Consider the following 288358-nt stretch of genomic DNA (forward strand, 5'->3'; position numbering starts at 1 on the left):
CCACATGATTGACCCCAAGACAATGATGGACTTGACCTTTACTGCCCAGTTGAATGAAACAGTAGACCTTTTTCCCACATTTTCCTCACACAAGTCTAGAAGTACTTTTGGCACTTTGGAGACAGACTTTGAGACGTTAGTCCTCTATCTTCCTGGTGTTGGCCCCACTGAAATAAATTCCTCTTTTGTTTCACTACCACTCATATTCTCTGCCTTTGGATTTTTGTCAGTGTCAAGTGGCCCAACCTAGTCTGTTTGGGACCCCTGGACCTCCTGCACTCCTGTGACCTGGTTACAAAAAGTCTTTCTCACATTCCTTTCTCCCAGTCAACTGATTTTCCACCCTCAGAGTTGCAAGCACTATTACCAGCTTCTTATGATTTCCAACTTTTGAAGATATTCTATGTACATCTATATTTGGGCATCAATTCATCAACAGTGATTCATCATCATTCATCTTCATTTGCACAGATTGTGTGTGTATGTGTTTTAGACATTGCACTCTGCAGGAATCAGACATCTTTTGCTCTAATATAATGATTCATGTTAACCTAGGTCATTTATTCACTGACATATCATTCAGTCTCTGTCATACATTATCAGCATTCTAGATCTTATCAACAAAAGCAATGGTTCCATTATTTTCAAAATGTTATCTGTTCACTGTGGAGAGAAGAGTTAATGCACAGACCTTCACATATTCTTGGTTTCATTCTTTTGAACATACCATATGCCTTCTCTTTCTGGTACATCTTTACTCCCTTTCAGTATTACCTAGGAATTCTCTTCACTTTTCTTATTTGTTCTGTCTCATGTATTCTTATTGGTTTAATTCCTCTCATGATTTGAAATATATACAGTAAAACCTTGTTTTGTGAGCATAATTCATTCCAGAAACATGCTTGTAATCCAAAGCACTTGTCTATCAAAGAGAATTTCCTCATAAGAAATAATAGAAACTCAAGATAGTTTGTTCCACAACCCAAAAATAGTCATATAAAATGATCACAATACTGTAATATAATACAAAATAATAAAGAAAATGCAAAATATAAAGAAAAATGAAAAAATTAACTTGCACTTACCTTTGGAAACCTTCAGGGCTGGTGTGAGGGAGACAAGAGAGAGAAGGGTTATTGTGTAGGATGACTTTGACTATCATTAACGGAATCACTGCTATCTATTGGCTTAATGGAGTCTTTTTTTTTTTTAATAAATATTTTTATTTATTTTTGAAGGAGAGAGAAACAGAGCATGAGTGGGGGAAGACCAGAGAGAAGGAGACACAGAATTCGAAGCAGGCTCTAGGCTCTGAGCTGTCAGTACAGAGCCCTATGTGGGGCTCTAACTCATGAACTGTGAGATCATGACCTAAGCCAAAGTCGGGGGTAGCTTAACTTCCTGAGCCACCCAGGTGCCCCAGGTCTTTTTCTTTTCATGCAACTTTAACAAGGTACCTATCCAATGACCTAGAATGAAGCAAAACATTCCTAAGCTTACTCTTGTATGGAAAAGCAAAGGACTGTTCATAGGTGCTTTGAAGTGACAAAAACTACACTAGTGCCAGTTGTGGGCACCTTCCGGTGTTCTGAAAAATAACTGATTTCTGCCAAACACCTTTGCCTGAGATGGAGCATCTGAACATGGGAGACAATCACCCACAATCCCGCAGAGAGAGAGAGAGAGAGAGAGAGAGAGAGAGAACCATTGGCTCAATTGTGATCATGTGATGTTCAGTGTCATGTACTACTCGTATTGCAAAACATTGCATATTTATCAAGTTAAAACTTATTGGAGGGGCACCTGGGTGGCTCAGTCGGTTAACCTACCCCCGACTTAGGCTCAGGTCATGATCTCACAGTTCATGGTTCGAGCCCCGCATCAGGCTCTGTGCTGACAGCTCAGAGCCTGGAGCCTACTTCAGATTCTGTGTGTCTCTCTTTCTCTGCCCCTCCCCTGCTCATGCTCTGTCTCTGTCTCAAAAATAAATAAAAACAGGGGCGGCTGGGTGGCTCAGTTGGTTGAGCGGCCGACTTCGGCTCAGGTCATGATCTCGTGGTCCATGAGTTCGAGCCCCGCGTCGGGCTCTGTGCTGACTGCTCACAGCCTGGAGCCTGTTTCAGATTCTGTGTCTCCCTCTCTCTCTGACCCTCCCCCGTTCATGCTCTGTCTCTCTCTATCTCAAAAATAAATAAACATTAAAAAAAATTAAAAAAAAATAAAAACATTTTAAAAAATTAAAAAAAAAACTTATTGGAAATGTTTGCTCATCTTGCAGAACACTTGCAGAGCAAGTTACTTGCAATCACAAGTTTTACTGTATTCATATTCCTGTTTCTAGTACAGAGCTTCTAAAACCCTTGGAATTTCCTGGGAAGAGAGCCATCAAGGTGTCCTTTGTTATGTTAATGAGATAATGTTTGGAAAGCTCTAAGGTGGCCCTGGTCGCCACTGGAGCCAACCATGTGATAAGAGAGCTGGAACTTTCAGCACCCCTCCCCTGAACCTCCACCCCCACAAGGGGAGAGGATCTGAAGGTTGAATCAATCATCAATGGCCAATGATTTTATCAATCATGCCTAGATAGTGAAGCCACTTAAAACTCCAAAGGACAGGGTTCAGAGAGCTTCTGGGTTGGTGAAGACATGTCAATGCAGGGAGAGTGGCATGCCCAGAAAGATCATGGAAGGTCCTTGCCCTTTCCCCATACCTCCTCCTATGCATCTCCACCTGGCTGTTCCAGAATTATGTCCTTTAAAAAAAAAAAAAAAAAAACTGGTAATCTAGTAAGAAAAAATATTTCTCTGAGTTCTCTGAGCTGCTCTAGCAAATTAATCATACTCAAAGAGGGAGTCTTTGGAACCTCCATTCTATAGCCAGTTGGTCAGAAGCACAGGTGTAATTAGGACTTGTGATTGGCAATGAAGTGAGGGTGAAAGGGCCTGCAGGAGGGTGACCTCACCTGAAGTGGGGCTTGTGCTCACCCAGTGTGGGACTTGAATTCGTGAACTCACATGAACTGTGAGATCGTGACCTGAGCTGAAGTCAGATGCTTAACAGACTGAGCCACCCATGCATCCCAATCTTTATCAATTTATTCTTTGTTTTACCTTCTAAGGATGGCTTCAATATTATTTTTTCAGTTCTTCTGATGAGTTTTTTAAAATAAATTTTACTGTCATATTTCTAATTCCCTGTCTGAATAGTTGTTTATAATATAGTCCATAATATAGTCCTATTCTGCGTCTGCAATATTATCTCTTTTCTCTCAAAGGAGATTTATAATAGTATTTTGGGAAAGGAGGGTTTTTTTTTTCCGTTTACTATTTTTTTTTTTTCCTGTTTGTTTTAAGTCTTTCCTATTAGAAGCCTTCCTATTAGAGGTTTTTCCCAGATCCTTGGTCAGGTAAATAAGAGCAGAGGATTGCAAAGCTGACTGGAAACTGAGCACATGTCTGGGGCTTATGAACTCTTAAGTCTCTAAATGTTGAGAGATTTGTTGTAGGGACTGGACCTAAATAATTGTGGGAGGAGCTATAGTAGTGGACTATAAGGGGGTCCTGGAAATGAAGGACTGGTGGATCAGGGAAGTCACTAGCATGTTCTTCTTCAGGCACCGAGAAACACAGAGAAGTTGGGATTTGTAGGGGAATCTAGGAAACCACGCACATCCAGCCATCAGAGCGAGACTACGACCAGGAACTCAAAAAAAGGCCTGTGGGAAACTATTACCTCTGGACTGTTTCTGTAGGTTTGCTGCCAGGTGTCTGGTAGTAAGCCTAGGAATGCTATTTGTTACCAGGGCCGACAGTTGAGAAGTGCTAGACATGGAGTTAAGGAAAGGAGAGACAAGCTGGAATTTATAGAGGATGGTTTTAGGCAACATGCTTGAGCAATAGAAACTTGAACAAGGCAAAAGGGCCCACAGAGACCAATGAGCTGCAAACAGGCTCATCAGCAACCCACCTTAAAACAGCCTTAGGCCCTACTGGCCAATTACAACCAGGCACAGTTCCTAAGATTACCAAAAAATGGAAAATTCCATATGTCTCCATACTCCTTCATTCTGTCCTCTGTGGTCCCTCACCACTGCCTCCTCATAGACAATCTCTCCTTTGCTGTCCTGCCAGCTGTTCCCTTGTGGTATATTCAGTAAACTTCTATCACTTTTCTTCTGCCTTGGATGAATTCTTACACAGCTCGTGCTGCTGGCTCCCACCAATTAGGATGCCCCACATTTGGTGGCCCCCTAGTGACCCGAGCACCTCACAGAACTGATCAGGAACTTTGTACTTTCTGGCATGATATTTAGCTGTGATTATTCAGAGAGTAATGACCACTGCTTAACTTTCATCCTCAAATTTCATCCAAGTTTTTCTCCTGGCCAGTTCTAACTCAGAACCACACAGGGAAGGGGAAATGTAGTTCCCAACTTAGCTAACCTGGCAATAGAACAACATAGCATAAGGACTGTGAGTTTAATTGTAGGATTTGTCTGAGAAGTTTGTTCTCTCTTTTGGGGCTGGTCCAGTTCCGAGAGAAGACTATTCATTTCTGGCAAAAAGGGTGACTTTCTAGGTGTCTGTGTCTGGTTGCTAAGGGTGTAGGAAGCTAAAGGAATGGCCTTAGCCTTGAGTGTGAAAGTATTTATGTAATATCTTTGTTTTGAGTATGCTTTTTCCTTCCTCAACACTGGTTTCAAAGTCTAGGGTCCTCTGTTTATTTCTTCAGAGAATATATCCCTAAGTTGTAGCTGGGATCATTTCTAGTGGTATCTGTGATTGCTGATCTGTGAGCTTTGAGGCAATTCTGTGACTTAAACCAGGTTCTTCTCTTGGCTCTTAGTTTCCCACACTGCTAGTTTAAGATTAATTTTTCTGAGGTCTGCTGAGTCATTTCCTACTTATCTATTTGCTTGCTCTAACTTATAAAGTAATATAGCTATTAGCTTTGCATCTATTCTCCCTTTTGTGAGTTTATGCTTTTAAAAATTCTTTATTATCAGTTTAGTGTGGCTTAAAAAGGGAACAGAAATAGAATCATGTGTTCAGTGTGTCACTGACTAGGAGTTCACACATTTATTTTTTCTATTCGGAATTAAAAGTGATTGGTTAAAAAAACTCATATTGTTCGTGGTGGGAGTATTCAAATAGAGAGAGAAAGTAGCTTGAGCACATATTCTGGATTTTGTTTCTCATTACCTACTCTACCTATGGAATAATAAAACAATCAGATCTGTGAGTTTACCAAGTCAAGAAGATGCATTGGAGGTCACTGTGTATGTGTGTGTGTGTGTGTGTGTGTGTGTGTGTGTGTGTGTGTGTGTGTTTTAAGTTATAGCAAGCAGATTTTATTTTATCTTTTATTTTTTTTAATTTTAATTTATTTATTTTTTGAGAGAGAGAGAGAGAGCAAGCGGGGAGGGGCAGAGAGAGAGGTGAGAGAAATTTCAAGCAGACTCCACGCTTTCACCACAGAGCTTGATGTGGTGCTCAAACTCACAAACTGTGAGATCATGATCTGAACTGAAACCAAGAGTCAGACACTTAACCAGCTGAGCCACCCCGGCACCCCTGAGGCCACTGTTTGTATGAGAATCTCATTTATTTCTTTATTCAACATGTATGTTTTGAGCAACTATACTATTTTAGGCATTGTTTTAGGTGAAGAGAATACAGCAATAACAAATAGGAAAAACTTTGCTCTTACCGAGTTTATATTCTAGTAGACAGAGACAGATAATAAGAAAAATAAGGTGACTGCTACAAAGAAAAATAAAATAGGTTAAGAGGACAGAGGAATGAGTTTTTGCTATTTTACATAGAGTGAACAGGGAAGGCTCCTCTGGGAAGTCACATTTGATCAGAAAGCTGAAGAAAGTAAGATAAGTGGGGAAAGAGACTTCCAGGCAGGTAGATCAGGGCTGTAGGACACCCGGATGTCAGATATTGGTCCAGAGTCTCTCAGATAAATTACATTGGCAAGGTTGTGATTGTTGGTGGGTTTGAGGGGAGAGGTTTCTTTTTTTTTTTTTTTTAATTTTTTTTTCTAACGTTTATTTATTTTTGAGACAGAGAGAGAGACAGAGCATGAATCGGGGAGGGTCAGAGAGAGAGGGAGACACAGAATGTGAAACAGGCTCCAGGCTCTGAGCTGTCAGCACAGAGCCTGACACGGGGCTCAAACTCATGGACTGCGAGATCATGACATGAGCCAAAGTCGGATGCTTAACCTACTGAGCCACCCAGGCGCCCCAAGGGGAGAGGTTTCTTAATGGCATCACTTGTCAGTTCCTTCTTCAGTCACACCTATGCTTCAGAGGTGCAGGACTGTCCAGAGAGTTTAGGTGAGGAATTCACTCTTCTTAGTGTTAGGCAAGAGCTGAGGAAGGCAGCTCTTCAATGGCAGAAGAGATGGCCCATATCTCTTCAAGGCTTGGTGTAAAGTCCAGTATTTCAAGCAAAGTTGTGAATTCTCTTGAGGAAGGCTATGTTTCCAATGGCCTATGGGCCTGGAAGGAAATAAGCTGAACCCAGTAATCTTGGAAACAAACACTGGGCTGATTTGTTCACTGTCCCTGTGTTTGAAAGAGACAAGACAGCAAAGGTGCCCTTTCTTCTGCCTCAGAAGAGAGCTAGCATTAAAACAAACAAAAAACCTGGCTTGTCAGAAAAGATGAAGAAACCAACAAACTGCTGTACCTTTTATTAATTGCTAGGTGTTTTCTGTTTGAAGGAGCCTAACAGATGGCTGAACAGCTGAGGAGGATCAAATAAAGGGGAAGCAAAGGGGAAGTGCTAATTGTTAAGTAGATTCAGTGATCACAAAGGTGAAGACCAAGATAAAACCTGATGGCTCTCATTGGACTAAAAGTAATGGAAGAGGCAGAATGAACCTTTAAAAAGAAAGCAAATAAGGACAAAATGATAGGACACACACACAAAACTTTCTAGAGTTGTGAATCATATTTAAAAAAAAGTCTCACTAGACTAACTGAAAACAAAAGAATGGTTCCTGCTGATAAATAAATTAGTAGTGGGTGGGGTGCCTGGGTGGGGTGGCTCAGTCAGTTAAGCGTCAGACTTCAGCTTAGGTCATGATCTCATGGCTCCCAGGTTTGAGCCCTGAGTCGGGCTCTGTGCTGACCGCTCAGAGCCTGGAGGTGCTCGGGCATGCTCTCTCTCTCTCTCCAAATATAAATAAACATTAAAAAATTAGTAGTTTGAGAGATTAAGTAAAAAAAAAAAAAACATAAAAAAACCCCAAAAAAACAAAAACACATAGAGAGATGGAAATCATGAGGATAAGAGAAAAGGCTTAGAGGACAGTTTCAAGAGTCAGAACAAAGTAAAATTGGAGTTCCAGAGAGAGAGAAAGGAATAAGTGGAGAAGTAATAAACAGAAAATTAAACAAAAATTTTGTTTTTACTGATGAAAGACTACACTAGGCTGTGTTAAAAAGAGCATGGCATGATGATATTCTGCATTACAAGAACAAAGGAAGATCTTTCTAGAAAGAAAAAAGAGATTGACAACTAATATTAGGCTTCTGATGTGTAATATTAGAAACTAGCACACAGCACAGTAATGACAACAGTCTATTGAAAGGAAAAAAGTGCGATTGAAGAAGTCATTCTCCATTGGACCTGTGGCAACAAATGAAGGGCATTTTGAGCTGGTAAGGATTCAGAAAGCATACAGTTATATACCCTGTCTAACAAAAATACTTTAGGAAGTATTCTAACAAATGATAAATCACAAGAGAGCTTTCAAAATAGGAAAAGACAAAGAAAAAAATAAGGGGGGGAGTGATGAATCTTATATAGAGTTACAAATCTTAAGAAATTAGTAATATTGCTTAGGAATTTGTAATAAAATCATGAAGTAAGAACTTTTGAAACATAAGAGACAAATGGTGAGAGAAACTCCAGTTATAGCCTGCAACCCAGGAGGCTAAATTAGAGAAAAATAAAATTGTGACTGGGGTAGGCTGGGTGGAAGAGTAAAATATGCTAAAGGTTTTATTCAGGGCAATGGCTACACTGAGTGAATATAAATTAATTTAAAAGTTTTCATCTTGTTATGGAGGAAGTAGCCATGTAAGGTGAAAGAGATAACTGATATTTTATTTTAATGTAATAATAGAGAAACATAGTTTAATTATGCCTGTTAGGAGTGGGAAGGTCAAAAACAGAACTGATAAGTATAGTAGACCTTATTAGTGAAGAAAGAAGAAAAAAGAGAATGAAAAGATAACTGCTCATGTCAGTGAAAGGAAAAGAAATTAGGGGGAAAATAAAGAGTAAACATGCCACAAAATAAGGCAAAGCAATAAAAAATGACCTGTGAAACTACCGACTTTCACGATTAAAAACCAGGGAATTGTCAGCTTGGGTGAAAAAAAAAATCTAGCAAAACTTATTTCAAACAAAGAGAAGGGAAATTGTTTAAAACAAGGCCCCAGGCAAAATTATACCAGGCAAATAAAAACCAAAAGAAAGCAAATGTGGCAAAATTAAAACAAGAAAACAAGATCAAGTGAAAATTCTAGGCAAATGCATTAAGCTATATAATGATAAAGCAAACAAAAACATATGCACTAAATAATATTATCAATGAAATATACAAAACAGAAACTAGAAATGACAAAAATATAATTTTTTGAGTTGAATTATTTGACAGAACTGGGTGCATATAAACTAATATAAATAAGAAGCTTTAGATTTATAGGTAGAAACTTATGCTCAACAGACTACACATTCTCATATCTACAATTGTAGATATTGATCATATACTTCATCAAAACAGAAAATGATGTATTTTTTAGGGGTGCCTGGGTGGTTTATTTGGTTAGGTGTCTGACTTCAGCTCAGGTCACAATCTCGGGGTTCATTAGTTTGAGCCCCGCGTCAGGCTCTGTTCTGACAGCTCAGAGCATGAAGCCTGCTTTGGATTCTGGGTCTCTTTCTCTACCCCTCTCCTGCTCACGCTCTGTCTCTCTCAAAAATAAATAAACACTAAAAAAAAAAAAAACCCAAAACCCCCCCCAAAACACGTTAAATCAGAGAAGGCTGCCAGTGCTTGCAAAAGGACCATAAATTAAACTAGACACACACAGTGAGATGTGTACTTTTTTTTCCTAATAAACTTCATTTTTTTAGGAGAGTTTTAGATTTACAGGAAAATTGCAAAGTTAGTACAGACAATTGCCATATACTTTTCACCCAGTTTTCCCTAATATCAACATCTTAAATTAGTATGGCACATTTATTATAATTAATGAACCAATATTGATACATTACCATTCACCAAAGTCTATACAAATATATAAAGTCTTCATTCAGATTTTCTTAGTTTTTACCAAATGTCCTTTAACTGTTTCAGGGTCTCATTCAGAATACCACATTGCATTTAGTTGTGAAGAGTATTGGTTAGGTATTTTGTAAGATGTCTCTCATTTTTTTTTTTTCCTGATATTTTCTTACTAGTTAGACTAGCATTGTGGGCTTTGAGAGGAAGACTACAAGGGTAAAGTGCTGTTTTCATTGCCTCATATCAAGGGTATGTACTGTCAACATGACTTAAACTATTGATGTTAACATTGATTGCCTGGCTGAGGTATTGTTTTTTAGGTTTCTTCACTGCAAAGTTAGTCTTTTTCTTCTTCCTTCCCATATTGTAATTTGTGGAAAGAAGTCACTGTCTATACATAACCCACGCTTAAGGAGTAGGAGTTATGCTGTATTTCCTCAAAAGTAGAGTATCTACATAAATTATTTATAATTCTTCCGTATGAGAGGTTTGTCTCTTCTCCATTTATTTATTCAATCATTAGTTTCTATTAGTATGGTCTCATAGGCATTTATTTTATACGGACTTTTAATCCAATGCTGCTGTATATTGTTGCTTGTATTGTACCAGTTTTGTTCATTGGGAGTTCCTTCAGTTTGCTTCCATGTCTCTTTGACGTATCCCCATCATTGTGAGTTGTTGCTTTATTTTGAACACTTCCTTACTTTCTAACACTACAAGATGATCTAGTTCATGTTGTGTATTTCCTGCACCAATCCCAGGAACAGCTCTTTATCCAAGGATCCCTCTTTTTTTCTTTTCTTTTTTTGACTGGAGAATGATCCAAGAAACCAGATCTACCTGCTAGATGTGCTCTCTGCTTTTGAAGCATCATTGCTTCTGGACCCCCTTAGCTGATAGAGCAAGGAAATACATATGTATATACTAACCTGTGTATATACATACATGTATCTATAAATATTTCTATATGTAACCATCTGAATCCATATTTAATTAAACCTGAATTCATACTGATGTCTCCAGCTTTAATCCTTTACCACATGGATCCTTCTAATCAACTCTACTTGTTTATCTGTAAACCTCACTCCAATGGTGAGATACCTGGCTCCCACTATCTGCCATCTTAGTTTTTCAGTTCTAACACACACGGATAGCAGTATTAGAATTGCTGACCTACACTGCCGTGGAGAAAAAAAAAATTATCAACTAAGTATTGTCCTTATGTACAGATTCTTTTGCCTTTAGTCTGATAGACTCCAGATAGTTCTAGAGTTATTAGGTCAGCACATTTTTGCCTGATCCTCTACAGTTGCTTTTCAGTTTGTTAATTTTTGTTTATTTGTTTGTTTATCATATCTCAGATCTATACTATTTTTAAGTTATTTATTTATTTTGAGAGAGAGAGAGAGAGAATGGAAGGGGCAGAGAGAGAGGGAGAAAGAGAATCCCAAGCAGGCTCCATGCTCAGCACAGAGCCCAACAGGGCTCAAACTCATGAACCATGAGATCATGACCTGAGCTGACATCGAGTCATATGCTTAACCGACTGAGCCACCCAGGCGCCCCAGATCTATATTTGCATGGGGTCAATGTTTGGAGAATTTTAGTCACCTGGTTTCTGTACAGTTCTAGGGCTTGTCAAAAATAGAGACACATCCATTTGGGGTTGGTCTGCTTGTTCAAACAGTTATATCACAAAGAGAAAAATAATAATAAAGTCCTCAAAATACAGGCATCAGCCAAAAACTTTCATTGTTCCTTTATTCTATCTCAAACACAGTGATAAGCATATCGAGATATTGTTTGCACTGTTCCTGCCCTCTGCTTAAAGGTGGGATTCTTTTTTGTTGTCATTGTTTATTTATTTTGAGAGCGACAGAGAGCATGCACATACATGCGGGAGGGGCAGAGAGAGGGAGAGAGATGATTCCAAGCAGGCTCCCTGCTGTCAGTATAGAGCCCAACGTGGGGTCGAAATCATGAACTGTGAGGTCATGAATTGAGCCGAAATTAAGAGTCAGACACTCAACTAACTGAGCCACCCAGGTGCCCCAGAGGTGGGATTCTTTAATTTTTCATGGTTTGGAGTTTTCAGAGATGGGAGTGAATAACAAATGGCTTGCTCAACACCTAGAGCAGAGCCTCTACCAGCAGGACTGGTTTAATGTCAGAAGGGGTAAAGGTGTTCTAATCCCTTTTATTACCTTCTCCAGGGAAGAAAACATATGCCTATGGTGAGACCTACTCATAATCCTCAGGCCTCATATGGGGCACTGAAGCTCCTCCTTATCCTTCATAGAAACAGAAAAAAACTGGACTGATGCCTCAATAAAGGTGCTTTGAGCTTAGGATTTACACATTGCCAGAAACTCTCTTCCCCAGCAGAGTTAGTGCCTTATTTACTAGGAAGGGGCCATGAAACTTGAGAGTTCTTTGAGTAAGAACAACAGACAAAAATCATAGTCCATTAATCTCACCTACTTCTCATGTGGAAGGAAAAAAAATCATTACATGGTGGTGGCAGATATTTTGAGTTCCCCAAATGAGATTTTTTTGAAGGTGTCCCATAAGGCATTCATCTCTCCACTCTAAAAAGATCACTTACCAAAAAATCCCACAAAATATTGTCAGAATCACAAACAGCTTTGTGGATGAACTCATCCAAATGTTGAAAGTTCCTGGGTTTTAAATTCAACATTTGAGGAGTCCTCTGAAAGTGCTCAGTAGGATAGTTGGGAAATCAGCCTAATCTATCTAGGTGATTCTGGGAAGATTCTTTTAAAATGGTTACTAATGCTCTCACTAGTCTCAAAATAGTCCTGTAAATACCATATTTTGAAGTGAGTTAGATTGTTCCATGAGAAAGTCATTTTCTAGGCAATTCCCTATAGAAGTAGTAATTTTATTTCAACACCTACAGAGATAATCCTGGTAATGCCTCTGTACAAGACATCCCCAGGAGAATTATCATTTCAGATAATGAAGGAAAGATTACTCCATGTGTGACCTGTCAGGGTTGTTACCATGGTGATCATTGGATATATTTGTCCATATACTGACCCTATTAGTGCCCTCCTGGGACCATTTCCACGTTTCCGTGACACGCATTTCTCTTTAAGATGACAGTGAATTTTAACTGATTATCTGCACCTCTAAGGTTTACGTCTATCAACCCTATTATGTCCCTAGAGCAACAATGAATAAGTATAATATAACTTTTCTCAGGAAGCAACCCAGATTCAACAATAGGATTTGTGTTTATCAGTTTTGCCAAATATATATGGTGTGTGTTAAATAAATTACAATATATAATACATAGTTTATCTATCACCTTTCTTTGCAGACAGCTTCTATCCTTCTGTATCATACATGAGCAGACTCTAGTGTTCCTAGAAGCCCTCAGTCATATTTTCCCTTATAAATATGAAACAACCTGACACACTACTTTTTCTCTCACTTAAGAAAAACATGCAAAAAAAAAATTGACTTTGCTTTTCTTTTTCTTAAGTAAGTCACACCAAGATTTATGTGTGCATTAGTCAGTAGTGGTAACAATGGCAGTTCTATCCAGAAAGCCAGGTAGATGTGTGGATTAGGGTAGAACATAAGCAAAATACAGTACAAAGCACATAATTTATATTATTGAGAATAAGATTGTTTTGAAATTCATAGTGTGAAACTTATTTCCTTATGTATCCTTTGTTATTGATTATGAAAAGCCTTTATATTCCATTTTTTCCAATCTGAGTGATTACCAGTAATATGTTTTACACTTTATAGATGAAATATAAACCTTGATTAAAGAGATAGTATAATACAGAGGTTAAGAAGGCAGGCTCTGGGAGTGCTTGGGTGGTTCAGTCGGTTGAGCGTCCGACTTCTGTTCAGGTCATGATCTCACAGTTCATGAGTTCAAGCCCCGCATTGGGCTCTGTGCTGACAGCTCAGGGCCTGGGGCCTGCTTCGGTTCTGTGTCTCCCTCTCTCTGCTCCTCCCCTGCTCACGCTCTGTCTCTCTCTCAAAAATAAATAAAGATTTTTAAAAATTAAAAAAAAAGAAGGCAGGCTCTGGAACTAGAATGTGTTGTTGTTGTTTTAATTTTAGAGAAAGAGAAGCACAAGCAGGGGAGAGGGGCAAAGGGGGAGAGAGAGAGAGAGAGACAGAGAGAGAGAGAGAGAGAGAGAGAGAGAGAAAGAGAGAGAGAATCTTAATCAGGCTCCACGCTCAGTGCTCAGTGCAGAGCTTGATGCAGGGCTCAATCCCATGATCCAGGGATCATGACTTTAGTTGACATCAAGAGTCGGACACTCAACCAACAGACCACTCAAATACCCAAAGATTGGTTTTGAATCCAGCCTTACTAACTACCAAATGGTGTTGTGTGACTCTGAGCATGTTATTTATCTTTTCCTCTTTGGAAAAATAGGAATAGGAATAGGAATAGGAATAGGAATAGGAATAGGAATAGGAATAGGAATAGGAATAGGAATAGGAAATAGGAATAGGAAAACCTACTTCTACATCATAGAGTTGTAGTGAACATTTCAAATTAATTAATGATGTCAGCTGCTTGGAACAAAGCCTGGAACAGAGTAATCATTTAATAAATGTTAGTAATGCATTATTACAGATATATCATGCCATAATCAGTTTTAACTTGTGTGGTTTTAAATATTACTCATGAACTATTTGGTACTTATAACTGAATAGGAGCTACAGAATATATAGGCTTCCTAATCATCTGGTTTAATATGTTACAGCTCATAGCAAAACTTGGAAGAAATTGAAAAATAAGACTAATTTTCTTTGAAATTACAGATTGAGTATCTACCACTAGTGGAGCAGTAATGCATAATCTAAATTATAATCCATGTAAAGCTGGATCTGATAGCTCTCACTCTGAAATCATCCTGAACATGGTATATATAGAAAACAAACATAGAAATAAAAATCTATTACAACATCTCTAAATATTTGGAAAGCAACTTAATTTACCAATGTCTTCTCCAAAGACATAAAAAAAAAAAACCTTTCAGTAATAATACACAACAGAATTTCTTTAAATCCTTTTTTTCCACTTATCTTTCTAGAGTCCTGCACCACATGTTAGAGCAGATTGCCCTAAATTTTAATCTTCAGAACTCCTCCAAATATCCCCTTAGAGTGATCCTTAACTTTCTTGCCCTCCTTTTCTTTATTTCTCCCTTTTCCATATTTTTCTTCTGTAATCAACTCTGTCATTTCCAACTAAAGCAATTTAACTAGCCCAAACTCCTTTCAATTCTTCCCTCACCTGGTACCCTGATCTGCACAAAAAAACCCCAAGAATTTAAGAGGCAAAAGAGAACTATTCATAGTGGGCAAGGAAAGAAAGAGGATATGAAAGTATTTTAATATTTTTTCTGCAAAAAATGGAGTTGTAAAACAGGAAAAAATTAGAAGTTATGATAATTAATATGGACATATATTTATGTAAATTTTTAGAATTTATTTTCAACCATTGCTTGTGTTTACATTCACCTGGCAAGATAACCATGGAAAAGTATTATTAGCGCAAATCATTCTTCTTTAGACATATGGGAAGCTTTGTAAGACTGAAGTCTATTTTTAGAAAAAATAAAGATCAATTAATTTTAATTAAAAAGTAATAATTCATTACACCTTAAAGTAGTTACATATTAGTGGTGGTATAATTAAGCATGTGTTTTGGATAGTATCCTTTCTTTCCAAAAGTTAAAAATAATCATAAAATTCTGTTGCATCAGAATATTTAGCAGAGTTATCCTTTTTGAATCTTTGAATCACTTTTTGAATCTCTGGTCATTTTATTTATTTATTTTTATCATTATTTATTAAAAAAAGTTTACTTATTTTGACAGAGAGTGCACAAGCAGGGGAGAGGAGCAGAGGGAGAGAGTGAGAATCTTAAGCAGGCTCCACATAGTGCAGAGCCTGAGGCTGGGCTCAATCCCATGACCCTGGGATCATGACCTGAGCCAAAATTAAGAGTCAGATGGTCAACTAGCTGAGCGACCCGGGAACCCCAACCTCTGATCATTTTATATCTTATTTTGTTGAAACAAAAATGAGAGAATGGGGAACTTAAAGCATTGTCAAATGATTCTTTAAATTCAGTAAGGAAGAATTTCTGCTAATTTGAAACATTCTATCAAACAAGAAAGAAAAAAGGACGGTCAGAACAGCAACACTGAATAGTACTCAGTTCAATAAATCTTATTTATTTTCCAGTGTCTCTGATATAGCTTACTGCTGATATGTTCTTTCATCACGAGAAAGTAGAATCAGGAGTGGATAATTCGATAGAAGATGAAGTTATTACCAAGTGACAAAATGTTTGATTGCTTTATACTACTTACTGCCTAAATACGCCCCCAAATCAGCTTTTAGGTTAGGAATAATTTTTCAAATATGTTACAGATGGTATAATAATTTGAAAAATGGTTTGAGGTTCAAATGAAGATAAACCAACAGTTGAAAATATGTTTCATGTAACAAGTCTAGGTATTTCATCCTAGGGATGAACTGATACTTAGTTTGGTTCATATTTACAAACAGCTTATTGAAGAATCAAGTACAGTCTCTCAGAGCATTGATTGGTTTGGATATTTAGAAGAAAGTTCTGATCTATGTTGTTATTCACAGGGAGGCATTTTCCTGAAATACATTGATCTTCTGAAATAAAACAGTACACAATCGCCAACAGACATATGAAAAGATGATTATCATCACTTATCAGGGAAATACAAATCAAAACTACAATGAGATATCACCTTAAACCTGTCAGAATGGCTAAAATCAACTGTACAAGAAACCATAGGTGTTGGCAAGGATGTGGAGAAAAAGTAAACCTCATGCACTGTTGGTGAGTATGCAAACTGGTACAGCCACTGTGGAAAACAGTATGGAGGTTCCTCAAAAAGTTAAAAAAGAATTACTTTATGATCTACCAGTCATACTACTAGGTATTTAGTGAAAGAATACAAGAGCACTAATTCAGAGGGATACATGCACCTCTATGATTATAACAGCATTATTTACAATAGCCAAGATATGGAAGCAGCCAAGTGTCCATTTGACTGATGAATGGATAAAGATAGCTATATATATGATGAAATATTACTCAACCATAAAAAAGAATGAAATCTTGCCATTTGCAATTATATGGATGGAGTTAGTATAATGCTAAGAGAAGTAAGTCAGAGAAACACAAATACCATATGATTTCACTCAAATGTGGGATTTGAGAAAAAGAGGCAAAGGGAAAAAAATTAGAGAGAGACAACTCAAGAAACAGACTCAATTATAGAGAACAAACTGATGGTTACCAGAGGGGCGGGGTGTGGGTTAAATAGGTAATGAAGATGAAGGAATGCACTTGTCGTGATGAGCACTGGGTTAATTATGAAATTTTTGAATCACCATCTTGTACAGCTAATACAATATTAGCTGTACCCGAAGCTAATCTAGCACTGTATGTTTAACTGGAATTAAAATAAAAACTTAAAAATAATAAAGAATTACACAATTAATAGTGACACTCTTTTGAACATTAACCTCATATCTGACTTTTGCTGCACACTATCACACTTTATTCAAAGCCTTAACAGCTAGGTATCAAAAAATATACATTTATCTTGCCTTCTTTTTGCTGTAGAAAATAGTTTAAAGTAGATCTAAGTGTTAGACCGTTGGGGAAAAATTAATCATTTAATTTTTCACTGCATAAACTTCTGTTTCCATCACAACTACATTTTAACAATTTTGCATAGTGAGTATAAGTAGTGCTTTAACTGTGAGAGGTTGGCCCAGAAAAAAAATAACGTTGTTGAGTGGGAAGACAAATTCTCGTTTAAGCACTATTATAAAATCCAAGTGATTTAGAGAAAATTCTGATCCCCTTAGCCTGGTTTTAAGATAATGTTAAGACTCATTCTGCAGGGTTATCCTTAATTCCTGTTACTGACATTTAGCAACTTCTGAAGACATGTGCAGAATATACTTTGTGCCACATTATGGCCCTTACCATAAAAGTGTACACAGGATACAAGTAAAAAATTTTCTATTGGCTTTTTTTTGTACCCATGTGAAATTATTCTTCAGTAATATTTAAGGCCAAGAGAAACAAAGAATTCAACATAAGGTAGAGAGAAGCAATTGCAAGTTCTCAATTGCCAAGATAAATTATGTGTTTTGTTTTTGCAGAAAATTAAATGGCAAGATATGGAGTAATGGGGGCAGGATGCTGGTCACCATTTACTGTTTACTCACAGGTTCTTGAGAGTGTCTGCCCTGTTTTGAACTATGTCATGAAGTAGTTGATGGCAGAGTACTTTCTTCACTGGGATTCTAATCCTCCTTTAGGTCTATCTAATGTGGTTGAAAAAGAAATAACAAACGTTAAAATTTTTACCATGAATAAGCACTACCTTGATATCAAAAAGTAGGACCAGACTTTTGGTAGACATAGGTTAACTAACAAGCAACAGAAGAACACATAAAATATGTTTTTCTTTTCCATTGGTTTACTAACTTGGAAGGTGAAATATTTCCACATGACTGGTTATTGGACAAGGTAGAGAATTTTAAAGACTCTATCAAAGATATTATGAATTATTAACATTCTTCCCCAACCTGTCTAGTTGAGAAAAACTAATGAAGTATTGGTTGAATAATTATGCAACATTAGGTAGAATCATTTGAGGGAACAAATTTTATTTCACTTTATGCTTGCTTTCTTTCTTTAAAAAAAACATTTAAAACTAGTGAGTTCAGGTATTTTTTTTTTTAGTATTTTTTGCGGGGGTCTTGATTTTTCCGTAAATGAATAACATTGTATTTTGTCTCTTAAAAGCCCCCTTTTTCCATCCACATGCCATGTGTTTTAGATTTCTTGAATGCAAGAACTTACAATACCATGCAATCATTCTTTCTTTTATGTCTACTGCAGTCAATTGCAGTTATGGTGGGAATCAATGAACATCATTGTTGTGTCTATGTTTTGACATTTGAAATAAAGTGTAAACACACTTCAGAGAAAACTACACAGGAAGCCAGTATGACTTATTAAAGGTACTAAGATTTTGGATTCTATAACTATCTTTGTGGTATGTAAAATTTAAAAATGCTAGGTTTGTCACAGTTTTACTCAAACCACTTCCATGCACTTCCTACCACTTCTTCTCAGAGTTAAAAAAAAAAAAAAAGTTGAGGAAAATAGACTCAGTGACGACATTTCATATTTTACTGCTAATTAAAATCTTTAGGGTTTATATATGTTTCTTTGCACAAGTAAAAATATTACTTTAGGCTTTTTATTAAATATATTTTGTTTGGATAAGCAAATCCATAAATATTATTGACTCAAGGAAGGTTAGTTAAAGTTGGCTGACTACCAAGAAACCTTGTAAGACAGCCCAGCCTTGGACAATTTACTGCAGTCTGACTTTCGGGTCTGACACAGTGTTTCAGGCTTTAAAATTTTTAATTTTTTTTTGTCAATGAGCCCCAGTTGAAAAACTAGAAATTCATTCAAAGTGGATCAAGTAAAAATGTCATATATCTACAGGCTACAGGAGAATCTCCTGGAAAGAAATTCATGACGAAGCACCAAACCTGAAGAATGGCAAGTCAAGTATTTTTCTTTTCTTTTTTTTTAATGTTTTTATTTATTTATTTATTTTTGAGACAGAGAGAGACAGAGCATGAACGGGGGAGGGTCAGAGAGAGGGAGACACAGAATCTGAAATGGGCTCCAGGCTCTGAGCTGTCAGCACAGAGCCCGACGCGGGGCTTGAACTCACAGACCGTGAGATCATGACCTGAGCCAAAGTCGGACGCTCAACTGACTGAGACACCCAGGTGCCCCAAGTCAAGTATTTTTCTGGTTCTCTTTCTTTATCCGTACTCCCAGGTGTATATTTAAAATTTTTTCCTCTTTGTAGACATACCCTATCTATCTTTTCTCCTTCTCTCCTTGCTTATATTGTTGAAGTCAACTTATTAATTCTCAAAGAGAAATATAAGTCCCAAAGTCCAGTGCCTTAGTTTCTCCAGTAGGTAAACTTCAAGGTATAAAATAATTGGCAGATAGTTTGGTAAGCATGGAATCAGATTGGGTGACTAGGTATGTCTATATAACTTTCCAATAGTGGCCCCTTCTTTGAAATTGTATCCATCTCAGGGCTCTTGTTGAAGTGATGGACTTGGGTGGTCATATTTATATCATGTGATCCCATCATGGGTAGACAATCTGAATCTAGACCTAATCATTCAGTCTCAATGTTTAGAATTTGAACCAAGGGACACAGACCAAACATTGTTTTCGAAAATGTGCCTACTGGATTCTTCTTGTGAAGTCAGTGCCAGAACTGGCTCTTTGGAGAATCTGAGCAAACAGCAAGCAGAAGTCATGAGGGAAGAAGAGGAGAAATTAAGAACAATCTGCAAGGAGGAAAATGGAGCAAATACATAAATCTAAGTAGAGAGAAGGATCTTTGTGGTCCTACAGAGTAAAAAACTTATGCAGTAATGACCAGACTTTGAAAGCTGGCTTTGGGTCCTAAATTTGTTTGCTTGAAATTTCCCTGTTGCCTTTGTGTGTTTTCACTTGATCTACTTTTGGTGAATTTCTGTACTTGTAGCAAATATGTCATCCACATACACAAACATATTTTTTATGTTTCAAAGTGAAACATATACATAATTTAAAAGCCCAATAGTAACACAGGGCTTCTAATGAAAAGTAGCAAGTAGACCACTGCTTCATTTCCTCCTCACTCCCAAACAACTTCTCTCCTGAATAAACCACTTTCAACTGTCAGCTTCTTTTAGAATTTACTTCTATATTCCTAAAACTTTTGTTCAAATTCCTATTTCTCATTCTATAAATTTTAGCATTATAAATTGATTTCCTACGGTGAAAGCAGGGGATTTAACTGCCTTTTACCAACTGCCATCCATTCATCTACCATATTTACATCATAATTTCTGGTGAAATCAACTTTCAGTTTTCACATTATTATGACTCTAGTTATGCATTATTACTGTGCACATATGGCTCACTTCTGAGACATTAATTGTGCGATAGTTACACTTCCTTTTGGAGTTAATAACTGCCTCATTTTGGGGAGGTTTGGACTTTTATATAACTGTCATTAATTTTTCCCCAAACTCTACAACAAAAATCCAAAAAAAGCTAAAAGAAACTTTTGACATAGTTTAAAAAATTAGGAAATCTGTCAGTTTCCTTCAGATCTCAGAAAAATCACTCTAAGTTTTCCCAACACCATTTTTTGGAGAGACTATTTTTTTCTCCATTGAGTATTCTTGGCTCCTTTGCCAAATATTAGTTGACTGTATCGTAAGGGTTTATTTCCAGGCTCTTGATTCTGTTCCTCGGGTCTATGTTGTCTATTTTTATGCTAGTACCACGTTGTTTTGATTACTGTATGTTTGTAATATAATTTGAAATCAGGAAGTGTTATGCCTTCAGCTTTACTCATTCTTTTATGACTGCTTTGGCTATTCTTTTGATACACGAACATGGAGTATCTTTCCATTTGCTTGTGTCTTCAATTTTTTTTTTCATCCAAGTCTTACAGTTTTCAGTGTACAGATTTTTTACTTGTTTGCTTAAACTTATCCCTAATTAATTGTTTTTGATGGTATTGTGAATGGGATTTTTTTCTTTATTGCTTTTTCAGATGTTTTATTGTTAGTGTATAAGAACACAACTAACTTCTATATATTGATTTTATAGCTTGCAACTTTACCGAATTTCTTCATTAGTTCTAACAGTCTACCAAAAGTGGAATCTTTAGAATTTTCTAGATATAAAAGATCATATCATCAGCAAACAAAGACAATTTTACTGCCTTTCCAATTTGAATGCCTTCCATTTCTTTTTCTTGTTTGATTGCTCCAGTTAGAACTTCCAGTAGTATGTTGAAGTAGAGTGGTGAGAGTAGGCATTGAAGTACAGTAGTGCAGGCTGGTGACAGAAGACAGGGCCTGATCTGGGCCCACAATCAGTTGTGGGGACCCTGGCTATTGGAGTGCTCTCCCATGTCCATATAGTCTCCCTTGGGCACGTGCACTGCAGTGCTGTGTGCACTGTGTGCTAATGACAGGTATCAGGTTGGCAATGAACAAGTGCACAGCTGGATGGACTAACCCCCAAAGCGCATAAGGTGGTAGAAGTCAGCTGCAGGGGTCTAGGCCATCATCTTGTGGTAGGGCAGCTACAGAGGCCTGGGTTAGATGTCAGTGTGGTTTCCAGGCTCCAGCGGGGGGCTGGCATTAGTGAGTACAAATGCCTGTGGGACAAAAGCTAATGAAAACTGCAAAGGGTCCTCCATGGCAGCAGTGCTATTAGTTTCTTCAGTAGTGAAATCTGCTGTCTTAGTCTACAGAGCAGGTCACTGTGAACCAGTGTCTTCCACTATGTGGCTACTACTGGTAGCCCCTGCTTTTCTTTCTTGTGCCAGGCTGTGTCTATAGTTTCTATATGTCTCAGCTTTTTGTGGGCCTGGGAAAGGGGAAGCCTAAACAGGACCTTCATGTGGTGCTCCCAGAGGCTAGGGAGGCTAGATGCTCACCCTCCTTTTCCTTTCCTGGTAAGGGGAACTCCTACTAGCTGGGAAATTTCCTCTTAGCCCTAAGCAATGCTAGCTTGGAGGATGGGATGACGCTGGCAAAATGAGGCTGTCTTCTTTTTCTTCTAGAGTAGTTATTCCCAGTTTTTCTTTGTTTCGCTATGTTGTTAAAGTGGACACCAGAACTTCCCCACAGCTGTTTTTGTTTATGGATATCTGTCTAATTGATCTCTTGGAAGATGGAGACTGGGGTCTCACTCCAGACTATCAATCAGTTCTGCTATTCTGATATTTCTCTTTACCATTATCCAAATTATTTCCTCACTTCTCTTCTATGTTTATCAGTTCATTCATTCATTCATTGAACAAATATTCCAGAAAGCTATGTGCCAGGCCGTATTATGGGTACTGGAGACTTACATCAAGTCTCTTCTTCTATAGAGCTAAAGTTCTAGTGAGAGAAGCATAACATAAGAAAAATGGAGTTGGATGTTAAACCGGACATTTCTATACAGGCACCAATGTAAAAGAGCTATGACATTCCAAGGAGGAGTACAAAAATCAATATTAAAGTTTTTAGAGGAGAGAATTGAAAAGTTTTTGCATGATCATTCACTGCTCAGGAAATAATCAGATCTTGTAAAAAGTGGAGAGAAATTTGTGAAAATGACTGTGAAAGAGTATTAAATTTATTATTTTAATATAAGGTAGCCAGTAAAAGATCTTTCTTTACTGATATCTATCTGTTTTATTGATATTTGGGCAGAGAGCTAAAAGGAAGTGAAAGAATCAGCTACATGAGTATTTGAAAGGAAGTGTATTCTAGCCAGGGGGAACCAAAACATAATGGCCTTAGATAAGAGACTGCTTAATGTATTTTAAGAATAGCATGAAAGAGGGGCGCCTGGGTGGCTCAGTCGGTTAAGCATCTGACTTCAGCTCAGGTCATGATCTCTCGGTCCGTGAGTTCGAGCCCCGTGTCGGGCTCTGTGCTGATGGCTTGGAGCCTGGAGCCTGGAGCCTGCTTCGGATTCTGTGTCTCCCTCTCTCTCTGACCCTCCCCCGTTCATTCTCTGTCTCTCTCTGTCTCAAAAATAAACGTTAAAAAAATTAAAAAAAAAAAAAAGAATAGCACGAAAGCCTGTAGGTATCAGAGTGACTAGGGGAGGATGGAAGCGAACAAGATGGAGATGAAATCAGAGAGGGAATTGATGATGTCGTGGCTTGGCATGGTGTCACTGGACGTGGTAAGAAGTGGACAGATTGTGGACTTGCTTGATAGTGGAGTTGGCAGCATTTCCTGATATCCTAACTATGGTACGTAACCAAATAAAGGAGTCAAGGATGATTTCAAAATTTTAGGCTGAGCAACTGAAAATGAGGGTGGGTCATTTACTCAGATGGGGGAGAGACTCAGGAAGTAAGAGAGGCAGAGCATCTTCAAATGTTGGATTTGGAAACGTTAAATTGTGAGAGTACACTTATCTACCTGAATGGAAATGTTCAATGGGAAGTTGTATATAAGAATCCATAGTTCAGGGGCGCCTGGGTGGCGCAGTCGGTTAAGCGTCCGACTTCAGCCAGGTCACGATCTCGCGGTCCGTGAGTTCGAGCCCCGCATCGGGCTCTGGGCTGATGGCTCAGAGCCTGGAGCCTGTTTCCGATTCTGTGTCTCCCTCTCTCTGTGCCCCTACCCCGTTCATGCTCTGTCTCTCTCTGTCCCAAAAAAAAATAAATAAACGTTGAAAAAAAAAAAAAGAATCCATAGTTCAAGTGAAATGTCAGGGCTGGAGATAAAAGCTAGAGAGTCATCATAGTATACTTGGTATTTTAAAGTCATGGATCATTAAGTCTCTGTAGGTACAGATGCCTGAGTGTGGTGAGCTCTATCTTCTGACTCATTTCACTCTTCTTATTCTTCTTTTTTTTTTTATTTTGCAATTTCTTTTTTTTTTTTTTTTGAGAGAAAGAGAGAGAGAGAGAGAGAGAGAGCGAGCATGAGTGGGGAAGGTGCAGAGGGAGGGAGACAAAGAATACGAAGCAGGCTCCAGGCTCTGACTGTCAGCACACAGCCCAAAGCAGGGCTCGAACCCACAAACTGTGAGATCATGACCTGAGCCAAAGTTGGATGCTTAACCGGCTGAGCCACCCAGGTATGCCTAAAAGCTTTTATTTTTAAGTAATCTCTAGATCCAACATGGGGCTTGAACTCACAACCCCAAGATCAAGAGTCACATGCTCTACCGATTGAGCCAGCCAGGTGCCCCCTTCAATTAAACTTTTAATTAAGTTGATATTTTATCCCTAGCTATTTGACCCCTATGTGTACCTCTCAGTTCTGGTCTCGGTGGGAAAGGGGATTGCTATATATTGGGGTCCAAGTACCACTGACTTTTAAAAGGGCATTCTGTTTATAAAATGAAAGTATAAATGTACATTAATAAAAATCAAATAGTATAGTGGGACTTATAACCAAAAGCAAGCCCTTCCGCCTCATTGCTGCACCAAGTCCATTCCAGTTTCAACTTCTCAGAGGCAACCATATTCAAATGTTTTTAATTGTCCTGATAATTTTCTCATTGATTCAGTATAACACAACCATGCCATTATTTTACCAACTTATCAATGTTAGAGATAATCCATTGGCTTCTTTCTTCTATTGTGCATCAGGATTTAGTGTACTTCTACTATTCCTGTACTAAAGTTTTGTTAGGTCTAGCATTATATACACTAATATCACAATAATGGTAGAGGAAATTTTCACTCATAATTGTCAAATAGGTGTGTATGTATTGCCTAGGACATAATCATGCGTTGCACATTTTAGACAAATATTGAGTGAATATATATATTTTAGGTTCAAACTTTTCCACTTAAAATGTCAGCATTTCCCCTGTTATTAAACATTCACAGGACACTTATTTTATTTTTTTAATGTTTTATTTATTTTTGAGAGAGAGAGAGACACAGTGTGAGTGGGGAAGGGGCAGAGAGAGAGGGAGACACAGAATCTGAAGCAGGCTCCAGGCTCTGAGCTGTCAGCACAGAGCCCGATGCGGGGCTCGAACTCATGAACCACAAGATCATTACCTGAGCCAAAGTCCAACACTCAACTGACTGAGCCACCAAGGAGCCCCAGGACACATTTTTTAAAATGGTTGACATTAGTAACATATGGCTGCACCATAATTTATTTAACCTTCAGCATATTATGAAATATTTAGGGGTTTTTCCAATTTCTTAAGAACACAAATAACTTGTCTGTAAACATCCTTATAATAAAACCATCAACTACATCTCTGATTCTTGGAGTAGATTCCTAGAAATGGAATTACTGACTCAAAAGTTCTTGCTACTGGGTGCCTGGATAGCTCAGTCAGTTAAGCATCTGACTCTTGATTTGGCTCAGGTCATGATGTTACAGTCTTGAGATTGAGCCCTGTGTCCAGCTCCACACTGAGCATGGAGCCTGCTTGGGATTCTCTCTCTCCCTCTCACTCTGCCCCTCCCCTGCACGCATACACATGCACACACATACACTCTCGTTATCTCTCTTTCTCAAAATAAATAAGTAAACATTTAAAAAAGGTTCTTGGTACATATTGCCAGTTTCGTTTCCAAGAAGATTTTGCCTTTTTATACTAATAAAAGAGATTACTGTAAAAGATTACCATAAAAGAGTAATCATCTCATTGCATATTACTAAATGCTAAATATGTGTAAGCTCTAAAACCATAATAATTTTATAGATTTAAGATGGTTACCTTGTTTTAGCTCACAATTAAAAAAAATTTTTTTAAGGTTTATATATTTTTGAGCGAGGGAAAGAGAGAGAGAGAGTGCTAGCAGAGGAAGGGCAGAGCGAGAGGGAGACACAGAATCTAAAGCAGTCTCCAGGCTCTGAGATGTCAGCACAGAGTCCCATGTGGGGCTCGAACTCACAAACTGTGAGATCATGACCTGAACCAAAGTCAGACACTTAGCCTACTGAGCCACCCAGCTTCCCCAAGCTCGCAATTATTTTGATTGCCAGTGTTGCTGTAGATTTTTTTCTTATGTCCTATTACTCATTCTTACATAACATTTTAATTTCTTCAGTTTAATATTTTATTATATCACTAATTTGAATTTTTTAATATTCAGAGAAGTACTTTATAAATTACTTCTTGGTTGTAACATTATTGGCTATTCTTTACACTTTAAAAAATCTCAAAGGAAAGCAATATTAAGGATTAGCAATCTTATTAAAAGTTTACAGTGATGTAAAAATTTAGCTGCATGGCTAGTTAATATTTATTTTGCATTTCATTATATACTGTGGGTCTTGGAATTTCAATAAAATTTTTTGTTTTTAAAATTTGTGTAATAGTCATTGCATATTACTGCCATCTTGAGGTGAGATGGTTTTTATAAGTTAGAAACTGACAATGGTTATTGTACTAATGTATTTGATGCTTTATGATCAATGTTTTAGTCTTGATCTTTCTTTCCCATGGTTTCCCACTTACTTTTTGTCATTTGAAATATCATTTGTGATATGTGCATTTTGCGTAATTAAAAAAAAATCCCTGTAGCAACCTATGATTAGGAGAGGTAGGCAGAGAAGATAGCAAACTTTTCCATTGTATCTTTTCAATATTTTTTTATTTATTTTGAGAGAGACAGAGTGAGCAGGAGAGGGGCAGAGAGTGAGCAGGAAAGGTGCAGAGAGAGAGGGGGAGAGAGAATCCCAAGCAAGCCCTGTGCTGACAGTGCAGAGCCTGACACAGGGCTCCCTCTGAGGAACGGTGAGATCATGACCTGAGCCCAAATCAAGAGTCAGGCGCTTAACTGCTTAACTGACTGAGCCACCCAGGTGCTCCTCCATGTATTACCAACAAAATACACATTTTAGCACTGATTGGTTCAGGCTGTGTCACCTGCCTATGTCTGTTTGGGGTTGAGAAAGGGAGCATCTTCCTCATGTGGCTTCAGTGATGAGAGACACATAAAGTGAATACAGTGTTATACGTCAATAATATATCAACTTTAAAAAAGGATTAAAAAAATTTTTTTAATGTTTATTTATTTTTGAGAGAGAAAGCACAAGTGGGGTAGGGGCAGAGAGAGAGGGAGACACAGAATCTGAAGCAGGCTCCAGGCTCTGAGCTGTCAGCACAGAGCCTGACGCGGGGCTTGAACTCACAAACTGTGAGATCATGACCTGAGCCAAAGTCAGATGCTTAACCGACTGAGCCACCCAGGTGCCCCTGGATTTTTTTTTTTTTTAATGAGAGGCACAATCGGCTACTTCCCCCAAATTTGTGACAAGGTATAGGATTTTAGACAATAAAAAAACAAAATGTATCAATTATATTATCTTTGCTAAAAAAATTTCAATGGAGCCATTATCTGTAGGATAAAGTTTTATTCTTGTGATATTCCATACAATCTTGGTCTCTAATAATCTAAATGACTGTATATTTTTGAGAATTAATTATACAAAGATTCCTCAAACTTGTTTTCCAAATGAGCACTGGTATACCTAGACTAATCAGAGAATGCATGAACCTTGAAATTAATTACTAGTTCAAGTTGGGTATCAAGTAATATCATTTTATAACTATTTGGGTTTGAGCTTTCAGTTATACTATACAAACACACCAATTAAGGATTGTTTGAATTGTTTAAAATAGTGTTTGGTATAACAAAAAGAACCTTAGAAATATGTAATAGCTCTCATTCTTATATAAAACTATAAATAGTACTATGTAGTAATAAGTTACATTTCATTTGGTTTTTAGTATTCTTTCTTTTAGGATTATACATTTATTTGAAAGAAATGCTTTTATTGACAGAACAGTATCAGTCAGAAGTGACTGACCTTATTTTCATTATATTAGCTTAATATTTCTTGGTTTTAAACATGTCTATGAACATGAAATTATATGCTGAGCTCTAAAAACCAATAAAAGCAAAGAATAATGAATACTCTATGAATGATATAATTCATTATTTGTTTAGCATACTCTAAAATAATATTTATTTATTTATTTATTTATTTATTTATTTATTTATTTTTTGAGACAGAGGGAGAAAGAACATAAGCAGGGGAGGGGCAGAGAGAGGGAGACACAGAATCCGAAGCAGGCTTCAGGCTCTGAGCTGTCAGCACAGAGCCTGACGTGGACTCGAACTCACAAACCGCAAGATCATGTCCTGAGCCCAAGTTGGACACTTAACCGACTGAGCCGCCCAGGTGCCCCTAAAATAATTTTTAAAAGTAGGTAGTTATAGGTATGTAAGAAGATGAGACATCAGTGTCAAAGGTGAAAGTTTATGACTTATAGGCAGAATCTGACTAGTTGAATAAGTACAAAAAATATTCAAGCAGTCAGTCAGTTGTGGAAGTTTAAACTGGGTTCTTGATCAGCAGTGTCCATGGCTGATCAACTTCTTTTCCAGAATATATGGTGTTATTTGCCACAATAGTGGGTACTGTAGATTGGCTTGATCATCTTCAAACCCACATTCCTACTGTGCCTTTCTATTCTATAAAAGCTGTTGCACTATCGATGACATTTTTAGACTCCTTTGCACCTTGTGTTCTGGATGTGCATTAGGTTCGGCAATTAAGTGCACTTGCACAAATTGTAAGGTAAATGTTTTATGTCTTGTCTCGGTTATATATACGGTGGTAAACATGGTCTTAGAAATGTGACATTTTCTGTAGTAGTATTTCATGATCTTATCTCCAGCTTCCTATGTGTTTGAAACAACTTCATTGGAGATGGTGGGCATATTTCAGTGCCCAGTAAATGGCTCTGGGATTAGATGGATATTTCTGCTGATTGCAGAGGCTTCCAGACTTACGTCTCCTATCCCTGAATTTGGCTGTCACTTTGTGTTCACAAATTCAATAGTTCCATGGTAGCTCAGAAGTAATATTTCTATTGCAGGCTCAGTTTTGTAGTGCTTTAAGAATTTCTGGAGTCTCAGATTAAAGTCTTCTCTTGCCTTTCTAGTATTTTTGTAAACTCCTAAATACATGCGTTTCTTAAAATACCTAGAGTGGTTTTCTGTTTCCTGACCTGAATCATGACTGATTTATCCCTTTACTAAAAGTGTATACAACTTGGAAAGTCAGGACAGTATTACCATAGCAATATGTGGCAGAGACTGCTAGCTATCCACCAACACCCATTCTCCTTTCTTCTCTTTGTAACTGAAGATCCTAGTTTTTCTTATCCAGGCCAAGACTTCATTTCTTAGCTTTGCCGTAGCTACCAGTGTTCATGTAACTGAATCTTGGCTAATGAGATGTAAATAGAAGTGATTTATGACACTTTCTGGTGATGCCCTTGCCCGTTTCTCTTCTCTACTGGCTGAGAAACAGGTGTGGTCATGAAGGTAGAGAAGCCACCTTGGGTCCAAAGATGAAAAATTCTTGTTGATGATGTCAAAGCTGCTCTACTAGCCTGGGAACTACTATATTTAGATAGCAACGTAAGAGGTAAATAAGCCTTTCTTTCTTTCTTCCTTCCTTCCTTCCTTCCTTCCTTCCTTCCTTCCTTCCTTCCTTCCTCCCTTCTTTTTCTTTCTTTCTTTCTTTCTTTCTTTCTTTCTTTCTTTCTTCCTTCCTTCCTTCCTTCCTTCCTTCCTTCCTTCCTTCCTTTCTTTCTTTCTTTCGCTACTATATTTTTGCTCCCCCCCATTTCTTTACAGTGGCTTATATTGTAACCTAAATACAAGACATACGTGGACTTTGAAGTTTGAGGCCAAGTCTGAAAATGACTGCATGTTACTCTATTAACAGGTATTATTCCTATAAACATATGCCATATATTTATAGGAATGACTTAGAGTAATTCATCTACCATTTTTTTAAAATTTTTATGTTTATTTTTGAGAGAAAGGGAGAGACAGAGTGTGAGCACGGGAGGGGAAGAGAGAGAGGGAGACACAGAATCCGAAGCAGGCTCCAGGCTCTGAGCTGTCAGCACAGAACTCGACGCAGGGCTCAAACTCACGAACCGTGAGATCATGACCTAAGCCAAAGTTGGACACTTTACCGACTGAGCCACCCAAGTGCCCCACTCATCTACCATTCTTATATAAAAAGACTGCTGGCTGTGGGCTGGTAATATGCTCTTAAAACACAGAGTTGAGTAAAGTACTTAAAAGCTGTATTAAATCAAATCTTCAAAAGCAAAATTCAGTTATACTTGAGAGTGAATGTATTGTAACCTTGCTTTCAGAAGAGTGAGCTTCTTGTCTTGCTCACATACTGTTAAAAGAAGAATTGATAGACAGGATAGGGCCATAGCTCAGAAGCCAAATCAGAATATTCTTTAAGCCAAGTTAGGTGGGATCAGTACATGAACTTTGTATAAAGGGAAAAATAGATACCTATACTAATTCAAATTCTTTATCCAGACATTCTAAAACACTTACATTTTGGGTAAATGGCCAAATGCCATGCGAGACTTTTGGAAGAATTTTTCATCAGTAAGACTTTGGTTTTCATACCAAATGACAATATCCCTCTGGGGAAAAGCAAAGTCCACTCTGAAATGGGAAATCCCAGATATAGAGAAGGCTTTAATAATGATGTTAGAAGTTTATATTCTCATTTCACTCTGATTTATTGTCCGGAGCAAAAAAGAACCAATTTCAAGACTTAGAAAATTTGAAATGCTTTACTTTCTTATTAGACTATATAAGTTGAATCTGACCAAGTTCTATGAAAATATTCAATTCAGAGCTGTGGAAATGGGCAACAATGATATTAATACTCTGTAGTTACCGAACACTGTCCTCAAATTGCAGGCATCAGTTAGTCTTTTATCTTTTTGCAAGTCCATGAGTTCTAAGCACTTTCTATGCCCACAGTCTAGTTAAAGCACCTTCTATGCCCATAGTCTAGTTAAAGCAAACATATAAAAACCGTGTTTTAGGTAATTAACATTGCTACTGTGGCCATGTATGTTTGGAACAACATCAGTGCCTTGGCAAAATTCCACAGGTACAAGGAAGACCAGCAGTTTATGCCATTATCAGAAACTCATTCTATTAGGAACAATATGTATTGGATAATGGGATAATATCTAATTGATCAAGTTAGGTTCTGTAGTAGATAGCATTCCTTTGGAAACAGACTCCAAGAATCTGAGATTTTTATGTAGTAGATTTATTAGTGTGTATTCTTGGAGACAATATCTGGTAGAAGTTTAGGAGGCAAAATTAGAAATAAGTTCAACTGTAATGCCCTCAGAACAGAGGCTTCAGAATCATCTGCGGAGTTTTGAGACTGGGATGCTTCAGAGTTGTTCCAATTGAGACAAAAAGGATGGCCCATTAGATACCACAGTGACCAGTTACCATACATGAGCCTTCCTCAGGTAGAGAGCATAACTTTGAGCATGACCACTTCCTTCTTCCAGGGCAATGCCTGAAGAGGGACTCAGATGTAAAATATTAGCAGTCAATGCTCCAAGGATATGAAGGAATAAATGCTTTGTCTTAAAGGGCTGTGCATCAAGGCATCCTGTAGAGTCTTAGGGAATTTTAATGCAGGTGGCTTTAAGAAAGATGGTCAGAAGCAGTAGAAGCAGAGATGATAAAGAAAGAGACAAACTGAGTCATAAAAATGATAGGGTTATTATAGTATGGACAACAAGGTAATTAGTTTGCTACAACCGTTTTTTGATATCTTGAGAGGTTTTTGCATCTTTAACAATAACAAATGATATTTCAGTTCTTCATACATGCAAACTTTGCTGAAGCAATTGTGTTTTCTTTGTTCCTTAACAATCTGCAAAACCAAACCTAAAAAATAGATCTTAGGTATTCAATTTCGAAGTGCTTCCTATTCAAGGATATTTTATAAGGACACGTGCAGAAACCTTCTCTGGAAAATATTAAAGACTCTTGGAGAGATTAAGAATTTTGCTTAACGTTCAAAATTTTATCTTCCATTGAACTAAATAATGTTTGTGAAGTGGCATGCTATGTCCCTAACATCTTTTTCTTAAGTTGTATTTTTGCTGACACAAATATAGCTTCAACAGCTTTCTTTTAGGTAATATTCATCTGGTTTATATTTCCCCACCTTTTTGGTTCTAACTTTTCTGTTTTTAGGGTTTTGATAAATAGCATATAGTTGGTTATTTTAAAATCCAGTCTGTATTTCCTATAAGAGAAGGGCTAAGTTTATTTAAATGTATCAGTATTTTGGACTTTTTCTATCATTTTTCTTTGTACATTTTAATTTTTCCTATTTTTCTTATGCTTCTGTTTACTTTCTTGACTTTTTTAAGTGATTGGGCTTCTGCTTTTCTCTACTTATTTCATTTTTTCCTTCCATTTTTTGAATTTAAATTCTCTATTTCTAATTTTTTAATGGTTACATTTGAAATTTTACCATGCCCAAATGACCAAGTTCAATATCTTAAACTCCATTTAGAAGAATATAAGGGCACCTGGGTGGCTCAGTTGGTTAAGTTTCCTTGGCTCAGGTCATGATCTCTTGGTTCATGAGTTTGAGCCGCACATCGGAGTCTCTGCTCTCAGCACGGAGCTGGCTTCAGATCCTCTGTCCCCTTTCTCTCTGCCCCTCCCTTGCTCTCTCTCTCTCTCTCTCTCTCTCAAAAATAAGTAAAAGAAAAAATATAAGAATTTATTTTTTTAAAAAAAGAAAAATATAAGAATTTCTTTTTTAAAAAAAAGAAAAATATAAGAATTTCAGAATACTTCAACCTATCATTACACTTCCTACTTATACATGGTTGTTTACAGTATTTTAGGGCTATGAATTTATACATTCACAAATTAGAATATTATAGATTATTATTATTTTACACAGACAATATTTATTGAGATTTGCTTAAATACATTACTATGCTCACTTGCTGTTTGGCTATCTTTCCTTCTTGCATCTCAGGTATTCTATTAAGGTTGTTTTTCTTTCTCCTAAGTTATATCCTTTGGAACAGTGGTTCTCAATCTGTGGTTCAAATCATCCCTGTTTCCCAAGAAGGCATTTTATAAATATGTGGGGACATTTTGTTATCACATGATTAGATGATACTTACTGGCATTTGTAGTGTGAGCCATGGATGTTGAACATCTGGAATTACACACAGGACAATCTCCCACACAAAAGAATTGTTCTGGTTCCTTATGACTTTCAATGATCCTGCTGGACATTGAAAGTAGATGAAAAAACTCTTGATATGTATTTGAGTGTAGGAACTAATTCCATTTATATAAAAATATTTGGCACAGTTTTAACACACTGAATTTTCTAGGAATGCAACAACTAAATAAAATAAAGCTATTATTTTTTTGCTCTGAATTTTAACAGTAATAGCTTACATTTCAGAAAAATCCCACCACTAATAGCTATGTTAATCTTGATGTTTGAGGTGCCAGTACAACTCATCTGTGTTAATCTGAACATGGAACTGGTTGCATTGCTGGTGATTCTACGAATGTGCACACACATACACATGCACATATAATACTAGATAGCTTCACTGACAAATACAGTTTGTTTACTCTGCTAGTATGTTTCTTTCCTAATGTAGTAGTGAGACAATCAAGATTAAGCATTCATTTTACTGAGAAACATGCTGTCAGAGTTGGCAAGGATATATCATACTTCTACTCTTGGAAGTAACAGCATAGACATCAAAGGAATCACTGATCCTGGCTAACATGTGAAGAATATTGGATGTTACCAGGAGAGTAAAATTTAAGCCAGATAAGGTAGAATTTATCTACATTAAACCACCCATCAATGGCTTGGGACTGACTATTCCATAGACACCAGGATCTGATTCTAAACTTTGTTGGGTTGGCTCCTTAGCTTGGACATGACCATGGTCTGAGGATTTATCTGGATTGGAAACTGGATGAAGGTCTATTATTATACACTGCATCTTCCTGCACAGTGATCCTCATATACATATCTTATGGTGTCACTATGGAATCCAACTGTGTCCTGCTACTTCCAAGATTAATCTCTCTCCTGTAAACGTGCCAAACATGACCCTTTCAATTGTGGCCGATTTGCTTCTTCACCTCCTCTTTCCAGCCTACCAACTCGAGCACCTGAATGTTAATGCCTCTTTCTTCGCTTCTTTCCTTGCCTCTTCTATTGGGTTAAAAGGGGATTGGTTTCCACAACACCTACCTGGAGCATTTCTCTAACGTAACACTTAATCACACTTAACTGTGTAAACGTTGATTTTTTGGGGTGTGTCTGTCTGATTATGAGGGCATCTTCTCATAGTTCCTAGCAAGATGCTTGGCTAAGGAGTAGGAGTCAACACATGTTGACTGTTAGAGAAAAACAACAGTGTAACATTTCAATACCATTCACGTAGTTAAAAACTTTTCAAGGTACTTTCAGTTTCACTTTTACTGAATTCTGACTCTTCGTTCTCCATTCCCTCCCTTCTACAAACACATGGCGAGGGACAGCGAGCACACCTGAAACTTCCCATAGGTGCCGGGCAGGTCTCCAAGGGGCACTCCCTCCCACTCAGGAAGCCACGTCAACGTGATGACGTCACACGTACCGCAGACGTCCCGCCGTCAGGCCCACCCATCAAAACCTTCCGGGCTGTCTTTTTTGCGGTTAGCGGTGACAGCTTGAACTCTGTTCGTACGGAAGGCCGGCAACGACAAGTACATAAGGCGGGTCCTTGAGGACCCGTGCTTCCCCAAAGTAAGGTGACTTGTTTCCCGGAGAGACGCGCAGGCAGCCGAGGACCCACCCCCAAGCGCTTGCCGCGGTCTCCCGGGGAACGGCGTAGCGCACTGGCCTGGGTCGGGTGGGAGCGCGCGTGCGCAGTGCGCGGCATTGGCGCCGACCTGGAGTAATGGGCGTGGGTGTTTGATTCTTGCAGAGGATGGCCCATTTCTCTGGCGAGGACGAGGTGGTGATGCAGACGATGCTGAGGCAGTTGTTCCAGAGCGTAAAAGAGAAGATCACGGGTGCCCCCTCTCTGGAGTGCGCCGAGGAAATCCTCTTACATCTGGAGGAAACTGATGAAAATTTTCACAAGTAAAATAGCTTTTGATGTCTTAAGCAAACAAACCAGCTGATCCAGAAAGGGTCAAAGTGTAGTTAAAGAATGTTCATTTGATTATTGTTGTTAACATAGCGCCCAAGTTTGAGGTTCATTTTTTTTTCGTTTATTTACACAAATATCGAATTTATGTATTCTTTATTCTTTACTTACTTTCCAAAGCTTCTGTCTCCTTTGTGTTTCTGCTGCCACAACCAACATATCCTAATTCTTCGTTTTTCCTCATGGGCAACACAGTAACAATAATTGAAAATTGTTCATGTTTTTCTAAGAGGAATTCTGTTATTTCAAAGGATTCTTGTCACTGTGCCTGTCACATTGGCTTAAAGCAATGAGTTCCCAAGATCTCTGTTCCTTGGCTGATCTGGTATTTCAGTGGCTGCCCCAATTCCCCATTCTGAGCACTGTAGGGATACTGACGTTAGATTGTTAACTTCCTATCGAATAGTTTAAGTTCCTATGAAGGGATAAGGCACATACTCAAATGTCTGTGATACATGTCAAAAATATAAGTGCTGTAGAAGAGCTACAGAGTACTCTGGGTTTGCGAGTAGTAGAAATAGTTTAATGAGAGAGGTACCACTTGAGATCAATCTTGAAGGTTACGTTTCTTTAGAGACCTTTTTTTTGTTTGTTTGTTTTGGTTCATTTAATTTAAATTAATCCTCTCCATTGAAACGTTTTCTTGCAGGAACCCAATTAATTATTATTGGTAGCAATATTTTAAATTCAGTGGTTGTATTTCATTTTGATCTCACAGAGATGTTTAAAAATTTTTTTTTTTATGTTACCTTTACTGACTCTGAAATTCTATTTATCTGGAACTCGTACTCATTTCCTTTATGTGCATAATTGGGTTTTTGAGCCCTTTAATGTAAAAGTTTGTTTTTTCTTGCACTTTTATAGGGGGAGTATTTATAGTTTTCACCAGATTCTCAAGGGAGTTTTCAAAAGTAAGGAATTCTTGTTAATATAGTTACTGATTTCATTGGTATTTATGGTTATTCATAAAGTTTCTTCGTATTTCCATGATTTTCCTGTTTATTTCTTAATTGAATCCACTACAAATAGCTGTTATTTGTGATCATATTTATTTTGGGAGACATTACAGAACAGCTTTTATTGGTTAACTATTGATTTATTACTTAAACAACAGACTATGGAATAATTGCAATTTTCTCAAATTAAGGTTTAATTAATAATGTTTTATAAACTCATGTAATACAAGTTCACCTCACACAAATCCACATGAAGCATGAAGTTTGGGGTTTCATTTCTGGTTTTTATTTCACATACAAGCAGTTGTTTAAATACTTTGTAAATTATTATGTCAATTTTTGCTAGGATCATATTCTCGGCATTTGTGCATTTTGTCTAGATTTTCAAATGTATTGGTAAAAAGTTTTTCATTAAAATCCTGTAGTTTTTAAATATTTTTAATATCTATAGCTATATATCCCCCTTTTTATTCTTCTCTTTGATTTGTGCCTTCCCTCTTCTGTTCTTCTAGGGGTTTCTTTTAGTCTTTTAAAAGAACCAGCTATTGGCTTTGTTCCTCCTTTGTATTATGTATATGTTTTATGGTTTTAAAGTTTCTGCTGTTTATTTCTTTTCTTGGAAAAATTTTTAAAACTTTTGTGATGAATGGTTAGCTCATTAATATGCAGCTTTTTTTCTTTTTTTTCTTTTTTTCTTCAATGTAAATGTTTACCTGTATTGCTTTAGCTGCTTCAATTTTAGAATGCTTTTCAAGTTTAAGTTAGGTCATTGTTGTTCCTCTTAGTAGTTTAATGACTGTTGTAATAAAGTAATTTGCTTTTCAGCAGTGCATTAGATTAAATGCCTGCTGATTACCATTCATACTTAATGTTCACTGTTTACTAAAGAGATTTACTTTTGGCCTACCTAAAAAAATCCAGACACTCTCAAATTATAACTAGTTTGTAGTTTTAAAAGTAAAATTTATAATCCTCAAAGTATTTTTTTTTTTTTTTTTGCATCTATTTATTTATTTATTTATTTGAAAATACATCTAAGCGTATAGTGCAACAATGATTTCAGGAGTAGATTCCTTAATGCCCCTTACCCATTTAGCCCATCCCCCTCTCACAAACCCTCCAGTAACCCTCTGTTTGTTCTCCATATAATCCTAAAAGTATTTTAAGTAGTTGGGGCGCCTGGGTGGTGCAGTCGGTTAAGCGTCCGACTTCAGCCAGGTCACGATCTCGCGGTCCGGGAGTTTGAGCCCCGCGTTGGGCTCTGGGCTGATGGCTCAGAGCCTGGAGCCTGTTTCGGATTCTGTGCCTCCCTCTCTCTCTGCCCCTCCCCCGTTCATGCTCTGTCTCTCTCTGTCCCAAAAATAAATAAACGTTGAAAAAAAAAAAGTATTTTAAGTAGCTTGTAGTCTTAAAAGCAAAGATGCTAAAAGTCATGTGTTAGCTGCATTAACCTGAGATCTGTGCCTTAGGAGGAAGGAACTCTTTATGTAGGAGAGAAAAAGAGGACTTGCTTGTCTTTGGTATTTTCATAGACTCTTACAATTCAGTCGGATATTGAAGGTCAGTTAGTACAGTTATACTTGGTCTTTGTTTTCACTGACCTAACTCTCCTTGACATTGTACGTTAAGTCACTTAGGTATGTATTGCTTCCAAAAGTGTTTCCTACTTCAGAATTATCTACCTTCCCTTCTCCACTATCAGAACATTGGTTTCTTAAATCCACCCAATGTTGTCCAGGTATTGACAAGGACAATTTTATTAAAGAGACTTATGGGGGAACTGGTGTCTTTAGGCTATTGTATTTTTGTATGAAGATATTTAAGACAGTTGAGTCCATACATGATGGAATTTTAGGTACTATAAAAAATTAAAGTGGGAGAAATTGCAGTCACTTGGGGAAAACCATCATGTAGACAGTATAGCCCTATCTGGGGGTTTGCCCCAATGGGCAGCTTCCCTAAACTACTATCTCTGCTTTGTATAGCATCTTCTATTTTTCTACCTTAAACTGTACAAATTCTTTAAAATATCCAAACTTTTCCTCTCTGTCTTTGAAAGTGGCAGCAAGGATTTGAGGGCTGTGGGAGGGGAGGAGAGGTAGGGATGAGGATATTGCTTTCATTATGTGTGCATGTGTTGTGTAGATTCCCAGAAACCAAACTGGCCCTGGTTTTCACTCTTGGCTACGCTAGAATCAGGTGGGCCCCATGTAAAAAAAATACTGATGCTTGGGCCTCATCATGAATGAATCAAAATTTCCTGAGCAGCTTGGCAGAGGGGGAGTGGTAGAGTCTGGGCCGTAGTGATTTTCAAAAAGCTCTCTAGGTTTGAGAACGTGGAGAATTGTAACGTGCGGCCAGGGTTGAGAACCACAGAGTTAGAGCATATTTACTTGCATTTACACAAGAATTGTGGTGTGTTTGTGTGTGTGTGTGTATGTGTATTTATTTTAGTAATTATCAACTGTGATGATTATAAGAGTCTCTAATGCAAATGCTCAGTTTTGTAACCCTCACATCCAGTATATTTTTGGTTTGATACAGAGGGAACACAGTAATAATTTGTTGATTTAGGTTTATTTTTTGTTTTATAGAAGAATGTACCACTGATTTTTTAAATCTGTGAAATCCATTTAAATGGTACCTTCAAGAAAACCTCCATTGTGTAAAGTGATATCCATGTATAGAGAAATGACTAAGAATTACATGCGTGCTTCCATAATTAATGAATGCATTTCTAGTAATTGTTTATCATGACTCAGAAGCCTATTCTTTGACTTAAAAGTTTGTACGTGATGTAAAGCTTGTTCGTTCTATTGCATAACCTTTAAAAAAATTTTTTTTAACATTTATTTATTTTTTGAGAGACAGAGCACAAGCAGGGGAGGGGGCAGAGAGAGAGGGAGACACAGAATCCGAAGCAGGCTCCAGGCTCCGAGCTGTTAGCACAGAGCCCGACGTGGGGCTCGAACTCACAAACTGTGAGATCATGACCTGAGCCAAAGTCAGACACTTAACCGACTGAGCCACCCAGGCGCCCCTCTATTACATAATCTTTTATATACTAATATGATATATAAAGTTAGGTTGGTTATATAATAAATCTTTTGATTCTGAAATAAGAATTCCAAATATCAGCATTATAATTCATAACTTACTCTAATAAAGTCTCTTTTTAAAACATACCAATACTGATAATTTTTTCTATATATGGTTGAAAAATTTCTTGCTTATTAAAATAAGAGAATGATGTCTTGAAACAAACTTGTACTAGTTTTTTTATGTTCTTATGTTGTAATAGTAATCTGTGTATCAGTGCATATTTTGGTATAGACATTTTGAACATGTCAGAAATTCATCATGAAAGAAATAATTAAGTTTTCTTGGAAAAATCTAGGTAATAAAGCTGGAGAACAAAATGGAAAAAAGTGAATGTTCTTTTACTCAACTTTGTAAATTTTCTGACATAAATGTAAAAAATTTCATATTTGCCAGTAGTAAAGCAAAGTGATGAGGTTCATTGCTATTTTAATTGAGCTGCTTCTGAAATGTAGTGAGGTGAACATATTTTTCCTTAGTAGCAAATGCCTGACTCAGGTTTTTAATGTCCTTCTTTGAGGAATATTTGGAAAAAGATACTTTGCATTCACTTGGTGATAGCGTCTTTGAAACCAAATGTTTATTTTTTCTCATTAAATTACTTTTATGGCAACAAATAAGGTTAGTCAAACATGTATAGTACATTTGGTTTGAAAAGTGTCAAAGTATAGCTATGTGTAATAGACAACAGTTTTTGCATTGGGATTATCATTATTGTTATGTAGTGGGAACTGACATTTAGCAAGGTCATGTGTTTTGTCTAAGGTTACAAGATTGACCAGTGTAAGATTTAGAACTTAAGCCTGAAACAAAGGGATTTGTAGAGTTCTGAAGATAAAATTATTTACTAATTGTATAGATCATGTCCTTTAAAAAAGAAGAAACTTTGTTATTAGAAAATTTAAATTATTTTTTTAATGTTTGTTTATTTTTGAGAGAGAGCACACACAGGCTGGAGAGGGGGAGATAAAGGGGGACAGGGGACTTGAAGCAGGCTCTGTGCTGACAGCAGAGAGCCTGATGTGGGACTTGAACTCCTGAACTGAGATCATTACCTGAGCTAAAGTTGGACGCTTAATTGAGCCATCCAGGCACTCCCTAGAATATTTTAAAATGACCAAGAAAGAAATATTAATAGACTTCAGTTAAAATACAAATGAATGGAAGTTGTATTTATTGTAGTCCATGGCAAAGAGGTATTATTCCCATAATATTGTAGTCTTGGTCTTTCCTGTGCAATTAGAGTATATTAATCTGAAAATGTTAAAGGAGTTTGCTAAAACTAATTCTGAGAGGAAAGGACTTAAATTGTAGCAGAATTGCTTTAATTAAGCCTAGTAAGGACCTTCTAACATAAGTTATTAAGTATGTACATTTTTTTTTTTGAAGGAAGTTTTACATTTCTTAAATAGAAATTTTAAACATAGAGATGATTCACCAGTATCTTTAGTGGTAAGGATTTTATGTTGTTTATAATACTTGTATGAATGGATGGTGAAAGGTCAAACTGGCATTCTGCAGGCCATATTGGGTCTATGGATGTGTTTCTTTGGCTTGGTTTTAAAAAATAGTAACATTTAAAAATTGGGAGATAGCACATAAGGTAGTTTTCTGGCTTCTATTAAAACATTGAAAAATCCATATCAGGCTGTAATAGTCCTAAGTGGCTAAAGCCATGTGGAAGCTCTTCCTTTTAGCTGAGACACATCCTTTTATTTCACCACCACCTCTTCCTTTTCTCTCTTACACGTGGCTGGCTTTAGTTTACCTGTCTACCCCCAGTGACACTGAGTTTGTAATCCCTGTTATAAGTATGGGACCTTTCGAAAGTCTCTTGTGCATCCAGGGCTTTTGCTTTTATACAAAATATGAATATAGCTACACCAGAATAATTTCTAAAAATGATGCAATGGGTTGATTTAAAAAGCTGTGGTTATCATCAATCTTTTAGATTAGATGAAGACTTCATAAGAGCAACTGGATGGCACCAATACTATGAGGATTACAGTGAAAGCAACATAGTACTTAATTTTATGATTAAGTACATAATAATTAAATATATTAAGTGTTATAGTATCTCCCAGCCCATAGCAATAATAATTCTCTATCCTGGGCACTACTACAGAAGAATAGTATTCCTTGTAGGATTTTATGGGGTTTTGCCATGAATTCAGATAGTAAAAGAACCAACACAAAATGAATTGTCACGTGAGAATTTGAAGACTTGGATTTTTCTTACCCAGAGTAGAAAGGTCTACTTGCAGAAATGACTCTATTTACTAATTTAAGATTGGAAGCTTGAGAGTTTTCCAATAATCTTTGAGTTAGTAGAGCATCCAAAGGGCTATAGGCAGCCTGGTAGTGCTCCCATGATAGAAGGCCTTATCTTCCCTGGAGATTTTTTTTTTTTTCTTAAAAGAGCAATAACCCATTAGGGAATATTTAATTTGGGGGTTCTTGGGTTCATTTAATTTGGAAGATGAACCAAAACCTTGAAATATTTTGAATGGAGTCTTCTGGGAGATACTACTGTGGCCACAGATAAAAGTGATGTCATTTAAAAAAAGTATGTGGTTATTCAAGTTCCCAAAGAGGAGGTTTAAACTTTTTCTCAGCATATTTGCTATATCATATAGATGGTGATAAATAGTGGGGAGGTTTTGTTTTGTTTTTGTTTTTGTTTTTGTTTTTGATGTGTCTTTTTAGAGTGGTATTCTGTTAACTTTCTTGAATACATTGTATTAATGGGCTTTCCTTGTATTTCCTCACTGCCTTAGTTATAAAAATATCACAACCTACTTGCTTACAGTTTGGGCTTTAAACAAAGCAAGCACAAAATTTATATTAGTTAAATACTCATTTCTCCTAATTGCTTGATTTGTGGCAGAGAAACAGGACTGATAAAACTAAGGAATAATTCACTTTTCTGTAGTAAATGTTGATGGTGAGATGTAGAATTCATCTTCAGAGAGGCCCTTCCTTTAGTTTCATAGAATTAACTCCAGCTTGCCCCATGTTTTGTTTCCCACTGAGTGTCTTAGAGATGTGAAGGAAAACTGGTGTGTCTGATTAGCCTAGGGCAGGATTATGAGGAGGATCAAGGTTGTTTTTAGGGACTGTTTATCTTTTTGCACTTTGTTCCACATTCAATTTTCTCTGGCTGGCTGTGAGCTCAGACTGATTGGGCTCAAGAGATTATTTATTCCTGGATCCTTTTTCATTTACAAGGACATTTTATTTTTTTATTTTATTTTATTTTTTTAAGATTTGATTTTTAAGTAATCTCTATACTCAATGTGGGGCTCAAACTAAAAATCAAGAGATCAAGAGATCAAGAGTTGCATGGTCCACTGACTGAGACAGCCAGGCACCCCTACAAGGACATTTTCAAGACAGCAATGATACATTTATGGTATTGGAATTTCAGATATTCTGATTCTTTAGAGGGTTTGTGGTGGTGGAATGGTTGTGGTGGAGAACACATGTATTTTTTGCTCTTCAGATCACATCATGCACATCTGTCAACTTTAGTCTCAGAGCTAGTTGTGGAGGCAGTTTAGGGACTGTCAAATGTTAAAAAAATTAAGAATATCTTTAAAAGATTCTCTTGAAACCTTAATCTTTGAACTCTTGCTTATATAAGTCTTTACCATTTTGTATAGAATATGCAAGTATTTGGCTTATAATTACACATATACAAGCCAAAAAATAAGTTAGCATTTAAAATGGATGGGAAGTTATGCTTGTATAAGGGAAGGTCTTCAAGTGATGTAAGGCAATGATGACTCCCAGAAGAGGCAAAAACTTCAAAATTGCATGAATAATTATTAGAGGCTATTTTCTAGGACACGTGATTCAGTAAGTTTTGGGTTTTGTTTTTCTTGGAATATTTCTGAAACTTTGTGTTTGTCATTTTGGTCTAACACTGCAGGTCATTATGTTTACAAAATCACTTTGTTTATCTCTTCTGTTCTTAATAGCTATTTTCCTAAAGCTTAGAAGTTACTAGCTAAGGGCACTTGGGTGGCTCACTCGGTTAAGCATCTGATCTTGATTTTGGCTCAGGTCGAGATTTCACTGTTTGTGAGTTCAAGCCCCACATCTGGCTCTGCACTGGCAGTGCAGAGCCTGTGTAGGATTGTCTCTCTCTCTCTCTGCCCCTCCCACACTCTTCACTCTCTCTCTCTCTCTCTCTCTCTCCCTCCTCTCTCAAAATAAGTAAATAAACTTAAGAAAAAGAAAAGTTACTAGCTAAACGTTGAATATAAATATTAAACGTTTAAAAGTAATTTCAATGAATAACTTAAACTTTTAAGTAAATTTTATTTTTAAGTTTAATATGCCAATTATTATTTTGAGAAAATAAAATGGAATAGATTTACCTCTCTAAAGGGAAGAAATGTAAATAATACAAAAATTAGTAAAAATATGAGTATTACATTTATTAATTTTCCTTTCCAGTTTCAGTTGAACACTATAGAACCTCTTATTTTATTTCTTAAATAGTTTTGGAATTTTTGCATCTTTGGGAGAGTGTGGGGTTGTGGGAATGATACTGGTTTTGGAGTAAGGTTGACCTGAATTACTAGTTGGTGAATTTGATAAGGCTTTTTAACTTTTCAGTCTGTGTCCTCATCTATTTACCTATCTCATGTGGTAAATAAAGCAATATTAATAAAGTGCTTAGCGCAGTGTCTAACACATGGTAGTCACTTAAAAGTCCCTCCTTGCTTATATGCAAATCAACATGTTTGATGGTTTGTGGAGAAAACTGAGTGTGGCCTCATGTAAGTGGAGATGCAGTAATTAAGGGGCTTGATTAATTAGGTATTTAAATGCCAAGCCAAGGAAGTTGTATTTGGAAAATAGCCAATAATTAGTTTTAAATACAAGAAATATTTATTGGGTATGAGTGAAATGCTCTAACTCAGAAATAATGAAATCCATGACTTTTGAGGACCAAGATGACTACAGTGTTCAGGATAAATATGAGAGGGAGGAGGGTGAAAGAAGACAAGCAAGAAGACTGCTGTAGTAATGTCTGCGTGAGGTGATGTGCTTTTGCACTGATCAATAGAAATGGAAAGAAAAAAAAAAAGAGGAAGTGATGAAGCCAAGGGATGTGTAGGAAATGTTAACAAGTGTCTATGAGTAGGTGGATTGATAGAGTGAGTGGGCATGGGGTGTGGAAAATGCCAATGTCCCAGAAAAAAACAACATAATTCTAGATTGGCTTGATGATTTGGGATGAAAAATTTAATCCTGGTTCAAGGTAAGAAATCTGAGTATTTCATAAATCTTTCTGTGCTAACATTTTCTTCTGGATATGGTTAATAAGTGAGTTCATGATATTGAGTGCATTTGTTTTTTAATTTTTTTTTTTTAGCTATGAATTTGTGAAATATCTTAGACAGCATATATATAACACTTTGGGGTCCATGATTGAAGAAGAAATGGAAAAATGGATGTCTAATCAGAATCAGGATGAAGAATCTGGCTATGACACAGTTGTACAGCATGTTACTAAAAGAACCCAGGAATCTAAAGAGTGAGTATGTTCACAATAATACTTGAAAGCAATTTTCTCTCAGCAGGGCATTTTGAAAGCACCCCTAACCCATGTCCTTCATAGCAGCTAGGATGATGCTTCAAAACAATCAGTCAGATCCTGCCACTTGAGTCCACTCAGCATTCTGTGAAGGCTTCTCATCTCATTCAAAGTAAAATTCAGAGTGTAGCCCAGAAGCCCCAAACATGAGCCTTCTGTTCCCTCTCCTTCCTCATTTCTTACCATATTCCCTCTCACACTGCTCCAGCCACCCTGGTCTTGTTCTTTCTCAAATAGCTGAGCAAAGCCCTCCCTTAGGGGGATGGTTTACATTAGGGCTTAGTCTTAGTGTTGTACATTCTGTGGAATTGTACAAATTTATAACGACATGTATCCAATTATAGGATTATGCACAGTAATTTCACCGCCCTAAAATCCTCTATGCTCTGCCTATTCATTCTTCCCCCTCCAAATCCCTGGCAACCACTGATCCTTTTATTGTCTGCACAGTTTTGCCTTTTCCAGAATATAATATAGTTGGAAACACATATTATTTAGCCTCAGATTGGCTTCTTTTGCTTAATAATATGCATTTAAGTTTCCTCCATGTCTTTTCATGGCTTGATAGCTTATTCATATCTAGCACTAAGTAATACTCCCATTGTCTGGATATATCAGACACCTTGGTTGCTTCCAGATTTTGGCAATTATGAATACAGCTACAATAAACATTGTGTGCAGGTTTTTGTGTGGGCATATGTTTTCAACTCCTTTGGTAAATACCAAGGAACATGATTGTTGGTCATGTGGTAAGTATGTATAGTTTTGTAAGAAACTATAAAATTGTCTTCCAAAGTGGTTGTACCCTTTTGTATTCCCCCAACGTGGTATGAGGTTTCTTGTTGCTTTACTTACTCACCAGCATTTGATATCCATGTTCCAGATTTTGGGTGTTATAATAGTAGTTATCTAATAGTAGTGTAGTAATATCTCGTTGTTTTAGTTTGTGTTTCCCTGATGACATAAGATGTGGAGCATCTTTTCATATACTTATTTTGTCATCTATATATCTTCTTTGGTGAAATGTCTGTTAAGATCTTTGGCCCATTTTTTAATCACATTGTTATCTTATTGTTGAGTTTTAAGAGGTGTGTGTGTGTGTGTGTACTTTAGATAATAGTCCTTTATCAGTAAGTTGTTTGCAAGTATTTCCTCCAAGTCTGTAGCTTGTCTTTGCATTATCTTGACAGTGTCTTTTGCAGAGCAGATATTAATTTTCATTTTAATTAAGTATAGCTTATCAGTTACCTATTTCATGGATCATGCCTTTGGTGTCATGTCTAAAATGCCATCACCAAACCTAGGGTCATTGAGACTTCCTTCTATGTTATCTTCTAAGAACTTCATAGTTTTGTGTTTTACATTTAAGTCTGTGATCCATTATGAGTTAATTTTTATGAAGGGTGTAAGGCACATGTCTGGATTGATTTTTTGGTGTGTGGGTGTCCAATTGTTCCAGCACCATTTGTTAAAAAGACTATTTTTGTTTTATTTTATTGCTCTTGCTCCTTTGTCAAAGATCAGTTGATTATATTTAAGGGTACTTCTGGGCTCTTACTCTGTTCCACAGATTTACTTATCTTTTCTTTTGTGAATACTGCACTGTATGATTACTTAGGTTTATAGTTTCAAAGTCAAGTCTTGAAGTTGAGTAGTGTTAGTTCTCCATCTTCATTCTTCTCCTTCAGTATTGTGCTAGCTATTCTGTTTTTTCTTTTTTTGCCTCTTTGTATAAGCTTTAGAATCAGTTTGTTTATATTCACTAAATAAGTTCCTGGGATTTTGATTGGGATTGCATTGGATTTATAGATGAAGTTGAGAAGAATTTACATCCTGACAATATTGTATTGTCCTAATCTATGAACATGGACTATTTCTCAGTTTATTTAGTTCTTCTTTGATTTCTTTCAATTGAAACTTATAGTTTTATTTATACGGATCTTATATATATTTTGTTGGGTTTATACTGAAGTGTTTCATTTTTGGGGTACTAATGTAAATAGTATGTTTTAAATTCCCAATTCTACTTGTTCATTGATGGTATACAGAGAAGTGATTGATTTTTGCATATTAAATTTGTATCCTGCAACTTTGCTATAATTGTTTATTGATTCTAGGAATTTTATTGTCAGTTTTTTCAGGTTTCTGCATAGATGATCATGGCATCTACAAACACTGTTTTATTTCTTCCTTTCCAATCTTGCTTCCTTTTTACTTTTCTTGTCTTATTTCATTAGCTAGGACTTCCCATAGGATGTTGAAAAGCAGTGGTGGGAGGGAATATCCTTGGCTTGTTTCTAATTCTCCTTTACTTTTTTAAGGTCTCAGTTCCATGTCTCCTTACCAGAGAGGCCTTCCCTGATCTCTCTATATAAAACAATGGCCTTTCCCTTTTACTTTTTCTCTTTCTTACCTTGCTTTTTTTTTCTTCTTAACTTTTCGTCACTGATTAATATGGGATAATATATGTATTTGCTTATTTTATGCTCATTTTCATTGTCTCCCTACTAGAATGTAAACTCTCAAAAAGTAGATAATTTTATTTTTTCTATTTCTGTGTCCATAATGCCTTGAAAATGCCCAGCAAATGTTAGGTATATAATAGGTATTTGTTGGATGAATTAATGATATTGTTTCTTGCCATTATAATCAATTTTATGTTATTGATGTTTGACATAATTCTGACTTTAGCAGTAAATTATTTTTTCTTTTCCCTTATTATATATCACATGCATTTAATAAGTAACTACTGTGTGTTAGGTTTTAAATCTTGGGGCTATACTGTTAAATAAGATGCCTCCTACCCCCAAATAATCCATAGTGTTTTTAGGAGTCTAACATTAGACTGAAAAATAAATTTGAAATACGTAATTTCAATACAGGATGGTAAGTGCCATGATATATGCAAAAGATCATATGGAACTATGGAGGAAGAGGATGTTAGTTAGAATATACTAAACAGTTATCACAAATAGACACCAAAATGCAGTGGCTCAAAGAAAGCAATTTTTTTTCCTCTTATATAACAGTTCAGAAGTACATGAATGCAGCAAAGGTAGGTGGTTTTTCTGAATGACTTTATCCAGCGACCCCAGGTTCTTTCTATTCTATTGTTCCATCACATCTGGGATAGGAGCTAGTCAACTTTTTCTGTAAAAGGCTGTATAATAAATATTTTAGGCTTTGCAAGCTATTGTAGTAATAATACAACTGTAGACACTATGTAAATAAGAGTGTGTGTATGTTCTAATAAAACTTTACAAAAACAAGTGGTAGGTTAGTTTAGGTCCAGAATATGTATTTTACCAATCTCTGTTCTTGAATATTGCCTTCATCTGCATAGTTGGAGCAGCCACACTAACTCCACAACAGGATTTCAGCCTGGACAACAGGATTTCAGCCGAGAAAGGAGGGTAGAAAGCAAGATTCTTTATTTACTCACTTTCTACTGGGTAAAACATGGTCATGTGCCCAACTTACCTATAACAGAGACTGGGAAGTTTAATACCTAACTGATGACCATGTGCCCACAGTGAAAACTTTAAATACTACGTGGAAGAGGGGGAGGACGGATACTAGAGACAAACCCTTGAATAAGGGGTCATGCAGCATGGCTGGACAGTAGTCATGGAAAAACTAAAAAAAAGTACGTTAGTCACTTATGAGCTCAGTTTTTGTTAAATCAATTTTAACTCCATAAAACTTTAAGATGTCAGTGCTAGAAAATACCTTGGGAATTATTTGTTCTAAGGTCCTTAATTTACAGGCCCAGAGAGGCAAATTCAGTGATTTGCTTAGAGAGGTACAGTTGTTTGATATTGGAGGCCAGTGTAGAGCCTGTCTTTCTCTCACTTCCCTCTTAGGACCACTTTTTGGTATATGTTGCTCTGTAAGAATTCATATACATTTTTTTCTACTTTTTTTTTTTTTCTAGTTACTTGTGTTATTGACTCCCTGCTAATCTATTATAGATTCCTTAGGGTAGGATTTGTGTGGTATATACATGTCTGACCTTCAGCCCTAATGCTCTCCATGTGTATTGTTCCTTGCTTGCCTGCCTTTCTGGTCTGACAGAGAATGAGAACCATATAGTTTCTGTTCGATTTGGTGTTTTAAAAACCATGCCTTTTCGGGTGCCTGGGTGGCTCACTTGATTAAGAGCCCAACTCTTGATTTCAGCTCAGGTCATGATCTCGTGGTTTGTGAGTTCAAGTCCTGATTCAGCCACTGAGCTGATAGTAAAGAGCCTGCTTGGGATTCTGTCTCTCTCTCACTCTGCTCCACTCCCATTCCCGAACATGCTCTCTCTCTCTCTCTCTCTCTCTCTTTCTTTTTCTCTGTCTCAAAATAAATAAACTTTAAAAAACAAAACCAAAAACAACCCCCCCCCCCCAAAGAAATGGCTTTTTGACTAAAACGTTGTGAGGCTCAAAGTTGGCCAGGTGAATGGAAACCTTAAATGGAAGCCAAATGGATACCAAAGACATTAAGGAGGCACTCTGGGTTCTTGAGAAGGGGGCAGCATGACAGAATGTCTAACTCTCAAAGTACAATTTAATATAGAGTAGTAACTGGGATGATATAAAGGCATTAGGGAGGCACTCTGGGTTCTTGAGTAGTGGGTAGCATGACAAAATGCCTAACTCTTACTCAAAGTGCAATTTAATACAGAGCAGTCACTGAGATGAAAGATGGTTTAGGGTTTCCTTCTCATATGTAAGCTCAGCTACTTGGATATTCCACATTTTAGTGTTTCAGTCCTTGGCATATGATTGACAATTTGAAGGTCTGTTTTTTTTCTTTACCCCTAGCATGAAATGTGACACAACAGAAGACTTTAGGGCTATGAAGGGCAGCATGGACAAATAGTTTTCTGGTTTTCCTTTTAAAAAAAATTTTTTTAAGTTTTATTTATTTAAGTAATCTCTACACCAATGTGGGGCCCATCCCCAAGATTAAGAGTTGGATGCTCTTCTGACTGGGCCAGCCAGGTACCCCTTCTAGTTTCTCCGTAATTCATACTTGTTGTAGCTCTGTTCTTTAGCTTTTAATTCTTAGGGTAACTAGTGTATTAGGTAATATTAAAAATTGCCTTCTGAAGCTAGATGGCAATGATTTTTTTTTATTGTAATAAAAATTTTATGGAATTTTTATACATAGTAAAATCTTTTAAATTTGGATCCCACAAATTTATTTTTGGTAACTCTTTGGACATATCACATTTGCTTTGTTAATTCTTGTCTCTGGGCTTGGTTGTATGTGATGTGTCTAGGAGCTGTTGGCAATCTGGTTTCTCTCCATGCTGGGCCTTACTTCCTATTGCAGTTTGAAGGCAGATATGGAAGCTTAAAATGTGGCTCATCTTTCCAGTATTACAAAAACTGTATTACGTACTTGAGCTTATGTTACCTATTGTATTTTAAAGCATTAAATACGATTTATTTTTAAATAGTTAAACTCTTTATGACATTGGACAGGACCTCTTTCTCTTTGTGACAACTGATTATATTATCTAAACAAATCTGTTATTGAACAAAGCAACAGTGTATGCCTATCAATAAATTAATAAAGTTCAAAGCACTAAGATATATTAAGTAAAAGCCATTCAGATCAAGATTTCCTAATTCTTGATTTGCAGAAAAAACAAACACTAGAGTCATCTTCATTTTTGGATAATATAATTTCTAATAATCTATTTCTGTTAGCACTATAAAACTTATTCTAAAAGGAGTATTAAAATATTAGAGAATGAAAGAATTTTCATATTAAAAGCAAAGTTTTATATGGGACTATTAGGAAATTATTTTTTTATCTCTGGGTAAGTCATTTAATTTTCTTGTGTTTTAGTTCATCCATGTGTAAAAATTAAAACAATAATTATTACCTCATAAAGGTGTTAAATATCTTTTCTTTTTTTTTTTTTTTTTAAATTTTTTTTTTTTTCAACGTTTTTTATTTATTTTGGGGACAGAGAGAGACAGAGCATGAACGGGCGAGGGGCAGAGAGAGAGGGAGACACAGAATCGGAAACAGGCTCCAGGCTCCGAGCCATCAGCCCAGAGCCTGACGCGGGGCTCGAACTCACGGACCGTGAGATCGTGACCTGGCTGAAGTCGGACGCCCAACCGACTGCGCCACCCAGGCGCCCCAAGGTGTTAAATATCTTAATGAATGTTTGTCTTCTGCTTTGTGAACCATAGATGAAAGATTTTCAGTTGTGCAGAGTATTTTCTTTCTTTCTTTCTTTCTTTCTTTCTTTCTTTCTTTCTTTCTTTCTTTCTTTCTTCCTTTCTTTTTTCCTTCCTTCCTTCCTTCCTTCCTTCCTTCCTTCCTTCCTTCCTTCCTTCCTTCCTTCTTCTCTTTTCTTTTCTTTCTTGTGTATGTGTGTGTGTGAGAGAGATTCTTCAGAAATTACCTAGGACTAATGATTAGTCAACAGTACTTTTATTAACAGCATTTTTACTGTAATAATTACAGATTATTTTCTTAAACATTTTGATATTTATTTATTTTTATTTGAGAGAGAGCACAAACGGGAGAGAGAGAGAGAGAGAGAGAGAGAGAGAGAGAATATTAAGCAGGCTCCATGCTTAGTGCAGAGCCCTACGCAGGGCTCAGTCCTACGACCCTGGGATCATGATCTGAGCTGAAAACCAAGAGTCAGACAGTCAACCAACTGAGCCACCCAGGTGCCCCGATATTTATTTTTTAAATAGAGTTTTACAGAATAAAGAATTCATTTGTAGGGTCTATCATCGGTTCCTCATATATGTAAGAACTACTCACCATGTAAAATTTGCAGGGTTAATTGATGTGGTTTTTATTCATTACCTCTTAGAACTTTTTCTTATTTTGACTTCTTGGAGTATTGAATGAGGCTTCTTAATAGTGTTCATAGTCCATCCTGTGTTTGTTTTTCTTTGGCTTTTTCAAAACGGCAGTGGCTACTATTTAAGTATATAGTTCATTTGATATTTAGGGTCTGGCTTTCTAGCTTTTTTGTTTGTTTTTGATGTTTAAATTTTAAGAATTATTATTCTTGGGGTGCCTGGCTGGCTCAGTTGGTAGAGCATGTGATTCTAGTTCTTGGTTGTGAGTTTGAGCCCCATGTTGGTGGAGAGATTACTTAAAATTTTTAAAAAGAATAAAAAGAATTATTCTTATTTTTTTCTCTGGACAGTTTGCTGATACTTCTTGCAGAAGAATTCATGTTGGTATTTTCAAACAGGTCTGGAGGAAACATGTCTAAAATGAAACTGAAAGATTTTCTGTGGATTTTACTTACTTACCCTTAATCTTACCTTATACATCATTGAGATTTTACTTTTATATGTCTTCATTAAATTACCATATTGTAATTTTTAAGGGGACAGGACTTCTCTTGTTTACATGGCTATACCTAACTGCAAAGGAGTCTGGAGACTGTAGTTTAGACTTGTGTCCAGCTATAATCCACTTACTGTGGAAGAAGAGAGCAGGTTTTGATGGATAGGTCTTGATTGCTCCCAGGGCATTGTTATGTTTCCCTATTTCTTGCTGCTGAGAATGTGTAGAGGAGAAAGCTGGAGCCTCTTCTCTGTTATCCTATAGCTACTTTGCCAATTAGTCTAATGAGTGTCTTAGGATTCTTTCTTGCTCTTTGTATCCTCTTACCTCAAACTTGGATCTTCTCTGGACTCTTTCTTACCTCTGAAACAGTTCTCTTCTGTACATGTTTTCTTCCTATATTGTTTCTAATTATTACCATCTAATTTAATATTTTTGTGTTTTCTCACAGTTTCTGGTGCTTTGAAAATCTATACATCTATAACTATGTATTATATACTAAATTTGCTTCTAGTTATATATTACATAAATTATGTTGCTAAATTAAATGTATGAGAATATATTTTATGTATAGAATTATGTATGTTTAATAATATGTAATTTGTATCATATAATTTAAAATAGATCGTAAAACTCCTTTAAACTTTAAAATCTTAGTCTTCTATCCAAATCCCCCAGCATGGTTTTATCCTTTAATATGAGAATAACTCACCTATTCTTCCTTTGATTTGTGGAGTTACAATGACCCATATACCAGAAATATAAAGAAAGAGGAAGTTTCTGTGCCTATTTTCCTCAAGTATTTTCATTATTAAATGATAAATGAGAAATATATGTATCATACTTTATATTTACAAAGAACTTTCAGATACATACTCTTATGTTTTGCTACAGCTAAGTGAAATAGGTCAGCTAGATTGTATTCTTTTTGTCACATTTTATAACTGAGGAAAATGAAACTTACCTGGGATGACAAATCTGGTATGTAAAGTCATCAGGATTGTAATCCAGGTTTTCTGATTCCAAATTTAGTATTGTATTCACTATGTTTACTTAAATATTTATGGCTTCTTTGTTTTAAATGTAGAAATTTCAATGGTCCAGGTCACATATGCCTCATTTGTAAAATAAAGGGTTAGATTAGATTTTTTTTTTTTTATAGTTTCATCTAGCTCTAAAATTCTATTTCTAGGGTTTTGGGCATCTCAATCTAATATTAATGTGGATGCTTGAGAGTTTGCACTTAATAAGTAGAGAAATTTATTTATAAGTTCTTTCTGAGATTTTCAGACCCATGGAGCTAAAAGGGATTTAGAAGCCATCCATTTCAAACTCTTACCTATTTCAGGAATCCCTTTTTTAACATTACTGACAGTGGGTTTTTTAGTCTCTGTTTTGAAGGACCCACTGATAGCTTAACTCTTATTTAGGTCTCAATGGTGGCTGTAGGTGCCTATAGATACAAAGTATAGGCAGGGAAAAGGGAAGGAAAGAAAATAGAGGAAGGGAGGAAAATAGAGAAAGAGGTAGAAATAAAACAAGGAATAAAAGTGACATGTAAAATAGACTGTTTTGAAAGTATGATAATAACAGTTGACTGTTGCTAATTACTGGTATCCATACCATTGGAACATCTTGCCTTAGATTCTGTTTATTTTACTACCTTGGTCCATGTAATCAGATGAAGAAACCTGGGGAATAACACATGTTTTATATTTCCTATTAATTTTTATTTCTGTTGTATGAATTGTTGTGCCATTTGTTCCTTAAGAAAAACTGACTTGCATTTTTTTTCTTTAAAATTGTGCTTTTAAAGGGACTTTACAGAAAAAATAATAAGATAGTTTAATTGAGCTGAGTGTTTTATATTTGTGCTAATAGTCTTTTTCTTACCAAGACTGCTTTGAATTTAAAGATACAAAGAAATGATGCGTTCCCTGAAGAACATCATGATGGTAGTGGTGGAATCTATGATTAACAAGTTTGAAGAAGATGAGGTACGGAGTCAAGAGAGTCAGAAAAAAATCCAGAAGGAGAAGAGCAACAGTTACTGCACAGACAATTGCTCTGATAGTGATTCATCTTTCAATCAGGTGTGTTGTTTTGTTTTGCATTTATGTCTTGAAATGATTATTTATTTATTTATTTATTTAATGTTTATTTTTGAGAGAGACAGAGACAGAATGCGAGTGGGTTAGGGACAGAGAGAGGGAGACACAGAATTCGAAGTGGGCTCCAGGCTCCGAGCTATCAGCACAGAGCCCGATGCGGGGCTCGAACTCATAAGCTGTGAGATCATGACCTGAGCCGAAGTCGGACGCTCAACCGACTGAGCCACCCAGGTGCCCCTTGAAATGATATTTAATAATCAGTAGCTTCAGTACATCTTTTGTTAGCTAGATTTTTTTCTGCTTTCCAGTTTTAAGATTTATCTAATCTTAAATAATTAATCTTAAAAATCTTAAAAATCTTAAAAATATATTTATCTAACCTTAAAGATTCAGTACATGAAATAACATCTTCTAGAATTATATGTTCAGTGATTGATTACATTATATCTAAGACAAATCTTAATGAGGTATGGAAATAAACTAATTGATTTTGGATTAAAAAAATAACACTTGAAAGATCTGCTTAAGGTTTAAACAAAACATCTTATTCCCAATTGATTTTTATTAATCAAAGTTTACATTATAGATAAGATATAGAGATAAAACATTTCCCTTATCTTCTGAGATGAAAGTTGCTCTAAATTGTTAGTTTTAAAACATGAGCTTCTTTTTGGCATCAAGAGATTTGAGGTTTTACATTTTCTCTTTCCAGGTTATTGGAATCCTTGTCACTTGGCTAGAGCAAAGCTAGCAGAAAGGCCACTGGTTAGACTAGACCTAAAGGAAGACAAAGGAAACTAGTTAGAATAAAGCTTTATGCATGTACCATGAACTTCCCCACAAAAACTTTCAGGGCAGATAGAGTCGGTCTGACCTTTCTGTGAATCCTACCTGATATTTCTGATGAAACATTTTCACCTAATTAGTGCTAATGTTGGGATATAGCTATAACAGATCCTAATAACTATATGCCAAAAAGGGATTTGGGGAGTTGGGGTGAAATGTGAGAAAGTATGTATATTGGTCACAGTTGAGACTGCACTTATGAAGGAAAAATGTTTGGAAGTAGTTAAGGCAGAACTTAAAAGTTGCTCTGCTAAGGAGAGATTGTGCTAAGTTTTGAATTTTACAAGTCCAGTTTGTTTTCTTTATTTTTAAAGATTTTCAATTAATTAATTAGTTTTTTAAGTTTATTTACTTATTTTTGAGACAGAGAGAGCACAAGTTGGGGAGAGGCAGAGAGAGAGGGGGACACAGAATTCGAAGCAGGCCCCAGGCTCTGACCTATCAGCGCACCACAGCCTGATGCACAAGGCTCAAACCCATGAACTGTGAGGTCATGACCTGAGCCAATGTCGGACGTTTAATGGACTGAGCCACCCAGGTGCCCCTCAAGTTTGTTTTCTTGATATGATGGAGGAAATGGCAAAGATTATGAATTTTCTTCACATTGTAGCCCTTAATATTTCCTTGTTGACGGACTCTTTGGAAGAAACTGGGTTATAGGGATTTTAGTTTTGTTTTATTTCAGTAGGTTTATGGAACTGCTTCTTCAGATCAAGGACTTTCTGGAATTAAAAAGCATAGGAAAACCCAACTTTAGGACTCTGGGGGCTCACAGGATCATACTTTCTTACTGATTTGATGAACCGTCTGTTTACATTGGAATTGAACAATGAAAGAAAAATAAAATGGAATATCTTTAATTTGTTCTAAGAAGTCCAGGTGTTCAGACTACATTATTTCCAGTCCTAGAATCGTAGGTTTTTGAAGAAATTCAAAGCTTTGGTAGAAATGGGGTCATACTTTCTAAAGATATTCTTGTTTTTTATTTTGTTCAGGTTTTATTCTTGGGAACAAATCAGACTTTAAGTTTATATGGCTTCTTTTGGGATGTCCACAGGGTATAATTGCATTTTCAAGTGTTTGCCCCATGAGTATGACTTTATTTCAGAAAGCTCTAATTGAGTTGAAAGTGAACTGTGTCCACCAACAAGGCATGGGATCCCTGGACTTTTGGAAAAAAGATATGAATGCCACAACTACCCGGACAGCTCTTTTAGTTTGGCAGAACTCTAGGAGATGTGTGGGTATGCTTTTGCTTAGTGAAAGGAGACTCTCTTACGTGTAAATTACTAAAGAGAGGCTGAATTAATATGTTCAGGGTTGAAAAGGTGTCCGAATATATATCAGTCATTCATTCCAGTAAATACTGATGTTGGTAATAATGCTTTCCAAATTGATAAATTATTTGATCTGGACTTAGAAAAATCTGAATTGTTCTGTGAATAACATTGAGTAAACAATTCTGATGCTGCTGTTGGTTTTTTGTTTTTTCATTTGATAATTTCATTTTATTTTATTTTTTAACTTACATCCAAATTAGTTAACATATAGTGCAACAATGATTTCAGGAGTAGATTCCTTAGTGCCCCTTACCCATTTAGCCCATCCCCCCTCCCACATACCCTCCAGTAACCCTCAGTTTGTTCTCCATATTTATAAGTCTCTTCTGTTTTGTCCCCCTCCCTTTTTTTATATTATTTTTGTTTCCCTTGCCTTATGGTCATCTGTTTTGTCTCTTAAAGTTTTCATGTGAGTGAAGTCATATGATATTTGTCTTTCTCTGACTAATTTCACTTAGCATAATACCCTCCAGTTCCATCCACGTAGTTGCAAATGTCAAGATTTCATTCTTTTTGATTGCTGAGTAATACTCCATTGTATGTGTGTGTGTGTGTGTGTGTATATATATATATATATATATATATATATATGGTATACCGTATATATATATACCACATCTTTTTATCCATTCACCCATCGATGGACATTTGGGCTCTTTCCATACTTTGGCTATTGTTGATTTGTTGATAGTGCTGCTATAAACATGGGGGTGCATGTGTCCCTTTGAAACAGCACACCTGTATCCCTCGGATAGATGCCTAGTAGTGCAATTGCTGGGTCGTAGGGTAGTTCTATTTTTAGTTTTTTGAGGAACCTCTCTACTGTTTTCCAGAGTGGCTGCACCAGCTTGCATTCCCATGCTGTTTTGATACTAGTAGAAAATTTCTAGTTTGCGAACAGAGTAGGCTTTATTTCATTGTTATTATTTTTAAAATTGCAGCCTGGTTATATATGGATTTCTGACCTATTATTGAAAATCTTTGGACATGGTTGGCCTTGGACACTATTAATGTATGTTTGAGAATATTAAAAAATAGAGAGATTGGTTTTTATTATAATTTTGAACAGAGCACTGAAAAGATTTGGTATTGTGATTAAACCTTGAAAAAAGTAAGGTAATGAAAACCTTGAAAGAAGCAAGGTAATGTTGGAAAGATAGAAATAATAATACTAGCTGTCTGTTATTGAGATTTCTGCCATATATTGGTCCCTGTACTTGACTTTGTCTTTACTATAGGTGTTACTAGTCAACTTTACAGGAAAAAAAGGCAAGGTTATAGGTAAGTAATTTGCCCAAACTCATATTGCTAGTTAGGAGTGAACTGTGAATTTAAGCCTGGTTTCTCACCCTCTAAAGTCTTTGTTCCATGCTTATACTACCTAGAGACTGCTTGACTTCAAATCTTGGTTCCACCACTTACTAGCTGTGTGACCCTGGACAAATGTCTTAACTTCCCTGTGCCATAGTGTTTCTCATTTGTAAAATGGGAACGATAATACCACTTAACCTCATATGGTTGTTGAGACTGTTAACAGAGTTAATGTGTATCAAGTCCTTAGAACTGTTGCTGCTGCTCTATATATGTTAGCTTTCATGTCTTAAAGGATGTGCTGAAGTGGATGCCATTCAGAGACATACTAAAATAGACAGTGTCTCAGCTGTGGTCCTATATGGTTTCTAACTGAGCTTTTCTGGGTCATTTTCTACAGCTGGGAAGGAAGAGGATTACCTCTAATATACATTAAGCTTTTAAAAGTCATGTCCTTTTCTATTGCAGTTGTTTTGTTTTCTTCTTTCTTAACCATATTCAGTGTGGTACAGCACAGGCATTTTGCTGTTTTATAGTGTGCAAACTATTTAATTATGTTCCAAAGGAACCCCAAGGTGTACACTGTGTGGAGGAGGTGAGTTTAGGATAGGATTAACCTGTTGCCCTTGCATAATGTGAACCTATTTAAGGCATTTACTGTTTATTTGCTTTCAAGACAGGCTATGTTTGAAACCCATCCTTGGTATCTATGGTAGGCATTTTAAAGGATCCCTTGAAGATATCCATGTCTGAATCCCCCAAACCTGGTAATATATTAGCTTACATGGCCGAAGGGTCTTTGTTAATGTGATTAAATTAAGGATCTTCAGCTGGGAAGACTATCCTCATCAAGGAGAGTCAAATATAATCAATCACAGCCATCTGTATAGGAGAGCCTCAGGAGGGTCAGAGTCAGGGAAGGTACTGTGTGGGTTGAAATAGATGCTGGAGTGAGGCGGTTGTTGGCTTTGAGGATAGAAGGAAGCCTATGAGCTAAGGAAAACTGCAGGCAATCTTTAGAGGCTGGAAAAGGTAAGGAAATGAATTCTGCCCCAGAGCCTCCAGAAGCAACACAACCCTGCTGATGTGTTTTAGATTTGTGACCTCCAGAACTGTAAGATAATAAATGCATTGTTCTTTTGAGTCCCTAAGATTATGGTAATTTTTAAAGCGGCAGTAGGAAACTACTGTATTAGGGCCTCTATCCCTGCTAGTTCACCTGTCTTCACCTCTCACACAAAGGCCAGGGCTGGTCTTTCCTGTTTTTTAATTCATAGAAAAGGAGATACTATTCCTTCAACTTTGTGCTTGAACCACCTCCTGGGAACAGTCTGAACTCCATCTTGTGCTAGGCTTTGAATTTTTCCATTAAGATTTTTTGTGTAGCTTTTACCCTTTATTGGGTGGATGGTCTCTCTTCTGTCTTTGAGAGTATTTGCTTTCAAGGACCCTAATGTATGTTTTATCCGGACTTCTCAAACCTTAGAGTATTTTGAGTTCAACCCATTTTCTGGCCTCTCCTAAAGTCTTCAAAGCTTTTACAGTGCTCTTTTTGGTGAGGAATTCTGCTTTTGAGGATTTCATGCTACGGAGTCTTGTAAGACTCCTCTTTTTCAGCAACATCAGCCAGAGAACAGGAGGAAATACACAGCCCAAACTGTACTTCACAAGTTCTTCTATCTCTAGTTACCCTCAGTTCATAAGATTTTGATTATTCTTGTTTTATAAGCAGAAAAAGATAGGAGCCTAAAGTCTTAAAAGCAGAAATGAAAGGGAAAGGTAGCTGAAACTAGAGAACAGGAAGATGGTAGCATTGATAATGCAGCTGCTTCATTTTAGGCTGGAGGCAGGTGGATTGCTGGGGAGGTTTGGGTAGGTGCAGGTGTGACCTTGCTTGCCTAATAGTCATCTCTTGAGACAGTCTGACACCAGAAAAACTAATTTCTTTGATTAGCAGTGCTAAGTATCTTCTTGATGAATATCTAAAGTTTCTTTATACTTTAAAATATTAATAGATTTTTGTTATTACCTCTCAATGGCAGCACTTTTAAAGTGAAAGCTGGTTTTGTTAAACCATAAGACATAGGAAATTAAGGAACATTTTTCATTTGAAAATGTTTTTAAAGCATTGCTTTTGTTTTGAATTAGTAACTTTGTTCTGTATTTAAGGCATAATGAAAGGCAGGCTCATAATTTAAAAAGTTTTAGAAGCACTAAAATTTGAAAAAGCTATTCTACAGGAAACTAAGTCATTCTGAATCTTGGAGACAAACCAGTCTGAAATAAAGTTTTGCTCTGCCATCGATGAATTGTGGACCTTGGCTTCTTCTCTTGGTGCCTTGGTTTTCTTATCTGTTACAGTGGAGATAGTAATAGAACCTACCTTATAGGTTGCTTTATGGACTTAATGTATGTAAAGCATTTTCAACACAACCTGGCATAAGAACTAAATGTTTTCTGTTGTCCTATTTATCATCATTGGGTGATTTTTAAAATTAAAAATAGAGAAATTGTGCATTTAGACATATTAAAGCCTGAAATATCATTAGGTTTGATAGTTATATATTTCTTATTTCCAATAGTTATATTGTTCAGACCACAGTAATGTTGTCTGTCTTTGCTTGTATTTTAATGGTTTATACAGTTTACAAGCCAAACATTTGGAGACTTCTAGGGTACATTAATTTTGAGGGTAGTTTGATTTTATTTAGTGTAGTCATTGAATAATGTGAATATTCTTTAGTATATGTTGTAATTAATTATAACTGTTACCCAAAAAATTACAGAATGATTAATTTTTGCAATCTTTAGTAAATTTCAATTGAAAGAAATCTATCCCAATCTTATTTTAGCATAAAAATACCTTTAATTAGGATCTATATGATTATACAGAGGACCAAGTCTTAGATTATCAATCTTATTTCTTGCTCTTTCTCCTTAGAATGTGCTAGAAATGATTTGTGTAGCTTATGCTTTAACATATGTAAATATGTTGGGGAAGAAACTTCCTATAGGAAGTACCTATATTGATATTGCCAACAGATATGTTGCTCTACAAATCAAGTGGGCCGATACTAGTCACCCCAGGAATTTTCAATCTAAGAAATATCTAGAACAGCTGAAAAATCTTAACAAATTGGTATTAAATGGGACACACTATCTACTTTGCTCTAGTTAACAAAGTTATTAGTTGGTTGCTATCACAATTGATGTTCATTCACTGATGCACAATAACACACAGCTACCTTAAAAACACAAAAGGATAACCTTTAAGGCAAATATTAGGCTCATGCTGATGTCCGGTGTAAAAAAAGTTTTCATTGCTTAAATAACATTTTTAAAGAGTAGTATATACTATGTTTTTTCTTTTTTTCCAAAAATTTTTAAATGTTTATTTTTGAGAGAGACAGAGACAGAGTGCAAGCGGGGAAGGACAGAGAGAGAGAGGGAGACACAGATCTGGAGCAGGTTCCAGGCTCTGAGCTGTCAGCATAGAGCCGGACTTGGGGCTTGAACCCACAAACTGCGAGATCATGACCTGAGCTGAAGTTGGACGCTTAACTGACTGAGCCACCTAGGTGCCCCAGTATGTACTATATTTAAGATAATTAACAGAATTCATAATTAAGTGATAAAGGGGTAGTAAATAGATTGATGAGGCAGCTCCAATCAAATAACTATTAAAGGCTATGCTTTTTTTTCTTTTTTAAAAAAGATTTTATTTTTTTGTTTTATTTCTTTTAAATTTATTTATTTTGAGAAAGAAAGGGGAGGGGGGAGAGAATGAGTGGGAGAGGGTGGGAGAGGGGAGAGAAATGATCCTAAGCAGGCTTCGAGCTGTTAGTACTGAGCCCGACTTAGGGCTCAAACTCATGAATCATGAGATCATGACCTGTGCTGAATCAAAGAGCCAGATGCTTAACCAGTTAAGCCACCCAGGTGCCCCAAGATTTTATTATTTTTAAGCAATCTCTACACTCAATGCGGGGCTTGAACCCACAACCCCAAGATCGAGAGTTGCACACTCCACCCTTTGAGTCAGCCAGGTGCCCCAAGTCTGTGCTTTTTAAATTTGTATTATCACCTGGGAGAAAAGGCAAGTATGGTAGAATTGAGGGACTTTAGCCCAACAAATATGTATTGAGCATATACTTTGTGTAATATTTTGTAATAGGCACTGTAAAAGTGAAAAGATTAATTATACACACATTATGTCTTCAAGGAGCTTACTTGAGATGAAGAGGATATGTACACAAATAACAGAGTTGTAAGGTAGAAATAATGTGTCTTAGGAAATCTAAAGAAGAATCCTTGTAACTAAGAATATCAGAGCAATAGAGGAAAGTATGTTAGACAAGGGAATGGACAAAAGCTCTCAATCAACAAAGAATGGCATATTGGGGAACCTGTAGTTTATGTGAAGAGTTTGAACAAAGAGTTTGTGAGGAGTAAATGGAAAGGGTAGGTTAAGGCCAAATTATGGAGCAAGGATTAGATCTTAATTATTGCTCCTAGCTATAAAATTCAAGTGCCTGGTACATAATAGGTATCTGAAACATAGTAGATGCCAAATAAATATTTAAGGAATAAATGAATGCATTCAAAGGATAAACTGGATTGTTTTGCAAGTAAAAGGAAATCATTTTAAGTTTCTGAACAGAAAAATGTGTTCGGGAGATTTACTTGAGTTATGTGCAGAAGGGCATGAGTGGGTAAGAAAGCTGAAGAAGGCCTGAACTGAGGAGGCTTTGTAGGAATAAATAGTGACTGATGTGAGAATTGCAGACATAGGATCATTAAACTTGGGCAGGAGGGTAGTGCAGAGTGGGTTTTGGGCAGGAGGGTAGTGCAGAGTGGGTATAGAGTCAAAAGTCTAGCTATGATTTCAAGCCAAAGTGGCTACAAGACCATGGGGTGACACAAACCACGCCTGGGATTAGAAAGGAGGTTTAGATGTGGAGAAGAATATGGAAGTTCACTTTTATTTATTTTCAAAGATTTTGAATTTCAAGTACCAGTAAGGTATCTCAATGGTGTAACAAGTGTTGAAAATGCAGGATTCAAGAAAAGTTGGGGATAACACAGTATGAGTCATCTCTGTTTAATTCCTATGGAAGCCACCTAAAATAGGCGAGACCCTAGGAAACACAGTTTCAGAGGGCCAGGAGAAACCAAAAGGTGGGTCATACAAGAAGGTGCCAAACCACAATGCACTGGGTAGGAACTTGCGGGGGTGGGGGTGGGGTGAATTTCAAGGTGGAAGTGATGGTAACTAGCTGTAATGGAGGCTAGAGGGAATTTAAGGAGGGGGGTGAATTTCAAGGTGGAAGTGATGGTAATTAGCTGCAATGAAGGCTAGAGGGAAGTCTATCATGAGGGCTAAGAAAAGATCTTTTAATTTGGCTAACTCACCACAGAATAATATTGGGGGAAAGAGGAGGTAATTTGAGGGATCATCATGTTGATTAGCCTTAATCATTTTGTTAAATAAAAGGCAAAACCATTTTCAGAGAGTAAGGGTTGCTTGTTTGGAGTATTGCACAGAAGATTAGAAACAAAGGCTTTGTCATGGAGATCATTTAAGTAAATGAATTTTGTTAGGGTCTATGTAATTACCCTTTTTGACTGCTACTTTGACATAATATTGGTTGCTTCCCCAAATATGAACTCACTGTAGTTGAGAATGTTCAAAAAATGTCTGGCTCCCCATTTATCAGGGTTGTTGTAGAGCATGCCTCTATATTGAAAAAGAGACTAGATTAGAATGGGAATCTATGGAAATCAATGAAATATATCTTTAGATTTTTTGATCTTGAATAGGTAGTTGGTAGGTAGAGTCAGTTATTTTATATTTTTTCATAGAAAATTTCCTGAGAGGGGCGCCTGGGGGACTCCATGGTTAAGCATCTGACTTCGGTCACGATCTCACAGTTTGTGGGTTCGAGCCCTGCATCAGGTTCTGTGTGGACAGCTCAGGGCCTGGGGCCTGCTTTGGATTCTGTGTCTCCCACTCTCTCTGCCCCTTCCCTGCTTGTGCTCTGTCTCTCAAAAATAAATAAACATTAAAAATTTTTCCAAAAAAATTTCTTGAGAAACAGGAAATTTACTTTGCAGTTAAAAATTTTATAACAATAAAGCAAAAGACTTTACAATTTTCCCATTTAATTCTTACAGTGATGCTGGGAGGTAGATGTGAAAAATGAGGATGGGGTTAAAGACTCCAGAGTCATATAACTAGTTTGAGCTGGGATTTGAAACTTCATCTATCCAATTAAGATTCATGTCCTTGAAACTGTAGTTCTTTTTAGTAAGCTGGACAGCATTTTAGACATAGATAATGATCTGGTAAAAGTCATGATGGAAGTAGACAGAAGAAATAAAGTTTATAAGAGAAGCAAAAGGGCTAGGTAAAGGGGGGGGAAGTTTTTCTAGCAATAGAGTAGAATGAGTATGTATGTACACATATACTTTACATTTTAGACACTTATACGCATGTGTATATATACTGCTGAAAGTACATATATGCATTATGTATCACAAATGCATATTAGCACTTACGCTTATATATATACTATTTTAGATATTCTATGTTATCTTTTTTTCATTTCAAGACTGCTACATTCATATACTTATGTTTGTCATTGGTAATTATTCATAAATTTTAGTATTTTAATTGTAATACAAAAATTCATAGTTAAAGATTTAATATATAGTGCTTTTAAAAAGTAGCATGTATCAGAGTTCTTCACAGTTGAACTATATACTTTTAGAAAGGAAGAAAACTCAGCAAAACCTGAGACTCTTTAAGAAATGAAGTATTGGTCTGTTATGTTTTTTTTTTTTGTTTTTTTTTTTATAAAGTGGTTATGTACCCTGTATTGTTAGGGACCATGTAGCATTGTGGGAAGACTCACTTTGGAGTCATTTATGTATTAAACTAATGTATATTGAGGGCCTATGAGGCACTGATTCAGATATTGGGGATGCTATAGTGAAAAAAGACCAAATTCTAAGCCATAATAGGGCAGACATGAAGAATTCTGGAGGAAGAGTGTTGCCCAGCAGGAGGAATGGCAATGGCAAAGGTTCTTAGGCTAAAGTGAGCATGGATGGCATCTTCCAGAAATGGAGAAAAAAGGCCAGTGAGACTGAAGCCTGACTGGCAGAGGGAAGAATTGTATGACCGTGTATTAAAGAATCAGGGGCCCAGATCATGTAAGTAAATTCCCTATATTCTGAATAATGTGAGAGGTCTTTTTGTGAGGTTGAAGTAAGGGAAATTAATGGATTTGATTTATAACTTTGAAAAGCTCCATCTGACTGTTGCTGGAGAATGGATGGTGGTGTGGCGTAGGATGGGATGAGTGAAAGCAAGGAGACTGGTTAGGATGAACTGAAGTGGTCTAGGCTAGAGTCGATGGTGCTTTGGTTTAAGGTTTTAGCAGGGAAGTGGTGTGGGGTAGTTGGAGTTAAGGTTTGTGAAACTTGGGGATTGTCTTTTGGAACTTGATAATATTGGATATAGGAAGTGAGAAAGTGAAGAGCCAAGATTGATTCCTATTTTTAACATACATTTTTTTTTAATTGTATAGAAAGAGCCTGAACATGAGTTGGGGAGAGGGGCAGAGGGAGACAGAGGGAAAGAGAGAGAATCTTCAGCAGGCTCCACACTAAGTGTAGAGCCCTATGCGGGGCATGATCCCACGGCTCTGGGATCATGACCTGAGCCGAAATCAAGAGTCGGATGCTCAACCCACTGAACCACCCAGGTGCCCCGACTCCTAGTTTTGATCTAAGTACAAAATCTGGATGGGGGATAACCTCATTTAGGAGGATGGAGAAGTTTCAGGAAGGAGCAGGTTTGGAATAAAATATTCTGTCTTGGACATGTTAAGTTTGAGATGCCTATTAGACATTCAAGTGGAAATGTTGAAAGGATAATTATGTATAACTTTGGAGATGAAGTAACTGATAAAAATTTGAGTCATCATGATGTACTTAACTGGAAGAGAAAGAGTATACATAGCAAAAATGTGGATGGGAATCTGAGTTCTGATAACTTTGTGACTTGGAAAAGTTATTCAACCTTGGTTTTCATATTTCTCCTGTTTCAGTCATTGTGAATTTATATCATATAGGGCTTGTTACATAAAAGATAATAAATGACAGCTATAATTTTAATGGCAGTTTTATTTTTAGATGATTATTTTAGGTATTAGTCATATTTAAACTGCCTTCATCAAGAAAAAGACCCTTTCCTTTTCCAACATAGCTTATGGTCTATTATAAACTTTTTTCTAGATGGAGACTTTTACCTCAGGAATTTTTCACCAAAAAGGAGGCCTGGAGAAAGGCTTAAGAAAAGTACAGGAAGGCAAAGGAACCAAAATATTCAAGCAGCATTGTAGCTATGCCTAGGGTACTAGCAGTGCCTTCTTGTTTTATCTTACTGTTTCATTCATTTCACATTTCTGGGCACAAAATATCTTGGCTTTACATCTTTTGAATCTTATGTTCTACACATTGAAGTTGCTCAGCAAATAATAATTTTCAGATATGTGTAGTACACTGTTCTCCTGAGACATTCAGTTCCCATTTAAATGCCTTGGGAAACAAATTCCAAGTTTTCTGCCAAGTCAGAATAGATCACCCCCTTTCCTTGCTCAGAATGCATTTTGTGCTTGGAGTTATATTAAAAAATAATTTATAGCAGTACTTCTAAAAGTCTACTAAATGAATGTTTTGTCAATTGTGTTACAGAGTTACAAATTTTGTCAAGGAAAATTACAATTGATTTTAGACCAGTTGGAGCCTGGGCAACCTAAAGAGGTAAGTTTAAAGGGTAGCTATCAAGTTTAGTCAGATATATAATATATATAATATATTCAGTCTCAGCTAGACTGTTTCTCTTGAAGATAGGCATTAATTATTATCTTGATGCTCCTAGACTGATAACCCTGCTAGACTTTCCAGTCTTGAAATAAGAGGTCACAGAGTAAGGGAGGCTCTCAGAGAATTTTCATGGTTTGTAGGGGGAAATTTTTACATCTAGTTTCAGTTTTGAAGGGATAAAGTTGTAAGTGGTTGTCCCCCAAATTGTTCTTTCACTGTTGCTTTGTGTGTAATATTTTAGTGATTTCTTTGAGGAAAAACTATCCTCATTTAATGTTCCTTCTACTTCTAGAAAATGTGAGCAACTTTCACACATGTTCATTGATTAGAAAAAGGATTTTAATGTTTAGTTTTTGAGAGAGAGAGGGAGACTGAAAGTGGGGGAGGGGCAGGGAGAGGGAGAGACAGAATTGGAAGCAAGCTCTAGGCTCTGAGCTGTCAGCACACAGCCCTACATGGGGCTCAAACCCACGGACCGTGAGATCATGACCTGAGCCTAAGTCAGACACTCAACCAACTGAGCCACCCAGGCGCCCCGGAAAAGGGATTTTAAAGAAGCAGTTCTATTGAATTGTGCCTGTTTATATTTTAAGACTATATAAATTACTATTTATCAAGTATTATTTTGTTAAGTCAGTATGAAATAGAAAATAGTCAACTTTTCATATTAAACTAAATGAATAGTTAGGATTTACTCACACTGATGTTTTTTTTTAATCACATAATAATTTTTAGCATTTCACCTTCTGGTTTATTTTCTAGATTCCTAGTAAATGTTTCAAAAGATATTAGAAATGAGTCTCGACTTTTCTATAACATCTTATTGTCTTCAGTTTAAGTGGATTACTTGGAAATTTATACTTGTTCAGAAACATTTATTATGCTTCTGCTAGTAGTAAGTTCTTTAAAAAAATTTTTTTTAAATGTTTGTGTATTTTTGACAGAGAGAGAGACAGAACACGAGCAGGGGAGGGGCAGAGTGAGAGGGAGACACAGAATCCAAAGCAGGCTCCAGGCCCCGAGCTGTTAGCACGGAGCCTGACGCAGGGCTCGAACTCACAGACCATGAGATCATGACCTGAGCCGAAGTCGGATGCTCAACCGACTGAGTCACCCAGGTGCCCCTAGTAGTAAATTCTTAATGGGATTTTGTCCTAAAAATTAACTGAAAAGGAGAAATTAAAGTTTCTGAAATCATTCCTAAGTCCCCCAATCCCTATTACAAATACAGTTGTATTTAGGAGTTCTTTCATATGAATACATAGACACTTTTAAGTGCGTGTATATTCTGTCTTTTTCACGTAAAACTTGATACCCTGACTTAAAGGGTCTGGTTTCCTAAGCTTGGCCCCTACTGCTCCCTCCTGCCCCTCCCTCTTCCCCTTTTTTAAACCACTAGATTTCACTTATTTCAGCAGGGGAAAGAACCAGATTTTGAGGAATGGGTTGGAATCAGTGAGTTATTATTCACTAATTGGAGAGTGGTGGGGCAGAAGCCATGTTCCATTTCTGATTGGAGAAGGGCTATTTTCCACTGTTGTCCTTTGGGTCATACTGTTTTGAAGGAATTCTGATTCATTTTTGAGAAGAATGATTAAGAAGTAAGCTTTTTGTGACAATACAGAAATTCAGTTTTGCATCACATTGCTTTCTATCTCTGGTTTGAAGGTCGGAAAATGTGGTATAGCATCAAAAACTAGTCCAAATTGTTTTGTGAGAATTGTTCCTATATTCTGGAATGGGGATGCTTCACTAGGGGCATATTAGGCTATTTTTAAATTAAGGCCCCCAAATTATAGGACCACCTATGGGTGTCTACTTTAGTAAGGGAAGTCTGTGGAACAAGGCCATTGGAAAACCTTGCCTGATGATTCAGATTCGGCCACCATTCTTCATTCACTTAGATATACGACCTAGAAGCTCACACAGTTATGTTTTAATTTTTGCTTTACGTAAAATTAACAACCTATTTTTTTTTCTGTTTAACACTTAGTTTAAAAAAATCAGTTCTCAAAATTGTTTTGTAAAAGAACCTTTGATTTTCAGTAGTTGGCTCTTTAAAACAATTATCTAGATAAGACTGCTTTTCGATGTTTAATATTTGGAGTATTGGTAGTGTTCCAGTGGCTGGGTATTAATAAAAGTCTTTTAAATTATAGGTGAGATATGAAGCCTTGCAAATGTTATGTTCAGCTCCTCCATCTGATGTACTGAATTGTGAAAATTGGACCACTCTCTGTGAAAAACTGACAATGTCTCTTTCAGATCCTGATCCTGTGTTTAGTGTAAGGAAATGCTTATAGAAACATATACATTTTTAAAGTTTATTTATATTGAGAGAGAAAGAGTGCGAGTGTGTGCAAGTGGGAGAGGTGCAGCGAGAGAGAGGGAGGGAGAGAATCCCAAGCAGCCTCTGCACTGGCAGTTCCATGTGGGCCTGAACTCACAAATCACAGAGATCATGACCTGAGCCAAAGTCAGGCGCTTAACTGACTAAGCCACCTATCTGGGTGCTGCCTGTAGAAATGATCTTTTAAAAATTTGTTTTCCCACCATTCAATAAGCAAATGGAATTATTATTTTAATAGTAGCTCTAATACTTATAGAATTTCAATTCCAGCTTTTGAGTTGTGAAGATTTTCTTTAAAGCATTGACTTAACTCTTTGATGATTAGAATGATCACTGTCACATTTCACTGCCAAATAATAATATAGGTACCTTGTGCATTTTGTTTTATAAAGGGATATCCAATTTGTGTCTTGTTTTTGAGTTAAGAAAAATATTTTAAAAGATTATTTAAAGCATTTTTGAAAGAATTGATGACATATGAAAATTTGCATTTAAAATGATCAGAATTTATTCTCACTGAATCATAAGCATGTTTCTTATGGATTTAAGTGTTTATTTAGAGATTGCTTAATTGCTTAAAAAGAAAAGAAAACTAAAGCCAAGTTTAGAAGACAATTGAGATGAATCATAAAGCAAATATAGAAAATTCCAAAAATTATAAAATTATGAAGTCAGAGAAATGATTGAATGTAAAAAACGATTCTCCTATAACTTCTCAGAAATGCTATTACATGAGTAAGATCATATTAAAAAGTATAGTTCTATTGGTAATATCGATAATGTGACTTAAAAAATTCTGCGAGGGGCACCTGGCTGGCTAAGTCAGTACAGCATGCAACTCTTGATCTTGGGGTGGTAAGTTCGAGGCCCACACTGGGTGTAGAGATTACTTAAAAAAATAATAAAATCTTAAAAAATCCGGCTATATCCCATATCACATTTAAATGCAAAGTAGGTTTAGAGGGTCTTTTTCTTAATTGATGTATCAGTGAAGAAAAATTTTGCTTTAAAATTATTATGGTGTTTTGTACAAAATGAAAGATATTAGCATGAAGGTTAAAATGTACTAGCTGTTCAACAGATACGTATTGATTACCAACAATGTGCAGCATTCTAATCTAGATGCTGGAAACACACTGACCAAGACATTAGTCTCCGCCTTCATAGAACTTACATTCTACTAGAGGAGTGGGACAGTAAGCAGTTATTAAAAAAAAAAAAAAAAAAAAACTCAATACATTTATCTGTTGAAAATCATACTCTTCCATCAATGAAGATATAATTATACTGGTAAACAGGAGTGGTTTGGAAACAGAAGTGGTTTGTTGATTTTTATAAGGGGGGGAAAATGTGTTCCAATTACCTAATACCCAGATGTAGTTCACCTTTACTGACACTAGATGATGCAGACTTCTGTAAAAACTCAATGATCCAAGAACTTCGGAAGGGAAAAAGACTTTTCAGGGTCACTTTTAACATTTCAAGGCTTTCTAAAAGGAAATGAAATTGTTAATTTCTGTGTATTTTTTCTTAACAAAGAATAGTGGTCAGGCAAATTTCCTTTAATTATTTAAAAAATTACATAATAATTTTTATAAACCATGAATATCCTAATGGGTCAATATAAGTGGTTTTGTTTAGCTATTACAGATTATTCACAAGAGTGTTGTCGATACTTAATATTGGAAGAAGTTGTTATAGAGGGGAGATGGTAATAGAACCAGTCATTTTGGAGTAGAAAGTAAGGCATGGCATTCTTTTCATTTTGAATTTATGCTTGATCCAAACTCTTGATTGGATTCTTTGATTCTACTTCTTCATTTCCTACTCTAAAGGACTCTTCCATGTAATTTAGTGAAGCCTATAGTGTTTTAAAAGTGTGACAGATACTTATCAGTTGCTGCAATTATAAAAATAAACTTTCCAAAGTATTTAATATCCTGTGTTCAGTAGGAATTCCTTTGGGTTATTAGAGACTTTAGTCATTTGGGTAACCTTTTTTTTTAAAAAAGTAAATTATCCTAACATTTGATATAGGCAAGGTCATTCCCCTCCATCCCTCCCACCCCCAGACTAGAACACTTGAGGAAATTTTATGTTTTTATATAATGGGACATTGAATTTCACTATTAGGATTAATTTCATCACAGTATTAAAGTTGGCATAATTAAAATGATAGCTATTATTTTAAAGTACCTACTAGGGCCAAGTACTTTTCTAGCTACATCTATTATCATTTAATTCATTTACCTTGTGCTCGCTTCAGCAGCACATATACTAATTCATTTACCTTGTGATAATTTCTACTTTGAGTTCTAATAATGTATATTTTGAAAATGTGTTAAATAATACTTTTCTTGGAGATAGGCAAAATATCGGAGTCCTAAATGTCTAATTACTGAAACTACCCATGTAAGCAATTAAAAACAAACAAACAAACCAGCAAATGTTGGATTTGGAAAGGAGAATGGTTGTTGTTGTGATTGTTGTTGTTGTTGTTTTTAACCACTTAGTACTCCTGCTGTTGTCTGAACATTGTACCTTACTCTATCAAACCTCACTCTTTCTCCATCCATGTATTTTACTTTTTACTGACCAACATAAAATTGTGCTTTTACTTAAAGGTACATTCCTACTCAGATTTCTGAAAGGTTTCTATTTATTTTCTAAGTTTTTCACTGTGTGAAAAGTGTTTTTTTCATCTCCATTTTATTATAAGAATCTCTGATACAAATCTTTTCATTTTCATAGGACCGGATTTTAAAATTCTATGCACAGACATTTACTCTTTCACCATTACATATGACCAAGGAAATTTATACAAGCTTAGGTATGTTTATTAGATTTTTTAAAAGGCATTTTCCTTTATTTGTGCTTAATAAAGTGGATAGGAAATAACTTTTCAGAAAACACTGCAAATGAATGATGTAATATATTTTTAATTTTTCTTTTCAGCTAAATATTTGAAGTTATACTTTCTTTCTAGAGAAAATCATATTCCTACTCTGTCAACTGGTATAGATATAAGTAATCCTAATGTGATCTGCTTACTTAAAAAGGTATTCACTTGCTATATGCTTTTATTTTTGTTTAAATAGTTCTATATTTAAGAATTCTAATTTTTTGAGAATTGTTACATACTGCTTTTCAGGTTCGTCTTCTAAATGAATATCAGAAAGAGGCTCCATCTTTCTGGATTCGTCACCCAGAAAAGTAAGTCCCCTAATTTCTGTCAATATGAAATATAGGAGTGTTACTGTCCCTTGTGCATTACAAGGAGAAAGAATAGAGACAGTCTTAATTGACTTATGTAATTGGGGAGGGATTAATAAAGTTTAGCTTTTCATATTTTGTGTTTAGCTATATGAATGGCTCTTTGCAAATACCATTTTACACCATTTATTTATTACAAAAAATCTGAATGAGGATGTTGTAGCCTTGTTTCCAATTCTTTTATTAGTCTTTGCTACTTTGGACAAGTTCCTTAAGTGTTCTTTAAAGTTTTTTCTTTCAGTTCTAAAAGTTTTAATAAGGTTGTAAGAGCCAACTGTTGAGTCTAAAAAGGAAAGTTAAGTTTGGAGAGCCAGTGTTGAAGTAGAAACAAAAGTTTTTTTAAAAAACAGGAAAAAAATTGGGTGTGAATCCCATTTGCTAAAACATAAAAAAAAGTTTTTTTCTAAAAATTTTCACTTTATTATTCCATAAATAGAAAATATATCACTCTGTGTGTGTGTGTGTGTGTGTGTGTGTGTGTGTGTGTGTGTGTGTGTAATAGCATTTGTTTTTTTTTCTAAAACTGTTTTATTCCCAAACTTTAAGGTATATGGAAGAGATTGTGGAGAATACTTTGTCCTTATTATCCGTTAAACATGATCAGGGCCATCTTGTCTCACAAAAGATTTTGGATCCAATCTACTTTTTTGCGTTGGTTGATACCAAAGCTGTGTGGTTCAAAAAGTGGATGGTAAGGAAAAATGGAATATTTGTCTACTTTTTAGTGCATTGCTGTATTGTGTCAAAGAATAACTAACATTCCAGTTTTTACTATTTATAAGAGTTCTAATCACTTTTACATGTTAACTCACTTAACTCTTATAACAATTTGTGAGATATATGGTATTACTACCCCATTTTACAGATGTGGCAACTGAAATATGGAGAAGTAATTTAAGATTGTTTACCTAGTAAGTGACAGAGCCAAAATAGGATTTTAAATGATAATTCATTTGACTCTCTTAACCTGAATGACCTGTCTAAAATCTGTTCTTTTTTTAGTCTAAAAACTTCAGATTTTTTAAGCAGATGTGGTAGAACATGAGTTCAGTGTTCATTTTTCTCTGACTTAGGATATTTTCAGACATACCTCCTTTCATTTGCTTCCTCCTGAACCTACAATTTGGAGAATGTTTAATGCCTGAATGCTGGTGATTTCCAGTGGAGCTCATCACTATTCTGGAACTGAAATTAATTTTAAAGATCCTTATACTGTTACCTCCCTCATCTGCTGTGGAATGAGTTGTCTGTCTGGCAGTAGCTGCAGCAGTGTTGGCTTATTATTCTCACATCTTTGTCCCTCTAAGTTTGTCTGCCAGGCATTATGTATTTGTTGCTGTGGCGAAGGGAAAGGGATGGGGCCGTGACTTGCCATGACGAGGAGCAACGTGTTTATTTACTGCTCCATACAGTTTGCACATTACTTAGTTGATGGCTTATTTTTATTTTTGTTTTGCCTTTTGTTATGTAAACTGTATAATGCAATTAACCCAAACAGTTCTGTCCAGAGCTTAGCCCTTACCTGGCTTATAAAGTATGTGTTTGATAAGTGTTTGCTCAATTTAACTAACTTGAATCCTTTATGCCTTACATCTGACACTTTATTCTTAATTTTTAGTTATCAAATTATACCTTTATTATAGAAAGTATACAAAATATGTAAAAGCACATATTGAATTTCTACAACACAGGGATAACTATTAAGATTTTGGTTTATGTAGTTACATTATATACACTTTTAAATTTATTGGTTTAGATCTTTAACAAATCTTATTCTGTTAATACATTTTTTCACTTAACATATTTTATTGTCAGTACTTGATTCTCAAGAGTATGCAGCAGATCACAGAAACACTAACCAACAGAAAATTATATATATATATATATATATATATATATATATATATAAATTAGCTCCTGTGTTCTAGTATTAATGAAAACTCATTACATTATCCTACACTCATCTAAGTCAGAGGTTGGCAGACTTTCTAAAGGGACAGACAATAAATTTTTGGTTTTGTGGACTGTACTGTCCCTGCACCTATTCAATTCTGTTGTAACCCCAAAGCATCCTTAGACAATATATAAATGAATGGATGTAACTATTCCAGTAAAACTTTATGTACCAAATCAGGTGGCAGCTGAACTTGGCCTGGGAATGTAGTGTAGTGACTCTGGTCTAAGGGATGCACTATGAGGATTTCTTTTCAGAACATAGTCAAAAGTAGGAGTGCTGATTCATAGGGGCACATGTACCCCAATGTTTATAGCAGTGCTTTCAACAATAGCCAAATTATGGAAAGAGCCCAAATGTCCATCAACTAATGAGTGGATAGAGAAGATTTGGTTTATATATATGATGGAATACTACTTGCCAATGAGAAAAAATGAAATCCTGTCATTTGCAACAACGTGGATGGAACTGGATAGTATTAAGCTAAGTGAAATAATTCAGTCAGAGAAAGATATGTTTTCACTCATGTGGAACTTGAGAAACTTAACAGAAGACAGTGGGGGAAGGGAAGGGGAAAAAATAATTTCAAACAGAGAGGGAGGCGAATCATAAGAGACTCTTGAATGTGGAGAACAAACTGAGGGTTGATTGCGGGGGTGGGGGAGGGAGGAAATGGGTGATGGGCATTGATGAGGACACTTGTTGGGATGAGCACTGGGTGTTGTATGTAAGGGATGAATCACAGGAATCTAACCCCAAAACCGAGAGCACACTGTATACACTGTATGTTAGCTAACTTGACAATAAATTTTAAAAAATATAATTTATATTATATTTAATATAATTTAATAACATTTATATTCTCCCCTTTGTGGAAAGCATAAAAAGTATGTTTTAATCCCACTATATTTAGTTCTAAGGAGATAATTATTTTTTGGCACTTTGAATTATTTAAAATACATGATTGGCAGAAAGTGATTAAGATACTATTGCTTCAGAGCATTTCAAGCTTGGCAAATTTCTGCATATGTAGATAGTACAGTATCCTTCATTGTGACGGTTGTGATCTTCCTCACCCCGGCTTTTGTGTCTTTCCTTTCCTTCTGATATGTGTGTTGATAATGGTTTTAAAGTAACAACATGGAAACTGGTTGCAGTTGAGGGATAGAATATTTTTCTACTTGTCTGTCAATAAATGATCTACGGTTCTTTTCATACCATTTGCATTCTGGTAATTGCTATGCTCATAATCCATTGTACATAGAAAAACCTATTTTGTACTGATTACAATAATTTCAAACTGTTATTGGTAATTCATGTTATTGGAAATGATTCGGGAAAAATAGACTTTGAGTGGTATAGCTTGAATATTAAATATCATTTTCTCCTAATTTTAGCATGCATATTATAGCAGAACTGCAGTACTAAGACTTCTTGAAAAGAAATATAAATCTTTGGTAAGTCTGTTTCTGTCCTTATGTTGAGAAATAATATCACAAAAAGATACATGATGTAATAAGTTGAATGTACAAAGTTGATTGATAATTTATCTTGGATGATGAAATAATCCCCCCCCCTTTTTTATAAATGTTTGTTTATTACGAGAGAGAGCATGCATGTGTGTGTGAGCTGGGGAGGGCCAGAGACAGAGGGAGAGAGAATCCCAAGCAGGCTCCATGCTGTCCGTGCATAGCGTGACATGGGGCTCGAACCCATGAACCATGAGATCATGACCTGAGCTGAAATCAAGAGTTGGATGCTTAGCCGAATGAGCCACCTGGCACCCTGAAACAATTCCTCTTTTATGTGATTTTTTTTAAACTACCATTTTGTGACATATAAAAGGATAAAAGCATAGAATTGAGTAATAGGATAACGTTTAGGAAATACATAATTACGTCGTAAATTGGGATGCTAACAAGCAAGTTGAAACAAGCCCTATTTTTAAGTATTGTGACTTAATTCAGGTCAGGTATTTGTAGGGGAATTAGTTCTATAAAATATACCCATGCTCTGGACTGAAAGTTGTATTAAAAACTCAGAATGATACGTGCTTTTGCATTTACAAAAATTAATTCAAGTGACATCAAATAAAAACTAAAACTGTAAAATATATTAGCAAAATGTCCCACATTTATTGCTATCAGTGGAATAATGTGTAAAGACTTTGAAAATAAATCAAGTCTAATAACAAACATGAAATGTGAAGTTTATTAAAATACTTTAAAAGTTCTAATAGGACTTTGAAATGATAAATATGATTTATGTAGTTAGAATCTTGAGTTTAAAAGTCAGGAGAAGGGAAATGGTCCTAGAGTTGTGAATTTCTGGGTGAATGCAGTAGAGCATAAAATGAAAAAAGAGAACTTGTTTTGTGTTTGAGAATCAAGAGAATTGAGTTTCAGAAGGGAGAGAGAGGGATGTTGAATAGAACGAGTTTATTTGTAGAGGTAATAAGTGTTTAAAATGTTTAATGACTTGAAATAAAATCCTTCCACGTCTCCTTTCCCTCCCATTCCCATTTTAAATGAAAATTTGTTGCCATATGAACACACACTGATCTTGTTAAAATAGAGAAAGGGGGAAAACCCAATGATTCCCCTCTCCCTATAACTCATTGTTGCTGTCATAGGGGCTTGGGTGGAAATATTGCAAATGTTTCTTATAGATTAACTTTTCAAATAAGGAACAGATTTTTAAGAGTTAATTATACCATAATCAATTTTTAGTCTGGAAATAGTTACTTTATTATAAACAACTTATGTATTTTATCAACTGAATCAAGTATTTCTTGTACATAATTGGTCAAACTTGCATGAGATTCCGACTTAAACCTCATATTCTCTTAAAAACTTTCCTGAACCTACAAAATATGTAAAGACTCTGTGTGTGTGTGTGTGTGTGTGTGTGTGTGTGTAAGTTTTCAAGCAAACATGGCCCAACTTTTGAAAGGAAACCTTGGGGAAAATGGATACAAGATCTATCTCCACTTTTCAGAATTGAGGATCAGATTTTGGACGTCTACAGTGGAAACTTTAAGACCACTCCATGCATTTTCCTTTTGCTTTGTAAGAGTTCCTTGCGTGAGGACTTGAGTCACAGCAGCCTGCTTAGCACGATGTCCTGCTAAAGCATTTCCTTGAGCTTCTCCTCTGTGCACTCTGATAACATTTTCTACAACAGTGGAATATCTGCATTGTCCAGTAGAGTGGCCACTAGATATATGTGGCTACTGAAAACTTGGAATGAATTTCAGGAACCCGAGAAGCTGGGTATTTTTAACTTTAATTGTAATTTAGAACTAATACATGGTTAGAGGCCACTTGATGTAATTCTATTCTATTCTATATTTATGACGTTTATGAAATTTTTAGTAGGTAGTGTTAGACAACACAATTTATGTATGTGCTGTTGATTTTTAAGAGCTGAGAAAATTGAGAACTTTATTTCCATAGCATTGTAAAGTCATGAACTAGTTGAAAAACATTTGGTCTATCAGCACAAATATTTAATCTTTTATTTTTAATATCTTCATTCTGTGTCCAGTCTACCCTGAAGTGCATAGCTTTTGAAATGGCTTTATGTAGTATATTTCCTTTTTTTCTTGCTCTCTCAAAGTCATTTAAAAAATATTGACAGGTTATTTAAATTCTCCCTGGGTTTTTCATGTACCCTGTTTTTTAACCTCCCTCCATCTTATGGTTTAGCAATTAAGGCTGGTATGTGTTTGATAGTACAGGAGAATAAGTATCAAATAAAATCCTGAATTTTACAGCAAATTTTTGTTTTCCTGGAGTTTAGGAAAATCATTCTTTATACCCTCAATTTGACTCTTAAACTAGACTCTTAAACAAGACTATTGTTTAAATTTTCCTACTATAAATTTGTATAAATTTTGTATAAATTTTTCCTACTATAAATTTGCTTTCTGCTTCAGTTTAAAGGGGATATTGTATAATGTGGTTGTTTTCTCTCCTGAGCATGTGCCTTTTTTTGTTTTGTTACCTTTTTCTAAATAAAAGGTGCAATATTTAAGAAGCAAGGGGAAAAGGGAAGGAACAGAAGTGGGTGGTGAAGATAAAGCTGGGTAGGGACGGGCGCTGGGAGGATGGATTTCTGAAGGTTTGAATGGAAGCGAACTAAATAGCCTTTTTGAAAGACCATCTTGGAGATTATATTTTGAGTTATCAGCTGAGGAAACTGACTAGGTTTTGCTCTTTTGTCTCCTATTTTAGAGCTGCTCTGAAGTATTTATTTTTTCATGTCAGAAATCACTCATACTGGTATTGTAAGTCATTTTTGGTTGTTCCTGTTTACCAGGGTCTGTGTAAGAGCTAGGATTGTAAGAATAAGTTCATCCAGGAAGTAGGAATTCTATCAGAAGGAGGTTGAAGCTTAAATTTAGACAAACATGAAACACACTTTTGCCCAAAAGTTTATGAATGATGTCTCAGGTTCTGATAAAGCAGAAGCTAGTGAGAACTATATACAACCAGTTACATGAATTGACAAGTTGGAGTATCCTTTTGAAATTTTTGTAGGATTCCCAAGGCAATTTGACTAGTTGCTTTTGCATGAATTTGTTGCTGGTAGCCAGGAATCTCAGGGCTGGCTTGGATTTGATTCACTGGATTAGAGACTTCTTAGACTATCCCTCCTTCTGTTCTCTATGGAACAGTCTTTTGTATATTCAGTAGATGCAAGATAAACCAAAATAAAACAGGAGTTAAGACTGTGTAAATAACAAAAGTAAAGCAAACACAGAAGAATAAGCTGGTTAATAGCATAAATATTTACCAAATGGTGCCCCTGCAAAAACAAAAGCTACTTTCTATAAAGACTTATGTCATAAATCTTAAGATAACAAATAATTTAGCAATGAATACTCAATGAAGCAAGTCTGAGCTCAGATTGTTGAGGCCAACTCACATGGTCATAGATCTGAAGGACTATCAGAGTTTGGGACTCAGGGGGGCCCAGTGAACATTCTTTATCTGGGGATCCCGTAGAATGCCACCAAGGGTGAGCCTTCAAGGTAATCTGCATGGAAGCACTAGAATTGTCAAGGACTAAGACTGCTGTTGAATATCTGAAATAACACATAAAGGCAAATTTATTGCTTAAGTTAGGCAAAGCAGATTTTTAATCTTCCAAGGTTTTGGGGAAAGCTTAGAACTCAGAAATTGGTAGACTTTCAGAGGTGAGAGTAGTTCATACCAGCAGTGGAAGGATGGCAGCTCAGGTGAGATTGTTGCTGACTGACTGGCTTCTACAAACATATTTCCTGGAGTGTGTCTCTTGTTAGCTCATTTTGCAGCAGCAAGGGGCTAACACTGATGGGTTGGATTTCAGAAATATATTTTTCAGATGTGTTGACATGTATTGATTTACAAGGTTTTAAACTTGTTATTCCAGATACCTGTTATCATGGGTTATATAGATTTGTCATCAATTTGCTAAATAAATTTAAATTTGGTTATGATGTTTATTATTTGTGGAACAATCAGCTTTTTACTAGGATTATGTGGAAATTTTTTGTTCTTAATGAGTAGGTGTTATCCTGGAAAAGAGAAGGGGTGTGGTTAAGGTTGTGGCAGGAAAATATGTCAGGGCGGCAGAATAGCATGTTTAAAGGCTTAGGCTTAGGAAAACACAAAGCACATTTAGAAACTCTACATATTTTGTGACTGGACACAGGAAATTTCCTGAAAGTTGGTTCTCTGGATGCTAATTTAAGTAATGATGTTGTTTGAAAATCGCTTGGATATTTTAAATTGGGACTGTGACAGTTGATGTACTCATGCCTGGGGCAGTGTGTAATTCCATAAAAATAGACCTATTTAAGGGAAATCTTTAGTCATTTTCCTTTTAGAAGTACAAGTGTTGAGTTTGTTGTAAATGTCTGTTCACAGTGTTTCAGTTTTAACTGTGTTGATTTAGTGAGGTTTTGAGTGCATTTGCTTTTGATTAATTGGTCATTGGTCATATGTTGAATTGACTTTTGGTGACTGAGTTTTACAGAGGTAGATGTATTTCTGTGTTTGTGCATGTGTGTATGGCTGGGATGGAGGTATCCAAGAAGAATGAAACTAATGTCTGATCTTAGTTTTTCTATATAATATGTCAAATTTAGGAGATTGGCTTTTATATTAGAGCCACTGATAGGTTAAGTACTCAAGTGACATTATATTAGGGCTTTGGAAAATTTTGAAAATGGGTTGAAGGTGCTAGATGAAGATAGAGAAATGTTGAAGCAAAAAGACGAAGAGGATTCATCCAAGCAAAAGATGAACGAAATATGAGTTTAGGCTGTGGCAGCATGAATTGGGTTAAATATATGGACTCGGGAGTACTATTGTTTTTATTTTTTATTTTTTTTTTACATTTATTTTTGAGAGAGAGGGAGAAGAAGGAGGAGGAGGAGGAGGGGAGGAAGAGGGGCAGGAAGAGGAGGAAGAGGGGCAGAAAGAGGAGAAAGAGGGGCAGAAAGAGGGAGACAAAAGAATCCCAAGCAAGCTACATGCTGTGAGCCCAGAGCCCGATGCAGGGCTCAAACTCAGGAACTATGAGATCGTGACCCGAGCTGAAATCAAGAGTCAGATGCTTAACTGACTGAGCCACCAGGCACCCCAAGTACTGTTATTTTTAGAATATAGGGTTTAGAGGACTTGGTTTTTAAAATAGGGGATGGGTAAGGACTTCATTGAGTGATTAATATCATTCATTGAGAGAAGTAACACAGGAGGAGGAAAATAGGAAGAATTTGGGGAAAGGTAAAACTTTAGATTTTATACAAGTTTGAGATCGAGATTTTCAAGAGGCAGTTTCATTTTGATCTGGATCTCTAAAGTTTGATTTAGATAAGACAGATAGATATCGGAGGAGGTCCGCAAGACCACCCCTCAGATTTGATGATTTGCTGGAGGACTAGTAGGACTCAATGTATTGTTGTACTCTCAACTATGATTGTAACAGAAAAAGTATGCAAAGAAATTGACATAGGGAAAAGGAGCTTTGGGTGAAGTCTGGAGGATACCAACCTTAAGCTTCCAAGAGTTCTTGCTCTGTCCCCCACAGTGGAGTCCTGATGTGACTCCACTTAATTCCTCCAGCATCATTATAATAGCTCATGTGAAATGTCCTCCAGAGACACTCATTAAAGACTCTGCCCCCAACCCCTTTTTTTTAAATTGGGGATTGATCATGTAGGTATCTTTTGCCTAGCATATACCAGGATTTCAGACTCCCAGAAGGAAAGCAGGTGTTGAGCATAAATCTCATTGTTTGTACACACTATTTAGGTACAGAGAGCCCTTCTTATCAGTTCTTGGAATTTCCTCTTGAGATAACCTCCCAGATGGAGTCAGGGTCCAACTTTGCAAGCAGGCATTTCTTACAATGGAAGTCCTGCCATATTAACTCCTTTCTGCATAAAACTGAGGCCATACAAATGAGACTGGGAAATCCATCAATTCATTGACACCGCAACTATGAACTTGCCTCTGTCCACACAGTCTTCATCTTTTTTCCCATTGAAAACTTAATCCTTCCTTCCCCTTAGGTTCTGTCTGCTTGTCTCTTAGATACTTTTTTTCTATCCACTCTCCTCTGTTTCTCCTGTATAGTCAAACTCTTCTTCTCTGCTGGCTTCTTCCAATAACATCTAAGCATGATCATACCCTTCTAACTTGAAAAAGAATTCGATGTTGACTCTAATTTGTACACCAAAGGTTGCTGTATTTTTTTTATTCCTTCTTTACAGCCAGCCTTCCTGAAAATGAAAGTTATACTAACTGCCTCTACTTTGTTGGTTCTTTTTTTTTTTTTTTTTTTCCATTATAGGTTGGCTTATTCCCCAAACTCTCATGAAACTGATCTTTTCAGGGCCATCAACAATCTCTTTATTGCCAGTGTAACGATTATTACTCCTTATCTCATGGTGGCCTCCATTTTGAGAACTAGAATGAGAGGACATGTACTGGAAGTGGGTACATCCAGGGGAAAGGGGAGGGGATTTGAAAAAGTTTATGGGGGGAGAATGGGAGAAGGAGGTAGAATGGAGACTCCTAGGAGAATGACTGGGTACAGTACAGGCTGGAAATCATTTTCTGTTGTCATTGTTCTTTGAATTATAAGATTTTTCTTTATCAGTTTTCATCAGTGCTGGTATCCGAGATGGAAGTAAAGGCTTGATCTAGTTCATATTTTGCTGGTGTGATAGGAAGACAAGTCTCGAAGGCAATACCTGTAAGGGGTATTGGCAAGAGCGTTCTTAAAGTCATGGTCACAGAACTTTTGCATCTCTCACTATGAAGTATGTATCTATCTTTGTCCATTTACACTGACATTATAGCAATATTGTTGGTCTTCAAGTATTTTTGGTGTTTTCTGGAATGATGCCATACTTAAAATGTAAGTGGGGAAGTTGAGCTTCTGTGGACTGGAAAAGTATTATTTTAAATACTTTTGTTAAATATTTTTCTCAGCATATTTTTATAACCTTGATTAACTTTTTTTTTACTACTTGAAATTGGGGGCTACAAATTTCTAGAATTAATAAGTTATTATTTTATTAGATAACTACAGCAGTTCAGCAGTGTGTTCAGTACTTTGAGTTGTGTGAGGCCATGAAAATCGATGAGATTTTGGGTCATTCAAAGCATTGTGGTAAGTATTGTTTTTTTCTGTTACATACTTTTAAAAATGACCTCTTAGCTTAGTAGCTTAGTAACTTATTTTTAATGGTTAGTAGCATAGTAAATTAGACCACTTCTGCTAATATAAAATATTTTCACAAATTTAAAAACTACATCACAGTGATAATTTTAATTTCCAATGTGGAGCTGTTATCGATGTTCTTCTTACATCTGAAGTTCTTCAACTTATACTAGAGTATATATATGTCCTAGTCTGTTACACTGCAATAATATACTGCTTATTCTTTCCTCTGGTATAGTAGTAATTTATTTGTCCTTATGCATTTTAGGAGGAGGAACATTTCTGTAAAATATTGTTTTATTATTAGATAACCCATCCTGTGAATCCTCTCTGCTTATCCCCTGTCCGAGCTATAAAATACCCTAGATGTGTATTATGCTAAGCAAAATTAGAGAAAGACCAACATTATAAGACTTCACTCATATGAGGGCTTTAAGACACAGAACAGATGAACGTAAAGGAAGGGAAGCAAAAATAATAGAAAAACTGGGAAGGGGACAAAACATAAGAGACTCTTAAATATGGAGAACAGAGGGTTACTGGAGGGGTTGTGGGAGGGGGGGATGGGCTAAATGGGTAAGAGGCATTAAGGAATCTACTCCTGAAATCATTGTTGCACTAAATGCTAACTAATTTGGATGTAAATTACAAAAATAAAAATAATTTAAAAAGTTAAAATACCCTAGATGTTTCATAATCTGGCCTTAATTGCTCTATTGAATCTCATCTCAGGAATAAAGTGAATATTCTTTTATAGTCAGATTTTTCTGCATACCAATGTCTATACACTTCTGTTAATCTTTTATCATTCTCTTATGTCGCTTCTCTAAGCAGATAGTACTCTGAGAATATGAAGATCTTATTTTTTTATCTTCAGGTAAATTCTATAACTCAAGCAAGAAAAAATGGTCAAAGACCTGTAATTAGTGGGTTTCAAAAACTAGCATTTTGTACTAGAGGAGGAAGTACAGGAGCTAGAATTTATTCTTCAAGAGAAGGAAAAAGATAAGTTTCTATAAACCTCTCTCCTTTTAAATTTATGTATTTAAAAAATTTCTTGGTATTAAAATACTCTAGGGCTTTTTTTTTTTTTTCTCTCCCTACTATCTACCAGGACATCATGAATTTACTCTCTTCCCTATCTAGTGAAGACCTGGGATGCTTCATGTCCCGCCCGCTCCCACCATTTCTTTCAAAATCCTTGCTCTTTCTCTGAGTTTCTTGTCTGCAGTTGCTTGTCTTTAGATCAGTTCTGTCTTTCATCTTCTTTGGTCTTCAGGAAATTGAGCAGACAGCATTAGTGATATAATTAGTGCACATACATACTTTTCTAACCATAGCTACTATGTTTATTGCATCCTCTTAGATTTTCTTTCTGCAGTGTCCATAATAGTTATTGCAAGCTTTCGCCAGTTTTAGCATGGGCCCTGCTCTGCTCTGGCCTACTTTTCTCTCAAGAGGAGACCTTGCATCCCACTTCACTAAGAAAAGCAGAACTTTACAGAGATGAATTCCCCAGATGTCCTTCTTCTAAGCATACAATGCATGTTTATATGTCCTTATCAATATTCCCTTTCTTTGGGCTGCACTGAAGAAGTATTCTTTTCCAGATTGATCTTTGTTCTTGATTTTATTCCTCTCTGATGTTCTTTGGGGTTTTGTTCCTGTTTTAGAAAGGGGACATTGCTTCGCTTGTTACTGTGTCTCCCTTTTTGTTGGTACCTTCCCCTGCATGCTCTGAACCTGCTTATGTATCTTTCAAATAGAAACCTGAACCAGTTCACCTGTATCTTACTTCCCTGCTTCCCTGCAGAGAAAACTCTTCTAAGTATCCTAAATATATCCAGGCCCCATTTCTTTACCTCCTATTTACTTTTCAACCATTCTTTCTTATATTTTCTCATCGTTGTGAGGAATCATAATTTCACTGGAAAGCCTCTTTTTTTTGGTATGTTTGTACCCACAAGGGTTTTGCCCTTTGCTTTTTTTTTTTTTTTTAATGTTTATTCACTTTTGAGAGAGAGCGAGGGAGGAACAGAGAGAGAGGGAGACAGAATCCAAAGCAGGCTCCAGGCTCTGAGCTGTCAGCACAGAGCCCAACATGGGGCTCGAATCCACGAACCTTGAGTTCATGACTTGAGCCAAAGTCGGACGCTTAACCAACTGAGCCACCCAGGCGCTCTGAGCACTCGCCCTTTGCTCTTGTTTTCCTCCTCTTAGTCTACCTGTTCTCTCTTGGGGGATCATGGTTTCAAGTACTACATATGTATATGATGACCCTGATATTTCAGTCCACCACTTTTCTGAATTTCAAATTCATACGCTTATATCATACTTAGAATATCTCTGGGTGCTCCATGGGCACTTTAATGTTAAAATGTCAAGGACTAAAATCACTTTCTTCTGTATCTTTACTGGTTTCTCCCTCTTTTCCCCTTTAGAATTACTTAAATAGAATAAAAATTCACTGTCTACACAGATGTTGAGTTAGTAACTTGAGGATTTTGTTGTTATTTCACAGTCCACATGTAGTTCTGTCTAAGGCCTGCCTATTGATTTAATTTTCTATACATTTATCTTTCTGCTCTTCTCCATTTTTGTTGTTGATGCTTTTGCTCATGATGTTTTTAGTTTTATTTCACGCCTTTACCTTCTTCCATCTATCTTTTATGCTATCATTAGGGTTAGTTTTTCACATACATGTTTGATTACTTTCATGCTTACAACCCTTTAATATCATTTCAGTTGCCTCTATAATAAAACGCATATTCCTTCTGCAGCTTAGTCCTCTGTGATCTGCCCCTGCTACCAGCTAGCCTCTTGTCTCTGCCACTTGTCCTTCTCAAGCTCTGGTCATACTAGACTATTTGCCGTACTCTGAATTGGAAGCCCAGTTTCATGTTTCTTACTGTTCTTTGACATCAGATAATTTGAGGTCTTATATAAAGCAGATACTGAGGAGATCTTGAATGTGTGGATGGATGAATGAATGAATGATATATTTTAGGTGTATATATTTTACAGATTCTAATTTTATTTACTAACATGGTTATAAATAGTCTTCATAGTATTAACTTTTAATTGGTAGAATTTAAACAGTGATATTTTCTAATGACTTTCTCCCTTTCTTATTTTTGAAGTTCCTCTTGATAACAGGTGATAACTCTGACAATCCTATGCTATTTTGGAATGAACACTGTATGCATGTTACACTTTCATGAGCTTAAATTTGTGATGAATGCTTTTCCCCAGAGATTTAGGTGTTATAGGATCTTAGGAAAGATAATTAACTTTTTTTTTTTTTTATACCATCAGAGTCTTCATTATAGACTGCAACCCTGTTTAATGTTCAGAAGGGAATGAAGATAGGTACTATCTAAAAAATACATTAAAATAAATGTATTTGTTTGCTTCTCTTTTAAGGGAACAAACAGAAAACCTTCTACTACTCAGGACAAGAATTACAATATATTTATTTCATTCACTCACTGTGCCTTTTAGGAAGATTATTGATCTATACACAAGGCAGACGGCTATTTCCTATAAAGCTGAAGAATAGAAAAGGTATGTACAATTAGGAGAAACAAATATGTTTAGCTGGTAAGGTGGTTGAGCTATGAATTGCTGAACTTTGGAGATTTTGCATGGTGTCTTCGAGGGTGTGTAGCAACATGGCTTTTAGTCTACTAATGGCTTGTACACCTTTAAGTGTTACAATTCCTTTTTTCAGTATGTGCTTTTCCTTACATTATAGTTTTTTCTATTCAGCCTTTATTGCTTCCCTTATTTCCCCCTGTCTTTCAAAAATCCTAGATGTACTGAACAATCCAGATCTGGATTCAGAACTAGAAGACCTCATTTAAATTATAGTTCTCTGATAAACTGGCTGTGACCTTTGGGGAAAATCATATAACCATTGTTTTTTTACTCTATAAAAATGGAATAATATCAGTGATGCTGAGCTCATACAATTTTTGTGATGGTCAGAGATGAGTTTTCAGAATACTGTGTTTGTGTTTTTGTTTAAGCATGAGCACAAATTGGGGAGCGGAGAGGAGCAGGGAGGGAGGGAATATCCCAAGCAGGCTCCATGCTCAGCACAGAGCCCAATGCAGGGCTCGATCCCACCACCTGGGGAATCAAGACCTGAGCTGAAACCAAGAGTCAGGCACTCAACTGACTGAGCCACCCAGGCACCTCCACAATACTGTTCTATAAACTGCAAAGCCCTGTACCATTTGATATATTACTATGTTACCCTAAGCCCTATTTTTAAAGCTTTCTCCATCAACTTCAGCACATGCTATTATTTTGCCTCCTTTAAAACCTTATACTAGGAATATAGTCGAGAGATTAGCAAACTTTTTCTATAATGTGCCAGATAGCAAATAGTTTTGGTTTTGTGAGCCACATACTGTCTTTGTTGAATATCCTGTATATTTGTTTATACACTTGCTCATTTGTGCAAAATAATGATCACAGCATGCCTGAGACTCTATCCTTAGGAAGGCCTTCTTGCAAGGTTTCACTCTAGCTGGCATGTGGGAACTTGGATTTCTCACTGTTCCCAGAACTGTTAAGAGTGGTCCACTGTGCCTACGTAAACACTTTGTACACGTAGTATAGTTCATGCTGAATATTTGCTGTCATTCTGGGAGTCTGGAATCCTGGTATGTGCTACACAGAAGGTGCTTACGTCATCAGCCCCCGTGGAAAGCTTGGGCACTGAGTCTCTAGGGAGCTTCTTGGTAGCCAGCATTTCACATGTGTTGTCACAGTTTGTTGTTGGAAGAATTAAGTGTATTTTGTGTGACTCCACTTGGAGAAGACCCTTGTATGTTTGCACCTGGTTTGTTTTGGACTTCACCTCATGCATTTTTGCTTTGTATCCTTTTGTTGTGATAAATTGTAGCTGGCAGTACAACTATATATTGAGTCCTCCTAGCAAATCACTGAATCTGGGCATGGTTAGGGGATCCTTGACACACTTTACATACCTTGAAAAGTGTAAAACAAAACAAAACATTTTTAGCTTGCAAGCCTTATAAAATTAGGCCATAAATGCTATTGTTTGCCAATTCTGTTACGGAGTATCTTCACTTTGAACACTTCTGTACTGTTCTCTAGTTGTTTTACTTAAGTTTTTCTCCTTGGTTATGCTGGCTGTGAGCTCCTTGACAGAAACTGTTTTATGTACTTGTATATTCTGTGGACGTGTAACTCGAGGCATAAATGAGCACTTAGAGAATGGACTTTCAAGATAAGAGCTGCCATTTTTATGGGTTATTATTGAACTTTACAGAAATAGATTAATAAACAATCTGTGATGTTATTGTAGGTATTTAACTGAAGTTTATATGTCTGTCATCTATAATTTAGCACTTTATGTTGACTTTTAACATCAACTTTTTGGCCTATCAAATGTCACAGGCCATCTCAAAATTCAGTTTTGAGAGCTCTATTCTATTGTATTAGTGTATGTCAGCATTTAAGTTTTACGTGCGTGTTCACTAGAATCTTTAGGTAACAATTCTGCATCAAGGCTTGGTGAATTACAGCCCATGGGCCAAGTCTGGTACTGTTTTGTATGGCTCATGAGCTAAGAATGGTTTCTATATTCTTACAAGAATATTTTGTGACCTGTGAAATAAAATTAAAATTTTGATGCAAAGTCTTATTGGAAAATTACCATAATTGTTCATTTGCAGATTATCTGTGGCTACTTTAGTGCTACACCATCAGAATTTCATATTTGTAACAGAACCAGAAACACTTTGGCCACTAAGCCTAAAATATTTACTAGAAAAAGCTTGATACCTGTTTCACAGTTCTATATAGATAAGTTGGCTGCACTAACACATTAAGCTGAATTTTCTCATTCCTAATAAATTCATAGTCCTGATCAGATTGAAGATCTTCCTATGGTAGGTTTATATTAAGTGACTGGTCCAACATCAATGGTAAAACTTCACATAGCACCTACTGTATTATTTTCCTTGCCATCTTTTAACTTGCCATTAGACAAAACAGATTAGGCAGTTTGTTTTTCTGGAGTCTTCTGTCTTGGGTTCTAGCCCGCTTCTCACTGATTTTACCACAATCTCTGAAAATTCAGGAGGATGGGAAACTCAGTTAAATTTTTTTAAGTTGTAAATATATACTAGAAAATAATCTTTTTCTTTCTCCTTTTTGAAGATTTAGTATCCCTTACAGATCTTGTGGTTTTGTTTACCCAACTTATCTATTACTCACCAAGTTGTCCAAAGATGACATCTGCTGCACATCTAGGTAATTCTGCTTCTATTTTAAATAGAGTAATAGAAATATCTAAAAATACTTAATATTCTGTTGTCTAGATGTTTTGAGTGACTGACCTAGTTTGGTAAAGAGGTTTCCTAAGATGCAGTATTATTCATAACAAATCGCATTGATCCTGGAGTAAACCATGAAATCTAATTTTGTTTATTGATGTTTTAAGATATTCCTAATTTATTTCCTTCTTATGTAGAATCAATTTTGCTGAGAATTTTAATGTCATTCTTAAGAAATGCTATTAAAGGAAGTTTGATTGATAGGTACTAATGTGTTCTTCTTTGCTGTTTTCTGTCCTTTATACTTTTCTGATGTTTTGATCAGCCTGCTTGTTTTAGGTCACATTTAAAACTTCAGATCTTCTCTTATTAAAGAATAGAGCAAAAACAAAAACTTCATTTTTCAATAAAACGACTCTTAGTCAATGTTCTAAGCCTGGAAGTTACCGTAGAAATGCTGCAAAATTCTGAGTTCAAGTTAATCAAAGGGAAAACAAATTTTGGCCATATATGTTAGTGCTAAATGCAGGTACCAATTAATTAGTATGTTTCATTTATGCAGTTATACCAGCTTATTAGTCTTAACAGTGGCTCTCAAACTTCTTTCTGCCTTTATAGCATTTCCGTGTTATAAAGATGTAGCTTAGGTCCCCCTGCTTAGTGCTCCTACAACATACTGTGTTTCTTCTATGTTAAAAATGTTCCTTCTTATAATTACTTGTCAGTGGCTTGATTTACCATCTAGTGGACTTTTTTTTTCTATTTTTTGTCTTAATTATGCATGTCTACAGTGCCTAGCACAATGTCTGACACATAGTAGGCACTGGTAAGTAGATAAAAGAATGAATGAATGAGTAAATGGCTGTATGCTCATCAATAATATCTCTCATTGCAAACAGGGTCTGGAACTGATTGAAAAAGGTCACTTTTCATTTCTTTTTGTCAAGTGTTGACTTGAAGTCTTAGTGTGTTCAGGGAGGAAAGAATATTGTAACATAAATTAAGAATTTGGTGTTACTTTTAATAGTCTGTCTTAAAACCTTATGCCGTTAACTTTTGGTTCCTTACTTTCTTGTAAAACAGTATTTTGTGAGTATATTAGGTCAAATAACCTGAAAATATATTGATTTATGAAACCAAAAAATATCATACTCATTTTAGTGACTATTCCATTTGTTAGATTTATATATATTTGTGTTTTTTTGTACATATTTTAAAGGAGAATCTTTACAGTGCTCATTCATTTCACTGGTTTTATGGTAATATATATAAGTAGTAGTATATTAGTATTTGAGGAATTTTCTCCCCTTTTTGCATTTTTGGTGATTATGTTTTACTCTAATTTTCTACCAGGATGAACACTTGAATGCATATCTTAAGAAAAAGAAAAAGTGAATACAAGTAAATGTTTGCTGGGAGGAGAAAAGTTGTAAATTTGTTTCATACCACGTCCTTACTGTTAAGCAGTGATTTAATGTCAAATAGCAGATGATCTTCTGTTGTTTCTCAGAATTCAGATTTGTCATTCACTTTTTTAAAATTAACTTGAGGATATATTAAGCTAATTGATCTTCCCTTAGGTTTCAGGTTATGATTTGGCAATACATCATCCTTTGGGCATTGAGTTGGGTAATTGTTTGTTTGTTTTTAACTATTTAACTTTGATGTTGGTCTTTTTGGAACAGCAATGGCTAACTCATAAATAAACTATATTAAGTTCTTAATGTTTAAAGTTCTAATTTCTAAAAGAACTATTATTTTATCAGATAATTACTCTCCTGCAAGTATGGTGACTGAAGTTCTTCAGATACTCTGTGATCAGAAAGAATGTGCAATTGAATGCTTGTATAACAACACTGTGGTTGAGGCACTTCTTCAGCCTATTCATAACTTAATGAAAGGAACTAAGGTTGGTATTTACTAAAAAGGGTCTCTTAAATGGGTATTAGGGAATATTCAGTGGGACTTTATTTCTAAATTTCATGTATTTGAAATATTTATTATATCATCTTTCCCTATATGCTTTTATGCTGACATAAATTTTTATTTACTATTAAATCGTAGTTTACATAGTCAGTTGATTTATTCATTATTGACATTGTAGGGGGAAAATACATATAACATCTTAATTTTTTTTCTAGTCAGGCCTAGATCTGATTATAAGGATTGAGAGAAGTTATTAAGCTATTTGTCTTGTAAAATTAGTAAATCTTGTGAATGTTTTGTTTTGATAGTAATTTTATAGCCTTTAGATTATTTTTCTGAAGAGTCAGCTCTGTTTTATATGAAGAAATAATATTTTAGAAAAAAAACTTCTACATGTTCAGAACTGGGATGTTCATATCTCTTTACATTTTGTATGGACTGTTTCTTTACGTTATATAATTTAATCCTTACAACTGAGGCTGAAAGAAGTAAATTACTCAAGGTCAGAGTAATTTTAAATTTACACATTTAACAGGTGGCAGAATTGGTATCACTACCAATACTGCTAAATGTCCACTTCTGTGACTTAAGTTTTGGGGAGAATGACTTAAATCTTAGTAGGCTAAAGGTTTTGCCCTTCTAGGTCTGTGTTTTGTAGTGTTTTTACTGTTTACATCTCCTTTGCCCACGCCTCAATGGCTGGGAACTGTTTATCCATCTATGTATTCATTCTTCATGGCTCATTCAGAAAACATTAAACACTTATGTGAATGTGATACAAAGTATGGGATTCTAGGAAATTAAGGGGATAGAATTTTGATTTTTATGGTCAGCCTTAGGAAGATAGAGAACAACCAGTAGAATTCCTAATACAGTTTAATGTATATAATATAATAATATAATAAATAATAGCAATAGTAATATGAAATATAAACCATATACCAGAGCTGAGAAATGTGCTTTTGGATTTTGTGTCAGAGTTTTTGTTTGTCTTTGCTTTCATATATCTTTAACTTTTTATTTTCCTTTGGCTTCTTTCCTTTCCCTATAAATATGCCTGAATCTGTCTCATAGTTGGGATGAGAAAAGCTCTTGATCATCAGTGCACGTCTTTAGCTACCACCTAATATCTGGTCTCTTTAACGATAGCTTTTAATTATGTTGGACTGCCATTGTTGTCCTGGCTCCCTCTATTCCATCATGTTTCCAAACATCGTATTATGATCTTACCTCCACTACATCATTGATGCTACTTTGATTGCAGTTGCTCATAACTTCTTAAACCTGTAACTAATTACTGACCACTTTTCAGACTGTTATTTACCTATTATTATTAACACAGTAGACCACTTCTAGAATTGTTGACCTGGCTTTCCTAAAGTCCTATATATTACTCTTATCCCTGTCTTTCTAATGATTCCTTCTCTGTCACCTCTGAGGGCTCCCCTTCTAGGTCTCTGCTGTCTTCAGTGAGTCAGAATCTGGTTCATTTTCTTTTCTCTCAGTACACTTTTCCTAGATGATTTCCTCCAATTCTGATGATTAGATGCATAGTTAACTTTTTTTTTCTTTTAAAAAGGTTTATTTTTGAGAAAGAGCATATGCATGTGAGCAGGGGAGTGGCAGAGAGGGAAGGAGAGAGAGAATCCCAATCAGGCTCCATGCTGACAACGTGGAGCCCAACGTGGGGCTTGATTTCACAAACCTTGAGATCATGACCTGAGCTGAAATTAGGAGTCAGAAGCTTAACTGACTGAGCCACCCTGGAGCCCCTGTTAACTTCTAAATTTAGATCTCTTCAGCTCCAGATTTGTCTTTAGATACCTGTTGAACACCTTTTTTGAATTATTCCATGTGAAAATCAAACTCGCATTTTCAAAAAATTAGTTTTTGGCCTGTCACTTCTTTTCTCTCTCTCTCTCTCTCTCTCTCTCTTTTTTTTTTTTTTTTTGTTGTTGTTGTTGTTCTTGCTCAGCTTTTTTAAGCTTCCTTGCATTTCCCTGCGTGGTAAGTAGGACTGCTATATATCTAGACTCCTTCCTCATTTTTTTCATTCCGTTGGTAATTAAGCCCTAAAGACTTGTTTTCCCTACATATCTCTAAAATCCATGTATGTCTTTTAATCCCTGCTGCTACTGATTTTGTTTAAGCTCTGATAATTCCTTGCTTGGAATACTGAAATAATTTTCTAATTTTTTTTCCAGTCTTTCACCTTTCTAGCCTGTCCTCTGTATTGCTACTAAGACTGTCACGGTGTTTTCCTGCTTGTTCCTTGCTAGATACATTTCAGACTGTCTAACTAGACATTAGTCAAGTTTTCTGTTATGTCCTACCTATTTTTTCCCATGTATTTTAGTTATAAGAGATTATTTGCATTTTTTGAACAAGGTTCCAATATTTCGCTATGTTTGTATGCTTTCCCCTTGCCCTGGAAAGTAGTGGTCTAGGTGAAAAATTCCTTTCTTCAGACCATAGTTTATTTTTTTTTTCTCCTAAAACTTCTAGTTCTCCCTGGAAAAGCTTTCTTTCTCTTATATTCTCATGTTATGTACTTCTGTACTTACGTTGGAATTATTCTTGAGAGTAAGAAACAGCCCTCTGGCACATGGTAGACATTCTGTATTTAACATTAAAACATTCAGCATCACTCATTGAGCCACTACTGTATCACTGGCTTGTGCTAGGTGTTTGAAATGTAGAAGAGATTAAGACCTATACCTTTCTTTGAAGGAGCGTACTCTAATAGGAAAGACAAACTGTTAAAATACTGAATGAGGAGCAGAAAGGTTTAAGAAGGTATATGTAAGGGGGGTGCCTGACTGATTCAGTAAGTAGAGTTCAGGGTTGTAAATTTGAGCCCCATGTTGGATAGACAGATAACTTAAAAAAAATTTTTTTTTTCTTTAAAAGAAGGTGTATGTATGAGAGAAGGAAAGTATTCCAGGCAGAGAAGTTGTTTTAAGAAAGATACTTAATATGAAAGTAAGAGATAGTATAATAATGCCTAATATAATTATGAAATATTCAGGTGAATATACCTGACTCCTTAGTTAAGCTAACTCACTGAATTTATTAGGATATGTTGGTTGCAATGTTTAGATACTCAGATTTCTTATAGAGAATATGTGTATTGGCAGCTGTGCAGGTACAGACAAGTAGGTCGGCCCCAGAGAGAACAGAATTTTAGTAGACTTAGACTTCCAGATGGGCTCCAGCATTAATATGACTCTAGTATTTGCCTTGTACTAATTTGCAAAGGTATTTTTAATATTTCTATTTACAATTAAAAGTGAAGAAATATGATTGGTTCAGGCCATGTTTTCCTCATTAGATGACATCATTCACTATTGGCCATCCCATGAATTGCTTGTCCTTACTCAGACCTATAATTTATGACCCAGCCAATTGCAGGAAGGGGTGATGTTCCTTAGAAATGATGGCAGTTTGTTAGAAACCATATATAAAAAAATTAGTTTGGATATTCAGGAATCCAGTGAGTGGGAAGTAAAGAGCAAAGTGGAAATAGAGAAGCTACTGCATCTGTCAAATAGAATTATATATAAAACTGTAACGGGAACAGCAGGCCCCTCAACTGTGTTCATAAACAATAACTGGTTCGGGTAAAAAGCCTGTATATATTTGTCTTATCAACTGTGCTAAATGAATATAATCTAATGACACATTTAATTCAGACATAATTCACAACCAAACAATCATTAACTCTTTTTGTTGTGGTAATATAACTTTGTTAGACTACACTACCCCTCTTGAGTTTTAGTTGTGATGTATTAACATGTCATAAAATTATTATTTGTTATCTTTTTAATGTACAGACTGCTCCAAATTGCTCTGAAACCGCTTTAATTCACATAGCTGATATATTGGCAAGAATAGCGTCTATAGAAGAAGGACTTACCTTACTTCTTTATGGAGAAAATATGAACTCTTCTGGAGAAAAAAGGTACATGTCTATGCTTTAAATTTGTGGAATTTTTAGCATATTGTCTCAATCTAATTCAAAGTTTCCAAAAGGTTATGCAATGTGTAATAATGAAAATCAGGGTAACTATTCTAGGTAGTTAGATTCTGACGAGCCACTAACAACATAGTAGATGATCTCCAGATTCTAGTAGTAACCAGGATTGTGGGCTATACAGGCAGAGTAGGCCTGATGTCAATAACTTCAAAGTAAGAATAGGAGGATTCATTCCATATGGGATGTTTTTGCTCCTTGTACTCTTTCAGACTTCTAAGACCACCCATGATTGATTCCAGTCAAACCACACAAAAGTGCACAAAAGCTACCCTCACTCAGTTCCATCTCTAGCTTAACCAATGGTATTTTTGTTATGCTTTTAGACCTTCTCTGCACTTATAATGATGTATAAAACGTACATTCATAACTAGAATTTTTGTTTCTCTTCATAAAAATGTCATATACATTATTCAGTTTTCCTATGTGTAACCATGAGCATCTTCCTAGATGATGAATGAAACACTATTTTTGGTAGCTCCATGGTACTTTTTTAAAAAGTAAGTTTATTTATTTGAGAGAGAGTGAGGGAGGGGCAGAGAGAGGAGGAGAGAGAGAATCCCATGCCAGCTCTTTATGGCCAGCACAGAGACTGACACGGGCTCAATCTCATGAACTGTGAGATCATGACCTGAGCTGAAATAAAGAGCTGGACGCCCAACTGACTGAGCCATCCAGGTGCCCCTGGGTGAACTTCTTTTTAAGTTGACTTTCAGGCATTTCTTCTGTTTTCAGTCTCACTTCTGTCTCCAACTCCAGAGATGCTTGGTTCCAACAATTTGAGTTTTTTGAGAGGTTTGATGAAATAAATTGTGTTCTGTTTTCTGTATTTTGGCTGATCATTCAGTTTTTCCAGGTCCTGAATTACTTCTTGTTTTTTTCACATTCTAGAGTATAAAAAATTGTTACTATCACATCCTTTCTTTTCTTCTTGGCAGCTATAAAAGCCTTCTGAAAATTCTGTTTATTTTGCATTTTAGTATTTTAAGAGGGTGCAGATATGAGTGTAGGTGTTCAATCTGCCATACTCAACTGGAAGTATTTTTCTATATAGATAACAATTCTTTTGTAAAATGAGAAAGACTAACTTTTTGTCACGAGTTCTAAAGTTTCTTTTTATTGTCCATCACTTCCCTATTTCAGTTTTTTTGTTTTGATTTTTGTCTTTTTTTGCTATATAGACATTTAATTATATAATTAGTTTTTTCCCAGTCATTAGGATTTCTACATTTTTTTAAAAGTTTTCCTTAATTGAAGTTAAACAGGTAAGACATAAAATGTCCATTTCTTCTGACTCCCCATTGTTCAGTGGTTGTTTCTGATATTATTATTTATATTGGCCAAAGACTGGAATCGTCTCAAATGTCCAGTAACAAGAGACTGATTGATTAAATTATGTTTGCACAAAGGAACACTTAGCTCTGCAGTGGGAACATGGAATTTTTTATGTATTGCTGTGGAGTTGTCTTCAGAATATGTTAAGTGAACAGACAAAACAAAAGAATGTTCATAGAATGCTACCTTTTATATGAATAGAATATGAATAAACAAAAACATATTTGTTGATATTTTTCAAAAGGAGCAATGAAAGGGTAAACTGAAAAGTAATAGTTTTCGAGGAAGGGAGAAAAGCATGTGGATGGGGAGGTAGAAAGGTAAGACATGTACCTTGATTGGACCTAGATTTGACTTTGGAATAATGTATCTGATTTATATGCTAAATGTAAAAGTTAAAAAGAAGAGTTCAAATTTTGAAGAAATTAAAACAAATGGAAATAAGTGCATTTAACTACCAATCAAGTTAGTTACCTACCCATGCAAAAAATTACTTCAAAGTGACCTGATTTGAACATTTCTAGTGGGATATATAGGGTTAAAAAAAAAATCACAAAAATAATCTTAATCTGCCTTTAATATATTCTGAAACTATTATGCCCATATTCTAAATAAAGCAAATAAGTAATTAGCATCATAAGAAACTAGAATTTCAACAAAAACATGAAATTAAATTTATATTTATAAAATAACATGTATTAATTTAATATATATTAAATTAAAATTAAATTTATATATAAAATTATATATAAATTAAATTTATGTAAATATAAAATATATTAATTGAAATTTAAATTCATAACGGAAATAAATATTTCTCTTAAATTATTCTTAAAAAAATTTTTATTTTTGATATTTACTTATTTTTGAGAGAAAGAGAGAGACAGTGTGTGAGCAGGGAGGGGCAGAGAGAGAGGGAGACAGAGTCAGAAGCAGGCTCCAGCCTCTGAGCTGTCAGCCCAGAGCTCAACGTGGGGCTTGAACCCATGACCTGTGAGATCATGACCTGAGCTGAAGTTGGATGCTCAACTGACTGAGCCACCCAGTCACCCCATAAATTATACTTTTCTTAGCACTGACAGGCTAGAAGTAATGATGACCCCTTAGCAGACTGTGGTCTCTAAATATCTAAGGTCCCCCCCCCCCCTCCGCCGACAAAAGGAGGAAGGGATCCTTGAAGGTAGTTGTTTCTGGGTTGGGTTGGGAAATGTGCAAGGTGATCCTGGGATATCTTATCATTCTAGAAAGTAAGGAAATTATCTAAGACTAAAGATGTTGTGTCAAAAGTACCCCAAGCTACCAGACGGGACCTCCTACTGATTGAAGATGGATAATTTAAGAATTAAAAAAATAGTTACTTCAATGGTTAACATACATAAAGCATACAAACATAGTTTTAAAAAACATACTAAAATTAAAGAAAATCTCGTCAATTACCCATTGAAGTTGTGAGGACACCAACTCATTTTGTAAATTGATTAAAAAAATTAAAACATGTTTTTTTATTCTTTCTTGTACCAATTGTATTTTAATATAACTATTAAGTTACTAAAGATAAAATTCTTCATAAAAAGCTTTTAGTTAATAAATGCAAGATAATTAGAAATCACCATTTGGTAATTCCTAATGAAATAGTTCATTTAGGAAATTATCCTGAATTGATGCTAAAACCATTAGGTGAATGGCTTGATGAGAGGAGGACTTCTTACTGGAGAGCTCAGGCTCCTACCATCTGACCAGTTGATTTTTAGCACCACCAAAATTAGGACAATAATATGTGTCTCATGATGCAGTCGGAGGTACACAGTAGCAGCCACCTATAAAGTTATTTTTTCTGAGAAAAAAAGAAATTGAACCTTAAGCCTCTAGATATAATTATCAACTTACAGAAATTATGGGGAAGTAGAGGAACACATTAAATGACACCATGATGAAGCAGTTATCCAAATAATAGTATGGATAGGAAAAAAAACTTCATTTCTCCAAATCATTGGCATAGGTAAAAAAAAAAAAAAAAAGAGAGAAAGAGGGAGCCTAAATAATACAATAACCTCATGCACTGCATGAAACTTGTTTGAATTTTGATTTATACAAATCTGTTATAAGGACAACCTTACGACAATTAGGAAAATCTTGATATGGGTGGACTATCAGATAGATTAAAGAATCATAGTTTGGTGGGGGTATTGGCACATAACATAGAAACCTTTATCAGTTAAAGATGTACACTAGGTAAAATGATGTCTGGGATGTAGCATTTAATATTTCAGTAGAGGTGGGCAGAGGGGGAGGTCAGGATATATAAAACAAGACTGGCAAAATGTTGGTAACTGTTGAAGATGTATGGAGGGGTACATGGAAGGCCCTATCCTGAAGCTAGAAAGACTAAACGTGTGCCGCTGTGGAGCCAGATATCCTGGGTTTGTGGCCTGCCTCCACCTCTGACAAGCCTTGTGGTATTGTTCAAGTTATTTAATTCCTGTAAGCCTTAACTTTATTTGCTTATCTGTTTAAAAAATGAAGAGTATAGTTTATAGGGTTATTGTGAGGATTAAATGGATTAATATATTTGGAATATTTAGAACAGTACTTGGCATATTAAACATTTACTATGTTTTCCTTATCTGTTATTACTATTAATGTGTCCGAGATTCTGAAATACAGGAGCTACATTCTATTAATGGCAGGGGAACTCAGGATTTTGTTTTCACTATAATCAAGTGAAGTTCCATATGGCCCGGGACCCATGGTGTCTATAACCTGTTAAGTGTATAGTTTTGATGTTCTTTCCTTCTAGTCTCCTGAAACTGCTAATTATTAGACACCTATCTGTACATAGGTGGGAACAGGAATATTGACATGTCCAAGAAAAGCTAGAGGACTAAATGGGAAGCCAAGAAAATGCAAAGTTTATGATACAATTCGACTTTTTTGGTAGTACTTGATGAGGTGATGATTTATAACCTTGGAATAACTTTAGTATCATGTTTTAGTTCTACAGGTGCTCATATAATTGCCCAGTTTTCGAAAAAACTTCTTGATGAAGACATTTCTATTTTTTCTGGTTCGGAAATGTTGCCTGTGGTTAAAGGAGCTTTTATTTCTGTGTGTCGTCAAATATATGGTACATGTGAAGGCTTACAGGTGTTAATTCCTTATAGTTTGCATGAGTCTATAGCAAAAGCATGGAAGAAGGTAAGAATTTTTAAGCTTTTCCTCCCCCCTGAAAATCTTTACTTCAAATATAGTCACTATAGTATTATCATAATGCAGTTAAAATCTTTTACTGGCACAAATATGCCTTCTTTAGTATCACAGTACTTTAGGGAACAGAATGCTTTTTAATTTGGTACAGGATACCTGTACCTCATCTCCCACTAAGACAAAGTTCTAGGACCTAACTACATTTCAAAGTCTTTTCTTGCAGGAGAGCCTTTAGGTAAACTATCTTTGCATAAACTGACATCCTTTAGAAGCTGTTTCTGAGCAACTTTTATAGACAGCTGGGGTTTTGTTATGGACACTGGAGATAATGTTGCAAGAGTCAAATGTAGTATGTATCAGTGGACTAATAAGCCTTTTTTCCTCACATTTATATGCTTCATTTATAAAATATTTTACATAACATTTAGTTAAAAGCCAAATAGCTTAAAATTTGAAGGTGATTTAATTTTAGTTACATTAAGGATCAACTATAAAAACGTATCATGAGATCTTATGAGTAATCAATAAATAATGTAAATTAATCTGTTATATTTTAGACAAGTTTGCAATCAGAAAGAACTCCTACTCCAGTAAAGTGCTTGGAATCTGTTTCTTCAGTAAGCCAGGAATCCCAAAACCTGTAAGCACAATTGAATAAACTTATCTGTTTTTCTACATTTGCTGAAATAATTAAAAAATGAGAATATAATTAAACATGGTAGCAAAAATATACCTGAAACTAATATTACACTATGTGTTAATTAACTGGAATGTAAATAAAAACTAGAAAAAAAAAAAGGACTTTATAGGAAGGTGACCATATACATATAGGATTGAGGAAAATTATACCTACGGGGAACTTTTGGAGATACTTGTACCTTACTTGTACCTTACATCTAGCAATATTTATTATACTTGGTTCATCCTGTCTTTACATTTTGGGTTAAGAAACTGGATCTGTTATAATGTTTCCAGAAAATACAGAGAATTATCAAATACTAAATTTTGGAAAGCTAACTAGGGAGTTCCATAGGAATAAGGTGATTTCAAATGCCAGCAAAGTCTATTTATATTTAAATTATGATTTTTCAGAATGTGTGGGAATGCATTTTAATTACATTTTGGCATAAGGAAATTATTTAATTCAGTATTTATACTAATTTTTAATTTAGATATCTCCATGTATCTTCACAAATACCAATAGGACATGGAGTCAAATTAGTGATGGGAAAAAAATTTTTTTAATTAGTATCTGATGACTAATATACCTGCATTCTCTTCTTAGTTGTTGGCATGCTGTAAACAGATAATAGAACTTTAAGGGATATTCTTAAGAAAAAATTAAAAATCAACATTTTTTTTGGATAGGCATAGTTTTAACTAAAGTCTAACAAAAAGCCTTTTTTAATTTCCTTAACAATGTAACTCAACAAATAGCTAATTTCCTAAAAATTAGCTATAATTTTTTTTCTGATTGTTGTCATAAACTTAATTGCCATTTTTTTGTGTGTGGAGAGAAAAACATTTCTGCAGTTTTTGAGGTAGTTTTTAGATGTTTTCTTTGAGGTCTCCTCTGATTTCTTATCTTCCTTTGATTCATTCAGCCATGTGCTAGACCAAGGGCTTGGACTTCTGAGGATACCTATATCTTAAGAGCTTATTGTGTAGGGTAGAATACAAATAAATACGATGTGGCAATATGGTATACTAAATTTATATGATGGGGTCATGAAGGGTTTATTGGGAGGCAACTTGTGAGGGAAATCTTTTTGGAAGAAGTTGTTAAAGTAAGTTAAAGAGAATAGATACTAACCTGACTAAAAAGGGGAAAAATGTTATTTCAGATGGAAGAAATAGTATGGTCAAATAGGCTAAGAAGAGGGAACGTAATTAATAGTCAATACATTTTACTCTCAGTAATATTTTTAGATTCTGAAGTTAGAGTGTGAAAGAGCTAATAAATTGTATGCCATGCTTCTTTCCTGAGCTGTCAACCAAGTAATAGAGATAAAGAAGTCAAACAGATCAAAACATTGAATATATACAGGCTTCCTAAGAGCTCAAGAATTTGATTTACCCTTCTGTCACAATGGTTAGTGGACAGTCACAGGCTTCCCTCTGAGGCAGAGCTTAACAAAGAACAGACTTAACTACACAGTAGAACAGAGCAGAATGTGTGCTTCCTACAGGAAGCCAGCTAGCTGGATCACACAGTAGACTGGGAGAGAGGCATTACTTAGCCAGGTGTGCTTAGGACATTCTCCAGATCTCCTGAGTCCCTTCTTCCATGGAGACTAAGTGATTAGGTGGTAAGAGGCAAGCAATGTTAAGATGGGGAATGTGTGCTCAATGTAGAAACTTGATTCTGGAGGAAAAGGAGGTTCCTACAGTATATGATTCTAATGTCTTAGAAATAAGATTTAATAGACTTTTTTGATAATAGAGAGTCAGAACTGTTGATTTCATTTTTGTCAACAAAATTAAATTACCTCATAGAATTGAATGTATTTTGTTCTTTTGTGTTAATTGAAAAGTTGGAGATAGACATTATTTGTTCCTTCATAGTTTGCTAAAATTGGAGTGTAAAACCATGTGGACCAGTTAATTAGACTGTTCTAGTGTCAGTACATAGATTCCTGATAATGTTTCTTTTATTTTTTTTAATTCCAGTATAATTAATATACAGTGAGTGTTAAGTTAGTTTCACGTGTACAATATAGTGATCCAACAATTCCATATTATTACTCAGTGCTCATCATAAGCACACTCTTAAACTCGTCACCTATTTAGCCTGTCCTCACATGTTCCTACCCTCTGGTAACCATCTGTTTGTTCTCTGTAGTTAAGAGTCTTTTTTGGTTTGTCTCTTTTTTGTCTTTGTTCATTTGTTTTGTTTCTTAAATTCCACATATGGGTGAAATTGTGTGGTATTTGTTTTTTCCAGCTGACATATTTCACTTAACATCATACTTTGTAGATCCATCCATGTGGTTTCCAGTGGCAAGATTTCGTTGTCTTTTATGGCTGAGTACTATTCCATTTGTGTGTGTGTGTGTGTGTGTGTGTGTGTGTGTGTGTATGTGTGTGTGTGTGTGTGTGTGTATCACTTTATCTGTTCATCTGTTGATGGACATTTTGCTTCCTTGTTTGGCTATTGTAAATAATGCTGCAGTTAACATAGGGGTGCATATCTTTTCATATTAGTGTTTCTGTGTTCTTTGTTAAATACCCAGTAGTGGAATCTTTCATTTTAGCCATTCTCACAGGTGTGAGGTGATATTTCATTGTGGTTTTGATTTGCATTTCCCTGATGAGTGATGTTGAATGTCTTTTCATGTGTTGGTTGGCCATCTGTATGTCTTTGATGAAATGTCTGTTCATGTTTTCTGTTCATTTTTTAACTGGAATATTTGGTTTTTTGGTGCTGTATACATTCTTTATATATTTTGGATACTAAACCTTTATCAGAAATATAATTTGCAAATATCTCCTCCCATTCTTTATACCTTTCTTGAATCAGTGAATAAATAGCACTTCTACTCTTAGACACTAGTTTCTAAATAATGACACCAACAGTAAGATTGATATGATAAAGGTAAAATTAACAGTAAGTTGGTAAAATTCTTATTTTTGAACCTCTGACAGACTAATGTTAGGTATTTTGAGCTTATACTTTCTGACAAGCATATTTTGGAGATTCCCCCTCCATTTTTCTATTTATTGATGCTTACAATACTGCAGAGAAGATTAGAAACATTTATATAGTCATCATAGGGGATTGATGTCTTTTAAATTTAGGCTTTGGATTGTAATCCCAACTGAAATTTCTACCATGCTATTTTGGTTGATAGTAGGGAGTGCAGTGATTGCAAACTATGTGGGATCATTGTTAGTGTGACCATAGAGAAGAATATAATTAGAGGGAAAACAAGGTGCCCAATCTGCCCCAACCAATCATCAAGAGTTAGAAAACTTGAGGGTGAAGTAAGGGAGGTGTCTTTGATCTGTAAAACTCCGCCCATGATCCAAAGAAATAAACACCTGAAACTCAATATCCATGAAAGTGTCTAACCCTCTATAATATCTAACCATTCAAAGAAACAAGTTCTCATAAGCTAACAAAACTGTATTTTTTGCCATCGCCCTTATCTCAATACCAACAAACACACTCAGTGGCTTGATTTTCCATTTCAAACCATATCTTCTCTATAAGTGAAAGAAAATTACATGTTAAGATCTTGGCAGAAAAGATAAAATTATGCCAGTTTTCTGTAATTTTTCAAAATTATGGGATGCACTCTCTAAGTTTTTCTCCTCTGTTAATTTTTTTGGAGGGGTGGGAGTCAAGGTAGATTTTAAAATGCAATTTCTTTTGGGGCACCTGGGTGGCTGAGTTGGTTAGGCATCTGACTTTGGCTCGGGTCATTATCTTCCAGTTCACTAGTTCGAGCCCCATGTTGGGCTCTATGCTGACAGCTCAGATCCTGGATCCTGCTTCAGATTCTGTGTCTCCCTCTCTCTATGCCCCTCCCTCACATACACTCTCTTTCAAAAATAAACAAACATTAAAAAAATTTACAATTTCTTTAATGGCTAATGGTTATCCAGGTTTTTTTGTGCTTGAGAGACTTTTGATATTTTCCTAAAAAACGACTTTTTCTTATCTAAACATATACATTGTTTAACTCGTTTGAAATATTCTTGTATGATTAAAAAATTCTTTAGCTATAATTATTTATTTTTTGAGTCTTAGTATTTTTATGGCTGTTTTCCTCCCTTGACTACTTTATTGTATTAGTTTATGCAAAGACCAGGTTTGGGTTTTACTAATGCTGTTTGCATCTTCTCTCCTTTCCTCACTTCTGTAGTACAGGAAAGTAAATGAAAAGGGGAATGAGAATGGATGTTGAAAGAAGCAATGCACCTCAGCCATGCTAATTTTAATACATTTTGATATGTAGTACTTTCATATTAAGCTCTTTTAAATATTTTAAAAACTTTCTATTTTGATTTTACTATTTAACCCATGAAATGTTTTCAATACAGTTGTTTCCAAACAGTTATTTTTACTAATATATTTTTTTAACTGTTGACTTCTAATTAATTTATATTTTCAGAGGACCTGGATTGCATGATATGTATCCTTTTATGTTGGGTGAGATTTTGTGATACAGTACAGGGTCATTTAAAACCCAAATCTGCCTTTGCTTAAAAAACCTTACTTTGTTTTCTTATTTGAAGCACCTAATTTTTCTTTTCAGTCAGTTATTAAATTTATAGACATTTACTGTTTTTTGCTGTTTGTTGAAACTTGTAGCTCATTCTTTCTCATAGGCTCACATTTTCCCCCATAGTAAGTTTCCAAATAGTTTTCCTTTAATTGTTCTTTAAGGGTTTGAGAGAAGTAAACTAGTCTTCTCTTTATGTCTGAAATTGACCATTTCCCCTCCAATCCATGCAACCCACTCCTATCTAAACTGCCCCTCTTAAAGGGTAGTTTATAATTTATCTGGGTATAAAATTTTTGATACACAATTATTTCTCATCAGTATTTGAAGCTATTACTCCATTTTCTTTTGGAATAACTGAAAAAATCTGTTAGTGTAATCACATTTCTCTTATAGGTTATATCCTTTCTCCTATCTTTTAATTTGATTGTGGCTTTTGTTTGTTTTTTGCTTTTGTGTGTGTGTGTATTTTGGATGTTTGTCATTTGTGTGATTTGAGTTTATCCTGCTTGGTACTTTGAATGTTCTTTCAATCTATGGACTGGACTGGTGTCTTTCCTCAAATCTAGAAAATTCTTAGTGTCTTTTCGTATATCCCTTTGTTTCTCTTTTACTGCTTTTATTAGATGTGTTTTGAGGCCTTTCAGTCTTTATTCTGTTTGTCATCTGTTTTCTTAAACATTTCCTACCTATCTACTATCCAATTCAATAATTCTTTGACTGTGACTGATAAGTGGCTATGCTTCTTATTTCCAGAATTTCCAATGGTTCTTTTTTAAAAAATGTACTTGTTTTTATTTCCCTTTTGCTTTTTGCTTCAGTTTTAATAGAAACATTTTAAAAACTTCCCTTGAGTATCATAAATTTATTTTAGTCATTTCTGAAAGTTATTTCAGCTGGAATGGATTCATTTGATAAGTGTCAATTCTGCTAGCTCTTAGCTTTAGATATCTTTTTTTAAATTCTCAAGTTAGTTAACATACAGTGTACTCTAGGCTTCAGGAGAGTAGAGCCCAGTTATTCATCTCTTACATATAACACCCATCCCGAAAAGTGCCCTCTTTAATGTCCATCACCCATTTAACCCATCCATCCCCAAATCCCCACCCCCATCAACCCTCAGTTTTTTTCTCTGTATTTAAGAATCTCTTATGTTTTACCTCTCTCTGTTTTTATCTTATTTTTACTTCCCTTCCCCTATGTTCCTGTGTTAAGTTTCTCAACTTGCACATATGAGTGAAATCATATATCTTTCTCTGATTGACTTATTTTGCTTAGCACAATACTCTCAACTGATGAATGGTTAAAGATGTGTGTGTGTGTGTGTGTGTGTGTGTGTGTATACACACATACAGCATGTTATGTATGTATGTATACATACATACATACATACATACATACAGTGGAATACTACTTAGCAATGAAAAATAATGATCTCTTGCCATTTGCAACAATGTGGATGGAACTGGAGGGTATTGTGAGAAGCTTTAGATCTCTCTTAAAGTTTGATTGGGAGTTCATTTTTCAGTCTTTTCCTTTGTTTCCTTCCCTATTTTCTTTCTCCTCCTTCCTTATTGTTTCTTCCCACTTATATTTCTATGTTCATTTCTCCCTGCCAAGCAGTTTTATGGTTTTTCTCTTTTACTGTCATATTTTAAATACATTTTGTATTGGTATTTTGAGGCTCCTGTCACTGATGATGTGGATAGTATAGCTACAACTGAAGAACTAGAATATAAATTGATCATATGCTCATTTCTAGAAATGAGGCTTTATCTGTGTCTTCCTGTTGTCCTAGGCTTCTGGGACAAAAGCTTCTGTCAAAAGCCCCACTTTTAGACCTTGTTATACATACATAAGTATTTTGTTACATATACTATTTTTAAGTATGTAAATTATACTTTACTTGAGTTAAATATATATTATTTCTATTAGTCTCACCCAGTCGTAGGTCTGTCTTAAGCAGTGAGCCTAGCACTGGTCTTGTATCTGATGTGTGACTCCTCTAGTCCTTTGTATCTTACTGGTACTAAATTTAGTTTCCATTGCCTGCATTTACCTTAAAATTAGAGCCTCACTTCTGTGTGTTTCTGTCCATAATGGAATTTGTTATTTAAACATGGCTGAATCTTTGGCCACTACTCTGTGATTGGTGCAGAGGGATGTGTGTCAAAACATGGACTTATTCTCTTTTTGATTGGGAAAGTCCTGGATTTCAAGTTATTTTACAATCATTTTCAAAACAGACTTCTGAAACTTCCTTGGTGGGTAAATGGCACACTTCTACAGATTCACTGTTTTACTATACATGTCAATAATTAATTTTTGGTCTATTTTTATATACAAAGTTTCTTTCTAGACAACTAGGAATATCCAGTAGGGAGTACATTTTCTCTTTCTGGTACTTCAAATGAAGTGCTCATTTCCCCTCCTATGTTTCCGTATTTCTAGCTCTGGCTCCCCTGTTTAACTGTGTCTTCTGAATGTTTCAAACTTTTTCTGGGGAGAATGTTACTGGCCCTCCTTTTAAAAGTGTTTTGAGAAAAAAACAATGTTATTCTCCAAAAGTAAAATGAAAAACCTATTAAAATAAAGATACTATGCCTGATATGCTTTGGAAAGTTAGAGGACAGATACTCTGTAATGAAAAGAAAATATAGGGGAGGCAGGGTGACTTAGTTGGTCAAGTGTCTGACTCTTGGTTTCGGCTCAGGTCATGATCTCGTGGTTTCATGGCTTTAAGCCCCGCATTAGGTTCTGTGATGGCAGGTCAGAGCCTGCTTGGAATTCTCTCCCTTTCTCTCTGCCCTTCCCCTATTTGCACTGTCTCTAAGTAAATACATACATACACATACATAGATACATACATATGTACATACTGGAAAAAAAAATAAAAAGTATGAAAATAATGGAGAGTTGGGGCCTGGGGACTCCCAGCCCAGCAGAATTACAAGAAGAGAAGAGAAAGAATTTAAAGCACAGATGAGAGAATCTAGGTGTAAAAAAATGCTGACACATGCAGTTAATATTTAATTAAAGTGAAAGAAAATTATTGGGCAGAAAATACAATAAAAATCATTATTATCAAGGAAAGCATAGTTTTTTTAATCTGTTTTTTTAAAAATATTGAATACTTAGTCCTCAGTATGTACTCTTTAAGTTTATCAACAACATTAAGCTGAAATATTTTCTTTTAGTTTTGAGTATTATAAAGAAATGCATACCTTTCTTTTGCTTGTTTCAGTATGGCTTGGGAAGAGAATTTGTTAGATGATTTACTAAATTTTGCTGCCACTCCCAAAGGACTACTATTTCTTCAAAGAACAGGTGCCATCAACGAATGTCTGACATTTATGTTCAACCGATATGCAAAAAAATTACAGGTATGAATTACCATCTGCTAGAGGCAAAAAGAATTTTTCTTGCTGTAAAAGCTATTAAGAATATCATTCTGTCTTCTCTGAGTGAAGAGGTTATTAAACCTCAATTAAAAAACCATATAGCATTGTAATATTTAACTTGATATTATTTCAGGAAAGCATTAGAATTGATGTTGGTATCTATGGATATGTTTACAGGATGGGAAACAACCAGATGGAATTGAAAAATATAGTTAACCATCCAGATGTGTTATAAATATAACAAACATCTGGTTGTACTAAAGCTGGGTGGAATTTCAGGAGGAGGAAATTCACTATTGGGTCTAAATGTACACGTTAGTAAGAATTTGGTCCTCACATTAAAAAGAAAAATATTTGTAGATTAATTTTTAGATACTGTTAAATAAAATGTACAGTATAATTTAGCCCTTTCTCTTAAGTCCATTAAGGTGTATTCAACTTTTTGCTGTGATGGTGTAAACATTCCTGAACTTTTGGGCTTTTTAGGATTATATGTATGCTTTTAAAAGTGTCTTCTTTGTCTCTCACAGCTGTTGTATATTGATGTTACTAGGTTACCAGGTTGTAAATACGATTTTATTTGTTCTTCAGTTCTAATTCCCTGCTTTTGTTTAAGTCTATAAAAACAAAAAACTTAAGAGTTTTTGCCTGTGAAGGTAAGTAGTTTTTGAGAGACGGTCCTGACCATTCCTCACAAATAAAACCTATGAGCATTAGTTCATCAGTTTGACATAAGGTTTATATGAGCAGATGTGTTTTTAATTATTATTTAAATGGGCCTCAAGTATAGAGAACTTATTTACATGCCTCAGTTTATGGCATACTGCTGTCATTTGTCCATGCAAGATGTTGTCTTAATTAATTTTATTCCCTGTCATTTCTGGTTCACAGTTCCATTTCACCCTGTGTGTATTCTTCTACCCCAGACTTCCATGCTAATGTTTTTAATATGTGTAATATCCTGGGATATGTATATATCTTGTAGAATGTTGTCTTAGTCCATTTGGGCTGTTAAAATACCATAGACTGGGTGGTTTATAAACAGAAATTTACTGCTCAGTTCTGGAGGCTGGAAGTCCATGATCAGGATGCCAATGTGGTCAGAGAAGGGCCCTCTCTGGTCACAGATGCCTCATTGTATCCTCACATGGATACGGGCTTGGGAGCTCTCTGGGATCTTTTTTATAACAGCACTAATCCCATTCATGAGTTCTCTCCACCTTATGACCAAATCAAGGTCCCATTTACTATCTCACCTTTGGAGGTTAGGATTTTAACATACGAAATTTGGAGGTGACACAAACATTCAGACTATAGTAAATCCTGAAGTTTCTCAGGATTTTTAAGTTTACATATATGGCCATTTTAATTTGAATTTCTCTGTTGGTGAGTTTGAATCACCTTGTGTACTAGTTAGCCATTTGTTTTGTTTTGTTTTTTTACATTTTTGAAAATATTGAAGCAATTCAAAGACACTTTTCTTATCAGATGCTTGAGACTGTGCATACACAACTATTGCTATTGTGATAATACAGCTAGGAATAGATGTCTCTGTTTTAACATTTATGAATATATAAAAAAAAAAAACCCTAGTCTTTGTACCACACTGGTTGTTATAATAGAAGACACTGTTCCCTGAACCTCAGTAACTTACAACCTTGTAATATAATATAATAGTTTAATGGTGCTTTATGCTATTCAAGAAATTTTTTGAAAATTTAAATTCTCCATTATCTTGTAAGAAAGCCAGTAGGCCATTTCCTTAATTTTGCTGAAGAGAAAGTAGAGACCCAGGCTTGTTAACTGATCTGCATATGCTCTCACATCTACTTAACAGCAGTAAGACTCGAACTCAAATTTGTGTTTCATGAAAGCTGAGTCTTAGTAAAGCATCTCTAACTTCTATGAAGTTTTTCTTTGCCTCTTCCTTTTCAGTACTTAGTGTGAATCTAGGAAGCCCCTGTGGCTGCTGATATCTGAGTCAGCAGGGTCAATGGGGTTGATTGATCAGTAAGGTATTTATTTAGTTATTATGGAAGGAGAGTGGGAAAAAAAATAGCCATTCATATTTTTGTACCTCTCTGTCATCTAACTACAAAACTAATGTATGGCAGGTTCAAGGAAAGTGGAAAATATGAGTAATAAAAATGGAAAAGGAAGGCAAACAAATGGAGACATGAATAGAAAATCCAATCTAATTCTTTCCCATGGGCTTTTAGTTCCCTGTCTACTTTTTTTTTTTTTGCCTTCAAGACTGAATGCACAGTTTATATCTTAAAAATTTGATTAAAACAGGTCCTTTTTTAAAAAATCAATTCTTTTAATGAAATGTTGAAAAAATACAAATTGTGAATGGTTAACTTTGTTTAGATATCAACAATTTTATTAGCCAACCTGGTCTTAGCTAAGATCTAAGGAGGAACACTGTTTATTTTCTGTTATTTCCGTATTGTTTTCTGCCAGGAGTGATCCTTGTGTACTTTACCAGGAATACATGTATAGTACTCTTTGTGACATGCAAATTGTCCAGTGTTTTCTACAACACTATTTATAAACTTGTATGTTAATGATCAGTATTCTTTGTGTGTTTAATATATATATAATTACTTTAGGGAAAAAAATCACATTTCCTCTAAAAATGATTGCCATTGAGAAGATATTATTTTTTTAAGTTTTTTTTTTAAATTAAGAGTATAGTTTAGCTGATAGTCAATACAGATTTATATGCGAGGAAATTTGTTATTGAGGGACTGACCTAAGGAATAAAATAACAGCATTTAAATTTGGAAGGAATGTTAATCTTCATCATGGTCAAAGTCCTTTGTTTTAACCTAGAGAGGGAAGTGACTTGTTCAAAGCAAAACGCTACTTAATTTTACAGCTGGGACCAGAACCTCTATCTGAAATGAGAACCCCCAAAATATTAACTCATTGACAGGGTGTCTGAGTTTGTTTTGCTGCCCATTATGTTTACTTAAAAGAATGTCTAGTATTCTAACAAGAAGAATCAGTAACCTACATGTAACATATAAATAAAATATTAGCATTTTATGTTTTCCTGCTTTTCATTGTTCCTTATTCATTTTGTTAGATCAGCAGGCATAAAAAGTTTGGCTACGGAGTTTTGGTTACACAAGTGTCATCAACAGCAGCAGGTGCAGTGGCACTACAAAGTTCAGGTAGGTTTTTTCTTTTAATCAGAATGTTAATAATTTTAAATAAAATGAGCAAGCCAATAGAAAATTTAACTGGCATGATCAGCTCTCAGGATATTTACTCTACAAAGTTCTTTTTCGCAGGTTTGGCCTTAGGTAAGGGAAAGTTACAGGGTTTCCTTTATCTTTTCTCTTCCATGAAATTGCAATGGGATTTTTTTTCCCTTGAAGTATATATACACAGCCTTGTTCTCTTTTCCTCAGAACAATGGAACATAATGAATTAAACTGAGAAGTACTTGATGCTTAAGCAATTGTCTTCATCTTATAAATCCTCTTTCAGTACAGTTGAATCTTACAAGATTTTTTTTCCCTCTTAAATCTTACATGATTTCTTAATGCTCAGTTTTAGTGGCCTGTATATGCATCAAAATATACACAACCACAATAATTATCATACATACAATTTCCTGATTCTTCTTCTTTCTCTTTTGCCCTTGAAAGCTTAGTTTTCACCACTTTTACCACTGTATTTGCAGTCAGCATGTATTATCTACAATGGATTGAATTTTTAAGAGTTTAAACATTGGGAATTTAATATACCTTAAGGCTATCTGAACCCTAGACCAGAGAGACAAGACATAACTTCTAATAGAGATGTTATGGTTATATTTTTCAAAGTTTAGTGTTGATGAACTAGAACATCACTGACCATAATTGGTCCTTTCCTTAAGTGAAAATATTTTACTATAATATATCTTAAAAACTTTTCGGCTAAGCTAATTTGGAGTACTTGTATTATGAAACGTGCTTCTTGGAAGAAGTTGTCCTAAACCGAACGACTTATTTTTTCTTCTACTTAGTGTAAAATCTAACATATTGCTATACTCAGGGGCATATTAATGGAAGCATTTGGAGGTACAATCTCAGATTTCCCTGTTGGTCAAGTCATTAAGCTTCTGAGCCCAATACTGTCAAGCTTCCCGTGAGAGGATTAATTGCAATAATTTTACAGGACAAAGGAAGGAAGATTAACATTGCTTGAATTCCTATGATCTCTTAGGGTACTATGTTAGGAACTTCATATGTATTGTCCCATTTATACTTCATGGCAACCCTCGAATATAGCACTGTTTCAGTTTTCCAACAGGGGACCTGATGCTCTAAGAAGTTGAACAAATCTAAGGACACGACTACTAAGCCTGCATATTTGTAATTTGATCCCTGATATTCTTGATTTCAGAGCTTTTTTTTTTTTTTCCTGTTATACCAGAGGAACCTTTCTGTTCTAATGTTATTATGAATTTACTGATTTTATGATTAGGTGTTCTGTTTTACACTTTTTTAAAATGTAATTTGATTCTTCATAAAATAATAATCAGCCTTAATAATCACTTTCATTTAGATATATAGTACCTGATTCAGAATTTAGACTGTATTGAGCCAAAATTGTGTGAAATGAAGAATTGTTTTAAGCATAGGAATTATAAAAACAGTTATATTAGAGTAAGGAACACACTTAAACTCTTTTAAGTGCCTACCCTGCCTCCTGATACACAACATACACATATACATACAAACACATACCACCTTTCAGCTGCCTTTCTCACTTGAAGAGTAAAGGGTAAACCTTATTTTTCAGAAAAGCATGGTGAGACGTTATTGGCCAAGTGATAAATCCAGACACTCAAAATTCACTTCTTTAGGGAAATGGTCTCTCAGAATTTAGTCATTATATAGTTTTAGGATAATGAGGTATCATATAGGTATAATTAACAACAGGAGATATAATTTCTACTAAGTTTAAAGGTTCTTTCTTACAGAAGATGTAAGTATGTGTCTTTTGTCAGAGAGAACCAATCTTGTCAGAGGGATAATTATATCTTTCTTCCATAATTCCAAGAAATTGTATACTGTAAATATGTATATAATTCTTCTCAGGGTTTATTAATGCACTTATAACTGAATTATGGACCAACCTGGAATGTGGAAGAGATGATGTTAGAGTAACCCATCCCAGATCTACTCCAGTGGATCCTATTGACCGGAGCTGTCAAAAGGTAAGAAATGATTTGAGTATCTCTCTCAGAAATTACTTCATCTAGACTTTATCTATATTTGGTTACAATCACCAGCTTCTCCAGTTTCTCTTCTTCTTTTTTTCACTTCTAATTTTTGTTTTCAAAATAAGTGGCTAGAACTACCAGTGTTCCATGGGAGTTATATTTTTCAAGGATGTTTTCCTTTCACAATATTTTTACTGTCATTTTTCTCTTAATAAAGAGTGATATATACCAGACATACTATGAAAAAACAAACTCTCTCAAAAAACCCTGAAACAAACCAATCAACCAAAGCAAAAAAAGATAAGTAAGCTTTTGCCCTTTGGTTTAAATCTAATAGAAAATTTTCAAGATTATTTGAAGCAGGGGTGGGTGAAGAAAAGATGCTATCCTTTAGAGAAATGTGCCAAAAAAGAAATTCTGAAGCACCTATACAATGTTCTATTATAATTCAGTGGCTTTTATATAGTTGACATGTTTGCGAATTTCACTGAAGTTATTCGATGATTCCTGTCTTTGACTTTATGGGAGCCTGGGAAAGTTTCAGTGGATGTCATAAAATAATATTAAAAAATTAAGTTCTACTTTCTATAATGGTAGGCTAGTTCTTTCCGGTAGAAACATAAACTCAGGAAAAATGGCTTAAAAAATCAACTAGTTAAAAGTACTGGAATGGCTAAATAGAGGGGAAAAGATGGAGGTGAGTCACTATGTAGATGAAAAGATTGATACTGTTTGAAATTCTGGATTTAACAGACTTTTGCTTGAGGGCAGGTACCAGTTGGTGCTCCACAGATAGAAATCCATACTCTAACAAGTTTGAAAAAGCAGAAGAGAAGGTTTAACAGAAGAGAAGCAGAAGAGAAGCTGGAAAATGGAAGGAGGTCTCTGGAAAGTAGAGAAGTACCTAGGGGGCGCCTAAACTCTGTGTTCATACAGTCCAGATGTTAAGACTGTCTCCTGAACTTGGACTTCACTGATATCACATAATCTTACCACAGAGGTTAGAGTTTAGAGTTTGAATTTTCCATGTTAACTGCTAAATTAAAATCAGCATTGGGGAATATACCTTTCATAGTATATTGGATATCATCCATAATTACTAGACATATGAAGAATAAAAGAAATGTGATTCTTACCCAGAAAAAGGCATCTAGTAGAAGATTAGGAATGATGATTAAACTGAAATTATTTATCAAGGACTTTGAAGAAGTTGTTATAAGTAGCATGTGAAGGAAAATATGCTTGTAATAAATGAACAAATTGGAAATTATAATAGAGAAATAGAAGCTATATAAAAGAACCAGATAGAAATTCTAGATCTGGGGTGCCTGGGTGGCTCAGTCAGTTAAGCGTCTGATTCTTGGTTTCACCTTAGGTCATGATCTCATGGTTTTGTGAGTTCTAGCCCCGCTTTAGGCCCTGTACTGGCAGCTCAGAGCCTGCTTGAGATTCTCTCCCTCTCCCTCTCCCTCCCCCTCCCCCTCCCCCTCCCCCTCCCCCTCCCTCCCTCTCTCTCTCCCCCTCCCCAACCCATGCTGTCTTTGTCTCTCTCAAAATAAATAAAAACTTAAATTCTAGAAGTAAATACCTTTCATTTGAAGTAATTTTTGTGAGACCTCATCTAAAAATTTAATATGTTTGGTTGGTGTATCAAATGGAGGAGAAGGAAAGTGGGATAGAAAAATATTTGAATAAAAGCTGAATTTCTAAACATCTTAAAAAATGTAAACTTAAAGATCAAGAAACTTAGTGAATCTCAAGAAAGAATATGCAAAGAATGAAAATACAATGGAAACCACAGCAAGGCCCACTTATAGACATACAAACTGCTGAAAACTAAAGAGAAAGAGAAAATCTTGAAAGAAGCCATAGAAAATCATACATACAGGGAACAACAAAAAAGTTTGCGGGTGTCTCATTGCAAACTGTGGAAGCCAGAAGATAATAGAATATCTTTGATGAAAGGGGAAAGCCCAGTCAACCTAGAATTCTGTATCCAGCAAAAATATTCAAGGTTAAAAGTGAAATAAACTTTTAAAGGCTAAGAAAGTATTTTACAGCAGACCTGTGTTTTATTTAACACTAAAGGAATTTCTTCAGGTTGAAGGACAAGGATACCAGTTGGGTATTTGAATTTTCACATTAAAAAGAAATTGCAAGTGGGTGAGTGAGTATAAAAGCCTGTTGTTTTTCTTTTAATTTCTTGTTAGTACATAGGACTCTTTAAAAGAAAACAATGCCATATATAGTGGGATTTATTTTATACTTAGAGGTAACATATATGACAGCTCTACCACATGGGGTAAGCAAATGGTATAATGGTATGTGAATCTATGTGACTTTAAGGTTTTTAAATTTTACATGGAGTGGAACACATTAATTTTTAATACCTAGAAAATATTTATATTTCAAATTTAAGGTTGGGATTTGATTCAACTTATTGTACTTTGAAATAGAAATGTCAGTATAAACTAATGGTTAATTTCTGTGAAAAAAAATTGTATACTCTTATAAACTATGAACTGAAAGATCTAGAAATAGCTCCTAGCAAACAAACATCCTTAGTGCTTAGCTTGTAGTTACAAATATTATTCCCTAAGGATTCTGCTTTCTTTTGGGGTTTAATTTTACTGTCTTTTAAATTATAGAAAACATTAATATGCCCTCAGTTTATAATGAGGTACACTAAACTTATTTTCAGTCGAGTCACTTCTTACCTTTCTATAGCTGTGTTTTGGAGTATGATAGACAATAACACCATGTGGCTATGTAAACCTACTTAAAACTAAAATGAAAAATTCAGTCCCTCAAATACATTAATCTAATCTTAGATGTTCAGTAGCCACATGTAGCTAGTGACTGTTGCCCATTTCAAATTATATAACATTTTCATCACCACAGAAAGAAAGATCTACTGGACAGCACTGACTAGAAAAACCATTAAATAATATGCAAAAAGATATAGCCAAAATAAAATTCTAAAACAAACAGAAAACAAACCCCAAAGGGCAGAGATGGAAGAATAGGGGAACAGAAAGGGATGAGGAAAAAAGAAAACAAATAGGAAAATTAGTAGCCCTAATCAATAAGTGCATTACATGTGAGTGACTAAATAATTAAAATGCAAAGATTTTCAGAATAGGTAGAGACAGTAAACATTTAGGTCTTAAGAAATTTCCTACAAAGAAAAAGATACCGAAAAGTTGACAATGAATGAATAGAAAAAGAGAGGAAAAACTATACATTAGAAGACTGAAATAGCCATATTTAATGTCAGAGATAAAATGAAGTAATACCAGATTAAGAAACATTTGATTATAATGTAGATATAACATTCATAAGTTAGTTATGATCCTAAAAATAAGATACAAAACACATGAAGTATTAAAATAACTTAAGGAATGTTTGTTCTTCCTTCCATGAGCATGGAATGTTTTTCCATTTTTTTGTGTGTGTCCTCTTCAATATCTTTCATATGTGTTCGACAGTTTTTGGAATACAGAGTTTTTACCTCTTTAGATTTATTGCTTCATTATTGGTGCACAGAAATGCAACAGATATCTGCACGTTGATTTTATATCCTGCGACTTTGCTGAATTCATGCATTAGTTCTAGCAAGGTTTTGGTGGAGTCTTTCAGGTTTTCTACATAGAGTATCATGTCATCTGCAAATAGTGACAGTTTGTCTTCCTTGCTGATTTGTATACCCTTTATTTCTTTTTGTTTTCTGATTACCGAGGCTAAGATTTCTAGTACTATATTAAATAGTAATGTTGAGAGTGGGTATCCTTGTCTTGTTCCTATTGTAGGGGAAAGGCTCTCAGTTTTTCCCCATTGAGGATGATATTAGCTGTGGTTCTTTTGTATATGGCCTTTATGATGTTGGGGTATGTTACATTATCTCTACTTTATTGAGGTATGTTCTGTCTATCCCTACTTTGCTGAGGGTTTTTTTTTTAATCAAGAATGGATGCTGTATTTTGTCAAATATATTTATTATGTCAAAATTTTTCTGCATCTATTGAGAGGATCATATGGTTCTTTTATCCTTTTATTAATGTGGTGTATCATGTTGATTGATTTGTGACTATTGAACCAACCCTGCAGCTCAGTAATAAATCCCACTTGGTCATGGGGAATAGTTCTTTTAATGTACTGTTGAATTTGATTTGCTAGTATCTTGTTGAGAATTTTTGCATCCATGTTCATCAGGGATATAGTGGCCTGTAGTTCTTTTTTGTGGGGCCTTTGGTTTTGGAATCAAGGTAATGCCTGGAAGGAGTTTGGATGGAGCTAGAATGTATTACACTAAGCGAAATAAGTCAGAGAAGGACAAGTATCATATGATTTCACTCATTTGTGGAATTTAAGAAACAAAATAGATGAATGTATGGGAATGGGCGGGGAAAGAGAAGAAAGGGAAACAAACCACAAGAGACTCTTAATGATAGAGAACAAACTGAAGGTTGATGGAGGGGGGTGGGGGGTGGGTATTAAGGAGGGCACTTGTCATGAGCACTGGGTGTTGTATGTTAAGTGATGAATCACTGAATTCTATTTCTGAAACCAAAATTGCATTGCATATTAACTAATATAAAAAATAAAATTAAAAAAATAACAAGGAAGAAATAGATCCACAGTAACAGTTGAAGATTTTTAACATTCCTCTTTTAGTGATTGATGTAACAGATCTTTCAGTTTGTTGATAGGTACATGGTATGAATATCACTAATTATCAACTGATCTAATTGTTCTTTATAGAATATTATATTCAGTGACTGCAGGGCACCTATTCTTTTCAAGGGCACTTCGCATTCTTACCAAGAGACTTGCTGGGCTAGAGTGCAAGTCTACATAAGTTTAAAATGATTGGAATAATACTGAGTATGATCTGTGGCCACAGTAAACTTAAGAATCTTGAGCTAGAAGCTATAAAAACCCAAATCCAAATATTTGGAAGTGCACCTCTAAATAATACACAGCTCAAAAAAGTCAGAAGGAAAATTTGGAAATATTTTAAACTAGAAAATAATAAAATATAAAATTTGTGAATGTAGCTGAAGTGGTGCTAAGAAGGATATTGAACTGTAATAATATTTACAGTAGAAAGAAATACCTAAAATGAATAAATCAAGGTTTTACTCTAAGAAACTAGAAAAGGAGTAAAGTATACCCAAAGCACATTGGAAAAAAAGAAATAATAAACATTTGAGCAGAAATCAATGAAACAGAAAAAAGACAAACGAGAAAAGTAACAAAGCCAAAAGTTGGTTCTTGGAAATGATTATTAAAAATAAACCCCTGGCTAAGACTGATCAAAAAAATGAGAGACCGAAAATTGATCAAGAATGAAAGAAGAGTTTCACTAAAGACCCCACAGTTATTAAGGAATAGATAAAAGAACATTGTGATCAGCTTTATGCTATGAATTAAACAATTAAGATAAAATTGGCAAACTTCTTAAATATGCTTACCAAAAGTGACCTAGTATAAAATAAAAAAATCTGAATAGCTATGTGTCTGTTAAAGAAATTGAATTCATTATCAAAAAACTTTCCATAGAGAGAACCACATGGTTTTACTGGTGAATTCTATGGAACTCTTATAGGAGAAAGAACACCAATCTTACACAAACTTTTTCAGAAAACAGAGGTGGAAGAATCAGTTTCTAACTTATGTGATGAGGCCAGCATAACATTGATATGAATGAGACAAACTGTTAATATATATGTATATGTATATATAATTTTTATGTATAAATAAATATAATGTATAAAAATCACAAATATTTAATATTAAATTAATAATTATAATTAATATATTACAGTAAATTAATAAAATATTATTGAATTGTGTACTAATATATAAAAGTATCATTTTTATGATCTAGTGGAGTTTATCCCAAGCAACAGAAAGTTGGTTTCTCATTCTAAAATTGTACTTTAATTCACTATATTAACAGAATAAGGGATTTTCCTACAATGATTTCACTACACGTGGATACATCATTTGACCAAATTTAATGCCCATTTATGAAAAAACTCAGCAGATTTAATTACATCTTATAAATTCTGTCTTTCAAAAACACGAATCTTACATGTAATGGTGAAATATTGGACCTAAAATCAGTTCACTCTTATTTAACATTGTAGGTCTTAGGACAATAAGGCCAGAAAAAAAAAAAAAATAGAAGGCATACAGACTAGAAGGAAAGATGTAAAACTATTTGAAAATGATTTGATTCTCTCATCTCAAAAAACTTGCTGTTATTGATTTCTATGTTAGACACCTAAAAAATACATTTTAGGTTTAATGAGTATAATTGATATCTGTCATTCTTAGAACCCCAAATCTTAATTGCTTTTCCTCCAGTATTGTGTCCTCAGAACCATTTTCCTTCATAGCTTTCTATCTGTTAGGTAAAATGCAGTTCCCATTACTTTTCTGGAAAAACTTTGTTCTTTTTCCTAGAGGATGAAGGTAGAGCTCATGAACATAGCACATCTCCTGCCTACCTGCCTGCTACTTTGCAGTCCTAGCTCTCATCTCCCTTCTCTGTGCTGTATAGTGTCCTCTTCCCAATGTCCTTCCATCCCTCTCAGTAGTATAGCACCATCAGATCATTTAGAGAGCCATTTTAAATGATCTAATAGTATATTTGTCCTGTATTACACTGTGAGCCCTTGAGGGCAGGGACCATTTCTTTATTCATTCATATTTTTTATTGGTAGTATGTGGCATAATTGCTCATAAGCAGCTAGTGTTAAAATATTTTGAATTAATAAGTAAATAGATGATCATTATCAACCTGAAAGAGTTTTAATTCATAAAAAAAGTATTTGATCTTGGGTAATTTTTTTTTAAGTTTATTTATTTTGAGAGAGAGCACAAGCAGGGGAGGGGCAGAGAGTATCCCAAGCATGTTCTGCTGTGCCAGCTGTGGAGCCTGATGTTGGGCTCGAACCTACAGACCATGAGATCATTACCTGAGCCAAACCAAGAGTCGGATGTTTAACTGACTGAGCCACCCAGGCACCCATGATCTTGGATTTTAAAATGCTTTAGTCTCAGAATGCCTGGGTGGCTCATTTGGATGGATGTACAACTCTTTGATTTTAGCTCAGGTCAAGATCTCATGGTCTCTGTGTTGGGCTCTGTGTGGACAATACAGTCTGCTTGGGACTCTCTCTCTCCCTGTCTCTCTTCCCCTCTGTTGCTCACTCTCTCAAAATAAACAAACATTAAAATGCTATAGTGTCAAAATATATCAAATATTTGACCTTCCAATTGTTTCCGTACTGTTATTTTACAAAAACTCATTTTCTTCAAGACTTTGAAATAAAATGTTTTGTGCTAACAAATTTTAGGATAATTAATGTCTGATATTAGCAATATCTTAATGATGTTTCTGTGGGTACTCATTATGTTATAAATATTTTCTTGAGTTCTACAAGTACTTATTAAACCATCACAATTTTAAAGATGCTTATGTCTTTTAAAAATGCTCATTGTATGAAAAATGCATTTTTCTCCAGAGACAAGCTGCTGAAATCTTCTCAAGTTTCTTTTAAATTGTTTAGCTTGTTTTGTTCAAATATAATTACTGAATTTTTTTTTACCTGAAGTTCTATATAAAACCTTATCAGAAGTTTTCATGATTCTGTGTGGTCCACATTATTTTATTTCTTAGATGTAGGTAGGGAAGTTTTCATGTTTACGCATGGAATTCTTCATGTGCAAAGAATACAAAAACTCTCAATATAGTATTGATATGTAATCTGTAAAGACCATGTGCCTTTTTGGACAATGTCAAATGTCCATAATAAATGTCGAAATTGGCACTTAAGAGTTTCTTGAAAAAAAAATAAGTTTCTTATATCTGTCATTGTTATAATAGATGGGAAGGACTCATTTAGGGCACCTAGGTGGCTCAGTCAGTTAAGCGTCCAACTTGGCTCAGGTCGTGATCTCCTGATTCGTGAGTTTAAGCCCCACATTGGGCTCTTTGCTCTCAGCACAGAGCCCACTTCAGATCCTCTATCTCCCTCCCTCCCTCCCTCCCTCCCTCTCTCTCTCTCTCTGCCCCTCCCCGCTCACACACACACACACACACACACACACACACACACACACACACTCACTCTCTCTGTCTCTCTTTCAAGAATAAATAAACATTAAAAAAAATAATAAGACTCATTTAAAACTACATATTGGATTAATATTCAGGACACATAAATTATTTACATGCTTAAATTATAAAGCATTTTCTGTTTATTTTTTAGCTTATGTTTTTTATAAATTAAATGAATAATAAAAATATATGAAGTCTGTCTATCTTAATCACCTTTGTAGTCAACACCTTGGTGATGAGTAAATTTTTCCTAGGTGGTTTCATAGGTGGCCATGAACTCTCTAGTTTTCCTGCCATTTATTTTACTTATAATTGATAGATATATTCCTTAAACATCCTTTCCTTGATGCTAGTTTTTCCCCTCTATAGTGATCACTTCTTGCATAGTGTTCCTTAGGTAAGCATTCAGTAAATGGCAACCAGTTTATTAAATTTAGTTATTCTACTTTATGATCACTTTATTGCTATCCAAATGATACCAGCTTTAAATAATGAATGTGTGGATTATGTTCTTCTTAGAAATGGTTAGAAATTCCATCTTCATTTTATGGAATATTCATGGTAAAAAATGGAAGCTTTTAAAGAGCTCATTTTTCATTCTACAACACTATTTGTTAAAACTCACTGTGTTAAATATAGTCACTATAACCACTGTTATTTGTAAGGAATATTGCATTTAGTATAAGGGTGGAGGAGGGGATAAAGGAGACTCTACCTTCCAAGTCCTCAAACAAGAACTATGTAGCAATGGTGACATTGTTAAATAGTGTCTGAAGATTATACTAGGTTTTTAATGAGTAACCTAACCATGAAAGTAAGAATATGGTGATTAGTTCTGCTACCAACTCTCTGGTTGCATGTCTTTGGCCAAGTCACTTAACTTCTCTGGTCCTTAAGTTTTTCATCTATTAAATGAGAGATTAACTGTTCTTTAAAAATTTCTCATGTTCTGATTATAGTGAAAATTCTTAATTTGATTCTCAAATTTTCTGAATCTAGAAAAAACTTTTTAAAATGACAAGGAGAAAACTTAATAGTTACAAAAAGTAAATTAATACAATACAAATGAAACAAGAATTGGCAGAATACAAGGCTTCTAGATGTGAATAGAGTTCATTAGAAAGTCTTCTAGAAAAAATTGTGGCATTTTTCTAGATGTGAAGTGGGATACAGAGTAAGTGGGAGGGCAGGAGGACCATGTTAGTAGGATAAAAAGTTTCCATATGTGGCAATCACTTGAAGGAGACCACAGGCAGTTTCAACTGACTGAAATGGTGACTTCCTGCTGAGGGATAATGGGAAAGGAAGCTTTTGACTGTGTGAAGAGAAGAAAGGTATCAATTAGTAAGGTGCCTTGAAAGTCATGCTAAGGAGCTTATTAGACTTGATGGTTAGTGATGGGAAACCACTGCATGCTTTTGTGCAGGAATCCAAATACTCAGGTTGCTTTTAGTAAGACGAAATGAGAATGAGAGGTTAAAAACTTCGTGGAGAGATTAATTTATTAAGATTGCACCAGAAAATGAGCTGGTTTTGATAGGAAAGCCATGACTTTTAAAAATTAACTATAATATTTAGATTAGTTGGATTTCCAATGAATGTAAAGGGTAAAGATGGCCTTGTGATCTGAGTGCAAGTATATATAGAACTTATCATTTTGCTTCAGAGCCCCAAAGTGTTACTCTCTTGTATTTCTTACACATTGATTATTACAATGCAAAGAGTGAGAAAGATGGATCATTTCATTTTTTCCTAAAAACCAAACTTATTGGGGTGCTTGGGTGGCTCAGTTGGTTGAGCGTCTGGCTTTGGCTCGGGTCATGATGTCACGGTCCTTGAGTTCGAGCCCCTCATTGGGCTCTGTGCTGACAGCTCAGAGCCTGGAGCCTGCTTCAGATTCTGTGTCTCCTTCTCTCTCTCTGCCCCTCCCCCACTCGTGCTCATTCTCTCTCTCTCTCTCTCTCTCTCTCTCTCTCTCTCTGTCTCTCTCTCTCTAAATAAACATTAAAAAAAAACTTTTCAAGAGATACAAGACATTTTATAACCTTTTCCAACTCTTGTATATTCTGTTACTATTGCTATGTGTTATCAGCACATAGATTATTGCTGATGTTAACTATTTGCTACTTAACATGCATATAATTCACATTTATGTGGATTAATTAGGCTTATTAAAAAAATTAACCCTCACAGTTATAGTCCTATAAAACTATGTTTATGACTCTTTTATGGATGTGGTTGAAAAAATGAAGCGTTTAAATGACTGTGTTTTCTCTCTTCTCTGCCTAGTGTTTTCTAGGACTGGTGAACTTGTTACCTTATCCTACTGTTTATGAGCTGGTAGGCAATCGAGAGCTTCCTAATAAAGCAGAATATTCTCTTCGTGAAGTCCCAACATGTGTTATTGTAAGTCATTTTCTTTTAGTCTTTACCTTTTATAAATGAGATTTGTAGTACAATGCAGTTTGATAGAAAAAAAGGAATGTTACTGGGGCACCTGGGTGGCTCAGTCCGCTAAGTGTCCGACTTCAGCTCAGGTCATGATCTCACTGTTCGTGGGTTCGAGCCCTGTTGGGCTGTGTGTTGACAGCTCAGAGCCTGGAGGCTGCTTCAGATTCTGTGTCTCCCTGTCTCTCTGCCCCTCCCCTACTCATGCTCTGTCTCTCTCTCTCTCTCAAAGATAAATAAACATAAAAAAGTTAAAAAAGAAGGAACATTATTTAATGGGATTTAAAGGCTGATTTGATTTACCCATGGAATGTTAGCTCTGAATTATCTGTGCATGGAATTTTTGATCCAGGTCGCCCAAAAGTTACAGTACCTACTGGAATACAAAGTTAATGCTCCCCAACCAGGAAAGAAACTTGGCATAAATAGAAATATGTATGGTTTATATTATTAGTCACACTAGTATTGCTTCCTCATTGGTTAGGGTAATTAGGATTAAATTATATCCAAGGGGTCCAATACATTTTTTGCTTATATTTTAATGAACTACATAATACTACCCCATGAAGGCAGTGTATACATATTTATTTGAGACTTTTTTCATATTCATACTCCCAAATGGGTAACTTTTCTTAATCATTTAGAGATATTTAATTCCTCATCTTTGGGTAAGTTTATAAATTAAATACACAAAATAATGTATATTCGTGTATTTATAAAGAATTAACACTCAAATTCTATTAATCTTATTTTGTGGACACTTTGTCATGTGTGTTATTGTTTTTTCTATAGTTTTGCCCATTTGAATACTTTTAACCCTAAACATTTTCTTTTTTCTTTAATTTTTTTTAATGTTTATTTTTGAGAGAGTGAGACAGAGCACGACTGGGGAGGGGCAGAGAGAGAGGGAGACAAAGAATCTGAAGCAGGCTCCAGGCTCTGAGCTGTCTTCACAGAGCCCAACGTGGTGCTCGAACTCATGAACCGCGAGATCGTGACCTGAGCTGAAGTTGTATACTCACCTGACTGAGCTACCCAGGCGCCCCTAAACATTTTCATTTTTTAAAACTTTATGTACTCTTGGAGTTTTTTGATAATTTTATGAACAAAATATAAAGATAGGTACTTCTGTTGTTGAGTTTTTAATTTATATTTTCCTTGAAGTGTTTCAGTTTTATCTTGTGCTTACTTATATCTCAGCACTTCTTAAGTAGTTTTACAATGAGCAATATAGGTGTTTTGTCTTCCTTACTACACCGTGAGTGCCTGGGAGCAAGTAGGATATCGTAGTCCTTCTTATCATCTATCTAGCACATAGATGTCCAGTGAATAGTTTTTTTTTAAATATTCATAAAATTATTGCCTTTGTTGAAATCAATTAGGGGAAACAAATGCATATTAGTTGCATTATTTAATCTAGAACAAATGGCTTGTATGTTTGTTCTCAAGTTTTCATTGATATCTATAGTGTGTATTCAAAGATTATCTTTACACTTAGGGAAGGTTTTGTCTTTTAGTCTTAAAACACTTAACTGCAAATAGTTTTGTTATTCTACTTCTCCAAATGGATATTACATTTTAACCATGTAGAAGAATAGCTACTTCTCATCATTTAAACGTGTTTAAACTCTCCTATTAAAAACAAAGAACATCTCCCTTGACCTGTGTATTCTTATAGCTACTATCCTATGGTTTTCTTCTCCTTCCTTCCTTCCCCCCCACCAAAAAAAAAAAAAAAAAAAACGAACCTCCTAAAAAAATTAACTATACTTGTTGAAGTCTCTACTTCTTTCTCTTCTGTCAACTCTGGAAAGCACTATAATCTGGCATCTTGTTCAACTATTTAACTGAAATTGTTCTGCCAAAAGTCAGAATAAATACAGAAGTTCTTAATCCACTGAAACCTCTTCCGTCCTTTAACCTAATTTACCACCTGGCAGCTTTCAGCACAGTTGATCCACTGTTCTGTGTCGCTCTCTCCTATGACTGTGGCACTTCTGTTTCTCTTCCAGCTTCTATGGTCTTATCTATAGAGTCTCCTTTGTGGAGACTTCCTTTGTATTCTCTTTCTCTGCCTTCTGTCCTCCAGATTGATCTTCTCCAATACTGTGGCTTTTAGTTGTTTACTGACAGCTCTCTGACCTATATTGCTCACCTCGCTGTCAGATCTATACTCAGATTTCTGCCAGATAATGAACGTCTGAAAACTCATGGGCATCTTAGTCTTACCACTTCTATAACTGAATATAATTTTTTTCTATCCTAAATCAATTTCATTTCCAATTTTCCTATCTCAGCATGTGGCACCATCTTCACAGTGATTGAACTAGAAACTTGGAAGTCATTGTTGACTTCATTCTATATATGTAATTAATCACCATTTATAGATTGTTTCCTTCCTAATGACTAGATCTTGTTTACTTTTTTCTATTCATGTTAAGACCATCTTAGCTCAGACCCTCATTTCCTTCTTTTTTTTTTTTTTTTTTTAATTCTCAAGTTAGCTAACATACAGTGTAGTCTTGGCTTCAGGAGTAGATTCCTGTGATTCATCACTTACATACAATGTCCAGTGCTCATTCCAACAAGTGTCCTCCTCAATGCCTATTACCCATTTTTCCTACCCTACCCCTAGCTCTCCACCCCCATCAAACCTCAGTTTGTTCTCTGGATTTAAGAGTCTTTTAGGGTTTGCCTCCCTCTGTTATCTTATTTTTCCTTCCCTTCCCCTATGGTCATCTGTTAAGTTTCTCAAATTCCACATATGAGTGAAATCATATGATATTTGTCTATCTCTGACTGCCTTATTTCACTTAGCATAATACCCTCCAGTTCCATTCACATCATTGCAAGTGGCAAGATTTCATTCTTTTTCGTTGCCGAGCAGTTTTCCATTGTATATACAAACCACATCTTCTTTATCCATTCATCAGTTGATGGACGTTTGGGCTCTTACCATAATTTGGCTATTGTTGATAGTGTTGCTATAAACATTGGGGTACATGTGCCCCTTCAAATCAGCACTCTGTATCCTTTGGATAAATTCCTACTAGTGCAATTGCTTGGTTGTAGGGTAGTTCTAGTTTTAATTTTTTAAGGAACCTCCATAGTATTTTCCAGAATGGCTGTACCAGTTTGCTTTCCCACCAACAGTGCAAAAGTTTTCCCCTTTCTTCACATCCTCACCAACATTTGTTGTTTCCTGAGTTGTTGATTTTAGCTACTCTGACTGGTGTGAGGTGGTATCTCATTGTGGTTTTGATCTGTATTTCCCTGATGATGAGTGATGTTGAGCATTTTGTCATGTGTCTGTTAGCCATCTGGATGTCTTCTTTGGAGAAATGTCTATTCATGTCTTTTGCCCATGTCTTCACTGGATTATTTGTTATTCAGCTGTAAAGTTTGGTTAAGTTCTTTATAGATTTTTGATACTAACCCTTTATCTGATACGTCATTGGCAAATATCTTTTCCCATTCCGTTGGTTGCCTTTTAGTTTTGTTGATTATTTTCTTTGCAGTGCAGAAGCTTTTCATCTTGATGAGGTCTCAAGAGTTCATTTTTGCTTTTATTTCCCTTGCTGCGGCCAAGGTCAAAGAGGTTGCTGCCTATTTTCTCCTGTAGGATTTTGATAGTTTTCTGTCTCACATTTAGGTTTTTCATCCATTTTGTATATATTTTTGTGTATGGTGTAAGAAAGTTCAAACCCTCATTTCTTGTCTAGATTACTTCAGTGTGATCCTGTTTTTTTTCCCTCTTGTCTCAACCTGTAAATTATCCTCATGCTAATTTATTTTCAAAGTGATCCTTTAGAAATGAAAACTGGATGCAGTAATTCTATTTAAAATCTTTGCTGATTTCCCTTTACCTCCATGTGTAGTTATATTCCTTTGCATGACATACAGTTTCTCCTTGTTTCTCAAAGCCTTCTTTTTTCTCTTGTCACCTTCTACTCTCTGACCTCTAGGATCTTTAGACAGTTTCTTCCTTTCTCTGGAATCTGGAAGCTATATAACCTTGCCTTTTGACTAGATAGTATCTCCTCATTTTTCCTGCTTTACTCTTTCTGTGAAGTCTTCTCATATGTCACATTATTTTATAATTATTTTTGCATTTGTTTCCCCTTATAGTTCCATGAGAAGAGGAACTATATTTTGTCTTTTGCCCTGAAAGTCTAGCAAGTTGGTTGTTTTGTTTTTCTTTTGCTACTGTGAGCATGGTAGGTTCTCAGTAACTTCACTGTTTAATTAATGATTTATTGACTCTTAATGAGTTTGGCTCTTCTTAGGCTTTATTTAAAATAATTTAAATTCAGTATCTGTCTCATTGGGAGTTCCATGGCATGAACCTTAGGAAGTTAAACTGAGGAGGTGTGTGTGTGTGTGTGTGTGTGTGTGTGTGTGTGTGTGTGTGTATTTGCACATGGGCTTTCTTTTGTGGACACTTTCAAAGTTAAAAAAAAAAAAAGGTATAATGAACTCCCATATACTCAACACTAAACTGCGGCTTTTGTCACCGTTCTGTCAGTGTCTCTATTTGTCTCCAGTTTCCTTTACTCCTGCATTTTGCTTGTTTGTTTGTTTGTTTTTTTTTCCTGGACAATTATAAAGCATATTTTGGGCATAATGTCATTTTATCTGTAAATAAATAAGTATGCATCTCTAATAAGGACCTCTGAGTTTTTTGTTTTGTTTTTGCTTTTTTTTGAATTACTGCCTTGTAAACCCTTGTGGCTTTAGTCATATCAAAGATGTTAGCTATAATCCCTTAATATTATCTAATAAGTTTTCTATATAAGTTTCCTTTTTATCGAAGATGTCTTTTTTTTTTCTTTTTATGGTTGGCCAAGTCATGATCCAAACAAAATATATAAATTGTATTTAGTTATTACGTCTTTTAAGTCTTTATTCTAAAACTGTTCTGTGTCCATGCCCTTGATTTATTGGAAAAACTGGTTATTTGTCCTGGGTTGCATTGATTCACTATTTCACCAGGAGATATGAAATGGTGATTCTAGTTCTGCCATTCTTTGTGTATTTAACTGGAATTGTTTAATAAAGGAAAACCTAAAAAAGTTTCTTATAAGAATATCAGATTAAATGCTTGACTATTTAGATATTATCAGAGTAGTGAATTGGTGCTCTAGTAATCTCCAAAAGGGATGTTTTATTATTATTTCCATATAATAATTACCATAACATATACCATATATATATATATATATATATATATATATATATGTTTCAATCCAGTGAAGTCATTATTACTTTTTTTTTTTCAGTTTATTTATTTACTTGGAGAAAGAGAGAGTGAGAGAGAAAGTAAGCAGGAGAGGGGTAGAGAGAGCAGGAGAGAGAGAATCCCAAGTAGGAGATTCCCGAAACAGGGCTGGAATCCACAAACTATGAAATCATGATCTGAGCTGAAATCAAGAGTCAGACGCTAAACTGACTGAGCTACTCAGGTGCCCCAGTCATCTTGCTTTTGATACTCAAGATGTTCCTTTGACTGCTGAGTCCTTTTGACTTGTACTTATTCCTGTTTGATATATTTCTTTCTCATATAAGATGCTCCAGGCCCATTGTATACATTTTCTAGCTCAGACCTGGAATCCACCATCTTCAAAGAGTTGTTGTTTTTTTTGTTATTAGGAATTGCTAGTTAGAAGCTATAACTTGGAAACTAGAAATATTCATTGTTTAGGGTTGTCATTATTTCTAGTCCTTTTGGGGGATAGCTGAGGAGAATAAGTATTTTGTTTTTTAAGTATATTTATTTTGAGAGAAAGCACACAAACAGGGGAAGGGTAGAGAGAGAAGGAGAGAGAGAATCTCAAGCAGGCTCCATGCTGTCAGCACAGAGCCTGATACTGGGCTCGATCTCACGAACCATGATATCATGACTTGAGCTGAAATCAAGAGTTGGACGCTGAACTGACTGAGCTACCCATGTGCCCCAGTATTTATTATTTTTTTTTAGAAGAGAAATTCATCATGAACCTATATTAATATTTTTTCATATATTTTTCTTTTACCAAAAAGCTTGGTTACTAATAACATGAACAAAACTACTTACTTGCTTTTATTGTACAATGTACATATAATAGTTATAAGATTGGTGCATACATATTGACATTTCATTTCAGTTAATTTTGTCCTTAGAATATATGCCACCAAGGATTTACAATCAAAATAAATCAAAATAAATGCCTGGTTATGCCACTAACTTGATAGATTTGTTTTAGAATGTTTTAAATTGAGAGGTGGTTTTATCTTTTGCCTTAATTTTGTCTTTTCAATTATTACATGATTAATGATCTTTTAAAGTTTGTGATTCCAATATATAACAAGGTATATTTATAGAAAGTGCTTATGTATGAATCCCCTTTGTTCTTTCTCCCCATGTGTTTGATCTTCACTATATAGCCACTAGTTCTGTGTAGCTATTTAAATTTATATTAATTACGACTCAATAAAGCTAGAAACTTTTTTCCTTTCGTTTCTATCAACACTTCAGGTTTTCAAGTGCCCACTAGCCGTAGATGGCCAATGCCTACCACATTGGGTAGCACAGAGAGAGAACATTTCCATCATTGCAGAAAGTAGTATTTTATAGCACTGCCTTATAGCTAACACGTTTTGTTAGTTTTTGGTTTATCCTTCAACTGTTACATTAAAAAAGAATATATTTTATTCCCGTTCAGACTTAAGCAAAAGATAGTATGCTATAAACAATGTTTCTTTTAATTCTTTGTCTTTTAGATTACTATATAGAAGTATATAGAGCTCTTCCCTTACCCTTTTTAACAAATGCATAGTACAGTGGTGTATGGATGTGCTGGGATTTATACATCCAGTCATCTACTGGTGGTCACTTGGGTTCTTTAAGTTTTTGTCATTATAAGTTATGCCTCAATTAATAGCTTGGCTTATATTTATTATATTTACCAGTATGCCTATGTATATATATATTTTTTCGTTGCTGCATAACAAATCGCTACAAACTTGGCACATTAAAACTACCCATTTATGAGCTCACGGTTTTGCATGTCAGAAGTCTAGCACTGTGTGCCTGGGTTTTCTGCTGAGAGTATTATAAACCTGAAATCAAGGTGTTAGCCAGATTAAGTGCTCATCTGGAGGCCCTGGGAGAAAAATTCAATTCCAAATTAATTCTGGGGAGAGGGAAGTTTCTTAGGTTTTAGGACTGAAGTGCTTGGTTTCCTGCTGGTACTTGGAGCACCAGGTATTGTTCCTGGAGCTTTGTACTGTGGCCCCCTTCCTATTTCAACTGTGAACAACCTCCCTGGTGGGAAATTCCTCTCATGCTTTGAGTCTCTTTGACTTTGTTTTCTGTGACCAGCCTGAGAAAATTCTTTGCTTGTAAATGGCTCCTGTGATAATATCAGAGCCACTCTGTTAATCTTTTTTTTTTTTTTTTTTTTTTTTTTGAGAGAGAGAATGCATGAGCGGTAGAGGGAGAGAGAGAAAATCTTAAGCAGGCTTCACAGAGCCCAACTGAAGCCTTGATCTCACAACCCTGACCTGAGCTGAAATTGAGTTGGATGCTTAACTGACTGAGCCACCTAGGTGCCCTGATAATCTCCTATTTTGAAATCAATTAAGGACTTCTGCAAAAATCTCTTCACAGCAATACGTGCATTAGGTTTAAGAATCTTGGGGCCGTCTTAAATTCTGCCTATTTTAGTATCATTGGGCTAGATTTCTAGAAGTGGGATCATTGGGTTGAAAGGTAAGTTCATTTGTTTTTTTTTTTTTTTTTAATTTTTTTTTTTTCAACGTTTATTTATTTTTTTGGGACAGAGAGAGACAGAGCATGAACGGGGGAGGGGCAGAGAGAGAGGGAGACACAGAATCGGAAACAGGCTCCAGGCTCCGAGCCATCAGCCCAGAGCCTGACGCGGGGCTCGAACTCACGGACCGCGAGATCGTGACCTGGCTGAAGTCGGACGCTTAACCGACTGTGCCACCCAGGCGCCCCTCATTTGTAATTTTAGTATGTATCACTAGATTTCCATCCATAGAGAATAATCCTCTGCTTTCCCATCAATGAGATACTGTAGTGACTGTTTTCTAGCAGCTTCATTAAGAAGTTTATATGATCAGACATTCAGATACTTGTCTGAAAAGAGAAAAGTATTAGTGTATGTTTTTCTCATGAACAGAACATTTTTTCATATGCTTAATGGCCATTGACTTCTTCTCATTGGTCTTTCAATTTGTTTTTACTATTTTTCTATTTGTGTTCTCTTTCTTAGTTTTAAGGAATTCATTATATTTTGGGGATGTTAGGCCTTAACTTCTCATGATTTCATATCAATTATCTACCAAAATTCTAGGTCCTACAAACAACTTTCAAGTTGTACTTTAGTAAATTAAAGGTCAATGACACAAAATACTCTTTCCCTCTAACACATACAATCTTTGATTGCTTTTCAGTTCCTATCACTTAATTTGCAGTTAAATAAATGATGTATTAGGTGGGACCCCTTTGGTTATTGAGAAACTCAGTTTGAATTAGTTTTAGCAGAAGAGGAAATTTATTGACTCACAATTTTCCAGATCTAAACAGTATCTGCAGCTTGTGTGGTTGCAAGGTGAGAGATAGCTGGGAAACAAAGATGCCAGTACAAGTGACAAGAGTAATCCATATTAGCTAATTATAGTTCCCTTAACATAACTGAGGAGTGTAAACAATGAATTAACCGAAGGAAGAACTTGCTAATTGTCGGAGCTGACTAAAGTGGGGTGGACTGCCTTGGGATTCTGTGAGTTCCTCATCCTGAGTTGTTCTTGGTGGAAGTAATGTAAATCGAAGGACCTTTGGATGGTTGTAGTACATGATCTTTCAGCTCTTTTTTCAATGATAAGAATATGTTTGCAGTACTTGGCATAATGCTTGGCACAGAGTAGATGTGCAGTATATGCTAAATAAAATACTTGTGGACTTCATTATGCCACAGTACAAAAACCAAAACAAAAAACAGGGACAAGTAGAAATAGAACTTTGAATGTAGTCAGGTCCACCTCTGTCTGTCTCTCTATGTCCACTTGCCCTGTTACCGCCCACTATCTTGGTTTTATTGAAAGCTGTACATAGTGTAGTGGTTAAAAGATTGCATTCTGAAACCAGACTGCCTGGATTAGATTACCAGTTCTGCCTTTTATAAGCTATGTCACTTCAGACAAGATAAATTTTAGTTTTCTGTTAAAAGAGGGCAGTAAACATTCCTATCCCAAGGTTGTTGTAAGAATTAAATGAAATATAAAAGTTTAAATCACTGCTTGGCATATAAAAAACGCTATATAATTGTCTGCTGTAATTATCATTAGTGCTTTCTTCTCCAGATGGTGTTCTCTGTTGGAGAGTACATGGGACTACCTGTCACTCTGTGCTGACATCTTCACCATCTCCCCTTGTCCTTGTTTCCTAAGGCTGCCAGAACAAATTCCACACACTGTGTAGCTGAAAACAACAGAAATTTATTCTGTTACAGTTAGAGTCCAGGTGTTATAGGGCCACATTCCCTCCAAAGACTCCAGGGGGAGAATCCTTCTCTGCCTCTTCCAGCTTCTGGTTCCAGGCATTTCATGTCTTATTACCACATAACTCCAGTTTCTGCCTCCATCTTCACAGGGCTTTCTCCTTTCTCTGCCTTAAATTTCCCTTCGTCTTTTTCTTATAGGGATGTTTTTAACAGTCTTAAGGCCTATTTGGGTTAATCTAGGATGATTTTAGAATTTATAATTACTTCTGAAAACACTTTTTCCAAATAGGGAACAGTCATAAGTTATTCCTTGTTTTTCTACTCTTGGATTAGGATATGGATGTATCGTTTGTTGGAGTCACAGTTTAGCTCAGTATGACACCAAACAGGAGAGTGGCCTTTTCCTCTACCTCCCTGCTTTAGATTGAATGTATACCCCCAAAATTTGCGTTTTGAAACTTAATCCCCAATGTGATATTTGGAAGTGGGCCTTTCAGAGGTGATTAGTGCCTTTAAAAAAAAAAAAAAGACTCCAGGGAAATTGCTCATCCCTTCTGCCATGTGAGGGCAAAGTGAAAAGAGGACTGTGAACTAGAAAGTGGATCCTTGCCAGGAAAAAAAAATCTTCTGGTGCCTTGATTTTTGGACTTCTCAGCATCCAGAACTATAAGAAATAAAATTTCTGTTGTTTATAAACCACCCAGCCTATGGTACTCTGTTATAGTAGTCAGAATGTACTGAGACCCGTCTGAGTTGAAAAATCCCAAGGAAGAACTTTACAGGTTGAGTTTTGTTGATGGATGTGCCTGGGCTAACCAGTCACAAGCCACTTCTAATGGTGCAGGTGCAGAAATACTGACATTTTGATCGACCTACCCCACGCCTTTTTTTTTTTTAATTTTATATAGAGAAAGCAGGGGAAGAGCAGAGGAGAGCAGAGAGAATCTTAAGCAGTCTCCATGCTCAGTGCAGAGCCGGTTGCAGGGCTTGATCCCATAACCCTGGGATCATGACTGACTGAGCCACCCAGGTGCCCCCTCCTCCTCTTTCACTTATCTCTTTCTGAAGTAAAAAGGGTCAGATAACACAAACATGGCCATTGGGACACATGTAAACAGCGGGCAAACATGTATGTATTTATGTGAATGGATATTCCTTTGTTTTTCTACTCTTGGTCTCAGTTTGTCCTATTGAACTTATTCTCCAGCTGGACAGTATCCTTTAAAGAGTTTTAGACTTGTTTTCCTTTTTCTTTTTTTCTTTTTCTTCTTCTTTTTTTCTTCTTTGTGTGTGTGTGTGTGTGTGTGTGTGTGTGTGTGTGTGTGTGTGTGTATGAGAGAGAGAGAGAGAGTCCAAAGTGTTACTTGCATTGGCTCTTTGTTGGGAAGCTGCTTCTTGATTTAGAAAACTGATTGCCTTATTGACACACGTTGCAGAGCTTAGAAACTGAAGTTCTCCGTAAGGCAGGCTTCTCAGGAGTTTAATTTTCTTCCCTAAGTGGTGATCCATCAATGTAATCCTCTTTAAAGAACAAATTATTTACCGTAACATTTGTTCTCTGAAAATGCATTATCGTTGATAGATCACTGCAATCTACTCTTCCATTAGCTTGCTGATAATACATTCTCTATCTCTTTTATTCTTAAAATATCTAGTACTTAAGATTTGAAACTACAACTTTATATAGAGTCCCAGAGTATCACTGGCTGTCAAAGTCTTAGTGAGCTTAGTGTTCAGATGATTGGACAAATTTCAGTCACCTATGCTAGTATCCTACTAATGAAGAGAAATCAATAGTAATCCTTCCAGAAGCTTCTATGCATAGAACAGACTGGCAGATTCTCTTCTCTTAGGTAAGAGAAAGCCAGTGATACGTAATTCTAGATTAATCTGTGAAGACTATAATAAAAACAGTGATAATCATTTCTTAAATTATTTTAAACAGTAAAAATACAGGAACACATAGCAAACAAGTTTCTCCATAGGTACACTACAGAGACTACTTAATAGTATCCAGGTGGCTGAGAAGTCAAGGAGAACTCCATGGCTCCATCACCGTAGCTAAACAAGACTGTCAGAGAAGAAATTAGGAAAAAGGAGAGAGTGGGCAAATTATTGAAAACCTGAATATGAAGCTGGGAATATGAATGAGTTACTTAGCTCATGTTCTGTCATGTTTGAAACAAGGAACGCCCAACTAAGAAGCAGACAAAATCACAGATTTTAAGATGGTAATCTTTTTATTCTTGTTAGGCAGCTGATTTAATATTTGCTGATTGTAAACTCTTGTGCTAGTATTTACACATTTTTACTAGATATCTGTAGAATGGTAATAAATGCATTCCTGAGTGTTATGTATAAACCTTTACTGTACAAGTTGACACTAAATCCAGTTTTTACTCTGTTTCAATTAGTATTTTTCAAATGTTATTTTCAGAGATTCATTACTTCCTCATCCTTGCAAAGTCATTTCCATGCCTCTTATTTGATGTTATGACATTTGCACTGTCATCCACATAGACCTCAGTCAATATTACATCACTTTACTCCCTAGCAAAACCTTCCTTTTATCTTACTGGTCGTGGAAATGTCTTCAGTTTGAACATTCTGGAGGGTGGCAAGTTTCTTGGTCAGGGAAATGAACAATGAGAGAGACAAGTACTTATTTATGAATAAATTTTTTTAATGTTTTTTTTTTTTTAATTTATTTTTGCGAGAGAGACACAAAGCATGAGCATGGGAAGGGCAGAAAGAGAAGGAGACACAGAATCCGAAGCAGGCTCCAGGCTCTGAGCTGTCAGTACAAAGCCCGACACGGGGCTGAAACCCACGAACTGGGAGATCATGACCTGAGCCAAAGTCAGACATTTAACTGACTGAATCACCCAGGTGCCCCTATGAATACATTTCTTAGGCCTAAACCCAAAGATCTACACAAAGCAGAGCATTATAAAAAGAAAGACTTTTAGGGAGTGCTCGAAACTGTGCACATTGTAGGCTTACATTGTCAGTGCTTGAGATGGTGGGTGGCACCTGGCTCATCTGATTCTCTCAGCACTTGCATCATGATTTTAAGCCTGTCTACACATTGTAACAACTTGGGAATCTTTTAAAAGGATATGAATGCCAGAATCTTAACTCCCAAGGATAGTGACTTGCTGGGGTAGAGCCTGGGCATTATTTATATATGTATATTTATATATAATTTTTTTTTTACAGTTCTCTAAGTGCTTCCAATGTTCAACGAGGGTTGGAAACCACTGATTTACACGTGGAGAGACTATCAACAAAATCTCAGATAGCTACTAGATAAAACTAGCAGCCCACTGTTCATGCTTCACATGAAATCTTGTAGATTTCATATTTGGTTTTCAGACTAGTTTACATTTTCAGCAGTGTAATCAGTATTTAGCTGGCTGCATAAGTTGCTCACAGATTAGCAGAATGGGGTATAAACTAGTGATTCTCCACTTTGGGTAAACATTAGATGACTCATTTCGAGAGCTTTGACAAATCTTAATGTCTAGACACACCCAGACCAATTAATTCAGAATCTCTAGAGGTGAGACTTGGGCATTTAATAACTTTTTTTTTTTCTACCTAGGTGATCAAATGTAAAGCCAAGTTTGAGAACCAAAGATCTAAATAAATATTTGTTGATTTGTTTGTTTTTTTTTTAAATGACTTGTCCAGCATATTCTCACTCCAAGTCTTTCTTTTTCAGGATATTATAGATAGACTTATACTTTTGAATTCAGAAGCGAAGATTCGTTCTTTATTCAACTATGAACAGTCACATATCTTTGGTCTAAGGTAAGGTGCTAAATTTTACCTGAGATACATTTTCTATTCTTCTTTTTTTTAAATTTTTTTTTTTAATTTGGTGAAATAGAGAGTGCAAGCATGAGAGAGGGAGGGAGGGGCAGAGAGAGAAAGAGAGAAAGAATCCCAAGCAGGCTCTACACTGTCAGCACAGAGCCTGATGCGGGGCTTGATCACAAACAGATCTGAGCCAAAACTAAGGGTGGGACACTTAACTGACTGAGCCACCCTGACGCCCCTTGAGATATATTTTCTATCTTGCAGAACAGTCAAGCATATATTCTATATACTTCCAAAAAATATTTAAAATAAGCTAATTTTAAGGATGTCTAAAAGTAATTTGTAATGTCATAGATAAAATAAATACAGCTATTAGGTTTTTATATTATGGCTTTTGGCTATGTTTAGGTTCTGTGTTATTACCATGTCTTTTGTTCAATTTACGTTACAAACACCTCTTTAAAAAGAGGCATTTTGCAGACTTTTCAGTTTACTCAGGAGTCAACTGGGGCTTCCCTGGGATTGTATTTGATGGCATTCCTTCCATAATAGAGACTTGAAAAGAAGCTTGAAAATACATGATTTATCTTGAGGCTCAAATTTTGCTCCTTGGTGTTAACCATTACTCCTTAACTTCAGTTTCCCGAGGTTTAAATCTTTCTGGTAAACGTTTTGGTCATATATAGACCTTTAATTTGTTTTCCTATCTATAAATTACCACTTTTAAAAACAGCTTTATTTAAGGCATTTTCTATTTTCAGAGGTTTGTGATTTTTTTTTCCCCTTTCTACTAGCAAAGTCACTTTTTTAGACAACAGGGAGGGAAACAGTGAGAATGATCTACCTAAGAAAGCAATTAGAATTTTCTAAAATTAGAATTTCTGATGGTAGTGTGTGTGTATATATATACATGTATATAATATAATACATACTCAAATTGGTTTTTTTTTACCATTAATAGCTGTGCTTCATTTTTGGACTTTTTAGTTTAAAGAAGGTAGAAAAAACTGTAACTATTATAGTTCTTTGAATGGTGTGTCCTTCATCTCAAGATGTATTTTCACATTAAATTTTAACTTTTCATGTATAGTATCAGATATAACATATAGCAAGCAGTGATAAAGAATACTAAGAAAAATCTATTCAGTAGAACCTCCTTTTGCATTGCAGGTGTATTTCTGAGTTTTGTAATTATAGAATATAGATTCTGGCCTCTTGTTACTGATACAGTGAGTGAATGTTTTATTTTCTGTTTTTTTTGTTTTTTTTTGTTTTTTTTTTTTTACGTATAAAGAATAGTATTTTTCTCTAGAGTTCTTGTTTAAAAACAAAATGATTTTTAAGTCCTGTAAAAAGCAATCCAAGAAGTAACATGCTCCTGGGAATAAAATGTTAATTTGCATAGTGTGTGTTTTCTTCATATGGAGTCCAATAACCAAATGGAGTCATTTTGTTCTACATGAGAAACTTTGTCATCGCATTGTTGATCATGTACTAGAGTTTTGTAGCGTGGTGGTTAGTTAGCAACATGGCCTCTGGAGTCAGACTGTCTGCTTTTTGCTAGTTGTGTGAGGTGGGATCTCAGTTACCCATCAGTAAAATGAAGGAAAATTATATTCTTTTCCTCACAGAGTTATTACGATAATTACATAAGAAAAATTAAAAGGACTTACCACAGTGCTTGGCATGTAGCAAGCACTACAAAAATGTTAGTAGTGAATGTAGTAGCAGTAGTACTTCAAGTGTGTCCTTACTTGTGCTTGTTTTCTAGGAGTTTTGTGTTTTATTGGGAGGTTAATTTTGTCTTCATGTTTTCAGTAGCCCAGTAGTCTTCTACATGCTGCCAAGTAATTTGCTGTTTACAACATCAGCATTAAGACAAAGAAAATGACCAAATCACTTTTCTGAGGAAAACGTTGTATTTTATTTTTTGTGCTTGTTAACGGTTCTTCGACAATATATTTGTTTCATTGTATTTCAGAGTTCATCCTCCTTATATTTGGTTGTATTTTTTTGACTTTTTTTTAATGTTTATTCTTGAGAGAGAGAGAGAGAGAGAGAGAGAACATGAGTGGGGGAGGGACAGAGTGAGAGAGGGGCACAGAATCCGAAGCAGACTCCAGGCTCTGAGCGTTCAGCACAGAGCCCTATGCGAGACTCAACTCACAAGCCATGATCATGACCTGAATCGACTGAGCTACCCAGGCACCCCTATTTGGTTATATTTTTAAGTCCTACTTTTGAAGTTACATAATTTCTTCTACTAATTTCAGTTTAGCGTTGGTCAGTGTGGTTCAATAGTGATAATTTAGATAATAGCTTTGTACTATATAAATCTCATGTTTCTGTGTGTTTTTTGGATTCTTACCTGTATCATTTTCTTTACTTTCTACAGTGATTTTGTTTCCAGTTGTACAACTTTATTGTACTATTCCCTTTAATAGATCATCTCATTAACATATTTGCCTTCTACCTTTAGCGTTGCTTGTTCCATTCATCTTTCCCCTCTGAATAAGGGTAAGTTTCATACACTTTCTGTAGGTGTGCCACAGCACTTAGATGAGGCTAATATATGGCTTAGTGGCACATGGATTTTCACTTTTCAGTAGCATCACATTCCATGTAAATTTCTGAATTTTTATTTGCCAAGATCCTACAAATCTTATGTTTTAAATGACTAATATATGAGAAGGCTGCTCCTTTGATTAGCCCTCCTCCTCTCTTTGTTTCCACTTCTAGCCTATCCTTTTCTAATTTTGGTATCTGGGTGCAGACATGCCTTCACATGCTTCATCTTATAATGGAACACACTCAAAAAGAAATTTCCCTTGACCTCACATCTGTGAAGTCACTGTCCTGTTTCTCTTTCTCTCACCATATAGCAAGACATCTGTGTAAACTGTCCCCACTTGAGTACCTCTCTTTACTCCTCAGCCCACTTAGATTTGACATTGACTCTGTAACTCTGTCAGAATTGCACATCTTTCTCAAGTTGCTTGTAGCTTCTATGCTGATGAATGTAATGGATTTTTCTCTTTTGAATTATCTTATAACTATCAGCGTTTGATATAGTGGACCGTTTCTTTCTGTGTGTAAGTTCTCTTTGCTTCTGTGACACTCCTATGGCTGCTCTTTTTTCCCTTCTGCATTCTGTAAGCATCACTGAAATTTGCAATACTCAGGACTTTGTTGTGGGTGCACTTTTTTCTTCTTTGTTCTGCCCCGAGTTCATCTACTTATATACAGTATCCACCTACCTATGTCGGTAGGTGACCCACAATTTGTAGGCCTAGTCTAAACCGTTATTTGGAGCTATCAGACTCAAATATACAACTCTTTTAACATCTCAATTCATACATTCTCAGATGTTAGTAACTTAACATTTCTAAGACTGAACTCTTGGATCTCCTCCCACAAAAACAAACAAAACAAAATAAATCTCCTGTTTCCATCTCATTAAGTGGCCCACCCATCTATTCAATTGCTCACTCTTGAAAGTCATCTTCACTGTTTTCCTTTGCTTTTTCAAACAATGATTTATCTTTATTATAGAGAAATTAACTGATTCAGGAGACTAAATTATAATAAAGTGAAATTCTTCCTAACTCTGAAAGCAACATTATTTTTAAAAATTTTAATTCCAGTGGAGGTAACATATAGTATTATATTAGTTTCAGGTGTACAATATAGCGATTCAGCAATTCCATACATTACTCTGTTCATTCATACATTACTTTTAATCCTACTGCAGCTATCTGAAAGTAGCATTGAGGAAAATTATTCTAGACATCTTTCTGTGCATGTACAGACAGAAGAATAGATATATGGAGATATCTTTTATAAAAATAGAATCATAATATAGTTTCCATCTTAAATTCTAACTGAATTTTATAGAAAAGAAAAACTAACGAGACAGAAGAAATTGCTGAATTTCAAATAACTGATTTTTCATTCCAGGGGTTGTTATTTCCCCAGAGATTCCTCTGAGGTTAAGGAGAAGAGATGATGTAAAACTTTTCAAGTGGTTTGAACATTATATTTCACTTTTAGACAGTATTGATTGACTCTCGCCTATGAACTAGGAGGACAGTAATGCTCTCATTGGCCTCCCACCTCCCCTGTCTCCACCTGTTAGGAGGATGTTCTTCTCCTGCCATTTTCTAACCTGCCTTTCTGAGTCAGCGACCATATTTTCTTCTCTACCCAGTAGGGAGAGGAAACTAACCTAGGTTTCTTGGTGTAGTGACATGAGATATGCAGTACTTCTTTAATATGACTGCAGATTAATATTTATAATTAGTTAGTTTACTCTTCTCCACTTCATTTACTCAGTCAATATTTATTGAGTGCTTATTATGCTCTATGCTAGATGTAGGGGATGTAATGAGTAAATAAGATGTGGTGCTCATTCACTTTAACTTTACCACCTAATGAGGAATCAGATATTGAGATAATTAAGCAAAATGTGAGGTAATTAATGCAGAAAAGAAACACATCCTTATAAAGCTCCCCACCTTCCCATTTTAAATATCTGGCAGTTCCACACTCCTTTATGTGGCTTTCAGGGAGCTCCATAATGTATCTATACCTTTCCTATGTACATTATTTTCCAACTTTCCTCATAATGCTGAGTAGGTTAGACTTCGTGTCTCCCTCAAGCCCAGTGTATTGGCTGTATACCTATTTTTCTGCGTCTTGAATATTGCTTTCACTTTTGTTGTCTTACAAAATTTTGACTCCTCCTTCAAGGCAGAGATTGCTTTATGAATCATTTCCTCTATGGCTTCCTATAGCACACTTTCATCTTGTCTTTTTTCTGCATGTTATTTGCCTTTATGGTAATTCCCACAAATTTATTTCTCCCCCTGACTAAAACTTAAACTTCCTGAGGGAATATTTTCTTTGACTTTCATGTCCACCACATAGGTAGGTACTTTTTGGTTATTTCATGACATTTATTTGCTAAATCTGTTGGGGGGTGTTATTTAAGAAAGCTGTACATTTATTGAAAATTTTGGGTGCAAATTATTTTCTTGAACATTGTTTTTTATGTACAATTAAGGCACCTTGGAGTTCTTATCGTCTATAATTTATTTTTCCAGAGTTGATGCTTAGTTGAGGTTATAATTGACGTATATTAGTTTCAGGTTATAACATGCTTCATTATTTGTATGTGTTGTGAAATGGTCACCACATAAGTCTAGTTAAAACTTATCGCCATACATAGTTATGGAATTATTTTTCTTGTGATTAGAACTTTCAAGATTTACTCTTAGCAACTTTTAAGTATGCAGTTCTGTATTAACTGTAATCACCATGCTATACATTACATCTCCATGGCTTATTTTATAACTGAAAGTTTGTTTTTGACTCTCTTTATATATTTCCCCCCACTCCCCACTCCCCACCTCTGGCAATTACCAGTTGGTTCTCTGTATTTGAGTTTGGTTGTTTTGGGATTCCACATGTAAGTGAGAACATACAGTATTTCTTTTCTCTGTCTGACTTATTTCACTTAGTATAATTCCCTCAAATTTCATCCATGTTGTTGCAGATGGTAAGATTTCATTTTCTTATGACTGAGTAATATTCTATTGCGTATACACTACATTTTCTTCAGCCATTTGTCCATTGGTAGACCTTTAGGTTGTTTGCATATCTTGGCTATTGTACATAATCCTGCAGTGAATATGGGGGTGCATAAATATAAAATTAGTGTTTTTGTTTTCAGATAAATACCCAGAAATGGAATTGTTAGATTATAAGGTAGTTCTATTTTAAAATTCTCTAGGAACCTCCATACTGTTTTCCCAAGTAGCTGGACCAGTTTACATTCCCCCCAACAATTCAGCCATTCTGACAGGTGTCAGCCATTCTTAACCATCTTGACTTAGAGGAATGTTATGCTCATGCCTAAAATATTTTATTTTATTATAAAAACTGTATCTCATGGAGAAAGAATTATATCATTCAGTGTCAATAGTTTTCTTTATATGAAACCCCAAATTAAGTTTTAATTAGACGATAGAATTGCACATTTTTAACAACTAAATCTTATATAGTAATTCTTCATTAAGTATACACATTAAAATTTAATATGGTTAAAGAGATGTTAATATAGTTCTCCTAAAACTTATTCCTCCTTTATTTGAAACTCTAATGTGGCCTATTGTTAGTTTTCTTTAAAAAAAGCAAAAGAAAAAAATAACCAAACTGAGAAATCTGTATTTATAGAACAGACTTTAAAATTTATCACTTGCTGTTTGTTATTTTACATTTATCCACCGACAGTAAATTGTATACGCAGTACAACAGTTTTATGCATGATCATCTTCTATGACAAAAAAATCTGACCTATAAGATGACATGAAGACAAAAAAAAAATAGTTTTAAGTTTAGAACCAGTGTGGTTATTTTAACAGACATAGACAAGTGTTAATAGTCTATCACAACAAATCACAAAATTATTTATTCCCCGTGACCCAGATGCTAACTAGCTTTAATTCTGATTGACATTACTAATAAGTAATTTTAGAATTATCTCTTGCAATCTTTACTTAATATCATAAATTAGAATTTAATATGACTACAAAACGATCCACATTTTGGATTTTGTATACACATGTACTTGCACACATACAGTATTTAGTTTTAGGTTTATTTGAAGAAAACTGATAATCTATTATAATTAAAGACCTCTGTAATGGATTCAAATTCTTATTTAATCAAAGAATTCCCATTTATATAGAATAACTAGAAAATAATGAAAACAAAAGCATACTTGTTAGTCTTCCTCTTAGAGATAATGACCACTAAACTCTCATGCCAATATTTTTCATTTTTTAGCGGGATATGTTTTTTGTAAATAGCTTTATTGTTTTAATACAATAAAGCCTTTTTTACTTAATTTTAAATTATTTCATACCTTTAAATGTTCATATATGCACAATTTTAAAAGATTGAATAATCTAATACATCAACGAGTTCCAGTTTTCTCTGTTTAGACATGTAGGTTATTAAAAAATAAATTTATTTTAAAAAATATTTTAAAAATATTTTTAAAAAAATTTTTATATTTTAAATATTTTAAATTATATTTTATTATAATTTATAATTTATTTTTATTAAATTTTATTAAATATTTTATTAAATTTTATTAAATTTATTAAATAATTATAATTTATTTAATTATAAAATATTTAAATATTTTAAATTATATTTTAAATATTTTAAAAAATATTTTAAAAAATATTTTAAAAAAATTATACGTTTTTATAAGTATCTCTATGCCCATAATTATCTTTACAACAAATCCTTAAAAATAGACTTGCTATGTTAAAGAGTAGGCACATATTCGAATCCTCCGTATTTCTATCTTCCCTCTTTTCATGACTCCTTTTACTTTATCTCTCTGTACCATTTTATATTCCACCCACTAGCGACACTTTTTCCTATCATTTACTTGTTCATTCAGAAAATATTTATTGAATTCCTACTGAGTGCTGCACTGCTATGAATGGTCTTTCTTGGGAATTCTGTAACTTTGTTCTCTTTTTATTTCTGGATTCCTTTTTGTCCTTTGTATTTGATGATTCTTTTTCCTCTTCCTCTAGTTACCTTTTCAGTTGGATTCTCTTCTAGTATGTCTTCAGTACTTTTACCTCTTTTTCTGTTCAGTTGCTTCAACAATCCGTTCTGTACTGACTATAGCCCTATATCTATGTATCAATCTCGAAGCTTTCCCTTCATGATATATCCAATTTTATTGAACCTCTGGCTCTGCGTATCTGCAAGGTCAGCAAACTCAGTAAATCCAAAAACTATATTCTGAACTTTACAGAAGTCCAAACCAACCTCTAGCTTCAGGGGATCCCAGAGCATTTTCTGAAACAGGTATGAATTTGGTACTCAGAGCGAGTGAGTAGGATCTCTACAGCCTCAGCTTACCTAGTTTTATTGGCAGACTGACTCTAACTCCCCCTTTCTCCTCTCCAGATATGGTTGTATACACATCAGAAACTTTAATCTCCAGATTTGGAGTATGGTTGTGTGTATAATCCATGTCCCTTTCTTGGTTTTGATCAACAGGCAGGGAATTAGGCATTGCATTTCTGCTAGCTAGTTTTTATGTGCTGATCAGAAGGAGATCTTTTGTGTTGGATTTTTGTACTGTTTGTGCTTATCTTGACCAATGCATTTGATTACAGAGTTAATGACTAACTTATGGAATTTATCATGATGCATACATGCAAGTATTCAGAATGTTGGTAGAAATGAAATGTGTTGATTGAGTGTATTCAAGGAAGAAATAATAGGGAAAAAGTGGCAGGGTAGAGAGAAAAGGCTTATGACTTCAGGCATGAGGTAAACAAAGAACATGTTTCGAATTTCTTCAAGCAGAGATGGTAGCTAAGGCTAAACTTCACAGAACTATCTAGGTATGCTGGACAAGTGCTCACCTCACATTTATGATATATTTGAAAGTAAATTACAAAGTATGTGGTAATTAAGAACAGAGAATTATTCGTGTGGTCAGGTTTGATTTCGGTTATTAGCAGACACTTGGGGGATCTGCCGTATTCAAGATAAATTCCAAAACAAGTGAAGGGATTAGTCCCAAATTTAAGATATTGCTTTATTCCTTCAAATAGTTCAAATAAACATTCACATTAAAGAAACACCAATTTTTCACTTCCAGAAATGGACTGAAATTCAGAGATGGCTGGATTTTTAAAATAAATTTTTGTATCCCGTGCATTAGAGACACATTCTTCTAAACTTATAAATATTATGTTACTTTGGTATCACCTTGCTTCAAGTGCCACAATCTCTTTAAATTCTAAAAATCAGAAAAAAAATCTTAAATTTTAAAAACTAAATTTTTTTTGTAACTTATTTTCCGTCTGCACCTAATCTTATCTGAAATTATGTGAGACTCTTTAGTCTTTATTTAGCCTGCCTAATTTGAGTATCAGTCTTTTGCTGAAAAAGTATTAATATGCTTGATTATGAAGTGTTATTCCAGATTCTGTGTATAATGTATTTTGTTGCTAAATCCATAAAAATTCTAGATTCTTGGCCCTAAGATTTATAGATAAGGAATTATAGACCTTTACATCATGAACTTGCAGTTTTCAAATCACATATGGGTAGGGGAAGGAGGTAGGGGTGAAGAGAAAGAGAAATATATATTGTGTGTGATATTTCAAAATACAGTTTTGCAGGGATATAAAATGCCCATTTCTACACTAGATTGGGAGGCTTCTTTGCATCTGAGATGAAACAATGTATCTTCCTTATTGATAGTTGGGCCTAAGATTCAGCTTCAGAGCTCTTAGCATCCTGGCTCACATAGGGTATAGTGGGCTATCCTCAGGTCAGGATTGACAAGGAACCTCACAGAAGGCTTACAGCAGGTTAGTGTGAGCTGATGCACATCATTCCTGACCACACTGATAACAGGAACAATCTGGCCAGAGACGAGTCTTTTTATTATAACTAGGTTATGCTAGTTATATTTATTAGTGAAGATTCACAGATATATTGATGTCTCTTGGACAGCATCTATACTTGATGCATCTGTGTATAGTGTTGTAGTGATAAATTGGATGTCTATAAATTATTTGGCTTAATAGAATCAAACATGTTAACATTTTTTTTACCAATGCATAAAAAGCCCTTAGTATGCTTATATTTTATAATGTGTATAAAATATATAACTATTATAAAACTTATAGGACCAATTAAAATTAATATTATCAATATGCATATAACAATACATTGTTATCTATTGAATGCAGTGACCAATTTTTTTTTTTAGCTTTTTTAAGTTTATTTTGAGTGAGAAAATGAGAAATAGTACACACGTGCTAGCAGGGAAGAGGTAGAGATGGAGGGAGGGAGGAAGAGAGGGAGAGAGAGAATATCCCGATATCTATACTGGCAGCACAGAGCCCAGTGTGGGGCTCAAACTCACAAACCATGAGATCATGACCTGAGCTGAAATCAAGAGTTGGACACTTAACTGACCAAGCCACCCACGCGCTCCAATTTGATTCTTAATGTTTAGCACAAAGTCTTGCAAATCTTAGGAGTCTGGTGACCTGGTTGATAATCCTTGCTCTGAAATTCTGAGTATACTTTGTATACTTTGATTTTTTTTCTCCCTCCCTTCAGAAGATTCTAGTTTTGAGGTCCATAATGCAAGCTTTCTATTGTTAAGCCTGAATCCTTTGAAAGGACGAATTTTGTTTCAGGTTTTTATGTAAGCAAGCTAAACTCATTTGTGTTGTCAAATTGGCATTTAAGTCTTTTTTTCATAACTTCTTTACCCACAACATTTTTCTGTATGAAAAAATTAAATCATAGGGACTTTCATTACATTAGAGATAAAATTTGATAAGGTAAAAAGATCTGAAAAGAAATAATTTAGAGCTTAGAACACAAATGTGTTTGTATTTGTTTTTGTTTTATCTATTTGAACAAAAGGAAAGGGCTGAGTAAAGGTCCAGATTTTGTGTGGCTTAAAGTTTACTTTACCCTTCCAGCACAGAATCTGTATTTATCTTCTTTGGCAGAGCAGCTAAAGAAGATATTTGTTCATGGTCTATGTGACATCTACCAAATATTTTTAATTTATTTTTATTAAAGTAATAAAGATATATTGTTTAAAAAGCCAAATAGGATGGGAAATCATTTAAGAATGAAGAGTAATCCTCTGCCCATTCTTCTCTACACCCAAGTCCCTGTCTTCAGAGGCTGCCACCTTCAGTTCCTTGAATTGGTATTTTTGGTATTCACCTCCAGATATTTTTTTAAAAAAATGTTTGTTTACTTATTTTGAGAGAGAATCCCAAGCAGGCTTTGTGGTGTCAGCGCGAGCCCAATGTGGAACTCGATCCCATGAACAGTGAGTCAAGAGTTGGACACTTAGCCAACTGAGCCACCCAGGTGTCCATCACCTCCAGATTTTTAAGTAACATATTTATAGTATGTTTTGATTTTTAAATTTTAGATTTTATCTTGTCATTAGAGATTTTAGAAGCTTAGGATTTAGATGTCCTCTGCTTTCCCTCTCCCTGTTGTGCAGTTTTATCACAAACTTGATTAAGTCGCTATTAAAAGATGACATTTTTACATCTATATAAATATTTCTTTGTGAGCCAAGTAGTATACTATGACTGTATTTCACTTTTCCTAGTATTTTATTTCTCCTGAAGTTAATAATTGCATGATTTCATTTGCTTCATTTTTTACATATTTACTAATATATCCCTAGACTATCATTAAAAAGATACTGCTGCCACTGCATAGCATAGCAGTTAAGTAGGGCTCATTATGTCCTCGGTACTGATATTGGCTTCACATTTAAACACTTCATTTCATAACAACCCTGTGAAGTAGGTACCCTTGTCTCCTACAAATGACTCCACTGAGCTATAGAAAAGTGAAGCCATTTGCTTAAGGTGACACAGCTAGTAATTAGTGAAGCTGGTATTTGAACCCAGATAGTCTTGTTCCAGAGAATGTAATACCTGACCCATACGTTGTACTGCTTTAAAACGTAAATGCCAAGATGCCTTAATATCATTCTTTCCAATTATGTTTTTATAGTCTCAAGGCTTTCATGTTCTCGAGGGCAGGAGCCATTTCCTATTCATAGTTGTGAAAACATATAATAAGCTAAAGTATACATACTTTACAGGTATAGATACAGGTAACATATTAGCTTTTTTCCTTGTATCACATCTCTTTGTTTAATTTTGTCCTGGAGGATCTTTTGACCCTATGTGTCAGTCTTCTGGGATTTCCCTTCATCATTCTGGGAATTGCTTTTGTCTATTTTCTGAGTTGGATCCTCTTTTACCTAGGGTCAAATTTCTTATTTCTTGGTTTACTTCTTCTTTCTGATGGAGGTGCTTTCTTAGTAAGAAATGATGGTTTGGAAGTTTTTCAAGACTTCTAAGGGATGGAAACTTTCATAATATAATGGGGAGTTACAAAACATAATATAACTTGGGGAGTTACTTTTTCTTTAATATAGAAGGAGATATGGCTTTAGATACTGATTTATAAACTTATGGAACATACCTAATGGTTGTGCTGGATGGTCAGGGACTCAGAGAAAATTAAAAAAAAAAATTGAAGGATTTGTTCAAGAAGACTGGTAGAAGAGGTGTATAAATGGTCTTCTGAGATTATACCCAGACTGAGATAATATTTTTGACTCATGTTAATGACCTTGAAGGGGATCTCTCCTTCTGTAAAGGAGGAAAAATAATCCTTTTGTTGATAGGTCAGTCTCTTTCCTTGGCTACCCTAGTGCTTACTCAAATGGCCTATGAACCCAGTGGCCATGATGGCAGAGACTAAGGATTATGTTCATCAAATGAGAATATTTATTTAACAAATAAAACATGGATTGACTCCAAAATTATAGGAGCCCTTGTGTAAATCTTATATTTCCCCTTGCCAGAAACTTGGTGTAGTATCTCATCAGCCATTAAGACTTCGACCAACATTGAATCTGCTGGACTAAAGGCTCACGTGGTACATTTTCTTGATTTGGAGTATCCTGGATTTTAGATCTTATTCTAGCCTTTAGGTCACACAAAGTTGGTAGTTAAGGGTTACTTGATAAGTAGTTAAGAGCAGCACATCCAGAGGTATTGCTTCCAGAATTCAAAAAGGCTAAAATTGTGCATAGTGTTACTTTCTTGGTAGTAAATAGTATAAGATTTAGTAATACACATGTGATATCTTGACATTCTAGGCCACTGGTACTGAAACCTCCTTGAGATGGCAAACCTCTCAATTTATATGGATCTATCATTCTCTGCCACACTTATTTTCCACTAAAATATCTAGAGTACCAGCTACTTCTTCCCTCCGAGGCAGGTCTGTTTAACATTGTATCAGTAGAGTAGTTTTTCATGATAACCTGAGGGATGGTAGGACAATCAAAGGGATCTTGGACTAAGTTTTGATGAAATTCTACAGTTGCATTACTACTGTCCATGTCAGTGAAAGCAGACTGCTTCTGGTGTTAACATTGGCCAAATCAGCATCAAATCATTTGTATAGGGTTTGTTAATTGGCTCTTGTAAAGAGACTTTATCTTGATGTCTTTTGTTACATATAAAGAACAAACACTAAGGCTTAGGGAAACACAAGAACATTGGGCAGATTGAGCAGTGCTTCCAATTTCTGATGTATATGGGAAGGTTGTTGCACAGGCTCACAGCCAGTGTTTAGTATTTCAGAGAGTTTTGATATCAACAATAAAAACATGGTTGGCTTTCCACTGTTATGAAAAGACTGGGAAAACCCTGAGACTCTCCATCAATATTTTTTTGTTTTTTTTCCCCCAAATACAGTGTATGAATTGTGGCCATTTTATTTGAGTAATGTATTTTAGAGATGTCTATTTCTTGACAGAAAATTTAATTCACTTGTTAGATCTTCTCTTGTGACAATATGATTTCTTTGGATTATTTGTCTAGAGATGATGCTTATGTGTGTAGCATTAAATGTCTAATAGAGATAGGGATTTAGCCTTCAGTAGCTGAGAAACCTGGATTATGGGATGTCAGGTTATTGGATGTCATCAAAACCTGGCTCAAATGAGGCAATAGAGTTGGCTCACTATCACCACAGGCATCCAAATGCTTTCAGAGTTAAAGGTGCCTGGATCCCTCCCCACTTTAGTCATTTGTCATGCCTCCAAAAGCTTTGCTGTGGACAAACTCTTTTGTATCTTCACCACCTTCAAATAGCAGCCCCATATCCCCTAGGGTGCTAGACTGTTTGGGCTCATGGGAGCCATAAGACTATAATAGCATGGGTAAAATTGTTTAGCATTGCATGAAATCAGGGTTAAAAGAATAGCTAAGATCTTTGACTACTGTCTGTCTTATGATGTATGGAAAGTTATTTCAATAAAAATAACCTAAAAATGCCTAACCTAAGAAGGGTTGGGTCTGGGGTAGGTAGAGTCAATCTACTCACTGTATGCTGAGAGAGACGGATGTGTATATAAATACACACACTGTTCTGAAATTTGCCTGTATAACTTACTGTTGATATTTTTACATAAACCTACTTTAAATTATTTAAATATTTTTTCTCTGTTCATTAAAAAAAACACTGAAAATATGCCACTAAATTTTTATCCAGTTTACCTATAAATTTGAATTTACCTTGGCTAATTGTTGACTTTCTTCGGAATACTTCTGGATATAACCAGCTTGTTTTATATATGAAATAAACAGATTATTTTTTTATAACTCAGGAAATTGGGGTTGGGGCCAACAAAAAATTAAGCTTGACAGTTTGTTGTTTATAAACCTACTCATATTTACATCTTGAGACATGTTTTTATGGTCATTTTTGTAGGTTAGTGGATATAAAATAATTTGTACACTTCTATTCACTTTGTAAACCTACCCTTAATATGAAGATTAGGCTAAAAAAAAAAGTCTTAGGCTTTTCTTCCCACGTTTAGTCTGACTGCTAGTTCATATACATATGCTGGTATAATTAATAAGCCATTAAGATCTGTTTATTAGATGATTACATAATTGAGTAGTAAATGGTATTAGTTGCTATTGAGTCTTACAACAATCTTTGTGCATAATTATTAGAGTTTGCATTTCTTATTAGTGTTCTGGATTTGTTTATTTGTTCCATACATGTTTATACTTCTTATGGATGTAATGACTTCTCATTACCCACCTAGCATAACACTTAAAAGTTTTACAAAATATTAAAATATAAATATTGCATAAAATATAAACCTATAACTTAACAAATTATTGTAAAATAAATATCCACATAATTTCCATTGAGTAAACAAAGAGAAGTTATTAGCACTATTCATTTTGTTTGATCCTGAGTCCCTTCATTCCCCCTAATGGTAATCAATATTCTGACTTTTATGGCTAAATTTACTTTGTTGGTTTACTTTATATTTTTTTCTACATAGGAAAGTATTCCTAAACAATATATTTTAATTTTGCTGCTTTTGGAACTTTATATTAATGGTAGCATAAACTGTATATTCTATCATGTCTGACCTTTTCTGTGTAGCATTGTTTCTAAGATTAATGTTGCATGTATTTCAGTTAATTTTTTTTCATTGCTGCATAATCCATTGCATGAATATATTGTGTTTTGTTTATATATTATGCTATTGGTGGACATTTGGGTTATTTCCAGTTTTCCACTTTGGGCTATTATAAACAACTCTATTACACGTGAAATGTCAGCCACATATTTATTTGTATACATGCATGCATAATTTTTCATTGTTTTGCAAAACAGGCATCTGGATATGTAAAGGTCTGTTTCTGAATTTGTGATTCTGTTCAATTGGATTTTTGTTCATCTTGTACAAGTATCACAATGTTTTAATTAGTATATTACTGCTTTGTAATAAATTATAATAACTGATAGAACAATTCTGTCCACTATATTCTTTTTCAAAATATATCTTGGCTACTTTTAGTTTTATTTTCTTTCTTTTTATAGTCAGTCTGTCACACAAAGCAGCTCATTGTGATTTTAATTATCATTGGAGTGAATCTATAGATCAATAATTAGTTAATTGACATCTTTATAATATTGAGTTTTCCAGTCTGTCAACATGGTATATATCTCTATTTAGTTTAAGTGTTCTTTAATTACTCTCATTAAAATGTATTCTTTCCAAAGAGGTCTTCTATATCTTTTGTGAATTTAATATCGGTAGCCTAATGTTATGTTCCCCAGTATGTACTATAGTATGTGACAGTATCAGTCTGTGGTAAAGAACATGGACTCTGGAACACATTGCCAGAGTGATCTTAGGCAAGACTTTTAACCTCTCTGTGCTTTTGTTTCCTCATATGTGGAATGGAGTCAGTGATAAACTTCCTCACAGAGTTGTGAGACTAAATATGTTATACCTCTCCCAAGTTTAGAAGATGGTAAGCATCTGATAAAGAGTCTATTAGATTTAGTGTATTTACAAATTATTCATTCATTTCATAATTCTGTTAAAAAATTTTAGGTTATTAGTGGAAGCGTTTTGTTGAACTCTTACAAAAAGCTTAAATTTTTATTAAATTTTTGCATAATTTACATTTAAACTAACTTCGTAACTGAATTGAATACACATCTGTATAATATTTAATTTGTAATCTAGATAGTTACTGTGTCTAAAATTGTTCACGTTCTTTAGCTCTCTGCATATATGGGTCCTGTGCATTTCTTATTGGTATCTTTTATGTTCTACTTTTTTTTTTTTTTGGCTATTGTTAACACAATTTTCTTTTCCATGGTAATGTTTTAATTGGTTATTACTGGTAAGTTATATGTAAATTATTTTTAGTTTTTTTGTTACTGGTCACCCTACATAATTCTCGCATTCATATATCTCATATATTCACACACATACACACGTAATTTTTTTCCTCTTGTTTTTATTTTTTTGTTGTTTTTTTTTGGTTTTTGGGTTTTTTTGTTTTTTTGTTTTTAGAGAGGGAAAGAGTGGAGTGAGCAAGAGGCAGAGAGAGAGAATCTCAGGAGGGGCAGAAAGAGAGTCCTCTTGTTTCTAGTTGTTTTTGATATATCAACCAAATGGTACATCATACTTTTAGTTGGTTAGATATAAATCTTGGAGTTTTTTTCTATTTGTCTATAATGTATTACCACAAACTCTGTGGCTTGAAACAACACACATTCATTATCCCAGTTTCTGTCTAGGTACTAGGATACCTAGCTGGGTCCTCTGTCCACAGTCTCATAATCAAGGTGTCAGCTGGGTCTGTGTCTCATGTGAGCTCAATTAGGGAAGATTCTGTTTCAAAACTCACACAGATTGTCGGTGGAATTTAGTTTCTCTTGGTCTTAGGACCGAGGGCCTTGTTTTCTTGCTGCCTAGAGGCTTCTGCAGGTTGTCCTTCAAAGGCTGTCTTCAACTCCTGGAGGCTACATGGTGGTACGTGGTTTTCCCCAGCATGGCTGCTTGCTTCTTCAAAGCCAGCTGAGGAGAGAGACTCCAACAAGAAAGGGATAGAGTCTTATGTAATATAATCATATAATCACATCTGTTTTCTCACCTTTAACACTCTCTGATTAGAGGCCAGTCATTGGTCCTGCCTACATTCAAGGGGATCACTCCAGGACATGAGTACCAGGAAGGTGGGGATCTTGGGGACCACTCCAAGAGTCTGTTCATCCCAGAGCTATTCTTCTGATCAATAGATTCTTTACTGACAAAACCCTGTTTTAAGCCACTATCTTATCTAAATTATTGCTGTAGTTTTTTTTTAAAACTGGTATATCTGTGTCACTGCCTAATTTCAGCCTATTTTGTATACAACCAGAGTGATCCCATTAAAACACAAATCAGATCATGTCAATTCTTTACTCACAGGGTTTCTTTCTCTTGTCAGGATGAAACCTTACTACACTGTTCTCAAAAGAAAAATTTGGAGCTCTTAACAATGGTCTTGCAGAGTCCTATATGATCTGGATGCCTAGTATTTATTAATTTGACCTCATCTCCTTATACTTCTCTCTTGTTTATTCCACTTCAGCTATATTGACCACCTCATTCTTGAACCATGCCAGATATGCGCTCACCTTAGGTCGTTTGCTCAAGCTGTACGTTTTGCCTGGAACCCTCTTCCTCCAGATAGCTCCATGGCTTGCTTCCTCATTTCTTACAGGTCTTTACTGAAGTGTTTCACCTTCTTGGTGAGGTCTTTCCTAACCACCTTGTTTAAAATCGCGTATAGTTATCCATCCCTATCACCCGCTTATTAAATCTCTTTGTTCACTTATCTGCTTTAGTTATATCCGTGCTGTGTTTTAACTTTTTATTTTGTTTATTGTCTTCCCCTCATGTAACATTTTGCTTTCCATAAGGACTGGGAGTTTTGTGCACTTGTATTCAGTGATGTATCCTGGGCACTTCAAATAACAAGTTGGCACTTAGGTATTCAACCAGTGTTTCTTAAAATTAAGTAAATTGAATTTTATGTCATGGAGGAGTGGTTTCCAAATAAACAGTTTTATTGTCTTCTTTCAGATGGTTTTATCATTTTTTTTTTACATTTGGCTTAAACTCCTAGAACAATGTTAAATAATATTAGACAATTTTGCCTTCCTCATGACCTTAATGGGAATGCATTTTCTGTTTATGCTTTTAGCTCTTGCACTGAGATAAATCTGTTTTTTAAATCAAATTAAAGAAGTAACCTTTCTTTAATTTACTTAGAATTTTTTGGAGGGCAGGGAATAGAGAGTGGATGTTGAATCTTAAGTAGCTTTTAAGCATCTGGCTATATGGTTCTTTTCTATTACATATTGATGTTATGAATTACATCAGGAGATGTTTTAATATTAAACTGTCCTTTTCTTCCTGGAATGAACTGTACTTGGTCATAGTATGCTATTGTTTTAATTTATTGCTGGGCCAAATTTGCTAAGCTTACATTATTGCTAGTACTTGTAAGACCTTAAAAAGGATACATCACTTGTTAAAGTTTCTATTTACTCATTCTGTACTGAGGAGAATTCTGTCTGATGTGTATTTGCTTTCAGAGTTGCTCTAGTTCACCATGGATCATCTCGTTGTACATCCAGATCCTATGGACCCCTTCTTTCAAACATAAACCAGAGGACATTGAGGGTTAGTTTCATTTCCTGTTCACTGATTAGTAGCTGAGAGAAAGCGTAAAGGTCTCTGTGTCGCCCTCCACCTTCATAACTTAAAGCCTTATAACTTAGTTGATCCTTCCAATTTTTTAACAAAATATATAGAGATATCCTTGATATCTGTCTTTCTTCTGCTCCACATATTCAGTCCATCAGGAAATTCTCTCTTCTCTTGATGTAATTATGAATTCCTTTACATAATTGAGTCTGTATCTGGATTTTCTTTTTTTTAATTCACATGTCATTACTGCACTTTTAAAATTTCTACAGCTTTGTAATGTGTTCTGATGTTAGACCTCTTCCTAGTGTTATTCCATTGTTCTGCTGGCATTGAATGTTGCTGTGGAAAGTCTGAGACCAGTTTGACTCTCTACACAACACCTGGCCTCACACCCACACGCCTTCTTACAGTGACTTGATCTTTTTTCCTGGATACCCCAATGGTTCTTTCTCTATAAATCTAATAGCTTTACTAGGCTCTGTCACCCTGTTGACTTCTCTGGTTCAGTTTACCCTGGGACATGTTTTATACTTATATTCTTAGATTCATGGCTTCTTTTGTCTCAGAAAGAATCTCTTGACTAATATCTTTAAAGATGTGTTCTGCCAGGTTCTCTTTTCTTATCAAGAAATTGATCATTTAAACTCTTTATTTCTATTATATTTTCCACACTCTTAAGTCTTCCTGTGTGTGTTTCTTCTGTTTCCAATTGTGCTTTAATTTTTATAACAGTTTTATTCTTTTTCTTTTCTCAGCTTTGCTGGTTTGTATTTTAAATTCTGTGGGGTTTTTTGTTTTGTTTTCTTCTTTTTGTTTTTTGTTTGTTTTGCTGTTTCTTTCCCTGTGCTTGTACAGCTCTACTTTGTGCACAGACTTTATTGGAGACCATTGCTTTTATTAAACTTTTTTTATATTCAGAGGTAATTGACCTATAACACTTTAAAATTGAGATATAACTGACATTATATAAGTTGTACAATGTATTCTGATACATTTATACAACTTAATTCATGGAAAATCATTTGGTCATAGTTTTCAAGTCTTTAATGCCTAGAGGCTTAAATGCCTCTGTGTGTGTGTGTGTGTGTGTGTGTGTGTGTATTTGTATGTGTCATCTGTTCATCCTGTTACTTTCCTCTTCTTTCTTGGAGGATCTTTGTGTATATCTTATGGTATTTCTTTTTGGAGAGATGTGAATTATTTCATTATCAGCTGTTTGTAGGAGGCTCATGTTGATGAGAAAGCAGGGTCATGTTTCTAGTTAGCTAGGCCTAAGTTTTGGGTGTGTGTGTTTGTCCCTTTTTTGTGTTGTCCCCACCCATCTTAATATGCAGGTAGTTTTGTTATTAATAATTCTCTATAACCAATAATTAATCATTGATTTGTCTGACTCCTTGTTCTACCTTCCTCCTTCTAAGAAACATAATAGGACCAGGGATACTCCTGCTGCTTGTTGCTGTCTTGTGTATTCCTTTTCCACTGTTACAAACAGAGGATAAGGTTTTTCCTCTATGTTATATGCCTCAATTATGAGAAATTTGTTTTTACTCAGGAATTCTTTTGTTTGTGTGTGGGAGGGGGATTACTTTGCTGTGTTTTTCATGTCATGTCATGGTCAGCCATGACTTTTTTTTCTCAGTTTCTTTCTCTCCCTTAGCAGTATTTGTTCAATTTTGGCTGCCCTTGACTGTCCTTCAAACTATTTTGTGGCTAAAATTTTGATGTTAAGTTCTTTTCTCCCCCCCCCCCCCAATCCTTGAAGTTATTTCTAGGATGAGACAGGGGAAATGCCAATTAACACTAAAATCTTCAAGTAGAACTCTGAAAAGGCTTTTGTTTTGGTTTCATTGCATTTTATCAAGCAAAAAATGTTTTTACTTTTATAAACTAAACATGGACCATTTCTCTAAATGGCATTCAAATGCTTTTCTGTTGTTATTCAAATGATACCAGTGTATACAATGCTTTGTGCCTCTCCTTTTTCACTTAACATACCTTGGGGACAGTTCTTTCGCTAAACATATATAGCAGCTCTGTTCTAATACCTGCATAGTATATCACCATAAAATCTATTCCAAACATTTAAACTTCATGGTTTTTTTTTTTTTAATTTTTTTTTCAACGTTTATTTTATTTTTGGGACAGAGAGAGACAGAGCATGAACGGGGGAGGGGCAAAGAGAGAGGGAGACACAGAATCGGAAGCAGGCTCCAGGCTCTGGGCCATCATCAGCCCAGAGCCCGACGCGGGGCTCGAACTCACGGACCGCGAGATCGTGACCTGGCTGAAGTCGGACGCTTAACCGACTGCGCCACCCAGGCGCCCCTAAACTTCATGTTTTTAATGAACACTTAAAATTTTTTATTTGCACTTATGACCACAACTCTGAAGTAAATGTTCTTAGGAGTATGGTTTTATGCTTATGTTTGAAAATATCTCCAAGATAAATCAAGAAATGTGTAATTAGAAGGTTTCTTCTTGGATGACCTCAAATGCCACCTTTCAGAGAAATTGTCCCTAACTACTCAATTACCATAGCCACCTGGTATTGCCTTCACATTATCCTTTTTATATACTTTTTTATCATAGAATTTTTAAAACTATAGAAAGCAGAATGAGCAATAGTATAATGAGAGTTCCGTGTACCCATTACTCATCTTTACCAATTATCAGTTATTTTCCAATCTGGTTTTATTTCTCTCCCATTCCCATACATATTTTTTTCTTCAGTATCGTATTTTTTTAAATGTCTGTTTATTTTTGAGACAGAACACAAGCATGGGAGGAGCAGAGAGAGAGAGGGAGACACAGAATCCGAAGCAGGCTCCAGGCTTTGAGCTGTCAGCACAGAGCCTGATGTGAGGCTGGAACCCACGAACTGTGAGATCAGACCTGAGCGGAAGTTAGTCACTTAACCGACTGAGCCAACCAGGCGCCCCTTTCTTCAGTACTTAAAATTTTTTTTTTAATGTGTATATGTTTTTAAGAGACAGAGGGGTGTTGCATCCACGCGACTCCTGAAACATAATGCTACGGGCACCAGTGACAGTCGCAACAAAGTTTATTACAATGAGAGGCAAGGCCGACCGATGGGGACCAACACTCTTGATAAGAGTGTGGCCCCGAACAGCCGGGGTACAGAGTTTTTAAAGCCGATCACATCGTTTTATCATTATCTGGGAACAGAACAGAGAAACAGTTCCCAGATGAGTTAGAAACAGTTATCAAATGAGGTGATTATTTTAGACTTTCTGCTGCTAAGTTGCAACCAGTGGATCTCCTTGACCTTGTCTCTGATGCTCTTTTTTTGAGCTTTTGTTTCCTTCATTGGTAAAGCCTGATTCACAAGAGTATGAACTATGATTTACAAGAGTAAAAGCAAGGCTGTTATCTTTTGACCCTCAGTGTCAGAACAAAGTTGTTATCTTTCAAGCTAAGCGTTAGCCCTACACTACAATTTAACCCTTACAGGGGGACACAGAACAAACGGGAGAGGGGCAGAAAGAGAGGGAGACACAGAATCTGAAGTAGGCTCCAGACTCTGAACTGTCAACACAGAGCTCTACGCAGGGCTGGAACCCACAAACCATGAGATCATGACCTGAGCCAAAGGCAGATGCTTAACTGACTGGACTGAGCCACCCAGGTGCCCCTTTTCTTAAAGTACTTTAAAGCAAATTCCAGATATGCCATTTTACCTATGAACAATTCATTATGTATCTCTAACATATAAAGTCTGTTTATATATAAAAAAAAAGCATTACTACTTTGTCACTGTTACATCTAACAAAATCAGCACCATTTCCCTGATCTCATCCAGTACCTAACCCATATTTTCCCATGAGACTACAAATGCACTTTATAGTTTTTGTCTGAATCACAATCAGAACAAAGTCTTCACATTTGCTTGATATTTTGCTTTTAATTTTTAAGTTACCTTATCCCTTTTTTATATCCTTTTTTTCTGAAGAAATAATATACAATAATGTGTGGGATTCTCTAAATTCTGGATTTGGTTGCTGTTTCCTTCTTGTTGTCATCTTTTAACATTTCTCTGATTTTTATATTTTCTGTAAACTGACAGTGTAATAATTGTTGGTTAGTTTCAGGTTCATTCAGTTTTCTCAGCAAGAATATTTCATAGATTGTGCAGTGTATGTCCTCTTGTGTCACAGTAGGAGCCACATGATTTCCACTTTAGCAGTGTTGAGAGACAAGTGGAAATCATTTGTATTTAGAGATAGATCAGTATGATATGGTGTTCTCAGCTTTATCTGAGAATTATAAAATTAGCCATTGACACTTCACCCTAATGAACATTTCCTGGTAGCAAAATGATTATGTCATTCCTTATGTAATTAGTTGCTGAATAAAAAGTGGTGACAATTTGTAGTTTTTATGGATTTACTAATGTTCTCTATCTACTTTTTTAATTAGTAGTTGAAAACTTACTATTCCTAGATTTAGATAATTTTAAAAACTAGAATAGAAATTGTCTATGGTCTTTAAATAATATTCCAATGAGAAAAACCTTTGTAGTCGATTACTAATCAAAATGATTACAAATGTTTTTGAAGTAACTATGTGATCTTTCTTATAAAATTTGTATTCCCATGTGTAGATGTTACTTTGAGATACCTACCAAAAGTAGTTTCTAAACTTATAAGATCTATTTTATAAAATCTGCTTTTATTGTTCCTTTTTATATAGGTTATTAGGTGTGGTATGCTGTGATCTAGACACTCTTCTCCTATTGGAAGCTCAGTATCAAGTATCTGAAGTGTTACTGAATGCTCAAGAAGAAAATATCTTAGAGAACTCTGAAAGCCACAGGTAAAAACAAACAACACTCCCTGCTCAAGCCCTGTTAAGACATATTAACAATAGTTTTCTTTACAGATGCTCTGTTAAAATGTAATTTTGTGTATATAGTTTAATGTTTTTCCACTGTCTGAATTCAATAGATTTAAATAAGAGTAAAAAGCAATTAAAACAGAAACATCACCATCAGAAAGATAGTGATAGATGTTCGTGGGGAAGTCTTGAATAGTATTGCTTTCTAAGTTGTTTAGTTTAGGTTTTTTGTTTTTGTTTTTTTTTTAAGACTAACTTTATTAATGGTTCGATGAAGTTGTATCACCTTTAAATTCAGTGTGCATGTGTAAGATGACCCAATAAACAAAATGCTTGATTTCATGTCCTTTGTAGAGTTACTCTTTACTCCATTCTCTGAATTATGTTAGTTCATAGTCATAAATTCTGGTTATTGCAAAATGAGGTTATGGTAATATTTTGATGATCTTTTTCTATTATATTTGTCATTACCTCAATTTGGCTGACATTTATTGAATACATATTCAATAGCTGGTATTTTCTGTTTATTTATTTATTTAAATTTATTTTGAGAGAGAGAGAGAGTGTGAGAGAGAATGCAGGAGGGATGGAGAGAGAAGGTGAGCGTGGGAATCCCAAGGAGGCTCCGCACTGTCAGCAGTGCCCAATGTGGGGCTCAAACTCACAAACTATGAGATCATGACCGGAACCAAGACCCAGAGACGACCACTTAGCTGACTGAGCCACCCAGGTGCCCCTCATGTCTGTGATTTAAAAAAAAAATGTGCTTCCATTCTAGCTGGGTTTTGGAAAATTATAGAAGACCAGGCACATTACTGGATTCTCTAGATTTGGTAGAAAAGGATGATATTAACAGCTGCAGGAAGTGTGGAATCTGCTCAAAAGCAACATTTAGATTTTGAATTTAAGGCACTGGGTTCTAGTAAGGGAACCCTAATTAAAATGTGATAGAATCATGGAAATAATGTAGACCTTAATTCCATTTCTTTAAATGCAGTAACATTTGACAAGAAAATATTTTATTAATAACATTTCTTTCATTGTATCAGTTATATCTCCACCAATTCTTTGCTTTATGACAAAACTATAAGATAAAGTGAATTTAAGCTCTTTTTAAGCACTAATTGTTAATAATCCATTTTCCAGACTTTTCTATAGAAAATTTTCTTTTTACATTCCACTGATTTGATATTAGAATTAAATCATATTTGATTAAGAAAACGAAATTGGTAAAAAAAAAAAACAAAACAAAATTGGTATTTTTTTTTTCAGGGATTTTATAATTGATGGCTTATCTGTAGAGAGAAATCATGTTCTTGTTAGAATAAATTTGATTGGTGGGCCTATGGAACGAATTCTGCCACCAAGGGTACTACAGAAGGTGAGTGGGATAAAGAGGAATTTTGATTACTAGAAAAACTTTAGGATACAAATAAACACTTTGAAATGAAACCAATATTCATGACAAGGGGTGGTCGTTAGAGCTAGTTTGTGTTGTTTCATTAAAAGTTGTCATTTTCCTGTGTCTATGACATTATATTCAATGTCTTTTTCATGATACCTAATTTTTATTAGATGAATATGTGTTTGGTACTTAATTAGCAATATTGAGTACCTCTCCTTCCATCAGTATTCATAGACTTTGGCTTTCTCTTGAAGGTTTTGTTTGTTTGTTTAAGTACGTTTTTGTTTTGTCAATCTGGGAAAAAGAGAAATGATTGACAACACAAGATAGAGTTTTGTTTTTTGTGTTTGTTTCGGATTTCAGTATAGGAAATACAGGTTTCTTTTGGAGACTGTAATTTTCCTTTCATGGAAAAAAATATACTAAAGCCATCATTATCGGTCCTGGTTGCTAGAACAAGTTACCATATGTTTGTCTTTAGTGCTTGTGTAAATGTCATTTCTACTACATTTAATTTTAGTTAATATCCTTCAGAGAATAGAGTTGTAATTAGCAAACACTTTTTGATTAGTTAGGCTACAACTCTAGTATATATGAAACAAAAGCCAGTTTCAAAAAGCCTTAAGCTTCAGTATTTAATATTACTTCCTAAAGTTATCTGTCTTCTTGTTTAGGGTGATGATCCGTATCCTTGGCCAATGTTTTCATCATATCCTTTACCAAACTGCTACCTGTCAGAAGTTACAAAAAATGCTGATCTAAAACAAGGTACAATGTTTACAATCTAATATCACATTATTTTAGTGCTTTTGTGGTTATAATTTAAAAAAAGATAAAGTATTATTATAGGAGATTAATAACTGCTTTTCATTCAGCTTGTATATATGGATCCACTTATGCCTATTTCTTTGTAAATTTCTTACTAAATTATCAGTATGATACTGAATAATTCTTAATAGAATGTTTTTTTTATTAAAAAAAGAGAATTAAGGTTTTTGATAAATTCTAGATACATAGAACTTTATTTAGCACAGCAATATTTTTTGGTATCTGTGTGCCATACGTAAGTTCTGTGTCGTCAAGACTTGAAATATAAATATAATATAAATTATATAAATTTAATAAAAGTTCAAGTATTTACCTTAGAGGAATTCATGAATTTTTAGAGAATACATTCAAGTAATTAGATAATTGTGTGGTATATAGTGTGATGGGAACTAAATAGACAAATGTGTAGCCTACTAGGATAACATAAATGCCAAATACCCTTCCAAAGAAAATTAGTGTTTAAAGCAAGATGTGAAATAGGTGTTTTGGGGGTAAAACAAGAAGTAGTTTAAAGGATGTGTAAGATTTGGCAAGAGAGGCCGGAGGACAACTGGTAAGCCAAATTCAACCATAAGGTCAGTGTAGCTCAAGAGCTTATGGGGAGAGCAATGAAAATTCAGTTTTAGACTAGAGAATTCTAAGATGAGATATGAATATATATGATTAAACAATTAACTTGAGATGTTAAAGTTTATATCAGTGCTATCACCTTTAATATCATTAGAGTTGCATTGGAAAAAAATAGCATTATATATGATTAACATAAGTTAAGATTTTATGGAGTGATTGTTGAAAAAATGTTTCTGTGTGAGACTTCATTTGCCTTTTATTTTTCTCTGCATTTACTTGCTTTAAAACAATTAATAGAAGCCATCAATTGATATGCATTGTTTTATCTCTATCCAATGTTTGAGATATACATTATATATCTCACAATTGGGTAGAGACAAAAATTTGTGTGTGTGTGTGTGTGTGTGTGTGTGTGTGTGTGTGTGTGTGTTTTCTATCTACTGGGAAGTTAGGGAAAGAGAAAGAACACGAGGGAGCTTTTTAAAGTTTTTAGTATTTGTCTTTATAATGCACTTTCAAAATTCCGCCTTTGTTTTCCTCTTTTTTGTGCTACATCATCTACTGCTTTCAGAGATGTGTGAGTGATATAAGTTATTTTTCAAGAAGAAACTCTTGAGAGAGTACCATTTTTGAACACTTTTCCCACTTTTTGAGTCCCATCTTTCAGTGAACCCAAACCTTTCTCAGTCTGTTACTCTCATGCTTTCCTATTGTACTTTCAGTCTTTTCCATCACTTATTTACCCCCTCATTTCTGTAATCTACATGATCCATTCTTGGTGCCTCAACCCTTTTCCTGATTTTTTTCCTTGTTATGATAAAGCATTGTTATCTTTGCTAAGTTTCGCTTAGAAACAAATATTAATTTTTGGAGCAACAAATTCAGTCATTATCAGTTTATTATGTGACTGTTATGTTTGATAATTTGGTTCTTCAAAATAGTTTGATTTAAAAAATATGCCTATGGGGCACCTAGGTGGCTCAGTTGGTTGAGCATCCAACTCTTGGTTTCAGCTCAGGTCATGATCTCATGGTTCGTGGGTTCGAGCCTGGTGTTAGGCTCTGGGCTGACAGCACAGAGCTGCTTGGGATTCTGTCCCTCTCTCTCTCCTGCATGTGCGTGCTCTCCATCTCTCTCTCAAAATAAGTAAACTTAAAAAAAAAAAATAAAACCTAAATAAAATGTGCCTTATCTTTTTAAACAGAATGAGGCAGACAGAAAAAAAAAAAAAAAAAAAGATTAAATGGACACCTCCCTGAAAAGATATATCATCAATTCCTAGGAATTGGTGCTCAGAGGAATAAAATTTTACTCCCTGCTCTTCTTTTGTGAGTGATTTAGAAAAGGGAGTCATGACAGAATCTGTGTCTAGCCCAGAAGATAACTGCAGATGGTTATTAACCTTAAGTGGGCCCATCATACTTCCAGGCAGTCATACATTGTGTCCCCAGGTCTATACTCTCCTGGATGACCATTTTAAAATCTTCTCTCTCATCAAACCTTCCTCACCTCATCCTCATCCATCCTGTCAGATGATAATTTTGTTTTTAAGGTTACTGAGGAAATAGAAATAGAAAAAAGCTTCCATGTGCTCCTGATATACACCAACTCACTTAGCTGGATCTATATCAGTTTAGGTTTGCCATTACTATGAATAAACTGCCAGGTTGCTTATTACAAAGCATGTCTTCCCCATGTCTTGCACTACATTCCATCCTCTTCTCAAAGATACTGTTTCTAACAGGTCTCCCTTTTCCTTTATTGCTGTTGTTTTGGGTGTTGGGATGGCTCTCCAATGTAGATTTTTCATGAGCCAACAAGCATGCTGTTAATTCTGCCATATTTAAAATATCTTTTTTTGAATGCACTTTTCCATTTCTTTTTACTGCAAATTTCTTTGAAGCAGTTGTCTAATCTTGTTACTCCATTAACTCTTTTCATTCTCTCTTGAACCCACTTGAACTCACAAAGCTAACCAGGCTTTAACCCCTACCATTCCACCATGATTAAATCTACTGCATAGATCAGTCTGCATCCTACTAGACCTAGCATTATTACTCAACATATTCGCTCCCTCCCTTTCTTTTGAAACTCTTTCTTTACTTGGCTTCTAGAAAATACCTGATTGGATTTTCCTCCCATGTTTCTGGCAAATTCTTTTGTCTCTCTCTCTCTCTCTCTCTCTCTTTTTTTTTTTTTTTCATCTTTCACGTCTCTCTAACCTCTATATTTAGGAGTGCCCCAGGGCTCAGTTCTTACTTGCCTATTTTTCTAGCTATACTTACTCTTGGTAAGATCGCATCTCATGAATAAAATACTGTCCAGTATGCTGATGGCTATCAGATTTATATCTTTAACCCCTATCTCTGCCCTGTGAACTCTGCATTCATATATATATATATATATATATATATATATATATATATATATGTCTAGTAGGCATATAGTAACTGCCTACTAGACACCTCTGCTGGGAAGGTTAATAATCACATCAAACCTAACAAGTCTGAGATAAACTTCTGATACTCCCTCAAAGTCTATTCCTTTGGTTTTCTTACTCATTTCAGAAATGGCAACTTTGTGCTTCTAATTCCGTAGGCAGTAAACCTGAAGGCATTCTTTGACTTCTTTTTGTCTTCATACCCACATCTAATCTGTCAGCAAATGCTCTTGACTCTGGGTATCTGAAATCACTTTCACTCATGCACTACAACCCTCATTTCTCACCCGTCTTATTGCGGTAACCTGCTAAGTATTCAATGTGTTCTCAATACAGTGGCCAGAATACTGCTATTGAAATGTGGATTGCATTACATTACTCCTCTAATTGAAACCCTGTCAGTGCTCTGTTTTAGTGTTGTACCATTTTAAATCTCCTTACTTAATTCTGTATTTCCCTACCATAATGGACAACAGCTTCTATGGTCTTTCTGTTTATCCCTAAGACACAAGTGTTTGACTAAGACATTATTCATTATTAATGGCAATAACTAATACCTCCTCCTAGTAATAGTGATCCTGGTTTTTGTTAAGCAGGAGCAAATGATGTAGGCACCAGTGGATAGCCTAAGATATACATCACAGGGATATCTCTGTGAACTCAATGAGAAAAATGGAGCCAAATGCATTTCTGACAGGTATAAAGCTAAATTGAAAGTAATGTTTCTGGTCAAATACAGTTCAATAAATTAAACATTGTACAATTTTAAATATGTTTAAGCTTATAATACTTCAAGACAGCTATTTTGAAGGCAAGAGTTCTTACACTTCCCATTTTGCTTTTTTGATTTGAAAGTAATGATTTATTTATTCTGATAGGTGTTGTTTTAGTTGTCATTAACACTGCAAAATTTTGGGATAGCATTTCATTGTTGTGGGGGAAAAATCACTTCGGTTGTGTGCACATGGTGACATCCTCTCATTTGTCTCCCAGCTTCTAGATTTATCCTCCTTGCTACAGTTAGCATCTCCTCATCTGTTAAATTGCTTCTTGTTAGCTCATTGGCATTAGTGTTAGCTCTTAGATAATTTATCTTCATCTGTAAATAAGAATCTTTAGACATCATCTGGTTCAGTTATTTTTCATCGTGCATGTTTTTAGGGTCATAATACTAAAATGTAAAAGACCTTTAAAAGCTAGTGATTAATGTTATCTATGTGTATATATATATGTACATTACATATATATAAGCATGCACATGATATATGTACACATATGTGCATGTGTGTGTATATCACATATATGTAAACATATATAAATAATCTTACACAAAAGAATTCTCTTCCATGTAGTAGAAATAACTTGGAATATCATCACTCTGTCACCTGAGAGTTTAGACAAATAGGACGAAGTTTGTTAGTGTAGTTACTTACTATTACCTGTGCAGAAGAAAAAAAGAGAGGGTTGGAGTTAAGATGGCTGAGAAGTAGGGGGACTCTGGGCTTTCCTCATCCCTCTGCGAGGACTGACCAGTGGGAAAGAGCAGCCAAAACACAACAGCAGAGTGTACACAGCATACACCAGAAATACTTCCTGAAGTGCCAGGCCCTGGGCAGTGTATGACCCCTTTTTAATATAGCAGCACTCTCGGGTACAGGAAACACCCCAAGCTTTTAAAACATACAAACAACAGAAACTTAGCCAAAATGACTAGATAGAGGAACTCTCCCCAAAAGAAGGTTTAAGAAGGAATCAAAGCTAGGGACTTGGCTCAAAACAGATATAAGCAATATATCTGAACAAGAATTTAGAACAACATTCATAAGAGTAATAGCTGGGCTTGAAAAAAACATAGAAGACACGAGGGAAACCCTTGCTGCAGAGATCAAAGACCTAAAAACTAGTCAGGCTGAAATAAACAGTGCTATAACTGAGATGCAGTACTGACTGGATACAGTGACAATAAGGATTTAAAAAGCAGAGGAGAGAATAGGTGATGTAGAAGATAAAATTATGGAAAATAATGAAGCTGAAAAAAAGGGAGATATAATTATTAGATCAGGGGAAACTTGGAGAACTTAGTGATTCCATAAAACAAAACAATATTCATATCATAGGAGCCTCATAAGAAGAAGAGTAGGGAAAAAGGGGCAGAAGGTTTATTTGAACAATTTATAGCTGAGAACTTCCCTAATCTGGGGAAGGAAACAAGCTTTCAAGTCCAAGAGACACAGAGAATGCTCCTCAAACAACAAAAACAGCTCAACACCATGACATAGCAGAGTGAAACTTACAAAATACAAAGATAAAGAGAGAATCCTGAAAGAATCTAAGGACAAAAGGTCCTTAACCTAAGGATAGATACATAATGTTAGCAGAAGACCAGTCCACTGAAATTTGGTAGGCCAGAAGGGAGCGGCAGGAAACATTTAATATGTTGAATGGGAAAAATGTGTAGCCAAGAATTCTTTATCCAGCAAAGCTGTCATTCAGAATAGGAGAGATAAAGAGTTTCCCAGACAAACAAAAACTAAAGGAATTTGTGACCACTGAACTGGCCCTTACAAGAAATTTTAAGGGGGACACTCTGAGTGCAGGAAAAAAAAAAGAGCAAAGCAACTAAGACTACAGAGGAACAGAGAACACCACCAGAGACACCAGCTCTACAGGTAACACAATGGCACTAAATCCATATCTCAATAATCACTCTGAATATAAATGGACAAACTGCTCTAATCCAAAGACATAGGCTATCAGAATAGATAAAACGAGATCCATCTATATGCTATGCACAAAAGACTCATTTAGACCCAAAGACACCTGCATTGAAAGTGAGGGGATGGAGAACCATCAGTCATGCTAAAGGATGTCAAAAGATAACTGGAGTAGCCATACTTATATCACTAATTCGATTTTAAAATAAAGACTGTAACAAGAGATGAATGAAGAAGAGCATTATATAATAATTAAGGGGTCCATCCATCAAGATTTAACAATTGTATATATTTGTGCCCCCAACTTGATGGTATCCAAATATGTAAATCAGTCACAAACATAAAGAAACTCATATAATAGTAGGCGGCTTCAGCACCCCACTTACAGCAATGGACAGATCATCTAAGCAGAAAATCAACAAGGAAACAATAGGTTTGAATGACACACTGGATTGGTCGGACTTAACAGATATATTTAGAACACTTCATCCTGAAGTAGCAGAATACACATTCTTGAGTGTACATAGAACATTCTCCAGAATAGACCATATACTGGGTCACAAATCAGCCCTCAACAGGTACAAAAACATGGAGATCATACCTTTCATATTTTCAGATCATAACAGTATGAAACTTGAAATCAACCACATGAAAAAATTTGCAAAGTCCTCAAATACATGGAGATTAAAGAACATACTACTAAAGAATGAACAGGTCAACCAGGAAATTAAAGAAGAAGTTTAAAAAAATGGAAGCAAATGAAAACATGACAGTCCAAACCCTTTGGGATATAGCAAAGGCAGTCATAAGTGGAAAGTACATTGCAATTCAGGCCTATCTCAAGAAGGAAGAAAGGTCCCAAATACACAAGCTAACCTTACATCTAAAGGAGCTAGAAAAAGAGAAGCAAATGAAGCCCAAAGTCAGCAGAAGAAGGGAAATTCTAAAGATTAGAGCAGAAATAAACAATATACAAACAAAAAACAGAACATATCAATGAAGCTAAAAGCTGTTTTTTTGAAGGAATAAACAAAATTGGTAAACCCCTAGCCAGACTTATCAAAAAGAAAAGAGAGATGACCTAAATATATAAAATCATGAATGAAAGAGATTACAACCAATACCACAGAAATACAATTATTAGAGAATACTATGAAAAATTATATGCCAATAAAATGGACAAATTCCTAGACACTAACACTGTCAAAACTCAAACCGGAAGAAATACAAAATTTGAACAGGCCCATAACTAGCAAAGGAATTGATTCAGTTATCAAAAATCTCCCAACACAGAAGAGTCCTGGGCCAGATGGCTCTCCAGGGGAAATCTACCAGATATTTAATAGAAGATATATAATACCTATTCTTCTCAAGCTGTTCCAAAAAATAGAAATGGAAGGAAAGCTTCCAGGCTCATTCTGTGAAGCCAGCATTACCTTGATACCAAAGTCAGAGAAAAACCCCACCAGAAAGGAGAATTTATAGTCCAATATCCCTGATGAACTTGGATGAAAAAATTCTCAACAAGATACTAACAAATCAAATCCAACAGTACATTAAAACAGTTATTCACCATGATCAAGTGGGATTTACTCCTGGCTGCAGGGCTGGTTCAATATTTGCAAATCAATCAACGTGATACACAACATTAATAAAAAAGGATAAAAGAACCATATGACCCTCTTAATAGATGCAGAAAAAGCATTTGACAAAATAGAGCATCATTTCTTGATAAAAACCCTCATGAAGGTAGGGAGAGAAGGAACATACCTCAACATCATAAAGGCCATATACAAGAGACCCACAGCTGATATCCTCCTCAATGGGAGCTTTCCCCTAGGGTCAGGAATGCGACAGAGATGTCCACTCTCACTCTGTTGTTTAATATAGTACTGGAAGTCCTAGTCAATTGGCAAGAAAGAAGACTTTCAGTCTTTCCAGTTGACAGGATACTCTGCATGGCAAACCCAAAAGACTCTACCAAAAAACTGCTAGAACTGATACATGAATTGGCAAAGTTGCAGGATATAAAATCAACGTACAGAAATCAGTTGCATTTCTGTACACCAAAGATGAAGCAGCAGAAAGTGAAATCAAGGAATTGATCCCATTTATAATTGTACCCCAAACTCTAAGATATCTAGGAATAAACCTAATCAAAGAGGTAAAAGATTTGTATAGGAAACTATAGAAAGCGTATGAAAAAAACTGAAGAAAATATAAAGAAATGGAGAAACAGCCCATGCTCACGGATTGGAAGAACAAATATTGTTAAAATATCTATACATCCAAAGCAGTCTATACATTCAGTGCAATTCCTATCAAAATAACACCAGCATTCTTCCCAGAGCTAAGACAAACAATTCTAAAATTTGTATGGAACTACAAAAGACCCCAAATAGCCAAAGTAATGTTGAAAAAGAAAACCAAAGTTGGAGGGATCGCAGTTCTTAACTGGAAGCTGTATTACAAAGCCGCAATCATTAAGAAAAAAAAACAAAACAAAAAACAAAGCTGCAATCAAGACAGTGCACAGAAACAGACATGTAAGTCAATGGAACAGAAGAGCACTCAGAAATGGACCCACAAATGTATAGCCAACTAATCTTTGACAAAGTAGGAAAGAGTATCCAATGAAAAAAAGACAGTCTCTTCAGCAAATGGTGCTGGGAAAACTGGACAGCGACATAGAGAAGAATGAAACAGGACCACTTTCTTATACCATACACAAAAATAAATTCAAAGTGGATTGAAAGACCTAAATTGAGTCAGGAAACTACCAGAATCCTGCAGAAGAATACAGGCAGCAACCTCTTTGACCTAGGTTGCAGCAACTTCTTACTAGACATGTCTCTGGAGGCAAGGGAAACAAAAGCAAAACGAACTATTGGGACCTCATCAAGATAAAAAGCTTCTGCACAACAGAGGAAACAACAAAACTAAAAGGCAATCCATGGAATGGGAAAAGATAAAATGATATATCGGATAAAGGATTAGTAATTCAAAACCTATAAAGACTTTATCAAACTCAACACCTGAAAAACAAATAATCCAATGAAGAAATTGGCAGAAGACATGAATAGACATGTTTCCTAAGAAAACATCCAGATGGCTAACAGACACATGAAAAGATGCTCAACATCACTTATCATCAGAGAAATACACATCAGAAACACAATGAGATACCACCTCACACCTGGCCGAATAAAATGAACAACCCAGGAAACAATAGATGTTATCAAGGATGTGAAGAAAGGGGAATACTTTAGCACTATTTGTGGGAATGCAAACTGGTGCAACCATTCTGGAGAACAGTGTGGAGGTTCCTCAAAAAAATTAATACTAGAACTATCCTATCACCCAACAATTGTAGGTATTTAGCGAAAGGATACAAAAATGTGATTCAAAAGGGCACATGCATCCCAATGTTTATCATAACACTATCAACAATAGCTGAAATATGGAAAGAACCCAAATGTCCATCGACTGATGAATGGATAAAGATGTGGTGTATATATGTGTGTGTGTGTGTATACACACACACACACACACAGTGGAATATTACTTGGTGATCAAGAAGAATGAAATCTTGCCATTTCAACAACATGGGTATATATATATATATATATATATATATATATATATGGATATGTATATATACACACACACACAATGGAATATTACTTGGTGATCAAGAAGAATGAAATCTTGCCATTCACAACAATGTGGATGGAACTAGAGTGTATTATGCTAAGCGAAATAAGTCAGAGAAAGACAAACATATGAAAGACAAACATATGATTTCATTCATATGTGAAATTTGGGAAACAACAGATGAACATAGGGAAAGGGAAGGAAAAATAAGAAAACAGAGAGGGAGGCAAACCTTAAGAGACTCTTAAATACAGAGAAAAAATACTGAGTGTTTCTGGAGGGGAGGTAGGTGGGGATGGGCTAAATGTGTGATGGGTGTTAAGGAGAGCACTTGTTGTGGTGAGTACTGGGTGTTAAGTAAGTGATGAATCACTGGGTTCTACTCCTGAAACCGGTACTACACTCTATGTTAACCAACTTGAATTCAAATTAAAAAATAATAGATGAAAAAAAAAAAGTGGGGGGAGTGGGAGAAAGGAGAGTTGTATTATGGATAAAAGCCAGTACTGGTTAGTGTCTCAAGAGACTGGAGATTGACTCATAATGTTCTTTCCATGTGGAACAGATCATAAGATAAAACAGATTGTTTTTTAAGCTAAACTTAGACCTCCTACAAGTTATTTTTATACCCCTAGGTGGCTAGTCTTCTCTACTACCTTCCATTTTGGTGTGTTCAGGATGGGACTTCTTTCTCTAAAGAGAAGTGAAATTCAGTACGTTCATACTGAGAAATAGAAATGGCTTGAGGGATTGGATAAAATACTCTCGTTATCAGAAGCATTAGACATCTGAATGTGAGGACTTTGCTGTTCTTCCCTTTCTAGCATCCTATATTCATTTTTAAATTACTTTTATAATGTTTATTCAGGCTGAATTGTAAAGTAATCAGCAATCTAGGTTCTATCTGTATTCTGTATACCTACTGTGGAATGCCTGTCTTTATCAGGAAACCATTTGTATATATATTCACTCAGCTGGGGTTGGTGTCTTCAAAGTAGAGAGTAAGTTTTTTTGTGTGTCATTGCTTATATGTTTCTAGTACTCCTGACAGGGCCAACACAGTGGTAGAAGCCAGCACTGATTTACAGGGCCACTGACATCAGGGCCATGTGGCATTGATTGCTTCTCTTTGACCTTAGAAATTTGGTTGGCTACTCATTGAAAACCTCAAATATTAGTAACTCCTAATTTAAGTGAACTTCTGAGTGGTCCTAGGAAGTCCTCCGTAGTCATTCTTACCCATATAATCCCTCCAAAGGCCCTTCCTTAAAACAAAACAACCCAAAATACGCAGTTAACTTCCTTTGAGCTTTCTAAGTACACAGAGTATCAACTAATGTGAGCCAGCTGTATAAACAAATGTGTCACTTTCCCATTGTTTTCCTTTCCATTGCTCTTTCAGTCATCTCATGGCCTTTCTCTCTATAGTAATTATCCTACATACTCTACATAAGCATGTGGGTCTTGTTTTGTTTTGTTTTGTTAAAAACAGCTTTCAGAATGTAATTAACATGCTATACAATTCATCCATTGAAAATGTGTAGTTCAGTAGTTTTTAGTATATTAGTAGATATGTACAACCATCACCACAAACAACTTTAGAACGTTTTTACCACCTGAAGAAGAAACCCAGTACCCGTCTTCCCCCACTTCCCTCTCTCAGCCCTAAGCAACCACTAATGTCCTTTATTGTCTCTAGAGATTTCTTAATTTGTGCTTTTCATATGAATGGAATAGTGTGGTATGCAGTATTTTGTGACTGACTTCTTCCCTTAGCATAATGTCTCCAAGGTTCATCTAGAAGGTTCTTTCATGTTGTAGTATGGATAAGTACTCTGTTCCTTTTTATGATTAATACTCCATTATGTGGATATACCACAATTTGTTTATATATTTATCTGGTGATAGACACTTGGGTTGTTTCTACCTTTTAAAAATCTGTTTAAATTTTTTTAATTTTTACTTTTTTTTTTTTTTAGAGAGCATGTGCAAGCAGTGGGGAGGGGCAAGAGGGAGAGTGAGAGAGAGAGAGAGAGAATGAATCCCAAGCAGGCTCCCCACTCAGCATGGAGTCCAACTCAGGGCTCAATTCCATGACCCTGGGTTCATAACCTGAACTGAAATCAAGTGATGCTCAACCTACTGAACCACCCAGGCTTCCTGTTTCCACCTTTTGGCTATTATAAATAATGCTGCTGTAAACATTCACATACAAGTTTCTGCATGAACATATATATTTTTTCTCTAGAATATATACCTAGAAATTGAATTGCTGAGTTTTATGGTAATTCTGTGTTTAATAGTTTGAGGAACCTTCACTGTTTTCTAAAGCAGCTTTGCCATTTTACCTTTTCATCAACAGTGTTATGAGAGTTCTCATTTCTCTACATCATCATCATCATATGTTGTGATCTGGCCATCCAGTAGGATGTGAAGTGCTATTTCATTGTGGTTTTGATTTGCATTCCCCTGAAGACTGATATTCCTGGGAGAAATGACTATTCACATCCTTTGCCAATTTTTTAATTATTTATCTTTTTATTACTGAGTTGTAAAGGTTCTTTATATATTCTAGATATAAATTCCTTATCAGATAAGTGGTTTGGGAACTTCTTTCACATCTTAGACTACGTCAAGTTTATGCCTCTAGCCTTTGCTGTTGATGTTCCCTTTTCCTGGAGTACTGACTCCTCCTCTGACACAGTTCCTTCTAAACCTTTTATGCTTAGTCTGGATGTTACTTCTTCAGAGAAGTTATCTCCACCTTATCTAAAATATACTTCTTCCCTTACATCTCTCTGCCTCCCAGTGGATTTCTCTTACCACACTATACCTTACTTTGAGCTATGTATTTTGTTCACTGCTCCCTACAGTGTAATTTCTATGAGACAAAAATTCTGTCTGCCTTAAGGTGGGAGACAATAATAAACGTATATTTAATGAATGGATGAATTAACATTGAATTTTTTCTCCTTTTATTTTTTCCATCATCAGACTCTATCTTCCAAATCTTTGTCAGTGGACATTGGGAATTCCTTTCAGGCTAATCTGAAGTAAATTTAGAAATTTTTCTCATACCTAGAATAATCTCTGATGGGACTCATTTTTTAGAGCATCAACAGCTTTGCAGTTAGAAAGTACTTTGAGCTAGACTTCTGTATATATCATTCATGAGGTAGACACCTTTATTATAGTTGTTTTATCATTTACAAAGTGGTAGTTTATGGTTTTATAGCACATAAAAGCTATATATATTGTTGGCATTCATTTCATTTTTTTCCAAAATTGAAAAAAATAACCAAAAAAAATACACAGCCTTTATTCTGTGATTACTTCAAATTTAATCTCTTTGTAGCTTCAATAGCTTAACTTTACTGCTTCCTCTGCTGCATTTTTACTTATCTGATAGGAAATTGATTTTCTGCCTGGCACAACATTCTCTTTCAGATACTATATAAAAGAGTAAGTTCCATGGTGATAATCATTCCCTTTAATGGAATACATCACATAATGTTAAAATCTTTATGGTCTGATTGCTCAGATATTTTTAGATGGCATTATTCATATATAAGAAAACCGATCATTTTATATAATATGTGAGATGTAATCTCTTTCTAATATCCTCCCCCACTCCAGCATGAAGTAGTTTTTCCTTCTTCAATTAATGAGGAAAGGAGGATATCATACAAAATTGAAGTGAATTCCTGTTAGAACTTGCTTTTCAGTTTGTAAATTTTCAGCTCTGAATGAATTCAGTATAAAATATATGTTGATCATTAGGTTCTATGTATTCATCAAATGTCTGTGAGGACTATATTCTGTTCTTAAGTGAGAAACATGAATCTAAGCCACTGTATTAAATGTATATTATTTGCATAGGTTTGGTACTTTATAAAAGCATAAATGAAAATGCAAACCATTGGCAGTGTATTACTAATATGTTGGGGAATTGAAAGGCTTTTTGATGGGTATTATATATAAATTTATCTTGAACATTTTATAATTGCAGACTACTGCTTATAAAATAATTATTGTAGTGTATTTTCTTCAATATAAAGAAACAAATGTTAATAAAGCTTCTGAATTAGAGGTGTTAACTGAAGAACAAGGGTACCATATTCTCTGTCTCTGGAGCTAGACATTGTGCAGTAAATGAGTAATAAAGTTCGTAGGTTTTGTAGTTTCATTCTTATGATGCCAGCATATTTTATCCTAGCTCTCAAGACATGCTCGTATTTTAGATCATTCACATTAAAAGACATTGAAATTTACAAATTTACAAATACTGTAATTTGGTCGTTGGAACAATGTTCTTATTTTAACAAGATGGTTCTCATTAATCTTTATTGATTTTGTTTAATAAATTTTCATGTCCTTATTGAGTTTAATTCTTTATCCACTGATGCTTCTTTTTGCTGACACTTTGATTATTTCTGTCTTTTCAGACATTAAGTCCATGCCTGTGTCCCTGATTAATTATTTTCATGTCTTTTTAAATTTACAAATGGGATAACAATCCATTATACAATCCTAATAGTATAGATCAAAACTGGAATACTACCTACATCGTATGTAGAAAAACACTTTTTTTATGCAGTTTTTTTTTTCATGTTTATTTTTGGGAGAGAGGGAGAGACAGAGTTTGAGTGGGGTAGGAGCGGAGAGAAGGGGAGACACAGAATCTGAGGCAGCTCCAGGGTCTGAGCGGTCAGCACAGAGCCTGACTGCAAGGCTTGAAATCATGAACCACAAGATCATGGCCTGAACTGAGGTTGGATGCTCAACTGACTGAGCCACCCAGGCACCCCAGAAATAAGCTTTTTAAGAGAAAAAAAAAAGAATGAGATGAAATATAATGGCAACTATATTTTAATAAAAGAATGAAAATTACCTAATTAACAAGTTGAGTAGACCAGATTGCCTTCATTGCTAGTCTGATAAATTCAGTAAGATTTAGGATTACCATTCCTCCTCCAGTCAACTAAAAACAACCCCATAGGAAAAACTGTGAAAGTACTTTGAAAATATTATGATGCTACATGAAATATAATGCAGCATAATGATGGATATTGTTATGATATTAAATGCTTTTTGTATTATGTCTTGCACATACAGTCTATATTTTTTGTGATGAATTATCAACTACTAATTTAGGCCTATGTCAGATCAGACATTTTCTTAGTCTTTTTTCTTACTCTTTCTAACCTGTAATTAAGATATATTTTCTGCAGATAAAGGTAAATAGTTTATTTGACATTCTGCTGAGGAGACTGGGAGTATGAGATTATGGTTTCCTTTCAATGCAGCAAATCTTGAGCTGCAGCTGTTGAGACACTTAGTTTAAAAATCAGAATAAATACTTTCTTTTGAATAATAAAACTTCTTTTCATGTACCTGTTACTTCGTGGTTGAAACAAACATCTGTGGCAACCAGGGGAGACAGATCACCTGCTAGTTTAGGTACAGGTGATAAGGGAAAACTAAGTCCCCATTTTTTAAAAACATGACCCATTTCTTTTATGGTAAATAATTATCACATATTTAAAAAAAAGAAAAGTGGTATGATAATTCCACAATGAGGAATAATCTATATAAAATATAGATGTCATGTGTTAAAAGCCCATTTAGTTCAAATAGAATAAAAATGTGTATAATGAATTTAGATACTCCCAAATTTAGAGATATACAGAAAACTAATACAGAGAATTTAAGCATCTTTGTTCTCCAAGATGGCTCCAAAGTTTTCCCTTGTTTATTATAATAAGAGTAAACTGAAAGGACTATGTTAAACTACATGGAAGAAGATAAAGAGGTGTGGAAAGCAAATATTACACAAATAAGGTTTAGGATAATACAAAGGTGACTATCTGAATTAAGCCTAGGAATCTATTGGTAGTTAGTTTATGAAATCCTCCATTTATTTTGTTTCTTTTGTACAATCTGTTAAAATAATCTGTATAAAGTGGGCATTCACAATTACATCTAGGAAAGAATTACTAAAAGTTTCTGTGTAAATAGCAGGTTTTCTCTGTATTTATACTGAAATTATATTTTTCTTCCCTTTGAAACTGAGGTTCTTTTTATGTTGTCCATAATAGTCTTATAATCAATATAATATTTCTATATAATAATCTTTTGAGGAAAATGATATAATATCTTCGAGAATGAAAAGATTATGCTCACCATAACAAAGAATTTCAGAGTTCAGATATGGAATATTGTCAGCTGTGATTGGTGAACATTAAACTTGATTTTTTTTCTCTTTTCCTCGATGGTAGTAAGGAATTAGTTTAAAATAGATTTTTTAACTTTCTCTTCCAATTTTTCATTGTCTGTAAATCATAGTCTGAAGGAGCAAAGAGAAGAAGAGCATAAACTCATTAGACACACCAAACCTTTCTCTGGAAATCAAAACAGTAGTTTATTATGGGAACTTCATAGCTAGATGTGTAATTAATGTACTGGAACTAAATTATGGTATTTTAATTTCTCTAAAAATAATATTGTTGGGTTAGAAATATATAAAAACATTTTATATAAAAATGTGCGTTAAGGGAATTTTATATTTAGTGTATAGAATATAAACCTGGATTCCTCATGGGGAAGTAGGATATTTTTTTTCTCATTTAACCCTAAGAAGTAAATATTCATTTCATTGTAGGAGACTGGATTGTACCCAGAAAGGAGCCAGAATCTCATAAGAAGATGTAATGAGGATTTTAAAAATCTATATACTTGAAAACACTTTAATATTGTGATTAGGGTTCTTGCAAGTGAATCATTTTATACATGCCCATACATTTACTTTTTTTTTAATGTTTATTTTTGAGAGACACAGACAGACAGACAGACACTGGGTGTGAGTGGGAGAGGGGCAGAGACACACACACACACACACAGACTCCAAAGCAGGCTCTGAGCTGTCAGCATAGAGCCCAATGCGGGGCTTGCACTCAGAAACTGCCCAATTATGGCCTGAGCTGAAGTCAGGCACTTAACTAACTGAGCCACCTAGGCACCTATATACATTCTCATATACTTAATTAAGGTTTATTAAGTTTTTTTTTTTTTTTTTCTGGTCAAGGTATTTTATTTTTCATAAAAATATAATTGTACAGTGCTCTTCAGAGAAAGAAAAATTCCCTCACTGCCCCCAAAGATCATGTAATTTTGTAATAATCTTCCTCTTTTTAAAAACTATGTAATTGATAATATGCACATGCTTTCTTATGAAATATTGAGTTCTAATACAGACTTTATATCAAATTAGGAACTATAATTACTCATATTTTAGTGAAACTAATATGCTTAGAAGATTTTACTCACTGACACTTTCAATTATATCAACATTTACATACATGTATGTAAATATACTCAATTTTTTTATATACAACAAATGCATCTGTTTTTTTCTTTTGAGAGAGAGCTTGTGTGTGTGCGTGTGTGTGTGTGTGTGTGCGCGCGCGCGTGCATACACGGGGGAGGGGCAGACGGAGAGGAAAAGAGAGACTCTCAAGCAGGCCCCGTGCTCAGCACAGAGCCCAACACGGGGCTCTGTCCACAGCTCTGGGATGATGATCTGAGCTGAAATCTAGAGTTGGCTGCTCAACTGACTGAACCAACGAGGCACCCCAGAATGCATCCATTTTAAGAATAGTTTGAATTTTGGGGCGCCTGGGTGGCGCAGTCGGTTAAGCGTCCGACTTCAGCCAGGTCACGATCTCGCGGTCCGTGAGTTCGAGCCCCGCGTCAGGCTCTGGGCTGATGGCTCAGAGCCTGGAGCCTGTTTCTGATTCTGTGTCTCCCTCTCTCTCTGCCCCTCCCCCGTTCATGCTCTGTCTCTCTCTGTCCCAAAAAAAAATTAAAAAAAAATAAAAAAAAAACGTTGAAAAAAAAAGAATAGTTTGAATTTTGACATACTTTTGCACACATAATCACCACCATAATCAAATATGTAACATTTACATGACCCTGCAAAAGTTCCCTTTGTCCCTTGCAGTCATCTTCTCTCTACTCCCAGTCTCAGGCAACTACTGATTTTCCCCCCACTACTGTAGATTAGGATTTCTCATCCTTCGGCACTCTTAATATTTGGGGGTGGGTAACTGCTTGTTACCAGAGGGTGCGGTCCTATGCATTGTAGGATTTTTAGCCGCATCCCTGGTCTACCCACTAGATGCCAGTAGAACTGTCTCTGTATTCCCCACTGTACAATCAGTGACAATCAGAAATGTCTCTAAAGACTGCTGAAATACCTCCCTGAGAACAAAACATAGTCCATTTGAGAAGAGCTACCAAGGATTAGCTTTCCTATAACTAGTGGTTCATACAAATAGGATTATATAGAATACTTTTGCGCCTAATTTTTTTCAGCATAGTAGTTTTGAGATTCATCCAGTTTGTTACATGTGCCATATGCTGTCTGTTTTTACTAAGTGGAATTCCAGTACTGATAAACTATAATTGGTTTAAATTGTAGCAAAGCTTTTGATTTTGTTCATATTTTCTTTAAATACTTAAAAATAGCTACTTTAAAATCTTTGCTAATCATATCACTTTAGTTCTTTCATCTATTAGTTGATTTAGCTACTGGTTTGAGCCACATTTTTCCTTTTTCTCATGTTAGTGATTTTTTTTTTTTATTGGATATGAGACGTTATTGATATCACACTGTTGAATGCGGGATTTTGGTTTTCTTTAAACATTTTTTGGAGTGCTGTCAAGTTACAGATCAGTTTGATCTTTTCAAGGCTTTGATTTTTTGATTAGGGTGAGTGTAGAATTGCCTTTATTGCTAACTTAATACTATTACTAACTACCTGGTAGTTAAGGACTCTTCACACTGGAACTTGGACATCTGGTAGCGACCATGTATGCTCTGGGAATTGTTCATTTTACAAGTTTCCAACTGTTTTTTGCCCAACTTTGTGGGGTTTCACTCTTCATTTGCAGAGCTGAGGATTTTGCAATCAGCTTGACAAAGATTTACACAGATCTCTCTAGTTTTTGGCTCTGCTCTTTTCAGTACTATAATCTATAAATTTTAGTCTCCTCAGTCTGTCTCTGCAATTTGACTTCTGTCTCTTCAACTTTGGAAGACCTCCATGGCATCCCCCTTGCTGCATAGTGATCTTGGAATTGCCTTCAAGAAGAAAGCCCAGGTGTAAAGCTGACCACATTTTGTTTGTTTGTTTAAATTTAAAAAAATGTATAAAGCTCATCACATTAGTTTCCCTTTTCTCCAGCAAAACAGTCCTCTACAGCCTATTGGCCAATGTTTGAAAACAGTTGTTTATTATATTTTATTTTTCATGTTGTTTACAGCAGGACAGCAGGTCTATTCCCAGTACCTATATCATGACCAAAGACAAAACTCTGGGTTTAATTCTTTTGTGTTATTATAAACATAGAAATTTTTGGACAACACCAGATTCATATTTCCTCTACTCACATAATCACTAATTTAGAGTTATTGTATTCCTTATACTACCGTTGCTATGATTTATTTCCTCTTGCCTCATTCTCCATGTCCAAGAGCCTTTGCTTATGTAACACCTTTGGCCTCTCTCTGGACTTCCCACTTTACTCTGCACAAAAATAAGAAGAGTGGTAGGCGAACTTGGGAGAGTGTTGGAAAATCTTGAATTATCCTTCTTGTGTAGGCTGTACGTTCAAGTTAGCCTGTCTTTAGGTTGTATTGACACCTTGTAATTAGGGGAGGCCTTTGGTTGTCAATCATTGTCTGTGACTGAATAGGTTAGTTCATTGTGAGGGAGACATTTGGAAGTCCTTGTGGCAGCACACCCAGGTATTGGTGCCTATGTTAGCAGTTTTGGTCCTAACAGATTTCTTTTTTTTTTTTTTAATTTTTTTAATGTTTCTTTATTTTTAATATGAAATTTATTGTCAAATTGGTTTCCATACAACACCCAGTGCTCATCCCAACAGGTGCCCTCTTCAATAACCATTACCCACCCTCCCCTCTGACAGCCCAAATTCCAATTTCCAGGTAAACTGGACCCTTTAGCCCTTCCGCTGACTGGTAGATCCATATGCATACCACATCTGCTACTTCAGCACTGTTTACAGTTATGGTGCCTTGTGCTTTTTTTCTTAGAATGAGATGATGAAAAGTGAAACAGAATAGCAAATGTGAAGGAAGGGACAGAGGGAGGGAAGAGGGAAAGAATTATATAGGATTGTTAAATAGCAGGTAATTTATGAAAGAGCTATGTGGGCATCTTCTACTTGAAGGAGATAGTAGTTAGAAGACAGATTACACAAGGATGGAAAAGACCTAGAAGAGGAAAGAGAGATGAAAAACTGCATTTGTCTTTGCAGTCATGTGCCACTAGTGATTCCTATTAGACTCTAGGTAGTTTGTTCTTGGGAAATAAGTTATGTAGATATTCTAAATGGAAACTACAAAAACTTATTTTAATGCTGTGTTGCATTAAGTATTTTACCTAAGTCATGTTAAGATACATTTAACATTATAACGTTGTTATTAGTAACATAATTTTCAACAAAATTATCAGCTTTGGTATTTCTTGAGTTTAGGTTAAAGGTTTTGAGAGTTTTTATTTGAAAGAATCATTTTTACTTTGATTTAATCACTTTAATTTTTCTCTAGTTATTGTTTCTGATTGAGGTTATGTATGAAATGTTACAGCATTATTTTGGTCTTAATATTCAAAGAGAATATTTATACTAAGTATCTGAATTACACATTCTTTGAACAAACAATTCTTTCTAGCTCATGTGTATATTTGTGTGAGTATGCATATCTTTGGTATGTTTACTTGTATACTCATATGTTTGTATAAAAGAATATGTAGCTTTGATATGCAAAGGCTTTTTTTGTGACCTACATGTCAAATAAGGACATATTTACATAAATTATGATTTATATATTTAATTATATTATTTTAGATTTCATAACCATGGGAGCTGTGTGATATATATATATCTGCTTTTTTAGGACTAAATAAAACCAATTTAGATCATAGGAATGATTTGTCTTAATTGCAGTATTATACACACACACACACACACACACACACATATATATACAGGCATACAAACATATGGTTTATGTCATGTGGTATTCATGAAGGCAAGTGACTTTGTCTTGATTGTTGTAGCCAAGATACATACATATCTTGTATGTAGGAGCTCCATACATATTTATTGAATATATTTTTACAAATATTGAATGAAAAAAATAGAACAGTTTGGTATGGTAGGATGATTAAGTTTTTAAAGCTATAAGAATAAGGACCTGTTTTATTATAATTTTATTTTATTTTATTTTTGAAAAGAAGAGTTGATTGAAACTGTCTCTGGTATTAGATTGACCACTGTTATTTCCCGGTGGGATTTATCACCCCAAATAGAGCTTAGGCAGATGTACTTGTGCTGGTAGTGTTCCCAGACACATCTTTGGGCAGGAGCAGTCAGGCCTTTGACCCTTTATTTTCAAAAGGTGGTTTTTTCCTTTTTGATCCCAAAAATCTCTTTCAAAGAAAGTTAAAAGGTATGAGTTCATGTGACTACCTATTCCCCCATGATCTTCTAGAAAATAATATTTTTGCTTCTTTTTTCTTTCCCTTGAATCTTTGCCTACATATATGTGGGAAGATATTATATATGTTTGTTTAAATAAATATTTGTATATCCTTTTCTTAGGGACGCCAAAGTCCTTATTTAATATATTATTAATAGATGTTTTCTAATGCTAAATCTCATAAGAATGAAATTAAAGTGGAAGATGGAAAAATCTCATGGGAATAAAACTAAATTTAACATGGAAAAGTAAAATTAGATGAAAGTTCCCATGTATTCATGAAATTGCTTAGAAAGAAGTTATATTTTGGCGTCATCCATTTTCAGTATAATTTTTTGCAAGAAGTGGAAATAAATGATTGACTAGAAATTTTTCTATGCTTATGTTTTCTTTTTGCTTTTAAAGGAATTAATAAAATTGTATATCAATGTGCATGAAATAAGACTATAATGTTCATGTCCATATATGTAATGAAATCTTACATTTATTACATCTGTTATTTGATGTCTATTCAAATACTCAGTAATGAGTTACTTTCATATAAGAAAAAGAATATTCAAGCATTATGGTTATAAGTCAGTCCATTTTGTGAGCTTTTAAATTTTTTCTGGGCATTTAATAAGTATAAATAGCAATTGATCGTATAAGATGTAATTACAGAAAATGTTTTCTTTTGAAAGCCATATACTATACTTTTTCTGGAATTTGTAACTATTTACATATTTAACATTAATACTTATTTTTCAGTGTTTCTCATCATAATATAGCTATGTTTCTTATTAGACAATGATCTTGGCAAACTTTTATTATGCTTCAAAATGTCTGATAAACAAACTGAGTGGATAGAAAACTGCCGAAAACAGTTTTGCAAAATGATGAAGGCCAAACCTGATATAATCAGTGGAACTGGTGAGTACATTGTTTAATTTTTGTGGGGTTTTTTTTGTATGAAAATTATATTAATGGAAGTTGTGTTTCCTGTGGATTAGTACTGGCATGTCTAGAATACATAATACTCATTCCAGAAGTCCATTAACTTCTGAGAAACTTATGATCCTTGAAAACAAAAATTAAAATCTGAGATGCAAGGAAGCTGGAGGCCAGAAAGAACATGGAGGAAGATGCCCACTGACCCTTACTCCCTAATACCAGTAAAATTGTAGGCAGCACATAAACTATCAAAAAAATTAAAATCTGAGAGACAACAAAACTTTTTTTTAAACTAAGAGGTCTTGGGGCGCCTGGGTGGCGCAGTTGGTTAAGCGTCCGACTTCAGCCAGGTCACGATCTCGCGGTCCGTGAGTTCAAGCCCCGCATCAGGCTCTGGGCTATGGCTCAGAGCCTGGAGCCTGTTTCCGATTCTGTGTCTCCCTCTCTCTCTGCCCCTCCCCCGTTCATGCTCTGTCTCTCTCTGTCCCAAAAATAAATAAAAACGTTGAAAAAAAAAAAACACTTTAAACTAAGAGGTCTTGGTAAGCAAAATTGAATACTGATCTGACTTTACCTAGGTAATAATTTGCTTGGTTTCACCAGCTTTCCCCTGAATTTACCATACTGCTACATTTTTGGAAACTTGATTGACTTTTTTATTGATACATATTTTAAAACTCTGCCACATCCAGCCAAATAAATGTAGTTACTCTTAAGGAAATTGGAATTTTATTTTGAGGTGATGGCTATGTTTCCTAAACTAGCAAATAATTTGGTTTTTTTTAAATTTTTTTTAACATTTATTTATTTTTGAGACAGAGAGAGACAGAGCATGAACAGGGGAGGAGCAGAGAGAGAGGGGGACACAGAATCTGAAACAGGCTCCAGGCTCTGAGCTGTCAGCACAGAGCCTGACGTGGGGCTTGAACTCACGACTGTGAGATCATGACCAGAGCCGAAGTCGGACGCTTAACCGACCAAGCCACCCAGGCGCCCCGCAAATAATTTGTTTTATATTCACATAGTTACTTGTGCATTTGTTTTCTGAAAATCATCATTTTTAAATGAACATTATTTTGAATAAAAGTCTAAGGAAAAGGTTCTAATGTAAACATATGATAGATTTTTTTTTGTAAACTATAAAATTGTCCACTTTATTAGCCATGCTTTATGGTTTTCATATTTGTATCATTTGTTATAAAATTAAAGTGGGAAAAATATATTTTGTTGTTGGAGAAATTACATTTTCAGAGACAAGTGGTATATATTTGTGGGCACCTCAGAGGTGAATTCTCTGAATTTTCTTTTTGCCTAGTATATCCTAGAAAGAGTGATTACGAAGGCCATCAAGTCATAGGATCAAAAGGCGGGGTCAATAAAAGCATACTCTCTTTAACCAAAAGGAGCAGGAGAGGGGTAGCCTATCAAGATACTTTTTATAGAAAATGACCACTTTAATCCAACCATAGAATCCACCATAGAGAATCCTGCTAGCAAGACTTGGGCATAGCCTGGACTTCCGTCCTTACCTGGCAGTAATGGGGCACCCTTGCTGCTCCTTGCTAGGATTGTATCAGAGGAGACTCAGGTAGAAAGTTCAGGATTTTTACCATCACTCAGTAGTAACAGGGCCACCACCCCTCCTTCCCTCCCTTCCACACATGTTTTTTTGTCTCACACATGCAAATTTAAAATTAGAAAGTATCAACAAAGAAATAAAGAAAATCCAAAAGGACATTTTAGAAATGAAAATACTGTAACCAAAATAAAAAGCTAAATGGATTGGTCAACAATAAATTGGAAAGGACAGAAGGAAGGATTGGTAAACTTGAAGGTATTAACAGAGAGGAAATAGACTGAAAAACAAAAAAAAATTAACAGAGTCCCAGAGACTTATGGAACCATAACAAAAGATCTAACATGTCATTGGAGACCTAGAAGGAGGTTAGGACTACAAATGTATTTGAAGAAATATAGTTAAAAACTTTCCAAATTTTCAAGAAACCTAAACTTGTGGATTCAAGAACCACAACCGGGGTAAACCCAAAGAAACTTACACCAAGACACAATATAGTCAAACTTTTAAAAACTAAAGACAAGGGGCATCTGGGTGGCTCAGTCGGTAAAGCATCCGACTTCGGCTCAGGTCATGATCTCGTGGTCCGTGAGTTCAAGCCCCATGTCGGGCTCTGTGCTGACAGCCTGGAGCCTGTTTTGGATTTTGTGTCTCCCTCTCTATCTGCCCCTCCCCCTTTCATGCTCTGTCTCTGTCTCAAAAATAAACGTTAAAATAAATTTAAAAAATAAAAACTGAAGACAAAAAGAATCTTGAAAGCAGAGAAGGGAAGAAACATCTTTTTTTAAATTTTTTTCAACGTTTGTTTATTTTTGAAAGATAGAGACAGAGCATGAGCAGGGGAGGGGCAGAGAGAGAGATGGAGACACAGAATCCGAAGCAAGTTCCAGGCTCTGAGTCATCAGCACAGAGCTGGACGCGGGGCTCGAACTCATGAATGATGAAATCATGACCTGAGATGAAATCGGACACTTAACCGACTGAGCCACCCAGGCGCCCCGGAAGAAACAACATCTTACCTACAGGGGAAAATCAATACTATTGATTTCTCACCAGAAAAGATGGAGGACGGAGGGAGTAGTGTGACATTCAAGCACTGAAAATAGTCTTCAGGAATAGAAAATCAAGACATTTTCAGATGAAGAATTTGTCAAAGCAGAGCTATTCTAAATGAAGGGATAAAGGAAGTTATCTCTGTACTGTCCTCACAACTTTCTGAATCTATAATTATATAAAGTAAATTTTCTTTAAAAATATAGAGGAAAGAATGAATATAAGCTACTTGAGAACATTGAAAAGGCAAGTACCACATGTAGATTAGTTTTTAGTATTAATCCATGACTATAGCCTATCTCTCAAAATATTTGGAACTGCCTAGTGCTGTTCATAAGGGTTGCTGGGCAAAATGAATATACTGTATTGGAACCAGTAGAAATCCAGAACCTTCTTCAGATAGTTTGGTAATGCCATTTTTGCATATGATGTCTAGAATTACTTTATCTAAAAGCTCTCAATGTATGGATCTAATGGCATAATTTTGCATTTCAAGATCAGTACTTCCCAGAAAATAGTGTGCTTTGTAAACACCTGCAGTGAGTCTGGTGGCTATTAAGTTTCAAATCATATTGTGTTTACCTCCCTCACAGATGTGATAAAGAATTTTCCCAGTTCATGGAGTTTGTTTAGGTGTCTGTCTGATGGCTAACCCTGATTTGGGGCATAGGATTCAAAGAATTGTTTAGCAGTATGCTGTGACTTTTCTCATTAATTCAAACATTTTACTTGGGTTTATAACACATAGCAAACATATCATTGTGCTAAAACAAGAATGATTATAATTTTAAATGGATATTTCCACTTTAAAACTAACTTTTTATATAACCTTTGCTACTCATGTGTATCTCACCTCTTATTTGTATCATTGAATTCAGAATGATTGTTTCTAAAATTCATCAAGATACTCTTAAAAAATTATAATCTCAAGAGACAATATTAAGTGACATAAACACATGGAGGTTGAAAGCTCTCACCTAAGGGCTATTATTTATGTATAGATTCATAGATAAAAAACTTTGAAAGATTTTTCTGTGAGTGAGAGAATTTATCCTGCCTGTGAAGATAGAACCCTTAAACAACTAGAAGTTCAAATAATTGTCAATACTGGTGCCCTTTCTGATCCTCAACAATTACATTCTCATACTTTTTAATACTTACTTTAATTTGAAATCATAATATGAGTAGAATTCAGTAAATTTTGTTTTTACCTTAAGGCATTAAAATATTGTGCTACATGACTTATCAGAGCTACAGTTATTGGAAAGCACATGTTGTTATTCCTATTTGATTTACATTTTTCACATGTTGAACACTAATTTTCTTTGTGACTTATGTGCTTAAAATGTACTTGGATATGAAAAAGAGACCATTTGATTAATATAAATCAGAGTCAATATCCTGAATGTAATACATAGTTTAAAAGGTGACTTGGGGCACCTGGGTGGCTCAGTTGTTTGAGCAACTGACTTCGGCTCTGGTCATTATCTCACAGCTCGTGAGTTCGAGCCCCATGTCAGGGCTCTGTGCTGACAGCTTGTAGCCTGGAGCATGCCTCAGATTCTGTGTCTCCCTCTCTTTCTGCCCCTAACCCACTTGCATTCTGTCTCTGTCTCTCTCAAAAATATATAAACATTAAAAAAAATTTTTTTAAAGGTGACTTAAACTTGCTTGTTAAATATACATGTATAAGCGTGTAAGTTGCTTTAAAGATACATTTCTTTCCAGCAAAATAATTATGGATTCTATATTAAGTATAATTCAACTGGTTATATACATTTTGAGGATAATAAATTCAAACACAGTGGCATATCTATGTGGCATTGTCAGAGAAAAGCTAACTTTTTTTTTTGCTCAGTTCTGTACTGTTCCACTAGTAGAAAGGCATTTCTTCCTATTTTTTTTTTAATTTTTTTAACGTTTTATTTATTTTTGAGACAGAGAGAGACAGAGCATGAACGGGGAGGGTCAGAGAGAGGGAGACACAGAATCTGAAACAGGCTCCAGGCTCTGAGCTGTCAGCACAGAGCCCGACACGGGGCTCGAACTCACAGACCGTGAGATCATGACCTGAGCTGAAGTCGGACGCTTAACCGACTGAGCCACCCAGGTGCCACTCTTCCTATTTTTTTAAATATGAACTTTATTTTTTAGAGCAACTTTAGATTCGCAGCAAAATTCAGCAGAAAGTACAGAATTCCCATATACATTCTATACCTGCATATATGCACAACTTTCCCCACTATAAATATCTCACATCAGAGTGATACCCCTGTTACAATCAATGAACCTACATTGACACATCATTGTCTCCCAAAGTACATAGTTTATATTAGGGTTGATTCCTAGTGTTTGTACATCCTATGAATTTTTTTTAGTGTTTATTTTTTGAGAGAGAGAAAGCACACACATGTGAATGGGGGAGGGGCGGGGGAGGGGGACAGAAGATCTGAAGTGGGCTCTGTACTGAAAGCAATGAACCTAATGCGAGGCTCAAACTCATGAACCATGAGATCATGACCTGAGTCGAAGTCAGATGCTTAAACAACTGAGCCACCCAGGTGCCATGTACATTTTATGAATTTTAACAAATGTATAATGGGGGAGATTTATCATACAGAAGAGTATCATTGCCCTAAAATTCCTGTTTTCTGCCAGTGCATCTTACCCTTTGCCCAGTTGCTGGCAAGCTTACTTTTGATCCAGTTGTCTTGAACATATATAAAGTTGCAAAGTGTCTAAAACACCTAACATGTCCTGGTTTTGAAAGAGGAGAACTGTCCCTTGACTGTGGTCCTGGAGTTCAGATATTTTTTTTTTTTTTGTATGTGTGAATAATGATAAGATATTATAGCCTAATTAGTGATGATTTTCTTTCTGTATCGAAATCATTTAGCAAGTTCTGAAGTAATCCGTAGAGAATCTAAAGATAACATGATTCTTTTCCAGTTTTACATTGAATAGGTTCTCAGTGAAGCAATTAAAATTTAATTTACATTGGAAACATTGTTATGAATATTAAAGCGGTATGTGTTTTGAATTGGACCCCCTTAAGAGTGTAACTGTGAAGAAGTTCAGATGACTTTTATCTACTAGTCTGTGACTTTAGAGATGTATTATCATGTATATTCTTAACCTTTAATATCCTAATTATTCTCTTGTTTATTACAGCTTTACCAGAATTGCTTGAAAAATTTGTGCTTCATCTCTCTGAAAGCCCATCTGAATGTTACTTCCCCTCAGTGGAATATACAGGTACGTTTTAAACATCTTGAATTTTGAAAAGTACTTAATTATCTAAAAAATAGATAATATTTCATAGAGCTAATTAGATTAAAAATATGCACAAACTTGCATCTTAAAAATCTCTCACTTGGTGTTATGGATAATCTAGATGTCTTTCAGTCTCTTCTGTGCAAATGTGTGAGTTTTCTTATAACTTTCTAACTCCTTTCTGAGCTCTTTTTTTTCCTATCTACCCATCAAAAGTTATTTTCCTTTAAGGCAGTGTCTTCTCTTCTGATTCTATTCACTGTCCTCTAGTGATCTCATTTGTTTGTACGATTTTACCTACTTTATATATTGATAACTTCTGATTCACATCCTCCATTCAAAGATCAACTATAAGCTTCATTGTGGTATTCCCAGCTACTTGATAGGTAAATATCACCTAGAGGTGCTATGGAAGCCCTCAAACTTGAAATGTCCAACAGGGCCCTCACCTCATTAGACCTTATTGATATGTACTCTTTTTCTACATTGTCTATTTTGGTGGGCAGTACTACTGTCCACCTAAACCAGAAACTGAGTAAATCCACATTTTATGTGGATTTAAGTCCACATTTTCTTCCCAATTACCAAACCATGTTAACTCTGTGTTCTTAATAGATCTCAAGTGTATCTACTTAATTGATTTCTTTGTTCAGGCCACCATTACTTCTTGCCTCGAGTATTACAACAGCCTCTTTTCCTGGTGTTGCTGATTAGAATCTGATTTCTCTTCAAAGGTATTCTTTGTGCTGCTCTCAGAGTGATCTTTGAAGTGTGAATCTGAACCATTCATTCCTGTATTCCCTGGAAGATCACCATTGACCATTGCATAAAGTCTAAGCTTCTTATAAAACCTAAGGCCTTATGTTATCCTTCCCTTTTCTTCCTCTCCAGCATCATGTCTTTCTCTCCTTGCCTTTTATTTATTTTTCAGGAACCCTAAACTATTAGTACGGTCAACTTCTCCTTCCCCCACCCAAATACACACTCGTTTATTAAACGGATATCGTTCTCTAGTATTTAGTAGAATTTTTCTAAGCATTTAAGCACAGCAGGAAACAAAAGAAGGAGAAAATCTTGCCTTCTGGTGGGAGCACAGACAATAAAGAAATAAATGTTTCAGTATATCAAATAATATGATAGCGAATGAGAAATACACAGCAGGGAAGAGGGCTACAGAGTGCTATTTGGGCACGAAGGTTACATTATTAAATCATGTTCAGACTAGCAGAAGTTGGGGGCAAGATAAGTAGATATTTTCAGGGGAGGAGAATTACAGCTAGTGACCAGGAAGGAGACGTGAGTGTCTGAACACAAGTACAGGAGAAGCATTGTAGGTATTGAAGGCATACAGGGAAGGATGATAGAGGGCTTTTGAAAGTCACTGTAGCATCTTGAACATAGGAACACATCCTCAGATTTACACAAAAATCACTATGGTGGCTGTGTTGAGAAAAAGACTGAAGGGAGGACAAAGGACTAAAGCAGGAAGATGGATTAGGAGGCTATTGAGAAGATGCAGGTGAAAAATGGTAATAGTCTGGATGAGGATGTCGGTGAGAGATAGAAATATTTGGATCCTTGGTATATTTTGATTAGAGAGCCAACAGAATTGAGTAACAGATTGACTATGGAATGTAAGAGAAAGGAAGGAATTAAAGACTCTAAGTTATTGATCCAAACCACTGGAAGGATGAGATTATCATACACTGATATGGGGGAGAAATAGGTTTGAGAGAGGGGGTGAAGAGCTTGATTTTATGTTATGTTTTGAATGCTTGTTATACATTTAAATAGATAATGTTTTTTACACTGGATTGGATATTTGAATCTAGCATTTAGGGGAAAAATGTGAGCTGAAAATATAAATTGCTAAATCATCAGCTTCATATGCAAAGCCAATATGCATCTCTGTCATATCTTTCTCACATTCTGACTTAATGTCTAATTCTTCATGTGACAGTAAACTCCTATAGGGTAGTTTCCATATCTTATCTATCATATCTTCTGCAACTAGAATGGCAGTATTAAGAAATATTTGACAAATAAAAGAATGGCTAAAAGAATGAAGGAGGGGGGCTTCATAAATTATGTCAATCAGTTTGTCTTAATTTTAGTAGGCAATAGATTAAATCCTTTGAGATTTCTGAGCAGAAGCCTTACTTGATTCATCTGTACTTTAGGAAGATTATTTTAGTGACTGTGTAAAGGATGAAGTAGAGTGAAATCTGCCAAAGGTGAATATCCAGAATGGGAGGGTTGGTAAACAAAGAGATAGTGAACATAGCAGAGATGTAGCAAAGACTCATGATTAATAGATAATCAAGAGATATTGCTCCTCTTCCTCATTACGGTGGCATGACTCCTCTGTTTGCTGGAGAAATTATCATTTAAATATTTATTCAAGTTAGACACTGTACATCATATTTACTTAAAAATATTTACTTCCAGTCTGGGCCAGCCTATCCCTCTGACTCTATTACCACTATCAAAGACCTCCCGTGCATTCATGTCACTGAACCTTTGTTCTGCCTCTTCCTCCTGAATGAGCTTTCCTCTCCCCGTGACACCCATAGGATAATGTCCAACTCAACTGTAAAGTTGCAGCTACAATGTTCCCTTCCCTCTTACTAAGTAGATGTTCCTCCTCTGTGCTCATTATTATATTCACTTTAAACTACTATTTTGATATTTGTTGTATGTGGCTAGTTTCAATTATCCCATTAGGTCTCAAACTCCTTTGTATCTTTAATATAGTATTTGATATATTTTTATTAAAATAAATACATATACTGTAACATAATTATTTGTATTCACACAAATACATCTGTATAACAATTCTAAATGTATTGGTAATTGCATATACACATATGAACATACACCTAATTATTTACACAGTAACCTTTAATGCAGGTTTGGCAAAGGGGTGAAATAGAACATAAGAAAATGAGAACAAAGAAATGAGAGGAAAATATAAGGTAGTATTAAACAGAAATTTAGGTAGATGAAGGGAATTGATACATATTGAGCACCTCTTATGAGCTAAGTAGTATGTTGAGGTACTTGATGTGTGTTCTTTATTCAACCCTATGAATAACTACACTTTGCAGTAGGCATAATCATCACATTTAAAATCAGGCAATTGAAGTACAGAGGAAAGAAAACAAATTGTGAAGAGAATTTTGCAGAAGACCATTTGTGAAGAAAATGATAACTTTATGAATAAGCCTGGAAATGTATGTGAAAACATACAGGGATTAATGGTCATGTCTGTGACTAAGAGAGGAAACAAGAAATGGTAATTATGGAGATTTGTGTGGCCATTCCCTAGTCTTCAGTATAATCTCCAATTTCTGCAGCTATCCTTGGCACATTGTTGGGTCACATTTTCTGTAGATATGTTTTATAAATCATCTAATACTTAACAAGACTAATTGCTCAATATGTACACATTCATTGCCCTGTATTAAATTTCTCAATTATGCTGAGGGAGATTTCAGATGGCTTTTTTGGATGTATGATCGAGGCAGATAAACTCCAAATGTGAATTTAAATTCTTTAAAGGCTCCTGCTGAACAGCTGTCCACTGGAGTTTTAGAGTACAGCCAAAAATAAGGTAGCTTCTTATTTATTGATTGTACAGTATATATTATGATAGGGTAAGCTTATTGCTAACATCATTTTCTTCCCATAGCTTTAGATATCCTTACCCTTCATCATTTATTGTTTTGGCTAGTGAATCAATGGTTTCCTATTATAAAATTTCACTCTATTTACTTTAATTTTTTTTTTCTTCAACGTTTTTATTTATTTTTGGGACAGAGAGAGACAGAGCATGAACGGGGGAGGGGCAGAGAGAGAGGGAGACACAGAATCGGAAACAGGCTCCAGGCTCCGAGCCATCAGCCCAGAGCCTGACGCGGGGCTCGAACTCACGGACCGCGAGATCGTGACCTGGCTGAAGTCGGACGCTTAACCGACTGCGCCACCCAGGCGCCCCTCACTCTATTTACTTTAAATAAATAAAAACCATGTTTTGATATAAAAGATGTTTCAAATCAAATGCTGGATAGATATATTCATTGGTTTTTTTCATGTTTCTTGAAATGAGAAATTGTCTTTTTAAAAATGACAGCTTGCTTAAACCCTAAGGTAGCTGAAATTAGAATAACACAATCATCCATCTGTTGTTAGTTCCCTCAGGATTTCAATCCATTATAAAATTTGCAAATCTGGAAAAATCAGATTACTTTAGCCGTTTATCCCCTTAAAGAAAAAGGAATGAACAAATTTCTGCACAATTGCAGTTTGTACATCTATATAGGTATCTTTCCAAATCTTAAGTGATGTCAATTTTTTCTTGGTTTAATTCCCTGGAATGAGTTGGGGATTTTTTTTTCCTACTGTAATTGCTTCTTTAAATGAGAAATATTCCTTTAAAGGTAGTAATTATTTTAATGTTAGGACTTTACTCTTTATGCTTTTAATCAAAAAGTTGGAAAGAAATCAGAAAATATTGCATTGTTTCACCTTTTGACTATTAAAATACTTTTAACCTTAATATATATAAACACATTTTCTACCTTCTTTGGCATTCAGCAAATATGCTCTTTTCTATCTTACATTTAGGGAGCATGTTTGTGAGTACACTTGATAATTGCAAGGAAATATATAACATGGATTACATTGTCCTCAAAAGAGGGGAAATAGTAATACAATCATGAATTAAGTAAATTGCAGCATTTAGTAAGAGAAAATAAAGAAAACTGGTATTTTCCAGCTCACTATTTTATTTCCGGCAATATGCCTTTAATTATGGTATTTAAATTGGGTTATTATCAAATGAGGGGTTTTGTTTCAAGTGCCACAGGTTTTCAGTGGAAAGAGTGATCAGAGTTGACTAGTGCCATCATGGAGGATAAGAGGAAGAAGTGATAATGGAGCAGAAAGAGTGGCATCAGTGTGGCCTGCTGGGCTATTACAGCTGAAAAAACTAGAAAGGGAGACTTGCAGGAAAGGGTCATTGCATAGAGACCTGGAAAGAAAATTCCTTTTTTTCCCCCAAATAATGCTGATTATACCAATTAGGAGACTGAGACTCACAATAGCTTGGCCACAAGAAGTTGAATTTTATGTCAGTAAGAATTGAATAAAATGGATAGTTACAACCACATGTTAAAAGAGAAGCAACAGAGTCTGCAGACTGTCTCTGGGGAAGGAAGGAGGTAGGAGAGAGTATACCGATTGGTTGACTCCTTTGGATGGTGAGAGTTCTTTGACTTTATAACAAATACAGCAGGGCTTTCAGAAGAATCCGTAAACAACAAAGCGGTAACTGCTTCTCTAACCATGGAAATGTACTCCACTGGAGAAGTTCTTTACTCTTCTAAAAATTAATTTTTTCCACAACATTAGCCAAGTGCCAGGCGGAATAGATTTCATATCTTCTACTACTGCTCTGTGTGCTAGCTTGCAAACCAAAAACAGAACATAATTCATTACCAGAGTGAGCAATTTCAGTCAATATTAAGCCAATTTTTCCAACTCTTTTTGTTCTGAGACCGTTGTGTTTACAATTAAATTGATTGGTTATTTCAAATAGTTAATACTGTGACTGAATTGACATTAAGTAGGGTAACTATGATGCTACAGGTGTCATTGGTTGATTTTTTATCAGCAACATGTTTTTCATAGTGACTCCAGGGAGTAGGAACTATATCGTCCATTTGTTACTTAATTTCAATATACAGAAAATATTTTTAAATCCATATCCATTTCCATCTCTACCTTGTTCCATTTGATATGAAGTATAATTTCTTGTTCATTCATTTATTCATTTTTCTACTCATTCACTCAGTGTTTATTAAGCACCTGTTATGTATCTCACACATAGATGCGCATGTTTCAATAAGTCATTGGTTACCAGTGATACATCAGAATCCCCTGAAGACATATATTTTTATCATTGAATTTTATTTTACCCCATCAATTTTGCTTTATTTCTGAGGATTTTAATTATTGCTTCATAAATTGTATTTAGTCCAGGTTGCATATAACAAAAGATTATTTCAGTGAACTTTTGTAGTCCCAAGATCCATTTCTGTTTGTCAAGTTGTCATATATCAGACAAATTTAAAATTGAAGTGGCTCTGTAAATAAAATATTTAGTAAATAGTTAACTATTTTCTGACTTCTTTATTCCTGTTTTGAAACTTTATTTTTTTCAATGGGGCTTTATTCACACTAATGTCACCTATGTGTATTTAATATTACTGTTTTCATTTATTGTTTTTTTTTTTTAATGTTTATGTATCTTCAGAGAGAGAGAGCCAGAGAGCGTGCACACACATGTGCGAGTAGGGGGTGAGGCAGAGAGAGAGAGAGGGGAGAGAGAATATCCCAAGCAGGCTCCATGGTTAGGATGGAGCTGATGTAGATCCTGAGCTCACGAACCATGAGATCATGACCTGAGCCAAAATCAAGATTCAGACGCTTAACTGATTGAACCACCGAGGGCGCTCTATTATTAGTGTTTTCTTAGAATGGGTATTTGATGTTTGTTTTGGTATGTTTAATACCCTCCCCCATATTCTCATTTAAACGCCTCTTTGATTATTTAACTACTACATTCTTAAAAATGAAATTTGTGTGGTGGACTATTCCTGTCCAATTTTAACTGTAGCTAAACTTCACCTTTTTTCCTTTAAATGTTGATCTCCAGTTCAGTGCACAAGGAATAAGCTGTAGCGGTCTTTAAAAATACAAATGACTGGACATTCACTCTTAGCAAACTCCTTCAGTAGTCTGGAGTGGAGTCTGTTTATCTTTACTTTTAAAAGGCTGAGAGAAATTTGATGAACAGCCATAATTGGGAACAATTATCTGTTGAAATGTGCAGAATTCAGTTTTTACTCAATATACAGCATCATAAACTTTTAGAAAAGGCATAGATCGGGAAATTATTTACACAATCCCAGAAGAGGTAAAAGGACTCCTCAGGCAGACAGCTAGATCACTCTGGAAGTACTCTTTCCTTATATGGGGAAGAACTAAGAACCCGAACCTCATATAACATGGAGTATCATAGTCCTTTTGGGTAACTCACTCACCTTGATCCTTAACTATTCCATTCTTCACTGATACAGATGTCAGCATCTTCTGCTAGAAGTTACCCTGATGTACAGAATTCGATAGCATCAGGAATGCTCCTTATTAGTACTCTTAGCCCACTGTACACTCCTCCTATTAAGATATTTAGCTGTATGATACTTTCAAAAGAGAAACATTAGTATTATAAGCACATAGATCTATATGTAGATGAAGATAAATATTTCTCATGTTTAGTCCAATTTTATATGTACTAGAATTCTAAGCATTATTGTCTAAGTAAAAATTGTTCTGGTAATAGTTTATAAAAATCAATCTTTTAGATAAGTGGAATTCATAGAGAGAAGTATGTTCAATGTTATGAAAAATTCCCAAACCATTTTCCAGAATAGTTGTACCATTTTACACTCTAACCAACAGTGTATGACAGTTCCAATTGCTCTTTATTCTTACCAACACTCGGTATTTTCAGTCTTAAATTTTAGCTATTTTAGTAGGTGTGCAGTAGTATCTCCATGTGGTTTTAATTTACATTTTCCTGATGATTAATGGTGTTGGATACATCTCTTCTTTTGAGATGTCTATCCAAGTATTTTGTTTCCTATCCACCTCAACATTTTTATATGGGTTTCATGACTTCTTATGTTTGAGTTATAGGTGGTGGTTATAGATTATGGATATGATCCTTTCTCTAATTTATGCTGCAGGTATTTTCTTTCATTGTGTAGCCTGTTTAGTTATTTCCTTAATGGTGTCTTTTGATGAATGAAAGTCCACCTTTAAGAAGCAGAAAGAGAAATCAAGGAATTGATCCAATGTACAACTGCACCAAAACCCATAAGATACCTAGGAGTAAACCCAACCAAAGAAGTGAAAGATCTGTACTCTGAAAACTATAGAACACTTATGAAAGAAATTGAAGATGACACAGAAATGGAAAAACATTCCATGCTCATGGATTGGAAGAACAAACATTGCTAAAATGTCTATACTGCCCAGAGCAATCCACACATTTAATGGAATCCCTACCAATAAGACCAGCATTTTTCACAGAGCTAGAATAAACAATCCTAAAATTTGTATGGAACCACAAAGACCCTGAATAGCCAAAGCAATCTTGAAAAACAAATGCAAAGCTGGGGGCATCAGACTTCAAACTGTATTACAAAGCTGTAGTCATCAAGATAGTATGGTACTCACACAAAAACAGACACATAGATCAATGTAACAGAATAGAAAGCCCAGAAATGGACCCACAACTATATGGGCAGCTAATTTTTGACAAAGTGGGATATAATATCCAATGGGAAAAAGACAGTTACTTCAACAAATGGTTTTGGGACAACTGGAGAGCAACATGCAGAAGAATGAAACTGGACCACTTTCTTTCACAATATACAATAATAAATACAAAATTGATGAAAGACCTAAATGTGAGATAGGAAACCATCAAAATCATAGAGGAGAACACAGGCAGCAACTTTTTACTAGACATGTCTCCAGAGGCAAGGGAAACAAAAGCAAATGCAAACTATTAGAACTTCATCAAGATAAAAAGCTTCTGCACAGCGAAGGAACAATCACCAAACTAAAAGGCAACCTACAGAATGGGAGAAGATATTTGCAAATGAGATATGTGATAAAGGGTTAGTATTCAAAATCTATAAAGAATTTATCAAACTCAGCACCCCAAAAATAAATATTTCAGTTAAGAAATGGGCAGAAGACATGAACATTTTTCCAAAGAAAACATCCAGATGGCTAACAGACACATGAAAAGATGCTCAATATCACTGATCATCAGGGAAATCCATATCAACCATGATGAGATACCACTTTGCATCTGTCAGAATGGTTAAAATTAATAACTTGGGGGAAACAACAGATGCAAACCATAAGAGACTTAACTATAGAGAACAAACAGGGTGGATGGAGGGGAGATAGGTGGAGAATAAGTTAAATGGTATTCGGTATTAAGGAGGGTACTTGTGTTGAGCACTGTGTGTTCTGTGTAAGTGATGAATCACTAAGTTTTACTCCTGAAGCCAATATTACACTATATGTTAACTAACAAGAATTTAAATAAAAATTTGAAAAATAAAGTCAAATTTTGATGAAGTCCAACTTACCAATTTTTCTTCTGTGGGCAGTACTTTCAGGGTTCTGTTCAGAAAATCTTTGTTTACATTAAAGCCATAAAGATAGTCTTCTGTACTTCATAGGTTAAAACTTTATAGTTTTAACTGCAGGTTTATAATCTGTTTTGAGTTATTCATTATGTGGTATGAGGTAAGAGTTTACACCTTTTCCCCCCTGATATCTAGTTCCCACACAATTAATTGAAAAGCTTTTTACCTCGTTGAATTATTTTGTACATTTTGTCAAGGCTTAATTAAGTGTATAAGTAGGAGTATACAATTTGCTTGTTCCTATTCTTAGGGGAAAGGATGGATTTGATAGATTTTTGAATGTTAAACTAACTTTGCATTTTTCAGATGAACTCTTCTTAATCATGATACTTTATTCTTTTAATATATTGCTGAATTTGGCTAATATTTTTTAAATATTTTTTTCTATTTATATTCATGTGCAATATTAGTCATTAGTTTTCTTTAATGTCTTTGCATCTTTTGGGGTCATGGTTATGCTGTGCTTATAAGTATGCAAGATTGTTACTAATTTACTTATTTGATACAATTAACTAGTTAAGTGACACCATATGGGTCTGAGTTTGCTTCATGGTATGCTTTTTAAATATTGATTCAATTTCATTAATTAATGTAAGACTCTTCACAGATTTGCTGTCTTCTTGGGTGTGTAAGATCTATGGTGATATTTTCTCTTTTATTCTTGATAATGATAATTTGTGTTGTCTTTCTTTTTTTCTTTATAAGCCGTGTAGAGTTTTGTCAGTATTATTGATCTTTTCAAAGAACTAAAATTTGGTTTTATTGATATACTCTGTACTTCTTTATTTTCTCTTTTATTGGTTTGTATTATATTTTATTCCTTCTTTCTACTGACTTTGGGTTTAATTTCTACCTCTTTTTCTAGCTTCTGTGATAGAAGTTTATATCACTGACTTTAAACCTTTATTCTTTTCTAATATAAGTAGATAGAGCTATAAAATTTCCCCTAAGCAGTGCTTTAGTTGCCTCCCAATGCATGTTTAGATAGGTCTTAATTATCATTACATTGAAAATATTTTCTAATTTAGCTTGCTAGTTCTTCTTTGACCTCAATTTCCAGTGTTTTGCTTAACTTTCAAGTGTTGGGAGATTTTCCAGATATCTTTTCGTTATTGGTTTCTATTTTAGTTCTTTTGTATTTAGAGAATATTCTCTGTATAATTTAATTTATTTCTAATTTATTGAAACTTTTTATGGCCTAATAAATGTTCTGTCTTAGTAAATGTTCCATTAACAAATGAAAAGGATGTATGTTTTGGAGCTGATGGTTGTAGTGTTTTATAAATAACCGATAAGGACAATTTAGTTCTGTCATGCTGTTCAGATTTTCTAGATAATTTCTAAATTTTTGTCTGTTTTTGGTACCAAATACTGATACAGTAGTGTTGAGCTGTCTCTTTATTATTTTATGTTTATCTGTTTGTCCCTTTATTTTTTTTTTAATTTTTTTTCAACGTTTATTTATTTTTTTTGGGACAGAGAGAGACAGAGCATGAACGGGGGAGGGGCAGAGAGAGAGGGAGACACAGAATCGGAAACAGGCTCCAGGCTCCGAGCCATCAGCCCAGAGCCTGACGCGGGGCTCGAACTCACGGACCGTGAGATCGTGACCTGGCTGAAGTCGGACGCTTAACCGACTGCGCCACCCAGGCGCCCCTTCTGTTTGTCCCTTTAATTATTTAGTTTTTGCTTCATGTATTGTAAAGCTTTCCAATTTGGTAAATACATACTTAGTAATGCTTTTTCTTCTTGATAAACTGATCATGCTATTCTTTAAAAAAAAAAGTATCTTATCTCTAATACTCTTTGTCCTAGAGTGTATTTTGTCTGGCAATAATGTCGACATTCAGCTTTCTTACGATTAGTATTGATAGGATATGTTTTCCCATTCTTTATCATGTCTTTCAGTTTAAGGGCATCCTAAAACATATAGCATATAGTTGTATCTTGCTTTCTGTTTTTAATTCAGTCTGAGAATTTCTGCCATTGATTGTTTTTAGTCCATTTACATGATTATCGGTATTTTAAACTTCTATATATAATTTTGATAATTTTTATCTACCCTGAATTAATATTATGTTATTCACATAAGAACCTTACAAAAAGCATATTTCCATTTGTCATTCCTGTGTGCTATTTTCTCCATGCATTTTACTTTTACACATTATTTTTCCCTTGAGTCAATTATTTTTAACTGAATTAAGAAACGAGCAAAATTATTTTATATTTACCCATATATTTACATTATCTTGTACTCTTGTACATGTGTGTATCTATGTATTCATAGTATCATTTCAGCCTGAAGAACTTTACTATTTCATTTTGTTTTGTTTTTGAGTATAGTTTGCACACAATGTTACATTAATTCTAGGTGTACAACATAGTGATTTGATTGTTTATACGTTATGTTTTGTTCATTATAAGTGTAGCTACTGTCTGTCCCCATACATTGCAATTACAGTATCATCACCTGTATTTCTTACACTGTGGCTTTTATCCCCATGATTTATTCATTCCATAACTGGATGCTTATATCTCCCACTCCCCTTCACCCATTTGCCTAACACTTCAACACCCTCTCTTCTGGCAAGCACCGTTTGTTTTCTGTATTTATAAGACTGATTCTGTTGTTTGTTCTTTTTTCTTTTTTTTTTTTTTTGATTCCACATATGAGTGAAATCATACGGTATTTGTTTTAGTCTTATTTCACTTAGCATAATACCCTCTAGGTCCATCCATGTTGTCACCTGTGGCATGATCTCATCCTTTTTTATGGCTGTGTAATCTTCCTGTGTGTGTGTGTGTGTGTACGTGCATGTGTATGTACGTATGTACAGATATACACCACATCTTCCTTACTCATACATCTGTTGATGGACACTTAGGTTGCTTCCATATTTTGCCTACTGTAAATAATGCTGCAATAAACGGAGGTACAGGTATCTTTTTGAATTAATGTTTTAATTTTCTTTGGGTAAATACCCAATAGTGGAATTATTGGATCATATGATATGTCTATTTTTAATTTGGGGGGGGGAGTCCTCTCTACTGTTTTCTGCCATAGCTACCAATTTATATTCCCACCAATAGTGTACAAAGGTTCCTTTTGTCCACATTTTTGCTGACACTTCTTTCTTGTCTTTTAGCTATTCTGATAGGCCTGAGGTGATAGCTCACCTTTCATATTTGTCCAAGAATGTTCAGAGCTCTTTATTCATGAAAATTAAAATCTGAAAAAAGAAACATGTGTGTCCCAAAATAAAAATAAATTTCAGGATATACATTGAATAAACAAATTTCAGCATTTTATATAATGGAATACTACTTGTAATTAAAAAAAAACTTGATAACATGCAACAGTATGGAATGAATCTCAAAACACTGTGTTAAGTGAAATAAAAACAAACATAAAAGGGTATATACTTGTGAATCCATTTATATGATGTTCTAAGTAGAGCTACACCAACAGTGAAAGAGATCAGAATAGTAGCTAGTTTAGGGAAGAAGGATATGCAGGAATTGGCTGGAAGGGAGCATGAGGAACTTCTAGGCGAGGGAAATTTTCTACATCTTAGAGGGATGTCGGTTATACAGCTTGTATGCATTTGTCAAAACTAATTAAACTATATACTTAATTATATTTCTTTGAATATAAGGTATACCTAAAGAAAATTTGATAGCTTACTAATAAAAAAAATCAATCTTATAATCTCCCATTATGATAGTTGATTGGAGGTAGGTCTATTTCATGGTTCTAAAAATATATAAAACCAAAATATTTATTTTACTGAAACTTCTTGAATTTTGTAAAGTCAGCCAGTGTCACCAACACTACAGCACTAAAGTTTTATGTTATTTAAACTGGGGAAACTGAAATACAATTGCTAATAAAATATAGGATCACCAGGAGTTAGATTCAGGTACTGACACAGAAAGAACATCCTGGTCACTGTCCAAATGAATTTAACCTGATTATATTGTAGGGGACATTAAAAATGATGCTTAAATTATGGCTGGTTTCTTTTTAAATGCCATTGATAATACTAAGAACTTAAAATTATGGTGAACATGATGAATGATGATTAATAGTTTTAAAAATTGACCATTTTGTGAGAGTGAGAATAATTTGTGACATATATGTTTTTGGCGTCAAGTAATGAAAACTCATTTTTTTTTTCTAAGAGAAGGAGGCAGAATTACTGGCTTATACAAATGGGGCAGAGCTGTCCTTAGCAATCTGTATATCTAGAATGCACATCTATTAGTAAAGTTAGAGTTATAAATAGGGAGGAATTCTAAGATACATAAAAAGTAGCTTAACTGCTATCATTATAGGCAAAATATAACAATACTGCTAAGATTGTGTTCTGATCTAAATAAGAAAAACTCAGGTGTAGCTTGTCAAGAAATTAACAGAGCACATTAGTATTTTATCTTTTTTTTTTTTTTTTTTAAGAAAATTGCCACTCTACATAGGTGATAAACCACTCTGGTTTGGCTAGGACTATGAGGGCGAGACTTCCAGTGCTAAAACCACTCTAGTCCTAGGCAAACTAGGAGATGCTTCTAGATGTACCTTACCTCTAAGAGTGTTAAAAGATGAATTATTGCTGGTCCAATGAGTAGATGTTTGATAACAGTGATGTTTAATTTGTTTCTCCTCCTTATGTCTGTAGATCTCAAGCCTAACCATATTTTAAGGTTCAGTTTAAATGCCGCTTCTTCCTAACCTCTCTGAATTCACATAACTCTCTATCTGTACCATTCTTGTTCCACTTAGTACTTTAAAACATTTTTATCAGAGTTATCTATATATGAATTTTATCTCTGACACTACGTGGGAAGTTCTTTTAGGGCATGATGTATGATTTATCTTGTAGCCCCCACAGCTTCTAGCATGGTAATGCAAGTTACTTTATCCAAAAGGGTGTATTAAAAGGAGTGAATGAGTCTATAAGTTAAGTAGATTATATTGATAAGATGAGATGCACCAGTGTGTAATGGGAGGAAAAAAAAATCACCGATATGGGTATGAGAAACCCAGATTTTAGTTCTCTTTGCCACTTGATAACTATGTGATTTTGGACAGTTCCCTTAATATTGTGTGTCTGTCTGTATGCATGCTACAGTTTCTTCAGCCAAAAACTGAAAGTTTCAACTAGACCCCTTAGCGCTACCTAGTGATGCTTTTGAGCATTCACTGTTAGCTTGGTAATCCAATGTTCTCCAGAACTAAATTTTCAGTCTCTCCCGTAGTCCAGACAGCCCCTTCACTTTTGGTAGATCACAACTCCTCCATCACAAAGAAAATGCACCTGCTGGAAGAACCTTGTTCACTCCACCCTCACATATTGTTATACATTATAAGTAGTAACTGATTATTCCTTCTTGACTTAAATCTTTAAGAGGTAAACAGCCATACTTATATATATTTGTAATTCAAAATCTTATATATGCAGTGCTTGATTATAGTACAATATCCTAGATCATTTTTGGGCTAACACCTTTTGTGTTCTGAGATTCGAGTAAAAATAGGTTGCTTTAAAACTACAATTAGTTGTTTGTGTTTAATATGCTTTTAAATGATTTTTATAGGAGAAAAGTTATTTGTAAAGTTTCTTATTAATTTCTTTGAAAATATAACTGACAGCTCTTAAAAGAACAAATTCATCAGTGTTTTCAAAATTCACATTAAAGTATGTAAAAATATTACTTTCATCAATTTGCAATTAAACTGTGATTATTATGCAGACTTTTATACATTTTTATAACCCAGTTTTCTTTTGTGTTTAGCTACTGATGCAAATGTGAAGAACGAAAGTCTTTCATCTGTGCAGCAGCTTGGCATTAAAATGACTGTCAGGTATATTACAGGGAAATATCTCCCTTGCTCATTTCTAGAATTTGTCTTATCTACCTGATATGTGCTTAATAGTATTTAACAACCAACTATTGTGTGTACTTTAAATGCAGAGTCTATCATTCAGAAAATAATAACTTTGTTTTGAGGATATTGGCATATGATTAAATTACCTCTGCCAGTACATCATTTATGGTTCATTATCACTTCAGAGGCTAATTACAGTATATTTAAGCCTCTATGACTCCTGGCTTTTACCAAAAAAAAAAAAGAGTATTGTAAAAATCAGCACTTTGGTAGCGCAATCATGCCATTTTCTAAAATATGGTAGTTTTTTTTTTTTTAAGTTTATTTGAGAGCGAGAGAGAGAGAGAGAGAGAGAGAGAAACAGTGTGAGTGGGGGAGGGGCAGAGAAAGGAAGAGACAAAATCCCAAGCAGACTTTGTGCTGCCAGTGCAGAGCCCAACGTGGGGCTTGAACTCACGAAAACAGTGAGACCATGACCTGAGCCAAAACTAAGAGTCAGACACTTAACTGACTGAGCCACCCAGGTGCCCCTAAAATATGGTAGATTTTAATTGTTAAACTATGGTGATGAGTACAAAAGTACCTTAAGGATAGACACAGAAGTTAAAAATGAATAAGCCAATTATAGTAGTTTGAATTTTTAGTACTCAAATTGTAATTTTCAAAAGAAACTAAATGGCAGACTGGGAATTAAGGACTAAGTCTTCTCTCTTGCTTATTAAATGGAGATCTTGACAGTTCCCTCCTACTTCAGTGGGTAATCTTTAGAATCAAGTATAAAAAGGATGCATGTGGAAGCTTTTAAAAAGAATGTTTTCATAAATACGTAACATAATGAAATTATAATGAAATGTATTAAAGTAATTTTAGCTCATCCATCTGTATCACATAAAGCATATAATTCATTGTTTTGTGGCCCTCTATCTGCTTTTTATTTTGTAATGTCCAGTTTCTATTCTGAAATGGGATCTATAGATAATATAAGCAGGCTAGTCATATATTTTGTTTTTAAATTCAGTACAATGTCTTATTGGTAAGAAGTGAATGGAAAATACTTTGTAATGAAATGTTTGTACACACCTGCAGTATATGACATAGCTGTCAACCAAATAGTCATTGTAACTTTGGCAGCTGTAAATAGAGACTGACAGTATTTTGGTGCTTCAAATACCTCTAGTAGAGTTTTGCCACTGGCAAAGTAACTTTCCAGAATGGTGAACAAGTTTTAGGCTTGAAATGAAAGTACTTCCTTTCTCTGATGTGCACATGGTTGCATTCGGTTTATAATAAAAAATACAGAAAAAAAATCTTATGATTTTATATAATACAGAATTGGTTTCAGATAATTACAAATAGCTTCTTCATCCATGCAAGTAACAGCCAGGCCATTTGCAAGTTGTGCAGGACTGCCCCATGTCTAACCTCCTGGCCACCACTCACCAAGTACCAGTAGTGCCCCCATTCACTATGCAATCAGAAACACCCCCGTGAATTTCCAAAATGGCCCCAGGACAGAAAGTACCCTCCCCTCAGAACCACTGGACTAGACGAAATCTAAAATTGCTTCCAGTGTTAACATTCTGTCAGTCTAAGCTGTCAACACTACATGTTCTAGATTAAGTTCAGGAAAAAAAATGCTTGCATTATTTTCATCTAAGTATCTACATTCTGTTCTCTCACTACTGTTTTATTTTCCTTTAAAATGTCAGCATTTACCAGCTATAATAATCTAACTCAAATATCATTATCTAATCCAAAAATAATTATCAGGAACATACACTGAGTGTTAAGCTTTACTAAGTTCTGTATAGCATACTTATGCTATCAAGAAGAGGACTGCTCTTGATAGGTTTTAAAAAGTGAATTTACAATGCAGACCTGACATTTTTCAGTTTTTATGTTTTGTGGGTTTTTAATATAGGTATGGCAAGTTCCTCAACCTGTTGAAAGACAGTGCAGAAAATGATCTTACGTTGGTTTTAAAGCACTGTGAGAGATTCCTGAAACAGCAGCAAGTACCCATAAAATCTTCTCTTCGTATCCTTTTTTGAGTGGATTCACAGTAGTTGAACTTTCTTTATGTATTTTTCATAATTCTTTGATAGGGGACCTTAACACATTTATAGTAAAATAATACTTTAACCTATATTACTGATTTGTTATCATGTACCTTTATACTATTCTGTATTTTAAATATGTATTTTATTAGATTGGGTATTAACTACTAAATTCAGTCTTCATTGAATCTTAAACTGAGTAAAGTTATTAGGCTGTAACTACTAAATTCAGTCTTCATTGAATCTTAAACTGAGTAAAGTTATTAGGCTGTATTTTCAGATACATATAAGAAAGTTTTAAAAATAGGTTTAGTGTATCTAGAAAAGCATATTCCAGACTTAGTAAATCTAGAATAGTAATGGAACATACATTCATTTTGCTTGAATTGGTTATTTTTTCAAAAATAGGTTTGACCTGAAGGGAGAAAAAAAGTGTACAAACCATTTGCATTACTGAATTCTAAATATTTGTGGGTTTTTTATACTTGATTATGCTAGTAATTTAGCAGATAACCTAAACCAGAGAAAGAGAGGGTACTATTTAATGATTTGAACAAATGTTGCCACAGGGCAGATAGTTTTTTCTCCATTTGCTAGTGCCATTGGCCTCCACTGAACATGTAAGTAAACAGTACATTAGCTTGTAAATTGGTTGAAGATAAAATGAGGGCTAAGTATGAATACCTCTTTCCTGACAGGGATCCTGGAAATGAATATTAATGGAGTTCTCAAATTTCATCTTTTAAGATAAAATACTGTAAAAGTTCCTTAATTGTGCTTTTCAGTCTGCCTGCAGGGGAGTTATGCTGGCCATGACTGGTTTGTATCTTCTTTGTTCATGATAATGTGTGGGGACAAAGAGAAAACATTCAGATTTCTTCAGCAGTTCTCCAGGCTTCTGACCTCTGCTTTCCTTTGGTTGCCAAGACTACATATTTCTGTAAGACTTTTTAGTCTATTTTGAAAGGAGTGTGTGAAATTTTAAGGCAAATCCCATTTAAATTCGTTGGGATCTTGTTTGTAGAGAGTTCTGTAATAATTTATGTTCGTTTTCTACCTGAATGCTTTTTGACTGATTCTCTTTGAAGCTACAGATTTGACATTTTCTCAAATACTTGATGTCTTACCTAATGGTAACTGCATGAAAGATTAGTGATACTAGATGGATGATTAAATTTTAAACTTATGATTTAGTAAATTATAAAAAATATATATGTAATAAGAACTATTGAATGGATTTTTTACTATTGCTTTGTTAGAAAGAATCAGTTAAATTATGGTGTAAGAAAATAAGTCAAAATTATCAGTGTATTCCATCAAGAGGAAAAAACTATACATTTTGTAAATCTGTGATGAGTTTTGATTGAGGGTATTATAGTGTATTTTAAAGGATTTTACTAGCTTCATGAGATCTTGGAGTTTAGAGGTAAGAGTGTTCCTAAATTTACCAATATTTCTGTATTTTATTTTACTTACTGCCATTAAGATCTCCAACTTGAGGAAACTATCTACTATATAAGATAGGCTAATACTTCACAAACCGTTTTTATGACATAGAGCATGTGGACAATGCAATCACATGGCACCCAAGGATAAGTTAAGGGAGCTGGAAAGTATGTGGAGTTAAATAAAAGCACATATTATGTGTTTTTACAGTATATATTTGTGATAAGGAAAATAAAAGCAAAACATCAAGGAGGAATACATTATAAATATTGAAATTTAAAAATTTTATGCTTGAAATAGCTATATGAAATTCCTGAATAAGAATGTTTAGCTCTAGTTTTTCAGCATAATGAGAAGTTTGCTTACATGAGTAGGCGGAAGCAAATGGCAAAAGAGTATGTACTGGTTTTTCTCTATGAAACTATTTTCCTTCTGTTAACCAGAATTTGAGTTTTAAAAATCTTAGATATTCCACAAGCACCCCAATGTTTATGGCAGCATTATCAACAATAGCCAAATTATGAAAAGAGCCCAAATGTCTATTGACTGATGGAAGATGTGGTTCTATCTGTCTATCTATCTATCTATCTATCTATCAATCTATCTATAATAGCATATTACTCAGCCATCTAAAAGAATAACATCTTGCCATTTGCAACAATGTGGATGGACCCAAAATGTATTATGCTAAGCTAAATAAGTCAATCAGATAAAAATAATCACCATATAATTTCACTCATATGTGGAATTTAAGAAAAAAACATAGGGGAGGGGGAAAAAGGAGCGAAGTAAACTATAAGAGACTTCTAAGTCTAGAGAACAAACTGAGGGCTGATGGAGGGAGGTGGGTGGGGGAGGGGCTAAATGGGTGATGGGTATTAAGGAGGGCACTTGTGATGAGCACTGGGTGTTGTATGTAAGTGATGAATCACTAAATTCTATTCCTGAAACCAATATTACACTATATGTTAGCTAAATAGAATTTAAATAAAAACTTTAAAAAAATTCCACTCTTACATTTACAAATGAGAAATCTTTTGATAATGAGTATGGAATTTGAATCTAATCATACATTTTCATGTCAAATATTTGAAAATGATTCCTGCATTCCCCTAGTCTTAATTCTAGTTTAGTGTTTAGATCGTGACACTGTTAAATATCACCAGTCAACTTTTTTTAATCATAATTGTATAAAGTTGCATTTTTGTTTTGAATCTATAAAGTATTTTGTAACACATTATTTTTAACATAACAGTGATATTGTGCTCTAATAGCATTTATTTCCATAAAACTGAAATCAGGCAGGACTCTAAAACATACCAACTTCAGATACATTGTTTTCAATGCAACATAGAAAAGATACTATAGGGGCGCCTAGGTGCCTCAGTTGGTTAAGCGTCCGACTTCATCCGACTTCGGCTCCAGTCATGATCCCGTGGTTCATGAGTTCCAGCCCCACTTCAGGCTCTGTGCTGACAGCTCAGAGATGCTGGAGATTCTGTGACTCCCTCTCTCTCTGCCCCTCCCCCACTCTCTCAAAATAAACAAATTAAAATTTAAAAAGATACTGTATAAGAATGATTTTTATGCATACATTTCTTACACTACTATTATGCATATATTCAGAAAATGATTACCTATGCTTGCATTGAAAATTATATGTGTAAGTTGATATTTTGCTATTTATTAGATTCATTAATTCTACTATACAAATAGTCATTAATAAAACACATATATTTCATAAAAGAAGGTAAGTTAAAGGATACTAATTCTCAGTTTATATTATTTTTAACTACTCAAAAGAGATAATTTCTTTACTATCTGAAGTTGACTCTGAGATGTCCACTTAATATGCTATAATATGTCTCCAGTAATCAGTATATAAAATTAATGTTTTCTTGTGTACTGTGAGGTATCTCTAAGAACCTCTCATATTTCTACATATGTATTCCTATAAATATATATTTATGCAATGTGAAATGGTAAATTGTAATTTATGCTGATGACACTGATAAACCACCTCACTGGTATCAGAAATTTTAGTATAACTCAAACCTAAATCCTTAAAAGCACTTTAGCAATAAAGTTTGAAAGAAACCCTTATCTTAACTTGTATGTAATTGTTATACGTAAGTTTCATTTGTTTTAATTTAAAAGGATTTTCTTTTATTACAGTTACCCAGTAAAGCTAAGAACATAAAAATGCCTTTCAGGAAGTTTCTTAATTATGTATTCTTCAGAATTAATTAGAATATAAATTTTTAGTATAAGTTTATAGCATATACTTGGTAGTCTAACAGTTTTTCTTGACACAAAATGATATCTCCAAGTTTACTCTTTGTTTAAAAAATGCTGTGGTTAGATACTGAATTTGTGATAACAATCATTGAAATATTATAGAGCATTCATGATGGCATTAATTTTACTTAAGAGACAAATTAAAAAAATAACTAACTTCATGAAGAAATAGCCAAAAATGCAAGTTTGTAAATGTGTGTGTGTATATCCACACATATATAAATGGACATATAAGTAAATGTAAAATATAAAATATATAAATTATGTAATATGTAATTATTATAGAAATTTTTATATACATACATATAAGGTAGTTGGCCCAAAAACTTTGATGGCAATGCATTATGCCTTGTTCTGTTTTAGAGATAAATTTCTTACGGAATTCCCAATTTCAGTTATTAGTAACTCAAGCTCAGATTTGGGTTATATAGCATTATCTTAGAAAAAGGAGGCTATGCAAATATTCCTAAGAGCTGACAAACTAAAATTTTTTAATGTTATAGAATTACTGGCCAAAGCCAAGGATAGCAAGCATATTGAAATACATTCACTCTTAAAATATAAAGCTTTATTACTCGTGTACTCATACATTTATTCTTTCATGCAACATTCATCCCCTTCATTCCACAAGGCATTGAATTACAGTATTAACTTCATTGCTTTGTCTTGGAAAGTATATCACATTGCCGTTATTGAGATTTATTCTTTCTACAGTGTTTAACATTCTGACTTTTTAACTTGCATAATTATAATCTTTGCAGTAACTACTTATGCCACCATATTAATTTTGAAGTAGCCCCTCAAAGCAAGAGATTTAAGTAAGTTGGTTATATTATTTTAAATTCGTCGCATATTCATTAATTCTCAATGTCTCTTTTTTATGCAGAGGTACCTACCTGCTGACACTATAGAATCTGGCATCCATCCGATATACTTTTGCAGCACTCATTATATTGAAATGCTCCTGAAGGTGGAGGTGCCACTTGTGTTTTCAGCTTTTCACATGTCTGGTTTTGCACCATCCCAGGTAATCCATAGGAAAGAATGTTTCTTCAAATCCCAGATCTCAGGGTCTTAAAAGAAAACTAAATTCTCACCAAATATAGGAAATACATTTAAATTAATAAGATCACTTTTGTAAGTATTCATACCTTTATGTTTAAATATCTGCACTGACTTTTTCCCCCTAGGTCTGTTATAATATATAGTTTTCTTTATAGTAGATCCCTAGCATTCAGATTTTGAATAGCTATTCAAGGACATAGACATTCTGGAAGTCTATGACATGTAGGCTTTTAAATGTAGATAATATCTACTTCATAAGGCTAATCTAAGGATTAAGTAAGGTAACTAAGGGTAAGAATTCTTAACACTGGGTGTCTGCTATTAGAGATACTGTATCTTCTTTAATTTTTTTTTAAATTTTATTTGAATCCAAAAAAGTTAACATATAGTGTAGTAATGGTTTCAGGAATAGAATTTAGTGACTCCTCACTTACATATAACACATAGTGCTCATCCCAACAAGTGCCCATCTTAATGCCCATCACTCCACCCAGCACCCTGCCAGCAACCCTCATTTCTGTGTATTTAAGAGTCTCATATGTTTTGTCTCCCTCTCTATTTTTACCTTATTTTTGCTTCCCTTCCCCTGTGTTCATCTGTTTTGTTTCTTAAATTCCACATATGAGTGAAATCATATGATATTTATCTTTCTCTGACTTATTTCACTTAGCATAATACATTCTAGTTCCATCCATTTTGTTGCAAATGGCAAGATTTCATTCTTTTTAATTACTGGGTAATATTCCATTGCACATATATACCACATCTTCTTTATTCATTCATCAATCAGTTGCTATTTGGGGCCTTTCCATAATTTGGCTATTGTTGATAGTGTTGCTATAAACAGTGGGATGCATGTGCCTTTTTGAATCAGCATTTTTATATCCTTTGGATAAATTCTTAGTAGTGCAATTGCTGGGTTATAGGGTAGTACAATTTTTTAATTTTTTGAGGAACCTCCATACTGTTTTCCAGAGTGGCTGCATCAGTTTGCGTTCACACCAGCAGTGCAAAAATGTTCCCCTTTCTCCACATCCTTGCCAACATCTTGTTTCATGAGTTGTTCATTTTAGTCATTCTGACAGGTGTGAGGTGATACCTCATTGTGGTTTTGATTTGTATTTCCCTGATGATGAGTGATGTTGAGCACCTATTCATGTGTCTGTTAGCCATCTGGATGTCTTCTTTAGGAAAAGTGTCTGTTCATGTCTTTTGCCCATTTCTTCACTCCTGCTCATTTGTTTCTTAGGTGCTGAGTTTGACAAGTTCTTTATAGATTTTGGATGACAACCCTTTATCTGATATGTCATTTGCAAGAGATACTGGATCTTAACAAAAAGCACAGCTTTCTGTTTCTGCTCTTGGGAGCTGGGAAGATTTAATGATTTTTCTAGGGCCTAGAATTGTGCTTGTGGTCGCACACAGCAGTCACAGATATCTCCCTCCTCTGCATAGGCAGTCCCTCCTTGGTGGAGGGGTGGATTGTTTCTTTACTGTTCTAATCAGGCTAAAACTTAACGTTTTAGAGCTTAAACCTTTTTCACTTTTAGAATTACATCTTTAGGTGAGAGTTCCAGAAGGTAGAAATACTTAACTATAAGGTGTGAACACATTTAAGACTCTTGACACATGCTATCAATTTGCTTTGATTTTACTCTTCTAACACAAATGAAGAAAGTATCTGTTCTTCAGGTCTGGGTATTTGGCTTTTTCAAAACTAATAGAGAAATTAATAGGTGACATTCTCTTTTTAAAATTTTGTGGGTTTTTTGAACATTAGCAAGATTGACTATAATTCCATAGCTTTGTTAATAGTTGAATCTTCTTAATTGCCCACCTGTCTTAACATGTTTCTTATTGATTTGTATATTCTTAAAAAGTAACTCCACTATCCACATCTCTTCAATTCATGTTATGTATTTTATTTACTATTGTAATTTATTACTTATTTACTATTAGTGTTTTTGTTTATTTACTATTATATTATTTATTACATTTTACTTACTCCTACCTTATATTGTGTCTTAATACTTGGTAAGAATAAACCTATAATACTCCCTAACTCCCCCCTAAAACTAATTTAACTATTTCTGTTTATTCCTTTATGTGCCCTCTAAAGTGACTTTTCCTAGTTTGAATTGAGCTTTTGGATCTGGATAAAATTTAGATGGCTATTATGTTCACTTTTCTCAAAGTAATTTATAGTTTATGTCCTTACTCATACTATTATGAGTATGTACTCATACTACTTACTCATACTTACTTACTCATACTTCCTATCTAGAAACATAGTAAATTTTTCCATTTATTTTCTTTGTATTATATTTTACTGAAGCTGCATATATTTTTTCCATATAGGTATAGTATATTTCATATTACAGACATTTCTAATTAGAGTAGCTTGAAATCTTTTTTTAATTTTATTTTGTGATTACTGTTAATAATTAGTAAAGACATTAAATTTTCTGTAATTGTTAGGTTGTACATTTTTTTCTAGATTTGTGTTAATTTTTTATTTCTGCTTCATTTTAAATTAAATTCTATAATTTTCCCAGAAAATTCTATATAGTTGCTTCCTTGTTTCAGACTTTAACAATTATTAGGAAAACCTCCAGTATTTCACCATTAAGATAATTATTTCCTGTCATACTATGGAAGAATCCTTCTACTTTATGTAAAATATTGAATTTTATTTCTTTTATTCAAATAAAAATGTTCCTTTAGGGTTCCTATAGGGTTAAGATTATCTTGATCTTGGGGTTTATGTGACCTATTGGTAGATTTCTTAATAGTAGACCCTTCTTGAATTCCCTTGGATTTGTCTTGGCAATCTTTTCTTCCTAATTAGACAGTATAGTTCTCGGCAATATGCCTTTATACTTATTTTGAAGAGCCTTTATGTCATGTAATTACATTTACTTGTATGTGGTTACTATGCCTCTTGAGTTTTAAATTTTCTGAAGTTAATAGGTCTAAATATAATGAGGAATTACATGTAGTGGAAAGGAATATTCTTTCTTGGCCATGGTGCTCTTACCCAGCATGTACATAAAACACTTTTCAGAAATTTAAATCCTAAAATGTTTAATTCTGATTGGAAGTAGATACTTAAATATTTACTATAAGCTCAGTAATCTATTCTTTCTACTCTTCTAAAAATCCAAGCTAGGGAACAAAATGTTCCTGAGAAGTCTTTTGCCATTCTAGTCTTGATTAATATACTGTATATTGTCTAATACCTCCATTCATTTATTAGTTCCTAACATATATCCTCTAATTTTAAAATGTATTGCCACAAACAGTGGGAAAAATGTGCAATACCTTAGGCCTCACCGTATCAATTTGACACCTTTTTATCATTTTGGTGTTTCTTTATTGATTTAAAATTGCATAAATATAGCAGATTTATCTAATAAAAATTTCTAAGCAGTAATGTTATGTTTCTTAAGTTATCTAATGTAAAATTCCTTTTTAATGACTCCCTATGTGAGCAAATCATTTTGTGCCTTAAGTATATATCATTGCTTTGTTGATATAATTTGCCATTTTATTGCTAATTATAAAATATGAAACAACTTTTAAGTAATGAATAGGTATAGGTGCTTAAGTAATCGTTTGGATATAGACTTTGTATTGCAAAGCTTATTCATTTTGATGTAATTAGGAGCAGTGCTTTTTGAAGTTGTGTATTTACAGACACTAAGGGATTGGTTGATTAATGAAGGATTTGTGAGCAGGTTGCTAAATAAAATACACATATCTCTAGAGTAAAAGTACACATTCGACTTGAATACAAAAAAAATAAAGTAGTTAGAAATATATGTTGATTAGAGTTTAAGAGTAACTGAGATTGGAAAATAGAAATTCAAATATATAGTCTTCCTTTTTAAATGAACAGAAAATAACGTTTTGATTAGCGTTTTGAACAATTTTATCCTTTGGTAAAACACTTTTCATTATTGGACCTTATTTAACTTTCCTAGCTTAAGAAGTACCACATATCTTTAGTGATTTATCTCTTATAATTTCGTGGGGTCCTTATTCTGCATATCATTATTATATTGTACTGTGTCAGCAAGTAGGCTAACATGGATAATCCTCTGAATATACTCTAGAAAAACATTTTGGTTGTTCTCATTTACTGTTTTTTTCTTCTCCTCTCATCATGAAGACTGGATTAAAGAAAACTATTCTAACATTTCATACTTTGTGACATAGTGTTTTTTGAAAATGAAAATTACACAAATGCAAATCAGAATGTTTCTTGTTAATAGTCATATTCATAAATATATATATCCCCAGACTCTCTCTCCTCATGTTGCCAAGGTTGCCACGTGAAATAGTACCTTCTTTCTCCCTGTGCCACATCTTAATATGTCAAGGACTTATCCTTTATGTCTGTCCAAATGGAAACTTTTTTTGCTGAACTATCAGTAGATATGAATTTGTGTACTATTTCTATGCTTCTAGTAGAAATCTATGTCTTGACTTGTGGAATAGTTCTTTATGTCCTTTACCTCTTTAATAGTTGAAGTTCCTTAAAGGCATGTGTACCTGACTTACCTTCCAGTTTTTTGAGTGTCTGACACAGTATCTCGCTTACAAGTACAACAAAAATAGTATGTGTATAACAACTCTTTGCAGTGTAAAAGGTATATTTCCAGATCTCATCTCATTTAAAATTTTGACTGCTTCATGTGATGGAGAAATTCAAGATCAATGAAGTCAGTGAATTGATTTAGTGAGGTTACCATGATAGCAAAGACTTCACTTGGAACCACATCTTTTGATTTTGAAATTAGTTTTGTTTCTTATTTTGCTAATATTCTTTCTATGGTGTGGGCAAATAAAATGAGTCCAGAAGAGTTGTTAAAAATATTGTCTTTGAATCATAAAACTTGGTCATTCAGTTCATACCTATTCTGGCTTAATCAGGTATCCACAAATAATTGCTCTAGCCAAACTTTTTTTTTTTTTAATTCTTATGGAATGTTTTGAAGATTGTTTTTCAAATCTAGATACAAGTGAGAATAATATACCTCGGATAAAATAATTATGTTTATCTAATGTCCTTTAGCAGCTTAAGTATGGTTGAAGAGCAAAATTTCCTAGGAAGGCTGTGATACATTTTGATGTGTATCATACTTTCCTCGAAGCCTAAAACACATTTAAATGTTTTAAAGTATAATTAGGTTTAAGGAACATTGGTTTATAATAAAAAACAAACCTAATTAGTTTGTTTCCTTTTCTTTGTACACCATTTCATGAACTACTAATACTTTTCGGTGAATTTAAGAACTCAGTTGCTTAGATTTGAAAATACAGTATATGTTTGTACTTACAAGACGGAATTTGGCAGTATCTAGCAAAATCACATATGTATGTATTTTCCCTTTAACCCAACAATCTCATTTATAGAAATCTATCCCAGAGATATTCTGACAAAAATTTGAAAATACATACAGGTGTTTGTTACAGCACTGATTATAGTATCAGAAGACTAGAAACAATGCAGATATAGAGGCTTGGTTGAAAAATTATGGCTTATCCATGGTGGAATACCATGCCATTGTAAAAATGAGAAATCCTTCTGTATATTTTGGTGGAATGATATACAGGATCCTTTGGTTAAGTGATAAGAAGGTGAAGAGAAAGTGTTTAGTATGTTACCATTTATGTAAGAAAGAGTGGGATACAAATGCATGTGCTTATATTAAAAACATGAAAGAATGTACCTTTTTTTAATGATTGCTTATAGGGATAGAGAAGGAATGAGATCAAGAAATGAATAAACCTTTTGTATTTTTGCTTTAGAATCACTTAAATATTTTATACGATATAAATGTATATAACCAACAAAATAAACATATTCTGTCCCTGAGAATATAAAGTCAAACTGAATAAAATGAACCCACCAGAACCCATTTGATGGTATAAACTCATGAGAATCATTTTAAATACAATAATTTGTATGTGTCAAGTGATTTGTTGTCTAAAGGCAAAGAACAGTAGTAATACTGTTTGAAGTAATCATATTGCTCATGGTAGTGCTGGTATTCTATGATTTTTGTCTTGTGTGATAAAAACAAAAATGGGTGGCATTGGTAACTGAGATTTTCTGTGTGTTTTAAAGCAAACACAGATATAATATATAGCAACTTATGTGTTTTCTCTTAGAAAGTTTAAAGAAGGGGAACCTACATGTAGGAGGAGATGGACAAAAGAGACTTATCAATCACTAAAAATTTTGAAGCTGTGATGGTTCTGGTTCATGTATTGCTTTTTTTATTTTATGTATATTTGGAAAATTCCACACTAAAAATGTCTTAGGAATTTATCATTCTGCTTGGACACACTCTTTCCTTTATCCTTTTAGAATTCTAGTTCATCAGCTGATTTGCAAACCTTTTCATCCTATAAAGATAGAGAAGTTATTAGCTTAAGGACTGAATACTGTGACTCATTGCTCACTCTTCTAGAGGAATACTATTTTAGCATTGTATTACAGTTTAATAATTCTGAATCATCTTGTACACAGAATAGCAAATATAATTTCTGCCAAATGAAGAGGGACATATATTGAAAGAGAGTACATCTCCCCTTTGAGTGTAAGCTCCATGAGAACAGGGAGTAAATGTCTCTTTTTCAGTTAAAAATTATAATGCTTATTTGTATATTAGGTACTTGATAAATATTAAATGAATAATAAACATCTGTACCTTTGTTGTAGAATCACATTTAAATAGCACTTTATATACTTTCAAAGTGTTTTCAGTTATAATCTTTTTCCCTCTTCTAAATTTCCCATGTGTAGAAAAAGATAGGCATTATCTCTGTTTAATGGAAGAAAAGTAGACAATGTACGGAAAACAATAGTTAAATGTATGTAAATACCAGAAAATTGAACTGCATTAATAACTATGTATGATAACTAATTGCAGATTCTGGGGTGACTTTCTTTTAACTAATAAGGAAGAGTATCTCCCTATATATATTTTCACTTCAGATGTATTTGAACCATATAGAGTTGTGAGGTTTTAAGATCAAAATGAGTTGAGGATCAGCAGTTTCACACCGTCCATCCAGTAGAACACTAAGGCTACTGAGAAAGGACGGACAAATACCCCTGGCTGTAGGGTTCATTTGTACTAGTTTCGACTCTTTGTTTCTCCTTAACTCATCTGGAGATTCATTTTTATTAACACAGCATGGCCAAAAGTTTCTTGGCATTAATAGCTATAGCATAGAACAGAGACAGAACCCTGGCAGCAGGACACTAAGGGAATTAAAAGTATTACTTCTAGTCAAAGAACCACGGACTGCTTCAACCTGTCTAGTTAAGTAAGAGTAGGAGATATTTTCTCCCCAGTTCAGTAGAGCCATACTATGTGGGCAATGGAAGTTTGGTAATGAACTCTGCATGCCAAGCTACCCTCCAGGTCAAGATCTGAGGGGAAAATCCTATCAGTGATAAGACTAAAGTTGAGACAAAAGGAAATTAAATATATTCTGCCAGTTCATAAATATCGAATATTCATACACAAAATTCAATATTGAGTTATTCATAGGCTCTGTGAATAGATTTTGGAGCATAATAGAAGAAGCATATAATATTTATAAAGCAAAATCTTATACCTGAGAATGGAATTACAATTAAAAAACAGAAAAAATACTTGGGGATCTAGGGGCACCTGGGTGGCTCAGTTAGTTGGGTGTCCGACTTCAGCTCAGGTCATGTCTCATGGTTTGTGAGTTCAAGCCCCACGTCGGGCTCTATGCTGACAGCTCAGAGCCTGGAACCTGCTTCGGATTCTGTGTCTCCTTTTCTCTCTGCCCCTCCCCTGCTCGTGCGCTCGCTTGCTCTCTCTGTCTCTCTCCCTCTCTCTCTCTCCCTCTCTCAAAAATGAATAAACATTAAAAAAAAAAAAGAAAAATGCTTGGGGATCTATAGTCAGTATTATCAATAATAGGAAATATGAGTGGAAAATGAAATGAAAAGATATGCCCATAATATCTGAAATTAAGATGTCAATGGTTGACCTAAGGAAATAGTCATATGGAAATAAGGCATATGGAAAACAAAAATTCAATAATACCATCTGGTATCGTATTACCCAACCCTGAAATTCATAAGTTGAAATCTTTACCACCACTACCCTCAGAATGACGTATTTGGAGATAGGATTTTTAAAGGGGTAATTACATGAAAATTAGGTACATTAGGGTAGGCCCCAATCCAATTTGTCCACTGTCCTTTGAAGAGGAAATTTGGACACAGATACCCAGAGGGAAGACCATATGAAAACATAGAAGACCGCCATCTCCAACCCAAGGAGAGAGATGTAGCCCTGCCAACCCTTTGATCCTAGACTTCAGAACTGTGAGAAGAGACATTTCTGTTATTTAAGTCACCTGGTCTGTGACACTTTATATTATGGCAGCCTGAGCAGACTAATACACCATGTTAAAGGCACTTCAGGTAGAATCAACCACTCCTCGAAATTGTATCAGATCTAAAAATAAGTTTTAGAAACTATTCAAGAATATATTTTTAAAAGGACAAAACAGTAGAACAAAGGAAAATTTGTGTATCTTTGTTTTTTACATCTATGATAAATTGAGAGAAGCCATTATATTTGTTGCCATTCCCTGCTCCCCACCTCCAAAAAGAAAAGTAGGTTCAATAAAGGAAATTTTCCCTCAATGGTAATTTGTAGACCATAAATGAAAATTAAAATATTGGAAAGTATCTTAGTTTCCTAGGACTATAGTATTAAAATAGCATAAACTGGTGGCTTAAAACAACATAAATTTATTGACTCACAGTTTTGGAGGCCAGCAGTCCAGAATAAAAGTGTTAACAGGGTACCTGGGTGACTCAGTCGGGGAATTAGTCTGACTCTCCTGATTTTGGCTCAGGTCATGATCTCAAGGTTCCCAAGATCAAGTCCCATGTCAGGCTCTATGCTGACAGCATGGGGTTTGTTTGGGATTCTCTCTGTTCCTCTTTCTTTCTCTCTCTCTCTCTCAAGGTAAACTTGAAAGAAAAAAATTGTTAGCAAGACTGTGTGCCCTCTGAAGTCCCTAGGGAAAGAACTGTTTGATGCCTCTCTCCTAACTTCTGGTAACCTCAGATGGTTTTTGGCTTGTAAATGCATCACTCCAATCCTCTTGTCTTCGTAGGACATTCCCCATGTGTGCCTTTTCATCTTCCCTCTATGTCTATTTCTGTGTTCAAATTTTCCCTTTCTAACTGATACCAGTCATACTGGAATAGGGCTCACCCTAGTGACCTCATTTTATCTCAGTTACCTCTGTAAAAATCTGTTTCCAAATAATGTTTCCAAATCCAAGGATTTGGACATGATTTTAGGGGAAAGACACAATTCCACCCATTGTTATTGTTTTTTTTTTAAACTTTTCTATTTTAAAGGGGTATTTTCTATTTTTTTCCACAATGGGCATGTATACATTTTGTAATCCAAATTATCTGAATGTTATTCAAGAAGTAAGATAAATGATTTTTGTAAAAGTCTCACTTCTAAGTTATTTTCCACATTAGCTCCCAGTTTTTATGTTATATAATCCTGTTTGATTTAAATTATTTTCTGATTCAGTAAGAGTCCATTCGCATTAATGTAACATTTAGCAATCTGTCATCTGCATAATTATACATCTGTGATTATTAGGTAGGGTAGAAAAAAACTCCTATCTCTGAATTAAAATGGTCTCATAGCATTTGTTATCTGTAGAGAGCAGACTGATGTTGTGGTTAAGAGGACTATATTGAATAAAGAAGGCATTTAGCAATAGGTATGTGAGCAGTGTGAACACCATCAGTGACCTCTAAGTCCTGGGTCCCTAGGCCATGAACGTTTTCTCACACGTTAAGCAAATAGATGAAGCATCCCTATGTGCAGGATATCTTTCTATTTTGATCGGATGCCAAGCTCTTCATTGCTTTTGCATGAATTAGTGGTTATTGCTTTTTTTTTTAAAAAAAGTATGGTTTTATAAGCTTTCTAATGAACTGACTTCTTTTTTTCTAGATATGCCTACAGTGGATAACTCAGTGTTTTTGGAATTATTTAGATTGGATAGAAATCTGCCATTATATCGCTACTTGTGTTTTCCTTGGTCCTGATTACCAAGTGTATATCTGTATAGCTATATTCAAACACTTACAACAAGACATTCTGCAGCACACTCAGACTCAAGATCTGCAGGTTTTCCTAAAAGTAAGTAACTTCAGGGGGAACATGGTGGTTGAGTTCACAGCTAACTTTAATTTGATTCTTAATATCAGATATTTTTCTAGACAGTCATCTAAAAGCAACCTTAAGCAGGGCAGCTGGGTAGCTCAGTTGGTTAAGCATCTGACTCTTGGTTTCAGTTCAGGTCATGATCTTACAGTCTGTGAGTTCAAGCCCCACATGTGGAGCCCACTTGGGATTCTCTCTTTCCCTCTCTCTATGCCCCTCACCCACTCGCTCTCTCTGTCTCTCAAAATAATTGAATAAACTTAAAATAAAACAACCTTTAGAGTAGGTACTATTATTCTCATTTTAGAGTTGAGGAAACTGAGGGACCAACTTAAGTAAGCTGCCCAAGATTACACGGTAAGAAGCAGTGGGACGGGGATGTGAAGTAGCTAAGCTACTGGGATTCAAACTTGGCCTTTAGCCAGCGTGCTACTCCACACACTGTTTTTTGTTATATTCCTTCTACCTTATTTGGTCACTAAAAGTTCAAGCTACTATGTCAATACAGAGGTTTGAAACATTTTAAAAGCATTTCATGTAATTTCCTATACCTTCATATTCTATATTTTTTAAACTTTCACCTATTCTTATAAAATGTTTCCATGAAAGATTATTCCATCATAACATTCTTTTTAAACAGTCACTACCTTACATAAGTTAATGTTTTAAATACAATATAGTTGCTCAGTTTGTTTCTCACAGTAATATGACGTTTGAAGCTCTGGACTTTAGGAAACACATGTTCAATAAATACATCCCTGTGTGCAGTTCTTCATGGGAATCCAACTGTATTGATTTTAAGTTAAAATCTTTCCTTGAATTTGAAGTATGTTTCCCTCCCCATGCTACCTTCACCTTCCCACAAAGCACACATACACATGCACATACCCAGACCTGCATTAGTCCTTTGCTAGGTTTTCTCTGGATCAACAAATAATCTTTATGTTAATTAATTCTTTAATTATTCTTTGTCATTTTTCTTTACCACTAGATCTTGTCAGAGCTATTTTCCATTTAATAATGATTTTCTGTAAATAAATGTCATCAATTATTCAAAGTTGCCAAACTATCAGGCATTTCTATTTCATAGAGATACTGAATTCAGAAGGTCACAGACTTTCTATATGTATCACTAGAATTATGATCTTAGGAACGTTTTTAATGAAAAAATATACCAAGACAGTGGTTGTACATGTAAAATGAAAACTTAGGTAGAAAAAGAAAAAAAGTTATCTGCAACAGGTAATTTGGAGGCCAGGAATGGTTAAACAAATGGGAATTCTGCTGAGGACAAAAATGTGGGTTCCTATTTAGTAAGGGACACTTTCGTCACTGCCATGGTCAATTCATAGGAATCTCAGAGTCTGAAGTTTTCCCAAGGGCTTATATTTGAATATCCTCTAACCTGTAAATCTATAACCTCTTATCACACTTTGGTATCTCTTATAGCTGAAATTATTTTATATATATTTTTGTCAGTCTTTCTCAGTATAATGTACATATTCCACAAGGACAGTGATTTTGTCTATCTTGTCTACAAATGTATTTTCAATGCCTTGAACAGTACCTGGCACATAGTAGGTGCCCAGTAAATATCTGTTGACAGAAGAAACAAATAAAAAATATAAAGGGAAAGATGAACTTAGTTTTGTTCACATTTAATAACAAACATTACCGAATTCTTTGATTGCTGGTGGTGATTATTGCAGTTTCATCTCTGTTGAGTTCTCTACTGCTTGATAATGCTGTCAGTTTAAAGAATTTTTAAATGAGGGGAGAAAGGTTACTACTCAAGTCCTATTTAAATTATTAAAATTTTAATTGAATTGGTTTAAATCCAAACTAATAACATGTTGGCAAAGAATTAATTTTAGCACTTGTCCTGGAACTAACCTTACTTCTTGCTCTGCTGTTAGCAGTCGTCTGAGGGATTAGGAGAAATATCTTTCTGATATTGTGGCTTCACTTTTTTTTTGTTTTCAGCAAGTAAATCTCAAGTTCACTGATCTCTTTTGGTGAGCAGTTATTTTTCTTGTGTGATAAATTCCAGTGTGGTTTATTTAAATATGCATTTACATACCCTGTTACTCTATTAAGCCCTGTTATGGTCTGTTGTTTCCAATGTATATAAATACCTACAGACTATTTTCTACTTATTCACGTATTAACCAATAATGAAACTTTGGTTAATAAAGTGATTTAATTTTCCCTTCCTTTGGAAGACAACCCAAGTCAAAAATAGTTCTATGATTCAAAAATTCTTATTCAAGTAGAAGTTAAAGGATTAAACCTGGGGAATTATGTTTTATTATACTTTCTAATCCAGAAATCTCAGACTTGTGCAAAGGGTGGAAAAAAAACTTAATAATTCTCCACATATACCACAGCCATAATAATATTCTCATATAGATTACATGCTATTTCTTGACTGTACGTATTTTTAAATGATTGCTTTGGAAGAGGTGAAGTAGAACAGAGGACTTACTTTTTAGGGTATTTGGTGGGTTTATTTTTATTTTTTTTTTTTATTTTTGAAGAATGGGTCCATACTTCTTTTATAATAAAACTACGTTTTAAAAGGAGGATATTGAATCATTGTATAAAAATAGATAAAACAAGCATCCATTGTAAACAATGTTCAAATAATCAGACCCAATTGAATGTTTCAAAAATTTTGAAAAACCACAAACGTGTTTTCAACTATTATTAGTTATCCTGAAAACTTCAGGTACTAGACGGTTCCAGAAGGTTGAAAATATGCAGTTTTTTCCTGGTTAATTATTGACAGAAAGTGACATGATAGAAGCATTGCTTTAGGAATAATAATGATCTGTCTGAAGCAGATAGTGTTGAGACAATATCAACCCATTTGTATTAATTTGGTTTAGGCTCCAGATCTTAAATTAGGTAATTGAGAGTCTAGACTCATTGCCTACTTTTCTGATACCCCACTGAGCAATTCTTCATGATCAGTGTATTAAAAAGATGACTTGGAATTCCTTAGACCAGGTGGTGAGCATAGTCAGGCCTGATTTACTTAAAAAACAAAACCAAAGAATAAAATAAAAAACCCAAACACTTTATTTTTCCTTTTTTGACTAAACCACTAAATGATTAATGAATGGCATGAATATAAGTTGTTATTAGCAAGGTATTTTCTGAGTTTTTCACAACATCTTTGTAGACACAACAAATATGTAGGTTGATAATAGAGCAGCGTTATTATATATTATGTATAATAAGTGCATTATCCCCACACTGTGGCAATTGATAGATCATTACTGACCTAAAAAGCAACTTCTGAAGGTATGCTGAAGAGCTTAGTTCTTGGACTTAGGGTCTTAAATGTTTTTATCTGTGACAGATAAAGGTTCAGGAAATCTGTAGGCACCACACTTACTAGAAAGAAAAACATCACCCAGAAAGATAAGTATAGTGCTCTCAAATATCCCAGTGAGCTTGGAAGTGTAAAGTTTTGTTTGTTTGTTTGTTTGTTTAAGTGGAGTCATCTCTCTCTCTCACGCAAGCAAGCCGGTTTAGAAAGAGTTTAATAGTAGTTTAGAAGACTCACTGTTTCAGCCAACTGGCTATATTGCATTTCTCTCTAGCTTGATAATAGGCTGGCAGTGATCTTGGTTTAGTTTGTGAATTCAGTTGAATTCGACTTGGGGAAAACTTCACTGAAATGCCAGGCTGGGAAAAGATTGCCTTCCAGTGAAAATCAGGCTGTGAAGGCTTAAAATACTTAATTAGAATGCTTCAACTAAATCCTGCATGTTATGGCAAAATCAATTTATAATTATGATAAAATCAGATTAATTTCAATCCAATCAGTAAATTGTCAAGAGGAATTTTGTTTTTGTTGTTCTTGCAGCTGTTACCAGATCATGTTGACGGGGTAAGGAATGGAGATCAGACTGAGAAACATCACATGAATTGCTAAGCTTTTAACAGACAAAAGTATACATGGTACTAAAAATAATTCACCATCTGAGGGAATAGATAAAACATGTTCAGTTTTATGTCAACAGTGGTTTGCAGATATGTGTTTTTCGTTGTTCTTCTATCACTCGAGTCTGCCCGCGTTCAAATTCTGGCTCTGTCATTCTGTAAGCTTGGGCACGTTGCTTAACCTCTTTGTGCCACGGTTTTCTCATCCGTATAATTAACTGTGAAATAATACCTATTACATGGAGTAATTAGATGATATCTGTAAAATACTTCTAGAACATTGCCACATAGCAAGTGCTTTTAAAAAAAAGTTAGCAGTTATTTGAATTTCTACATCCCTGTCTCATCCTTCTCCTTTTCTTTTTTTTTTTTCTTTTTCTTTTCCTGAGAGAGAGAGTGCACAAGTGAGTGTGAGTGGGGGAGGCACAGAGAGAGAATCTTAAGCAGGCCCTACAGCCAGCATGATGTACAATGCCGGGGCTCTATCTCAGGGTCATGAGATCATGACCTGAGCCAAGTTAAAGAGCCACCCCAAGACCTGAGCCAAGTTGCTTAGCCAACTGAGCCATCCAGGCACCCCTGTTGCTCTTATTAACTGAAGAAAAAGATGTATAGAGAACAAAGGAAATAGGCCTTTTTCCTGAGTCTACAGTTAGAATATATATTTTGCTCCCATTTTTTCTCTTCTCTAGGCACTTAGACATCTTAGTATATCATAGATTACCTGGCATGTACTTCAGAGCTATGTCAGGAACATTCTCTTACATTGTATCTGGTCAAGGCCTAATCTCTCATTTACCCAGCCAAGATAGGATCATCTCTCTAGTCATCACATTTCCCCATGTACCCCTCAGCTGAAAAAAAAAAAATTAATGTTTATTTATTTATTTATTTTAGAGAGAGAGAGAGAGAGAGAGAGAGAGTGCAAGTAGGGAAGGGGCAGTAGGAGAGGGAGACAGAGAATCCAGAGCAGGCTTGGTACTGTCAGCATAGAGCCTGACGCGGGGCTTGAAGTCACGAACTGTGAGATCATGACCTGAGCCAAAGTTGGAAGCTTAACTGATTGAGGCAACCAGGTGCCCCTGAGTTAAAAATTTTAAGAATCACACACTATAGTGAATATTTAAGAGTCTCATTCTGTCCAGAACCACACATGCTATATACACTCCCCTGATCCTGAGGATCGTTAGTATGTTTACTGAAACTGACACATCTAGACTCTTCCCCAGGCCTACCAAAACAATTTTCACAACAGGCCTGAGTTGTCACGTTTTAGTATAAAACCTCAAATAGCTTGAAACTTCTAGGATATGTAAAAATGTCACCTTTGAAACTTGAATACAGGATGCCAAAACCAGAGATTCAGAAGTTTTGGGGCTTTGGGGCTTAGGAATTTCTAATTGTACCAAGCACCCCAGGAGAAGCATACTAGAAAAAAAAGCATTACTTGCAGATTGGTTATTTTTCTACCACTTTAACCGATAAAGAAGCTCCTTTTTCATGATAGGTCAAACACAACACACAAGAAGCCATCTCTAGCAAAGGTAAAAAGTGGAACTAAGTTCACAAAACCCCTTCTCACTTGTGACTCTTACAATATAATTTGATGCTTCTTACTTCTTACTTAGTAAGACGTAAGTAAGTACACTTGATCTTTTTGTACTTTGTATCTATTTACCACCCTGAAAGGCCTTATCTTTGATTCAGATTCCAAATTTACAGGGCTTGCAGTAGCTCTAAAAACATTTCTGCTGGAAATTATTTTTGGAAACCTTTGCTGGTACAAGCAATGTTTGAAAGGATAGGTATAGCTTGATTTCCATAATAGGCATATTCCTGAGAAGTTACAAGAAAAGACTGTAATATAATATCGTAAGTGGATTGTTCCCTTATGTTTTTTGTCAAGGGGTTGAAAACAGTGGAGTACTACTTGGCAGGGAGAAAGAATGAAATCTGGCCTTTTGTAGCAACGTAGATAGAACTGGATGGAGAGTGTTATGCTAAGTGAAATAAGTCATACAGAGAAAGACAGATACCATATGTTTTCACTCTTATGTGGATCCTGAAAACTTAACAGAAGACCATGGGGGAGGGGAATGAAAAAAAAAGTTAGGGAGAGAGCCAAACCATAAGAGACTCTTAAAAACTGAGAATAAACTGAGGGTTGATGGGGGGGTGGGAGGGAGAGAAGGGTGGGTGATGGGCGTTGAGGAGGGCACCTGTTGGGATGAGCACTGGGTGTTATATGGAAACCAATCTGACAATAAATTTCATATTAAAAAAGAAAAAGAAAAACAGACTGGAGTCAATAATCATTGATGCTTCACATTTTAGAGACCGTCAGTTAACAAAGATGTTCTTATTATGACCACCATTAACACCTTGAGTGCTTATTGAATGCCAGGCACTAGGGCAAAGGAATTTATATGCATTGTTAATTCACTCATTGACTTATTCAACTATTGTACAAGAGCTGTGTCCCAGGCATTATAGTCACAAAACAGGTCATATCCCTACCCACATTGACCTTACAGTCTACTGGTAGATATTTAAATAAATATATAATATTTTAGGTATTGATAAATCTTAATTTAAGGAACTTAAACATGGTAAGGGAAGTCAGAGGTGCTATTGGATAAAGAGTCCAGAAAAGCCTACTCTGAGAGCAGAAACGGAGACTTGAATGAGGCAAGGAAAAGGAACTTCTGGACAAAATTCTTCTAAATGGGAAAAAAGGCAAGGGCAGAAGCTTAGAGGGAGAAATGAGTTTGGTCCACTTAGAAAGTGTTGAGATACTACCATGGCTAGAACAAGGTGAGGTTGTTAGAGAGGCATCAGGACCCAGATCATACAAGGTTTTATAGTTCATGATAAAGAGTTCATGTGCTACATTTTACACATGAGAAATTGAAGGTTAAAGTGTCAGTAACTTCCCCAGGTGTATATATCTAGTAACTACTACAGGGGAGTTTGAACCATTTTTTTACTCTGAATCGAAATCTTGTGCTCTTTCTAGTATATCAAGTTGTCTCTCATTGACTAATCTGGTTACCTTTTTAAAAAAACTTTAAATTCAGTGGACCTTCTAATTAAATGTTCTCATTAGTAAAAGAAAACGGAGTTCTATATGCAAATGAGAGGCAAGCTGTGGATATGCCATATCATGTAATATTGAATGCACATGAAACACTGTGGTTTAGAATAGTAATTTTTAATGCTTTTTGATGATTCAACATTTGAAACCCAGAAATAAGAGAGATAATCATTGAAGGCATACTGGTTGAAAAGCCATTAGGTACAAAAAAGAAAATGCAATATGCTCAAAATGAACTTCTAACCAATATGTAAACCACTTCAGAAGTAACCTAATTAAAAAAAAATGCTTTTCTTGAAAAAGTAGTGCATTGTTTATATAAAAAGGCATAGTGTTGCCAGATATAATTACATATGTCTACCTATTTAAAGAATTAGGGAATTCAGGGGTGCCTGGCCGGCTCAGTTAGTAGAACATGTGACTTTTGATCTTGGGGTCATGAATTTAAGCCCCATGTTGGAGATAGAGATTACAAAAAAAAAAGAATAAGGAAATTCATATTTTTATACAGAATCCCATGTACTTAAGTCCATAAACAAAATGATAAAGCAGTATTCTGAAGAAATGGTCTGTTATAGTTTGAATGATAAACTGGCAGTCTGGATGGTTGTAATTGCAAAGTAAAGTTATCCAGTAAAAAGGTCATTAGAGAACATTTAGAATAAAATGAAAAATATACCACTCTGAACACAGAAAGTAGATTTGGAGATTCTGAAGATTTTATTCAGAGTTATAAATTGTGAATTTTATTTTTTTTTTTTAATTTTTTTTTTCAATGTTTATTTATTTTTGGGACAGAGAGAGACAGAGCATGAACGGGGGAGGGGCAGAGAGAGAGGGAGACACAGAATCGGAAACAGGCTCCAGGCTCTGAGCCATCAGCCCAGAGCCTGACGTGGGGCTCGAACTCACGGACCGCGAGATCGTGACCTGGCTGAAGTCGGACGCTTAACCGACTGCGCCACCCAGGCGCCCCTAAATTGTGAATTTTAAATAATGAACTACATAATTTAAAAACATTCTTTTAAAATGAATATTTGATTTTTCTTTTATAAAATATGACCTTGATATAAGAATTATTTGCCATTTTTTGCTTCAAGTTTTTATTTAAATTCCAATTCGTTTATAGTATAATATTAGTTTCAAGAATAGAATTTAGTGATTCATCATGAGGCCCTTCCATAATACCCATGACCCATTTAGCCCACTCCCCCTACCTTCTTTCCAACAACCCTGTTTGTTCTCTGTAGTTCAGAGTCTGTTTAATGGTTTGCCTCCCTATTTCTCCCCCTCTATGCTCATCGGTTTTGTTTATTAAATTTCATATATGAGTGAAATCGTATGGTATTTGTCTTTCTCTGACTTATTTTACTTAGCATAATACTCTCTAGTTCCATCCATGTTGTTGCAAATGGTAAGACTTCATTCTTTTTGATAGCTGAGTAATATTCTAGTGTGTGTGTGTGTATGTATACCGTATCTTTATCCATTCATCTGTCGGTGGACATTTAGGTTTTTTCCATTATTTGGCTATTGTTGATAATGCTGCTATAAACATTGGGGTGTATGCATCCCCTTGAATAAGTATTGTTGCATCCCTTGGTAAATACCTAGTAGTGCATTGCTGGATCATAGGGTAGTTCTATTTTCAACTTTTTTTTTTTTAAGTTTATTTTGAGAGAAAGTGCACTTGCACACACAAGCAGGAAGAGAGCAGAGAGGGAGAGAGAGCGAAAATTCCAAACAGGCTCTGCACTGTCAGCACAGTGTCTGACATGGGGCTCAAACTCAGGAACCGTGAGATTGTGACCTGAGCCAAAATCAAGAGTCGGGCTCCTAACTTCTGAGGTACCCAGATGCCCCTCTATTTTTAAATTTTTGAAGAACCTTCATACTGTTTTCCAGAGTGGCTGCACCAGTTTGCATTAAAGGTGTCTCTTCAATGTAGTTATCAGGATATTTTCTCTTTATTTTAAAATTATTGTTCACAATTGAAACCATAATTTAGAAAACATTCTAAGGAAAAAATATATTTAAAAAAAGTGATAGCTATGGTTCTCCATAGGTAGTTTTTATTTATAAATTAAGTAAAACAATAATTAAAAGATGTTCAATATATTTTGCTTAGGTTTGCCCAGAAAAGAATTATTAGAGCTATTGTTCAAATGCTTTCATCCTCTATTGTGATTTAGTTGATGAACAATAGACATTCTTTTAAAAATCATGAATATACACTAAAGCAATTTTTCTGGCATGAGGCCTTTATCTGGTAAGATTAACACATTACTATAATTTCTCACCAGCTGAGATACAGTTTTAGTGAGGAGTTGATCAGAACCAAATCACACATAATTTGAATGAAGAGAATGGATAAATCCATAAATAGTTCTGTGACTACAACAGTAACTATTTAAAGTGAATTCTAGAACAGTAAGAATGGCCTTACTTCAATCCTATTTTCCCCCAAAGAACAAAGTGAAATATTTTTTATAGAGAAATCACAAAAACCTAGTGTTTCTGCTATTCATAAGATGAACATCTTCCCTTTGAGTTGCTTATACATAAAACTGGAGACAATATACACCTCAGCTGTTAATGTTTTAGGACAGGGACCTGCAGACATCTTTGTGTCTTCAAGATATTACCAAGAACTTTACATACAATGAGAATGAATGAGTTAATGAAGAAATAAGAGAATAGATAACATTACAGTTATTTGTGTTAATTGAATAGAGTTCAGATTTTTATGTTGGAAGGTATTAATTCTAGCCTTAATGGTGTAAAGCTTTGCATACAACTTAACATCATTTAGTTCTTTTATATATAACATTAGACGTGTGGGGGCACCTGGGTGGCACATTGGATGATGGAGCAGCTGACTTCGGCTCAGGTCATGATCTCACGGTTCGTGAGTTTGAGCCCCGCGTCGGGCTTGCTGCTTTCAGCCTGTCAGCACAGAGCCCGATTTGGATCCTCTGTACCCCTCCCTCTCCCTGCCCCTCCCCAGCTCATTCACTCTTTCTCTCTCTCTCAAAAAATAAATAAAACATTAAAAAAAAAAGATATAACACCAGACTTGTAGATAAGTAATAAATTTTTTAATGTACCAGCTATTCCTCCAGATTGCCCATATTTTAGGTGATGCATGGTAAAATTAGTATAACTTCTCCCAAGTTATTTGTAAGCTGTGAACTATTACTTAGGAGTGAGCAGTGACATCTGAGGGAGGTCTTTACAAGCATTCTTATTGAAAATTGCATATGTGATGTTTTTCTAGGTGTTATACATTCATGTGTCTCATCTGTAAACTGTCTATAACACAATTTCTGGTATATGATAATATATTATCTCTTACTCGTTTTAAATTGCTTTTGGTTTTTGTTAGTAACTTTTACCTTTAAACTGTAATGTATAGGAAGGCATGAATTGTCCAGTTTTTAAAATAATCTCCAAAATTCTGAACATGATACTTATTACATTGAATCAGGTATGATTTTTCTTCAGAATTTTTGTTTTATTTTGAAGGGTAGGTACTGCACAGCTAGTATTTGGAAATGCTAAAAGAAATAGACACAATTCTCTAAAAGTCTCTAAGATTCTAAATTAATATTCATATTGTTTTAATTTATTCTTGAGTGCCTCATTTGGGACACTAACCATTAAATTCAGAATTAGCATAGACATGCATAGTACCAACATTATGAGTTACAGACTATTGAAGGTTTTATGAACCTTCATAGCTGTAGAACAAGATATTTCTTATGACATTATAGTATCCTTTGATAAGCTTTAGAGTCTTTACTAACTAAAAATGTGAACAATCATTCTGTAATTGAAACTATCCAAAATACTGGGAAGATTTCATTAAGAGTTTATCTTATATTTTCTTAGCTGTAAAGCATACTTGGTTTTAAACACAGACAACCTTGTTTCATAGGGACATGATTTCTTGCTATCACATACATACATAGCCTACTACATAAAAAGCAATTACAATTTACTAGCAACATAAAACCCTGTCTGTAGCTTTAAAAAAAGTCAACTATTTAAATTCATTAACTTAGAATGTGTTTCTTTACGTATGAGAATTAACTTCTCTCTGTATTTTTTGACAGGAAGAAGCACTGCATGGGTTTCGAGTGAGTGATTACTTTGAATACATGGAGATTTTGGAACAAAACTACCGACCAGTGGTGCTGAGGGACATGCGCAATGTTAGAGTGCAGAGCACATAGATGGTGGCACAGACAGTTGAATGCCACGTTTTATTTCTGTTTAAAGGAAACAATCGTTTTCTGTGTCTATAACAGCATATGCTTTGTGAATATGTATATTGTGAATCAGTGCTGAGACTTTTTGAATATAATAATATATTCAAGTAGATATAGCTCAATTTGTCACATGAAGTAAATTCTTTTTTGTAAGTTTTTTGTTTTGCAAGGTGATTTTAGAGTCAGATCTAATTTACTTCTAGTTCTTTGTATTTAAAAGCTAGTCCCAACCTACATCTCTTCCTTCACCAGAAGATTAAAATATTTTTTCCAATGAATTTTAAAAGAAGTGGCAATATTGTAAATAATTCTTTGACTAGCCAGAGAGAGAGTCTATAGAAACAAGGAAGACAGTTGTTTTCTTGATATCTTGTCTTCACATATAAAAGAAAAATAGACAAAGCCACAACTATTTATTTAACATGTGGGGGAAATAAATGATATTTATCATGGCAAATGCTAAGAAAACTATTGTCCTCAGACATAATTGTGTTTCTAGGAATTGCTTGTGATACCTATATCAAGTTATAATTTTTCATGTGAGATGTCTCTACATGGTTCATTTAAAAGATAGATTGGTTATTTCATACTGATAAGCATTTGTTACGCATTTTTTAGTGATAAATTTTATTTGTACTGAACATAACATTAAGGAGAATAATTTCTAAATTATTTTCAATGACTAACACGATGTTTTATTTAAATGGAAGGCTTTGCTCCAATGAGATTATTAATACAATATGGAAAGGTCTATTTTCCTCTAATTGTCACATTTATTATATGAAAGAATACACAAAAGTATTTTTCAGTTAGCGATTTTAACAAGTTTTTTTTAAATTATAGGTAGTAGTCATTTTGTTTGCATTGCTTATATTTAAATATAAATCAACCGTTAAGACTATTCTCAAGCTTTTTTTTTTAAACCGGAAATGGCTCATCCACAAACTCATTTTTCCTTTTGTATCATGAAACAACTGGCACTGTACAGTTTTCAGTTTTGTGATATTTAGGATATTGCATTATCAACCTTCCAGAACTAGGTTTTATGCTGTAAATGCTAACAATAGCTGCTCGGTAATGGTGTTCCTAAAGGGCATTGAAAAAGTTGAGAAAAGAAAATTGAACAAGTTAATTTGACATATTACTCCCTTTAGCTGTGGTTGATAGGAGTAAAGTAAGAGAGTTCTAGGTTACCCAAAATACCAAGCTTTGTCTGCTTTCAAAGTTAATTTTGAAAAACTGTTTCACAGAATGCTTATGGTTTCACAAAATTTTATGGTTTCATTTCTACCCACTCTGTTCCTGAGTTGCTGTTACTGATACTAAGAAATTGCAGCTTTATTTCTTTTTTAAAAATTCTTACATGGTAATTAGAAATACAAATGGAGAAGGAACTATGACTTAGTTTTATAATATTCATTGATGATTTTGATTGGAAACTGAAGATCTTGATAATTACAGTTACATTTTAGAAAGGTGAACTCAGTTCCAACTGGAAAGCTTTTGTTTTCATTTGTTAAAGAAATGTCTTATGGGGCGCCTGGGTGGCGCAGTCGGTTAAGCGTCCGACTTCAGCCAGGTCACGATCTCGCGGTCCGTGAGTTCGAGCCCCGCGTCGGGCTCTGGGCTGATGATGGCTCAGAGCCTGGAGCCTGTTTCCGATTCTGTGTCTCCCTCTCTCTCTGCCCCTCCCCCGTTCATGCTCTGTCTCTCTCTGTCCCAAAAATAAATAAACGTTGAAAAGAAATGTCTTATGACCAATTCAGTGAAATAAAATGTAAAATATGTTAGTATGTGTAGCTACCATTGTAAATTATTTTTGTACCTATTAGTTTAACAATATTCTTTAGAATAGAAATAAATACTGCCCTACCTTGTCCCTTTTTAATTATTTAAAGTATAAGTCCTTAGGACAAACTTTATTTCTCCTTTGTGAACAGGTACCTGGTACACTTACAGGATTCATTTTAAGAAAGTATATTCTATCATACAATGAAAACAAATTTGTGAAAAATGTAAGTGCTCATATATAAATCTTTGAATATCTGTTTCCAACATTTCATCTCTGTAGTTATGCCTCCTTGTGATACACAGGCATCTGACGAATCTGTGATGGTAAAATAAATCTCAGAAATTAATCTAAACTTAACAAAATTCTACCCAAATTTGTGATTATTAAATGGTGGGTTCTAGTTTGATTTTCCAGTTCCAAGATATTAAAGAAATTCCTTCGGTTATTCATTGAATACACATGTTGAGGGTTGCAAGTATAATAAATATTTTTAATTTTTTTTTAACATTTGTTTTTGAGAGAGAGAGAGAGAGACTGTGAGCGGGGGAGCAGCAAAGAGACAAGGAGAAACAGAATCTGAAGCAGGCCCTAGGCTCCAAGCTGTCAGCACAGAGCCCAACGCAGGGCTCAAACTCAAGAACCATGAGATCAAGACTTGAGCCGAAGTCAGATGCTTAACTGATTGAGACACCCAGGTGCCCCAATGAAATATTTTTAATATTCAGGATAGGGTAAATGAACTAACAGCACCTCTACTCAGAGTCCACAGTCTTTACGGAGAGATGAATAATTTTAAGCTGAAAATGCACTTTTAAAGATGAGTAAGAAATGACCTCTGGATTTGGTGACTTTGATAAGCAGTTTTGATGGAGTAGTGAGGTTTGTTTGGAGTGGGTTTAAATGATGCTGAGAGGAAAGACTGGAGACTGGTCCTTCCAGGAGCACTGCTGAGCAGGGAAAGAGAATATGGAGGAGGCCGGGGGTCAAAAGACTTTTTTAAGATGGGAAATGGAAGCATTTTTATATGTGGGTAGAAATGATGCAGTAGAAAAAGAAAAACATGCTGAATTTCTCATAGGAATAAAAACTGCAACAGCCATTTGGAAGTTTGGGGGTTTTGTTTTCTTTTTCTTTTTTAAATGACGTTAAGCACACACTTAACTATGTGACTCAGCAATATTCCTTTTGGGTATTCCTCCAAAGAAAAGGTGTGTCCATACAAAGGCATGCATGAATAATATAGCTTTTATTCATCATAGTCCCAAACTGGAAACAACTCAGACCTCCACTGGTGAATAAATAAGTGTAGTTCATTCCATAAAATGGAACACAACTCAGCCTTGAAGAGTATCCACCTACTGATGCACACAAAAGGTTATGTGGAGGATTCTGTGTGCATGAAATGGTAGAAAAGGCATCTCTATAGTGACAGGATGTTAGTGGTTTCCAGAGGCCCAAGGCTGGGGGTGGGTAGGAAGAAAGGGGATTTTCTGCATAGAGCAGAGGGGCCTCATGATTGTAGTGATAGCTACATGACTGTATTTTTAAAAGTACTTTGAAATTTATGAATTTTATTATAAATTTCATGTCAATAAATCTGCTTTTCAAAAGATAAATACTGCAGGGGTGCCTGGGTGGCTCCGTTGGTTAAGCGTCCGGCTTCGGCTCAGGTCATGATTTCGCAGTCTGTGAGTTAGAGCCCCGTGTCGGGCTCTGTGCTGACAGCTCAGAGCCTGGAGTATGCTTCAGATTCTGTGTCTCCCTCTCTCTGCCTGTCCGCTGCTGTCTCTCTCAAAAATAAATAAACATTAAAAAAAATACTGCAAAGAGAAATTGACAAATCCATTTTAATGGAAGAGTTTCAACATTAGCAACTATAGGTTACTTGTGGATGCCTTAAAGAAGCTGAGGAAGATCCTTTCTATTCCTATTTTACTGAGACTTACAGGAATAGAATTTCTGTTAGAAAATAATTTTATCAAATATTTTATATGAAAGTAATTTTTTTTTTAATTTTTTTTTTCAACGTTTATTTATTTTTGCGACAGAGAGAGACAGAGCATGAACGGGGGAGGGGCAGAGAGAGAGGGAGACACAGAATCAGAAACAGGCTCCAGGCTCTGAGCCATCAGCCCAGAGCCCGACGCGGGGCTCGAACTCCCAGACCGCGAGATCGTGACCTGGCTGAAGTCGGACGCTTAACCGACTGCGCCACCCAGGCGCCCCTGAAAGTAATCTTTGAGTTTCCCCCTTTTTTGGTCTGTTGATATGGTAACTTGCCAATATTTTCTAATGTTAAACCAACCTTGCATTCCTAAGATCAACTCTACTTGGTCATAATATTTTATCATTTTATGTATTGTCAGATTTGATTTGCTAAAATTTTATTAGGAATTTTTATGTCTGTGTTCTTAAGGGACATTGGTCTATAGTTTTTGTCTTCTGATTTTGCTATCATCGTAATACTAGCTTCATAAAATGAGAAGTGTTCATCTATTTTCTAGTAGCTTGTATATAGACGATATTATATTTTCTCCTTCAGTGTTTGGTAGAACTTCCCAGGGAAGCCTGAAATTTTCTTTGTGATAGGAGTTTTTACAAAATGTTTAATTTCTCTAATAGGTACATAGCTCTTCAAAATATCTATTCTTTTTAAATGTTTATTTATTTTGAGAGAGAGAGAACATGTGCATGAGCAGGTGAGGAGCAGAGAAAGAGGGAGAGAGAGAATCCCAAGCAGGCTCTGCACTGTCAGCACATATGCAGCACATCTGAGCATGTGACCCTAGGATCATGACATGAGCCAAAATCAAGAGTCGGAAACTCAACCAGCTGAGCCACCCAGACGCCCCTACATCACTTTGTCTTTAGTATAAGAACCTTACTACAATCAATAAACCACAAAACTTTACTGAGTCACTCTAATCCAAAGCATTCCTCTTAAATTATAAAAGATTTCTTAACCATCCTCTTGTAAATAATTACATAGTCTTACATGCTATTTCTTATTATTTTGAATTATTTTTGCTCTGATTATTTAATGCCAGCATATCATTCAACAAATGTATCAGTAGTAAACACTTTTGTTTGGCAATGTTATCTCCCCAAAATTAAGTTTGTTTCAAAAAGGGGCAAAGGTTAATTCTCTCTCAGAAATTCTGGCCTAGTGCTAGGCACAAGAGCAGAATAGCAGATTATTTGCTGAATGAAATATCATAGTTGTTTTGAATTATCACAATGATAGAGAAGGAACATATTTTGAAACCTTAGACCACATTTCCCCCTCAGCTCTTTTAATAGGTAAAGCAGGGAGGAAATAACTTATATTCTTGGTACAAATATTTTTTCTACTTACTGTTTGCTATGGAATGTATTTTTAATGAAAATAATAGTTTACTAAATTCTATTTAGCAATGATTATAACTAAAACGTGTAAGTTTTCCTTCTGTGTGTGTGAATGCATGTGTGTGTATTATTGCATACTGGTATTATTTTGGCTAGAATATGCATCTGATAGGCTTGTGTGATATAGTCTAGAAATCTAACCATTATTTGGAAATATCTTTTTTAAATATACCATGTATGCTTTTATTTATAAAAACTGACAGGTAAATTTGGTGTTTAGATCTGTATAGTCTGTCTTTCTAAAAACCATCAGATAGTCATATGTCCTAAATGATGTAGTTATGATGGCAGAAGACTTGAACATCTTATATGTTAGGATGTCTCCTAGCACAATGATGCTGAATATTTCTAAATTATTCTTGTTAAAACTATCCTCACTATTTCTTTATTATATATGATGGTTTAGACATGGGCCAAAAAACTATACGCTCTTTCTGTTAAAGTTTTACTGGAACACTGCTCATTTTTTTTGTGTATTGTCTATTGCTTTTTTACAGTAGTAGAGTTGAATAGCTGTGACAGTATGTGTGGTTCACAAAACTTAAAATATTTATTATCTAGCCCTTTATAGGAAATTTTTGCCAACTCTGGCTTAGAGTACTAATTACATATATGAGTCCAAATCCACTTTGGAGTAAACTATCTAGATATACAGAAGATGCTAGAGGACATCTAATCCAAAACCTTTAATTCACCAATGAAGCTATGACTCAGAGTAGAGAGGGGATCCCTAGATTATATAGAGGAGAAATATAATGCAGTGGATAAAATTGAGAACTCAGCAGGCACACTGTCTGAATTTAGATCCTGGCTCTGTTATCAAGTTATTTAATTCCTCTGTACTTCACTTTACTTCTTGGTAAAATGAGCATAATAGTAGTAGCTATGTCATAGGATTATGATCTAATGCATGTTTTTAACAACTCCTCAGCAAGACTTCAATAAATTATAGCTATTATTATTTGTTCTTGTTAGGCTAACTGGTGATCGCATAGTGTGGAACCTAGCCATTGTGACTTCCAAGTTCAGACCTCTTTCAACTGCATTATTCATTCATTCATTCATTCATTCATTTATTCAGTCACTCAGTATATCTTTATTAAATTCCTACTGTGGATCAGACACTCAGGTGTGGTTATAATTTCTCTTTGATTCAGACTTTTCCAAGAGTAACAGATTATATTTTCCTATTTTATGGTTTCCTTACTGGTTATAAAATTACAGAAAAATCCTGTACAATCCAATATTAGACATATTTTTGTAGTTTATTCAGTTTCCTCATTTTTCCTTCCTGTTTTGACAGGTGAACTTTTTCATACTTTAGATTTTGTGATATAGACAGATCAATGTATAATAAGTTAGCAATATATTTTTGAATTGTTTTACATTCTCCAGTGATAAATAAAAGGTTCTATTTGACAAAATTTCACCAACATGTTCTTTGTAGCAAAATTGACTTACCTACTTGTTTTTTTCAGCAGAATATTAAGAGTTATTACTTAAGTAAATACATTGGCACCTACTTATCTAATGAGTTTAAACAGGGTCAGGGCAGTTAGCCTCACATAAACCTTGAATTTTCAGCACTAGCAATATTTTAGCCTTTAAAATCAGTTAACTTCCTTGGCATGTTTCCCACTCCATATTCTACTGTTGGCAATAGGCCACCATGAATTGCTAAGCACCATGGAAATAATTGGACTGTCATGTTTGCTAATAGAGTGCATTTGAGATACATTGGGGGAGACAGTTATTAAAATGTTGGCTGTTAAAATCTTATCTAATCCAGGGTTTAGATGGCTTTGATCTGCTATGAGAATAAGTATCATTTGTTCTTTGTTAAATAACACATTTATATTTAGCCTTTTCTTAAAATGCTAAAGTTCATCTTTTTAAAAGCATCTCTAAAATCCCTTCTCTCACAACATCAAATATAATTAACTACAGTTTCATTAGAAATCATCAGATAATGGAAATCAAAATGCTTTGCTTTTTTGGTTAAATGATCTCCATGTTATGTCAACATAACTGCCTACATTTTCTTTTAACTTTCGTAAGAGCATATTTTTCAAGTTAATATTTTGCTTACTATCATGAAATTATTTTGGCCTGAAAAAAGTATTAGAATGGATTATGGGCACAGCAGAGACTGGTTAATGTTCAACAATGTTTCCTCTTCCTTGGCTAAGTATGTTTCAGGGCATTTAATCAACTTAACTAATGATAAGTGAGCAGGCCAAGGCATAAAGTAGTAGATGTGCCTTACCAATGAGCTTTCTGTTCTCTTTCCTGGTGTCCCTGGAGCCTGGATGCTTGAATTTGTGAAAAGCAAAACCTCCCTACCAACCCACATTGGACTATGAGCTGAGGAAGAAATCAGTATTGCATTACATGACTGAAATCATGTGGCTGCTTATTACCATATATAGCATTAAGTACCCTGTGAAGTTTCCCCATTTCTGTCCCCCTTTCTGAATAATTTTTGATGTGCCTCGATAGGCATGTTCCTAATTTCATAGTGTTTTATTAGATCTCATATTGAGAATCTAAGTATATTGTCTAGCACTAATACAATTAAGAGATTTTATCATGCACTTAATTGATATGTTTAGCAATTAGTAACACTGTTGGACACAATAGGTATCATTTGACTAGCAGGTATGTGTACTATCAAGGAAAGCTTGTTTCTGTAGATGAAGACCAGGACATCTGAAGATACCCATTAGGGTACCAATCTCATCAGTGAGCTCAAATTTGATCACAGTTATGTATTTTGTATATTATTCTATATGATAATTTTTAGCATATATAACCTAATTCTACCTTAAATTTTGACACTTAGAGTGATCTGTACATTGGAAAGTATTCCCAAGCTATTGTATACAATAAACATAAAACAACTGCTGACTAGAAAATTAATAGAAATGAGCAAAGGCACTTGAATGTTCAAGTTGAAAGGAAGACAACACTAATACACACACACATAGGTAAGATAAGATTAGATTAAATTTCTGGCTTATTTAGCCAAGGATGTAAAATATTAGCAGAAGCAAAGAGGCCATTTTGAACAGGAGCAGATGGCTGCATATTTAGCATAGGTGCAAGGTTCTCCTGGCCCCTAAGTCAATAACAAGGGAAGCTTATCTTCCAGGGAATCTGCAGTGTGGTGTATGATTCAAAAAAGGATCAATTTTTTTTGTTACCATTATTTTATTCTTGAAACTCATCATTCAGAAAGAGCATGCTCAAACTATTCATGTTTCCCTGGTTAAAGAAATGTTTACAGACTTTGGTTCTGCTGGTCCTTGACCAAATGTCCATCTTAAGGCTACATCCCCACCTTGAGGAAGAAAGGTGAACCAGGGCTAAGACACTTGAGCAGTATCTCAGCCTTGGGCTCATTAGAATTTCAGAAACCCCAATTCTCTTGAAAGAGCTAAGTGCAGAAAACAAAAACAAAACAAACAAACAAAAAACAAACATAGAGGAAATAGAAGTCACTGAGTAGAGTTCTAGCTGCGTACACAGAATACACCTAATATTATCATTGAAAGAATAACTCCAAGGAAAATTATCAAAAATACTGTCTACTTTAATATAGTGATTATTGTTTATAAAGTACTTGTATGCACATTTCATCTTTGCAACAACTGTACCACTCAAATATAATCTCTTAACATCTATATATATATTGATATATATATATAATTTATCAATTATATATATAATTCATAAATATCGATATTTAAACTCATAAACATGCACATAGAAATCATATTTATTTGCCTAACATATATATATGATCACTTGATAGTGAAAAAAATTTTAAGCTGGTAACAAGTATTTAAGAGTCTATTCTGTTAAGACACCAAATATGAGAATTTCTACCCTCAAAGAGCTTATGATAGAGTGATAAAACTTATACAAGAAAAGATGAGCATACAAGTACATATTTTGTAAACCGTGAACAGTTTTGAGAGCAATTGTGATAGTAAAGTTCAGAGGAAGGACATATTACCTTGAGCTGAGTGACCATAGAGAAAGCAGGATTTTCATCCAGAACAATAGGAATAAAGCAAAACAGCAGCAGGAGCAGCAAAGGACATATTGAGAATAGCCTGAGCAGACTACGACTATAAGAAGCAATGAATGAGGGGCCCTGGGTGGCTTAGTCAGTTAAGTGTCTGACTCTTGATTCGGCTCAGGTCAGGATCTCACGGTTCATGAGTTCAAGCCCCGTCCTGTCAGCACAGAGCCTGCTTGGGATTCTGCTTCTCCCTCTTTCTCTGCCCCTCCCCTGCTCATGCATGCTCTCTCTCTCTAAATAAATAATAAATAAATATTAATAAGAAGCAATGAAGGAGCCTTAGTAAAACCTTGTGGCTAGCGTGGAGGTTTTGTTTAAGGGAAAATACTGGAAGATAAACTTGACTGGCCAAACAACTCACATTTTCTCCTGCAGGTTATGAGTAATACTGAAGAATTTTCAACAGAAGAGGAACATGATCTACTAATTAATCTTGAAACTTAAAACAAATATCTTTGAATATTCTGGTAACTAATTTAAGTCTAACTTGTTTTATTTCAAATTCTCTTTAAAGACTTTAAAGAATTTCTAGCTTAGCAATCACCTTTTATTCAACAAATTTTATTAAATATATTAATACATTATGCCTGAAATGCTATGCTGAAAACAATTTCTTTAAAATCATATTTTTCTATTCTTTCTTCTATAATTTACCATATATCTTATAGTTATTTACCAATTGGTACTATCTCTAGAACTTTTTAAGCTGTGATTTATGCTAATAATGGGCATCCTTGAAAATGACTTAGAGCAGGATTTTTTTTATTTCTCCTTAAATGGTATTTGAAATGCAATTCTACAAGAGACGTGAAGGTGAAGAGGTTTGCATTCAGAATAAAAGGACAAATAAAACCTTCAGCAACTCTAAAACAAGAATCTATTCATGAGAGAATGAACACTGCTAAATTTTTCTAATGAAGTAATTATTTCAAGCTGTGTTTCTTAAGGAATATTAAGTAATTAAGTTTATGAGTCCTTAATGAGAGGAAAGCTAAAATAAAGCACTGTACAGAATCCTCTTGACTGTGATAACACAGCCGTAGAAAGCAGATGAAAGGATATAACCTTGAAAGTCTACCATCCATACTGTTGTATTTTTTTTTTACTTTATTTATGTTTTTTTTTTTAATATAATTAATTGCCAAGTTAGCTAACATACATTGTATACAGTGTGCCCTTGGTTTCAGGGGTAGATTCCCATGATTCATCGCTTCTATACAACACCCAGTGCTCATCCCAACAAGTGCCCTCCTCAGTGCCCATCACCCATTCCCCCCCACCACCACCACCATCCCCCATTAACCCTCAGTTCTCTGTATTTAAGAGTCTCTTATGGGTTTGCCTCCCTCTCTGTTTGAAACTATTTTTCCCCTTCCCTTCCCCCCGGTCTTCCTTTAAGTTTCTCAAGTTCCACAGATGAGTGAAAACATATGATACCTGTCTTTCTCTGACTTATTTCACTTAGCATAATACCCTCCAGTTCCACCCACATTGTTGCAAATGACAGGATTTCTTTATTTCTCATTGCTGAGTAGTATTCCTTGTATATATAAACCACATCTTCTTTATCCATTCATCAGTTGATGGACATTTGGGCTCTTTTCATGATTTGGTTATTGAAAGCACTGCTAGAAACGTTGGGGTACATGTGCCCCTATGAATCAGCATTCCTGAATCCTTTGGATGAATTCCTTGTAATGCTGTTGCTGGGTTGTAGGGTAGTTCTAGTTTTAATTTTTTGAGGAAAGTCCACAGTGTTTTCCAGAGTGGCTGTACCAGTTTTCATTCCCACCAACAGTGCAAGAGGTTTCACGTTTCTCCACTCCCTCACCAACATCTGTTGTTTCCTGAGTTGTTAATTCTAGCCACTCTGACCAGAGTGAGGTGGTATCTCAGTGTGGTTTTGATTTGTATTTCCCTGATGATGAGTGATGTTGAGCATCTTTTCATGTGTCTGTTAGCAATCTGGATGTCTTCTTTGGAAAAACATCTGTTCATATCTTCTGCCCATTTGTCACTGGATTATTTTTCAGGTGTTGAGTTTGGCAAGTCCTTTATAGGTTTTGGATGCTAACAATTTTTCATTTGCAAATATCTTCTCCCATTCCTTTGGTTGCCTGTGGTTTGGTTGATTGTTTCCTTTGCAGTGCGGAAGGTTTTTATCTTCATGAGGTCCCAAGAGTTCATTTTTGCTTTTATTTCCCTTGCCTTCGAAGACGTGTTGAGTAAGAAGTTGCTGTAGCTGAGGTCAAAGAGGTTGTTGCCTGTTTTCTCCTCTAGAGTATTGATGGTTTCCTGTCTCACATTTAGGTCTTTGCTCCAGTCTGAGTTTATTTTTGTGTATGGTATAAAAAAGTGGTCCAGTTCCATTTTCTGCATGTTGCTGTCCAGTTCTTCCAGCACCATTTGCTAAAGAGTCTGTCTTTTTTTCCTTTGGGTACTCTTTTCCTGCTTTTGTGAAAGATTAATTGGCCATACATTTGGGGTCCAATTCTGGGTTCTCCATTCTTTTCCATTGGTCTGTAGTCTGTTTTTGTGCCAATACCATACTGTCTTGATGATTACAGCTTTGTAGTAGAGGCTAAAGTCCGGGATAGTGATGCCTCCCACTTTGGTTTTCTTTTTCAACATTACTTTGGCTATTTGGGGTCTTTTGTGGTTCCATATAAATTTTAGGATTGTTTGTTCTAGCTTTTATTTAAATTCCATTGTTTTTACTTGTGAGGGGATCTTGACAATGGGTTTAATGCTGCTTTTAAAGGCTGTATGGACATTGGCCCTGGGAAAGCTGTTGCTTAGGAAGTGTGTTATAGTATCACTTCTCCATCATTTGCCCATTTCCTTAGGGAACCAACTGCTTTGATCCTTTCTGATACTCCTGTTCTATATTCTACAGTGTAGAGCTTTACGTAACTTTAATCTCTTTCAAATTTAATCATATTACATGGTGCAGTCAAGAACACTGGGACAGAATTGTTAATAGTGTATATTTCAGTCTCAGTACCATGAATGACTAACCATGTCATCGTAGCATCTGAATGTTTGTGGGTCTCATTTCTTCTGGTGTAAAATAAAAGTACTAACCAACTAAATTCTTGGGATCATCGTAGTCTAAGCTTTGGTTCTAATATTTTGTGCCATGTTACTGAAGCTTAATTCAGATGATCTCCTACCCATATCCACTGGCATGTTAAAAAACTTATTAAATGTGATTATAAATCAGCAAGGGCTATGGCCATACGAGGCACTAAATATGAATTGCCTTTGTGTTTCTCATTAAAAGGACTCTTGGTGAGAATTATAAGTAACGTGAAATATTGATGGAGATGATATGTTTATTGTGTTGTCAGTGGAAACTTTACTGTATAAACAGACATATACCTTTCAGTATAAATAAGAAAACATTATTTTAAGATAATTTGTGAGGATACAATAGTTTTGACCTACTTTTTCCTACAGATATATCACTGAAACAAGTCTGAACTATTTTTGAATCTGGCCTATAATCATAATTATTCAGTATTTAGTATGTATTCAACACTTCAAAAATGGTAACCAGGTATTAATTGAGAAAGACTGTCTTAAAACAGTTTGCCTTTGAATATGGACAACAGTGAAAAACTGCTGCCTATTCAAATTCCTTATACTGAGAATCCATTATGACTGAGATGTTATTATGTAGCTTCATTTTATCTTATTCCTATTCTCTTTAATTTCAGTTTAAACAAAATCCCTAATCAACAGTGAAACTATTTTTAGCACAGAGAGGGAGGAGAGCTAATTCTTTACTTGAACACTGCAAAAGCAAGAATTGAAACCATTACAGTAACCTTGTCAGTAAATTGAGTTTTAAGGGTATTAAGTATCCAGGAAAATAGTAGGAAAGGCCATCTGTTTAGGTTTCTTTGTTGTTTTTAATTTGATGGCAACATTGCTAGTGCAGATAAGGTTGGAAAATTGAGAAACTATAGTGCTTGGGTTCATAAAAATTGTATTGAACAGTGTTTAATGAAAACCAATATTAGTTATCAACAATAATTCATCCTTTTAAAGTATCGAACATTTGAAATTTATTAGGATAGAAATTTAAAATTTTATATTTTAAAAGAAGTCAGACCTTCTAGAGCAATACTTTTATGTGTAGTTGGCAGAGAAACAGTGTTTGAAAGCAATCTGGCAAGATCTATTAAAATTAAAAATCCATATACCTTAAGACCCAGCAATCCTTCTCTTACGAGGTAACTACCACAGAAATAAAGGCACCCATATGAAAGATATTGGTTTGAGGATATTTATGTAGCGTTGTTTTTAATGATGAAAAACTGGAAACAATACGGATGCCCATCAATAACAAAAGGAGTGACTAAATCATGGTACCTCCACATATGTGCCATTAAAGCCAATGACTTAGAGCTCTATCAGCTAACCTGAAGGATTTTCATGAAATACTTTTGAATGCAAAAAACAAGATACACAAAAATATGTGTATGAGACTATTTTTTTTTTGTTAAACAAAATGTGTGTGTGTGTGTGTGTGTGTGCGTGCGCGCGCACATGTGTGTGTATAAACTGTTACAGAAGCCCAAAGAAAAATATAGTGAGATAGAAATGAGATTGTTAGTATGAATGCTGTGGAGGGTGCAGGGATACTGATGTGTATGGGAAAAAAAAACATGAAAAAGAAAAAAAACAAGACTTTAGCAGTGGAGCTAAAAAATTTAAAAAAACACAAAATTCACAGCATCAACTCATTTTTTTGACTCAATTTTCACTATTATAGAAATTCTTGCAACTTTTTAATTCATAAAAATTCCCATTTTGACTGGTATGAAACCACTAAGAATGATCAGATCAGTTTTGCTTGACAAGTCTTAACCTTTGGAACATGATGAAAAAATTAAGATACATGAGGCAAAGGAAGGCAATGAGGGGTTTGAGGTCAAAATAATACGGTATGATTAAAAAGAAAGGTGATATATCTTCATGTGAATAAGCCAGTCTAATAACTTTATGTTCATAATATTATGAAGATATAATATTATGAAGATATAATATTAAAAAGAAAGGTGATATATCTTCATGTGAATAAGCCAGTCTAATAACTTTATGTTCATAATATTATACCCGATTGCTCTCCAAGAGTAAAAAAAAAAAAAAAAAAGGTGATGTTAAAATAGTTCTAGTGATTAACAAAATAGTGTAGTTAGCATGCTCTTCAAATGCAAAACTTCTAAATACCTTGAGTAGACAATAGTAATGATGACTATGTAGCTTCCTTTTGAGGGCCATTCATTTCAGGATATCTGGGTCTTAGCAGGCCAGTGAAGTATTTTGTGCAAAACATTCCCTAGGCAGTTTGAAGAGACAATGAAGGAAAGACTAGAACTATGATCATGTGTGCAAATACAGGTTTCCCTTGCTATCTAAAAGGAGAGTGTTCTCATGAAAACTTTCAAAGCCAAAATGGCATAGATTGAAGAAGAAATTACCATTAGTTTATGTGGAAAAAATTGTAAGCATTCCCAGACCCCCAAAATAGGCAGACCTCCTCAGGCTTTTCTGACACCATAGGAGACGTCTTGCTAATAGGGGCACAAAAGAAAAAAAAAATTGAGATAAAGCACAGATACTCACAGACGCAGTCAAAACCCATGTCTGGATGCTGAGATGCTGAGTGTAGTTTTTGGAGAAGGAACTTTTGAGGAGCCACTCTCACTTCTTGGGGCATGCTGCCTCTACAACTGCTCACTGCAAAACAAACGTTGAATGCTTTTTTCACTTTTCACCTTTTTTCGTAAAAGCAAAAATCCTCTTCAGATTTCTTTCTATTAATGAAAATAGGTACTAATGTAGGTCTTTTGTAAAAGAGTAGTGGCATAATGCAAACTTTTGAAGACTGGGGGATACATGTATCAGGAATATGGCTCTTGAGTAATAGCATTTGGCCAAGACCAGGGCAGCTCTGCACAGCTCAAGTTTCAATAGACTCTCGATGACCTGTGGCCTCTCAAGACACTATTGAATGAGTCTAAATGTGGGAGGCAGGGGTGTGTCACACAAATACCTCCTCAGCCTGGTCCTTGAGAAATGTGCTATAACTTCCTAAAAGAATACAACTACTTTGGGTGGAACAAAGGAATTTAATCACTGAGAAATTAATCATCTATGGTGAGTGAAATCAGTGTCACACAGAGAAATTTCTCTGTTGAGGTGGAAGGAGCTATGGTTCCCAGGGGATGAGTCAGACATGGAGGGTAGCACCTATGACACTGAATAATCAGGTGCAACTGGAGAGGAGTCATAAACCGCTATCACAGTATTGGCTGAGGCTGGGGAATAGAAGGAACAATAGTGAATTGATATTGATATTGATGGTGTGAACCCTTGGAAAAGATTGTTGTTGGGGATTTTCTCCTGATTGTTCTAGTTTCATTGAAGAGTGGGTGAAGTTGAAATTTCTCTAACTGGGTCTGGAGCTAATTGCTAAGGATTACAATTCAGTCCATTGATTTTCCTCATGGCTGGTAAATAATAGGAGTAATCTTTCTGCATTCATTTATTAATTTGTTCAACAAATATGTATTAAGTTCAATCACTGGCAGATTTTACTTTGTGCATGTATGAAACAAACAGGTTGACTGACTTTACCTCCCAACCCCTGACCCTGGAGCCCTAACTCTTCTGAAATATAATGTTACATGTCTTCAGAAAGTACTCAACCTTGATTTCTGCCCCAATTCTCTGTTCCAATTCCTTCACCCTCCATAACTGCTGACTGTACCAGAAGTAGCCTTTGCCTTGGATTGAAATATTTTTAACCTATTTTCTATCATTTTGATGGGATTTGAGATGCAATTTAGATAATGTGACAGAAGATACTTTATATTGGAAACAGATAAATGGTAGTCAAATGAGTAGGGTCATAATGAGTGTGGGTGAGATTAGATGAGACTACTTTGGTAGTCCAACACAAAAGATTTGGCTTTCATGTTTTCTTTATTTGAAACAAGAAGTTTTCCTTTTAGCATCTCAAAGAAAAATTAGAAGTAAAACTTTTACAAAGAGCAATTTAATAATTTACCAAAACCTTAGCAATGAGTCTGTATTTAAGAATTTTTATCATTGGATTTAATATATTTTTCTTAATAGAATCATGTGTGTTTCCTAGTTGACATGTCACTGGTGATTCTATACTTTTAATAACATATTAAATATTTTGAACATGCTTTTTAATATCTGAGTGTATATAATTGTCTCAGACTTCTACTTCGACAGAATTTTTTTGGCAGTTGCACAAATGCCTACAACCACACCAGATAGACTCATATTTATACAATTAACAAAAAGAAATACAATTTTTTAAAATAAATCTGCACAACCAACAAAATCTAAAAGGAAAACAAAACGTAAGCTGAAAATTTCAGAACTTGAGCCTGAAAAAATGGAAACTCAGTTAGGGCCCAGCTGGAAACATAGTCAGAAGCCTTCATGTTTGATCAGAACCTGAACTTTACCTATACCTGCAAGAAGTGTGTACCTCTTTCTTTTGACTATTTAGTCCAATTTCATTATACTCACCATAGGTGTTTGAAGGAAGAATAGAAAAGGCCAAACTAATGAGTTTTTGTAGAGGTGTAAATCTGTACAATGGCCAACAGCTATTGCTATGTTGTTTTCTGTAGTGGCACAGACCACTTTTCCTCTGGGCAGTCACTGCTTGAAATAATTACTGACATTAATGATGCAAGCTCTTGAATTTAATAGATCTAGGTTTATGTTGTCATCCATCACTGTGCAAACATCTTCTATCTTCTCTGCTATTACTAAAAGTCTTCTTAAATGTTTTAAGATACTTTACTGACCCAGTGATGCATTTTAACTATAAGAAACCAACAGGCAAAAATTCCACCTCTCTGAGCTTTGTGTATATATTAGTATACTTTTTTTTTGCCAAAAGTTGAACACAATGATGCAAAAGAGGTCCACACAACACATCACCTTAGTCTCTCACATATAATCTTATAACACAATAAATTTTTACCACTTAATAAAGGTCTTGGTTCAATAAGGATTTTTCTAGTCTTCACAAAAGAGAAGGTTTAAATGACATTGTTAGATAACTGTTCAGATTTGACTACCACCCTTTTCTGTTGCTGAAGTCTCAGTAAAATGGATTTTCTGGAATTCTTAGTAGGCAAGTGCGGCAGGCCCAGAGACACTCTTAGCTTCAGCTCTAGGGTTCCCCTTTTTGAGGTTATTCTGAGATGTACAAAAATATGACCTTTTTATGTCCCCTCTGATCTTCCTCCCCATTTTTATCTTTACCATCTATCCTATTTCTTAGCCAGTGTGTCCCTGTCTTGTTCAATTTAGATTATCTGAGTAAATTCTCCTCTTTATAGGGCTTTATCCTGGAAGACAGTTTCTGTTGGCAAATTTTAAAAGTTCCCATGGCCTGTATCACTCCAGCATCACCTGAATTTTGTTGTTTCCCCTCACTCTTACCCATGAGTTCTGTTATAGATTTGTCTACTCTCTCAGATTGGCCTCCTGGGCTTTCTATGTTGAGTACGACTCTGCCTTAGAGGCAAATACCTGCTAACAATTCAGATTCTGGGATTCTCACAGGTCTTTTTGCTTTATCTTTGCTTCTTCTTGGGCACTTTGATATCACACATATGGTGCTATTACTGTTTTGTCACACCCACTTAGATTTTGGGGTCTGCGGAAGTAACTTGTCTTTTAGTTTGTTGTACCTCTTGTATGTGGATTTTTTTTTTCTTTGCCATCTTGATTAATTTGATTTTGTAGGGGCTTGTGGAATTTACCCAAGTAGGCTGCCTAGCAGTCTTGCTCCAACTTCCTTTTTATTTCTTCTTGGCTCTGTTTTGCTAAGTTTTATTTTTCTAAGAATTTGTCTATCCCACTTTAATTTTTATTTTTTTCGAGAAATATAACACATATACAGAAAAGTACACAAAGTAAAATGTGCAGCTTGTGAATTTCACAAAGTGAAACTCCCTATAACCATCACTCAGCTCAAGAAATAGAAATGGCATTTTCTAATTTCCTTTTGACTTCCTTTTTGACCCTGGAGTTAATTAGAAGTATACTATTTAATTCCCAAATATTTGGAGATTTTCCAGATATATTATGGTTATTAATTCCTGGTTTAGATTTATATGATCAGAGAATAACTTCTAAATGATATTAATCATTTAAAATCTATTAAGCCCATTTGAGGGCTATTTGGTGATTGTTTCATGTACATGACTGTATATTCTGATGTACATTCTGATGTATATTCTGATTGTATATTCTGATGTTGCTGGTGGACTATAATATAAATATTAATTAAGTTGGTTCATATTCCTGTTCAGGTCTAACTAATTTTACTAATACACTGATTTTCTGTTTACTTGTCTTGTAAATTACTGAGATAGAGTCATAAAATCTTTAACTATACTTGTAGATTCCTTTATTTCTGCTTCTAATTCTATTAGCTTTTGCTTCATGCATTTTGAAGCTCTGTTGTTAGATGCATACACATTTAGGATTTTTAAGTCTTCTTTGTGAATTAGTCCACTATGTGTATAAAATATCCCAACTTTATCCCTGGTAACATTCTTTTTTTTTAATTAAAAAGATTTTTTTTAATATTCATTTATTTTTGAGAGAGAGAAAGACAGAGTGCAAGCGGAAGAGGAACAGAGAGAGAAGGAGACACAGAATCCGAAGCAGTCTCCAGGCTCCAAGCTGTCAGCACAGAGTCCGATGCAGGGCTCAAACTCACAAACCACAAGATCATGACCTGAGCCAAAGTCAGACACTTAACTGACTGAACCACCAGATGCCCCTTCCCTGGTAACATTCTTTTTTCTCAAGTCTACCTTGTCTTTTTTACTATAGATATACCAGCTACCTTTTGATACCCGTTTGAATGGCATATCTTATTCTATTTTAACTTTATCTATGTCTTTGTATTTAAAGTGGGTTACTTGTTGACAGCATGTAGTCTTGTTTTTTATACAATCTTTCTTTTTAATTGGTGTTTAAATCTTTTATATTTAATGAAATTATTGATACAATTAGATGAAAATCTATCATCTTTCTAGCTTTTTCTGTTTCTTCTGTTGTTTGTTTTAACCTGTTTTTCTGCTTACTTTTCGTTAATTGAATATTTTCCAGGCTTTATTATCTTTGCTATCATTATATTATTATATCTATTGATCTGCCTAGTTATATATGCATATGTAAATATGTAACTATAGTTATGTCACTATATGTAACATAACAGTAGTTTTATGTATATATGTATGTATATATATGTTTGCCAATATATTGCCAATATATATACCTTTTATCTTTAATATGACCTACCTTCCAATTTATATTTATATTGCTTCACATAAGAAGTATAAATGTTTACCATATAAATTTACAACTGTATATTTCCAATTCCTCCCATCCTTTTTGCAATGTTGTCATACAGTTTACTATATTGCTATTACATTTGCTATATAAGTGATCAAAAACTTTCTCATCCTTTCACTAGAAATCTAGGGTTTAACTACTCTCTCTGCTACATAATTACTCAAGTCTCCTCACATCTAGGTCAAAGTGATATTAAGACAGAAGGCAGTGGGGGTTGGCCTCACCTTCTTAAAACCCCAGCTTTGCCAACTGTAGGGTTTCCCATTACCAAATTTTGTTTCCTGTGGGTTTTGCTTACCAGTCATTGCCACCATCATCACCACCATCACCATGGAAGTTCCAGGGGGCTGGGGTGACAGACAATAGAGAGATGAAAGAGGAAAAAAAAAACCCTAAACCAACAAAACGCTCTCTCTTTGTGAGTATTAGAAGTTCCCTTTCTAGCTCCTGGAGGCAGAACTAAAGGGATTCTCTGACCTTAGGACATTTTTTTGGGTCACCAGTGCTTTGAGTTCAAGTCAGGGAATACTAGAAGAATAAAATGTCAAACTCACAGACAATTCACTGGCACTTTTAATTTTGGTCTTCTGCAATCTTCTGATATTTAATTGTCTGTCTTCAAACAGCTGTTCCATGCATTCTGCCAAGGTTTTATAGCTGTATTCATTAAGGGAGATAGGATGGAATGTGAGTATTTCATGTGAATAGTATATCGTGGTATCAATTTGTATCAATTGAGTTTGGAAACCTTTTCATAGATTTACTGGCTGTTTGGAAATGCTCTTTTGTAAATTATGGGTATAAAGTCTCTTGTCCTTTGGTTGTTTACATTTGGGTTGCTTATCTCATTACTAATACATAGAAATTGTTGCGCTCTAATGTAACATTTTTGTGAATTATCAAGTGTTAAATCTGTTTGAGGTCTGTTCCTGCGATCCCTATTTGATCCTGCTTGTATGTTTGTTCATTCATACACCAATGCCATACTGACGTAATTATTATATTTTAATAAGCTTGATATAGAGTACAACAAGTCATTTTAGGTCACTTTGTTTAAGAGTTTCTTGGCTATTTTTAGTTCTTTGCATTTAGATACAAATTTGAGGATCAGTTTATCAGTTCCTTTCCCAGGCATAAAATGAAAATTGATAAAGCTCTGTTTGGCATGGATTGAATGGATAGATTAATTTGGAAAGAATTGACATCTCATAATAATGAGTCTTCCAATCACTCCATTTCTCTAGGGTTTATTTTTAAAAAATCTCAGTTTTTATTGTTTTCTGCTCAAGGTTTCACACAACTTTTAATATATTTATTTCTAGTTATTTAATATTTTAATGCTACCTGAAATATTTTAAGTTTAATTTTGTTTGCTGCTGGTATGTAGAAATGCAAATTATTTATGCAAAGCAATTATCTATCCAGCAATCTACACTATTTATGTATTCTTTTGGATTTCCTTTATACACAGTTACCTTTGATATGATTAGAACTGAAATTTCATTTTTAATTTTCCAATCTTCACACTTTTTATTTATTCTTACACCCTAGCTAGAACATGTAGTAAAATTTGCTAAAGTATCTAGTATAATGTTGAATAAAACATGGAAGAGTAGAGATCCTTGTCTTTCTTCAAATTATAAAAGGAAACTTTAACCTTTCACTATTTAGTAAAATATTTATAGAATTCTATAGATACATTTTTTTCACGTTGAAGAAGTCATATTTCCCCAGAAACATGTTTCATTTTATCAAGTTCTTCTTCACCAATTGATATGATTTTGCCATCCCCCCCCCAATTCTGTATATATGATGAATTACGTTGATTTATTTTGAATATTAAACCATTCTTGAATTTCTGGAATAAATCCTACTTGGTTATAACATATTATTCCTTTAATTAGTATCAGAACTTGGTTTGCCAATATATTGCTTGTGATTTTGTGAAAGATTGGCCAGGAATTTTTCTTCCTTATAATGGGCTTTCTAAATTTTGTATTAAGATTATTCTGGATTAATTAAATAAGTGAAAGTGTTTGTGTTTATCTGCTTTTTTTGAAAAGTGTATACAACATTGAAATGGTCTTTTTTTGAAAATTTGGTGGAATTGCCTCTAAAACTTGGGCATTTTCTTTTTTTTAAATTTTTTAACATGTATTCATTTATGAGAGACAGAGAACACAAGCAGGGTAGGGGCAGAGAGAGAAGGAGACACAGAATTGAAGCAGGCTCCAGGCTCTGAAGTGTCAGCACAGAGCCTGACGCAGGGCTCGAACTCACGGACCGTGAGATCATGACCTGAGCTGAAGTTGCTCACTTAACTGACTGAGCCACCCAGGCGCCCCTTGGGCATTTTCTTTGTGGGAAAATTTTTAATGACTGCCTTTAACAAAAAAATGTTAGATCCATTTAAATTTAAGTATTTAACTATATTAGTATAAAGTTAGTTCTGTCTTTAAAAAAATCTGGGGTGCCTGGTTAGGCATTGGACTCTTGGCTTCAGCTCAGATCATGATCTCATGATTGATGAGTTTGAGCCCTGGTCTGGGCCTTTTGCTAACAGCATGAAGCCTGCTTGGGTTTCCGACTCTCTCTTTCTTTGCCCCTTCTCTGCTTGCTCTCTCTAAATAAACAAACAAACAAAAATCTATTTCTATAGTCATGTTCCCTTTTTATATTCAAATGCTATTTACTGGTGCCTTCTCTGTCTTTTTTTTTTTTTTCATGAGATTTTACCAGATGTTTAGCTTGTGTGTTACTCTTTTCAAAGAACAAACTTTAATTTTTTTTTTCAACGTTTATTTATTTTTGGGACAGAGAGAGACAGAGCATGAACGGGGGAGGGGCAGAGAGAGAGGGAGACACAGAATCGGAAACAGGCTCCAGGCTCTGAGCCATCAGCCCAGAGCCTGACGCGGGGCTCGAACTCACGGACCGCGAGATTGTGACCTGGCTGAAGTCGGACGCTTAACCGACTGTGCCACCCAGGCGCCCCTCAAAGAACAAACTTTAGATTTTGTTGATCATCTCCATTGCATCTTTATTTTCAATTTTTTAAATGTGCTCTTAACTATATCCTTTCCTTCTATTTTATTTGGATTTATTCTATTTTTATTTTATTAAGTGTTAAGTGGAGGGTTTTATTTATTAGTTTTCAGAACTTCTTATTTAAAATGTACATTTAAGGCTAAAATCTTTCCTTGCAGGTTATTTGTCATTGCATCGTTAAAGATTTAGTATCTAAGTATTTATTATCACTTACTTCTATGGATTTAAAAATTTACATTATGATAGTTTGGTTACTGAGTTGTTTAAAAGTTGTTATAATCTTTCAAATATATAATATTTATTTTTAAAAATAAATTTATTAATTTTTTTTAATTTTAAAAATATTTATTATTTTTTAATGTTTGTTTGTTTGTTTATTTAATATGAATTTTATTGTCAAATTGCTTTCCATACAACACCCAGTGCTTATCCCACCGGTGCCCTCCTCAATATCCATCACCCACCCTCCTCTCCCTACCACCCCCCCATCAATCCTCAGTTTATTCTCAGTTTTTAAGATTCTCTTATGTTTTGGTTCCCTCCCTAATATTTTTTTTCCTTCCCCTCCCCCATGGTCTTCTGTTAAGTTTCTCAGGATCCACATAAGAGTGAAAACATACGGTATCTGTCTTTCTCTGTATGACTTATTTCACTTAGCATAACACTCTCCAGTTCCATCCACGTGGCTACAAAAGGCCATATTTCATTCTTTCTCATTGCCAAGTAGTATTCCATTGTGTATATAAACCATAATTTCTTTATCCAATAATCAGTTGATGGACATTTAGGCTCTTACCATAATTTGGCTATTGTTGAAAGTGCTGCTATAAACATTGGGGTATAAGTGCCCCTATGCATCAGCACTCCTTTATCCCTTGGGTAAATTCCTATCAGTGCTATTGCTGGGTCATAGGGTAGATCTAGTTTTAATTTTTTGAGGAAACTCCACACTTTTCTCGAGAGGCTGCACCAGTTTGCATTCCCACCAACAGTGCAAGAGGGTTCCCATTTCTCCACATCCTCTCCAGCATCTTATAGTCCCTTGATTTGTTCATTTTAGCCACTCTGACTGGCATGAGGTTGTATCTGAGTGTGGTTTTGATTTGTATTTCCCTGATAAGGAGCGACATTGAGCATGTTTTCATGTGCCTGTTGGCCATCTGGATATCTTCTTTAGAGAAGTGTCTATTCATGTTTTCTGCCCATTTCTTCGCTGGATTATTTGTTTTTTTGGGTGTGGAGTTTGGTGAATTCTTTATAGATTTTGAGACTAGCCTTTGTCCAATATGTCATTTGCAAATATATTTTCCCTTTCCGTTGGTTGCCTTTTAGTTTTGTTGATTGTTTCCTTTGCAGTGCAGAAGTTTTTATCTTCATGAGATCCCAATAGTTCATTTTTGCTTTTAATTTCCTTGCCTTTGGGGATGTGTTGAGTAAGAAATTGCTCAGCTGAGGTCAGAGAGGTTTTTTCCTGCTTTCTCCTCTAAGGTTTGGATGATTGCCTGTCTCACATTCAGGTCCTTTATCCATTTTGAGTTTATTTTTGTGAATAGTGTAAGAAAGTGGTCTAGTTTCATCCTTCTGCATGTTGCTGTCCAGTTCTCCCAGCACCATTTGTTAAAGGGACTTTTTTCCATTGGATATTCTTTCCTGCTTTGTCAAAGATTAGTTGGCCATATTTTTGTGGGTCTAATTCTGGGGTTTCTATTCTATTCCATTGGTCTATGTGTCTGTTTTTGTGTCAATAGCATGCTGTCTTGATGATTACAGCTTTGTAGTAAAGTCTAAAGTTTGGGAGTGTGATGCCTCCCACTTTGGTCTTCTTCCTCAATATTAATTTGGCTATTTGGGGTCTTTTGTGGTTCTTTACAAATTTTAGGATTGCTTGTTCTAGCTTTGAGAAGAATGATGGTGCAATTTTGATTGGGATTGCATTGAATGTGTATATAGCTTTGGGTAGTATTGATATTTCAACAATATTTATTCACCCATTCCATGAGCACGGAATGTTTTCCCATTTCTTTGTGTCTACTTCAATTTCCTTCATAAGCTTTCTATAGTTTTCAGCATACAGATCTTTTATAAATTTAGTTAGGTTTATTCGTAGGTATTTTATGCTTCTTGGTGCAACTGTGAATGGGATCCGTTTCTTTATTTGTCTTTCTGTTGCTTCATTATTAGTGTATAAAAATGCAACTGATTTCTGTACATTGATTTTGTATCCTGAGACTTTGCTGAATTCATGTATCAGTTCTAGCAGACTTTTGGTGGAGTCTATAAGGTTTTCCATGTATAATATCATGTCATCTGCAAAAAGTGAAAGCTTGACTTCATCTTTGCCAATTTTGATGCTTTTGATTTCCTTTGTTGTCTGATTGCTGATGCTAGAACTTCCAACACTGTTAAACAACAGCGGTGAGAGTGGACATCCCTGTCATGTTCCTGATCTCAGGGAAAAAGCTCTCAGTTTTTCCCCACTGAGGATGATGTTAGCTGTGTGCTTTTCATAAATGGCTTTTATGATGTTAAGTATGTTCCTTCTATCCCAACTTCCTCGAGGGTTTTTATTAAGAAAGATGCTGACTTTTGTCACATTCTTTTTCCGCATCGATTGACAGGATCATATGGTTATCTTTTCTTTTATTGTGATGTATAACGTTGATTGATTTGCAAATGTTGAACCAGCCCTGCATCCCAGGAATGAATCCCACTTGATCATGGTGAGTAATTCTTTTTAAATGCTGTTGAATTCGATTTGCTAGTATCTTATTGAGAATTTTTGCATCCATATTCATCAGGGATATTGGCCTGTAGTTCTCTTTTTTTTGCTGGGTCTCTGTCTGGTTTGGGAATCAAAGTAATGATGGCTTCATAGAATGAGTCTGGAAGTTTTTCTTCCCTTTCTATTTTTTGGAACAGCTTGAGAAGGATAGGTATTATCTCTGCTTTAAATGTCTGGTAGAATACCCCAGGGAAGCCATCTGGTCCTGGACTCTTATTTGTTGGGAGATTTTTGAGAACCGATTCCATTTCTTTGCTGGTTATGGGTCTGTTCAAGGTTTCTATTTCTTCCTGTTTGAGTTTTGGAAGTATGTGGGTGCTTAGGAATTTGCTCATTTCTTCTAGGTTGTCCAGTTCGTTGGCATATAATTTTTTATAGTATTCCCTGATAATTAGTTGTATTTCTGAGGGATTGGTTGTAATAATTCCATTTTCATTCATGATTTTATCTATTTGGGTTATCTCCCTTTTCTTTTTGAGAAGCTTGACTAGAGGTTTATCAATTTTGTTTTTTCAAAAAACCAACTCTTGGTTTCATTGATCTGCTCTACAGTTTTTTTAGATTCTAGAATTGTTTATTTCTGCTCTGATCTTTATTATTTCTCTTCTTCTGCTGGGTTTGGGGTATCTTTGCTGTTTTGCTTCTATTTCCTTTAGGTGTGCTGTTAGATTTCGTATTTGGGATTTTTCTTGTTTCTTGAGATAGACCTGGATTGTAATGTATTTTCCTCTCAGGACTGCCTTCGCTGCATCCCAAAGTGTTGGGATTGTTGTATTTTCATTTTCATTTGTTTCCATACATTTTTAAATTTCTTCTCTAATTGCCTGGTTGGCCCATTCATTCTTTAGTAGGGTGTTCTTTAACCTCCATGCTTTTGGAGGTTTTCCAGGCTTTTTCCTATGGTTGATTTCAATTTTCATAGCATTGTGGTCTGAAAGTATGCATGGTATGATCTCAAATCTTTTATACCTATGAAGGGCTGTTTTGTGACTCAGTATGTGATCTTGGAGAATGTTCCATGTGCACTCGAGAAGAAAGTATATTCTTTGGGATGCAGAGTTCTAAACATATCTGTCAAGTCCATCTGATCCAATGTATCATTCAGGGCCCTGGTTTCTTTATTGATCCTGTATCTAGATGATCTATCCATTGTTGTAAGTGGAGTATTAAAGTCCCCTGCAATTACCACATTCTTATCAATAAGGTTGCTTATGTTTGTGATTGTTTTATTTTATATATTTGGGGCTCCCGTATTTGGCATATAGACATTTATAATTGTTAGCTCTTCCTGATGGATAGACCCTGTAATTATTATGTAATGCCCTTCTTCATCTCTTGTAACAGCCTTTAATTTAAAGTCTAGTTTGTCTGATATAAGTATGGCTACTCCAGCTTTCTTTTGACTTCCAGTAGCATGATAGATAGTTTTCCATCCCCTCACTTTCAATCTGAAGGTGTTCTCAGGTCTGAAATGAGTCTCTTGTAGACAGCAGATAGATGGGTCTTGTATTTTTATCCATTCTGATACCCCATGTCTTTTGGTTGGAGCATTTAGTCCATTTACATTCAGTGTTATTGAAATATATGGGTTTAGAGTCATTGTGATGTCTGTAGGTTTCATGCTTGTAGTGCTGTCTCTGGTCCTTTGTGGTCCTTGCAACATTTCACTCACAGAATCCCCCTTAGGATCTCTTGTATGGCTGGTTTAGTGGTAATGAATTCCTTCAATTTTTGTTTGTTTGGGAAGACCTTTATCTCTCCTTCTATTCTAAATGACAGACTTGCTGGATAAAGGATTCTCGGCTGCATATTTTTTCTGTTCATCACATTGAAGATTTCCTGCCATTCCTTTCTGGCATGCCAAGTTTCAGTAGATAGGTCTGCCACTAGTCTTATGGGTCTCCCTTTGTAAGTTAGAGCCTGTTTATCCCTAGCTGCTTTCAGAATTTTCTCTTTATCCTTGTATTTTGCCAGTTTCACTATGATATGTCATGCAGAAGATCAATTCAAGTTATGTCTGAAGGGAGTTCTCTGTGCCTCTTGGATTTCCATGCCTTTTTCTTTCCCCAGATCAGGGAAGTTATCAGCTATTATTTGTTCAAGTACACCTTCAGCCCCTTTCTCTCTCTCTTCCTCTTCTGGAATTCCTATTATACAGATATTGTTATGTTTCATTGCATCACTTAGTTCTCTAATTCTCCCCTCATACTCCTGGATGTTTTTTATCTCTCTTTTTCTCAGCTTCCTCTTTTTCCATAATTTCATTTCTAATTCCCCTATTCTCTCCTCTGCCTCTTTAATCCGAGCTGTGGTCGCCTCCATTTTATTTTGCACCTCATTTATAACATTTTTTTAGCTCCTCATGACTATTTCTTAGTCCCTTGATCTCTGTAGCAATAGATTCTCTGCTGTTCTCTATACTTTTTTCAAGCCCAGTGATTAATTTTATGACTATTATTCTAAATTATTGTTCTGTTATATTGCTTAAATCGGTTTTGATCAATTCTTTAGCTGTTACTACTTCTTTTGAGTTTCTTTTGAGGAGAATTCTTCCGTTTCATCATTTTGGGTAGTTCCTGCGGTAGCTCCAAACTGCAGGGCACTTCCCCTGTGCTGTCTGGAGTAACTTGTGTTGGTGGGTGGGGCCACAGTCACACCCAATGTCTGTCCCCAACCCACTGCTGGGGCCACAGTCAGACTTGTGTGTACCTTATCTTCCCCTCTCCCAGGGGCAGGACTCACTGTGGAGTGGTGTGGCCCCTGTCTGGGCTACTCGCACACTGCCAGGCTTGTGGTGCTGCTCTGATGGGATCTGACGTATTAGCCAGGGTGGATCTGCAAGGTGCACAGGGGCAGGAGGGGCAGGCTCACCTCACTTTGCTGTGGGTGGTCCCCTGCAAGAGTGGCCCTGCAGCACAGGCAGGCAGGCAGACCCATCAGAGAGATGGATCCACAGAAGCACAATGTTGGGTGTTTGCATGGTGCAAGCAAGTTCAGTGATGGGAACTGGTTCCCTTTGGAATTTCTGCTGGGGGATGGGAGAGGGAGATGCACTTGCCAGTGCCTTTGTTCCCCAGCTGGACTGAGCGCTGTCTTCCGCGGCTCAACAACTCTCCCTCCGGGTGTCCTCTTGTCTTCCTGCTCTCTGAGCAGAGCTGTTGACTTTTAACATTCCAGATGTTAAGTCCCGCTAGCTGTCAGAACTCACAGACTCTGGCCCCTCTGCTTTTTCAAGGGGCTCTGCCTTGCCTGGCGGGTTGCCCCTCTGCTGCCCCGGCTCCCTCCTGCCAATCCTTGTAGCATGCACTGCTTCTCCGCCCTTCCCACCCTCTTCCGTGGGCCTCTTGTCTATGCTTGGCTCTGGAGAATCCATTCTGCTAGTCTTCTGGTCGTTTTCTGTGTTATGTAGGCAGATGTGGGTGGAATCTAAGTGATTGGCAGGACGAGGTAAGCCCAGCGTCCTCCTACACCACCATCCTCCCCATGCCTCCAATGGTTATTTATTTTTGAGAGAGAGAGAGAGACAGAGCATAAGTGGGGGACGGCCAGGGAGAGAGGCAGACACAGAATCCGAAGCAGGCTCCAGGCTCTGAGCTGCCAGCACAGAGCCCAATGTGGTGCTCCAACTCACAGACTCAGATCATGACCTGGGCCGAAGTTGGAAGCTTAACTGACTGAGCCACCCAGGTGCCCCTTAAATATTTATTTTTGAGACAGATAGAGAGCAAGCAGGAGAGGGGCACAGAGAGAGGGAGAGAGAATCCTAAACAGGTTTGTGTTGCCAGCTTAGAGTCCAATGTGAGACTCGAACCCACGAATCATGAGATCATGACCGGAATTGAAACCATGAGTGGAACTGCTTAACCGACTGAGCTACCCAGATGCCCCAAATATATAGATATTTTTAAAAACTCATCTTTTTTGTTCTTAACTTCTACTTCAATTCTCATTCAAGAATGCGATATGCACTTGTATATGTCTATACAAAATGTATTACAAATGTAATTTTTACAAATGTATTTTTAATTTCCTTATATATCTTTTTATGACATAGCAGTGATTTAGAGCTATGTTGAAATCACCTGTCTTGATGGTGGATTTTAAAATTTCCTCTTATAATTCAATTGTTGCTTTATATATTTTGAGGGCATTGTATTTTATGCCTGCTTATTTAGAATACCTTTATAGTATCTTGGTGAATTAAATCTTCTAAAAGTACTATTTAGAGACTCTAACAAAGTTTTAATTAAAATTGTTATGTGTGGGGCACCTGGGTGGCTTAGTCAGTTAAGCATTGGACTTCAGCTTAGGTCACGATCTTGTGGTTCAAGAGCTGGGCCCCACATTGGGCTCTGTGCTGTGAGCTCAGAGCTTGGCTCCTGCTTCAGATTCTGTGTCTCCTTCTCTCTCTGCCCCTTCCCTATTCATGCTCTCTCTCTCTCTCAAAAATAAATAAACATTAAAAAAATTGTTTTGTATAAAGTCAGTAGAGCAACATCATTTGGTTCCTTTGTTCCAGATACTTTCTCATTCTTTAACTTTCAACCTTTGCATATTCTATGTTTTAACAATATCTTTTGTAAATAGCATGTAGCCAGAATTTTAAAAATTATAGTCTGACAGCCTGAGCTTTTAACTTTAAATCAATGTAAATTAACAATGATTATATATTTGCACACTTTTAATTAAAGAAAAATTTTTTTAGTATTTATTTTGAGAGAGAGAGAGTGAGCAAGGGAGGGGCAGAGACAGAGGGAGACACAGAATCCAAAGAAGGCTCTAGGCTTTGAGCTGTCAACACAGCGCTGGACGTGGGGCTCAAACCCATGAACCATGAGATCATGACCTGAGCCAAAGTCAGATGCTTAACCGACTGAGCCATCCAAGTGTGCCTAATTTTTTTTTTTTTAATTTTAGTTAGTTAACACACAGTGTGATACTGGTTCCAGGAGTAGAATTCAGTGGCTGTTGGTGGGAATGCAAACTGATGCAGCAACTCTGGAGAACAGTATGAAGTTTCCTCAAAAAACTAAAAATAGAAGTACCCTATATTTAGCAATTGCACTATTAGGTATTTACCTAAAGTATACAAAAACAAAGATTCAATGGGGTACATGCACCCCAGTGTTTATAGCAGCATTGTCAATAGTGAAACTATGGAGAGAGCCCAAATGTTTATCTTTTTTTTTTTTTATTGATCCCATTCTTCCTATGTTTTTCTACTTTCTTGCCTATTTAGAAGTTTATATTTCTTTTAACAAAACAAGAACTTTAACATTTTTAAAATATGTCTAGTTCTTCCTTATCCTCTCCCAAATACTCATGAATTTATAGTAAATAGATTTTACTTTGGGGCTCTGTCTCAGTCTTGGGGGTAGTGGCTAGTCCTTATTTTTGGCATTCTTAGCTTACTTAGAATTCTTTTGCTTCCTACTAGCCAATCCTTTGATACCCTAATCCCCTATAATTAACAATTCTTTATCTTGCCCTATTCAAGTGGTTGGACTCTGAAAAATAATTCAATCCATAACAGGATGGAGTAAATTTAAGGTGAGATGCAAGTGAATCTGAATGGTACAACTGGAAGATTTAAGTTGCTAATGTCAGTGCTCCACTCAGATCCCGTAGTATTTGGTGGGTTTTCTTTTCCAACAGCCAGTACCCACAGCTCTTTTACAGAGAATATCTACAGAGAGCCAGAAAACCTGAAAATTGCCTCTTCCCTCTCTCTTCTACCCCATAAACAATGTGAGTATAAAAGTTCATTACTTTGCCTTGAATCGGGAGGAGGAGGAATGTGGTAACTTTTAAAGGATCAGACTGAAGCTACAATATCTATAGTACTTTGTCTGATACTATGCCCTTGTTACTTCCCCAACTCTTCTATCGGTGTCTTCTGATAATTGTTTGACAAGAATTTTAACCTCAGGTTCTGCTTCTGAGGAGTTGACTTAAGACACTCAGGCCATCTGTTCTACGAGTTCTATTTCAGAGTGTATGTTTTTAAGATTGTAATGTTTGAGATAATTGTACTCCGTACAACTTTGGCCTGTGTCCTCCTATCTACTTGGAGATAATGGCTTCTGTATATCATGAAATGCATTGAGGAAGTGCAAAGGCCCCCTAATGTGTTCCCCTACTAGTGAAATCAAAGATAAAGGAGTGACAAACCTTAGGACAGAAGCACTAGGTTCCCCCAAAGCAATGGGTAATCTTTCCCATTTATCCTTCCATTAAACATCTCCTGAGATGAGGGTTTTTCTTGAAATAAATGAGTGGGAGGAGATTGTCCTTCTAGTTTTGTAACCTGAAAGTCCCAGGCGTTTGTTTACATATGGAGGGGCAGAGGATTTAGTGCCCAGACTGTCAATTCTAATGGTTGTTTTAATCAACATTTTAAGCAAGTAGAAATTTTGCACAGCCTTCATGTTATTCTGATGGACAGCTTCATCAACATGTTTTCTCCCTGAATTCTGTAGTGAGAATGTAGGTTCGATTCCAAACTGATAGCAGGGAGAGACAAAACTAAAGTTTAAAAGATGTTTCTCTAATCTACTTTCTCATTGCATCACAAGCCAAACTGTTCCGGGCTACTCTGACACTTAAAATAGTTGAATACACTTTCTATCTATTTCTAGATGCCGTGTTTTCCGCTATGGTTTCTCTATGGTTTATTTTTCCAAAAGGATCCAGCATCCAGTACTCATTTTTAAAATTCTGGCAAGAACCAAAGCCTTGCTTTGGTACACATTTCATAAATTAACGGGAACATAATAGTAACTTCGATGGTAAAAAATATTATCACTCTGGAAAAAGGAAAAACAGATCTATATGCTTCAAACCTTTGGTTCAGCTATTCATAACCTTTTGTGAGAGGTTTTTGTTTTTTGTTTTTTTTCTCCCAACATAACTCAGAGTTTTGGTAAAAAGCGGAGAGAATGCAGAAAACTGCTTAGGTGACTTGCATATCCAGGGAGGACGCAATGGGATCTCTCCAGGGTGTTTGACGAGTGCTTTCTCTGCCTTGCTTGTGTCAGTTCCAGAAGAAATAAAAATGACGGCGGTAGGCTAGTAAGGACTCGAAACCCAAAGCAAAATGCTTCCCATCCGGAGCAGCTGTGCCATCAGTCCTACGAAAGCCTCACGCCGGGACACCGGAAATGTGGGAGAACCAGTCTGAAGCGCGGGCTCAACGGCTGCTGGGTACTGCGCAGGCGTTCTGGAGTCCCTCACCGCCGAGCAAAGTGGGCTTGAAGCGGCCAAAAGGTTCTCTGTGGAGGTAGCACTCCTCCTCTGTTTCACTTTGTGGTTCGTGCAGGGGAAGAAATGGGACTGTCTTCTAAGCGACGGTTGCTGCTGCCGGTATAATTCCACACACCCCTCCAAACGGGCGAAAGGATAAATAGATTTCTTGTTACCTCAAGACTCTATTCTAACAGCTGTCCAGTGTTGATTTCAGGGGACGTATTTTTTAATTGTTTTTTTGAAATTCTATTAGAGCAAGTTGAAATGTAATTAGCGTTCCAGCCTACCAAATTTATGCGTCTGAGTCAAACATATTTAAGTGTTACTATAGCTTCAGAAAAAAGCTATTGATTCTGAAGTGGTGTGTTTCGATTGCTTTTTTTTTTTTTTTGTAAAATTGGATTTAAGTTATTGCTACAGAAGTCTTAGTAACAAGCGTTTGGTTTTGTAGACTTTATCTCCATACCAGTGGAAAATCAGTGACTGACTTGTGAGCAAAACAGTTGCGTTTTGGACTTGTCTTCAGCTCTTGGAATAACTTGGAGTATGGGTCTGACTGGCATTCCCTGTATTAATATCAAGAACTGAGCTGCATGAAAGTCAAGGCCTGCTCTCAAGACCCTCAGCTGAGCACTCACTTCCTCTGGCTGGTTGGCAAGGTGGCTCATGTTCTGCTCCTGGTACAGTCTCTAGAAAAGAGCAAATGTTGAGGAAACTGAAATTGGCAATACTAATACGGACTAGACAGAGATAACTGGCAGATGTGTCCTTGGGAGAAAGCCAAGAGAGCCAGGACCAATTCCTTAAAAAGAAATTTTCATTTTTCTCTTCCAAATGCAGAAGAAATGTATCCAGCAAGTAGGAATCCCTGATTTTTTTTTTCCTTTTTAAGGTAAGAGTTGTGTAAATAGAAATAATCCAAAAGTAATTGAATAGTAAAAATTTACTAGTGGGGGTAAAAAGCCGCAGCAGTCTTAAATCAGCTGGTCAGGACTGTGCTGTTTTATGAGTATCTAGGCTGTTCTTTTTGGCGTTTTTAGTGGCCCATGCTTTTATAGGAAATAGATATCAAAAAATACAGTAAACATCTATTGCACATATTTGCTCTAGATATGCCATGAATATTTAAACAAACTCAAATTTTAATTGGAGCAACAAGACAAATCTAACGCAGTTTTGCATTGAGAATGGTGTGTGTGCTTCGTTTGATTTTCTATTCAGAATGGATACAGACTCCTTTCATCTTGTATTCCACCCATTAGTAATAATAGTAGCAATAAAAGGTTAATCAATTCCTACTGAGAATGGAAATTATATGTGAGAAAAAAGCTGTGTAAGTTAATAGGAATCCTTTAAAGAACAAAGACCAAGACTGCTTCTTTAATTTACTAATTCTTTCCTCCATATCTATCGCATTCTTCATATTCTTTGACTTGAGCATGCTGGGGTATTTTTTTTTAAGATACAGTTTTTGATATATTGGTGTAATGTCCACTCTTTTACGCTGTACCTGGTGTCTGCACACATCATATAGTTTTAGTAAATGATAAATATATAAGAGAATGTTTAGCTATGCCATGTTCTATAATACTTAGACTTTAGTTGGAAGAGAAAAATCCTTATATAGGCTTAATATTACACTTTGCCAAATAATAATAAGAAGCAAAAGAAGAAGCAGAAGAATGAAACTTGCACTTGAATTATTGTAAATATCACAGAATGGTAGCAAGTGAATGCATAGTCTTGATTGAATCTTATTTTGAACAACACAGCTGTAAAAGGTATTCTTATAATAATTGGATAATTTGAGGACTAGTTGTTAGATAATATTAGGGGCTTCTTGTTAATTGTTTGAGTTGAGCTAAAACTTTCATTTTATGTAAGAAAATATCCTTATATTTTAGAAACATATAATGAAATATTTAGGGATAAAATGTCATGATATATGCAATTTATTTTAAGTTTTTAGCAAAAAATACATGAATATAACAAAGTGTAAACAATTGTTAAATCTAGGTTACATACACTCTACTTTTCTCTATGTTTGAAATTTTTCGTAACAAAAACTACAAAGACAAGACCAAAGAAAAAGGGGAAAGGAAGGAAGAACACTAGCACTGTGTAATAGAAGAAGCAAAACAATGAATATAGAATCTGGAAACCAAACTTGGGGGTCATAGCTTATACTATATATGTAATTAGGTAAGCCATGTAATTGCTCTGAATTTAGTTTTTTTTTTAAATGAAAATAATCCACAATGAAATACTACTACATACCCACCTGATGGTTAAAATTAAAAAGACTGACAATATGAAGTGTTGGCAAGCATATGGAGCAAATGGAACATATGTTGCTGATAGCAGCATAAAATTATATAACCACTTTGGAAAATTTTATGGCCAAATAATTCCACTCCCAGTTACATATAAAAGACAAATGAGTACATATAAAAGTAGTACTCAAAATGTTCACAGTTTTATTAATACTAGCAAAAATATTAACAGGAGAATGGATAAATAAATATAGGTATATTTGTATAATGAAATGCTCTGCAGCAATAAAAAATAACCAACTCCGATATATGCTATAATATGGGTGAAATTTATAGGTACTCTACTGACAGAAAGTAGTCAGGCACAAAGATACATTTATTCTCTGGTTCTATCTGTATGAAGTATGAGAACAGGCAAAACTAATCAGTGATAATAAATAAAGAATAGTGGAAAGCTTATGGGATCTGGAAATATTTTATATTTTGAGTTCGGTGTGATTACTCAGGGCCATATATATGTAAAAAACCCTCATACTGTACACTAGAGTGAGAGGTCTAATTTATGCACTTTCATGTATCTCTGCTATCCTTCAAATAAAGAGAATAAATAAAATACAGTATTAATATCCAAATGCCAGGAAAAGAGGAGCAAATAAGATAATATATACTTGTTTACTAAATTATGAAACGCTATGCAAATGTTATGTATTTTTTATTTTCTAAGCTAAATTCTAAAATTTTTGCTAAGAGTTTAATTTTAAATTGAGGTCATTATTATTTGTATTAAGTTTGACCCACATTTTTTTGAAATCCAATCCATTTTGCACTAAGCCTTGTCACAACCTTATTCTTTTTTTCTCTTTAAATTTATCTATTTTTTAAAATTTAAATCCAAGTTAGTTAACATATAGTGTAGTAATGATTTCAGGAATAGAATTTAATGATTCTTCACTTACATATAACACCCAGTGCTCATCCCAACAAGTGCCCTCCTTAATTCCCATCACCCATTTAGCCCACTCAACACCCCACCAGCAATTCTCAGTTTGGTCTCTGTATTTAATAGTCTCTTATGGTTTGTCTCCCTCTCTGTTTTTATCTTACTTTTCCTTCCCTTTCCTTATGTTCATCTGTTTTGTTTCTGAAATTCCACATATGAGTGAAAACATGATATTTATCTTTCTCTGACTGAATTATTTTACTTAGCATAATACACTCTAGTTCCATCTATGTTGTTGAAAATGGCAAGATTTCATTCTTTCTGATTGCTGAGTAATATTCCATTGTATACATATACTGCATCTTCTTTATCCATTATCAGTCAATGGACATTTGGGCTCTTTCCATAATTTGGCTATTGTCAATATTGTTGCCATAAACATTGGGGTGCATGTGCCCCTTTGAATCAGTACTCCTGTATCCTTTGGATAAATACCTAGAAGTGCAATTGCTGGGTTACAGGATAGTTCTATTTTTAATTTTTTGAGGGACCTCCATACTGTTTTCCAGAGTGGTTGCACCAGTTTGCATTTCCACCAGCAGTGCAAAAGTGTTCCTCTTTTTCCGCATCCTCACCAACATCTGTTGTTTCCTGATTTGTTAATTTTAGCCATTCTGACAGGTTTGAGTTGGTATCTCACTGTGGTTTTGATTTGTATTTCCCTGATGATGAGTGATGTTGAGCATCTTTTCATATATGTGTTAGCCATCTGGATGTCTTTGGAAAAGTGTCTATTCAGCCACAACTTTATTCTTAAATTATCATTTTGCTATTCCATTTGTATTGGAAAGATTGTATATTTCTATCTATTTGCCATTGTCAGATATTCATGCCACAGTTAATTATGTGCCTGATATATGCCAAACACTTTGCTAGTCATTGGTAATACAAATTTAAATGAGGGGTTTCTCTTCTCTTTATGTGTTCACATTTTAGTCAATAACTCAATAGCAATAGAATTACTTGAGTGCCACTAGATCCTCTATTTTTTTTTAATGAAAAAAGCCAAAAGATTATCATACATCAAAAACAAAATAAATTTACCAAATATAACTCTCATTTACATGTGAACTAAAGAACTAAATGCATTTACCTTCGTTGTTTCTGCTGAGCTTCTAAAAGTTAAAGGTATTTTAGCTTGAATATATTTTTTAAAGAAGTTAAACATTTGGGTTTCTAATTATTTATAAATACATTAAACATGATAATCATTTAAAAACATTTGAAACTGCAAATTACTATGCAGATAATTTTTTTTCAAGCTTAAAACTTCCTTGGAAATGCATAAATTGAAAGCCAATTATTTTATAAGTTAATTATTTAAAATTCCCTGCTCTACACAGTGTATTCTCCTCCTTAATCTCCCATTTCCTCAGTAGTTACCACTCAGTGAATAAAATACTCTTTTATGCCTCTAATATTCTCAAACAGACATATGAACTTCTTTGGTAAGGTTTAAGGTTAGTTTTTAAATAGGAGCTTTTAGTGTTCAGACCTTTAGATATTACTCATCAAGAATACTTGGATATAAGTACTCAGCTCCTATGATTCCTGTCTTTCAAAATATTAAGTACAAATTGGTCTTTAAGCAGTGTGCAGATGTCACAATATGCTGTGTAACATGTAATCATTTGAATGCAAGATTTGAAAATCATGAAATCACTCTGAAACCTTTGGAGACCTTGTAACTCAAGCACAGAGAACCCCCATTGTGAAAGGTAATATATCTTTTTAAACATGCAGTTTTTCTGTTCTCCTCTTCCAAGGTTTCATTTCATACCAACAAATGTTAGTCGACATTATAAACAGATGCTGGAAAGCACTCATCCAGCTCATGAAAAATTCAGCATAAGGTTTAAACAAAACATAGCAAAATCACTTATTAGGAAAAAATGCATAGTCTGATAGGTGACCATGATTATCAGGTAAATTATTCATTTTTCTTCACAAAGCAATCACCCAGTGAAGACTCACTCATTCTTCACAGGTTGTCAGGGAATATAGGATGCAAAGTGAGGATGTGGCATGAGTTAGCATTGCCATGTAAGTTGCAGAGAAATGCTACAGTACCCCAACACTAGCAGAGTGCATTAAGAAGTCCAAATGAAGCCAAGGTAAACGTGAAGTCTGGGATAACAAACTGGCGAAGGATCCACTGTCAAATTAGCACATCAGTGCTTGACAGACACAGACTAAACCCATGGAGAGTCATAAGAGCCCAGAAATTTTTTTTCTAGTAGCTAAAATCTAGCTGCATTAGGGGTGTAAACAAAAATTCATGACAATTCTATTTTCAAAATTCTCAATAACAAAAATAATTATAAACCTGAAGCAGCACTGAGTGGGTTGCATGTTAAAATATTTATGTTAGGAACTACTTTGAAATAATCATTATTCCAGCTATTAGATAACACTATACATTATTTTATGCTCTGTAAGCCTTAGAAAATTCTAAATGTTACATATGAATTAGATGGTGCAACATTTAACTTGCTAAGTAAAGATACTGATTTCAGTGTGTGCTTTGTGGAAATTTAAAAATTACTTTATAGTTGTATCTAGTACAATTGTTCAAGAGAAATTCTTTTCCTTTTGAGCCAATTGCATGCTTTCTTAATTCAGACCAATCAATCAATATTTATGGCCTCTGTTGTCTAGTTGTATTTGAAGTTCACTTTGACGATAAGTTTCAGTCAGAATGCTTCTGCTCTCCCATGTCTTCACATAGTCATGGAAGATATAATAAGACAGATGTCACCTATTTTAACCCAAAACTCAGGGCCTTGCCTTCTGGCTAGGAAGTAATGATTTCACAGCTCATCATCCATGATTCAATCCTATTTTCTTTCAGGGTTTACCTGTACCGCAAGTTGTTATATGGTTTATAGTTAGGACACTGAAAAATACTAGCTTATTCTTCAACATAGGGCTCAACTCTTATGACATGTTTGGAATTGGGTCATATTCAGAAATAAATATATATCCCTCGTACATACTCCACTTTCCAATAGGTTTTACTACTTCAGAGATCTAAGAAGAGATCCAGTAGGAAATATGTGTCTGTATTAAAAGCAAATTTGGAAATCTAGTCCTATCTCAGTAAAAAGTAACTCCTTTGCGGGAAACTGTAGAGTAATGACAGCTCAAGTTTTATCGAAGATTAAATAGGAAGCCACTACAAAGTAATATTCAGTGTCAAGGAAGCTGAACTCCTAGTTCAGTTTGTTTCCCCCATTGAAATCTGAGAGGCAGTCAAACTGGCAAGCCCAAATCTGGCCCAGAGTTATGGAGTCAAAGGAGCATGAACCAGGGGCATTAGGAGAGAGCCTAGTCTGTCTTCCCACCTTGATACTTGATTACAGTAAAAAGGCCAGGTGAAAATTTGGTCTAGAGTAAGTTTACTATAAAGAATCCACTTATAAATGAGTGCTTACAATCACAAAGACAAAGAAAAATGTTATACTGAGAGATCTGGGACTGAAATTTCTCTTTCTGCTTATCTTTCACTTCCTGCTCTGCACTCATTAAGTACACAGTAAATGGCCTTTTCTTCTCAATGATTATTTTGCGTGTAGTTGGCCTTTTAAAAGTTTTAGACTTTTTAAAAATGATGCGTGTGAGGTGCACATTTATTTACACTCTTTTCATTTAAAAGTGTCCAAAACTAGATGTGGATTAACACTTAAGAATTGAACAGTGAGTTCAGGGGAGTCTGAAATCAGCAGAGAAAGAGCTTTTGGAGGTTGCAAAACAAGGTGGGGATTAGCCAGAGGTGATGCACCCCAGACTGGTCACAATAGACAGTTATACCAGCACTGAAAAATTATTGGGGCATAATGAGTAGGAAGAAAGTTTTGAGAATGAGTGGGTTAAAGCCCAGGCAAAAAACCAAACCAGCCTTTTGTAGACTGAATACTGCTGACACTGGTTAACCCAGAGCTTCATAGATGTTTTCTCCATTTTGGCAAGTTCCATTCCATTAATTGGTATGTTCCACTTATTCTCTCAGGAAGGTTTCTTTCTCTGGGTTATTTTAGATATTCTACTGGATGGTATTAGGTTCTATATCACTGAAAGATTTTAGTTTTATAACTTCTCTTCTCTCCCTTTCTCCATTCTTTCAGCAATTACTATGACTCAGATACAGGTCATGATCTAGGTGCTGGGATGTACCTCAGTGAATGTAACTCCTGTCTTAAAGTTGCTCATAGACTAATATGTGGATCAGACAAATGACAAACATATTTTTATTTTTCTCCATATTTACTAAGGGTTTGATATTCAAGCTAATTAAGTTCTGAAAAAAAAGTGTGAAGTCACCTGTAATAGTAAGCTCAGCCTGCCATAACAAAATGCCATAGACTGGGAGGCTTAAACAAAAGAAGTTTATTTTCTCACAGTTCTGGAAGCTGGAAGTGCTATATCAGGGCTCCAGGATGGTCAAGTTCCAATGAGGGCCCTTTTTCTGAGAACTATGTTGTTTCTTCCTCTTGTTATAAGGGCACCAGTTTTACTGCATCAGGGACCTCATTTAACCTTAGTCACTTCCATAATGGCCCTGTCTCAGATATAGTTACATGGGGGTGGTTAGGGCTTCAACATATGAAATTTGGGGGATATAGTTCAATTCATAGCATACCTCATTGATAATATCCTTCAGTGATACCTCCTTTCTCCCAGTTTGAACCCATCTAAAAGGTCTTCATCCTAGGTCTACTTCTGGTCAATTATTTAATATTTAAAAATTTTCAGTTCAAAAAACCTTCTCTCTATTTGCTTACTTCCTAGCTCATATAATTTGATACATAATTAATATAGCATTTTGATATATAATTACTTATTTTATCTTCCCTATGAGTGCCTCAAGGGCAGTGTCTCAAGTATCTGTTTTGTATAACAGAGAACACCAAAATTTAATGACTTAAAATGAGGATCACCATTTTATTACCTTTCATAGTTTTTGTGGGTCAGGAATTTGGAGAGGGCTTGACTGTATGGTTGTGACTCAAACTCTCTATATTAGTATGCTCAGACCACCATAACCAAGAAGTTCAAGATCAAGGTGCCCACAGAGTTTGTTTCTTGTGAGGTCTCTGTTCCTGGCTTTCAGTCAGCTGACTTCTCACTGTGTTCTCACATGGCCTTTCCTCTGTGCAGAGGTGAAAAGAGAGAGATCTCTGATATCCCCTCCTTACTTATAAGGATACTGGTTATTGGCTTAAGCCCCACTTTTATGACCTCATTTAACCTTATTTACCTGCTTAACTGTCCTGTCTCCATATATAGTCACTCTGGGGTTAAGGCTTCAACATGTGAATTTTGTGTGGGTCATAATTCAGTCCATAACAGTCTCTCACATGGTTTAGTCAGTCAGTGGATGGAATTGAAACACAGGGGACTGGAAGATCTGAGAGCTGTTTAGGTCTCTCTCTTTCTTTCTGCATATATTCTTAGGATCTCTCTATGTGGTCTGTCCATGTGAATTAGTTTTCTTTTTTTAGTGTTTATTTTGATTCCAGTTTGTTTAACATGCAGTGTTAATATTAGTTTTAGGTGTACAATATAGTGATTCAATAATTCCATACATCACCTGATGCTTATCATGACAAGTGCACTCTTTAATCTCCAGTACTTTTAATACATCCCCCAACCCCCGCCTCTGAAAGCTATCACTTTGTTCTCTACAGTTAAGTGTCTATTTCTTGTTTTGGATCCCTCTCTCTCCCCGCTCCCCCCCCCCCCGTGTTTTGTTTCTTAAATTCCACACATGAGTGAAGTCATAAGGTATTTGTCTTTGTCTGATTAACTTATTTCGCTTAGCATTATACTCTCTAACTCCATCCATGTCATTGGATGTGGCAAGATTGGCAGTTTTCATGCAAACTCTTCTTTATTCATCAATTGCTGGACACTTGAGATGCTTTTGTATGTTTGTTATTGTAAATAATGCTGCTGTAAACACTGGGTGCATGTATCACTTTGAATTAGTGTTTTTGTATTCTTTGGGTAAATACCCAGGAGTATGAGTACTGGATCATAGGGTAGTTCTATTTTTAACTTTTTGAGGAACCTCTATAAATTCCTCTATAAGAAACTCTCTATAAGAGAGTTTGATAACTGTCTACACTGTTTTCCAGAGTGGCTGCACCAGTTTGCATTCCCACCAAGAGGATGTTTCCCTTTCTCCACATCCATGCCAATATCTGTTGTTCCTTGTGTTGTTAATTTTAGTCATTCTGACAGGTGTGAGGTGATAGTTTATTGCAGTTTTGATTTGCATTTTCTTGATGAGTGATGTTGAGTAACTTTTCATGTTTATTCATGTCTTCTGCCCATTTTTAATTGGGTTGTTTTTTGGTTGTTAAGTTTAATAAGTTCTTTATATATTTTGGACACTAACCCTTTATCAGATATGTCATTTTCAAATATTGTATCGCATTCTGTAGGGTGCCTTTTAGTTTTGTTGACTATTTCCTTTGCTGTGCAGAAGCTTTTTATTTTGATGTAGCCCAATTGTTTATTTTTGCGTTTGTTTCCCTTGCCTGAGAGAACATACTTAGAGAAAAATTTGTTATGGCTGATGTCAGAGAAGTTACTGCTTGTGCTCTCTTCTAGGATTTTTATGGTTCCAAGTCTCATTTAGGTCTTTAATACAATTTGAGTTTATTTTTGTGTATAGTGTAAAAAGTGGACCAGTTTCGATCTTTTACATGTTGCTGTCCAGTTTTCCCAACACTATGTGTTGAAGAGATGGTCTTTTTCTCATAGATATTCTTTTCTCCTTGTTGAGATTAATTGACAATATAGTTGTGGTTTATTTCTGGATTTTGTATTCTGTTCCATTGATCTATTTTTGTGCCAATGCCATACTCTTTTGATGACTATAGCTTTGTAATATAACTTGAAGTTTTCCTCCAACTTTGCTTTTCTTTTTTAAGATTGCTTAGTTTATTCAAGGTCTTTTGTGGTTCCACACAAATTTTAGGATTGTTTGTTCTGTGAAAAATGCAATTGGTATTTTTTAAAAAAGGTTTTTTAATGTTTATTTTTGAGAGAGAGAGAGAGAGGCAGAGTGTGAGCAGGGAAGAGGCAGAGAGAGAGAGAGAGAGAGAGAGAGAGAGAGAGAGAGAATCTGAAGCATGCTCCAGGCTCTGAGTTGTCAGCACAGAGCCTGACACAGGTTTCGAACACATCAACTGTGAGATCATGACCTGAGCTGAAGTCGGGTGCTTAACCTACTGAGCCACCCTGGTGCCCCTGCTGTTGGTATTTTGATAGTGATTATATTAAATGTGTAGATTTCTTTGGGCAGTATAGACATTTTAAGGTTTGTTCTTCCAGTCCATGTGCATGGAATGTCTTTCCCTTTCTTTGTGTCACCTTCAATTTTTTTCATCAGTGTTTTACAGTTTTCAGAGTATAAGTCTTTCACCTCTTTGGTTAGGTTTATTCCTAGATGTATTATTACTTTTAGTGTAATTATAAATGGTACTGTTTTCTTAATTTCTCTTTCTGCTGCTTCATTATTAGTGTATAGAAATGCAACACATGTGGTGCCTAGGTAGCACAGTTGGTCAAGTGTCTGACTCTTGATCTCAGCTCAGGTCATGGTCTCATGGTTCACAAATTGAGCCCCACATCAGGCTCTGTGTTGATGGTGCAAAGCCTGCTTGGGATTCTGTCTCTCCTCTCTGCTCTTCCCCTGCTTATGCTCTCTCTTTCTCTCTCTCAAAATAAATAAATAAACTTAAAAAAAAAAAAGAAAATGCAACACATTTCTGCAGATTGATTTTGTATCCTGTGACTTTACTGACTTCATTTATCAGTTCTAACAGTTTTTTGGTGTAGTCTTTCAGGTTTTCTATATACAGCATTATGTCATTTGCAAATAGTGAAAGTTTTACTTCTTCCTTACTGATTTGGATACCTTTTATTTGTTATTGTTGTCTGATTGCTGTGGCCAGGACTTCCAATACGATTTTGAATAAAACTGGTAAGAATGGACATCATTTTCTTGTTCCTGACTTCAGGAAAAAGCTCTTGGTTTTTCCCCATTGAAGATGGTATTGGCTGGGGTTTTCATATATATTTATTTGTTGAGGCATGTTCCCACTAAGCTTACTTTGTTGAGGGTTTTTTTTGTTGTTGTTGAGAGTCTTTATCATGAATGGATGTTTACTTTGTCAAATGCTTTTTCTGAATCTATTGAAATGATCATATGATATTCTTACACTTTCTTTTATTGATACGATGTATCATGTTGATTGATTTGTGAATATGTGAATATTGAACCACCTTTGCAACACAGAAATATATCCCACTTGATTATAGTGAATTATTTTTTTAATGTATTGTTGGATTTGCTTTGCTAGTATTTTGTTGAAGGTTTTACATCTATGTTCATCAGAGATATTGGCCTGTATTTCTATTTTTTTTTTGTGGCATCTTTATCTGGTTTTGGTATCAGGATAACACTGGCCCCTGGAATGAATTTGGAAGTTTTCCTTCCTCTTCTGTTTTTTGGAATAGTTTGAACAGAATAGGTATTAATTATTCTTTAAATGTTTGGTAGAATTCACCTGTGCATCTGGGCCTGGACTTCTATTTATTGGGAATTCTTTGATTACCTATTCAATTTTTTTGCTGGTAATAATTCTGTTCAAATTTTATATTTCTTCATGTTTCAGTTTTGGTAAGTTACATATTTCTAGAAATTTATCCATTTCTTCTAGGTTTCCAATTTGTTGGCATATAGGTTTCCATAATATTCTCTTATAATTACATTTCTGTGGGGTTTGTTATTATTTGTCCTCTCTTATAAGTGATTTTATTTATTTGGGTTCCTTCTCTTTTTTTTCCCTTGACAAATCTAGCTAGAGGTTTATCAGTTTTATTGACTTTTTTCACAGAACCGCTCCTGGTTTCATTGGTCTGTTCTATTTTTTTAAATTTAATTTAATTTTTTTAGTTTCTATATCATTTTTGTATACTCTAATCTTTATTATTTACTTCCTTCTGCTGGTTTTAGATTTTGTTTATTGTTCTTTTTATAGCTCCTTTAGGTTTAAAATTAGGTTGTTTATTTGAGATTTTCTTGCTTCTTGAGGTAGGCCTGTATTACTCAAAATTTCCCTTTTTTTTTTTTTTAATTTTTTTTTTTCAACGTTTTTATTTATTTTTGGGACAGAGAGAGACAGAGCATGAACGGGGGAGGGGCAGAGAGAGAGGGAGACACAGAATCGGAAACAGGCTCCAGGCTCCGAGCCATCAGCCCAGAGCCTGACGCGGGGCTCGAACTCACGGACCGCGAGATCGTGACCTGGCTGAAGTTGGACGCTTAACCGACTGCGCCACCCAGGCGCCCCTAAATTTCCCTTTTAGAACTGCTTTTGCTGTGTCCCAAAGGGTTTGAACCATTGTCTTTTCATTTTCATCTGTTTACATTTAATTTTTAATTTCTTTTGTGATTCTCTGGTTGACTCATTCTTAGTTTAGTAGTGGGTTATTTAAACCCCTGCCCCATGTGTTTGTGGCATTTCCAGAATTTTTCTTGTGGTTGACTTCTAGTTCCATAGTGTTCTGGTCAGAAAAGATGCATGGTATGATTTTGATCTTTTTGAATTTGTTGAGGCTTGTTTTGTGGCCTAATATGTGATCTGTTCTGGAAAGTGTTCCATGTGCACTTGAAAAGAATGTGTATTCTGCTGTTTGGTGATGGAATTCTCTGAATATATCTGTTAAGTCCAACTGGTCCAGTGTGTCATTCAAAACCATTGTTATCTTGTTGATTTTCTCTTTAGATGATCCGTCTATTGACATAAATGGGGTGTTAAAGTCCATTACTATTATTGTATTATTATCAATTAGTTCCTTTATGTTTGTTATTAACTATTTTATGTATTTGTGTGCTCTCATGTTGGGTGCATAAATATTCACAGTTGTTATATCTTTTTGTTGGATTATCTCCTTTATTATTGTATAATGTCTTTCTTTATCTCTTGTTACAGTCTTTGTTTTAAAGTTTATTTTGTCCAATATAAGTATTGCTACTTGGACTTTCCTTTGATGTCCATTTTCATGATAAATGTTTCTCTATCCCCTTACTTTCAGTCTGCAGTTGTCTTTAGGTCTAAAATGAGTGTCTTATAAGCAGTATATAAATGAGTCCTATTTTTTTTTCTTTTTCCATTCTTTCACCCTATGTCTTTTAGTAGGAGTGTTTAGTTCATTTACTTTCAGATACCAGATATGGTTTTATTGCTATTTTATTACCTGTTTTGTGGTTGTTTCTGAAGATTTTGTCTTGATTCTTTCTTGTATTTCACTCTTTCATGGTTTGCTCATTTTCTTCAGTGATATATTTGGATTTCTTTCTCTTTATTCTTTGCAAGTTTATTAAGAGTTTTTGATTTGTGGTTACCATTAGGTTGGTGTATAACATCTTCTGCATACAGCAGTCTATATTGATAGGCATTTGATTTTGAACCCATTCTTTACTTGTCTACTTCCCATGTTTTAGGTATATGTTGTCATCTTTTACATCCTTTTATTTTGTGATTTCCTTGACTAATATTTTACAAAAATTTTCATTTTTACTGCTTTTGTGTTTCCTACCTTTATACCTCCCCTTTGTTCTTTCCTTTCCATTCAAAGAGTCTTTAATTTCTTGCAGGGCTGGTTTAGTGGTCATGAACTCCTCTAGTTTTTGTTTGAGAAACATTTTAACTCTCTTTCTATTCTGAATGATAGCCTTGCTGGCTAGAGTATTCCTGGCTGCAGATTTTTACTATTCAGCACTTCTAATATATCATGCCATTCACTTATGGCTTGGAAAGTTTGCTGAAAAATCTCCTGATAGTCTTATGTGGTTTCCCTCATATGTAACTGTCTTTTTTTTCTTTTTCTTTTGTTTTTTTTTTGGTCTTGCTGCTTTTTTAAAAAAATATTTATTTTTATTTGAGAGAGAGAGAGAGAGACAGGAAGAGGGGCAGAAGGAGAGAGAGAGAGTCTTAAGCAGGCTTCACACAGCATGGAACCCAATATGGGGCTCCATCCCAAGACCCTGGGATCATGACCTGAGATGAAATCAAGAATTGGCTCAACCAAATGAGCCACCCATGTGCCCCTGTCTTGCTGCTTTTAATATTTTTTCTTTGTCACTACAGCTTGCCATTTTAGTTATAATATGTCTGGGTGTGGATCTGCTTTTGTTGATTTTGTTAGGGGTTCTATGTTCCTCCTGGATGTGGATATCTGTTCCCTTTATGGACATTTTCAGCTCTTATCTCTTCCAATAAATTTTCTGTCCCTTTTCACTCACTTCTTCTGGGACTCCTATAATGTGAGTGTTATTATACTGGATAGAGTCACTTAGTTCCTTAAGTCTATTTTATTTTGCATAGCTTAAGTTTTCCCTCTCTTTTGTTCATGTTGATTACTTTCCATTACTCTGTCTTCTAGGTCACCAATTCCTTCCTCTGCTTCTTCTAGCCTGCTGTTTATTCCATCAAATGTATTTCTCATTCCATTTAATTGAGCCCTTTATCTCTGATATGTTATTCCTTATCTCTATAATAATGGTCTCACTGATGTCTTCAATTCTTTTCTCAAATACAGTGAGTATCTCTATGATTAGTTTAAATTCTCTATCAGGCAGTTTACTTATATCTAGTTCACTTAGATCCCTGGCTGTGACCTTGCCCTGTTCTTTCTTTCTTTCTTTTTTTTTTTATTTTTTTAATGTTTATTTTTTGAGAGAGAGAGACAGAGTGTGAGTAGGGGAGGGGCAGAGAGAGAGAGGGAGACACAGAATCTGAAGCAGGCTCCAGGCTCCGAGCTGTCAGCACAGAGCCCGATATGGGGCTCGAACTCACAAGCTATGAGATCATGACCTGAGCCGAAGTCGGACGCTTAACTGACTGAGCCACCCAGGTGCTCCTTGCTCTGTTCTTTCATTTGGAGCAAATTCTTCTGTCTTCTTTTGTCTAAATATCTGTGCCTGCTTTTGAGTTAGGAAAGTTAGCTACAACTCCTGTTCTTGAGCATACTGTCTTTATGAAGAAGATGTCCTGTAGTGCACAGTAGTGTAGTACCCCCTGCTCCCCAGGGCCTGGTGCTTCAGGAGTTATCTCCAGTATGTGCTGCTGTGTGTGTTCTGCTGTTTGTTCTGGCTGCTTTATCCTTCAGGCCAGTTGTCTACAGAGGTTTTCTTTGCCTATTGTGGACTCTGTTTGGTCCCTGTCCTGAATGTGAGTTTTAACTAGGTATGCTTTGGTCTGCTTGTGAATTGAGACCTGTCACCTCTGCTGCTACACCCAAATCCCTGAAAAACTCTTGGGTTGGGAGACATTGTAGACTGAGGTTTGGGCTGGTCTTCTGTGGGAGAGGGCCACTATGCTGGGACTGAGGCAAGCATTGCTGAGAGGAACAGTTCCACTGGAGATCAGTGGGGGCAGGGCTTGGTATAAACAAGTTTTGGTACCAAGTGAATGGTGCCACATTGGTTCCTGTAAGTGGCCCTGTGCTTATGCGGAGGGAAGGGGGAAATGAAATGGCACCTGCCGGTTCCTTTGTTTCTGGAGGAGTCTTTGTGCATGCTGCCTTTCTGGGACACACTCTAAGATGAGCAAATAGCCTCTCTGCTGTGTTCCCTGGGTGTTCTTCAGATTGCTGTTTATATAGTGTATGTCTGTGGGCTATTTGCTCTGCCTTCTCTCCAAGAGCAGCCCCAATGCTTTGGGCTCTCCCTGAGCCAAGCCTGCTGACCTTAGAACTCCATGCTTTTAGTCCCACTGGTTGCAAGAACTCATGAAATTTGGCCCTGTCACTTTCCAATTCAATTGCTATGGGGATTCGTTTTCCCTGTGCACTTCCTTGTGACCATGGTCCCTGTCTACTGTGGCAGCCACAATCCATTTCTCTCCCAAACCAGTTATCCACATTTCCTCCCATCTTTGATATGGCCTTTTCTGTACCTTTAGTTGTGGAGTTTGTTCATCCAGCCTTCAGGTCAATTTCTGGGATATTTAGGATGATTTGATAGTTATCTGGTTGTATTTATGTGGAGTCTAGGGTCCCCCTACTCTGCTGCCATCTTCCTTTCCTGTGAATTAGTTTGGGTTAAGTACAGAAATCTTAACAGTTGTTGGACTGCTTGCATGGCATCTGGCTTCCCACAAAGCATGTGTCCCAAGAGAGCAAGGCAGAAGAACATAGCATTGTTATGCTTTTGTCTTGAAAATCCCATTATATTACTTCTGACCTACTATATTTGTTGAGGCAGAAGGTCATCCAGATTCAAGAGGAGGAGACATAGACTCTGCCTTCCAGTAGGAGGAATATCAGAATTACATAGTAAAAGAGCATGAAGGTTAGGAAGTATTGTTCCTGATGTTTTTTGAAAATCTGACTTACTATAGGCAGGAACCATGTTTCTACAAGCTTTATGTTATTCAAGCTTTCCACATTGTTCAATATGAGAAGATGTCCAATAAGTTATTTTTGTGTCATCCTTGCACAGATAACATGCTAATTTTCTCTGTATCATTTCAGTATATGTGCTGCTGAAGCAAGCACCCAGTAAATAATTTTCAAAGAAAAAAAAGGTATATTGCTCTTAATTCATGTGCATGTGCTTTTCTGTTTGAACCTTCTGGAGTCAGCCTTTTTCAGTTTTTAACTCATTGTTTGTAATTGAAAAGATGGGATAAACTTAGATACAATAAACAGTAGCAGGACTCATAAAGAACATCTAAACATATTTCTGTGACAAGTGTATTAATTCCAAAATGAACCTAGGATGCCATTTTTCTTGACATTGGCTAATTGGCAATGGTATGTTTTTTCACATTTGATCTCTTAGGACCTATTTTAAAATATACACACAGAAACACACACACACAGGCATCCAGACTCTGAGTATGTGGGGTGGGGTGGGGGAAGGGAGGGAGAGAGAGAGAGAGAAATTATAAGGATTTGGTTCACATGATTATGAGTCAAAAATTTGCAAGGTTGGACAAGCAGGCTAGAGATCCAGGGAAGAGTTGATGCTGCAAATTGAGTCCAAAGGCAGTATGATGGAATTCCCATTTCTTCAGGGTAGGTCATTCTTTTTCTTAATTCCTTCAACTGATTGGATGGGGCCCACCCACATTATGGACGGTAATTTGCTTTACTCAAAATGTACTGATTTAAATATTAATCTCATCTAAAAAATACCTTCATAGGAACATCCAGATGTGGTTAACCAAGTGTCTGGGCTCTAGCTAACTTGACACATAAAATTAACCGTAACAGACACTAATGATAGGGTTGGTCATTGTTTTCATGAAGAACTACATTACACCAACATCAGGCTGAAATTTTACTTGTGAAATTATCTCAAGTAGCTGAAGTCTGTTTTCCACAATTTTCTCTTCATTGAATTCACTCTGTATGCATGGAATTCTCAAGGAGATATGATGTGAAAACATCAGGCTAACTGCTAATGATATAATAATAATAATAATAATAATAATAATAATAATAATAAACAACCCAATATTTTAGCGGGTTAACACAATGAGAATTTATTTGTTTTTCTTTTTTTTACCTGAGTTTTATCTGAGAAATTATTACTGAGGAAAATCACTTTGTTAAAAAACAGTAAAATTATGGGGCGTCTGGGTGGCACAGTTGGTTAAGCATCCGACTTCAGCTCAGGTCATGATCTCACAGTCTGTGAGTTCGAGCCCTGCATCGGGCTCTGTGCTGACAGTGCAGAGCCTGGAGCCTGCTTGCTTCAGATTCTGTTTTCCTCTCTCTCTCTGCCCCTCCCCTATTCTCTCTCTCTCTCTCTCTCTCTCTCTCTCGAAAATAAATAAACATTAAAAAAAATTTAAAAAGCAGTGAAATTTAACAAATGTTTACTGAATCCCTATTATATGTCATGCTGGGTAAGGTATTGCATTCTGTATTTGAACATTATTTATCAAAAAAAATTGCATATAACAGAATGTTATATGAAGCTATTTTTAAATTTTTTCTAAGCTATAAAAATAACTTTGCTGAAATATAATTGATATAAAATAAACCTTACATATTTAATTTGGCAACCTGTAAATACAGAGAACAAACTGATAGTTGCCAAAATTTATTTGTTATTTATACAAAAGCTTAACATCCATGATCAGGCATCCAGACTCTTTATAGCTGTACCTCTGCCCTCTTTTACGTTTTCAGCATCCTTTCTACTCATCTGGTAAATGGGAAAAGGAGAGAGTGAGAAGTCCTGTTTAGGTGGAAGGGAGAAATGCAGTGTAACAGAGTCTCAAGGAATCAGAGGAAATCACAGAGCTTGATGAAAAATCTTAGACTCAAACATAGGCCATCATCTAGGGACATGAGAACTTTGAGGAGTGCCCTCCATCCAGCAGTGAAAAATTAATTTAGGAGTAGCAACAGAACAGGAACCGCAACTAGAGGTATGCACGTTGTTTTTAGAGTCCCCTATTTCTTGATTGGAATGTGACTTAAGATTCTCTACTTTCCGTTCTATAAATATACCATAGTACCTCCATTTTAACTATGTATTTTAGTTTAAATCGTTAAGAAGAAAGAAGATTCTGTAAAATTTCTCTTTGCTGGAAAACAAGAGATTAAAAACAAGACTGGAGGCTTTAGATCAATCACTGTTTCCATCTGGTGAATGTTCTCTTTGATGGCCTCATTTAGAACTTCAAGAGGTTTTATTCAAATTTAAAATTCTCATTACAGTCCTTGCCAACGCATCTTAAATGCAAAGCAATGTTAACTTTAAAAATTTAGAAATTGCTGAAGGAGACATACCATTTAGAGCCAATAACTAAAAACTGTGAGATAAAATGGGTCAGAGAAAAACATTCTAGCACATTCTATACGACTGCTGCTCTCTGAAAATAAAAGTAACAAGATCTTCATTATGGTTTAAAGGTTTTTTTTTTTATGTAGAGCTATGTTCATTTTTTTGGTAGCCTATAAGTCCCATCCCAATTTACAGGGAGATGTGAATTATAGCAGATAGAGATTTCTCCTAACATTTGCCACTTTCTTCACCTTTGGAATGAATCCCATATGGACTTGGTTTTATAAGTTACATGTTTTTCTGTTCTTTAAGTAATATTGATCTCCTTCAAATCCATTTCTTTCTCTTCTAGGGAAATGGACATTTCCATTTCTGTAGTATGTTGTCTTTTTAGTGGTCCATTTTTAGTGGACCAAAAAAAAGTACATTCATTTTTTTTCCCCTGAAAGTACTAAATTTTATCATTAAATTAACCTTGGCCTACTGTAGAGCCCCTCAGTGGCTACCAATTTTAAGCTTTTTCCATAACAACATGTTCTTACTGGGTTTTAGAGATATCTTGGCAACTTAACTATTTTGTCTATGAAGGTCTTTTCCATATTTTTTATGGACTCCCACAACACATATACAGTAATTCTAAATTTTAATATACACTAAATTCTCATAGACATAATTTTTCTTGCACATTTTCCTACTTGGATTTTTAAAAAACTGTTTATTTTGAGAGAGAGAAAACATGAGTGTGAGTGGGGGAGAAGCAGAGAGAGTGAGAGAGAATCCCTTGTATGCTCTGCACTGTCAGCACAGAGCCCAGTATGGGTCTGGATCCCATGAACCATGAGATCATGACCTGAGCCGAAATCAAGACTTGGACACTTAACTGACTCAGCCCCCAGGTACCCCTTCCTACTTGGATTTTTAATTTTTACTACCTTCTCTATAGTAAAAAAAAATAATATTTTATTGAATATTTTATATGTAATTTAATATTTCTTTTAATAAAATAGCAAGGAGAAAATATGCAGCAAGAAAGTGTGCAGAGCCATCATAGTGATAGATTGACAATTTCTTTATAATTATTTTTATCATAACTCTTACAGTAATAGCACACAATGACTTCAACAGAAGGTATATGTATTTTTCTTGGGAATGTCAAACACAATATGCTAGAGGTGCAAGGCATACTACCATACATTAATAGTGCCAACAAATTAGAAATAACCCGATTTAAAGATTGTTTTTAAGATTAATAATTTATTTGCTATATAAATGAAGGGTAAAATAGGCAAAGAGAAAATAATCCCCATTTGCTATGGAAATGGAAGAAAGGGAGAAGACCAGTGTTTAGAGAGTATCCTCTTTAGGTCAGGCTCTTTCATAAAAATTATCTCAGTGATTCTCATAACAATATCCTAATTATTATATATATACAATATATGTACATATATATATACATAATTATATTACATATAATATATATGTATATACATATGTATATATATGTGTGTGTATATATATATATATATATATATATATATATGTAACTTGTTGCCATATATATGAAAAAATGAAGACTCAGTTTAAGTAATAAACAGAAGGTTATATTGCTAATAAAAAAACGTGGGGGTTTGAGCCATTTCTGTGTGACCCCAACTCTGGATAGTTATGACACTATGACTGTGGGGCCTGAAGAAGACAAAGAAATATATGTAATTCATAGGATGGCTTTGAGCACATGAATAAATCATTTGTAAAAAGAATATTCAGCCATCTTCAAATCTGCCTATTCTAGCATTTGATAAAAGCTGAGAAAATTTTATATAATTGGTTTTAATTTGGGTCATGTGGAAAGTGATGGTAAAGACTATGAATTTGAAACTCACCAGAC

The 288358-nt window shown here is 35.2% G+C and overlaps 1 protein-coding gene and 1 pseudogene across 1 annotated transcript; one reads left to right on the forward strand and one right to left on the reverse strand.

Moving 5' to 3' along the window:
- The first annotated feature begins 34554 nt into the window (after window positions 1–34554).
- TBC1D32 (TBC1 domain family member 32) lies at window positions 34555–236118 on the forward strand. Its single transcript, XM_047102681.1, has 34 exons — window positions 34555–34638; window positions 34820–34977; window positions 44486–44647; window positions 53949–54126; window positions 66402–66470; window positions 68693–68818; window positions 71635–71713; window positions 71839–71942; window positions 72035–72096; window positions 72703–72847; window positions 75508–75567; window positions 82687–82777; window positions 86252–86392; window positions 89024–89116; window positions 90906–91048; window positions 94899–95026; window positions 99427–99628; window positions 100195–100277; window positions 108110–108248; window positions 111358–111445; window positions 113363–113481; window positions 123908–124024; window positions 137297–137385; window positions 160808–160930; window positions 162224–162332; window positions 163031–163124; window positions 184912–185037; window positions 190859–190942; window positions 206047–206116; window positions 208062–208177; window positions 208983–209137; window positions 212828–212968; window positions 223056–223244; window positions 234429–236118. Exons 2-34 carry the CDS (start codon window positions 34823–34825, stop codon window positions 234546–234548), a joined length of 3900 nt encoding a protein of 1299 aa, XP_046958637.1. The 5' UTR covers window positions 34555–34638; window positions 34820–34822; the 3' UTR covers window positions 234549–236118.
- A 48006-nt stretch (window positions 236119–284124) lies between these two features.
- Window positions 284125–284225, reverse strand: LOC124529493 (uncharacterized; annotated as a pseudogene).
- Between the last annotated feature and the right edge of the window lie 4133 nt (window positions 284226–288358).

Source organism: Lynx rufus, unplaced genomic scaffold, assembly GCF_022079265.1.
Source record: "Lynx rufus isolate CCGP_SWC_20201006 ecotype Redwood Valley unplaced genomic scaffold, mLynRuf1.p SCAF_6, whole genome shotgun sequence".
In the NCBI taxonomy this organism is placed as follows: Eukaryota; Metazoa; Chordata; class Mammalia; order Carnivora; family Felidae; genus Lynx; species Lynx rufus.

Bases quoted from the DNA above. Each gene is read 5' to 3' on its own strand.
- TBC1D32 (XM_047102681.1), top strand. From the start codon at position 34,823: ATGGCCCATTTCTCTGGCGAGGACGAGGTGGTGATGCAGACGATGCTG. The intron at 44,648-53,948 runs GTGAGTATGTTC...TTGAATTTAAAG, and splicing joins AGAACCCAGGAATCTAAAGA to ATACAAAGAAATGATGCGTT. The intron at 75,568-82,686 runs GTAAGTCTGTTT...TTATTTTATTAG, and splicing joins AAAAGAAATATAAATCTTTG to ATAACTACAGCAGTTCAGCA.